This window comes from Lissotriton vulgaris, chromosome 11 (genome assembly GCF_964263255.1).
Source record: "Lissotriton vulgaris chromosome 11, aLisVul1.2, whole genome shotgun sequence".
Classification (NCBI taxonomy): Eukaryota; Metazoa; Chordata; class Amphibia; order Caudata; family Salamandridae; genus Lissotriton; species Lissotriton vulgaris.
Window position 1 is genome coordinate 673,798,465 of NC_141699.1, and position 288,358 is coordinate 674,086,822.

Consider the following 288,358-nt stretch of genomic DNA (forward strand, 5'->3'; position numbering starts at 1 on the left):
CCTCAGGAACGTCCGGCAAATCTCCCTGCTCCCGGCAAAGGTCATCAAGAAGACTGTCTACAAACAACTGACCCGCTACCTCGAGGAGAACGACATCCTAGACCTGTACCAGTCCAGGTTCCCCAGCAACCACAGCACCAAAACTGCCCTCATCGCCGCCACCGATGACACCAGGACCCAGCTAGACAATGGAGAAACTGTGGCCCTCATCCTCCTGGACCTGTCAGACGCCTTTGACATGGTCTGCCACCGCACACTACGATCACGCCTCCACAATGCTGGGATTCAAGAGAAAGCCCTGGACTGGACCACCTCCTTCCACACATGGAAAAAGCAAAATGCCAAGGTTTGTTTATGTACAGGAAGGTTCCCCTTCCTTTACATAAACAAACCTTTCCTTAAAATACCATTTTGTAACTTACATTTATGCTGCATGAAGTCGCACACATGTACGTTACAAAATGGCATTTTCCATTGGGATAGCTGAGAGGCGTCCTAGGCCATGCCCCTTTTTACACCACTGTACAAGCGCACCTCTTGGCGCACTGCTGGTGGGGCGATGAGGTCCTCTTGTGTCCTGAGGACCTCAGGACTGAAGTGGACTTCATCCCCTGAGCAGCAATGCACCAGGCGGCGCGCTTGCAGAGTGGTGTAAAAAAGGCGCGTGGCCTCAGGTCCCTCTCAGCAATCCAGCTGCTTGGGGCCTACTAAAGAAAACAGGAGGGCTAGTTGGCCCCCAGGGACCCTCAGGAGCCAAGGGGACTTCATCCCCCAACCAAGAGCGTGCCAGGAGGCGTGTTTGCAGAGTGGTGGACAGCCATCCCTCTGTATGGCACTTAATGGAGGTAACAGGTAGGCTAGTTGACCCCTAACGACCCCCAGCAGGGAAGGGGACTTAAATCCCCATCGCAGATCGTGCCAGGGAACATGTTTGCAGACTGCTGGGCAAAAGGGGCGAGGACTGCTATGAGAACTTACCAAAGCTGCTGTGTGGGACTTACTGGAGATAATAGGAGGAGGAGTTGGGCCCCAAGGTTGTTCTTGGGGGCCAACTACCCCACTCCTGTTATCTCCAGTAAGTCCCACACAGTGGGATTGCTAAGATGTCTTTGGAGGCCATGCGCCCTTTCTCCACCACTCTGCAAATGGGCCTCCTGGCACACTATGGATTGGGGGATGAAGTCCACTTTTCTCCTGAGGGACTTTGGAGGCTAAGAAGCCCTCCTGGTACCTCCTGTAAGTCCTACACAAAGGATTTCCTGAGCACTGGTCAGAGGCCCAGCCCCCTTTCTCCACTATTCTGCAAATGTGACTATGAGTTAAAGAATAATTTGCAATGTAATAGGTCTCGCATTTGCGAGAGTTATAGCTATTGGCGTTGTAAATGTAAAAGTGTGTTACTAACGTTTTTTTGTAGTGGAGTGAAGTGGATGTATGTTGTGTGTAGTGAAAATATGAGGTATGTTGTGCAGTGAAATTATGTGGATAGAAAGTATGTGGTATTTAATGTGTAGTAATTATGTAGAGTGGAATTATGTGTTATGGAGAGTAATTATGTGGTATGGTAGTCTGTGTTGTGGAGTGATAACCTCAGGTTTAGGCTTTCTAATTTTCATAGAAGCTAAACTATAAACCCAATGAGACCAAAAAAAAGGAACCACTGACCAGCACTTCTGGACCTAGTCAGAGGTATGAGCAGGGCCAGTGGAATTATGTGACTGTTTGGCTGCATCAACTTTCGCACTATTATACATTTTCCGCATTTGCCACATAATACATGATTTGCTGCATAATCTGCCGATTTCAACAAAAAACCTTTGTTTCTAGCTCAAATGGCTCAAACGTTACAGAAAATACAGCGACAAGTGGTATAGGGTGGTGGAAGGCACTTTGCAAATGTAGAAGGGTCAACTCTTACTTATTGCTGAATGTGGGTGTTAAATTGGTTTTAATGGTAAACAAACCACTCCTGTTTGTTTGTGCACCTTCCTTGTAACCCAGGGCTGCAAACTTCGCTCCGCTTGCGGAGTTTGCAGAGTTTTCTGCACTTCGCATTACGCAGAGCTTGTGGAGTTCCCAAAAACTCTGCTTTGCGTTGCAGAGAGGTTTTTTCCTCGCTCGCGTTTGTCAACGTCAAGTTGATGACCGCGATCGAGGAAAATCAGCCTCCAGGCAAACATTTTCCTCATTTGCGATCATCAACATCAAGTTGGAGAGCACGAGAGTGGAAAATCAACATCCCGGTGAGATTTCTCAATGTGGGTGAGGGTCAGGTTTCTCAATGTGAGTGGTTGCGTATGCTCATAACAGCTTGTGTTGAGAGACTGCTCATTCGCGTTGAGAAAGCTGCAGCTCATGCAAAAATCTACTTGAGCAGCAGAAAAGGAAAGCAGGGACCCCTTGCACTGTGCATGGTGCCATTCGCAATGATTGCACAGTGCGGACAAGCATCCAGCACTGTGCAATCATCGCGATCAGCATTTTTCTATCGTATTCTGCTGCTTGCGCAGCTTCAGATAGTGCGGCATAGTTTTTTTTGCACTTTGCTGAGTTCCGCGTAGTGCAACTCCACAAACTCCGTCCAGGGTTACTTTCTTGCCTTTTTCTGCATTTCTTTTGCTTCTTTCTGCACCTTTCTTCCTTTTTCTGTACTTCTCTTGCCTTTTTCTGCGCTTCTCTTCCTTTTTTGCTGCACCTCTCGTTTCTTTCTGTAACTCTGTTGCTTCTTTCTGCACCTCTGTTGCGTCTTTCTGCACTTCTGTTGCTTCTTTTTGCACTTCTATTGCTTCTTTCTGTACCCATTTTACCCCTTTCTGCACCCTTCATCCCTCTTTCTGCACCCCTCTTGCCTCTTTCTTTTTTTTTTTTTTTTTAAAACCTTTATTTATCAAATGCACGATACACAGCGTCTGCCTACAACCCTGTTGGGCCGGCCGCTATGACAAACATTCAAAAGTAGAACACAGTATATGATAGGGGTGGCCACTTAGCGTTCATTATGGTGTAGTGCATAATACAACAATCAAGAGGATAGCAAAGGTTTAATTTTGTAATTTTGTCGAAATGAAAAACAGACAAAAAACAAACACATGGTAAAGTACTGGCAAGGCTCACAGGAGGGGGGGAGGGACGGGAAATAGTTTATAAGAGTGGAGGCAAGTCTAGCATGGGAGGGGGTTTTGAAGGGAATGCAGAATACAAATAATGAAAGGAACGCAATTTATGGGGAGGAGGGAATAGCCTCGGCATAATCAAGTGGAGGGGTACAGATATCACCTTGGTAAGCATTCCATTGTGCCCAGACCCTGTTCCACTTCCTAGGACGACCCAGTGCCTCGTACACCGTCTTCTCCCGAAACATGCACCAGTCCATGTTTTCTTTCCAGGCACTGAGCCTACGCGGTCTATTGGAGCCCCAAAGCTGAGTTATGTCTCTCTTGGCAACCATGTTGCCCAGAGTGACCCAGAAGGTCTGAGCAGCCGAACAGTCTGTAGGCTCCCATACATTGAGCAAACAGCGTCGTGCCTCGGGAAGGAGGGGGATTCCAGTAACACGTCCCATCACATCATGAACCCTGGACCAGAAAGCTGAGATAACCGGGCATTCCCACAAGACATGAAGAAAGGTACCATCCATACCACAGCCAAGTCTACACAATCCGTCCGTCGCAAGCCCCATTCGCACCAGACGTGTACCAGTCACATACACGGGTTGGAGGATCTTTAGTTGGACAAAACGAAGCTGAGCCAGAATAGCCACCTCCTTAGGGGAAGAAATAGCCATTTGCCAGTCTTCGTCGTCTAGTTCGAGCCCATCCGCCACCCAGGAGGCACGAAGCTTCTCCAGCAGGTCAGCCCTGTTGTTAATTAGTTTCTTATAGATTAAAGAAATCGTGCTATCAGGGACGTGGCCATCAAGGATACAATCTTCCAACGGAGATGACTGGGGGATGTCAGTGCCGGGGGGAAAAGCGGAGGTTGAGGCATGCCGCACCTGAAGATACCGGAAATACTCCTTATCATCCAGTTGATATTCCACCTTCAGGGCCTCAAAGGATTTCACAGTACCCCTAGCCCAGAGATCCTCCACCTTACTAATTCCGATCATATCCTATCTATCAAACCCTTTCGTCCGCCACAGGTTGCCCAGCCGCTCAGAATCATACAACGGGGTCATACGCGTCAATTTGCCGCCCCAACCTGTAGCCACATTTCCATCCTTCCAGGCACGCACGGCACATTTCGTAGGACCAGTCAGGAGACGAAGTGGTGACTTCGAGTACAAAGCTCTATTAAAGTTGCCACCTGGCAACAGGAGTTTATCCAGGGCAAAAGCGGGAGCGGGCTCCGAGGAGTATGTCGCATGAATGATTGCACTTAAGTGCGAGGCCCAGTAGTATCGTTTAATGTCGGGTAAAGCAATGCCGCCATCATACCAGGGGAGTGTAAGTTTAGATAATGCAATACGGGCACGTCCATCCCAAATCAATTGCCGCTGTAGGCTTTCGATGTCACGGAAATAGCGAGCGGGGAGTGGGTCGAAAAAATTCTGCAAGCATAAAGAAACCTGGGGAGCGACATCATCTTAAAAAGTGCCGCTCGTCCCAATGGGGACAAGGGCAGTTCACGCCATTGCCGCACATCTTGCTTGAGTCGACGGAGGGGAGCGTAGAGGTTCCGATCGTATCGCTTCGCAGCATCCATAGAGACATAGACCCCCAGGTATTTAAAACCATCTTCCGCCACCTGAATAGGAAACCTACGGGGCAGCGGTGGTAACACCCCCGCAATGACGTAAACACATGACTTGGTCCAATTGATAACCAGCCCGGAGTTCTTACCAAAAGAAGTGAGAACATCAAAGAGCACGTTCAAAGACTTCTGGGGAGAGGTGAAATATAGAAGGATGTCATCGGCGTAAAGCGAGACGCGATCCTCCAAGTCCAGCGCCCAACGGATCCCTTTAATCGAGGGTTCCCATCGAAGCCATGCCGCAAGGGGCTAAAGCGCCAGTGCAAACAGAAGTGGGGAAAGCGGGCACCCCTGACGGGTGCCGCGTCCCAATGGGAATGGGTCGGAGCTTCTGCCATTCACCACAACTTGAGCCAACGGTTGCTCGTACAGGAGCCTCACCCATGCAATGAAACTAGGGCCGAAGCCGAATTTGGAAAGGGCAGCCCACAGATATGGCCATTCTATGGTATCAAAAGCCATTGTAGCATCTAGGGAGGCCACCACCGCAGGCCCAGTGAGAGTTCCAGCTCTCGCGAGAACGCCGTGGAGTCTACGCAAATTAAGGGCTGTGTTTCGATGGGGTATAAAACCGGATTGATCCGGATGGACCAAGTCACAGATTACAGACAACAACCGATTAGCCAGGACTTTGGCAAGAATTATTGGCTCAGCGTTTAATAATGAGATGGGGCGGTAGGCGGTGCAGCAGTCTCGAGGCTTGCCGTCTTTATGAATGACCACTATGGTAGCCAGGCGTTGTTCAGACGGAAGGACGCCAGCCTCAAATGCATCCAAACACATGGTACGCAAGTGGGTGGCCATTTTGTCTGGTCGGAGTTTATAAAGCTCGACAGGCAAACCATTGGGCCCCATCGCTTTACCAGATCGCAGGGATCTAATGGCGAGAGCGATCTCGTCCACCGTAAAAGGAGCTTCCAGGGCCAATCTATCTTCCTCTGAGACACAGGGAAGAGCAATATCACGCAACAGTAAACGGGAGTCGGCCTCATCACGGTCACTCACCGGACTATAAACCATCCGAAAATGGTCCACGAAACAGTCAACAATCTCACCAGGGTCAGACACACATTCACCAGTCTCGCGGGTAATGACGGGTACAACACTATTCATCCTTTCAGCCTTATCCAGCCACGCAAGGAGTCTGCTAGCCTTGTCACCCACATCATACAAACGGCCCAGCTGATTCACACGCATCACCTTAGCAGCATCGGTCACACAAGCTTTATAGTCCGCCTGCTTCAGTTCCAAGGAGTGTAGTAGCGCAGGTGTATCATCCCCACCCAACTCACTTTCGAGCGTGGTTATTTTGGCTTCAAGGGCCAGCACAGCCTCCCTCCTAGCTTTCCTTTCAGCAGCAATAAGAGACAGTGCGGAACCCCGTATAACAGTCTTGAAGGCTTCCCAAAGAACCGTAGGGGAAGCTACTGAACCAACATTCTCATCGAAGTAGCAATCGATCGCCTTAACCAAATCTGAGCGGAGCCGGGGGTTCCGAAAGTGCCAGGGCGGGACAGGGGGAACTCTGCTTCCAGAAAGACCTCCCACGGAAACCTCGAGCAGTAAGGAAGAATGATCTGAGATACCCCTAGGGAGATGTCGAACTTCCCGCACCAAGGATAAGTCAGAAGTCAGCATGAAAAAGTAGTCTATCCTTGAGAGGCTGCCATGGGCACCAGAGTGGAAAGTGTATTGCGTCTGCGAGGGGTGCAGCGATCGCCAGACGTCCACCAGGCCAAAGGTTTCCGTCATGTCAGTCAGCCACATCTGGGACAATGGCAGAACTCTAGGGGGCAGCCGATCACATTCACCAGACATCACAGAGTTAAAATCCCCACCCATAATCAGTAATCCATCAGGGAGTCCCAGGAGAGTCTTGCCGAGATCAGCATAAGTGGTAGCCTGCAGCCCCGGGGGAACATATACAGCAACCATTACAATTAGCTTCTCCTCCCATCTCCCGGAGACAGCAGCATAGCGACCCCGATCATCAAGGAAGACATCATCAATCTCAAGGGCCAAGGAGGATTTTACCATGATCCCCACCCCTCGGTAGCCGGAGGTAAAACCAGCATGAGCGACAAGCCGGTAGCCTCGGCGATCGAGAGCTTTACAGGCATTACCAATCAAATGGGTTTCTTGAAGTAAAACAACATCAGGAGCATGACGCCTTATAAATTGCAGCACAATGCCACGTTTAATTCTATCTCCCAAACCATTGACGTTCCAAGAAAGAACCTTCATCTCACCCCCCCATCCCAAAAAGAGTGTCCCAACCCGACCCCCACCCGGAACCTAGGTTCAAGGATGAACACAAGCAATAGAGTACCATGTGAAAAGAGAAACATAAAACACACAACAGAACCAAGACCCCACCACCCACCCCCCAACCATGAACCCATTGCAACGCCCCCCACCCTGCACCCCTGCTGACTAAAGAGCCACCCCAAACTGCAGTGTGCCTGTCGCCCCATCTGATCTACACAAAGAAACCCCTGAGGAGGAAGGGAGAGACTACCCCAACCCCTCCCCACCCCGGACATAAACATAAAGCACATGATAAAAGTTACTCTGTAAAGTTTACGATCCAAAACCGGACCTCGGGGGCCCAAATTCAGTCCTGCGCCTTTGCGCCTCCGTCCGCGCCTCCGGGGCCTCCGCTTTTGGCGTCGTCCTTTGGCAACGAGTCCAACCAGTCACTGGCACTGTCCGGTTGATCGAAGAAGTAAGCACGGTCCCTGTATTCAACACGCAGGCGAGCGGGAAACAACATTGCATATTTTAGTCCCAGATCCCTCAAACGACGCTTCACTCCGAGGAATCCAGAACGTTGCCGCTGCACTTGAGGAGTGAAGTCAGGATAGATCGAGACAGAGTTGTTGTCGTACTTCAGCGGGCCGTGCCTGCGAGCGGCCTGAAGAATGGCGTCCCTGTCTCAAAAGTGAAACAGCCTAGCAATTATAGGCCTCGGGGGTCCCCCCAGTTTAACCTGTCCACCTGGGAAGCGATAGGCGCGCTCGACCGCAAAGAACCTACTAAGGCCTGTGGGAGCGAGTTTAGCAACAATTAGCTCCTCAACCAGTAAATCGATCGAGGCAGCACCACTGTCTTCCGGCACCCCGACTAGGCGAATGTTGTTTCGTCGGGCCCTATTGTCGTATTCATCCATGCGTTTGGTTAACAGGTCTTGTGATGAGCGCAGATTCCCAATCTCCGACTGCGCTTCCGCCATGTCCGTCACCAGACTGGATGATTTTAAATCCAGTGCCTTGACCCTCTCGTTCGTCTTGGCTAAATCGGCTCGAATAAGGGTAACATCAACCGCCACCGTGTCTATTTTGGACACGATGGCCTCATATTGCTGGCTCATATCAGCCTTGAGCCCAGCAATGGCGGCCAGTAGATCTTGAAGGGACACTTCCGAGGAGGTCGCCATGTCCGTCTTTGGGTCTTCCAAGCCACGGCTGGCAGCACTGGGGGAACCTCTCGGCTGTGTATAGCGGTCGATCACGTTAGACTGGACCGATCCCCCACGAGTAGTGGCCTTCCTGCGCTTCTCCACCTCGGGTTTCGTCGCCATGTTGAATTCAGCACCTCACGGGGGCCACCCGGGTGCGACAGGATGTTGGCGATCCTCGAGCCTCGAAAAACTGGTTTTTGCAAGAAAATGTCACAGACCACTGAGCTCTGTGAAGGAGGCGTGCTGCCAGTGAGAACATCAAACCAGGATGAAAGAGCAGGTCTCAGGCAGTCAATACAAGGGTGGACCAGAAACCGAAAGTGAAAGTGGCACACCATCGGTGAAGCAGATGCCAGGCAGCCGTTGTTGTTGCATTACTGCTCGGCCACCCAAGGCAGCAGAGTCCCCGGTCCCGTTCGGGGCTAGGCCAGAAAGTTTGAGACGACGTAAAAATGGTCCCCGAAGTCCGATCCCGGCTCAAAAAAGTTCGGCAGCATCAGCAAGAGTAACACTTCAAAAACCCGTCAAAATGACCAGGATAGCTGAAGGATAGATCAATAAGGGCGGCGCGGGTCTTGGGAGCTCTCTGCTCACGCGACCATCTTGGATGCCCGCGTAGCTCCTCCTCCCTCTTGCCTCTTTCTGTACCCTTCTTCCCTCTTTCTACACCTCTCTTCCCTCTTTCTGCACCTCTCTTGCCTCCTTCTTCACCCATATTGCCTCTTTCTGCACCTCTCTTGGTTGTTTCTGTACTGCTCTTGTTTCTTTCTTCACCTGTCTTGAAGATTTCTGCACCTCTCTTGCCTTTTTCTGCATCCCTCTTCCCTCTTTCTGTACCTCTCTTGCCTCTGTCTGCACCCGTTGTATCTCTTTCTGTACCTGTGTTCCTTCATTCTGCACTTCTCTTGCTTCTTTCTGCACCCCTCTTGCAAATTTCTGCATACATCATGCCTCTGGGTGTACCTCTCTTGCCTCTTTCTGCTCCCGTCATGCCTCTTTCTACACTCCTCTTGCCTCTTTCTGCACAGTTTTTGCTTTTTTCTGCATTTCTCTTGCCTCTTTCTGTAACCCACTTGCCTCTTTCTGTACTTCTGTTGGTTATTTCTGTACAGCTTTTGCTTCAGTGTGCTACTCTCTTGCCATTTTGGCACCCCAGCTCCCCCTTTCTGCACCATTGTTGCCTGTTTCTGCAACGCTCTTGCCTCTTTCAGCATTTTTTACGTCTTTCTGCACCTCTGTTGCTTCCTTCTGCACTTCTTTTGCTTCTATCTGTACCCCTGTTCCCCTTTCTGTACCTCTGTTGCTTCTATCTGCACTTCTCCTGCTTCTTTCTATATCTCTCTTGCTTCTTTATGCAGCCCTCTTGCCTCTTTCTACACCCTTCTTCCCTTTTTGTGCATCTCTCTTGCCTCTTTTTGTACCTCTCTTGCCTCTTTCTGTACCCCTCCTGCCTCTTTTAGCACCTCTTTTGCTTGTTTCTGCCCTTGTTTTGCCTCTTTCTGTACCCTCTTGCCTCATTCTGCACCTCTGTTGTTTCTTTCTGCACTGCTCTTGCTTCTTTCTGCACCCCTCTTGCAAATTTTTGTACCCCTCTTGCGCTTTCTGCACCCCTTTTGCCTCCTTCTGCAACTCTGTTGGTTCTATCTGACAAGCTCTTGATTCTTCCTGCACCTCTTTTGCCTGTTTCTGCAACTCTCTTGCCTCTTTCTGCATTTCTCTTGCTTCCTTCTGCATCTCTGTTGCTTCTTTCTGTACTTCTCTTGCCTCTTTCTGTACCCCTCTTGCCACTTTCTGCACCTCTGTTGCTTCTTTCTGCACTTCTGTTGCTTCTTTCTACACCCCTCCTTCCTCTTTCTGTACTTTGTGCACCTCTCTTGCCTCTTTCTGCACATCTGTTCCTATTTTCTGCACCTCTCTTGACTGTTTCTGAAACTCTCTTGCCTCTTTCTGCAGTTCTCTTGCCTTCTTCTGCACCCCTGTTGCTTCTTTCTGCACTTCTCATGCCTCTTTGTTTACCCATCTTGTATGTTTCAGCACCTCTGTTGGTTCTTTCTGCACTGCTGTTGCTTCTTTCTGCACAGCTCTTACAACTTTTGGCACCACTCGTGCCTCATTTGGCACCCCTCTTGCCTCCTACTGCACCTCAGTTGTTTCTTTCTACACTGCTCTTGCTTCTTTCAGTACCCCTCTTGCCTCATTCTGTACCTCTGTTGCTTCTTTCTGCACTCTCCTGCCTCTTGCTGTACCCCCTGCCTATTTCCGTACCTCTGTTGCTTCTTTCTGCACTTTTATTGCTTTTTCTGCACTTCTGTTGCTTTTTTCTGCACCCTTTTTGCTCTTCCTGTATGCTTCTCCCCTCTTTTTGAACCTCTATTGCTTCTTTCTACACTTCTCTTGCCTCTTTCTGTACCCATCTTGCCTCTTTCTGCACCTCTGCTGCTTCTTTCAACACTTCTCTTGCTTCTTTCTGTACTTCTGTTGCTTCTTTCTTCACCCCTCTTGCCTCTTTCTGCACCCTTCCTTCCTCTTCCTGCAACTTTCTTGCCTCTTTTTGCACTCCTGTACCCTATTTCTGCACCTCTCTTGCCTACTACTACAACTCTCTTGCCCATTTCTGAAGTTCCTTGTCTCCTTCTGCACCTCTGTTGCTTCCTTCTGCATCTCTGTTGCTTCTTTCTGCACCTCTCTTGCAAATGTCTGCTCCCCTCTTGCCTCTTTATGCACCCCTCTTGCCTCCTTCTGCACCTCTTTTTTTGCTGCACTGCTCTTGCTTTGTTCTGCACTTCTTTTGCCTGTTTCTGCACTTCTGTTGCCTCCTTCCGTACCTCTCTTGATTCTGTCTGCACTTCTCTTGCCTCTTGATGCACCCCTCTTGCCTCTTTTTGCAGCTCTGTTACTTTCTGCACTTCTCTTGCTTCTTTCTGTACCTCTCTTGCTTCTTTCTGTACTCCTTTGCCTCTTTCTGCACCTTTCTTGCCTCTTTCTGCACTTATCTTGCACCCTTCTGCACCTCTGTTGCTTCCTTCTGTACCTCTATTGCTTCTCTCTGCACTTCTCTTGCTTCTTTCTGTACCCTTCTTCCCTATTTCTGCACCTGTCTTGCCTCTTTCTGCACCCTTTTATTTTTTCTGCACCACTTTTGCCTGTTTCTGCACCCCCCTTGCCTATTTCTGCAGTCCTCCTGTCTCTTTCAGTACCTCTTTTGCTTCTTTCTGCACTGCTCTTCCCTCTTTCGGCATCTATTTTGCCTGCTTCTTTCTGAACTTCTCTTGCCTCATTCTGTACTCAAATGGGAAGTGCAAACTGTCAAGTTTAAAGGTCTGCATGCTCTCGTGACTGAGGTATATGTCTACTTGTATATGTATTCTTACATCTGAAGATGGTAGCTTCAAAAGCAGGCAACTTCTCCTATAGGTGGTCAAATCTTCTCAGTTCTGCTCTGTCATTTAGTTGCACAGGCAGACATGTCTTATGTAGAAATGTGTTATAGAGCCCCTCAAATATATTAGTGAATATCCATGTGCCCTGTCTTGTGATCAGAAAGAAATGCATACACCTTTTTGTACACAAATGTATAGAGTATGCTGTTTGAAACACAGGTAATCAATTATTTGCATGTTTTTTTCATTTAACATGTCACTATGTAAAAGCATAGACAGGCATGCATACCTTCACCAACTTGGTCAGACTTACAACAGTGATATGCTTAGGATTGCTGTTTTATATTTGGTAGGCCTAACAATCTGAGCAGTCAATTAATAGTGAACATTAAAGTGAAAAGTGATGTTTAAGACATCTTCAAAGAAGGATTAGTGATTAGTGTACTTTGTATGAGTCTGTTGTAAGGTACAACAAAGTAGGCCTCTTTCTGCACCTCTGTTGATTCTTTCTGCGCATCATTTGCTTTGTTCTGCACCTTTATTCTTCTTTCAGGACTTCTGTTGCCTCTTTCTGTACCTCTCTTGCCTCTTTCTGCACTTCTCTTGCTTATTTTTGCAAATTCTTTCCTCTTTCTGCACTTCTTCTACCTACGTAGACATAGTTAGAAATTAGCATTTAAAAAACCTTAGAAATTCACTGAAAAAAAGCAGAGGTTTTAGGGACGTTATAGTTAGGGTTTAGCATTTAAAAAACCTTCGAAATTTACCTGAAAAAAAACAGAGGGGTCAAGGACGTTATGGTTAGGATTTGCATTTAAAAAAATCTTATAATTTCACTGAAAAAAATACAGGTTTCTGGAACGTTATAGTTAGGGATTACCATTTAAAAAACCTTTGAAGTTCATTGAAAAAAACATAGGTTTCAGGGACTTTATAGTTAGTTAGAAATTTCACTCATACAAAACCCGAGAAATTCAGCCGTTATAGTTAGCTGAGCTAACTATAGCTCGCGCTACCGCAATGCACTGCTGATGATGTTACATATTACATCTCTCATGACATGGGCAGTGACATCACTAATGACATCACTGATGCCATCTCAAATGACAACTATGATGACATCACTGATGACATCATCCATGTGATCATCTATTGCACCTCCTCACACCCTAATTTAACCTTTGATACACCCAGTCTAAAATACACACTACCAGTCTCGAAACCATCAATAGACCAATACCAGTTAGTACATTCCTGTTGATTGATTCATATGTCTACACACACATCCACTCACTAACCCATACAGTCACTCATGCACGCAATCATTCATCAATACAGCCACTGATATATCCACTCATACACCCATACAGACACTCACATTCTGCAATTCACCCTAAAGAGTTACTCAAACACCTTGTCAGTCACCCAAAGAATCAATCACACTGCCATGTACTCACCTATACAGTTATACACATACCCCACCTCACTTATTCACACAGATAGTACCATATACTTACTCCCATCTACAATCACGTATGAGATTCATTTAATTCCAACACCCGGTCTGATTTGTTATCCAATTGACAATCTCCGGACGACGGGATAACGCCGTAAGCAGAACCACATAAGTAAGTTTCCAAGACTAAACATTATTTATACCCTTGATAACGCCGGTATTCTCACTTAACTAAGCTATGTTTACATAACGGGAAGGAAATCGGAAAGGCAAGACCGACATTTAAATACCGTCTTGTTTGACACTCTAACCAGTTTATTCCCGATACCAATCTAACCAGTTTATTCCCGATACCAATCAGGACCCACATTGTACACATCGATCGGTTTTTTTTCATTCACAGTTAAACTTTATCTCTAACTAACACCCGATGCAAGCAAAAAATTGCTACTTCGATGTATGATTTGCAGTTACTCATCTTATTGTTGCATTCAAAAAATGACTGTTTCACAATAACATCGTATATATTTGCTTACCTATTTATGACTGTATTAGAAAGAGAGATATATTGAGAACACTGTAAATACCAGAAATCATGTTCTATTCAGACTAGCCTAAGTTTCCTGTTCTTTCCTTTTCACAGACCCCTGAGGAAGGGTCCAATCTCAGACCCGAAATGTATTGGGTATATGTGGAAATATGACAATCAAATTAAACTGATGAAATACAATCAGCTAAACCATTGATTATGATCAAAAGGAATATGAAATAATAAATATTTCTAATGAAAAATGATTTGAACTGTTTTGTAAAATGAATACATTGAAAAAACTTGAATGTTACGTGAAGTGTGCATTCACCAACTAGGACGGAATTTTTTCCTTACCCTACCTATCAAACTTTATATGAGTGTTTTTAGACAGAACACTGGGCAGAAGTTGCACAACAATTACTGAGAGAAAGCAAGACTAAATATAAAATAATTCAGAGTGCGCCGAAGTACTCAACTGTTCCAAACGCTAATGTTGTCACTGACATATTCACCCACCAAACTATAATGTTACTTAAACCTTTGTTTGTTTCAATTAATTTCTAAGTTATTAAAAAACAAAACAGATCTTTAAATTACATCTAACTATAACATTACTTTTGTTTTTTCGTTAATTTCTATTTTCTTTTAATGTAAAGTAATATTTTATTACTATATGTAAAGCTAACCCTCAGGCCATGCATGGTGGGGGTTTGTCCACAAGGCCTGGCCTGCAAATCCCCACAGACAGCCAATCCCACACTATGCGCAACCTTTGGCCATGCAGAGAAGGGGTTGCCAAAAGGACCTGGCCTGAGGCCAGGCCCTGTGGCCATCACACCCGGAGGCAACACTGTTGCTGGCAGGAACACTGATGCATACTGCTAACAGAATGGGTTGGGGCCAAATGGACAGAGCTTGTAGGTGATTTAGTGCCTTTGCATATTTATCAGCAATTAACAAGAAGAACTGTGGACTCTCTCTCGGGACAGAAGATGACATAAAAGAAAGCACTTGTCTTGGACAGTCACTACAGAAGAAATAGTGCTCCAATAAATCAATAATGCATTCACCTCCATCAAGTATTTCAAATCATTTTTAAAGTGAAATTGTAAATAAACACACTGTTCATCAACCTGGAAAATGGCAGGAACACCGTTGCATGTTAACATAAAAGAGGGGGCAAACGGATTGAACTTGTAGGTGATTTGGCGCCTTTGCACACTCAGCAGCAATTAAAAGGGAGAATTGTGGACTACATTTTTTTAAAGGGGAGGGGATATGCATGGCCCTATCACTGAGCCTTTTTAACCCCCGAAAACCACATCGCAGGAGCCTCCTTTGAACCCTATCGCTGCTAGGCCTCCCCACCCCCCCCCTGTGATAAGCCTGTTTTTGGTTATTTGTGGTAGTTTGAGGTTAGGGCCCTGTACATTTTTGACCACAGAAGGTATCCATGCCAAATTTGCTTCCTTTTCTTTCGAAATCATAGGGATTTTAAAGGTATGCAGGGTTTATTGATTCCCCAGGAGGGTACCCACCAATTAGCCAAAATATAGCTACATTTTGTTTTTTGGGGGGTTGAAAAATGGGAAGCAAGTGCTGCAGAAGAAAGTGTCTATTTTTTTCCCTGCAAATGGTATCAACAAAGGGTTTGTGGTTCTGAGATCACCATCTTCCCAGCTTTCAGGGACAGGCAGACTTTTGTCAGAAAACCAACATTTTCTACACTGTTTTGGCATATTACTGGGACCTAGCCTATTTTTTGTTTTTGTGCTTTCAACCTCCTTCCCCTTAGTGGTAGAAATTGGTGTGGAAGCAATTGTGGGTCCCGGAAGGCTATACATTTCTGAAAAATAGACAAAATTCAGCAAGGGGTCATTTGTGGAGATCCTTCAGGTTTTATTTATAGAAACTAACCGTTAAAAATAAGAAATATTGAAAATGAGTTTAAAAAAACAGCCACTTGTGCCAACGTTTTCACCTGTAACTTCTTCTAAGTATTACATAATTTTTAAAGCAATATGCTGTTACATCCACTGGATCCTTTTGGTTGTGGGGTATATAGGACTTGTAGGTTCCTCAAGAACCAGAAGAACCCAGAGCCAATAACTGTGCAGCATCTTGCAATGGTTTTTCATTGAGTACCGGGTATATAGCAATTTATTTGGTAAAATATAAAGAGTGAAAAATAGGTATCAAGGACACATATTTATTTCCGAAATAGGAACAAAATATACAGTTTAGAAGCAGTAGGTATTTGCACATCTCTGAAATTGTGGGTGCCGATACCAGCATGTGAATTATCGAACATTTTTCAACGTGACTTAATTTTTTCACATTGTCTTACATTTGGAAGGTAGAAATGCATAGAAAGTCAATAGGTAATAACAGTTGCTCTATGATTCTGTGTTCCCCTAAGTCTCCAGATAAAAATGGTACCTCACGACCCGAAGCGCAACTCGGACATATCACATTTTTTCTAGTGAAAACGGACCCTTTTTCGCAATGTTCCTAGATGTGGATTTTGGACCCTAGCTTAGCCGGCACCTGGGGAAACCTAGCAAACCTTTACAATTTTGAAAACTAAATACCCAGGGAAATCCAGGATTGGGTGACTTTTGTGACTCTCACAAGGTTCTGTAACACAGAATCCCTTGCAAACCTCAAATATTGTCCCCCAAAAAATGTCCTCATATTTCTGTGATGGAGAGTTCTGGAAACTGCATGCATCCTCAAACTTACACCCACCCCACATTTCCAAAGTCTCCCAATAAAAATGGTACCTCACTTGTGTGGGTAGGCTTAGTGCCTGTGACAGGAAATGGCCCAAAACGCAACATGGACACATCACATTTTTCCACAGAAAGCTGACCCTTTTTTTGCAATGTGCCTATCATTGGACTGTGAACCCTAGCTCAGCTGGCACCTAGTGAAACCTAGCGGACCTATACATTTTTGAAAACTCAACACCCAGGGGAATCAAGGATGGGGTGACGTGTGACTCTCACTAGGTTCTGTTAGCCAGTATTTCTTGCAAATATCAAACTTTGTCAAAAAAACAACATTTCCTCACATTTCTGTGATGGAAAGTTTTGGATTCTACGTGGATCCACAAATTTCAACCCATCCAGCATTCCCTAGTTTCCCCATAAAAGTGATGTCTCCCTTGTGTGGGTAGGCCTAGCGCCCGCTACAGGAAGCGGCCCAAAACGCAACATGGCCACACCACATTTTACATTGAAAACAGACCCCTTTCTTGCAAACTGCATAGCTGTGGATTTTGAGCCCTAGCTCAGCCGGCACCTAGGGAAACCTAGCTAACCTATACATTTTTGAAACCTAGACATTCAGGGGAATTCAGGATGGAGTACTTGTGTGACTCTCACCAGGTTCTGGTACCGAAAATCCCTTGCAAACCTCAAACCCTGTCCGAAAAACCCATTTTCCTCACATTTCTGTGATGGAAAGTTATGGATTCTGTGTGGATCTACAAAATTCCACCTATCCCACCTTCCCTGTAGTCTCCCGATAAAAATGTCACCTTACTTGTGTGGGTAGGCCTAGTGCCCACAACAGGAAATGGGCCAAATGAAATGTGGATGCACCACATTTTTACAGTGAAAACAGACCCTTTTTTCACATAGTGCCTAGCTGTGGATTTTGAACCCTAGCTCTGCCGGCCTCTACGGAAACCTAGCAAACCTATATATTATTTTAAATGACACACCCAGGGAAATCCAGGATGGGGTGACTTGTGTGGCTCTCACCAGGTTCTGTTACCCAGAATCCCTTGCAAACCTCAAACTTTGTAAAAAAAAAAAGAAAAACAAAACAAAACTTATTTTCCTCATATTTCTGTGATGGAAAGTTCTGGAATCTGCGTGGATCCACAAATGTCCACCCACCCCGTATTCCCCTAAAGTCTCCCAATGAAAATGCTACCTCACTTCTGTGGGCGGGCCAAATGCCCATGGCAGGGAAGTGCCCAAAATGTATTATAGAGACATCAAAATTATCTATCACAAAACGACCTGGTTTTGCAAAGGGGCTCTCCTGGGTTTTTGGCCCCGTCTTCAGCGGCCATCTAGGGAAACCTACCAAACCCAGACATTTCTTAAAACTAGACACATTCGGGAGCCCAGGGTCTTATGGCTTGCATGGACCCCCATTGTTTTCCTACCAAAAATTCCCTGCAAACCTCAAACTTAGCTGAAAAAAATCACATGTTTTCTCAACTTTCTGTTTGGAAAAGTTGTGGGATCACAGGGCTGACACAAATTTCCTACCACCTAGCATTCCCCAGGTCTCCCGATAAAAATGACACCTTACTTGTGTGGGTAGGCCTAGTGCCCACAATAGGAAATGGGCCAAAATGACATGTGAATGCACCACATTTTTACAGTGAAAACAGACCCTTTTTTACATAGTGCCTAGCTGTGGATTTTGAACCCTAGCTCTGCCGGCCTCTATGGGAACTTAGCAACCTATATATTTTTTTAAATGACACACCCAGGGCAATCCAGGATGGGGTGACTTGTGTGGCTCTCACCAGGTTTTATTACCCAGAATCCCTAGCAAACCTCAAACTTTGTAAAAAAAAAAAAATGGAAAAGAAAACATAATTTTCCTCATATTTCTGTGATGGAAAGTTCTGGAATCTGCGTGGATCCACAAATATCCATCCACCCCGTATTCCCCTAAAGCCTCCCAATGAAAATGGTACCTCATTTCTGTGGGTGGGCCAAATGCCCGTGGCAGGGAAGTGCCCAAAACGTATTATGGAGACATCAAAATTATCTATCACAAAACGACCTGGTTTTGGAAAGGGGCTCACCTGGGTTTTTGGACCCGTCTTCGGCGGCCATCTAGGGAAACCTACCAAACCCAGACATTTTTTAAAACTAGACTAATTCGGGAGCCCAGGGTCTTATGGCTTGCATGGACCCCCCAATGTTTTCCTACCAAGAATCCCCTGCAAACCTCAAACTTAGCTGAAAAAAATCAACTTTCTGTTTGGAAAAGTTGTGGGATCACAGGGCAGACACAAATTTCCTACCACCTAGCGTTCCCCAGGTCTCCTGATAAAAATGGTACCTCACTTGTGTGGGTGAGCCAACTACCTGCGACAGGCAAGGGCCCAAAACATATTGTGGCGACATCAAAATTACCAATCACAAAACTAACTGGTTGTGCAAAAGGGTCACCTGTTTTTTTGGCCCCGGGTTCGGCGGCCATCCAGGGAAACCTACCAAACCCACACATTTCTGGAAAGTAGACACTGGGGGAGTTCAGGGAGGTATGCCTTGCAAGGATCCCCCAACATTTACCTACCCAGAATCCACTGCAAACCTCACATTTAGCTGAAAGATATCGCATTTTCCACACATTTCTGTGTAGGATCACAGTGCCGGCACAAATGTTCTACCACCCAGCATTCCCCTAAGTAGCCTGAGTAAAATACTTTGTAAGTAAATTTGAGGTTTGTGGGGGATTCTGTGTAAGAAAACTCTAGGGGATCCATGCAAGCTACACAGCCAGCCAAGAGTCAGTACACACACACCACCACCCACACACAACATCAGCTAGGGTCCACCAATGGACACAGCCAGCCAAGCGCCATCCACACACACCGCCAGCCAAGCATCATCCATGCACACCACCAGCCAAGCACCATCCATGCACACTGCCAACCAAGTGCCATCCACACACACCTGCCAGCCAAGTGCCATCCATACACACCTCTAGCAAAGTGCCATCAACATACACTGCCAGCCAAATTCTATCCAAGCACAGAGTCAGCCAAACAGTATCCATGCACACCACCAGCCAAGCACAACCCACGCACTCCACCAGCCAATTGCCATCCCCGCACACCACCAGCCAAGCACGGCCAGAATGGGATCAGCAACCAGCCCTTGCAGATTGCTGCTCGATCAGCCCTGGGACGGGAGGGGGCAGGCTAGTAAAAATAATTACTGCTGCAAAACCGGCCCCCAGTGACAAAACCACCCCCATGGATAGAAAACTAGCCCCACCCCTCTGGTCTACCAGGGAAATGTCCAGTGCCCACTACGGCCAGTCCGGCCCTTCAGCGAAGCATTATCCATGCACAGAGCCAATCAATCACCAGTCCATGTACACCGCCAGACAAGTGCCATGCCATGCACACCACTAGGTAAGTGCCAATCTACACACACGTCATCAACCAAGAGTCCACCCTCACCATTAGCCAAGTGCAGGTCCACACACCGTCAGCAAAATGCCAGCCAAATGTCAATACATGCAGACCATAAGCCAAACTTCAGTTTACACACACACAAACTCTCCCTGGTTTCCAGTGATTTTCTGCCCTGATTGGGTGCAGATGAGGATACAAATATCACTGAAACAGCCACAATGTGTGCCTAAAAAAAGGGAGAGACCCTTGCCTATGGGGCTTCTCACTGGCATGCCCATAAACATATCCCTGGTGCCTACTGAGCTTTCTGTCCCCCCCCGGGGGGGGGCAGATGCCTTAGCATGCCCATTCTCGGCAGCCCCCACCCCTATGAACAAAAAACAACAAGACTGTGGCTACTTTTTATGGGGGGATGGGGCATTGGCATGTCTTTCTGGGCAGCCCCCACCCTACGCATGATAAAAACATAATCCCCGGTACCTAGCGGGCTTTCTGCCCCCCTCCCCCCAGGGGGGCAGATAAGGCACTATTGCCCCATTTGACTCCAGGGGGTAGAAAGACTGTGGCAAATTTTAGGGAAGAGGATGGGGGCATTGGCATGCCCATTCTGGGAAGCCCCTACAGTGGGCTTTCTGCTGCCCCAGGCAAGGGCAGATGCCTCCTGGAGGGAGAGAAAGACTGTAGAATTTATTTTTGGGGGGTGGGTGCATTGGCATAACCATTTTGGGCAGCTCCCACCCCTACACGTAAAAAAATCCCTGTTGTCTAGTTTGCTTTCTGGCCCCCTGGGGCCAGATCAGGGGATACTGACCCAATCTGCCTCCTGGGGGAGGCAGAAAGAATGTGGCAATTTTTTTTGGGGGGGGGGCATTGGCATGCCCATTTTGGTCAACCCCCACCCCTACAAATAAAAAAAATCCCTGGTGCATAGTGGCCTTTCTTCCCCCTTCCAAGGTGCAGATCAGTGGCTATTGACCCCATATTCCTCCTGGGGGGCAGAAAGACAGCCAAATTGTTTGGGGTAGGGGCACTGGCATGCCCATTTTGGGGAGCCCCCACCGCTATATACATAAAAAGAAAAATCGCTGGTGCCTAGTGTGCTTTCACCCTCCCCAGGGGGGCAGATATGGCACTTTTACCCCATTTGACTCCGGGGGGGCAGAAAGATTGTGGCAATTTTTTGGGGAGAAGGTAGGTTCATTGGCAAACCCATTCTGGGCAGCCACCACTCCTACATATAAAAAAAAGCAAAGTCCCTGGTGCCCAGTGGGCTTTCTATCCACCCCCCGGCAGGGGCAGATCAGGGACTATTGCCCCCTGAAGGGGGAGAAAGACTGTAGAATATTTTTATGGGTGGGGGCATTGGCATGCTTATTTTGGGTAGCTCCCACCCATATATGCATAAAAAGAAATCCTTGGTGCTTAGTGTGGTTTCTTCTCCCCCCAGGGGACAGAAAGACTATGTCAACTTTTAGGGTGGGGTGGGGGCATTGGCATGCCCATTTTGGGAAGCACCGACCCTATGTATGAAAAGAAAAATATCCCTTATGCCTAGTCAGCTTTCTCGCCCCGGAGGGGCAGATCAGGGACTATTGCCCCATCTTCCTCCTGGCGGGCAGAAAGATGTGGAATTTTTTGGGGGTTGGGGCATTGATATGGCTATTCTGGGCAGCCCCACCCCTACACATTTAAAAAAAAATCCCTGGTGCCCAGTGGGCTTTCTGCCCCCTCTTCCTCCTGGGGGCAAAAAGACTGTGGAATTGTTTGGGGGTGGGGGCATTGGCATGCCCATTTTGGGCAGCCCCACCCCTATATACATAAAAAGAAATATTTCTAGTGCCTAATGTACTTTCTGCCCCCCTCCCCCAGTGGCAGATCGGGGTCACAGACTAGGCCACCCCAGCGGCGTCTGAAGTGCCACAAGAAAAATCGTCTCTCAAAGCGGCGCTTCAACACAATTTGAGATTGGAAGGCATCCGGGCAGCTGATCAGCATTCCAGCGGCAGGTTTGGGCCCCAGACATGTGCACAGCGCCGTGAACGCAGCAGTGGAGGCAGTGAAGGACCTACAGTGGCAAGAAGGTTGCAGCCGGCAGCACCGCAGAAACGGAGCGCATACGACCCCGCAGTAAGTACGCGGCACCTCCCTATGAAGCTGGGACACCCGGGAAGCCGATCAGCAGCCTGGCGGCCGGCCTCGGTCCCAGATAAGGGCGCAGTGTTGGGAACGCGGCAGCAGGGGAAGAGAGGAGATCCAAACCAGCAAGAAAGCTGCAGCCATCAATGCCACGGACATGAGGCAAGCTCGACCTTACAGTGAGTGTGCATCGCCTCCCTGTGAGGCAGTGGAGTGGGAGGGTGAAGCTAAGGATCTACCATTCAGTGTTTGACTCAGCTGGACATTAGTGATGGCACCGAGCGAAGCTCTCTCTGCCCTTCCCCCCTACCAAGGGTCGGAGCTGCATGGAGGTTCACTTTATAGCTCTGGTAGATCGCAAATAGACCAGGGGATCAACAGAGGCGGTGGATATCCTTGACAGGCCTAGTGGGCAGCTCGCAATAGGGCCCATTCAGTATGGACAAATACCCCTGCCCCTGGCAGGTGGTAATATCCAGTCTTGCCGAGCAAAGCACCCCCTAGACACGGGTCCTGCCGTACACTGCTACTACAGACAGACGGTCAGGGAATTGGAACTACACTCCCTAGACCAGATAGAGTGAACCACACTCCATGGACCGGACCTTTGAAACAGCGAGGGCCCTCATACACAGAGACCTCAGGAGGGCGTGCAAGACATGGGCTGCCCCAAAGCAATGACATCAGGACAGGTAAATCAAATAGACAAATATACGGTCGCCAGGAACCGGGGCGATGGCGCATGAGCTGCTGAGGAGCAGGAGGAACCAGCTCCCAGATCCCTCTTTGAAATACATTATGAGAGCAATTACAGTCCTGAGGGGGACACTCGAACGCAAGCTGGACTCGGTCACTGAGGAAGTAACCCTTCTCAGAGAAGACTTTCGCAAAATGTCTGAAAAGATGTCTGCAGCAGAGGCAGACATTGGAGGACTACAGGACAAACCCAAACTCCTGGAGGAACAGGTCTTATGCCTCACTAAGAATCAGTCAGAGATTCCCGCCCAGCTTGAAGATCAGGAAGGGAGAGCCTGTCGCAATAATATACTGGTGGTAGGCATGGCGGAGGATATGGAGGGTCAGTCGATGGACCTTTTGCTTGAGGACCTAATCCTGAACAAGCTGAAACCTAAGCATGTGTCCTCCTTCTTCTCCATTGAGAGAGCTCACCGGGTGTTGGGAGGCCGGCCGCTCCCAGGGTCGCCACCAGGCACGATCATAGCGAGGATATTGAACTTTAGGGCCTGGGATGCCATATACAAGCAGCACGTCAACATGGCGACCTGCATCATGAGAATGCTGTCATCCGCTTCTTCCTGGATTTCACCCTGCATGTTCAGCACCAGCGACGTACATTTGATGCAGCTAAGCGGGCTCTGCAAGCCGCTAATGTAAAATACATGATGCTCTTCCCGGCAAAACTTAAAATAATTGATGAAGGGAAATCCTACTTCTTTGACTTGCCAGCAGAAGTAAGCGACTGGCTTGAAGGCTGGTGGAAGGTTTTATCGCAAAGGAGGGAAGTCCTGTGGGCCGCCCAGTACTGGTGCTGCACCTGAGGGGCGTGATGTAGAGAATGGAGCGGACGGCCCTGAGACGCATCACTGAACAATGGACGATACAAGCATTACCTTGTCCACCCGCAAGTATTATCATTACATGCTGTAACTTGTGGTCCTAGAGGCCTCACAGGAGGTGGAAGGGCCCAGGGAGGGAGAAGGGAGGGTGAGACCTGCAGTTGTAACTGAAAGTCTTCTGTGCCACTGAACTATACTCGCATCTCCAAAGACTAAGGGACGAGAGGGTGAGGGAACCAAATGGCATAGGTTGCTACTAAAAATCACCATAGGGTCAAGCATTATTCTAATGAACACATACGGTGATTCATGCTGGTTTGCTGGTGTGCTGCCCCTTCTTTACTGTTTATTATAAAACAGTTCGGGCGACAGGCACTCTGTGTTTGGGAGATGGGAGGTTCTTAATTACCAAGCAGGGTTGCAGGGAGGGGGGTGTTGGGTAAGTTGTTCGATGTTATTTAGTATGTTTGCAGACTTGCTCAAGACCGATATAGTAAAAAATGTGCACCAAGTTGGTAAAACATGGAACCGGTGGGAGGAGAGGGTAACAGGTTGTGCACCTCAAACTGTGATTTATGGAGGAATAAACTAACCTGCAAGTGTGCACCTGGAATGTAAACGGGCTAGGCAGCAAAAATTAAGCGCAAGCTAGTCCTTCAGTACATCAAGAGGCACATGCCAGATGTGGTGTTGCTTCAGGAGACGCACCTGAAAGGCAGCAAATATAAAGCGCTGGATCGCTTTGGGTACAGGCTAGCAGCTCACTCTAGTTTTTCCTCTGAGGCACAGGGAGTAGGGATCCTGATCTGTAATGCTTTCCCTTTGACTACACCTAGTGTACGTGCAGATGAGGCAGGTTGCCTAGTGGCGGCTGTGGGTAAATGGAAGGGGTACATGATAATGCACTGCTCACTTTACATTCCCCCGGGGCTACATGGAGTCACCATGCCCAAGATTAGTTCCTTCCTCCTAGTGGGCGGGGACACCAATGCCGTTATGAACTCTGAGCTTGACCGCTCCAGTTCCAGGGTGAGCGGTAGGGGAGAGCACGACTAGGCCAACTTCATGTTGGCCCTTGGCATGATTGACCTATGGCGGACACATAACCCCACTACCAGACAATACACATACTACTCGGCTCGACACAACTCATCTCTAGGATCGACTACCTCTTCCTACGGAACAATAGAGTAGAAGAGTTTTTAAATCCGAGGCAGATGGGACAGGGAATCTCGGACCTCTCTCCAGTGAGGGTGGCCATTAAGGGACCCGTGCTTAATAGAGCAGCCTTACCGAGAATTGATTCCTGGCGCCTGAAGGACCCAGACCTTACTGACCAGCTCTGGAAGGGCTCAGAGCAGTATTTCCAAGAAAACAAAGGCTCTGTAACCTCCAACATCACATTATGGAAGACGTATAAAGCAGTGCTGAGGGGGCAGACACAGGCTCTTATCGGGGAAAGAAAAAAGAGGAGGCGCTCCAAGTTAGATCCTTAGACCAAGAGATACTAGAGATGGAGCGGGAGGCGGCCGAAGACACCTTGAGAGACTAGCGACATAGACTGGCACAAAAACAGCATGACTTTCAAGCAATTGCGGATTGGGCAGCGTGAGCAAATGCACTCGCGACGCAACATAGGTTATCGCAACATAGGTTATACGACGTAGGGGACAAGGCAGCGCAGCTCCTAGCTTGGCTGGAGCAACAAAGTGGAGAGTGATCCTGGGTGACGGGTGTGCTTGACCGGGAAGGGGAGTACAGACAACCAGCTCAGGCATAGCGGAGGCTTTTGCAGCGCACTTTGAGGGGGTGTAAACACCGGTCAGTATGAGAAGTGGGGGTGACTGTGAAGAATTCTTAAGAGGTTTCTCTCTCCCTGCATTATCTGAAGATTCACATACCACATTAGAAGCAGACCTCACGAGAGAGGAGTTGAGTTAGGCCCTAGGAGAATTCAACTCGGGGAAGGCATCTGGGCCCACTGGTCTCCCTGTAGAAATATACAAGAGTCAAGCCTCCATAATAATCCTACCACTACTAGATATGCTAGTGGAAGCCCAGGGGAAGGGTAGGCTTCAGCCGGACCAATGTGCGGCCACAATAGTCATAGTGTACAAGGCTGGGCAACCACCAGATCAGTGCACCTCCTATCTGCAAATTTCTCTAATTAATGTAGAGGTGAAGGTACTTGCCAAGGCATTAGTGGACAGACTGATACCCGTTCATTCTGAAATTAACATCTCGACCAATTGGGATTCATGCCTAAAAGAATCACCCGCCACAATCTACAGAGACTTTATGGTGTGTTCCACCTAACAGACAGTCCAGAGGCTCAGCAAACGGCTGTGATGTAATTGGATGCCTCCATGGAATTTGACAGTATAGAAAGGCCCTATATGTTTGAAGTCCTCTGCAAACTGGGCTTTGGCCCCAACTTCAGTCAGTGGATAAGACTATTATATGAGAGCCCCAGTGCTAAAGTACAAATCAATGAAGTTGTGTCCAGATCCTTTGGGCTGGGTACGGGCACTAGGCAGGGCTGCCCCCTGTCACCCTGCTCTTTGCCCTCACGCTGGAACCATTAGCGCACTGGATCCGGAGAGAGCCAATGAACTGGGGTATAGTTGCCCCTGGGGTTGGGAGGAGCGCATCTCGCTATATGCAGATGATATCCTCTTATATCTGGCAAGACCGTATCACTCAATGGCGAAGGTGCTCCACATCTTTGAGCTCTTCGGTAGTTATTACTACTATTGATGTCCTTATATCCACCAGGGAGTCAAAGGTGGTAAGACTGAATTGTCAACTGGGTACAAATTACTGTAACTACTGTCATCTGTGGTCAATTGAGCAAACAGTTAATAAAAAGATGTTTTAAAAATAAAGAAAAACATACATGCATAAATGTATTAAAAATGTATCTGTAGGATGCCCTCCTAGGCCAAATCACTGTTACTGCTAAAACTCACTGTACACAAATGGGCATGTGTTTGCAAATAATATTCACAGATAGTGATGTGTGCATTATTTTATGTTCCAGCACCTCCTCCTCAATATCACACCTATTAATGTCTGCCACACATATCTTTTGTCCTTTATCACTTGTTTGCCACGGTCCTACTGAAGGTCACTGTTCCTGCAGCCTACCATTTGTCAAGTGTTAGTAAAGTGAGAGTGAAGTGACTAAAAATGCCATGAGACTCTGTCATTGCAACTCTACCCAAGATGCTAGACACATTTTACCCCTTCTCACTTGCCTGCTACATTGCAACTTATCTTCACACATCATGAAGGTTACCAATTCTCAAGTGTTGGTAAAGTGAGATTGTAGTGGCCTCAACTACCATGAGGCCCTGTCGCTGCAACTCCAACCAAGATGCTAGACTCTTTTAGCACCTTTTCAATTGTCTGCCAGGGTACAGCTCATGATGGAGCAAGGACTCTTAGAAAAGAGTCTAGCTCGAAGACGATCCTCTCATTTAATTTCTAATATTGTATTGACCATGTATTGTGTAAATTAATATGCACAACATTGAACATGAAAGAGAGAGAAGCTTGCCTACTTGTATTACTAATAAGTAGCTCGAGTGAAATACTAAAGTGGCTGCTAATGGTAAATCTTCATTGCGCATGCGTCAGCTGCATCTATGCAGTATAACGGGCTGTCACTTGGAGGGAATTTCTTGTGCATGCGCAGAAGCTATTAAAATGGCTGCTTGAAAGCTCACATGCTTGGCATCTGCTTTGCCGAAACTAACAGATGCTATTTTACTAATGCTAATGTGGGGGAAGCATTAATAAATTAATAGGATTAGAGTAGAGCTAGGTGGTATACAGTGAAACTATTTTTTAAATTAACATAAGGCCTTTCGACTCTTTTATTAGTGCATATTTTGGGCCTTTCGTATGAGTCTGAAGTCTGTTAACTACCTGATCTTCGCACATGCGTGGTGTGACTGAGCCAGAAGAAGTGATGTGACTCTTGAACACAGTCCAAGGACGAAAGAGATACATACCCTGGGAATCAGTACTCAAGTCTTCTGGATGAATAGTAATACATGAGAAATGTTACACTTGTTTCAAATATGATGTGAATATGGGTGGGAAATAAAGATTTATGAATAAAAATTAAGGGGTGGGATTTTTAACAATGAACTGAAAGACTAAATTGGATAATAAGCAGTGCTTAATTTGTGCAGGTGATTTCAGGTGCTGAGCACTGGCACCTATTTCTCAGGGCTGGGTCTATTGAATTTTTCTCCTATGCACAGCCAGCACTGTGCACAGGCCATTAAAAAGCCCCAGCCTCGAGCGAGGCTTGTGCAGCTGTACGTTCATGCTGCTAGTTGCTTGCTTTGGCGCGGACCAGTGCCTGGTCCTCAGGGTGGGGTAAGGGCAGGTGTGTTGTGTCATGCGCAGTATAAACTGCACAAACGATGAACTGGGAGCATAATTTCAGCTGTGCTACCCAGCAGTCTGCGCTTTCCAGTGTAGACAAAGCTGCAAGGTTAGGTGAGTTGTGTGTGCGTTATTTTACACACAACTATTATCCTACAGGTGACAGAAAAGGGCTTGGCCGTGGGACATCATTGATAAATTCTGCACAGTGGCACCTGCAGGAAACTGCCCAGTAGCTGCCTGCCTCAGGAACCCAGACAAGGCCTTGCAGCGTATTATCAAAATACGGGAAGCAGCTGAGGGTGGTCCGAAAGTGAAAACATTTCTTCCTGCCAGTCAGTGTATTAGTACCACGCTCTTACCTGTCCCAGTACAATCTCATCTCTATCAGACCCGTCCTCTCCCTTCTGCAATGGGCACCGTTGCAGCCACAAGCACCTTGAAGAACACCTCCCATCCCTGCCACTGTGACTGTACCACACCGCTACTTCCAACAATGCCCCTCTCTCCACATTGGCTTTTCCCACTATCTCAGTGCCCCTCTCTCCACAGTGCCTTTCTCACCTGTAACTCAGTGCCCCTATGCTTACAGTCCCCTTCCCCTCTGTATCACAATGCCCCTCCCTGCAACAACACTTGCTCACTCCTGTTACAGTACCCCTTGGCTCCCTCCCTCACTCTCAGAGCACCCCTCCCCACCATCGCTTTGTATGAAAGCATGTACTGGGCCCTAAGTATCCATACTTCGAGTTCGCACGTGAGACCGCGAACCCCTTCTCAGTCTTGGCCACTCGAACCAGGAGGCTTTCCCATTTACGCCCTAACCAGAGAGAGGATACTCAGGGAATTTCTCAGCTTTGACCTGGAGAAAAATATAATTGATTCAAAATGTGCTATCAGAGGGGCTAGGCTGTGTTGGGTGTTCTGTATCTCCCCCACCCCCACAAGCCTGCTGAGATCTATCACCCCACACCTTCTCTTTACCTACAAAGACACATGTTCCGTAAACCCCTGCTGCATACTTACAGCCTTATGTCCCTGTTGGAGAGAGATCAGAGTTTTGTCTAGTTGAAGTTTTGACTGTAGCACAGAGGGGTAGTGTAGAACATGTACCATGCAGACGACAGAACTATAATATGTGGATAGCTCAGTGGGTTTCTGTTTTTTGTCACAGACGTCCTTTTGTTACTCGCTGATCATAAATTACAATCCTAATATAGCACAGGCGGAAGACTCAGTTGAATTTTGTGCTTTATATGTTAAAAAGTATGTGTGGAAACATGTCTGAATGGAGTTGAATGTCTGACTTCATTTGAAAATAGGCGACAGTGGGATTTTGCGATTTGTAGTCTGATCATGTAATAGAACTATTTGTTTGAAGCATGAGAGTGTGGTTCTCCAACAAGGCGTAATCCCAATGGTATTACTGACCCTTTATTATGTTTTATCAGGAATACCTATTGTGACATAACAAAACATCTTTTTATGTCATAAAACGTAACACAGTTAAAGAATCGCTATTTTGTGCCTTGTACAACACTGCTGTGCATTGATGAGACAGCCCAAGAATTATACACTCCTGTCACCTCTCAATTTTACATAATTAATGACTGTATATTTAATAAAGTAGAGGTGTACTCTTTGCTTGCTCTATCTCAGTATCTGAATTTCTTCCTCCCCTTCACACCTCACACCTTCACGTCTCTCCAATCTTACTTCACTTTCAGCCCTACATCTGGGTTTTCTCTTAATTGCCACCTCCCCTCATTAAATGCTTTTCATTGTTCACCTTTCCATCTTTCTCTTCCACTATACTCTCACACACTCCCACTGTTCGCGTTTCTTCCCTTGCCTTTCTCCTCTTTTCACTTTTCCTTCTCATCTCGTTCCACTCCAATCTTGCAACTCCAAACTCTGCTTTCCACATTTCTTTTCATATTGTCTACTGCATCTATCTTTGACATTAGACCTCTCCTCCTCCCTCACTCTCCCTTTTAATGTTTTCCTTCTTGCACATATGTTTATATCTACTCCAGGAATCTGTGTTCTACCTCAGGGTCATAAATTGAAATCTTGGTGTGGCGACTCATTCTTTCATCTTTAGATAAAATGAGTGCAATTGAGCTGGATAACAACATTTTTAATTTGGTGTCAATGCCCCCTCTAGTGAACATGTGCTTTACAAACATACATGGTGTGTTTCTCCCTCTATCCCTTCATTTCTTCCTTTCACATTTTTTCTTATTTCCTCCTTCTTTCATCCATTACTTATTTATTTCCTTACTTCAGTGCTCCTCTTCCTGCCTGCATTTGTTACTGCCTTCTTTAATGTATTCCTTCCTTCATTCTTTTCTTTCTTTTAAACAGTGCAGTGCAAGTACATTTTCTTATATTTGCAAAGCTGCCTCAAGTCCTCAAATTACATTTCTCTAATTTGAGTTCACTTTTAAGTTTTTGTCATAGGCTTCCAATATGTTACATTATGTAATATTGATTTATTTGTATAGCGCACTAATCACCCAGGAGGGTATCCAGGGATTTGGGCAGGTGTGTAGGTGTGAGGTGCCTGAGTTGCTTTTGTGAAGAGCCAGCCCTTCATCTTCTTGCAGAACTCAATAAGGGAGGAGGTGACTCCGATGTGTTGAGTGGATGTGGGTGGAGCCATTAAAGGGAAGTGGGTGGGACCACTGGAGAAGGTGGGCAGAGCTCGGGATGTGGGTGTGGCCTCTTTAAAGACTGTGAGCACCTGCACTTCATATTTTACAAATTAAGGGGCCGATTATGATCGCAGACGGACTTGCGTCCGTCCGCGATCATTGAGGAGGAGGGGACGTCCGCATGGGCTGCGGAGTCCCCTCCTGTGCGATTAGGATGTGACCGCCAGGGTGGCGGTCACATCCTCTATTTTTAACATTGCGACGGGTGTGGCTTCAAGCTGCACCCACAGCAATGTTAAAAATGCACGCATTGCATTTACATGCAGAAAGAGGCAGGCACCGTGCGGTGCCTGCCGCTTTCTGCATACAAATGCAGGGGGGTACCATACGTACCCCCCATGTGCACCCCCCACTCCCCCTTCACCTAGGGGGCCCGCAACGGGCCCCCGCAGTGAAGTTACACATGCTTTTCCACGGCGAAAAGCCGCCGCAGAAAAGCATGTTTGCAGGTACATACTAATCTGGCGGACGGTGTCTGAGAGACACCGTCACCAGATTAGTGCTTTTCCTCCGCGGTTGTAAGCCAACCGCGGAGGAAAAGCTGCGGACGGAAACCAGGACCCACCAGCCATCATAATGTGGCGGTGGGTCTTTGGTGGGTCCGCTGCGGATTTTCCGCATCCTCCGGGCCGGCCGTGGCTTCAGCCGGCCCGGAGGATGCGGAAAATCCGCAATCATAATGAGCCCCTATGTACTGAAAATAAGCATGGTGTGATGTTCACCCCCTTGCCTGTCCAATCAGATTTAGTAGTTCCATGATATTGAAACATTATTGGGAGGTACATGAATATTTTAGGGTATAATTGAGGTAGTTCTTAGTTAGTTAGAAAGACGTCGATGCTGAGAGTATGAGATCGGAATGCTGTCTGAGTGAACCAGAGACGTAGATTTGCTGAATGCTGCAGAGCTTGGGATGCTGTTGGAGTGACGAGAAACGCTGATGAAGAACCAAATGCAGAGCCATCTATCCTAAATTAATTTACTAAGAAGAAGATCGTGGAAGAATCTTGAGGAGGAAGAGAGTGTCAGAGAGGGGTGCTACTCAAGCGTCGGTGGTAGAGAGGTCATCTGTCCTGTCCTGATTCCTGTCCTGAAGCCTTTGACTTCTGACCTTTCCCAGGGGACCCTTCCCAGCTCCTTGGCCAAGGGATTGGATTTCACACCATCCTAGGTAATATATTTTCTAAGTTGGTGCTAATGTTATTTTCTCTCTATCCTCTCCTTTCTGAGCATGTCATTGCTAGAGATAAAGTATGTGTTTTGATAATTGATTATTGATTAAGTGAATCTTCCTTCCTATGAGTGACGGAGACTGTACTGTACTTTGTAAGTGGTTCACATGAAATTAATATAGATAAAAATGTAAAATATGTCCTGGTTCTGTGGTCATTTCAACAAATGTAAGAAAATTATGGTCCATTGACCAGAGGAAAGAACTTTTGATAAGTGAAAGATCAGTTGAGATTAACATGTGACTAATCTTGAAATGGTAAAGAATCATAAATAATTGAGCCCAGCAGTTTATTACCAGGTTGTGTGAATATGTGCTTATGGGCCCAGGTGAGTATATGGTATTAGAGTACCTGTTGCTTGTAAGCCACTGGATCATTGATGCTCACTCATCATGTAGGTTACTATTTGTCAAGCGCTGGTAAAGTGAGATTGGAGTGACTATATCAACTAGCATGACATCTTTCCACTGCAACTCTAAGTGAATGTGACACACTCACATTGCACACATCCCAGGACCAATTTTAATTTCAAAGAAACATCTGTATGGATGTGTCTTTAAAACGAAACATACATTCTCTGCTCCAACTCTGTTTTGGACTCTCACATATAATCCACATAAAAAGGCAATGTCAGTCAAGTGGATTAAACAATCATTCCAAGGGCACAACAGAAACATTGTTTGCAGGATAGCTATGCCTCTATCAGGGGGAACCTTGAAATGCTGGGGCCCCTTGGGCCTCCGTGTAGTGCTGATCCGCCCGCCCCGCCCAGGCTTACAACTCAATTTGCACTGGCCCATTGTCGTAGGGATTCCGTGCTTCAGACATAACTGTGCATAGAGGCTTGGAACCTCAGTGAATTAGGGTGTGCCAAAACTCACCTTAGTACCCAAAAATCCCCTACCAGACTAGCTACAGTGTCTCATTGGTCATCATAAACTCCCAATGCTTAGACAAACCAGAACATGAACTTAGTACACCTCAGGTAACGTGGAACACATGAACACTCTTTCGTTATACAATCATTTCAATCCTGAACAAGGAGTAAAAGAGGACACATGCATATTTGAAATGTTTATTCACTAATGCAGTGTTCTCAAATGCAGTATCTTAGCTAATACAAACAAACATATTATAAAAAAACAAAGTAATCAGCATAGTCACTAGTCCATAGAACACAAACGGTGAAAGCATAGTATTATGCTAAAATGAATAGGGTTTAATAAAACCTAATTCTCACCCTCCCTAGCTAGTATATTATATTATATCTAAGAAGGTCTCTTTTGGGTTTTAGCAGAGCGGCCCCATACCTGAAGATCCTAGTGGTAAGGGATCACATCATCAGCAACCAGCTCTTCTGCATGTGAAGCACCATCAAGTGTGTTTGTATGCTCTTATGCGAAGCATTATAAAACACGCCTAAAGCCAGAACTTGGCTGCAGCTGCATGTATGTTATGTCTAGGAACGTGCGAAGATCAGTGCTCATAACAACTACTGTGTTGAGATATCCTTGAAGGTTTCAGCACTCACTGTACAGACACAGCTCGCCAAGCATGGCTGATATCAGTGTAACAACATATTATTCTCGTATGAGTCGAAAACATTCTACTAGTCTCAAAGCTAAAGCAGCAGCTTATGTGTCGTGTGTAAAGGCAGCAGAAAGGTAAAATGGCGTTTAAACTCCTAAAAAGCTCATGCCAACTTAACACAGCATACAAGCTCTATATATCTATATATCACCCTCCCTTGATCCGAGCACGTATCAGATAAGATAAGATAAGAGAAGATAAGAAAAGAAAAGGGACTCAATTGTTGAAAGCAGAGTTCAATAAAACGTTCAGGCCGAAATCGTGTAGGTGAGGAAAAATAATTTAGTCCGCCCAAAAATCCAAAATATCACCAGCATGACATTGTAATGTCCACTGCTAGTAAAGCCAATAGGTCTGAATAAAAAAAAAATGTCCATCAATAGTCCGAAAATGTTTTGAGAGAAAAGAAAAAATTATGACATCAAAGGCCTCAATTGGCGTCAGCCTAAAACTGAGTACGCGAAATAAGCAGCAACCGCTTCCAAAAGGAAGACACTGTTATCATCCGAAAATAACTCAGCCATCCAATTTAATAGTGAGAAAGAACATACATGCTCTTCAATTACCGGAGCCTCTAGTACCATCAGAGGACAACTTGGTGAGTTTTCAATGAAGCTGTGTGCCAAGAAATCTTGCGCCACTGAGAATATATTCCAATGACCCAGAACTCCATGCAGCGCTGCAAAGGCCATAATCCCTCCGTCAGAACAAAGCAGTTCATGAGTAACTAAGGGACTCATGAGATGATCATAATCCACATCAGGAGACACCAAATTGCAGAGACACAAATCCAGGGCCCAAATGAAATCACAGCTCAGGCAATGAAATACAGGCTGGACACCAGTGAAATAGGAAAATCGAAATGATAATCCATGATAAGATGCACTTCAGGTCGCAAGGGGCAGTACACCATAGTATTCAAGCATCCTGTTGCAAAACAGTGTTAACTGCTCCCGCTCATTTGCGAACACAGGATGGGCATCCATTTTGAATTAACCAAAACAGCAACAAAAAGCCAGCAGCCAGCGCCAGTATCACTGGAAATTCTCCAAATAGGCCGGAGAAGATCGAATGGAAGAAAGCAAGAATGACTCCAAATATCTTTTGGAAAGAAGTCACAAGACCACTGCTCACTACTTTAAAAAAATGAACCAGCCTCGAAGTGGAGGATGCGTTAAAGATTGTATGAATTAGCTCACCAAAATGTAAAGGAAGGTCAGTATTCAATAAGGCATGCACTTCTGTGCGGGTGTTAGCTACGTGAAGGACAAATGTTTCGCGAGCGGATGTCAGGGCAACTTCCTTCTGTGACAATAAGGCTCTTATTCTGCTCATCTTATTAAACTCAGACTTCAAGGCCGGAATCCTCGGCCAGATGGAAACAACCAGGTTCCCATGCGGGGGTGGATACAGCACATTTTTACAGCAAACCACACGCTCACTGACTGTTACAACATAAGCTATGCCTTTCAATAACGCACAGCAATCCTCATTATTCAAAAGTAAATAACTCCCGTTTGCCAACAAGGTGAAAGTCGGGACTATAGCAGGCACTGGTGTACCTTTCAAAACACATGCCAAATTAGGGCGGTCTTGATTACAAGAACCATGCAATTGGATGTGTCTACACATCAATGAGTGATCTGGCGTTTCTGTACACTCATCACCTTTTAGATAAACCTCTTTCCCATCTCTAAGACACCTATAAGTGAAAGGGAGCGACCAGGCATCATATAAGCAGGAGTTGCCATCGGTTCGTATCTGCCTATGGCAAAATACTTCATGCAATTTGCAAATTGGAAAAGCGCAAAAGGCAAAGTTAGTAACCCATGGATAAGCCACGTTGCAGCTGTGGCCTCTGCCACTGAAAATGGTAAAGACTCTAATCATTCATTGTGTAACATGGAAAAAGAAGCATCTCTCATTGAAAGCAAACGTTGTTTTTCAGTTAAATTAAAAGGTGCAAACAGAGATGTAACATTAATGTAATTCCAGGGCACTTTTCAATTTTTCAGTGTCTGCAGGGTCCACGCAAACTGCATAACAGAACGCAATTGATTTTGAGCATGGTACAAAACAGATACTTCATCCTGTACCATTTCAACAACAGATGACACAATATTGTCCAATGTGTAAATTCGGGAGAAAAGGGTGTTAATACTGTTATCCACAACTGCAAGCACTTTTTCCAAGTTAGCTTGGTCAATAGCCCTAAGGCGGGTAACCGCTTCAATTTGTGATGTTTTCCAGAGTTCATTATAAACGGCATAGATCCATCTTTTAGATCTACCTTTAGCAGGGCCTTTAATGAAATCATTTAAGTCAACTTCATCAGTCAGTTTAGACAAATGTAATTTTACTGACGCCAATGTAGAGTGTTTAAGCCAATTCTGGCATAATTTTCCTACTGCATAAGTGGTAACAGAATGGTCACTCTCAAAACGTAGATCCACTCTTACCTGAGTAAAACCCTCAGCCAGGCCCAAAAAACGATGTTGGCACAAATCTGCACTTCCGTGCCACATCAACCAACCCTTGGGATCCAAACTGGATATGTTAAAGGATGAATTCAGCAAAAGGGTCTGCAACTCTCTAATTGAAAATGTAGTCAATTTTTCCCAACCCGAATATTCTTCCAAATCAGGGAAGGAATGAGTATTTAATTTTTTAGAAGTAGCCAATCCAAAGCATGTTGTCTGTGAGATACTAGAATTCAAAAACAACATATGATTTGGGATGAGACATGCACGGTGCAAAGCCTCAGTGCCTTGTACCTGCCAATTCTTAGAACCCCAAACTGATTTAATGTCAATGGTTTCCTTTCACAACTCGTAGCCACCGACAGCTGATCTAGAAAGGATTTCGAGTTCAGTAACTTAGTATCGGTAAGTCTGACTTTGGACATGGAATTATCTGTCATTTTAAAATAAAAAGAAGCGGGATTGGACTGATTAAAGTCAGTAAAAAAAAGTGTACTTCTTCAAAAATGTATTCGAGCTGCCTCTTGAAGGAGCTGGGCAATGTTCCCACTGGGTATAATTCACAGTACTCCTCCTAGAATTATTTTTGTGTAAGTAATGATTGCCAAAATGTTGGAAGCAAAACAAATCCCCATAATTAGCAGATTCTAAATATAAATCTTCAGCATCAAAGGCAGCATAATACTTTAAATCAGCAAACAAAGCCTCTACGGCCTGAACATCCCAATCATCAGAACGTATGTATTGTTGACCCACATACCCCATGTTAACTCTAAGTACATTAGGAACATTAATAACTTCAGTTGGACCATGGATTTGAAATTTAACTGCAGCCCAGACTATTCCATCCAGGACACGCCACGCGGTGATGTTAACAAAGGTCAAGTCTCTTTTCAATCTGTGCGCTGAATGTGATGAGGAGTGGGGAGCCAATGTTCAATTCATATGTCTAATGCATGTTCTCTCCTCGACATAATGTCCATTTATAAATCGAAAAAAGTAAAACACAAAACCAATTGACATAAAAAGATAGAGAGCAAAAAGCCCCAGCCAAATGTAAGTCCAAGGGGAAATTAAAAAATGTTTTTTAAACAATGTCACGTAGGCTCTTAGCCTTGTGGGTTTCTCTGAAGTATGTGAAATAGTGTCAAATGAAAATCTGGATTCTGTGGCTAAACGAGTTTGCAAATCAGGCATCAATAAGTAAGTTGGGTAGGTGTAGTCTGTATAATCAAGGCAAGTACCAGGCAAAGCACTCAATAAAGGACTTTACACTGCAGGCATCTCAAGGGACACCTCCGGTGCACGATCCGAAGCAGTGGCCAAAACAGAATTTCTCACTATCGAAGGACATGAGACTGCCGGAGTCATGCTAAGAAGAATCAGCCACTCTGTGTATTTTGACATTGTCAATAGAGATATACCTGTTCTCTTTACGACCTGGAAGTGGTGGTAAAATGACTGTTCTTGTGCCCTTCACTCCAAGCACGGGAACCAGAGCACGGTATGAGGGACCAAATTCCTTTTTGTTATCAATCTTCTCCTGAACCAGTTCTACAACTTTGGGTAGCCAGCCAACTACCGGGATCTGCAAAGCATCATCCGAGGTGGAGGGCAAGTGTTCCTTTTCAAAACTGTCTCTGGTCTCTTGTAGAGTCTGTAAAACACTGCAATATTCATCTACGTCAAAGGAGAAAGCCGAACCGACCGCCTCTAGACGGTCAAGGTACGGGACATACATCTTGATACCAAAGAGCATTTCGTATGGGGGTCCGCCCACCCAGAGACCTTCTAGGGAGATTATTAAGAGCATGCTGCACGCCATTGAGATGGGCCAGCCAGTTTCTGCCAGTGCCTATAACTCGAGCTGTCAGTGATTGCTTTAAGTCACGGTTCATTTGTTCCACAACACTATTACCCTCAGGTCGGTATGGAGACGAAAACTTTACTTGGACCCCCATCGAACTCATGGCATCCCTATATGCCTTAGAGGCAAAAGCAGGACCCTGATCCGAATGGAAGGTGCCACAGTAAAAAATCCCTACAAAGACACGCAAATCCCTGATGACAGTCGTGAATCAGCACTGTGATGAGGCCAGACCCAAACAAAGCGTGTGCATGAATCAACTGCTACTAAGATGTACGTATACACAGTATCAGATGAAAAAGGACCGCAGTGGTCTAAATAAACACAACCAAATGGTTTATTAGAAATGAACAACTGTGTTTGGGGCGGACGCGTAGCAGTTGAAGGCTTAATCTGCTGGCATATGTCACATTGAAGGACAAAGTCAGGCGTCTGTTTGTACAGGCCCCGCCACCAAAAACGTTGTTGCAACTGAGACACAGTAGCTGAAACGCCCGCATGTGCAGACGCAACCCCTTCATGGGCCGCCGTGATCTGAGAATGTCTGCGATCCGAGTTGAGAATCAATCTCTCTCCAACTTCAGGTATTTTCACGTAAGGAACTTTATCAGGACTTAAGTGGTATGTGTACTTCGAAGGGAACCCATGAGGATATTTATCTCCCTTCACAGTGGCAGCAACAGCCGCCAAGATGTCGTCAACAATCTTACTTTTGGACCGTGTGACCACTGCAACTAAATATGTCGATACCGCTGATTTCGCTGCTTCATCAGCAAGCGAGTTGCCGACAGCGTGGATTCCAACGCGTTGGTGAGCGAGAGTATGTATTACAAACACGAGTGGCAACTGCTCTTTGAGCTCCGCCACTCAGACCCAGATCATTTTATGTTTTATTGTGCTACCCTTGGAATCACAAAAGTCATTTTGAATCCAAAAGAACAAGTTCTCATTGTAAGACTGGACACAGTAGTAAGAATCACTTATGATAAGTGTAGTCACACACGGATCAGCGTACTCCAATGCAAACATCAGAGCATGAAGCTCTGCTAATTGTGAGGTGCAGTCCCCTAGAGTCTGTGTGTGCACAACTCTGGACTTGAACTCATCATTCACCATGGCACCTACCACAATGGCGCAAGCGGAAACGTAGGCGTGTTTAGAACCATGCGCAACCTGCGCCGAACCATCATTGTATATGATGCAATGGAAATCCTCCAAAGGCCACATAGCCAAGGGTGCAGGATGAACAAACTCATATTGCAAAAACTCCTGCGACCGTAAGGAGGCATCAAAAATAAACGTGACATCTGGAGACGTCAATGATGCTGTCCATTGTATCCACCGAGGGTGCAAAGCTTTAGAATTAGGCACACTGGCTTTCGTAACTGCTTCCAAAGCAGGACACAGGGTAACAACCAACATGCGTTTTCCCTGTGACAGAGCGCGTTCCTTTAGAATCGCCATCTGCACAGCCGTCAAAACTTTCTCCACAGTGGAAAATCGCATTTCAGCCGAAGTGTACAAGTGTGACTTGTAAGCAATAGGTACTCTATCTCCTTCATTAAAAGTAAGGTATGTGAAACCCACCGTCCCAGGGATGATTCTTATCACCAGGTTGGTGTGATTATCACAAGTCAATAAGTATTTAGAAGCGAGCAGATCAGCCTGCAAAGATTGCAGTATAGCCGAGTTCTCAGGCAGCCAGTTCGATTTAGTAAAATTTGGTTGTATCAAAGCATACAAGGGCTTGATACGCTGGGCGTATTCAGGAATGTATGTACTCCTGAAATTTAAAAAGCCCAGCAAAGACTGTAATTTATTCAGAGTTGTTGGAGCGCGCAATCGTGCGCATTTCTCCAAGAAGTGAGGAGCCAATCCTCGACCTTCATTGATGAGCTCATAGCCCAGGAACAACACTGTGTACTCTGCAATGTGCGATTTTGCAAAGTTAAATTTGTAACCGAAGTCCGCAAAGCTACAAATTAAGCTGTCAACGCGACACAATTGCTCCCACAGTTCGTCATTCGTGAGATAAATGTCATCCACATATGAGCAAGCATCTGGGTCAACCCTCTCTAAGAGAGAGACTATGCGGGCAGCAAACACTCCAGGACTATTCTTGTAGCCCATCGGTAAATGTTTGAAATGTTTTTGGACACCGCCGCAAGTAAAGGAGGTCCATTGTGAACTAGCGGCATAAAAACCGTTGGAAATGTCAAGAGTGGTTTTAAACCGCTTACGCACAAGACTATCCACTAAAGCAGAGCCGTGTGTATTCTGTACTGCACAGGTACGGCAATGCAAGTTTAAATGCCGGGAATCCAAAACCAAACGATATGAACCGTCAGGTTTGGTTGCAGTAAAAAGAGGATTATTCATTGGTGACACACAAGTTTCAATAACACCCTAATATTCCAATTGTTCAAGGATTTCCGCAACGGAAGCTTTCGCTTCACGCTTCAAGGGATATTGGGGTTGAGGCTGAGGCATAGACCGCAAAGGAATCTCATGGTGAGGGGAAAATGTATCCCATCCACAGTCAGTACAGTACAGAGCCGGCGCAAGAGCCTTAGCCCACTCTTCTGCAAAATTCAGCGGATGCTCCTTCGAGACTGTGTGCACGAAACTAGGGAGGATTACCTCCTCCCCTCTTGGATCTGCCCGCACAAAAGGTGGGGGCCAGTCAGCCTCCGCTATCAAAATGTCATAGGTAGTCGTAAGATTCTCCCAAAATACCCCTTCTATGGTGCGTTGAATGTCACCTTCAATGAATAAGAATATTTTATAGATTCTGTCAGGGGGAGCTACTCTAGTGTCAGCTGTCTCCACAACAACATAATGGTCAGTCGCTGTCACCTTCAGTAGTGGACGCAGGGCCTCTCGCACTATGGTGATCTCCACGCGCTGTCCAGCAAGGTCAGAGCCCATGTCTGATTCCAAAGCTGGGTTCTCACTATCTGTGGCATATTTATGTGCTGTTAAAACAGAGACTTTCTTTTTCTGATACTGGGGTCTTTTCGGTGTAGAATCGTCCTGCTTGCCTTTGCCTTCTTTCGGGCGGGGCTGGTCGCGTCCTTGCTTGCCGCCCGACCCCTGCCGCCTCCTCCACCACCGGATGAAAAGGCCGATGACTCCTGAAAAGAACGAGGAGAGCGTTGATCAGAAACCTGAAAACGATCAGGTGATTTCATCATCGCGCAATCGCACAAGTCATAAACACGTTCTGTGGGCGCAGGCAATAGAGACGCAGGATGTGACTCCTGTTTCTGTTGTTGCTGCGGCTTTCCCTGTTTTTGTTTTTAGGCCAATTTTGTTTTTTGGACTTGGGCTGTTCGTCGAATTCCGACTTCTGCCCTTGGGGTTGTTTTTTCTCTTTAGTACAAAAAGGCTTGAGACCCCTGCTATCGCGGCCTACGGTTTTATAAGCCGCCACAATAATCCTCGCCAACTGCTTGGGTTTTTCGGCATCGGGAATCATCTGCAAAGCATTGGCAACCTGAAAGTTCATCGCATCGCCCATGACATTAGCAAGTATGAGATCGGAAACCACATCAAAGGTGCCACAAAGACGCATTCCCAATTCAACCGCAGCCTCCGGTCCGTGTTCATCTTGAACACGTTTAAGGACCGTCGGCAGGACAGTCATAGCCGGAGTGCCGTAACACCTCGCGTAGACTGCCGCAAACGTTTTTCCCCTGGTCTCACAGTCACCGATTTCGGGGGTCAAGTCCTTCGGTAAGCTAATTTTCAGAATCCTGTGTTTTTCACCAGGAGACGTGTTAGGAAATACTTCTTCCAGCTGGTCAAACTTCTCGGCAAGCCAGAAAGGAAATTCATCCTGTTCTAGGGAATGCTTGCCCATCACAGCGTTGACCATAACGGAACTGAGCTTCATTCCGCTCTGTCTGGCTGGAAGCACCGCTCCACCCGGAGCCCCACCCGGGAGATTGCGAGTAATGTATTGCACCAACGACTTAATTACTCTAATTGCGACCACAGGTAGTCGTTGTAACTCAGCTACGTTACATGCTCCATGCAGAGGATGAGGGGTAAACCTAGCCAAAACAGGCCAAGTAGCGCCTGGAATGGACAAAGGACCTAACCTCTGAGCTGCTAAAGTATGGGGTAGGGCGCCATTAAACCAAACTCGATGCTGCCAAGTATCAATAGGAATCTCCTGTGCCCTATATGGTGCATATTCTGCCGGCACAGCCGTGGGAGTGTATGCGTCTAACACACGAGTAGCTGCGTTCATAGCTGGGAAGGTCACCCATGAGTAGAAAATCTCATACGGGTAAGCCACTTCTGCACTCACTACCATGATCACGGCCAAACCATCTTCGGGGACATTATAAACTTGAAAATGATTGCGCACTGCAATGCGATGCGACTATGTTGCGGAATGTCCACAGCAGCCATAGTGACACAGAAAGAAAAAAGGTACAAAGGAAACTTTGTAGCACAACTGGGTAGTAACTCAATGAAACCGTTTAGAAAGATTGAAGCTTGAAATGACCTATACGTATATAGGCAGGTTTGCCCGACACCACTGTTAACCTGAAACAATAGTGAAGGTGTTAAGGACTGAATGATGTACTACTCAAGTATCATGCTATAAGACCACCAACGATTGGGCGCCATGTCGCAGGGATTCCGTGCTCAGACAGAACTGTGCATAGAGGCTTGGAACCTCAGTGAATTAGGGTGTGCCAAAACTCACCTTAGTACCCAAAAATCCCCTACCAGACTAGCTACAGTGTCTCATTGGTCATCATAAACTCCCAATGCTTAGACAAACCAGAACATGAACTTAGTACACCTCAGGTAACGTGGAACACATGAACACTCTTTCGTTATACAATCATTTCAATCCAGAACAAGGAGTAAAAGAGGACACGTGCATATTTGAAATGTTTATTCACTAATGCAGTGTTCTCAAACCCCGTATCTTAGCTAATACAAGCAAACATATTATAAAAAACAAAGTAATCAGCATAGTCACTAGTCCATAGAACACAAACGGTGAAAGCATAGTATTATGCTAAAATGAACAGGGTTTAATAAAACCTAATTCTCACCCTCCCTAGCTAGTATATTATATTATACCTAAGAAGGTCTCTTTTGGGTTTTGGCAGAGCAGCCCCATACCTCAAGATCCTAGTGGTAAGGGATCACATCATCAGCAACCAGCTCTTCTGTATGCAAAGCACCATCAAGTGTGTTTGTATGCTCTTGTGCAAAGCAATATAAAACGAGCCTAAAGCCAGAACTTGGCTGCAGCTGTATGTATGTTATGTCTAGGAACGTGGGAAGATCAGTGCTCATAACAACTACTGTGTTGAGATATCCTTGAAGGTTTCAGCACTCACTGTACAGACACAGCTCGCCAAGCATGGCTGATATCAGTGTAACAACATATTCTCGTATGAGTCGAAAACATTCTACTAGGCTCAAAGCTAAAGCAGCAGCTTATGTGTCGTGTGCAAAGGCAGCAGAAAGGTAAAATGGCGTTTAAACTCCTAAAAAGCTCATGCCAACTTAACACAGCATACAGGCTCTATATATCTATATATCACCATGTAATTGAAGGATATCAGGGACAACCAATTGCTTTACAGCGTGCTATGCATGTGTAGGGAATGCGTAAGTGCAAAGCATGAAAGTAAGACAGCACTTACTGCATATGGCACAATCCTAGATATAGGAGCTTTTAAGCTGCACACAGGGAAATGGACACATGTCCATGCACATCTGCACAAAGGTATGACAAGTTAACACCCTCCATGTGTGGATCAACAAATACCTAACTTCAACACATCAAACACATATCCAAACAACATCATAGGGAGAAGTGCAACTAAGACGTTGACAGTGGTCCGGCTAAGCTGAAAAACCGACCACATAACATGTTACCTAGTGCAATGTCAGCCTCATTTTGATTTAATCCCACATAAACATCCATCCAACATTTCCCCTTGTTCTGTGTATCTCCAGCAGAGCATCCAAGATCTATCATACTAACCACAACAACAGGATCGACAATCAGGGATGAAACAAATACCACTGATGTCACATATCACTAACTTTAAAGTAACATCAAATAGTTAGAAAAGTAATGGCACAACCAATTTCTTCTAAACTATGAAAAGATCTTAATGACAGCATGTCACAGCAGGATTCTAAACAAAGATCAATGGCCAGTCCATTCAGTGTTCATGCGCCATAGCACAACGCTGAGCCACCAAACTTGCACTTACTGACACTGCCAGGGAACCCCCTCACAAAATGGCATAAATTGGACATAGCGGGCATCTCGGAGATGGTACTTTGGAAGGAGGGCAGAGTTTTAGGGAGCGGTGAGTTTAGTTTTGTGAAGGAACTTCTTGGGTGTAGGGGGCTTTGGATGGGTTAAAGATGGTGGGAATTCTGTTTTTCAGGGGTGGGGTGGGAAGTGGATGGGATTGTTTCATCTTTGGGAGTTTTTTTGTTTTTTTGTTTTTAGGGTGAGGTTCTAAGGTTTGGGGATGCTTTTTTCAGAGGTGAAGTGGGAAGTGGAAGGCATAGGTTTTGCTTTGGGAGGGGGTTTTAGGGTTGTTTCTTTTTAGGTCTAGATTCAGGCGGTGGGGATGCTTTTTTCAGGGGTAGAGTGGGAAGTGGAAGGGATGGGTTTGGGTGTGGGTGAGGTTTTCGGGAGTTTGGGGGAGTAAGGTTGTGGAGGGGCAAGGGCAAACATGATAACCTCAAGGGGAAAACTGGTAGGGCGTTCGGGATGGAGTTTGGGTTGGGAGGAAGAGGGAGTAGAGGTGTGAGCTGGGTCGTCTGTCTGCACTGTGTGTTGTGTTGGTGTCTGTTGAATGGGTGACTGTGAATGTTTGCATTTTTGTGGTGTGGGTGATGTGGATGTGGTAGGTGTTGTGGAGAGGCCTGTGGGTGGGGGGTGTGATGTCTGTGGCCATTCTGTGTGTTGCTAAGGAGTCTGTGGCTATTCGTGTGGTATATGTGGGAATGCTGGGTGTTGTAGAGGGGTCTGTGTTAGTTGATGTGTGTCTGTGAGAATGCTGGGTGTTGTGGAGGGGTCTGTGGCTGTTGGTAATGTGTCTACAGGTACGCTGGGTATTGTAGAGGGATCTGTGGCTGTTGGTGTGGTGTCTGCCAGAATACTGGGTGTTGTGGTGTGGCCTGTGGTTGTTGGTGTGGTGTATGTGGTAATGCTTGTTTTTGTGGAGGTTTCTGTGGGTTGGTTTGGTGTCTGCAGGATTGCTGGATATTGTGGAGGGTTCTGTGGGTGCAGTGCCATGCCTGCATATGTGGTTGTGTCTGTGTCAGGCTCTGTATGTATTTCTGTGGAGCCAGGAGGTATTGTGGGGGTGTTGGTGAGGGGGGAAGTTTCTGCCTTGTGCACGTATGTTTGAGTTTTTTTGATAGCTTGCGTTTGTGTGTGGTACTTGTGTCTGATGAATTGTGCTCATGCTTAGTTGTGCATGCTCTTGGGATAGGAATGGGAAGAGGGAATTTGGATGGGGAAGTGGCAGGAGGGGGGTGGAAAGATGAGATGGGTGGAGGGCTGCCATGAGGGAGGTGGCTAGAACCTGAAAAGATCTCTATAGGCCATTTGTTGTAGTGGGAATGCCTTCCAGGTAGGCAACCATCTGGGTCAGCTAGTTGCTTTGCCTCTGGATGGCATCCAGAATTGCAGTCTGAGCCACAGAGATGTTTCTCAGGAGGTCATTAGCCTCCTTACTCAGGGCAGGTAGGCTAACAGAAGGATGGGGAGCCTGGAGTAAAGGAGATAGCTCCCCTCTTGCAGGAGTGGAAATGGCCAACTTGTGGGTGGTGATGGAACTGGGTGTGATGGACAAGGATGAGGGTGAAACTAATACTGTTTGGCCATCCACCACTCAGGAGTGTCCACCAGATGATGAAGAGCTTTAGTTTCTGTCCTCCAGGGCACTCCTCTCACCCTCCTGGCCACTGGGTCACTCCGTGTCTCATGTCCAGAACCCCTGTGACCAGCCGTGTCCCCACCGATGTTGGCCCTTTCTCCTACACTTGCAATGGATGTATCTGAAATAACATTTAAAATAGGTTTTTAGACGTTTGTTACACCTGCCCATCACAAATCAACATAAAGCATTGAAGAAGTCCACATATCGCACCACCTTCATGGTTCACTCCACTGGCTTCAAATGTAGCATGAGCACATTCATGCATGCTAAATAACCTGTAAAAAGCTGGTTCCATTCATGTGAAAGCTTCACACAGGCCAAAATGCATTGATGGAATTGTCTAGACTCTATCTTTATGTCAATTCTAGGATCGTTGATCACATTTCATACTTTTGCATGTGTTGTATACCATTGTAAAAATAAGTAACCAATAGGATGGATCCAATGGGAGATTTACACAATGGTCCCACAAGGCCCAGAGTCAACTTTGTTTTAACTATTACTCATAACACATCATTATGCCATAGAGGTCAAGTTTAACACCAATGTACCATCAATTACTGTTGTGGCAAACATCATGTTACATTGCACACTGATGACACTTTGCACTCCAAGTTACATCATATGACCACTACCTGAAAAGTCAAATGAAAGCTGGACACATGTAGTTCAGCTATGTATCACACTTAGCAGATAACATTCCCTGAAAATATTGAGGTCCAAACATTTGGGAGACAGATTCTCTGAATTCACACAGCACAATACTCCACATAGCCAAATTAACATCCGCTATCCTGCTTGGTACAGGTGATAACGCCAGTCATAGATTGTATATCCACAAGCCAATACAACGTTGAATGTTTTGGGTGTCCTTGCACATCTCTGACTGGAAGATGTGAGATCAGTAGAGTCCCAATGCGCAGGCACATCACATCCTCTTTGGTATTGCATACCCAGATTGCATTTTAAGGATCAGTGTAGAAACTCATATAAGATTCCCATAGTTCTACATCTCACTCCCTCATGAATATCACCAGTCAGTGAATGATTGTATTGAAACACTATTGCAGATTAACCATTAACTGGCAAATGCACACTGGACAACATGTAGGCACTAATGCTGATGGCACCAATGATGTTTGCACTCTCATTTTACTGTATAACCAGTACTTTCCAGTTGAGACTGTTGTACAGTCACTGCATGTACTTGTAACTCTATGTCATGTCACATGTAATAGGCCCACCATCAAATGAGAGACAGTAGTGAGGGTAAATCCACCTCCACACAAGCAAGAAAAGTTGCTTGTGTGGTACAATTGTCACCCAGATTTACTGAGAACCTGAGATGATAGCTCACTTCACTCAGCCATGTGTCTGCTCAAAAGGAGAGAATTTGATGTGTACAGGACTCTGCTGTGTTCCAGGTCAGAAAAACAATTGCCACAGCATAGCAGCATGCACCCACTACCAAACTTACACAAACAATGCCTCGTCTTGTGTGTGGCACATGGACCATCACCAATATGGTTGGAGAAATATCTGTATGTAACACTCAAACTTTGCACTATGACATGAATGACTCTGACCAGAACTCATCCACATGTAACTGCTGTTGGGCCCTCAAGTGCCCAGCAAGTGGCAAGTAGGTCACCGCCAGAATGGAGGCCATCAGGGGGGACAGTGTGCTTTGCGTGCCCCTACCACGTTCAGAGGATTTCCCTAGCTGGTCCTGCCTGATTTTCGAGGGCCATCGCTGCAGGTCCTCCCACCTCCTTCAGCAGTGGGCACTACCCCGGTTGAAGATCCCCAGGGCCCGCACCTTCTGTGCGATGGCTCTCCAAATGACCTTCTTGTGATGGGCATTGACCTGTATGGATTCAATAGATATAGAAACAGATTGTAACTGGAATTTTGAGGATAATTGTAAGTTTGATACACATTACATTAACATGTAGCATAAGGCTTCATCAAGAGTCAACATATTACATGTATCCATGTAACATGCTAAGCACAACTAAAGCATGGATACACACTTTTGTGGTCATCTGATAACTAACCTCAACCTTGGTCATGGCCTATACAGACTGAGGCAACCCACTAACATCCTGTAGGCCAGGGCCATCCTACATGGAATGTGATGTGAGGTACTAGGACACACAATGCATCATTTTTACCTTATGAGTGTTAACTACCTGTGCATTTCTGTTCTGACACCTTTAGGCAAGTACCATACTGTACATAAAATCCTGAGTCTAAGCTCACAAGGTAATGTCTGGTATGTGTGCCACTTCAGGCTACCTCTCTGGGGACTGAGTGGACATGTGGGCTTCATATTTGAATATCCTAGTAAGTCATAATATGTTTGTGTTGCTTGTACTGCCATCACAGAACACCACTTTTGCCATATGTGGCACTGTAACAGGGAAGACAATCAAAATGTCATTGTATTATGTTGAGTGATTGGGAATATTGTAGCTCAGCAGAGGATTCACATTTCTAAATCTATTCAAAAGTAACCCAGTATCTACTCTGTCCAAGTCTCAGATGCGCAATAGGCCTTTACAGTGGAAGCAGCACTTTTAGAAAACTATCAACAGCTCTGTGTGAGCAAGGGACAAGCCATATTGCTTGCGGATATAACTGGGAAGCTACTCCGATCCAATGAGATCAGAGACTACGTAATAAACTAATTAGCATACCTAGTATTCAGTTGCTCATCTCGGATTGGAACATAGAATGCCCGGTATTGCCCAATCACGTAGTAGCTTCCCAGTTATATCCGCAAGCAATATGGCTTGTCCCGACACATGACTCGGACCCCCATAGAGAGCAGAACTCTAAACTACTGATAAGGTGAGTGAGCAATTCGGCCCTGCCCCAACTCCCGAGGGATACAAATAGAGCCTGTTGGCACATTCAAGACTCGTTCTAGCTCTATTTTGATGCCTGTTTTTACTCGCGTGCAGGTAGTCTCTCCTTATCTTTGGCCAAGGAAGGGATCCTAAGGGACAGCGGAATCATATATCGTCCCATTAGGTAAGCTGAATTTAACTTGCTTGACCAAGCCGATTAGAGTACCTAAACAAACACTTAGGGCACCCTTCTTATAATAGATTTTAATTGATTTTAAGGTAATCCCCGAGAAGCCCAACTGTGAATCTCTTTCCAACAGCAACCTTCTGCATCATAAATTGTAAGACGTTGGGATTTCGGGATATTCGCATATGGTAACCTTTTACACATTATGCTATAACTTTACCTAGTACAATATTATAACTCGCTAGCCAAAATCTTAAGCCTTGCTTCTTCTTCTTTTTTCCCATATTCCAGGCAATTGTGGCCTAATTACTGATACAGCTAATGGTCTCTAGTATAACCAATTTAACTTTGGTTACTGACGTAAAGTGGGGATAATAAAGGTCTTACATATTCAAAACAGGTAGGCATTGACTCAAATATTTTTTTTACACATCTCTAAAAATCGAGTAGCATATAAAACATGCATTAATTTAACATTTTCTGGTACCACAGAATATACTACTAGCAGCAGCAATCGTAATGAGGCGATAGTTGAAGCCCATGCTCCGATCAGGAATAGAATCTGATCATAACAAGTGACCCTCAATAGTATTCCAGGGTAAGCTGAATTCAATAAGATTATTTCATACGTTCATCCTTGAATCTTGGGTGTTTCTTGGTACAATCCAATCGAGATATTGCCCCCTTACTCCTTTGTGCTAAGAGCAGTCTGAACATTGCCCCCCTGTCCCTCCTCCAATTATTTTCACAAAAACCGTCCTATGTGGAATCTATGACGTAGAATTGTGTTACCTATGAAAGGTTCAAAAAATTATTTTTTGAATAAATAGCCTTGCTTGTTTTTAATGTTGTTTTAGTTTTAGGTACTTTGGGACAGTGTAAGACATACTTGTTAATACATTTCTAGTGTTGATAGATCTTGTGATCTAATTTAGAGCAGCAATATGAAAAGCAATGAATCATTACCAGATATGTGCTTCCAAAATATAATTCTCATGACTAGTATGTATGTGACTAGAGAAAACACACAGATTTACCTCTAGAATCCATGGTTCTCATGCTATCGATACAAGACTAGTGACAATGGATGACAATGAATTGTGAATATGTTGTGATTTTTCCACATATTACCTATTGTAATGCAATAAGTTTACTGCATTAAATCGGACGTTAACTATTTGCATGATATTCATTTCAGGGCGATTATATACACCCCCTGGTTTTGGCAGACAAATCACATGTCTTGATAAAGGTGGTCATAATAAGGAGACATCACCGAAACGCGTCGATGCAACTAAATTGTATATTTCAAGTCTCCAACACTATAATTGATATGCTGAGGTGGTAGCGATACAACACTGGTGTTATCAGATCGGAGCAAGAATATACAAATTTGTATCCAACAATTCTATGTTGTACTGTTCTGTCTGCTTGTAATTGTGCAGGTCGCAATTAACTGTACTGTCTCAATTTTAATTTTGTTTTAGATTAGGGATCTAGATCAGTTATCCCTTCGATTTGGTTTTTTAATGTATTCAAAATAAATGAATTTTTAACTTTCCCTATGTTTTTGTTGTATGTACTAGTCACGTTATAAGGTTCGTTATTTTAAACCTGTATCTGCCCAGGTTGACCAGATGGTCCAGGAGCATCATCTATGTCCACTTCTTCAGGATTGTTGTCATCACTGAGGGCACCATCCTTCGGTGGAGAGAAACGCTGTTTGGTTTCCAACCTCTGTGCAGATGCAGTGGCGGATCAACCTGTTGAGAAATAAAGAACATTTGTAATGGTGGAAGTGAGGTATTTACATTCATGTTGTTTGTGATGAAGTAAATAGGGACCTAAAATGGAATAATATAGATAGAAATTGTAATGTCATCTATTTATGTGGAGTTGAAATTGGTTACTAGATATTTTTAGACATTCAGTAGATGTAGTAGATTTCATCAGCTAATTCAATGTGCAGATATGCTACCTAACAGATAGACATGACATCTCCATAACTCTGCTACAAGCACAGTGAAGTCATAACACAACTTGTTGTCCCTTAGAAGCAGCTCGGACTGGCCATAGCGGGCACCGGGCAATCCCCAGGTGCGCCACACGGGTGGGGGCCAGATTTGGGCCCTTGGGGGCCGTTTTTGTTACAGGGCCTTCTTTGCAGCATAGCTGCAAAATCGCCCTGTAACAAAATCGTCCGCAAACCGGCCGTGCAAAGTGCTCGGCCGGCCCCCCCTAACCCTCCTATCTCCGAGTGGGGAGGGGAGGCCGTCCGAGAACTTTGCCAGGGCCGGTTGTGGTTTCCAGTCTGCCCCTGCTTACAGGGCCTAGTTTTGTCAAATACAGGCAAACACCCAGCTTGTTTGTATATTTAGCTTTGTTCACCAGGTGAGAAGTCAGATTCAAGGGATGACCTGCCACTAATGATCAGCTGAGTTTCCTTCATTGCTTTACATATATTAGGGGTACACCATTGTTATGGTGTCACTCATGCCATCAAAATTTGCAGTTGATGAGACCAGGACACCATCAACCAAAGTATTCAGACGTATATCTGAATGGAGCATTGTCTGTAAATTGCACAGTCCATGATGAGGGAAGGTCAGTTCTAACATAGCAGACAAGTGAGAAGGGGCAAAAGAGTCTAGAATCTTGGTTAGAGTTGGAGTGACAGGGCCTCATGGTAGTTGTAGTCACGTCAATCTCACATTACTAAAACCTTATAAGTGCTTTTTTTACCATACCTGTTGACAACATGCATTTAGGATGGACCATATGTTAAAATATTCATACATTTCCTGGGTCTTGGATGGATATTTGTATGGTAATGCAATTACAGACAGCATAGCAACATGTGGCATGTAATGGAGTTGGATACTTGTTCTCATATATGCAATAATACACATTGACAAATACAAACATACATCTCAGATACATTGAATATTGCATGTTAGGAATGTCGATAGAAAAAACAATAGCAAAAGCAGATTTGAGAGCAAACAGGACATTGTGATATTGTGGCAGTTATTGAAGTATAATCCAACAGAGTCCATTGCCCCAGGTATTCCTGGCAAGCCCTCAGAATGCCGGTATGGCCAGGGTCTTCTCCTCCCAGTGAACGAATTGTAATGGGCGCTGGGAGGGGAACAACCAGTCATTTGAGCCTCCAGGTGTTGGTTGTTGTACCTGGCACTCACTATCAACCTGAGATCAGCCCACCTCCTCCTAATGTTCGTCTGTGTGTGCTGGGTATTACCAACATAATTCACTCTGTTGCCAAACTGTTAATCAGTCCCTTTGTGTTTGTGGGAGTTTAAAAAATGGCAGCATTTGTAAAGCGCACAGCTACCTCCAACTGAAGTGCCCCGGCGCTGTCCGTATACCGCTTAGGAACCCTTCCTGGGTTTTCCCTGTGAAATGTCCACTCCCAAGGTGAAGCCAGACATCCCAGCGCTGTTGGGGCCGTTGTGGTGATTAAGCAAGCTATTGCCCAGAGTTGCAGAGTGGGACCCATGATTAGAATAGGCATGAGGCGAGAATTATCAGATCCGAGGAAATTGAGCCCAAGACCCGCCGAGGCGGGTATTGAACCCTGGTCCCGGGCCAGACCTTTGTATCAGGGTCTGCCGCTCTAACCATTGAGCCACACTTCTCCTGTGTCCTGAGGGGGGGGCTTCCTGGGACACAGGAAGTGAACAAGTCCCAGGAGATGGGGTCCCGGGTGCCAATAATGGCTCAGGGAGGGGGCTGTGCAGCCCCTTCCCTTTAAAATATAGTGATGTATCAGGGGATGGGGTCCTCAGGGCCTTTTAATGGTGGGCAAGGGGGCCCTCCTCCCCATATAAAATACAGTGTGCTCCAGGAGATGGGTTCCATCTGGCCAAATACAGCTCAGGAAGGAGAACTGCTTGCCCCTTCCCCATATTTGATGAACCAAGCCCCCTAGGGTTTCCAGGACCAAATACGACTCGGGCCACCCTCCCCTTTTGTGGAAAATTGAGCCCCAAGTGTGGGTTCTCTGGGGTCTATAGTGACTCGTTAAGGGGGTGCAGGTGCCTCCCTCCCTTCATGTAAAGCAGCACTAGGGGTATGCTTCGCGGAGCCCTATAATGGCCTGGGAAAGGGGGGTTGCGCACATATATACCTTTTATACATGCCCTACTACCAAATATACAAAGTAGCACTTGCTAAGAACTCTTAAACCTCCTTAAACATAATCCAAAAAAACTACTACTCACAAAAAAGTCACAGACTTTAAACAATCCATGATTCAAACCATTTAAAAAATGTACCCACACACAACCATACAAGGCTGTTATTACCATTCCAATCAGAGCATATGCATTTATTGTAGAATAGGCTACAAACAGTCGATTTGCCTTTGAAATAAAAATAAATATTAGCATTAGAATATGTTCCTGTCACAGAGGTAGCTAACCCCTACAATTTACTAATAGAAAGCTCTTTTACCAACAACATGAACACAAACTAAGCCCCCCTTAATGAATTATTTTGAAGTAACCTGGTTTGGCCGACTATATCACTCGAGACACAGAGACCAACCCAAATTCCAAATGCCATGATGGAATGTCAATGACAGCACCCAACGCAGTGGAAGGATGGCACAATGCCTTTCAATCCACACTAGTCAGAATCCAACCTACACTCTATAAATTTATAGAAGCATTACAAAAAATGCAAAACTACCAACAAATACGAATAATGCAATCTATACCCCAATCTATACCCCAAATTAATTTACAGGTTCAATAGGAAGTCTTTTGCTTTCATGATCCCCCCAGTGTTTCCTAACTTTAAAGCAGGTTTTAAAAAGTTTGAGACACAGAATGAGGTAAAAACATAGGAGGACAGTTTTAAAAATGGCAGGGCCACGTGGGCCTGTTTGAATCTGAGTTTCCTTAAAAGCCCCTTAAGAAACACTTTTCTCGGAAATGTGCAATATGGGCATAGAATAACAAAATGTAGGGTATCCTGTGGAGACCTAGTGTCGCAGCCACAGGGCCCCTTTTGTTCAGGATATGCTGCGTACCCAGCAGGTACAGCCAGTAAATGGTGAAACAAATTCAACCTAAACCTTGTAATTAAAAATATATCATGGTCACTAGCTATAAGCCGAGGGTTAGTTGTGGCTCTATGCTTTGCTTTGTGTTGACATGACTAAAATATAATTTCTAACCATAGGTTTATTCAGTTTGGTTCCCTCGCTTAGTGCCACTGTATATTTAAAAAATAGATCTTTGATAAGCGCCTTATCCCATGCACATACCGTATCTGGATGGAGGAACAAATCTGATCTGCCAAGCATGGTGAAGATGTCTTTTACATACTTCAGCCATGGGATTTTCAACGCATGGTCCAGAGATAGACAGTTCTGAATTATTTGCCTGTTAAAACCTGTCTCCTCATTGGACCATTTGTTTACCCAACACAAACGGGGTTTCACCGCCACCAGGTCAGAAATATATTTAGATCCCAACTCTTCATGTACAATAAAAGCAGGGATACTCTGGAGGACTTTCAACAAACGCCTAAGATAACTGTTTTCTACACTTTGGATTTTGTTTGTACTCACAAACCCCCAGACCTCACTTCCATATAAGACTTTAAAACTGCAAAAGGAGTTATACAATTTTAAAATTGCCCCCGGCGACCATCTACCTAATCTGTGAGCATAGCTTGTAATCGCTCCAGTAGACTTTGTCAAACCTAGACACTTGCCCTCAGACAACTGCTTGAAACTCAGTTTGCAATCGAACATAATGCCTAGGTATGAGAAGGCCAGTACTTTCCCAAGGGTATGTGTGCCTACTTCATAGGTATTTGGCTTCCTGCTTTTCTTCCCAAATTCCATAATGTAAGATTTTTAAATTATGGGACGATTCCAACTCATTCATAAATCCTACAAACCCATCCAATAAAACTTGCAAGCCCTTAGGTGTTTGAGCAGGTAAGACCCCATCGTCCGCGTAAAGTAGAATAGGGGCTGGTCTTGGGGCTGCTTGGAGTGCGGTTAATGCAGAATCCAGGACTTTAATGGATATTGTAAATAAAAAAGGGGCTAAAAAACATCCCTGTCTGACCCCACACAGGCACTTAAAATATTATGTGGTCTTCCCCTCTTGCGTGTATCTTACTGCAGCAGAAGTGTTTAAATGTAATGCCCTTAGGATGCTAATTAAGGCCAAGTCCACCCCCAGTGATCCCATGATGTTCCAAAGTTTATTATGATTGACACGGTCAAAAGCCGCCCTAAGATCCATAAAGGCTAAGTAAAGCGCCCAGCCTTGACTATTGTATACTTTGCTGTAACAAGATAAAGATTTAAACATTGGTCAACCGTAGATTTACCCGCACAGAACCCATACTGCATGTCCGTTATTATGCCTTGGGCCTCAGCCCATTTTGCCAACCTGCTCATTACCACTAGGCCCAAAACCTTTGCTGTCACATCAATAAGAGATATTGGGCGATAGAAGTGTGGACTGTCCCTATCCCCTTTCTTTTTTTTTATATTTCTTTTTATTAAACAATTTCGACAAAAGCGCATCAATTGAGTACAAACCGGCAACTCTGACATTCCTCGGTAACATTCTATACATTTCAGAATACGTTACAATTATCCTATCCAGTTGATTAAGGGGTATCAAGAGTCTCATCATCAACTTGCGGACTAGTGGGGGACAAATATCACCTCTGTATTATTCCATGCTCCCCATACCTTGCTCCACTTTCTGGGGCATCCTCTAGCTATAAAAACTGACTTTTCCCTATATATGCACCAGTCTAGATCTTCCTTCCACCTTCCCAACAGAGGCGGCTGACCTGCACTCCACAGCTGCGCCATGTTCCTTTTCGCAACCATAAATGATAATGTGGCCCACTATTTAGTGTATGTGTTGAGATCTGTAGGTTCCCAGATGTTTAATATGCATCTCTGCGCCTCTGGCTGTATTTCAACCCCTAGCACTGCCCGCATTGTGTGGTGGATGTTTCTCCAATACTCTTCTATCCACAATATGTGCATGAATGTTCCTAGTTCTTCACACCCCCGCCTACACTCTCCGCTGTCTGCGCGTCCCATACGAACCAATCTGGGTCCTGTCACATAAGTCCTATGCAGTATTTTAACCTGCACTAGTCTCAACCTAGGTTGGAGTGCCACCACCCTTGGGGAAGAGACTGCCTCTTGCCAGTCCTCGTCTTAAAGTTCTAGGCCTTCACTATTCCATTTCCCCTTAAGAGTCTACAATGGGTCGTCCATGTTATTAATTAGTTTTTTATAAATGAGTGAAATTGTCTTCTTTGGGATGTGCTTGTCTAGCTCTCTATCCTCCAAGTGGGAGCTCCTCCTGGAGCGCCGTGCCGCTAGGTATCTGAGATAGCGGTAAAATTCAGTATACATCAACCTATACTGTTTTTGAAGTGATGCAAATGGCAGAACCATTCCCCCCCCCAAATATCCTTGATTCGTGAGATCCCTATAAGGTCCCACTTATCAAACTCCCTGGATTTCCAGAGGCTGCCAAGTTTCTCCAAGTTCCACAACGGTGTGGCCAGTGTGAGTTTATCCTCCCATTTCAGGTATTTATGTACAGTATGCAATGTCCGGACAGCATGCGCTGTAGGACCAGTTAGCGGGACCCTACCTGGTTTGGCGTACAAAGCTCTGGTATAGTCTACCCCAGGGAGTAGCCACTTATCCATGGCATATCGAGATCATCTGGGCTGCCATATGTAGGCCTGGGTGAATTTTGCGAATTGGCAATTCGCGAATTAGCGGATTTGCGATTGGCAATCCGCAAAATTCGCGAATTCTCGGATTTTTTTTATTTTTGCGTGTTCGCGGGTGTTCGCGAGGTGCTTTGCGTGTTCGCGAGGCGCTTTGCAATTTCGCGGGGTTTTTTTTTTGCCTGCTTAATCACTGCCACCCTTTTGTTTTTTATGCCCATCTGCCCTCTGTACCACTTGTTTCTGTGCCCTTCTGCCCTCTGCCCCACTCATTTTTTGTCCCCTTCTGCCCTCTGTCCCACTTTTTCAACAGGAAGCACTAATAGATAAAGTAAAGCAGGTGCTCCAGTTGAAGGTCAAATTAAGTTACACAATCATTAATCACCCCAAGTTTGGGGTGAATAATGATTGTGTAACTGAATTTGAGCAGCACCTGCTTTACTTTATCTATTAGAGCTTCCTGTTGAAGCTGACTTTTGTACCTATTTTAGAAAGGCTCTGGCAGCTTGCTGGCGCCATTCTAAAAGAGTTACAAAAGTGGGCTTGAACTTTTGACCCAATCCGTTCCGTTCGCGGATTTTCGTTCGCGGATTTTGCGGGAAATTCGCGAATCTCGCGGATTACGAATTTACCGAAAATCCACGGTCTTCCACAAAGAGGTCCAGCTTCATTTACCTTGGTGAGATCTGCCCGTATACGGGTAACTTCTATGGAGACGGTGTCTAACTAGTGGTCTAGGGACTCCATTTTGTGTTCCAGGGAGGATTTAACCCCGTCTATGGCGGACATAACATCCTGTAGGGTCAGCTCCTGTGCTGGGCTCATGTTGTCTCCCCCCGCTTTCAGGGTGTGTTGCTGGTCTGTTGGGAAGCCTTTGGGCAGCGTGTAGCGGTCCAATTTATTGGTCTGGACCTGCCTGCTTCCTTTGTTGACTCCGGGCTGGGTCTTATCGGTCTCCGCCTTACTTGCCATTACTGCACTTGTCCAATCCCCATTCTTAAATATCGGCACAATGGTGGCTGTGGACCATGAGGTGGGGATTTCTGTTGAAACTGCAGCATTTAATACCCTTACCAAAATCGGAACCCACACCTCTGGATTGCTTCTGAATAGATCAGGTGGAATCCTATCTGGTCCCGGGGCTTTATTGCGTGTGAGACAGTCTATTTCAAATCTTGCCTCTTCTAAAGTAAAAGAGATATTGTCCCTGTTCTGGTCGAGGGATGTCTGTTACTCGTCCACTCTTAAGGGCTGATTGTACAGCCCCTAAAAATGAGCCTGCCACTGCTCTGGTAAAATATTATGGGCCAGGCTTGGAGTGTTAGAATCTTTCAAACATGGGCTGTTGATGACCTTCCAAAAATAAGTAGAGTCCTTTAGCTCAGCAGCCGCTTCTAGCTCCTTCTTAGCCTTCATTTGGAGTTGGCGCTTCCATGTACTAAGTGCTTGTTTATACCCTTTGTGGCAAGGCGCAATCCATCCCCTGTCTCTGGGTGATTTTTTAAGGGCCCTCTTTAAAACTCTAAGGGCCTGCGAACATTTCTGTAGTGGGCTCTCGAATGAGGAGAGAGATGATGGTAGAAGTGAAGAAGATCTTTATTCAGCTAACAGGTAAAAGAACTCAACGCACGACCTCAGCAACAGCTTGCTGGGAGCACCAGTAAACATCCTGTCAAAACCCTCTGCGGCGCTCACCTTGGAACCTTCAGAGTGGTGACATTCTGAGTGATGTCACCACGGAGTGCTCCACTGCGCGCTTCACTGAAGAAAGGGGTGGGGGGCGGCATAATGAGTGGGAGATACCACAATTTCCCATCAAACCATCTCGGCACGTCCTTAGAGCATTAGTGTGCAGGTGCTTTTAGAAGGCCATTCACAAGTTGCACAATGTCTATGTAAGACTGAACTAGCTCACATCCCTGTATTTCTGGGTTCAAACTCTTCTGTATCTCTTTCTTGCCTCTGAAATAAAGGGAACTATCAAAAGCCGCAATATCAATCTGTGCTCAAAGCAACCTTCTGCCTTGATCGGTTGCTAAAATCTGTTCCCCCGTCAGACTAAACAATGCCGGGTGATATCGGGGGGCCACCAGTGATATAATTACGGGATTATGATCACTAACTGTACTATGACAGATATTAAAAGAGGTAATATACCTCCTAACTTTATGAGAAACAAAAATGAAATCAATAAATGACACACATCCTCTACCCTTGTAAGTAGGGGACACAGTTATATCTGGATAATGGGCAATCAGATCCATTGTGTGGGTTAGGCCAAAGGTATTTAGGAGCACACTCAACTCCCGTCCTAACTGGGTGTGTTCCATGCTTGGCCCCTTTTTTGATGTACAGGTGTGCCAGTCACCATCTGTCAACCTCAGATTAGGACACAGGTGACAGTTAAAATCACCACCTAGTACTATATGTGACTGGACTCGGCCCTCACGCTGCAATTTTTCCAAGTGAGTACTTAATTCGTCCAGGCACTTTAATCCCTGCAAGTTTGACTGGGCGTTATAAAATTTAATAAGTGCCAAACGATAAGTGTTGCTTGCAAATGTTAGGCCCTGTACTACGTCCGATTCATAACATGGGCCTCCATCTTCCCTGCACCCTTACTTCTATAAAGATAATTGGGCCACCCCTAGCTCTCCCTGCACTAGACCTTTGAGCTGGACAGAAGAAAGTTTCTTACCCTTCTAAAAAGAAGGTGTTTGCTGGCTCCCATGTTTCCTGGATGGCGATTATGTGCAACTTTCTGATATAGCAGAGCCACTGCTCATCCTGAAACTTACTCGTCAAAGCTGCCACGTTCCATGAGATCAATTTTAAGTCACCCATAATACATCTCATGTGAGGTCCAGGTGAGTCAGTAATAGCCCCATGATCGCTGGGAGATCTATTTCCCCTTGCTCCCTATGCCCATAATCGATCTCACTGGTTGTCCCATCATTAATCTCCAGTCTCCCTCTTTTAGCCTCAGTGTATCCCACTCACTTGCCATCCATTCTTACTATTCTCGCCCCCTCTGAGAATCAATCTATGTCATTCAAATCCCTCAGTGGTGCGAATGGATTTCTATAGTTCAATAGGTCCCACCCCAACTAGGGCCCGCTTCCTGTGTTGCCACGCATAGGGGAGACAATGTTGTGAATGGGGGTCTTTAAAAAAAAACTAGTGGTACTGGTTTATTCCCAAAATCTATAATGAATACTTGAGAAGATAAAAACAAAACCTTCTGGGCCAGTGCCGGATACAATCACACTATCCCCAGGGAAAGACCTGCCAATCCAGGCCACCTATTTAGCCATCAGGATGTGTCTTTGTTCCGAGGTATTTAACCCAGCATGTTGACTCAACCAGTGGGTTACCTTATTGATCAACTGGACACTAGACTCATCCTGTATACAATCTCATGCTGTAACCCCACTAGGACAGCATGCTGGAGGGAGGTCTATAACTGGCAAGTTTCTGGTATTATGGGCCGATTGGGTGACACCGCTGGCCCATTGATCATGATGTTGAGTACCCCCTGGGATCCTCTTACATTCGGCTTCCTATTCAAGTTGGTCGGCTGACCGGTCCTAATCATCCCCGTAGCCTGTCCCCCCAATTCCCCCAGTCCCCCGTCCATCTGTACTCATAGTCAATGGTGAGTTCTGGGACTCAGTGTGTCACAACCCCCACTCACCTGAAAACCAGATACCACAGGAACAAAGAGAGCCACCTCTCTCACCTCTGGATCAATCCTCCACACAGACTACCACAGTATGGGCGATAGGTCCCAAGGGGAAAGGAACGAAAAAAACACCACCCCAGGAGTGCTGGGTATCGAGGGAAAGGCACTAGGCATGATGTCAGATCATGGTGTGAACAGGAGGAATGGATATACAGACAGCATCTGTAAGGTAGCCACAGAGAAGGTAGGAACAGCTTCAGGTCTGCAAGACAGAAGCAATAGGAGGACTTTAGGGTGAAAAGAAAAAGAGTGTGCAACACACTCTAGGAAAAGACACTTTCCTAAAAAGGGGTGTAGAAGAGAAAGAAAACACACCCACCATGGTGGACACAGCATGGTAGCGTATTAGTCCAATCTTGTTGAATAACAATATACTTTTCCAGGGGGCATAGTCTTTCTCCATGGAAGCAGCATATAAGGGACAAATTGTCAATGCTCACACTCTACATGGGTGCCAAGACAAAGTCTCCACCCCAGGGGATTTGTTATTGAAAACACAGAACAAAGCGCTGCCAACTTCTGTGGGAGCTAATTTCGTAATAGAAAATAGAAACAACAGCAATGCCAATATTTACGTTGCATTGGAGGAGGTGCTGCCGGCTTTTGCCGTTCTCCTCTAGGGGACTCCCAGTGAAGAACTGCATGTGCTGTGAGATGGACACAAGCTGAGGCTGCCGGCACAGCACCTCAATTGAAGGTGAAAGGTTACTAGCGACTCCTACCACGTTAGGAATTACTTGTGGCTTCTGCCACATTCAATGAAATCTCTTGAAGCTCCTGCCGCATTAGTAATTACTCGTGGCTCCTGCCGCATTCATGAAATTACTCACAGCTCCTGCTGCATTTTGGGGAATACACTTGGGGCTCCAACCACGTTAATGAAATCACTTGCGGCTCCTGTTGCATTAGTAATGACTCGTGGCTCCTGCCGCATTCATGAAATCACTTGCGGATCCTGCCTCATTAAGGGGCATGCACTCATGGTTCCAGCCGCATTCATGAAATTACTTGCGGCTTTACCCGCGTTAAAGATATGTACAACGGAGAGGCACGCTACTGCATCCTCTCTGGAGTAACAAATAATAAAACAAAAAGTGTCTGGTTTGGGCCCCCACTCTCTTCTACTTCCTCTCCATCTTCGTTTAGGGCTACATTTTCCTCTACCAGTGCCATGTTCCCATTCGGTTACAATGTTGCTATGCCAGCCCAGCCCTGTGAGAGCCTCTTCTCGGCTTTATCAATTCCTTAAAAAGGAGCCAATAGTACCCTTAGTAGTGTCCGGTGATGAGCCAGTGGCGGCGCACTTCCTTTTCACCATAGTATACAAGTACAACAGGCCTGTCCAAATGCTCCCCTACCAAAAGTTACTAGAACAGGCCAATTGAAAATTCTTGTTAAGGTAGCCAACAAACAGCACAGATACTGTTCCCATGGTCTGGTTCACCCGCTAAATCTGCCCATCCGTTTGAGGATGGTAAGCGGATGACAGATGGAGGTTCATCTGTAAAGCGGAGCCTATCTCGTGCCAAAATTTGGAAACAAATTGGGGATCCCTGTTGGACACTAAAACCGAAGGTATTCTGTGCAGACGGATTACGTTTTGTATGAATATAGACACCAGTTCACTAGCATTAGGGACCTTAGGAAGGGGCACAAAATGTGCTACTTTGGTAAAGGAGTCCACTAGGACAAGTATAGTGATGAATCCTTCTTCTAGGGGGAGATCCGTGATTAAGTTCAAACTCACAGTATGCCAATGATAAGGGGGCTGTAGCAATCCATCTGGCGTAGTGCGAGGTGCTTTCTATGTAGCGCATATGGGACAAGAGGAAACATAAAACTGTAAACCTTTCGCCATGTTTTCCCACAGAACTCATCTGCTACACATATCATTGGTTTTCTGTATGCCCGGGTGACTCACCAGAGCGGAGGAGTGGACCCACTAGAGGACCTGATATCGGAGTTTGCCCTGTATATACAACTGGTCACGGTGATAAAGCAAACTCCCTGTTACATGGCAGTTCCAACCATGGGGACATAACGATCTCTGTTAATGCATTCCCTAGGTCACTACAAAATGGATCAAAAGAAACATATCCCAGGATTTTACTCGGGGTATGAATGCTTCCAGGTCAGGATCGTTTCTTTTATGGGGGAGTGATACACATAAGCGTGATAGAGCAACAGCTTTTACTCGTTGTTCAGCTGGCCGCTGGGTGATCACAAAATCAAATTCATTAAAGAAGGATACCAACACATCTGTCGGGGGGTCAATGCTCTAGCAATACGAAAGAATTCCAAATTCTTATGATATGAATATATGGTGATGGGATGTCTTGCTCCCCAGAGATAATGTCTCCACTCTTGAAATGCCTTCCTGATAGCCAACATTTCCCTCTCTGCGACGGTATTATTTTGTTCAGCGGGCAATAACATGTTTGAAAAGAAGGCGATAGTTTGTATCTGCCCATTTTTGTCTCTCTGAGATAGAACCCCTCCTACTGCGTCTTGTGATGGTCACCTCCACAAAGAAAGGGAGAGTAGGATCAGGATGCATCAGGACAGGAGCAGAAGTAAACTCTTTCATTAATATGTCAAATGCTTTTTGGGCTTCTGAGGACCAAACAAAAGGCACCCCCTTTTTAACGAGTCTTGTTATGGGTGTTACCACGTCTGAGAAGTGTGTGATAAAACGCCAGTAAAAATTAGCAAATACTAACAGAGACTGTATGTCCTTGACACATGTGGGAGTAAGCCAAGACAAGATGGCTTCAACCTTGTTTTTGTCTATCCGTATCCCATTTTCAGGAATCACAAACCCCCAGAACTCTACCGAAGAGGCATGGAAGGTACACTTCTGGAGTTTGGAAAATAAATGATGGTCTTGTAGCCTTTGCAATACCTGTTTCACATGTCCTTCGTGTTCGTTGCGATCTTTCAAGAAAATCAAAATATCGCCTATATAGACTATTAAGAATTGATCCAGAAAATCTCAAAAGATCTCATTAATGAAGAACTGAAATGCTGCAGGTGCATTGCACAGCCCGAACAGCATAACGCAATATTCGAATAAACCGAATTTAGCCCAAAATGACTTCTTCCACTCATCACCTTCACAAACTAAGATAAGAGGGCATGCTCCTCGTAAATATATCTTGGCGAACACACTGGCATCTTTGATTTAATCTAATGATCCTGGAATGAGGGGGTAACGGGCATTTATTCTTTATGGTGACCTTGTTAAGAGACCTATAATCTATACAGGCACAAAGGCCCCCTTCCCGCTTGGCTATAAAAAAAGTGGGGGAAAAAGGGTGAAGAGGAGTGCCGGATAAATCCACATCCACATTTTAACGTGTCTTCCAGGTACTCTCTGAAATAGGCAGGTTCAGGCTCTGATAGTGCATAGATTTGGCTACAAGTACATCCCCAGTACACCCCCAAGATCTAGGTCTATGCGACAATCAAAGCTGCGGTGAGGAAGCAATGATGTGGCCTTTACTTTATCTAACACGTCAGCTTATTGTTTGTAGACGTCAGGTAGGGAGTCTAGCTCCGAAATACTACAGGAAACACATACCAAAGGAGAAGCCCAGTCAATAGCTTCTTGATAACATTGCTGGATGCAATGACTTGAATCTAAGGTCACGGTTCTTCGCACCCAATCTACATTAATGTTATGCATTTGCAGCCAGGGGACTCCAAGAATCACTCCAAAGGCTGGAGTGTCTATAAGATTAAAGGAGGTTTCCTCAGAATGCCTGTTGTCACACACTAGTGTTAATGGGGCAGTATGTCTCGTAACAAGCCCTGAGAATAATGCCGTCCCATCTACTGCTCTCACCGGTTCTGGCTCTTTTTTTTGTGTACAGGCAATGCCAAGGTATGAGGCTAACTGATTGTCCAGAAATTCCCTGTAGCCCCTGAGTCCAAGAATACCAATAAAGTTACCTGATTGCTAATGGTCAAGATTAGAGTCATGCTTATGGTGAAATGTCTAGGTACCCTGGCTACCGAGGTGCTCTGGATGTTTCGAGCATGTGCCACGGTCTTTCTTGGCCCTAAAGTTTTAGGGCGAATAGGGCATTCTTGTGCAAAATGAGCTCCCTTTCCACAATACAGACAGGGGTTAAGATTGCGTCTTTTTTCTTTCTCCTCCCGAGTCAAAGGTCCCCGGACTCCTCCTATTTCCATGGGTTCTACTGTTGTTCTCGGGTCTTCCTTCATATCACTTTTATATATTAAGAGACGAGGAGCCTCAGGCCTCCCTTTCTCTCCATGTCGTTCAAGGAGTCGATGGTTCATCTTGATGACCAGGAGCCATATGTATCATTTCAAATTGCGATCGCAATTGGGCTCAGTGGTATGTATGAAATAAAAACTGCCTTGCAAAATAAGGAATCACAAAATTTGTGAATCCCTATTTTGTGATTGCATTTAAGGAATCACAAATTGCTATTCCTTAAATGCAATGTAAGAAGCACAGAAAAAGTGCAATTTGGCATTAAGGAATCGCAAATTACCACCAACTTCAAGATGGTGGTAACTTGCGATTTCTCAGAAAAATGCACTTTTTTGCATTTTTCAATGTGCCTTGTGGCACACATACATGCCATTAGGGCATATATGTGTGCCACATGTGCTCACATAAACATTTCAGGCGTGCAACAGGGTATCCTTTTGACACCCTAGCACCCTTGAAATTGCATTCTCAAGTTGCGATTCTCTAATTGAGAATCGCAAATTGAGAATGAATGGGGAGGTATTCCTTAATTGCGAATTGCAATTTGCAATTAAGGAATGTGTAGGATTCACAAAATTATTTGAAATCCTACATACATAGCGTTTTGCGATTCTCAAATAGCTATTTGCAAAAAATCGCAATTTGATAATCGCAAAATCCGAGTTTGATACATATGGGCCCAAGTCTATAAATTCTGTGCAATACTCTTGGGTGGTAACTATTTGAGACAGAATGTCCTTTAATTCATCATTCAGCCCCCTATAAAACAAGGATGTTCTTTTTTCTAGAGGCCAACAGGATTAGGCCATTAATCTATTGAAGTCTGTGACATAGGCTAGCAAAGGGTTGCTACCCTGCCGTAAATTTAGCAATTCTGTGTCACTTGCCTGCATAAAAGTATGTTTGTCGAACAATCTCCTCATCTGTTCCTTCAAAGTGGGAAAATTATGCAGAAGATTGTCATCTGTTTCTACTAAGGGTATAGACCAATTGGCAGCTGTACTCATGAGATGGGTTATAACAAACGCTACCTTGGCAGTTTCATCCGGAAAGTCAGTGGGTCGACACATGAATTGTAGATAACATTGATTCATGAAGCTGTGGTATTTGCCACTTTCTCCACTAAACACTTCAGGATTAGCCAAGGGAACCGGAACAGGAGTAACTACGGTAATGCTGGAGGGTGGTGCCCCGCTATCTGGCTGTGTCTTGTTGAAATGGAAGGTGGCCGTCTATAATACATGGCGCTAATTCCATAATATAAAACAGAAACAAAAGCAATGCCAAGATTTACCTCGTATTGGAGGCAACGCCACCGACCCCTGCCATGCGCCTCTAGGGGACTCCCAGTGAAGAACCGCATGCGTGGTGAGATGGCCACAAGCTGAGGCTGCCAGCTCCGGCAGCGCACCTCAATGGAAGTTGAATGGTCACTAGCGGCTCCTGCCGCCTTAGTAATTACTCACGACTTCTGCTGCATTCAATGAAATCTCTTGTGGCTCCTGCCGGGTTTGGGAAATGCACTCGCGGCTCCTGCCGCTTTAGAAATTACTTACGGCTCCTGCCGTATTCATGAAATCACTCGGGCTCCTGCAGTGTTTTGGGGAATGCACTCTCGGCTCCAGCCGCATTCATGAAATTACTTGCGGCTCCACCTGCGTTAAAGAATGGGGATTTGGGGGGGGTGGCCGACCAGCGGGAGGCTTGCCCCCCCCGGGGGAATTTGGGGCGGTAGGGGGGAGGGGGGACTAGGACCCGGGCAGCAGTAGCGTTGGGCTGGTTGGGCTGCTTTAGGCACTTGGGCTGACGTTGGGCTTCTTTTGGGCTGGGGGGCATACAAAACCGGACATTTTGTGTCACTGCCCACCATTTGGTGCGCAGTGACACAGCAGCCGGTCCTTGCAGTGGCGGTCACAAGCTTTTTCCCACCCACCCTCCCCTTTTTGCTGGATTTTTTCTTCTCCATGGTCCTGGGGGTCGGGGGTTTTTCCAGGGGAGTTTTGTTGGATGATGGTGCACAGGTGGAGATAGCGTATAGGGGAGTGCTGTTGTGTCGCTGGAACAGGTGCAGGTGCTTTGCTTTTGTTGGTGCTTTTTCTAGTTAAAAGGGGGGAAGTTGCAGGAGGCCTGGGCTGTGTCGGGAGGTGTGGAGAGGTCACTGAGGTCATTCACAGTTGGTGTGTAGGGGGGTAGGTTGCAGATGGGATGTTTTGATGTGGTTGCAATGTTGGGGATCCATTTAGGGGTGGCGGTGGGGGGCTGTTAGGCAGTTACTCATTAAGTGGGCATTCGTTTTGTTCGGCACAGGCCGGGTGGGTTGAGTTGCAGGATGCACCTGATTCCAATAAAGCAGCCTTTATCACACTATCCTGGTGTCTGTGGTCAGTGCTTCCCCCACCCCCCCCACCCTACCGGTGGGCCCCAAATGCACAAGGGAGAGCGAGAGAGGCAGGCTCCTGCGTTCCTCTCGGGATAGACAAATAATAAAACAAAAAGGGTCAAGGAGAGACACGCTCCTGCATTCTCTCGAGTCTGGAGTCAAAGCTGGAAGAGAAAGAGAGGCACGCTCCTGCGTCCTCTCGGGGCTGGGAATCCTTGGTGCTTTAAAGCCAAGCACTAGTGTCAGGTAAGGGAGGCACCTATATAGCAAACTCCCCTTACCACCTGACGTGCTCCAACCAATGCCAGTGGAGGGAATAGAAAAGAGAAAAAAAAGGAAAAAAGGCAAAAGACAGAAAGCAGTATCATGAGCCAGGCCTGAGAAGGGAAAGTGGTAACACGGTGCCTGTGGTAACAGGTGGACTAACATTGGGGGTTAGTTGTTGATGGACATGAAACTTCGGTGCAGCAAACTGCATGGGTTGATTATCTGTGGGCAACGATTTTCAATGTTCGAGAGTGAAGCTTAATTGTCAGTGACAGTTTTGGATAGCTCATTTAGAAAATCTTAAAGAAGTTCAGGCACCAATTCCACAATTTTTTCCTTGAGGGATCCCCAAGAGACTTCTGCATCCTTAACAGGGTCCTTGGCACCCCTAATGTCTGGGCCTCTGATGTTTTCTTCCAACTGCTTAGAACCTATTTTCCTCTGCACCTTGCTCTACCCCTTTGGGGCTGGTGGACCATTCTGATTCCCACAGCTTGCGGCAGGAAACATGGCTCTGCTCCGTGTTGCCTGGGCAGCCACAACGCTATTTAGACTGGTAATAATGGTCTTGTTTGCGCCCCACTCTCTTCTACTTCCTCTCCATCTCCGTTTACGGCGCATTTTCCTCTACCAGTGCCATGTTTCCATCTGGTAACAATGCTGCTATGCCAGCCCAGCCCCGTGAGAGCCTCTTCTTGGCTGTATTAATTTCTTTGGAGATAGCTCCTACTGCCTTTATTAAAAAGGAGTCAATAGTACCCTTAGTAGTGTCCGGTGATGAGCCTGTGGCGGCGCATTTCCTTTTCCCCATAGTATACTACTACAACGGGCTTGTCCAAATGCTCCCTTACCAAAAGCTACGAGAGCAGGCCAATTGAAAATGCTTCCTGCCACTGCACAGAAACTCCGGGCCCCCCTGCACAATCTCCAACAGTTAATTATGAACTGATTATTACTCACAGTGGCAGTCTTGTAGAATCGGAGGTAAACATATCCAACAGCAGAAGTTAGAGATGTGGCCCAGCCCGGCCACCTCCGGTCAGTGACGGGCAAGGACGGGCCCGCCCTTGGCCCAGGCTTTGCCCGTGCGTGTCTTGTGAAGCAGGGGCCGCTGGTTGAATTTACGTGTTTCCGGGCGCACAGGCAAGCGTCAGCGCCTCCGACGCGAAGTAGGGCGTACTGGACCTGGAGTCCCCCTGGGCATCTTGGTTATGGCTGGTTGCAGCCGGTATTTGTCGTTGGGAGAGCTGGCAAGCATAGCTTGGTGTCACTAAATTAGGGCATTAGCAAACTAGATTACGTTCGTCTTCTAAACCCCAGCAGTTCCTTTATCTATAGCAAGAAAACAACGCATTTGTGGCTTGGTCGTGAAGCGCTGGTGCTTAGATTGCGGATTATTCTAACGCGAATTTCTCTCCAAACGGTAATGTTCAGAAGTGCTCCACCATTTTAGCTCTTCTCTTGGGGTCTATTTATCATATATTAATATATAAATTACTAAATCTCTCCAACAGAAAAGCTCAAAGAACAAACTAAATTTTTTTTACGGAGTTTTATATAGTGCAAACTTGATCCGAAGGTATCGGCAATCAGAGCGCATTAAACGAGCACCAGTTGAGTTACTTGAGGACACATTCATTTTTGTTAGGCACGTGGAGATTAAGAGATTTGCCCAGAATCACAGGATGTTGCGCGTCCTTGCTGAGACTCGACCCTGGTTCCTCAGATTTGAGGTTGACCGCCCTAGCAGTTAGGCCAACTCCTCTCCTCAATCTGTTGCATAATATAATTATAACCCATAAAATACAAATTTCCAAATAAGAGTCACATTTTACTTCTACAAATAATAAAATATAACAATTCCCACCAAAACAAATAAATTCAAAATGACTTACTGTTCTGTAGTTGTACATTATTTAATATATCTACAAAGGGCCTGATTACGAGTACGCCGGTCCACAGGACTGCCTAACTCGTGGTGGTGGTCCGACCACCGCCACACTCCAGGTCCGCCCGCAGTATTTTGTGTGGCGGTCGGACCGCCATGAGACACCAGCTATGCCGGGATCAATGATCCAGTGCAGTTGAGGCGGTACTGACAGTGGCAGCAATATGCAGGCGGTGCTGCTGCAGCACTTCAAGCATATAACAAGTTGCCGGTCCACAACTGATTTTATGGCATTGAATGCGCCATGAAAAAGGTAGCGGAGAGGCAACTAAGGGGGTCCTGTTGCTCCTAGGCCTTGGGGGCATGTGAGGAGGAACATGTAATGCCCCCCTGAATTTGCACCCCCACTTCCTGCATGGCGTGGCATGTATGCCACACAGTGCAGGAAGGTGCAGTTGGCGCTCTGACGGCAGAGTCTGTTTGTTAGGCTCGTCTATGAACCTAACAGCAGCCGCCAGCCAGACCAGGCTTTAACTCCTAATCTGTGGGTGGTCACACCATGACTTTGGCGATCCTACAGCAGATGGCGTGTTGTCGCCTCCACTGAGGACGGCAAAAGTCATATTCAGGCCAAAGTGCTGAGGATAGATATGTTTGTGATGAACTGCACTGATACCCAAACAGGCGAAGATTAGAGCTCATAGGTCAGCCTGTGACTACCTTGTCTTATTTCTCATTTGTTATGGACAAATAACTTGTTAGTGGAAGTCTTATGGAACAGCGTCTACATGTACTAGGAACGTTACGACATCCACGTTTTTCATGTTTGTTGTTAAAACAGATAATTCAAAGTAGCAAAACGGATTAAGGACTTGCACATTCCACCCAAAACTGATTTACAGATCCACCGATTGTTTTGGATGATTTAGTTAGAAAAAAAAGCATTTGTATTGAATATGCGCTATTAATAAATACCAATATGTAATTACCCCGCCTCATCATGCTTAGCCATCTATCTTGGAACATGCAGTACCAGTGCAAAATGCACCACTCGACACTCTACCACCTCATCAATCTGCCATACAATACATTTCTACCATTTTGAACACAATATTCACGAACCCCATGTGTTTAAGGGAAAAGGACGTTAATGATCAGCACCCCCGCTTGAAAACTGTGCCAGCACTACTGCTTACTCATTTTCGTGAGAAAACATTGTTTTCTTACATTTATATGAAATTCATAAGGTGCTGTTACCTCAAGGGAAATCGTAAATTCAATTTGTGAGGCCGCATTCTTCTTTACATTTTTATATGTTCTTGACATGGTAACAGCGTGTTGATAATTCCACTAGGGAGCTTAAAATGTTTAAACAATGAAGAAATAAAATCAATTGAGTCTCTGGCCTCGCCTATGAATTCTTTTCGTTAGGCCTAAGGCTAGAAACCTTTCCTGATGTCACTAGACTCCAAACGGCTTAAAAATGTCATATTTTCCTATGAAGCAGCAGAATTTCCTTCTTTTGTCATGCTTGATCTTGTCAGATAGGGACTAGAACCCTGAACTCCTCGTCTGCAGTGGCTCGGCCCCGCCCTGTCGCAGAGATTTCCTGCCACGTATTTCTTGTCTCAGTAAGCACACTCCTGTAGCGCACGCTGAGAGGACGGGAAGATGCTGTCCCATCCCATTACGGCAATTCAGAGTCACAGGCCAGCATTTCATTCCTTTCAGTCCAGGGGCTATAAAATGATTCATTTTATTTGATCAGCAGCTCCCAGGAGCAAGTTTCTTAGTACTGTGCTGATCTTTATCCAAATGCTGGGTAGAGGTGTACTTGCGGCTGCAGAAGCACGTTAAAGTTAAAGTTAAAGAATTCTGCAATCTGAAAGAGCTTCCTGTGTAGATAAATTTAGATGTCAATGATGAGAGAGACTTTAATGTGAAATGCAGGGTCTCCAGACAGTGGAAGCTGGTGCTGCCAAGACCGCCAAGATCACAGCCATCTGATTCTTAAAGAGACTGTACTGTGAGAAATTGGAAGGTTGGTTGAGGGGGATGTTAACCCTGCTCCAGTAACAGCCACAGTTATTGTCAGGGTGAACCACAAAAGTCACTAAGTTAACCTGTGCTTAACCTTCTGGTAGTTTGGCACAAAATCTGTCCCACTTAATTTAGCAGCAATGTGAAAAGTATTTATGCAGCACTTAAACAGTAATAAAGTGAAAACACAACACAATGGAAATGCCGCACAAATTTGGAAAAAGTGAAATTCAATAAATTATTTGAGAGTGAAATTATAAAAATCTAGTCACTAGAATTGGAGACATGAATATTTAAAGTTTAAGGTAAAATATAGCACATGAACTCAAGTGCAAACCGAGGACATGTAGTCACCCAAGACCAGTCAAAGTCGAACAATATGTCAGACGGGGCTGTGGGGCAAGTCACATACAGAAATTGGATTGGGCCCAGTCAGTGCTTCCCTTTGTGCTTGAAAGAAATTTTGACAGAAAATCTTTGCGAAGGTAGAAGCTCAGCAGGGCAAGCCTACAGGACGAGGAGGGGCGTCGTCATCGGGAGTCTGCTGGCGAGGTTAGGGTGAAGATTTCTTTGATCAGACTGTGAGCCTGATTACGAGTTTGGCGGTCCTACAGCAGACCATGCAATGCGCAGTCCGCTGTAGGACCACCAAACCAGAGGTGCAACCGCCTGCCATATCAGGAGTTTATTCTTGGTCTGGTGGGTGGTCCTCAGAGCACCGCCTTCAACTTCATGCACAGTGTGGCAACTCGAAATATGCTCTGTGGCATCGCCAACATATTTTTTGCCTCTGACAGCTGTGCGAATGCCGCGGGATCCTGGATCCCTGGTGATTGCAGTGGTCCTGTAGCTTGTTGACCATCGCAGCCGTAATACTGCGGGCAGTCCCGCAATTTCGCGATGGTCAGACCGCAATCAGGGGGTTGGAGGTCCATATTAGGCCCTTAGTCTCTTTTTCGGAAGTTGGAAATCTCCAGCGGGACAAGGCTGGAGGTTGTTGCAAACAAGAGTTCCACGAGGCCGGATACCACTTTGGTTAAGGACCGTTGAGCAGGATTTTCTGCTCCTGAGAAGAACGTAGTGGGAACTGCTGCAAAGTCAGGTCGACCAGCTATGCACCTTGGCGGATAAAAGAAGCAGGTTGATTCTGGTCTCCTCTTGGTATTCAGAGCAGTTTTTAGCCATACATTTTCTGAGTCTCAAGTTTTTCATTTTGTCTATCTGGGCACTTTAAACACAACAACTAAGGGCCCATGCCTGGAGGGGCACTACCTCAGGTTTTAGGTCTCACTCAGGCTGGGTTCAGATGAGAGTTAGAGATGGTTGGAGTCTTTTCTGATTAGGAGGCCAGCCAACCAGCCCTTGGAGTCACTCTGGCAGTCTTAGGTTCGACTGTGGAGCAGGGCTCAAGCAGCAGGGCAGGACTCTGAGGGTTCAAATCAGGGTCCAGCCAGCAAAGCAGGCTTGAGGAGTACACAGCAGGCCACAGCAGCAGGCATTCCTCTGAGAGTCCTTCCACAGGTCCAGAAAGTAAAATTAAGAGTGGGTCTTAGGGTCTTCTTTATATACATGGTTCCTTGTTTGAAGTAGAAGTTTCTAGAGAATTCCCTTGGAAGTGCTTGAAGTTTCCTACTTCACTTGCCCTGGTCCTGACTGTCTGCATTAACAATACAGGGGTGTCATGTCCTTTGTGTGAAGGCAGAACACTGCCTATTCAGTTGCAAGTGGGGAGGTGCCCAGCTCCAGCTCCCTATCCTGCCAGTGATGGCCCATCCAGACACACCTAATCCCTCTATTGTGTGGCTGTCTGGAAGGAATAAACAAAGTCCAATTGCCACCTACACCCAGTCATGTGAGCCAGGAACAGGCTGCTGGCCCAAACAGCTAGGGCAGGAAAACGTCAACTTTCTAAAAGTTACATTTTCAAAATTGTAACTCGAAATCCGACTTTACCATTAAAGAGGGTTTTAAAATACAATTCTTCAGGCATCAAAATTTAAATGTTTACCTGTTCCCAATCAGGTGTTTGCACTTATTATTTGTAATAAGGCAATCCAATGTTATACTATGGGAGAGGTAGGCCTCACAGCAGTGAAGATGCATGTAGGAGTTTTTCCGATACCAGGACATATAAAACATAAAAGTACATGTACATGACCAACGCTTTAATTACAATGCACCGTGTTCTATGGCTGTAAGAAATAGATTTTCTGGTTGAGTTTGTAAAACCCTACTTTAGAAGGAACGGCAAACATTGCAAGGGTGAAGTCACAAGTAAACTCTAAATTAGCCTGTACTCGACTCTCAGGTTGCTTGGCACAGGGCAGTCAGGCTTAACTCAGAGGCAATGTGTAAAGTATTTGTGCAGCACTTAAAATAGTAACACAGTGAAAACACACCACAAAAGGATCTGACACCAGATAAGAAATACAGAGTCATTTTTAATTAATGAAAACAGACTAAAACAACAAGAATCCAATCAGTAGAACCAGTAATATGTAGTTTTAAAGATTTAAGTGAAAATAGCACCAAAATTCACAAAGCGCCAACTGGGACAATGTCACAGGTTCAGGCTGACCACGATGGAGCACAAGCTGCTACAGGGACCCTGATGGGCCCGCTGTACCAGGGTATCGTAAAACTTCGCGAGGTCCATCGATGAGGATATGTCGCACATCCAAGGTGATGCGTTGGTTCAAAGGAGTTTGGAAATGCTATACTAGGTCTTGCATCAAGGTTCCCTTCAACAAGGGCTTGACGTGGGAAGTCTAGCATCAAAGAGGGGTCGCACAATTGAAGCTTTCCATTGGTTCCAAGGAGGCTGCGATGCAAGAGCATGCTTCAGCGTTGAGGCTGCCATCAGCAAGAGATTTGTGATGTGAGGGCATACATCTCGAATGTGTCATGCCGCAGAAGAGATGTGTCAGATCTGCTGGTTCCAAGAAGGGCTGTCAGAACACCCTTAGGCCAACCTCCAAGGGTACAGGACTGGGCTGGCACAGCTTGGCAAAGTAGGACTCACAGATGGCAGGGTCATGTTGCTGGGTTTAAAGTTGTTGGAGCTTTGTGTCCCTGAGGATCAATTCAGGAGGCTAGCCAAAAATCCCTTAGTATCACTACTGATAGATTGTAATTTTCCTGTCGCAGAATGTTCTAATGATGTTGTGAATATGTTAGCCTAATGTGTCTTACCAATATGCAGTTACAGCCTATTATTCATGTGCTGCAACCCACTGAGCTATTTTTGTAATGTGCAAGCTTCAGTTGGATAGAATTGTTTCTGTAATGTGTAAGCTTTTGTCTTATTATTGCCTTCTAAGTTAGAAAACTTGATGTGGTACATTGCTTTCCCTTGGTTAGGTTCCCATTATTGATGTTTCTGTATACTTTCCTATTGGAGAGAGAAGCTTGTCTATGGTAGACAGACTTCTGATGCTGACATTTGCTCTGTAGCTCCAATGTCTTATGGTACAGTTTTCCCCCCTCCCTTATGAGCAGAAAATCCTTTTTTCAGCATTTCTTGCCTTGAGTTAGTTTTGCTGAAATGTTTCCATGCCCTGGAGTAGCAGAGTCTCGGCTCTGTGGCCTGGAGGGGAGATAACAGTGTTGCCTTCGGAGGTGCAGATGCCTCATCTATGAGTTCATTGTTCACCATATCGCTTGTTCTGTAATTTTCCAGTCTGGGCGTGTCCTTACCCTGCCATGCTATGTTATAATGTATTGTCATGATGGGATGGGTCAGTCCTCTTGGCGCACTCCCTGGGGTGTAGACCTGACGGGGCCCATCTGCAGATGAATATTATGTCCTAATAAATATATTTCTAATTCTTCTCCACTGCCTGGCTGGCTTATTATATGGTAATGGTATATGAGTGAGGTAAGTCGCTCAGGTGGATTTAAGCCACGCTTATCAGATGGCGCCCGAACAGGAACCCCGCGATAAGGATCTTTCTCACCCGTAGGTGGGTAGCAGAAGGCCGGGGACCCTCTGGTCGGCACGGTGGGTCTGGGTACCCACTTTGATGTCGAGCTTGGTTCTCACAGCGCTGCCCCACCCTGCTGATCGGGAGAGGTCCAGGCTCCTGATCCTGCGCCGGGGTCCAGAAGGCGGAACTTTGGAGCTGACCATGTTGGTCCCAGCAGCCGGGGTTGGAGAACAGTGGATGTCGGGTTCCGCGAACAGGAGGTGAGTGGTCCGACTGGTGATTGAAGGAGCTAGGGTGCTCCAGAGACGGGTGTGTCTCCAGTGATTAAGAGGCCGGTGTGTCTCCGAGACTGGTGTGTCTCCAGTGGTAAAGGAGCCGGTGCGCTCCTGAGGCTAGTGTGCTCCGGGGGAACTCAGAGTGCGAGTGGTGCTCTGACAGACTTAACGGAGGTTGGGAGGATGTTTTGTTTGTGGTCATCCGACCGGGTGGTACTGTGGTGGAGGCGTGGCTCATTGCGGGTAGGCTCCGGAACTCACCCCGAACCCCTAGGGTGGCGGTTCGGCGGGTGTGGGTCCTAGGTCTCCTGTGGTAAAGTGCGCAGCGATCTGTATTGCCGCCTGGGTGGCGGATGTGTCCTCCAACCTCAGAACGGTTAGTGTACTGTTCGGTCTGCGGTAGGGTACAGGTTCTCCAGGACTTGGTCGACGGGCCTTGTCCCATTATGGTAACACGTGTTTGGCAGGGACTTAATGCATAGGATGTATGTGCATGGGCGAATGTAGGTGGTTGTGTGTGGAGATAGTTGCTTGGTCTTTTGTGTCCGGGTATGTGTGGGTTCTTTGGCGGTGTCTGATTGGGTGAGTTTGGTGGTGTTTGATTGAGTGTGCAAGATGCCACGTTTCAGTAAGTTGCAATGTTTTGGGCGTTGCTGCAGTTCATCTGATACCAGATTGGCTGAGAGCCAACCCGCTCCTATAGAAGACTCTTTTAATTTTTGAGATGCATATGAATATGGATTTATCCTGATTTTTAAAAAATATTTTTGATGCAGCTAAGATAGATTACTTGCAGGAGAGATTGTTTGCTAGGCACAGCTGTCAGAGCATGTTTAATTCCCTAAGGTTGTGGCAGAAAGAGGTTTAGCAAAGACAGATGTGAGGACTTATGATAGCCCAGAATATGGACAGATCAACAGTTTAGTTTTAAAAGAAGACAAAATGTGTACATTTGGAATTTGCAGGGTGTTCCCATTTAAATGTGTTTGTAATGGCTCAGTGGGACAATGTGAGCAGTGATTAAGAGTATGGGGTATGTATTTCATGTAATATGTTTGATTTGGTTATAATTGGTTTGGTTTGAGAGCAGTCTGTGGGTTGCCTTTTGTTTGTGTAAAGGTTTGTTTGAATGAAGTGAGTGCATCTTGTTGCATGAGTTAGCTTGTCTGGTCCTTGTGAGCTACCTGAGATGGTTGTGCCTGGCTATCAGTGTGTTTCTCATGTAGTTTAAAAGTGCATGCAGGGCTGTGCTCTATGGAAAAGAATTTGGTTTCTTTCATCCCCTTAATTTGTGAACAATAGAAGATGAAGAAAAGAATAAGGATTTGATTACCAGTAATTAGAATGTATATTAATAGAATGTAGAAAGAGTGTAAAGTTAGAAAGAAGTGAAAAAAAAGAGAAATGTATTTTTGTAAAATAGGGTTAATTATTGCATGTTAGAAAGAGTTAGGAAGGCTTAATGGCTTTCTCAGCACCAGAACGACGAGCGCAGAGCACGAGGCAGATTTGGCCTTGGTGATGAATGCCAGAAAGGCAGGAAGGCTGGCTAGCAGCCCAGAATTCTTAGCTCTTGGTAGACAGTGAGAGTGAAATTCATTTTTTGAACTGCAAAAGAGGCCTCCAAAGAGGTGGAGAGCTGGAGTTGTTTAGTTAGTTTTAAACATGACCTGTTGAGTGGATGTGTTTCAGTCCATTATACAATAAAAAAGGGTTGTAGAACTCTGGGATGGTAAGGTTTAGAATAACAGTGTGTGAAAGAGCAGAGCAGTTGTGACCTTGGTGTGATAACAGCATTCCAATGGGTTCGCAGAGCACAGACAGAAGATTAGACTAAAGTATAATGCAGTTGTTCTGAACACATGTGATTTAGTATCAGGAACAAAATTATGAATAATTTTCAACAGGTTATTCCATTTGGACATAGAGAATTACACTTTAAAATGGCCTAGTCTGAGAAAAGAAGGATTGTTTAGAGAAAAATTAATTTACTAAATATGTTAGTGAGTGTTTCAGATGCAATAGTTTAAGCACATGTTACTCCTATTGTTTGAATTGTGTTCAGAATAAGTGATTGATTTGTGTGCAGTTTAATGGCAAAAAGAAAAAAAAGAGATTTATTGGTTGTTTTTTGTGTGCATTTTTGTTGTTGATTTTTTGTTTCACTGTTGGACCATGTCATAGTATAACATTGTGGACTGGGGGTTGGTGCGGACCGGAATAAGAGGCGCGGAGGCCGTATATACTTGGCTATTGTAGCTGTTTTTATTGTTGGGTTAACAATCGGGATAGGAAAAGGGTTTGGAGATCGGAAGCCGTAGAGTCTGTTCCCTTGCGTCAGCCGGCAAATGGATCTTCCGGGCGTCTTCAGGTCTTCCGGGGGAGCTCCGATGTAACCTCGGAGGGAAACAGAGAGGCAGGGGTTTAGTCCTTTATAGCTCGGACTTATGGAGTACTAGCACCAGCACCCGGGTCGTGAGGGGACAAAGACGAACGTGAGGACGGGAACGGAAAGGAAGGTTCAGACGGAAGGGAAGAGATGTGGGAACGAAGAGAAGAAGCGTGCCCAAGTGAGTGAGGGGGGGTTTAGGGGCTATGGTATAAGATAGAGGTGCAGTGACGCTACTAAGTATCTATACAGTGCAAGGGTGATCTATCCGTGTGTTCTACTTCTAAACAGGTATTTACATATATCTACAGGGGGACACGGAGACGGTAACAAGGTACTCACATGCCCGCCGCAACTCTCCAGCGAGTCAGGGCCGCTCTCCAGCCACCTCCAGAGGACTCCACCACTCCTCTGTCCAGACGTCCTCCACTTCCTTGTCGTCGCTCCTCTCACTCTGTCCGCTCTCCTTCACTGGTCCACTGCGCGCTGTCTCCTGCCACGAGTCGGCTACCTGGAACGCTCTCCTATCTTCGTCGGCGGTTTTTCTGCTTCTCGGACTGTTGTTGGGGGCGGGACTTCCGGGTTCACAGTAGGTCGCTTCCGGGTCGGCACTTCCGGGGTCTCGGGGTTCGTGGGAAGCCGCATCTGGGTCAGTGCTCTGTCCTGTCGATCGGTCTGGTTCCTGCAGGGAGAAAAAGAAAGGAGGAGTCCTGGTCGTCAGGGACGCAGGAGGGTTAGTGTTCATGTTATCCCTGCTCGGGCGCCGCCCGGTCGAGGTGAGTGGTGCTCCCCTTCCACAAACATTTTTTCTATTTCAATAATTATTGAGTTGGGGGTCTCTGATTGGCATACTGATTAGTGTTTTTGCTAGTGGATCGCTAGTGGAGAGAACTAATCATGCGAGGGTAGGTCAAAAAATATTGATTGTGTTGCTCATCGGAGCGGCCTGGTGGGAATGTATATATGTGTGTAACAGTATTGTATGCAGTTTGTCCATGGGACACCATTGCAGTGGGTCCAGTGCCCCACCCGCTGAGTGAGGTGCAAAGTACGTGTTTTGTGCAAATGTCTGCTAGTGTGCACTGGAGTATTTAGTATGTTCTGGGGGTGAGAATATACCTTTGGCAACAGGATTAAATGTGTATGATTCAAACGTTTAAAATGTTAACATAACACAGTTAGAGCTGCGATTTTACCCAGAAGTAAGATGCCCCTTTTTGTTTAAAGATGAAAAAGTGCATTGGTTATAAAATGACCCATTTAGACAGGGAAAGATGTCCGTGCACAAATAGATTTGGTACCTTTAATAACAAGAATAAAATGTTTACGCACAATATGGAAATTACTGGCTCATGGCAAGTGAAAGATGTGAAAGTAAATGTATATTTTTACAAGATTGTCATGTGATTTTCAATGCTGCTAAATGTTTTGTCTTTTAGCTGAGTGTTTAGCCTTCTTTAAGTTTTTCATAAAGTTATAGATAAATGGTAGCTCAGAATTTGCTTAAATTAGTTAGAAATAACTGTGTAGTTATTAAAAAACAAAATGCAGGGTTTTGGCTGAAGGTTAAAAGAGGTTAGGTCTGTTTCTTGTCTAAGACAGCAGACAGGGTTTTTAGAAGAGAACTTGGGGTTCTTTTTACATTGAAAGAATGTTATTTTTTCCTTTAGGATTGGGATAAGTATATATAGGGTGATGATAGATAATATAGATGAACTGGTGTGAATGAGCTCCAAGCATTGGTTTTAAAGTAAGTATTTGTAGAAGGTATTTTTACTAAGTGGTTGCCTTTCTGTCCAAAATTTTGTGTGTTGTTGTTTTTTTTGTGGTTTGATTTGTTTCGTTTCAGTGTAATGGGAAATATTTTTATCCGTGTGTTACGGTGAGTATTGATGCAACTTTGTGCTAGACAGATTACGTGTGCACTGACACCGCATGATGCATGACATGCATGAGAAAAATATAGTCCTTTGAGTAATTAATATTGTGTTTTCCTTTTTGTGGCCTTTGTGTTTGGTATATGTATTATTGTGTATTATTTTATGTTATACTCATGTAATCCTATTGTGTATTTTATGTTTTCTTTGGCTTATTGTACATTGTTTGTTCTGTTCTGCGTGGTAGGTATGCTGATCGATCTTAAGCCTGACAAATTAAGGAGGCCAGCATACTGGGTTTTGGGCTGCAGTTTCACTGTGCATGAAATGCATGGCATTGTGTTGTGTGTCACAGCTCCTTTGCATGTGTTGCTGGGATTTGTCTATGCTTTCTGTGCTCAGCACAGCAAGTATACCTGCTGCCTTGGTATGCTTGTTTTTATTTTATGTATGTTTCTGTTTTGTATTGTTTTTACAATTCTATTTTTGAAACTAGTACAAGCTCCTCTGTGGGGAATTTGTTCTGGTCCCTAAATTTCACAGATAACACTTCAGCAGTGTATGTCCATTTGGTAAAATGATATAGAAGAAAACAACAAGAGTTCTCCGGTGTACTCATGGTGTTGTGTCACAAGCCTGACCATCACCTAAGTAGTTTTTGTTCCTTCATAGATTTCCCTTTTACCTCCATTTCCCTAATGAATGTCGCATAGTGCCTAGTTATGGGGGATTTTAGCTGTGTCCCAGTCCCATTTCCTTTTCCTTACTCCTTCATGGGAATAAAAGGCCTCAAAAGAAGTAGTGTGTTTTGTAATAAACAAATAATTATAATGAATTTTCCTTAATTACATTGTATTAGATATTAATAGGCACACACACATCATTTTGTGGCAATGACATGTGTACATGTGCTAAAAGGCTTTCTAGCCCTCTCAAAAGTGCTATGTATCTCTTAGAATTTTCTTTATGCCCAGTGCTACACCCGGGGGTTGCTGGTGTTGACTGAAGTGAAATATGTTTCAGATTTCCTCCTGTCAAACTGGGGGAGGAAGCTAGCTCCCCGCTAGCTCTCCGATAAATTAAAACTAGGTAACATGTATATTGCTCACTCCTGTCCTGCTTTGATCTAGAGGGGGAATTAGATGTGGGTAGTTTTGTTCTACAAGTGTTGGGTGATAATACCATTGTTGTAGTCTTGCAAGTACATTGCTAGTTCTTTATTAGCTAGTCTGTGAAAATAAATTGATAGTCTTTATTAGAGAATTATTTTAATTGGATAGGGATGAAAGATATGAAAAGACCCGCCCAGATGCCCCAGACTAGTGTTTCTTTATTTGACCTTTGAAGGGAACAATAGTTCTGTACTTTATTTTGTTTCACATTCCTAGGTAATGACATCATTATTGTGCAGCACTAAGTAAAGGTGCACAGGTATCACAAGTCTCTTATCAGTTAGCCTGTATAGTTGAGCTGACAATCCCTATTAGAGCTGGTAAACAGGTTTTCCCCTAAAAAAAATGTCACATGGTCTAAATAGTGAGAAAGGTGAAAGATGCTTGTGTGATCCTCAGCAAAATATTTTTTCTGTTGAAATTATAGCTTTGTAGAAGTTAGTTTCCTGCTGCTTCTATAATATGTGAGCATGGTCATGAGCAAAATATAGTTGTTTTGCGTAATAAAAAAAGAATATTAGAAGTGTTTGAAGTTTTGCACAACAGTGAAGGTTCATTGTATGCAGTTTGTCCATGGGACACCATTGCAGTGGGTCCAGTGCCCCACCCGCTGAGTGAGGTGCAAAGTACGTGTTTTGTGCAAATGTCTGCTAGTGTGCACTGGAGTATTTAGTATGTTCTGGGGGTGAGAATATACCTTTGGCCACAGGATTAAATGTGTATGATTCAAACGTTTAAAATGTTAACATAACACAGTTAGAGCTGCGATTTTACCCAGAAGTAAGATGCCCCTTTTTGTTTAAAGATGAAAAAGTGCATTGGTTATAAAATGACCCATTTAGACAGGGAAAGATGTCCGTGCACAAATAGATTTGGTACCTTTAATAACAAGAATAAAATGTTTACGCACAATATGGAAATTACTGGCTCATGGCAAGTGAAAGATGTGAAAGTAAATGTATATTTTTACAAGATTGTCATGTGATTTTCAATGCTGCTAAATGTTTTGTCTTTTAGCTGAGTGTTTAGCCTTCTTTAAGTTTTTCATAAAGTTATAGATAAATGGTAGCTCAGAATTTGCTTAAATTAGTTAGAAATAACTGTGTAGTTATTAAAAAACAAAATGCAGGGTTTTGGCTGAAGGTTAAAAGAGGTTAGGTCTGTTTCTTGTCTAAGACAGCAGACAGGGTTTTTAGAAGAGAACTTGGGGTTCTTTTTACATTGAAAGAATGTTATTTTTTCCTTTAGGATTGGGATAAGTATATATAGGGTGATGATAGATAATATAGATGAACTGGTGTGAATGAGCTCCAAGCATTGGTTTTAAAGTAAGTATTTGTAGAAGGTATTTTTACTAAGTGGTTGCCTTTCTGTCCAATATTTTGTGTGTTGTTGTTTTTTTTGTGGTTTGATTTGTTTCGTTTCAGTGTAATGGGAAATATTTTTATCCGTGTGTTACGGTGAGTATTGATGCAACTTTGTGCTAGACAGATTACGTGTGCACTGACACCGCATGATGCATGACATGCATGAGAAAAATATAGTACTTTGAGTAATTAATATTGTGTTTTCCTTTTTGTGGCCTTTGTGTTTGGTATATGTATTATTGTGTATTATTTTATGTTATACTCATGTAATCCTATTGTGTATTTTATGTTTTCTTTGGCTTATTGTACATTGTTTGTTCTGTTCTGCGTGGTAGGTATGCTGATCGATCTTAAGCCTGACAAATTAAGGAGGCCAGCATACTGGGTTTTGGGCTGCAGTTTCACTGTGCATGAAATGCATGGCATTGTGTTGTGTGTCACAGCTCCTTTGCATGTGTTGCTGGGATTTGTCTATGCTTTCTGTGCTCAGCACAGCAAGTATACCTGCTGCCTTGGTATGCTTGTTTTTATTTTATGTATGTTTCTGTTTTGTATTGTTTTTACAATTCTATTTTTGAAACTAGTACAAGCTCCTCTGTGGGGAATTTGTTCTGGTCCCTAAATTTCACAGATAACACTTCAGCAGTGTATGTCCATTTGGTCAAATGATATAGAAGAAAACAACAAGAGTTCTCCGGTGTACTCATGGTGTTGTGTCACAAGCCTGACCATCACCTAAGTAGTTTTTGTTCCTTCATAGATTTCCCTTTTACCGCCATTTCCCTAATGAATGTCGCATAGTGCCTAGTTATGGGGGATTTTAGCTGTGTCCCAGTCCCATTTCCTTTTCCTTACTCCTTCATGGGAATAAAAGGCCTCAAAAGAAGTAGTGTGTTTTGTAATAAACAAATAATTATAATGAATTTTCCTTAATTACATTGTATTAGATATTAATAGGCACGCACACATCATTTTGTGGCAATGACATGTGTACATGTGCTAAAAGGCTTTCTAGCCCTCTCAAAAGTGCTATGTATCTCTTAGAATTTTCTTTATGCCCAGTGCTACACCCGGGGGTTGATGGTGTTGACTGAAGTGAAATATGTTTCAGATTTCCTCCTGTCAAACTGGGGGAGGAAGCTAGCTCCCCGCTAGCTCTCCAATAAATTAAAACTAGGTAACATGTATATTGCTCACTCCTGTCCTGCTTTGATCTAGAGGGGGAATTAGATGTGGGTAGTTTTGTTCTACAAGCGTTGGGTGATAATACCATTGTTGTAGTCTTGCGAGTACATTGCTAGTTCTTTATTAGCTAGTCTGTGAAAATAAATTGATAGTCTTTATTAGAGAATTATTTTAATTGGATAGGGATGAAAGATATGAAAAGACCCGCCCAGACGCCCCAGACTAGTGTTTCTTTATTTGACCTTTGAAGGGAACAATAGTTCTGTACTTTATTTTGTTTCACATTCCTAGGTAATGACATCATTATTGTGCAGCACTAAGTAAAGGTGCACAGGTATCACAAGTCTCTTATCAGTTAGCCTGTATAGTTGAGCTGACAATCCCTATTAGAGCTGGTAAACAGGTTTTCCCCTAAAAAAAATGTCACATGGTCTAAATAGTGAGAAAGGTGAAAGATGCTTGTGTGATCCTCAGCAAAATATTTTTTCTGTTGAAATTATAGCTTTGTAGAAGTTAGTTTCCTGCTGCTTCTATAATATGTGAGCATGGTCATGAGCAAAATATAGTTGTTTTGCGTAATAAAAAAAGAATATTAGAAGTGTTTGAAGTTTTGCACAACAGTGAAGGTTCACAAAGTAGACGCTGTGTGCATGCTATAGGAATAGCGGTTTGAAGTTCCCTTTTTGAGAGTTCTCAAGTGAAAATGCGGGAATAGAACACGTCTGTTTTGTTTTATTTTTTCTCTTCTCTTAGAATTCAGTAAATGTATACGTCCGTCCACAGGTAATACAGTGGAAAAAGTCAGATATGTAATGTATTACCTATTGTCAGCACAAATTTATTGATAGGCCTGAGATGTTTTCACATTCAAATTCACACCGCCCAGCAAATGTTTGGGGTGTCCTGAGACCAAATTGTTTTGCTGATATTGAATACCCTTTGTTGACAGACTATTTGTATGCTTTGACTAAAGATCTTCGTTCCCTTCATCAGCAGGTAGCAGACACACTGAAGCCGCAACCGGAGGGGCCTGGACACACCATCCAACACGGGGACTGAGTCGTCATCCGAAGACACCAGCGGAAGTCTTGCTTAGAGCCGAGGTGAAGAGAGCCGAGGCAGGTGCTGCTTGCCACCCGAACCACACTCAGGATCCAGGGCCATAAGTCGTGGACCCACGTAAGCCACGTAAAGAGGGTCCCACTTCTGTTGCACTGTGAAGAGTGGGTGAGAAAGGACGTCGCTGAGCCGGATAAAAGAGCGAAGAGGCCAGTTCTGATTGCTAGTGGTGAGGCCTCTCTTAACTACAGTGATTCAATATCAGCAGATAAGTCGCCTGCCATTGAGCCCCCCATTCTGTTCACAGATCCAGAGGTGCGAGAGAGCACTCAATACAATCTGTTGCCCAGGAAAGGAGAGCAGGGCACCGGAAGAAAGGCTGAGTAAGGGAAGTAGGGAAGGACTAAAGAAAGTGTTAGGGACGGACTGCTGGAAGAGCCCTGGTGCACTGTCGAGACATTGTCAGGTGGGACACTAGGATTGCGCCGGGGCCCAGATTAAGTGCTCCTCTGAGTCGTGAAGCTGTGCGACTCCGTTGTGGGAGTTAGGGAATGAACAATAGAAGCCTGCCTGTGAGGCTTTAACGGACACAGGGAGAAGATCCCTTGATGGGAGAAGATCCCCTCTGGTTGGCCTCAGTATGAACTGTTTTTCCCCTAGTTTTCTTTGGACTTTTAGCTAGGAAAATGAGTCCCTTTGTATGTTCCTATTCCCCGGGAGGAGCGGCCTTTGCGGCTCCTTGTCCAGATGTCCCTGATCTCATTTGATTCTCATGGTCTACAAATGTAATATTGTGTTTTTTTGTATCCTAACTATTGCTTTCATATTTCTCTTTAGAGAATTAGTTTTGTGTTGCTTGGCGCATACCCTCATGAGTACTATTCCAACTCGACATTGAGAGTGACCCTAGTTCCTCACGAGGAGGAGCACTGGGAAGTTCATTAGGATGATGTAGTATTCAATTGCTGCAGATTATTGGGTGTGTAGGTCATTGCTTTCATACACACACAAAGGTGAAAATATGTTGCTTGTATCCTTGCCCTATGGAAGTAGCTGTGAGGGTTAGTATACTTTGAATAGTGTAGTAAACAAACATTTCTCAGCCTGATAAAGATCTACTTCATGGATGTTAGATATAGGTCCTCGCTGATAATGCAAGTGAACACTCAGTATAGAATTCAATAGGGTGTTTTCTCTGATAATGACAGTTTGATATTATTTGCATTAATTCCTGCTCATGACTTGAACAGTGATGTATTTATAAGTTGTCCGATCATGACATAGTGTTATAGAGAAATGGTACCCTGAGAGCACATGTTTAGATTAGTCAAAAAAGGAGGGTACCTCACACCCAGAGAATAATTATTGTTTTAGTAGGTATTGCAGGGGTTGTTCTTTTACTTGGTGCCTCTGCACTTCCTGTCCTATAGTATGCTGCACTACTTCTATGATCATGCTCATCCTAGTATTTCATTTCCCGATACCAGATATATTTTATGATGATATATTATTGGTTATTCTTGTTTTCTTTGCTTCCCTTTGATTGATGAGTGATGCCGTCCCCGTTCTCTCCTTTAGAATTGTACAGTCCCTCCTTTAAGCAATAAAGACTGCACTTATGTTAGCCAAAATAAGCTAAAAAGAGGGTCTGATAGATTGTAATTTTCCTGTCGCAGAATAATCTAAAGATGTTGTGAATATGTTAGCCTAATGTGTCTAACCAATATGCAGTTACAGCCTATTATTCATGTGCTGCAGCCCACTGAGCTATTTTTGTAATGTGCAAGCTTCAGTTGGATAGAATTGTTTCTGTAATGTGTAAGCTTTTGTCTTATTATTGCCTTCTAAGTTAGAAAACTTGATGTGGTACATTGCTTTCCCTTGGTTAGGTTCCCATTATTGATGTTTCTGTATACTTTCCTATAAGAGAGAGAAGCTTGTCTATGACAGACAGACTTCTGATGCTGACATTTGCTCTGTAGCTCCAATGTCTTATGGTACAGTTTTCCCCCCTCCCTTATGAGCAGAAAATCCCCTTTTCAGCATTTCTTGCCTTGAGTTAGTTTTGCAGAAATGTTTCCATGCCCTAGAGTAGCAGAGCCTCGGCTCTGTGGCCTTGAGGGGAGATAACAGTGTTGCCTTCGGAGGTGCAGATGCCTCATGTATGAGTTCATTGTTCACCATTTCGCTAGTTCTGTAATTTTCCAGTCTGGGCGTGTCCTTACCCTGTCATGCTATGTTATAATGTATTGTCATGATGGGATGGGTCAGTCCTCTCGGCGTACTCCCTGGGGTGTAGTCCTGACGGGGCCCATCTACAGATGAATATTATGTCGTAATAAATATATTTCTAATTCTTCTCCACTGCCTGGCTGGCTTATTATATGGTAATGGTATATGAGTGAGGTAAGTCGCTCAGGTGGATTTGAGCCACGCTTATCACTACAGGATTGTGTGTTCACAGATGCAGGTTTAGTCCTTCTTACCCAGACAATAGGATATCAGGCAGAAGGTCAGTAGTCCTTGAGAGAAACAGTGCAGCAGAGTGGCAGTCCTTTCAGCAGCACAGCAGTCCTTCCAAGCAAAGTATCCGTATGTCCAGATGTATACTGAAGGGTTGGCAAAACACACAAGATGATGGACGGAATGTTGCACAATGGCAAAACATTTACCCCCAGTCACAGATCTGGGTTTAATCCATCGTTATTTTGCTGACCAAGCCACCCCAGTTCAGACATGGCCATATGCAAATCAGTCTTGACCCTGTGCCTCACGGGAGCAGTCCAGACCGAACTGCCAAGCCATGTCTTTCCTGGACCGGAATCAAGCATCCTAGGACCGGTTTCTGTCTATCAGCCGTCTTCAGCCAGGATCGCTTGACTCCAGTGGCGTAGTGAGCACGGTACCCACGTCTGGGCATATCCTTCCCACATAGGGTGAACAGCAAAACACACAAGATGCTGGACGGACTGGTGCACAATAGCAAAACATTCACCCCCAGTCACAAATCTGGGTTTAATCTATTGTTATTTGGCACACCAAGCCACCCCAGTTCAGACATGGCCATATGCAAATCAGTCTTGACCCTGTGCCAAATCCAGACCGAACTGCCAAGCCATGTCTTTCCTGGACCGAAATCAAGCATCCTAGGACCGGTTTCTGGCTATCCGCCGTCTTCAGCCAGGATAGCTTGACTCCATTGGCGTAATGAGCATGGGACCCACGTCTGAGCATACCCTTCCCACATAGGGTGAACAGCAAAACACACAAGATGATGGACGGAATGTTGCACAAAGGCAAAACATTCACCCCCGGTCACAGACCTGGGTTTAATTCATCGTTATTTTGCTCACCAAGCCACCCCAGTTCAGACATGGCCATATGCAAATCAGTCTTGACCCTGTGCCTCATGGGAACAGTCCAGACCGAACTGCCAAGCCATGTCTTTCCTGGACTGGAATCAAGCATCCTAGGACCGGTTTCTGGCTATCAGCCGTCTTCTGCCAGGATTGCTTGACTCCAGTGGTGTAGTGAGCACGGGACCCACGTCTGGGCATACCCTTTCCACATAGGGTGAACAGCAAAACACACAAGATGATGGACGGAATGTTGCACAATGGCAAAACATTCACCCCCAGTCACAGATCTGGGTTTAATCCATTGTTATTCTGCTCACCAAGCCACCCCAGTTCAGACATGGCCATATGCATATCAGTCTTGACCCTGTGCCTCATGGGAACAGTCCAGACCGAACTGCCAAGCCATGTTTTTCCTGGACCGGAATCAAGTATCCTAGGACAGGTTTCTGGCTATCAGCCGTCTTCAGCCAGGATAGCTTGACTCCAGTGGCGTAGTGAGCACAGGACCCACGTCTGGCCATACCCTTCCCACAAAGGGTGAACAGCAAAACACACAAGATGATGGACGGAATGTTGCACAATGGCAAAACATTCACCCCCAGTCACAGATCTGGGTTTAATCCATCGTTATTTTGCTCACCAAGCCACCCCAGTTCAGACATGGCCATATGCAAATCAGTCTTGACCCTGTGCCTCATGGGAACAGTCCGGACCGAACTGCCAAGCCATGTCTTTCCTGGACCGGAATCAAGTATCCTAGGACCGGTTTCTGGCTATCAGCCGTCTTCAGCCAGGATAGCTTGACTCCAGTGGGGTAGTGAGCACAGGATCCACGTCTGGCCATACCCTCCCCACCAAGGGTGAACAGTAAAACACACAAGATGATGGACGGAATGTTGCACAATGGCAAAACATTCACCCCCAGTCACAGATCTGGGTTTAATCCATCGTTATTTTGCTCACCAAGTCACCCCAGTTCAGACATGGCCATATGCAAATCAGTCTTGACCCTGTGCCTCATGGGAACAGTTCAGACCGAACTGCCAAGCCATGTCTTTCCTGGACCGGAATCAAGTATCCTAGGACCGGTTTCTGGCTATCAGCCATCTTCAGCCAGGATAGCTTGACTCCAGTGGCGTAGTGAGCACGGGACCCACATCTGGGCATACCCTTCCCACATAGGGTGAACAGCAAAACACACAAGATGATGGACGGAATGTTGCACAATGGCAAAACATTCACCTCCTGAAGGGTTGGTGCCTGTGGTACACAATGTATAGCTGGCCTTCCTTTGAAGTGGGAACATCTTCTTGAGGTTTCCCTTTGAAGTCCGAAATGCATCCTGCCTTCCCTGCCCTGGCCCAGTTTAGATGCAGTCGGTATGCAGTATTTTGTGTGGCTGCAGGACATAACCTATTCAAGTGTAGGTAGGTCTGTGCCCAGCTCCATTCTGCCAGACTACAAGTGATGTCCCTTCCAGGCAAACCTAATCCCTCTATTGTGTGTAGGTGTTTAGGATGGCTACGCAAAGCAAAACTGTCAGATACACCCAGTCATGTATCCCAGAGGCAGGCTAAAGCCACACAAATGGCTAAAGGAGGAACATGTAAACTTTCCAAAACTGTCATTTTCAAAATTGTAACTTAAAATCTGTCTTTACCATAAGAGAGGATTTTTCATTAAAATTCTAAAGACCAGTGGTGAATGACAAAACAAAAATATGGGGGAGGGGGGTGCCATGGGCCCAACTCACCACAAAGATGCCCCTGTCCGGTGTAGCACTCCTGGAGATAGTAATGTGACATTCACGGCTAGGAAATGGAAGGACTTCCATTCCTGACCTGTGGGACGTAACTCCAGATCAATCCTGGAGCTGCTCTCAGCATGAGAGCAGCTCCAGGATTGGTGGGAGCAGGCTAATCCAGCAATCATTTTGAGGCTGGGGTCCGGGTCCTGGGCCCTGGGATTGCTGGGTGTACAGTGCACATGTCGGACTAGCAGTAGGTAGCCAGATGGCCAACCCGACACTGAAAAGGGCACCAGTAATCCTGAAATTGCATGATTCAGCCCTCCCCCCGCTACACGCTCACCATTTACACAGCGTGAGCTGGTGGCAAAATAAAATGACATTAATATGATATTTTATTTAATAGTGTTTGCATGCTGTGCTTGCAGCAGGCAGGGCTATGCTCCTCCGCCATTTGAGGAGCTGCCCCGCTAAAGACACTGAAGATGAACTGGTTACCTGTTCTCATTTGGAAGTTACAGCTTAATAAATGTAACAAGTTAACTCCAATGTTATCCCATGGGAGAGGTAGGCCTTGCAGTAGAGGACATTTTTTTTGTGTTTTTCACTACCAGAACATGTACGGCTGCAAAGTACATGTCTAACTTAAATACCATGCATCCTGTCCTGTAGGCTGTTTAGGGCCTGCCAAATGGGTGACTTATTTGTATTTAAAATGAAGGTTTCTGCTTGGCAAAAGGTTTATATTGCCAGGTTGAAATGGCAGTTTGGAAACTGCACACACAGGCTGCAATGGCAGGCCTGAGACAGGTTTAAAGGGCTACATAAGTGGATGGCACAACAAGTGCTGCAGGGCCACCAGTAGCCTTTAATTTACAGGCTCTGGGTTCATGTAGTATTTCTTTACTAGGGGCTTACAAGTAAATGAAATATGCCAATTGTGTGTAAGCTGATTCTACCATATTTAGAGTAGAGCGCATAAGCAGTTTAGCACTGATTAGAAGTGGTAAAGTGCACAGAGTCCTAAAATCCAACAATAATGGGTTCAGAAAACAGGAGGGTAAATGCAAAGAGGTTGGGGGTGACCCTGCAGAAAGGACCAAGTCTAACAATAGGCTGCCTGAGACCCACGTTAGAGATGACTTCATGCAATTAAGAGGTAGCTTAAGGCTTTGTGTGGGGTTATATTGCCAAGTGAAATTGGCAGTTTAAAACTGCTTTCAGGCTGCAATGGCAGACCTGGGACATGTTTGTAGGGACTACTTAAGTTGGTGGAGTGCTGCAGGCCCACTAGTAGTATTTAGTTGACAGGCCATGGGGTATACCACGTTACTAGGGACTTATAAAAAAATTAAATATTCCTATCAGGCGTGAGACAATTTTACCATCTTTTAGGGAGTGAGCACAAGTACTTTAGCACAGGTTAGCATTGGTAAAGTATGCAGTTCTAAGTCCAACTAAACCGATTTCAGCTAAATATATGAGCGGTGAAGGCAAAACTTTTGGGGGTGACCCTGCATGGAGACCTAAGTCCAACAACCAATTTATGCCAAACAGTGGCAGTGGGCTCCTGAAGTGATAACCAACATTTTAGATGCTGTGGCCAAGCGGGAACACTCCCAAGTTACATTCAACATCGGACAGAATCTGGATCAATTGTCTTTCTGAATAGTTGTACTTTCTTGACTAGACCATCCTCCCTTGATGCCTGGCTTTTCATGTCTGATGATTCACATGCAAGGAATAGGAAGTACTTGCTGTTGTCTGGTATCTATCATCCAGGTGGGGACACAAAGCACGTCACATGTAGGTTTGCATAGTATGTCCTCCAGAAGTGCCAAGGGACAGACTATGATACTATTATATTTCTTTGCCAATGTCACAGGCTAAACCACAATTTATTTTCTCCAGAGAACAGCCAACCATACTATTATTGTCTACTCGAGTGTAAACACTGCAGAGGCCTTCAAAGACTTCTCTACTATCTTAACATTGTCACTGTTTAGAACAATTTATCTAAAATTAACATTATTGGACATAATTGTTTCTTGTATGTTTGCATCCTATATTGTGGACTCTTATTCTCATTGACAGGGACACTATAGGCTAAAGAACAGAGGGATTGTTTCTGTGGGGCAGACAGGACAGGTGAATGGGCTTGTAATTCTAGAGATGGTAGGGTTACCCGTAGCGACTGTACTTCATTGTGAGTGCTTCAACAAAAGACAACTACTTAGAACACTATTTTGTGTCAAATTCCTACTTTAATAAAGGTCCTAAGTATGAGGCTGATTACGTTAGCGGTCAGTCGGGCCGTGGCCCGCTATCAAGGGAGTCAGGAGACCACCTGACAAGCAGGTGACCGTCCAACCGCAGCATTACAAAGAAACTGTAGGGCTGGCGGCTCCAAAGTGCTCTTTTACATGGTGGCTTGTGCTGCGGCCCAGGAAAAGGGTCTGTGCAAAGGAGTATAGGGTAGGAAAGCCCCAGAGACGTGCTAGTGAAATTGCACTCATTCAAAGTTATAGAAACGATTTTACAGGCAGCCAGGAGGAGAGATACAGTATCCTTTCAGGGGTCCTCATGCTCCTTTTGGCAAGACATAGCACAAACAACATTAGCATGCTTGCAGATGTTCGCCCAGTGAGAGCAAAACTGGAGCAGGAGTACATCAGGTACAGATGGACATTCCCATTTGGTCTGGCCTTTGAGTATCACAACAAATCATATCATGTCTCAGAGTTGACAGAAGCCCTGACTCTCTTAGACTTACAGCATCCTGAGGGACAATAATCAGGAGAGATACCCAGTACCTCAAAGAAGGGGCCTCATAAGGAGGCTCTATGGCTGTCCCAGAGATGCACATGGATTCATAGAAAATGATAACACCCCCCGTTGATGGAGAAGAGATATGGGTGTGGGGGTGTAATTCTGTCAATTCAAATCAACTGGTTGTGGGACTTTCCTCTGGAGGGCAACAAATGCAGCCTGATATATGTATATGCTAACGAGAATGTAATAGACACCGACTTGGTTTAAACATTGGTCGAGGTTATTAGGCAGGTACAAGATGGGATAAAGTGACATAAACATTGGAACTGCACAGGCTTTCATGGCATTCAATAGAGATGGCCATGGTAGCGGTCCCTGACCGATTCACCTCTTGTAATGTATTTACATTTCAAACGTTGTACAAGTTGGGAGTTATATAAGGCATTTTATTTCAGGTGGCTCAATGGAGTTTGATAGGGTCGCCGACAATGAAGCCACAATCTCAGAAGCAGGGAGGGTACCACTCCCATGGGGTGTGGAAAGAGGACATGGATAGGGGGAATAGGCAGAGGGGAAAAGCACCTAACCTGTGACTAACAACCTGATAACCATGCTATCTTGGAACATGCGAGGACTCAACTCACCACTTAAATGCCGCAAAATATGGAAATAATTATTAGACCAACATTTTAATATAGTTGCCATCCGGGAGACCCATCCTAAAAGGGCGAAGAGCACAGATTTAAACACAAGTTACACTCATTGGTCTATAAGTCCTCGACATCGACGAAACATAATGGCGTGGCAAAATTATTCCATTTGGCATTGCAATTTCAACCGGAGGGATATAAGACTGATAAAGAGGGTATATGGGTACTAGTTAAGAGCCATCTTAGGGGGAAACATTGCACAGTGGCTTGAATCTATGCACCAAACACCAATCAAGGGATGGTCCACCACTCATTCCAAGCGGTTCTAGGAGGTTTCGCAGAGATTTGTATTTAACATGGAATTCAGGTGAAGACAGCACTCACACCCACAGATCCACTAAAGACAGTTTCCAGTAAGTTATAAAACATGAGATACTAGACCTAGGCCTGGTAGGTGTATGGAGGTCTTTTCACTCAACCACTACAGACTATACTTTCGACTCACAAATGCATCGCACGTACTCCCGACTCGTTACACATTTATAAGTAAGTCACTGCAGACTAATCTTACAGCAGCAACCACATACCCTATTGCGATCTCTGACCACATGCCTATCTCAATCTCTTTGGGTGGTGATGGAGCAAGGTTTCATACGTAAAGTGACTTGCTCGTACTCAACCCTCTCAATAATAATATTAATGTACTAACTAGCAGCGGGCGCGGCCGGAAGTGCACCGAAGGCGCGCCAAAGGCGAGCCCGTCTGTGCCCGTCCATGACTGCCCGGGAGCAGGGGCAGGTCCCCCTGCTGGTTTCAACCTCCAGAAAAGCTATAGCGCCTTAGACTTGCGAAAGCTATGTCCCCCTCTAGACTATCCCTGCCGACATAGTATAAATGTAAATAAGCAAGAGAAAAAATGTGCACACTGTGCTTTCTCCGTCAAAAGAAACCTGGGATCAAGACACAAAGGGAAGATACTGAACATGGCCCTACTAAACTGCCGCTCCCTAGGAAAACACAAGATGGAGGTGCACAACTACTTAATAAATGGTCGAACAGATGTCCTCTTTCTCACGGAAACGTGGCTAAATGCCACCTCGGCTCCAGACATTCTGATAGCCCTCCCACCAGGATACGATATCAAAAGAATAGACAGACCTAAGGGGAGAGGGGGAGGAATCGCTATAATTCATAAACAGGACCTGACCTGCACGCTAGAGGGAAGGGACCTTGACAAAAGCGAAACTGGCCTCTTCTCCATCTCAGTTCACCAGGGATACTGTATCAGGGGATACCTTATATACCGTCCCCCAGGCCCGCAGCCACCTTCCCCACCCAACTGCTGGAAACCCTTACGCTCTCTGCCTTAGAACATGATAGACTACTCCTGTTAGGGGATTTAAATTACAATTTTGATGACCTCAAGAACAACGAGGCCAAGGAAATCAAACAAGAGCTAGCCGGCATCCAGATGCTACTCAAATCAGAACTACCTACTCACTGCCAGGGTTATCTCCTAGACCCCATCTTTGCCAACTGGGATGCCTTAACCATAGACCCTCCCATTCCAGTTATATGTTCCGACCATCTCCTTATAACTTTCAGGGTGTCGGTACCAGATGATGGACTACACAAGGAACCCACCTACGCTAACAAACGCAGGAAATGGGATAAATTCCCCATGGAGGCCTTCAATAAAATCATAACTCTAGAAGCCCCCCTGGAGATAAAGATATAGAATCCGCCTGCTTAAAACTTAACAAACTGATCGTAAAGGCGCTGGACCATACAGCACCATGGACTCATAAGGCTCCGGTCAGACGGACCAAATCTGCCCCTTGGTTCAATGGTGAACTCCGAGATCAAAAAGTAAAATGCAAAAACCACGAGAGAAAATGGAGGTTACACTACCATGAGGCATGCAGAATTGAGTACAAGAACAGGCTCAAAATATACCACGCACTCATTCGTAAAACCAAGAAATCCTACCTCTGCACCAGAATCAAAGACGCTGACAACTCTATGAAGGAAATGTACCTAGTTTACAGGGAACTCTCCGATCTCTCTTCACTAGTCACCCCCACGACTGGATCAATTAAAACGTGCAACCAAATAGCCGAATTTTTCGCTAACAAAGTGGACAAAATTTATGCTAGTTTCCCAGACAGGGCCAGAGCAGACGGGGAACAGGTAGACAACCACCTTCACATACAGGAGGATAAATGCCTCTCAGCATTTATAGTTCTGCCCAAAGAAACACTATGCAGTATAGCTAACAGCATCAAATCTGGATCACCCAGCGATCCTGCACCCCCTAAAAGACTCTATGACAGCATCTCCATCCTGGAGCCCCGTATCAGCCACCTTCTGGCTCTCTCCTTTAGTACAGAACAAGTCCCCATTGCATGGAAAAAAGCGACTGTCCTGCCTCTGAGAATAAAAACCAACATCAGCATGGACATACTGGACAACCTCAGACCCATTTCCCTTCTTCCCTACTTCACTAAAATTGCTGAAAAAGCTGTGAATACGCAGCTATCAGCATTTGTTGAAGCCAATGGACTCCTCCACCCCTCTCAGTCAGGTTTTCGAGCCCATCACTCTACTGAGTCAGCCCTGCTGTCCTCAACAGAAGCCCTACGAGGATATGCGGACAAGGGCCAGACGGCGGCACTAATTCTCCTTGACCTTAGTGCCGCCTTCGACACTGTAGCGCACCACACACTGCTACAGTGTCTGAAAAATGGAGGAGTGAGAGGGAAAGCCTGGGAATGGATGAAATCTTTCTTAACCGACCGAACCTTCCAGGCCGACCAGGGACAGTTCAAGTCTAAGGAAATAGAACTCAATCAGGGAGTGCCACAGGGCTCCAGTCTCAGCCCCACTCTCTTCAATCTATATGTAGCCCCCGTAGGAGGAATTACTGAGACGTTTGGAGTTGAGATAGTGTCATATGCGGACGACACGCAACTGACTGTAACCCTAACACAACCTGAGAAGCAAAGCGCCTCTAACTTTGCAGCTTGTATGCAGAAGGTGGCACTCTGGATGGCAGACAATTGCCTTCGTTTAAATGGCAACAAAACGGAGATACTGATTATAGGCAAGGCTCCATCTGTATGGACATCAGCGTGGTGGCCGGAAGAGCTGGGTGATCTGCCCACACCTAGCCATTTAGTAAAGAACCTAGGGGTCTGGCTAGACAAAAACCTCACGCTCGACCACCAGACCAAACAGGTAGCAGGAACCTGTTTTGGGATACTATGAGTCCTCAGGAAAACGCTTGACCTTATGCCTGTATCGGTGCGCCAGACCATAGTCCACAGCCTAATAACATCTAGACTGGACTATGGGAACGTTCTGTATCTTGGAGCCGACGAAAAAAGTCTTTCCAGACTCCAACGAATACAAAACGCAGCGGCCCATCTGATCCTACAACTTCCCATGCGAGCTTCTTCTAAAAGAGCTCTGAAAACCCTCCACTGGCTCCCGATCAGGGAGCGGGTGACTTTTAAGGCCTTGTGCATAGGTCATCGCAGTCTGCATGACAAAGGCCCCAGTTACCTCCGCGGTCTTCTGAAATGGTATGAACCCACCCGACAACTGAGATCAAGGGGGAAGGGACAGGTGCATGTCCCGAGGGTCCAGACAGCCAAAATGGGCGGTAAATCCTTCAGAGTCCAAACGGCTAAGAAATGGAATCAACTGCCAGTAGAACTGCGTACCGAACCCTCAGAAACTAAATTTAGGAAACATCTGAAAACAATACTCTTCCCTAACACCTAATATCGAAAGTAGCGTCAGCAACGAACATCTTCTATTGGCATTTACAGCGCGGGGACACACTTGCTAGTGTAACCAGGCGCTTTACAAAATACTAATAAATAAATAAAAACATGTTTTGTCTTATTAATATTGCATTACACAACATATTAGGCATCTAGAGGAAGCTTGCCAATGTGCTTTTACTAACTATAATCCGCTCGCACTAAAATGGCTGCTACTACGTGGGATTTTCTACTGCGAATGCGTCTGTCATGCCCACGTGACATGCTTGGTGGGAAAACTTTTGCTTTTGCGCAATAGAACTAAGATGGCTGTTATGTGTCCTAATGTGCAAGAAGCTTGCATTGCTGCTTTGCTAAACTGTCTGTTTTCGCTTAATATTTAATGCAATAGTGTAAAATAAAATAATGGGAATAGAGTAGAAAGAAGTGGTATACAGTGCATTCATTTATTCTGTGTTTCTGAAACTGTTTCTTTTCTTTTTTTACATGTTACCAAAATAACGGGTCTAAATGCTTTGCTGAACTCCATCTTTGGAGAAACTGCGCCTGTGCGACAAATATCCTGAAGCCACAGAAGCTGTAGCCTTGAGTCATGGCCAAGACGCACATGGAAGGCGGAGAAGAGTGAACTCATTGCCTTGCCAGAGGAAGCTGAATTGATTAAATTTTTTAAAATGATTATTGATACATTTCACTACCGGGAGGAATAAAGAACATGGGTAGATAAAGTTATGGGAGGGAACAACATGAATGCATGATTGACAAGTTGCTTCTAGAAAAGTATGGTGTGATGGCTACTCCTCGTTTTTTGTCCAATAAAATTGTGGGATTCACACACTTGCAACATTTGCGGGTGGTACACTGACCTGAAAGATAGTATAACTAGGGTAGGCTTAGTTAGTTAGATTGTCCGACTTGTCCGAATAGCTGACCTATCGCTGACCTGTCACTGACCCAACGCACTCAATAGGTGATCGGGAGAAGAGTTGCTGGCGGAGCACTCTGTCAGAAGATTTGATAACCCAATCGGGGTTCTGGGGAGGAGATTGATGATCCATTCGGGGTTCGACTGTTAGCTGCAGAGAGGGTTTACAGCGCTGGCGTCTTGAACTTTAACTGTGATGCTGGTCTTAGCCTGTGGTGGTCTCATCCTGATCCAATTTGGTCCGCAACTTGTCCTGATTCTGGCTTGTACCTGTTCTTTCCTGCTGGCACTTATACTTTGGGATCCTTATTCTTTGACTAAGCTTATGACCAGGGTTTGTCATTACACCGTTCTAGGTAACTATATAGTGTGGGTTTGTCATTGTACTGTTTTCCCTTTTTCTCTTACCCACCCTCTGTTTAAATGGTTAACGACATTTTCGCTCCTAATTATTCTGAAATATTTATGTCTGCATTAGTGTAAACATAATAAGAAATTAATTTGAGTTTTCATGTTTTATAAGTTTTCAAAGATTTTATTTAGATAAAGATTTTAAACCTTTCCCGAGTTTGTGGTTATTTATGAAATGCTAAATGTTATTATTGCTACATATTTTCTCTCTAACTCCCTTGATCCTTTAGGACTATAGGTATCGGTGACTTGGATTGGTAAGATAAATGGTAAAAATCCAAACGGTAAACCCCAAATTGATTTGAGTATAGGTTTACCTGTTTAATGTATATATAAACATATGGGCCCAGGTGAGTATGTTGAGCAGGTGAGCCTGTGCTCTATCAGTTATTTTGGTAGCAGAGGATGGTTAGGGTTTATTGTAGATAGGTAGTTAGTAAATATTGATTATTGATCGATTACTAGTTATTGATTTTATGCATTAACCAAAACTGTTCGTACCTGTTTTTATGTTTTGTCTGGAAACCCCGGGGGCAGAATAACAGGTGGTAAATGGAAGCCATTCTGTAGTGAGGCCACTTATTCGAGGTAGTAAGTGTAAGGTTAGGTAAAACCGAAAGCACTGTTTTAGGGATTTTTCTGTATAAATGTGTGAATTATTGATAGCAAAGAGTTCACTAGTAAAACTTTGGTGTGATATCACCTAGAAAGGGTCACACTGAAGGAGTAGCAGGTTCTTCTGAGCTTGATTGACAGCAAAGGGGTTCGTTGGTGAAACATTGGCCTTGCATAACCTAGAAAGGGTAAGCCCGAGGGAGTAACAGGTTCTCCGATGCTTGCGTGAAAGGTAGACGGAAGGGATCTACTTGTAGTGTATGAAGAGTAAATGGAAGGGAGTTACTAGCAGTGAATATAAATCATTCTTTTCTTTCTAAATAGTTACTCAGACACAGTGGCTAATGTTTTTACGTTGTTAATTAATGAAAATGAGTATTTAAAATAAATCTCTCATATTACCTTGCAAAGGAGGGTATCAATTGCAAAGCAGCGCTGACGTCACTCAAAGTCGCGCTGGCATTGGTTAATACAGCGGGTGTGTAGCTGAGGTAATTTTGTAAAGGAGGGGTGAGTACAGGAGCGCGAGAACTTGTGTCACAGGAAAAAGCCGCACAATCATTGGTTGAAAATATTTTGGATTCTAATTGTTGATTTGTCATTGAAAATAAGAAACGTGCTCACCCATCCTATTTGCACAATACATCGATCCTCTCATATGCCAGATAATGAACAACAGCGTAAATAAACCGGTAGTCACGAAAAGTTTCCAAACCAAAATCTTGGCATATGCTTATGATCTGGCGGTCATCACTACTTGAACCCGACGTGGCTATACGTGAAGTGGTGGCAATCACTAGTCTATTCGGGAGACAGTCAGGGTGTCGCTTAAATGTTGGTAAGACCCAGGTATTGTGTTCTAAGAATATAATCAAATCAGACTCCAGATACGTCGATTCCGTGGTGTATCTGGGGGTAACGATTAATGCACAGATGGAGCGTATAATCAGAGATAATTTTATCCCTCTTATGAAATCAATGAGGGAGAATTTGAAAAGAATGGATACATTGCAACTCTCAATAATAGGGCGTGCCAATGTCATCAAAATTACTATGTTCCCCAAGGTATTATACAAATTCCTGGCAATCCCCTTTAAAATTAGGGGGAAAATTATCCAAGAAATAGAAGCTATATTCATGAATTTCCTGTGGCAATATGGAAAGATTAGACGATCTGTAAAATACATGTCTCTGCCACAGGAAAGGGGGGGCCTGGGACTGCCAAATCTTAGATACTACCATTGGTCTTGTCTCCTTACGCAGATGGCTAAATTATTTGATCCCGTGGGAAATAGTTCAAATACCTCGAACCAACATGATGCTATCCCATCTATTTTTGAATTGTTGCTTGGCAACGAGGCTACCGGGGTATTACTAAGGAAAACAGAAAGAAGGTATTACAAAAAAACAAGATATAAAATACTCAAAGGGATATGGGGGATTTGGGCCGCAGCTCAGAAAACCTTGTCAATATCTAAATATAACCATCACACTCCACTTTGGAACTCTGGTCTCTTTCCTAACCTAAGTAATGATGGGTGTTGAAGACACTGGGAGCGACAGGGCATCTTGACACTGGGGCAAGTTATGGTAGGGGACGAGTGTAGATCTCTTGAAGACCTGAAACAAAGGTATTCCCTCCAGGGTAATCAAGATTATAAATATGCTCAGATGGTCAGCACAATTAGATCAAGAAGGCCTCGCATAATTTTAAACGAGAGGTGCAACATACTGGATTATCTGAAGGAGGGAGACTTAAGAATCAATGGAGTGTATAGGCTGTTTGTGGAGGCATCCCAGGATGACATGGTTAAAACTGAGGCATCCTGGGCCTCTAAATTGGAGGATGCAGATATCGACCTGGATAGAGCCCTTATAATGGATGGAAGATTCTTACGATCCTCCAATTTAAGAGCTCAGCACTTCAAAACATTATTTAACCTGTACTATACCCCTTCTAAGCTCTATGATTGGGGCAAGAGGCTAGATCATAACTGCCCCAGATGTTTTAAAGGTCCGGCTGTCATTATCCACATGCTTCATCAATGTGAGAAACTTGGATCAATTAAAAAGGAAATTGAGGCATTCTGGGAGGGGTTGTTAGATGTCAAAATAACCCTGTCCCCAACACTCATGATCATAGGATGTGAAAGTAAACTGAATTTAAATATCGAGACTGAAGCTTTAGTTTTTATCTCCACAGCCGTACTTCGTATTGTAATCTCAGCTGCCTGGAAAGATACTGATGCCCCAACCTTCCAAATGTGGATGTCTAGATTCTTAGGAATACATAATGTTGAGGCGGCTGTGTACAAACTTAAGGGTAAAAAAACAAAAGAACTGGGACTGAAGATTTGGGCACCAGTGGCTTCTTGGCGGGCAAACAGAGTGTAGCGAGCTAATCCGGCCCTCAAAATGTCTCAAAAATATATGATATTGTATCTAACTGGTTTATTAACATTTAAATGAATCAATTTAATCAGATATCAATTTATGTATGCAGCCAAATCGATTCCGCAATACTTTTGCCTTTATAATGATGGTTGACTGTATATTTTGCATTCTGTCTTCTTTCCTCTCATTTTGTACATTGGTTTTCACTGTGCATCATGAATTCTCAATAAAAAAATGAAAAAAATAAATAAATAAGAAACGTTTTGGTATTGGAGGTTTCTCGTAAACAAACTGAGTGTCATTACGAAGTAAAGCGACATAAAATATATGTGGAATTTAGATCCAGAAACCATAGGAAATAGACGAGATAGAAAATATCTAGGTTTTGCTAAAGAACAGATGATAAGAGACCTTATATCATGTACGGAGACAAAAGAAAAATGTCATTTGTGAAGAAAGTAAAAAATGTCTTTAAAAAAGATAAACCAATTAAGACCAGAGAAGGGATTATTATTCCACCATCAAATATGCCCGCATCATACATGATGGCTGAAAGGGGCTATCATACTTGCATATGGTTAGAAAACTGGATAGAATATACAAAAGATGATGGAATTTTGGCATTTCCAGAAAATGGTACCTTTAATGGTAGAGTTTTATATAATTTAAGAGCACACATAAATTAATTAGATCCAAGACCTAGGTTAACTCAACATGAGGCATTGGAGGAATGGGAAACAGAAGCTTTTGAGCGAGACAGATCCAGAAGTGATAAAAGTATTAGTACATTTTATCCTAAATTTCCTAAAGAAACAAGAGATAAACAGATGAAACAATAGAGACATTCTATGCTGGTGGAAGGATTATATCCTGTCCGAGCATTACAAGAACAAACAGGGAGTAAAAGTACTGAGAAAAATAAAAATGTAATGACAAGTGCTGATCCAGAAGATGATTACTTGGAGGATTTATTAATGAAAAATCCACCACCTTATAATGAGGAGCAGAATCAGACAAATGTTAGTGCTCCGTTTTTAAAGCCACCTTTATTTCCACAAGTGTTACATGAGGCATCATTAGAAAAAGTGCTACAGGAAAAGGAACGAGAAGCAATAATTAAGCAAAGGAATGAGTAAATTCAGAAAATTACATAGTTAAATATCAGTCCTGAAGCATTGACGATTCCGGTGACTATAGGTCATGTTGTTCCTTTATATGAAGAAAAACAGACTAGTCCCAGACCTCCTGTTTTAACTACACCTGTAGTGCAGCCAAGGAAAGAAACATTAATAGTGGATGACCAAGCAAGTGAATGTCGGTCAGAAATTTCTTTGATGGATTTACCTCTAAGAGAACCAGTAAGTAGCTCAGCTAGGAAAACTACAACAGTAAACACTAGGGAAGTGCAAATAGAAACCTCTTCAGGTACGAGAAGTGTAACTGTAGTTATTCCAGAAGAAATCGAAAAATGGTCCAGAGAAATAGAAAAAACAAAATCACAGTCAAAGACATTGGATATTTTTAAATTAAGAGTTGATTTATAAGAAATAATCGCTGGGAATGTGGGATTACATCGATTGAATGCATTAAATGAAGATGAATTGTTATTTATATGTCAAAGTATTACTCGAAATACAAAAAAAAATCATGAAAAATGAACGAGTTTAGCAAGTGAAATGGGGATTGACATTGGTAAATCAAAAGTGTTACAGAAACCATATCGAGCTGAATTTTCTGAAAAAGATTTAGAAAATATGAATGTGTCAGGTCGTAAATTACAAGTAAAAGAACTTATCATTGTTGCAAAAATGGGGTGACATAGATAGATGGAAAGCTAGATGGTTAAAGAAAAAGGAAAAGCTCAAGTTAAAAGCACGGTATCAGAATACATGTTGAAAAAAACAGAAAGAGTGGAAAGGTTGTGTCCAATGAGAGAAGTACCAGGTGGAGCTTATGTGCATATTCCATGGTCCTGACAAGATATATTGCCATTTACAAATGAATTTCCAAAACTCAGAGAGAAACCTGTAGATTGGTACAGACAAGTCGAGAGATTTTTAAAGGTTTCAAAAGTGTTATTAAAAGACCTAGATGGGTTATTTGACATTGTTGTTCCTGTCGATTTATGGGCAGAATGTAAAATTTCAGTAAACTGGCCAAATGATGAGTATCCTATAGACCCGAAAACAGGAGCACCACCAGATGAGGTGATGAGGAAGTATAATCAGGTTATACTGTACTTGAAAGGGAAAGTACCTCCAAAAGAAACAGACTGGACTAGAATAGACAGAACTACTCAGAATAAAGCTGAATCTGTGCTTGCATTATATGAATATTATGAACGTCTTTCACAAGTTTTTAAACAATATAGTAGTTTAGAAAATATTGACACCAAAGATATTGCGCATTTTATCTATCAGTTTGTGTCTGGACTAAGACCAGAAATTTCACAACGGATTAAGGATAATAAAATCTGTTGGCAGGCCAAACCTGTAGATGAAATACTGAAATATGCAAAATATTGTGAAGATGAATTGGATAATAAACAAAAGAATTTGGAAGAAAAAGTAATGTGGGCACAGGTAAAATTAGCAGAGCAACAAGAACTTCAATTGAAAAACATTCAGACCCAAGGAGATGGAAATGGTAATAAACCTAGAGCTAAATTTAATCGAGAAGAGGCTAAAAAGAAATTTCCTTGTCATGGATGCGGCAAGTTGGGGCAGTGGAAGAACAAGTGTAAGGCTGTGCTAAATAATAATAATAATTTGAATCCACAGAGGCAGAATGAAGTATCGAAAAAAGCAGCAAAAACAGGTAATACAAAATCAGTTCCCATTGGCGCCTATGTCAAACCCTGGGAGTCAACCAGCACACAGTATAGATACCATAAGTTGGGAAGGAAGTGGTAAAAGGGACACAGTGACACCCCAATTTTTTCTGAGCGTTTCATACTTTGATGAAGGTAGTTTCTGACGGTGCCTGAGGGGGTGGGGGGGGGGCGAAGAGTGCGTACTTGGTGCATCCTTGCAGGTAGATCAGTCAGGTCCATACATTGAGGGAAAAGTTGAAGGAAATTATGTTACCTTTTTTTTGGATACTGGTGCTACCCGTTCTACTGTGGGAACAGCAGACGTTCCAAACCTACCCCTCTCGGGAGAAGCAATCCAAGTAGTGGGTGTTTCTAATAAACATATTAGTACCCTAGTTACAGAACCAATGGAAGTCAAAATAGGCAATTTTAAAGATATGCACAAATTTGTTGTATGTGACTCCAGTCCTGCAAATCTATTAGGCAGGGATTTGTTGTGCAAAATGAATTGTACTATCTTTTGTACACCAAATGGAGTTGAAATTCAAACTCCAGATGAAGATAGAATTTATAAAATTATGCTAGCAAAACAAGAAACTGAAAAACACAAATTTATCATAGAAGACTTACCAAAAGAATTACAACATACAGTAGATCCTAAAGTGTGGTATTTCACAGGAAAAGATGTAGGATTAATGGCAAATGTTGACCCAGTAAAAGTGACAGTAAAAGAAGGTACAGTTTATCCAAATATTCAACAGTACAAAATGAGCCCAGAAATAAAAGCAGAAGTCGCACTAGAAATAAAACGTCTAGTGGAAGCAGGAATTTTGCAGGAAATAATGAGCAGTCCATGTAATTCACCCATAATTGGCATCAAGAAACCAAGCGGAAAATACAGGGTTGTACAGGACCTCCGCAAAGTTAATAAAATTGTCGTCCCATGTTGTCCAGTTGTGCCAAACCCTGCTGTGATTTTGTATCAAATACCATGGGCAGCAGGCTGGTTCACCGTAATTGACCTTTGCCACGCACTATTCTCAATACCACTGAACCCGGATAGTAAACATCTTTTCTCGTTCAAATTCAATGACCATATCTATGTTTGGAATCGCGTCCCTCAGGGGTAAACAGAAAGTCCATCGATCTTTGATAAGATCTTGAAAACATTTCTTAAATCTTTGATATTGCCCGGACAATCAGTCCTGGTGCAGTATATAGATGACCTACTGGTGGCATCAAGAATCAAAAAGACTGTGTTACTGATACAATTGCTTTGTTGAATCATTTAGGAAAAGGTGGACACAAAGTATTACCTGAAAAATTGCAGTGTTGTATTCCATCAGTAAAATATCTGGGGCACCAGATAGAGGGAGGTGTAGAAGGGTTACCTCTGTAAGAATCCGAATAATTCAAAACATGAATCTACCTCAAACACAGAAAGAAATCAGAATGTTTCTTGATGTTGTAGGTTACTGCAGGCAATGTATTGTGGGATTTGCAGTCCTAGCAAAACCATTAATACAAATGACAAGGAAAAGAGCAAAGGACCCAGTAGAATGGGATGATGAAAGCATGTCATCTTTTCTAAAATTATGAGATTGTTTGTGTTCAGCTCCAGCATTAGGGATGCCTGACTATAAAAAAGATTTGCATTGTTTTGTGACACACAAGACAACTGTGCACTTTCAGTTCTGACTCAGACTCATGGTTTGATGAGACGACCTGTTGCATATTTTTCCTCTCCTCTGGATCCAGTGGCAGCAACATTGCCAGGATGTCTGAAAGCAGTAGCAGCAACTTGTGCGAGTCTTGAGCAAAGTGAGTCCATTATCATGGGACATGCAGTAACAGTGTATGTCCCACATGCAGTTGTGATTTTATTGACCAGGACTAAAACTCAGTAATTAACACGCTGACTAAGTATGAACAAATTCTTGTAGGTGCAGAGAATGTGACAATTGCTAGATGTAATATTCTGAACCCAGCAACGTTGTTGCCTGAATCGCAATTTGCAGAAGTCAAAAATGATATCGAACATAATTGTATTGATCTTACAGAATATTGTACTAAACCATGCCCAGACATAAGAGAAGAGCCACTAATAAATTCAGAACATGAGATATTTGTAGATGGTTCATGTATGCGACATGAAGAAGGAGGTTTGAGTGCTGCTTATGCAGTTTGCACTTTATGGGGTCCAGTTGAAGCATCATATTTACCTGGAGTAAAATCTGCACAGGTAGCAGAATTAATTGCATTGACACAAGCTTGTAAATTTGGGAAAAATCTGAAAGTGACTATTTTTACTGATAGCCAATATGGCTATGGAGTTGTGCATGATTTTGGCTGACTCTGGATGCAAAGAGAGTTTCTGACTTCATCAGGTACTCCATTTAAAAATGGAAATTTTGTGAAATATTTACTAAAAGCAATTCAATTACCAGAAACAAAAGCTGTGGTCAAGTGTGCTGCTCACCAATCTGGCAATGACAAAGTGACAGCAGGTAACCGATATGCTGACCAACTAGCTCAATATTGTGCCAAGAATAAAATGTCAATAAACACGAAAATTGAACCAAAAAGAAACAGCTGCCAACGTATGTTGCATGAGAAAGTGAAAATGTGGAAAGAAGTGAACGATTTGAAAAATGGTGCAGAACAGGAAGAGAAGGAAGAGTGGGCAAAAATAGGATGTCAGAGAAGGGCTGAAGATGGTGTCATTGTTTACCTTGATGGGATGCCTGTGCTGCCAAACTGTATGCTTGCTCCTATGGCTAGGGTGTATCATGGTGATTCTTATCTAGGGCGAGATGCTATGGTAAGACTATTCAGACAAACTCGGTTCAATGCAAAGTTCAGGAATATTGCAGAGAGTCTTTGCCATAGGTGTTTGGTATGCCAACAAATGAATCCTGGGAAAAGAACTGTGGTTTTGCCAGGAAAGATTGGAAAGGCAGAAGGCCCATTTATTCGACTTCAGATTGATTTCATTTAGTTACCCCCTTGCAGAGGAATGAAGTACGTTCTTGTCATTGTCTGCCTATTTTCAAAATGGGTGTAAGCTTACCCTACACGTAGAAATGATAGCATCACAGTAGCCAAGCTATTACTTAGAGAGCTTATACCACGTTTCAGTTTTCTAGTAACGATTGAATCAGACCGAGGAATACATTTCAATAATGAAATAATTGGTCTAATCTGTGAAGCATTTAAAATTGAACAAAAGCGGGACTGTGCATACCGCCCAAATGCTTCTGGAGTGGTAGAACAACTGAATGGCACAATCAAATCAAGATTGGGAAAGATTTATGAATCAACTCGATTAGAATGGCCAGATGCTTTACTTCTTGTTCTGATGGGACTCAGAAGCATTCCAGACAGAAAAACAGGCTTGAGTCCTCATGAAATACTCATGGAAAGAGCAATGAGGCAGGCATGGGTGCCAGGACATAAGTTGATAAATATATCTGATGACTTAGTACTAGAGTACTGCAAAGAGCTGGCTGACCAAGTGCTTTCAATCTCTCACCAGGTTGGAGAAGACGCTGTCACCAGGCAAAGAACTCCAGCACACGATCTGATTCCAGGTGACTGGGTTGTAATAAAAGAACATACACAAGAATCTTGTCTAGCTCCAAGGTGGGGAAAACCAAAACAAGTGATATTGGTTACCACTACAGCAGTAAAGTGTAAAGGAGTTCCGAATTGGATCCACACGAGTCATACAAAACGAGTGGCTGAACCTGATGATACTGAAGCTGGAGGTTGTGCAGCTGAGGGGTCTGGAAAAAGTGATTCCGAAGTAGTTGATGATAAACAACCGAGCACCAGTCAGGATGAATGGATTCCAGTGATTGACATTCCTGCAGATGTTGTAAGAACCAGAAGCCAGACCTATTTAGATAGACAAAGTGATAATGAGAATGAGACAGGAATAGAAGAACGTACTCAGATTACACAAATCAAATTAAAAACTAATTCTGAGGAGGAACAGATAAGGAAAGATCACAGTTCCAGAGTGTGAGAAGGGACAGACAGGTAAAAGGGCGAAGGCTCAGGAAGAAGAAGAGCAAGACATCGAGATGCCTGAAGAGGATCAAAAAGATGTAGATGAAGAGCAAGTATAGCAGAAATTGTAGGTGACATATTTAGTGCATTGATACCTTCAGTGGGAGTGGATTTAAATACTCAAAGAATTTGCAAATTATCGACAGTGGTAGATCAACATTGTTGCACTTACATACCTGACAAAGGTGTAGAACTGAAAGGGTATGTAAGGAATATTACATATTTAGAAAAAGAACTTAAACCACTGGAGGTTGACAGTGCATGGATAAGACTAACAGATGGTCTTTTCTCTATAGGTAGTTGGTTTTCTAATATAGGGAAACTTTTTGTAGGTAAAATACTGAAGCCAATGGTGGGAATATCCTTAATGATTTTAGAGATAATAATTTGTTGTAGATGTCGCAAACATAAAAAGACATATGCAATAAATAAAAAGTGAAAGAAAAGAAATATCAATGAAATAGAATTATTAGAATATAATAGACATTTGTACAAAAAGGTGAAAGACCTCCATATGAAGAATGAAAAGAATATTAACAGAAAGTTTGAAGAAATTGAGATGGGTGAAGTGTAAAAGTTGGCATCTGTTTCATTAATTAGTGATGATATAAAATATCATCAAAGAGGGGATTGATGGAGCAAGGTTTCACATGTAAAGTGACTTGCTCGTACTCAACCCTCTCGATAATACTATTAATGTACTAACTAACATGTTTTGTCTTATTAATATTGCATTACACAACATATTAGGCATCTAGGGGAAGCTTGCCGATGTGCTTTTACTAACTATAATCCGCTTGCACTTAAATGGCTGCTACTACGCTGGATTTTCTACTGCGCATGCGTCTGTCATGCCCACGTGACATGCTTGGTGGGAAAACCTTTGCTTCTGCGCAATAGAACTAAGATGGCTGTTATGTGTCCTAATGTGCAAGAAGCTTGCATCGCTGCTTTGCTAAGCTGTTTGTTTTCGTTTAATGTTTAATGCAATAGTATAAAATAAAAATAATGGGAATAGAGTAGAAAGAAGTGGTATACTGTGCATTCATTTATTCTGTGTTTCTAAAACTGTTTCTTTTCTTTTTTTACATGTTACCAAAATTACGGGCCTAAATGCTCTGCTGAACTCCATCTTTGGAGAAACTGCACCTGTGCGACAAATGTCCTGAAGCCACAGAAGTTGTATCCTTGAATCATGGCCAAGACAGACATGGAAGGCGTAGAAGAGTGAACTCCTTGCCTTGCCAGAGGATGCTGAATTGATTAAAGTGTTTTAAAATGATTATTGATACATTTCAATACTGGGAGGAATAAAAAAACATGGGTAGATAAAGTTATTGGAGGGAACGACTTGAATACATGATTGACAAGTTGCTTCTAGAAAAGTATGGTGTAATGGCTGCTCCTCGTTCTTTGTCCAATACAATTGTGGGATTCACACATTTGCAACATTTGGGGTGGTACACTGACCTGAAAAATAGTATAACTAGGGTAGGCTTAGTTAGTTAGATTGTCCGACTTGTCCGAATAGCTGACCTGTCACTGACCCAACGCACTCAATAGGTTATCGGGAGCAGAGTTGCTGGCGGAGCACTCTGTCAGAAGATTCGATAACCCAATTGTGGTTCTGGGAGGAGATCGATGACCCAATCGGGGTTCGAATGTTAGCTGCAGAGAGGGATTACAACGCTGGCGTTTTGAACTTTAACTGTGGAGGTGATATTAGCCTGTGGTGGTCTTATCCTGATCCAATTTGGCCCGTAACCTGTCCTAATTCTGGCTTGTACCTGTTTAAACAAATAGCTGCCAAAAAAGGGCCAACATGATTCAGCCAGTCGGGCCGGTAATCCCAAGGCTTTCTTCAGGGCCTCTGCTCTCTAATATTGCTACTGCATATACAAGTGATAATCATAACAAATGAAAAATTGGTGCTAATCAAAAAACAAAAATATGGTTTTAATGAATACAACCTGTAGTTTACAAATCCTCCGCATCAAGTAATGCAAATAGCATCCAGCTTGACCGGGGAATAGACCTCCCCTCACCTGGACCATGCTCAGAATTATAAGAGGCCCGCTCTGTCCATCGATGCCTCAAGACTAAAAGAAAGCCTTGGGATTGCCGATCTGACTGGCTGAAACATGTTGGCCCTTTTTTGGCAGCTATTTGTTTAAACTGTTTTTTGCACTGTTCTGTGTTTAGATTAGGGGATGTGTCCACACCTTAATAAAATGTTCTCTATTTTGTGTCACATCACCCTATTTTAACTCACCACATACGTTTATGTTTCTGCACTGCACCTCACCTTTTTAGTGGTCAACTACTTTGTGGCTCATTGCGTTTTCTCAAGTGAATGTGGGCAAGATCCAGTCCACTACCATAGGAATGGTGGTTTCTATGATCAAGATACATACCACTTCTTTATCTGGTTGGCCCAATGATAATACTGATCACAATGAGAAGTTGATGGCTATCCAGACATACTAGGTTAGATCTTAACACATATCACTATAATGGTCTTTTCCTGTTTTAAGCTCCTTATCTTTTGGTTTATTTGTGACTTAGGTACCACTTTACTTCTGTGAAAGTGTAGATAGCCTGCTATAGTACTGGCCTTTTGACCCCCGGTTTGTTGTGTTGTTTACAAGGTAATATCTGGGGATGTGAACCTGGGCTGGTCTTAAAAATTTCCCTATGACCCTTTCCCTCCCGATATTGTTGTAGTAGTTATCCACTTTCTTTGGCAGAAGGAAAGAGCAAGTTGCCTTATTTACTACTTTTACTACAATTCCTGATTTTCAACTAGATTACCAAGCAGCCCAACTGAGAGTGATTTTGGTGTGGTTGTTACGTGAATCAGACAAACCCTTGTTACACATGGACAGGGTGATAGTGAGTAGGGTCATATGGGATGTATTATGGAAGCCCAAAGAACAGCACCCACGAAACACGTTCATACTCACACCCTCACGGACCACTCTCACTATATAGGATAGAGTTAATAAAATGGCGGGCTAAACAACGTTTCCATCTCCAAACACTCCAATTCACAACAATCCTGCTTTTCTGCCAGCGCTGACACCTGGCACGTTCCAGGCATGGAGGGAGGAAAGTTACCTGACCTTAGCTGACTTATTTCACAATTGGGAGATATTGACATTTGAGAACTGTAATCGCAAAGCACAAAGTGTAGCCGTGTCCACTGGGGTGCCTTCAGGTCACGGAACTGCTGGCGGTCTTAGTGACAGCTTCGGGTTGGGGTTTCCTTCTGTGGCAACAGAGACACGGGGTCGCACAGGTTATACCCAGTGGACGGTGTCAATATTGCTGTTCCTGAGAATTCTTGAACAGGGGTCAAGCTCTACCTCAAGCCCTTGGAGAAAGTCAAACAAAGAAATTGCAGAAAGTTCATTCCACTACTTTCTCTACCCAAGACAGAAGTAGCCATAGCAGTCCAACACAGCAATGTAGTAGTTCTACCTGACAGCTTCTCCAGCTCTTCTTCTTGGCAAGTTTCTGAGTCCAAAATAGTTCTAAAGTTTTGGGGTCTGAGCCCCAATATTTATACCACATTTCATTTTGTTCTCTTGTGGCAGAGAGTCTCTGAGCTTAGACCAAACCAGTTCTGTCCTCTCTGGCCCAGCTTCCTGGCAGGAGATGGAGGCGGCATTGTGTAAGGCAGACAATGCCTATTCAGGTGCAAGGAAATCCCCTCCCACTACTCTAAATGCAACCCAGGTCTATTCAGCCCAGCCCTGACTCATCCAGAAAAGGCAGGGCACACCTCAGTGGCTGTCTGCAGTGAATGCACATCCCAGGACCTTGTCTCTCCAAAGTCAGACAGCCAATCCCCAATCCAGCAGAGGCGCACAGGATGGTTAAGCCAGAAAATGCCTACTTTTTGAAAAGTGGAATTTTTAAACCCACAATTTAAAAACCATCTTTACTAAAAGATGGGTTATTAAATTCTGACTTCAGAGAGCCGAAACTCCATTCCTCTATCTTTTCCCAGTGGGAAGTTATACTTGTAAGGTATTTCAAAGTATTTCCCCTTCTATCCTATGGGGCAGGTAGCCTTTCTATAGTGAAAATGAAATACTCTGTATTGCACTATCAGGACATGTCACACACCTGTACATGCCCTACCTTTCGCATACACTGCACTCTGCCCATGGGGGTATCCTGGGACTACCTGAGGGATGCCTTACATGTAAGGAAAGGGACGGGTTAGGGCCAGGCAAGTGGGTGCACTTGCCAGGCCTGAGAACCCTTTGAACGGCTGCATGTGTCAGTGGCACAACCAGTGCTGCAGGCCCACTAGCAGTATTTGATTTACAGGCCCTAGGCACACACAGTGTACTGTACTGGGGACTTAGCAGCAAATCAAATAAGCGAAACATGAAAACAACAATCCAGAAACATAATTTACTATACTAGCACCTGCACTTTAACACAGGATCAGCAGTGTGAACGTGAGCAGAGACATTAACCAGCAAAAACAGAGTCAAGACAAGGAGGGCAGAAAGCAAAAAGACAGAGGAAACACGCCAAAAGTTGGTATGTCTAAAAATGGGGATTACTGCATGCACCCCGAGAATTGGAGCACCACATCTATTTCAATTTTAAGTTAACAACCTCCTTCTGAAGGGGGTGACCCCCTGAAGGATGACTCTTCCAGAGATGATACACCTTTGCTAAACGAGGGAACAGAGGCCACAATAAATCATTGTACAGCAACCTGATTAATTCCAATATGAATCCTTTTTTTTTCCTTTTCCTTTTTCTTTTCTTTTAGTTGTAGGTGGAGACAGAGGGGAGTGGGGACTTTGGTGTCCTTTGAGACACAGTAGTTATACATTTCAGTTTAAAGAATATCTGATAAACTTTCTAAAAATTGGCATGTTAAAGTAATGTATACGGTCAATATGTGAGCAAGGGTATATGGTTATATGATACTATTTGCTGGTAAATGCCAATAAACAGAACTTAGAGAAAAAAAGATATCTGTGCAGGGAAGAACAGTCTCACACAACACATAGTAGATTAAGATGATTTAATACCATAGAAGGAAGACAGCTTTACAACCACCCAGCTGGCTCAGAAACTGTGTAATAAACCGTCCTCACCAGAATCCTCCCAGCACCTGCATTCCTGGAAACATGCCACTTACAAACATTGTGCTACTAGGAACACTACACACCTTCCCCTTTAAAAACAAAACAAAACAAGTAATAATCCTAATACAAAACTATTGACAAACACAGTTTCAAGAAAATACAAAATGTAAGAAATAGACAAAAAGATAATATAGAACACCCTGGAAAAGAAAAAATATTATATGTATACCATATGCTTGTATTAGTACTGAACAAGAGTTTTCAATTTTGTGCACATTTTCTTTGCTCTTGTACTTCTCTGCACCTCCACATATTGCCCTTCTTTGATAGCAAAGTTGTCAAAATATTTCCCATCATTTGCCACACTAGTATTAGGAGTCAATACCATGTGTGCTGGAACACCCTATGTCTTGAAGTTCACCATTTCTTGGTACTCCTGAACCATTACTCATTACACTGGGGCCTGAAACTTCCTCACCTCCATCACCAGACTCATCCAACTTATGTTGCCTTCCTCGTCCTACTCTGTTAACATCCAAATTCTCAGAATCATCATACACGCCAACATATGAGTCACAATCTACCACATAGGTCAATCCACCTCCTTTCACCGAAACACCTTTGCAAAAAGAAATTCTTCTGAAATTCCATATTTTTCTCCCCTCTACTCTCACAGCTGTACTCGAAATTTCAACCACCTTCACTTGTTCAGACCATCTTATCAACCTCCTTTTGAACACACCACCCAATGTCAACCACACCACATCAGTATCCTTCAACTTAGACCCCACAGATAAAGCCTTGGAACCACTTTCCCGCATTTTCATCTGATAACTCTCCACATGCTCCCTGACTTAAGCAAAATCTATCTCTGTATCATACAAATTTCTCACCTTCAAATATCACAGGATCAATTTAGATCCTGGCTTCCAATACCATAACATCTCAAACAGGGGCAACCCTGTAACCAAAATAGATGATATTCTGTATATAAATAAGGTAGCCCTTAAGGCTTTCCTCCACGTTAAACCACTCTTTATGGCCAACTGAATCGATTCTACTCTGTTAAGGCATACTACTTGACCGTTGGCTTGTAGGTGATAGTTAGACACTTCCTGTGTAAAACACCACACCTCCTACAAAATTGTCAATTTATTTGCTTACAAATTGTGGGCCATTGTCATATATGAGTACCTCAGTTATCCCTTCATGACAGAAAAATACTAAATATATGTGGGGAGAAAGTCAATAGAACGCATTTGAACTATAAAAATAGGAAATTGTTTGTGCACCATATTTAAATTCATGTGTGGTTGAAAGAGAATGGATAGTTCCAATGGATGCTAGTAGTGTAGGATTGGGAGCAATACTTATTCAGAAAGACATACTTGGTGAATAGCTACGATCATAAGCCCCCTGAATGTTGCCTAATTCTGAATAAACAGTTTCTGTCATAGATAAAGAGTTGTTAGCTTGTTCTTGGGCAGCAAAACATTTTCACTGGTTCCTATGGGGGACAAAGTTTGTTCTAAGAACTGACCACAAACCATTGGTTAGTAGGTTGGCTGCAAGTGGTGGAATGATGTTATGAGCTCAATTAGAGAGGTAGGCTGCCAAGCTGCAAGAATATCCGTGTGTGGTGGAATATGTCCTTTGGTGGAGCGATGTACATGTCAATTGTACATACCAGTTACCAATCATGGATGGAGCTAAATTAAAGGAGGATATGGAATGTGACATTGTGTGCACTCTAGACAATGTTAACAGTTGGTGAGTAAATGAGAATGCTCAATAAACCTATCTGAAGAAAGATGAAGTGAAGCTGTTAGAAATGGGGTTACTAATTCTGCAGGGGGTAGCATGGAGCAGAGCGGGCAGGCCAAACTTCAGAGGACATGTGTAAAGTACCCACGCAGTACCCATAGACGACACACCAGGCACATCACATAAGAGATACAACACTGCTTCTGGTTGGAAAAAGAATAAGTCTTGTATTATCTCCAACCTGCAAAGGTAAAACACAATAGCAACAGTAATCACAAGGGGGCGCCAACTGGCGCCAGAGCAGAGTATACCAGGGGGAATTATTTACAAGGAAAATGGGAGAAGTAAAAAGAAGGGTTATGGAAGTCCGTTATGTCCAGCTGAAATAAAAAGAATGTCAGGAAATGCATAAAACATAGGATCAATATTGCAGGGCAAACTCAGACCTTAATCCTTGGCCTCACCTAGAAGTAAGCTGTAGGTGTAAAATAAATCATTAGGCGTGAAGACCCCTCATGCATGGTATCAGCATACAAGCAATCAATAGGTGTAAAATATTAACCTCAGGGGTAATATCAGTCTGCATATAACAGCCCTCTGCATAAAGATAAACATTAGTCATGGAAGCCCCTTGTGGATAAACTCCTTAGGCCAGCAACAATATGCAAATATGAATGGCATCAACAGCGTTAACAACAGGAGGTAAATCTGAAACCTGTCAGGCCTTAAACACCTTCAACAAGGAACCTCAACATCAGCACCTGGGGCATATATCTCCCTATACCTCAGGGGTGTACTGAAGATGAACCTGGGGGCATACAACCACTAGGCTTAACTCAGGGCATAGGGCATCCTCCTCGATGCGAGTACACCATTTAATACATCAACCCAAGGCATCTGTTCCATTGATGCCCAGGTCAGGAGCCTCAGTTCCTCTTGGGACACTTCAGTTTACCAGGGGCCAATGGGGCCCAACTACAGTCTCCAGGGGGCAGGACGGCCTCCGTGGGAGCCAAACACTAGCCCCAAGGGCAATGAGGGGTAGGCTGCCTCCTTGAACAACTCTGCATACAGGCACCACAGCTCCTTGAGGGCACAATCCTCCCAACACGGCGCTCAGCAGGTACAGCGCTTAGAGTACACAGCAGCGCTTTGGGGCCAGTCACAACAGCGCTGACAGCGCTTAGGCCAGCAGCAGGCAGTACAGTTCAGGCAGTTTAAGACCACCCAGGCCTTCTGCAGCACAGCACTTCCACGATTATAGCGCTTAGCAGGCACTCAGCAATTCAGTTCTTTAACAGGCCAGCGCTTCCCAGATTATAGCGCTTGGCAGGCAATCAGCAGGGCAGTCTTGGTCACAGCGCTCTTGAGACACAAGCAGTCTTCTGCAGGCCAGCACTTCCAGGCACACAGCGCAAAGAGGGCGGACAGTCCCAGCAGCAAGCCCCGGGGTAACACTCCTCACCTCCTGGGGAGGGGTCCAAGATGCTCCTTCCCTTCTAGGTGCTTCTTTGCGCAGCGCTTGCATGGCTCAGGTTCCCGGCAGCTCCAGGGACCTAGGGGGCCCTCCTTCTTCAGGGGCCCGGGGGAAAGAGCAGTAGGCACTACTGGGCCAGGTCAGCAGGTAGTGGGGGCATCATCAAAACAGAGTGATGGGCTTTCACCATCCCCACTGCAGCGTGGCCCTCTTCCTACACAGCAGCCAGAACTCCTGAAGTGGGGCTTCACATGCCCTGGGGACAGTAGGGGGTCCTAGATGGGTGCAGGGCCCAGCACACAGGCCCAAGTGGCGGTATCCCCTGGCAGCAGGTCCCCTCACATTCCTGTCCCAGCTCTATCTCTGCACATCCCATCTCTACTGCTCTCCCTATACCAGAAAGGCTGGAAGCTTCTAGAAGGTCCCTCCAAATGCTGGGATTGCTGGGTACCAGACAAATAGACCGCTAACCCACCTCAGACAGGCAAACTAGTTCTAACTGGCTCAGAGGGAGGAGTAGAGCACCCTCGGTGCCCGGCTTTCCCTCCAAATGTAGGGGTGGCTGGGTACCTAACAACTAGACTGCTACCCTCCTGCAGTCAGGTGGCACAACGCATAGCCTTGGCAGCCATTTTAAATGCAAAACAGAAATGCAGCATTTCACCAGGGTACATGTTTACAATGGGGAAAAATAAATGTACACACCATTGCATTGCATTTAACATTAACATGGCGTCTCACACCTCACATGGCCTATTCAGTAACCTTTACCATGGGAGATACATCCTACATTAGGGGGGCGAAAAGAGAAACATTTTGGGAAAAGTGGCCAAGTCCAACAAAAGCCATGCAAGTTGACTGTGTTTAAAAAAAAATTCAAACCTATTTGAGTGAAGGTTGGCCAGAAGAGAGGAAACTGAGTGGTGAGGTAGCATCATTTTTCAAAATCAGGTAGGAATTAATGATTTCTGAGGGCATAGTTATTAGACGTGACAAAATCACTCTGCCACAGAAATTAAGAGAACCCATTTTCAGTTTGGTTCACAAAGGCCATATGGGAATGTCTACAATGAAGAGGAGAATACATGAATTTTACTGGTGGCCTGGTGTAGATTGTATAATTGATAATTGGGTGCGGGAGTGCAGTCCACGTGTGAATAATAAAAAGTCAGCCAAATGGCTTGCTGTTTATATGAGTCCCACTGAATATGCCCAAGGACCCTTGCGGAGATTAGGAACTGATATATTGGGGCTGTTTGGGATGTTACTTGATAAGGATGCGTATGCTATTGTGGCAGTGGACTACTTCACCAAATGGCTGGAGTTGAAAATTGTGAAAAGCGTTACTTCCACACATGTCATTGAATTTTCTGATGACATTTTATGTTGTGAAGGGATACCTGAAGAACTTATATCCAATAAAGAACCACAATTTGTAAGCAAAAATAATTGACAGATTTTTAGGCGGTGTGATGTTCTACACAAAAGATTGTCTAACTATTACCTCCAGGTCAACATTCAATTAGAATGCTTTAACAGAGTACTTAAAGAGTCAATTGTTGTCCCCATTTGAGATGTTATGAGGTAGGAAGCCAGGGTCTAAATTGATGCTGTGGTAGTTGAAGGTGAGAAATGCGTATGATACAGAGATTGATTTTGTTTCTATGTAAGTACTGCCCCAACACTACAATATTAGCACCCACTGAAACTATGCATTCTTTACCAGTAACATATGCTTTTAAAAATTATGTACCAACAATTTCATTTTTTAATAGTTCAAAAGCCTACTGTTGGCTTGTGCCCCACACATATTTTTTATTTTTCTTCAGCAATTATTACATAGAGCAATTAACACATAATAGTCCTGTACAAATTTCCCATAACATTATGCTAACCCCAAATAGAACAATAGTTTGTACTTAGAGGCGGGCGCAGGGGCATGTTAAATGCATTCCAAATGGTTGTGTTTTGGTCTAATACCCCCTTTGAGATTTCATGCTGCAAATGCTCCACTTTATCTTGCCTGAATTTGTACTTTGAGAATTTCAGTGTAAGACCTTTGTCTTGTAATCGTTTCAACACATCCAATACATTCTTATCATGTTGTTGTGTGTTTCCCTAAAATCAAAATATCAACATGGAAGGCAATTGCCGCCCATACCTTCCAAGACATTTTTCGTAAGATGTTGGAACACAGGGGATGCCCTTGCCAATCCAGAGGGCATACACAAATAATGAAACAAACCCTACGGTGAGACAAATGTTCATGTAATTCCACCTGGTGGTAGGCACTTGCTAAATGTACAGTGGAAAAAACAATGGAACCCACCAATGTTGATATCAGCTCATGTAAATTTGGAAGGGGATATTTGTCAACCCAAATCTCCTTATTCAAACTGCATAAATCCATGCACAAGCAGAGATCCATGGGCTTCTTAAGAGACAACATGATGGGAGATACCCAAGAAGAAGACTCTATGGGCTTGATGAGTTATTTCTCAACCAAGAAAATTAACATTAACTTAGGTTTGTAAAGGTAGGCCAACAGCACATTCCTAACCTTGTGCCTCTCAAGTATTGCGTTATCATTGTTAGAATAGAAAAATTTATATTCACACATTGATCAATGAATGTTAGCATTTGCTGTGCCATTTTCTATAACAGCGCCATTTTGTGTTATAATCAAACTTATACTTCGCTATATCCGAGAAAAGGCCTCTGTTAGGTTATATTTTTTCCAAGGCTAGGTTCTGCTTCACTAATGAAAACACTGTTCTTATTAGCACATACCTTTCCCTCTAGATGCAGGCCTTCTCCCACTTGTCTAGTGGCGACACAGGCAGAACGACCTTGTATAGTAGATAGTGTGTGCCCGGCCTCAGAATTGAAACTTAATTTTTGTACTTCACTGTTTTGCTGCATCTGCTTGGAAAATTCCACTGTGGGCGTGCCTTCATTGGTTCTGAAATGTATATAATGTATATTTATGCTTGCTGATGTCAGTCCCTCTTCAGCACAGCTAAGCGACTGGGCAGACTGGGCTCCACTCTGAGTGAATCAGAATAAACAGATATTGGTTTGTATTCTCTACTGGTTGACCGACTCTTCATTTGGTTTGGAAGGCTGAGAGGTAGTCGTGAGTGACCCTAATCAGGCCACTCTCTTCAGTTTGCACCCGAACAAGGACACCTTCGGGTGAGTGACCCATACCCTTCCATGGACGGGCAGCAGTTGAGGCCATTGTCCGTCAGATTAACGGTTCAGGGATCCCTGTATGAGGAGCATTGATTGCTCACAGCTTCCCCTTCCGTCCTGCCAGACAGTGCTCCGCCCAGTGGTCATCCCATCTGGAGTCCTGAACAGCGTAACCCTTCGATCTGACTGTTTGGTCTAAAGAGTCGTCTTTGAGATAAAAGCATTTGCAATTGTTTTTCCAGGCATAAATAGTGAACTTGTTTTTTTTAAGAATGCCTGGGATTAGTAAATTGTTTTCCTTGTGCTGTCACTGTTGTTCTGCAAAGGCTAGATTGAAAGAAGCTGAACTGGCGCCTCCAGAAGGCACTCCAAATGATGATATGTATGTGAAGCATGGTCTTGGCCCTATTATGTTTAGTGTGTAAACCTAATGTATGTAAAGGGTCTGTACCAGCCTAAGTTACAATCCCCAATAATAAATTATACTACAAGAAAACCTAGGGTCTTAAATAAGAAGGAAGGATCAGTCTCTTATTTGGAGGTAATGATATCTATCCAGTCTATTGAGTACCAAGCACCTTTGCTATGAAGTTAGGCATTCAACCAATGAACACAGACCAAAAAGTGATTGTGGGTGAAACCAATAAATTCATATTGGATTCCCATTAAAGTCTTGTTGTGATCATAACTATCATTTGGTCATCCCTCGTGGATGGTGTGTCTCTTGCTCATTGAGACGTTTCTACCATACCCACGGTCGAAGTTGGGTTTGGACCCACAATCACTCCAAGACCATGTAGAGAATGATGTATGATATGTTATGGGAACAAGTGCAGTGCAACAAACCAAAAAATGCTGAAGTGGTGAATTTAAAATAGGATAGAGGAGAATAAAAGGAACTTTAATGAGAATTGGCCTCTTCCTAAATAAAAACAGGAACAGCGCATATAAAGACAGCTTTATACAAATAACTGCATAGGGGCCAACATGTTTCAGCCTTCAGGGCAAGACCCTAGGCTTTCTTCAGGGCCTCTGTTCTTCAATTGATTAATGTCACTGCATGTGTAACGAGGAATGTGACTTTCCTACAAAGAACCTTGATAAAATAATGCTAAAAGGATATATATGACCGGAACTGTTTTCTCTGTGTCACTCCAAAACTGTCTCACACCTAAAAAACAAAACACCATCAAAGGATAACTGTATAACAAAGGAAATGCTAAATACCATATTTAGGTGAAAACATTTTATTCTTTTATCACTCACCCGGATAGACAGGAGGTCGGACCTCACCTCTCCTGGACCAGGCTCAGGAATTAGGAGGCCCCGCTCTAAAGGTGTGAAGAAAGAGTGGCTAAGCATAAACCCTTGCGACTTTCAGTGCTGCCCCTGCTAGTTTACTGTTTAACCACCACCTGTTGCCCTCACAACCTCGAGTTACTCATTTTTCCCTCTCATTGAAAGATTCAAGGCTCACCCTAGGCGGTGAAAAACCCAAAGCTACTATTTATACAGTAAAATGCAGAAGTATGAGAAAAGACCAGGGCTTAACCTCTAACCTTTCATTGCTTGATATATAACAAAGTTAAGTTTACTGTTTGTTTAGGAGATATGAGAGTAGAAATCTCCAAAACTCTGCTTGGTTTAGATACTCCTAAGAAAGGAATCCAAATTCGGACCCATGCGTTAATAAAATGCAGAGAGAAACTTATCGTACCTGTCCGTCGTTGCCTCTGGCGGATCCTGAGTCAGGGGGAGGCAACGACTGGACAGCTGTTAGGGCTTTAAATAGTGACTCTACTGATGTGTAATCCTATGGAAACTCTGTATTTAGTTGACCAATGTCTGACATATAACCATGTGGACTACCAATGGCCGGTCTTCACAAATATATGTAGATCAGAGTACTATGTCTGGACCAACGGCCTGTTTGAAGAAAAGAGCGTCGAAGTCTCATTACGAGAGTGATCTCGCGATACTGCAAGAACTACACGGTGACATCAAGCGCTGGAAACACAAAAAGCCAATTATTATGTGGCATAGTACCAGTAGGAGAGCTGAACTTTCATAAAGAACGCTCCCCTTAAAGTAAACTCAGCTCGCTAAAAGCCGGGACATATGAAAAACTCGCGTTATAAAGTTTGCGCGTCTAGTATCTGTCAGAACTACCAGATGACGGTAGAGCGCGTCTTTCTGTAGTTCTCAACTCAGAACCAGGCTATAAGTGTATACAACTCTCTAGTATAAGAGAACTAGGGACCTGATTCTCTCCTTTACTGCCTGTGCACCAGAAAAGTAACATTTTAAGTCAAAGAGCAATATAGTCTGTATAGTAAAGGCTCAATCAAGCACAGTTGATGTATTGTCGTGATGTTTATGCGAAAAATAGCGTGTATCTGGGAATTAAAATACATCCCCGTATACAAGGCACTGAGTTGAAAGACGGCAAATCCTCATGTTGAGAAGATCGCTAAAACAGAGCGAAAACAAATACTGAACCATTTTTCAGCAAATACTGAACCATTTCTCGGCAGCTTAGCTACAGTAAGAATAACATCGTCGGGTCCATAGATATTCTATAAACCTAACTAAGGGTGGGCGTAAAATCTGTTTCGCGGGCGGATTTTCCGCGAATTCGCGATCCGTGAATCTCGCGAAATCGCGGTAAAATCCACGAATCAGCGGGACGAATTTTCAGCAAAGCAAGGGTTACAGCAGCAGGTGCAAAAGTTGAACCTAATTTCTTTGTAACCTTTTACAAAAGGGTTACAAACAAATTAACTTCAACTTGGACACCTGCTGCTAATTGCTTCCTGGCGCCTCGTTGCCTACTTGGAACTATTCTCTGACCCTGCTCTGACCCTTGAAGCAGGGTCAGAGAATAGTTACAAGTAGGCAACGAGGCACCTGTCCAAGGAATTAAACCTCATCAGGAAGCACTTACAGATATAAAAAACAGGAAGAAGGGAGAGGATGGCAAATACACCCATTTTGAGTTGTCAGGAGGGGTTAAACTAAAAGAGACCTTTACAGCTCAATTTTCATATGCATTTTGATAAAAATAAAAAGCTGTATGTTCTGTAGGGGCAACTCAGGAATCTGGCCCTTCAGAGATCCGGCCTCTCTTTCTTTCTCTCGTTCTCTCTCTCCCTTTCTCTTTCCCTCTCTTTCTCCATCTATCTATCTATCTATCTATCTATCTATCTATCTATCTATCTATCTATCTATCTATCTATCTATCTATCTATCTATCTATCTATCTATCTATCTATCTATCTATCTATCTATCTATCTATCTATCTATCTCTCTCTCCCTCTCCCATAAACGACTGCATGGGTAACTTCGCTATGCAAGCGGCTTGCGAAGACGCAAAAATCCCCGCGAACACGCAAAAACCCCGCGAACACGCAAAAAAACAAAAATCCTCAAATTCACACAAATTCGTGAATATTGCGGATCGCGAATTCGCAAAATTCGCCCATGCTTAAACCTAACAAAGAACACTTACTTATAAAACAACCGTTATGTTGTTGTGAAGGGAACTACCAGATGGTGTCAGATGGTATCATTCTGTGGTTCATAGGCCGATCGTCACACGGCCCGTAAGGGCAACAAGCCAAATATCAGGTTAATGGAATAATATATAAAACCTGGAATTAAGGCGAGACTGTTAGTAACCCACTTAATACTGTTGTAGGTTCAAAAGGGGGAAGGTTTTTTGTAATCATAAAGGGGTCACCCTCTTAGTGACCATACAGTCTTCCTGAGGTGTGTGATGACTCTACAAAAATATATATATTATAAGCTGGTCCAAGGTATTTCATCGTTAAGACCACGACTATCACTGGACAATTTGAATATCCATTTTTGCTCCTTAACGAACAGAAATTTGGATATGTCCCCTACGTGGGACAGTATGAAGGGTTTTTCCAAAACTGTCCATTTGAAATAGGACTCATTGTGATCATGTTCAATGTAATGCTTGGTGAGTTTAGACACACTTTTTATGCATCTAAATAAGCTCTTATGTTCAAGCATACGGGTGCGGACCTTCCGTGTCTTCATGCCAATGTATCTTTCATTACAGGGGCATGTTAGCTGGTAAATGACATGTGTGCTGTTGCAGTTAGAAAACTGCTTCAGTTCCCAGGGACGGTCTGTGCCAATATCAATATGTAAAGTGATGGATGTCTGAGGGCAGGCCAAACAGTTACCACAGGGGTGATGCCCAACCACTGCTGGAAGATCCCAAAGGGTACCAATATTCCTATGCGGTGCTTCTTCGGGCCATGTATGTATCAGTTGGTCTCGCAGGCTCTTAGAACGCTTGAAAGCAAACAAAGGGAATGCTATTTTGTCATTGCTACTATTCAAAATACGCCAGTGTCGTTTTACAATGCGTTGAATGCAGTTTGATTTGGTGTTAAAAGTGCTGACAAAGGTGAGGCGATTAAGAGGTGGTTTCTCTGTCGGGAGCTCCAACAAGGCTTCCCGATGATTGTTAGTAGCTCGTTTAAGTGAGCGCTTCACCAGAGTCTTAGGGTAATGTCTAGCTACAAGTTGATCAGCCAGATTTGTGGCATGTTTCGAGAAAGTCTCAGGAGTAGAGCAGTTCCGCCGAACCCTCAAAAATTGCCCATAGGGCAAATTGTCCCGAAGTGACTTGGGATGCTGACTTTCGTATAACAATAGCGAGTTTCTCGCCATTGGTTAACGAAACAGTTCACTTTGTAGACCAGTCGGGATAACGTAGATGGAGAGATCGAGAAAGGAAATCCTGTCCTTGCTCAGCTCTACAGTCAATCGCAGGAAGTTGCTCCGCTGGTTCAGCCATTCATGAAAGAGTAGTATGGATTCTTTGTTGCCCCTCCATATGACAAGAATGTCGTCTATATAGCGCTTCCACCAAATTATAGATGGAAAAAATGGTTTGCTCGTTGTCAATACGCATTCCGGTTCAAAGGTATGAAAATAAAGGTTAGCCAAGCTTGGCGCGAAAATGCTGCCCATGCTTGTCCCTGACGCCTGGAGGTAGATAGTGTCCTCATACTTGAAGAAATTCTCTTTAATGGCTAGCCTGGCTAGCGCCATAATGAAAGGGACAGGAGTGATTGAGTCGCGATTTGTATCCCCCAGGATGGATCTGATGGTATCTAGAGTCTCATCCTGGGGGATAGAAGTATATAGTGACTCGACGTCAAAGGAGACCAAATGGTCTTTCTCTGGATCAAATTCTATTTCAGGAATCACCCGTAGGACGTCTTTAGTATCTTTAAGATATGTGGGCATAGTCTGTACTATAGGTCTCAAGAAATAGTCTACAAAGGCAGACAACGTCTCCAAAACAGAACCTTGACCAGATATTATTGGTCTCCCAGGAGGTGGTCTCTGGGGTTTATGTACCTTTGGCAAAGTATAGAAGTAAGGCATAATGGGATGTTGAGCCTGTTAGAACTTGGCCTCTGAATCGGTGATCCAGCCCTCAGCCGAGGCTTCCTACACCAAAATTTTGATTTCCTGCATTAGTCTGTTCGTAGGATCAGCAGCCAGAGGAGCATAGGATGTAGCAACACTTACCTTCCGTAGACATTCCATCCTGTAAGTCTCAGTATCTTGAATAACTATGCACCCGCCCTTATAAGCAGGCTTTATAATTATGGAGGGGTCCTTAGATAAAGTTGAGAGTGACTGTCTTTCTTGTCTGGTGAGTTTGCTGTAATTATGCTGCTGAAAGTGCCAGATTTTTTCCACCTCATCTTTCACTGCCTTTTCAAAGGTCGCCACTTGAGGAGGTACCATATGTATAGGAGGCGAAAAGTTGGATTTAGTGCGTAGACTAGTGTTTTTGTTCTCCTGATCATCATTGGGACTGTTCTTATCTTTAAAGAAGTATTGCAGTCTAAGTTTGAGGAAGAATTGAGCTAGCTCTATCTGTAACTGAAACGGGTCCCCATTATCAGTCATGACATATCCTAAACCTTTGTTAAGGACAATTTCTTCTATTGCCGATAGAGTCCTGTTGATCAAATTCACAACTAGACTGGATTCTGGTCATTGGTAGATTGTTGTGGGTTCCTTTTCGTGTGGCTGCGAGTCCCTGCGTGGGGTCCTGTTGTGTCCTCCCAATGTACTTGGGCCTGGGCTTGACCGCCTCTCCTTTTTCCTCGTGGCCTCCATGGGCCAAAGCCTAAAAAAGGCTGATTGTTATAATTCTGAAAACCTGAATAGGGTCCAATCGGTGGCTGAAAAGGCTGTTGAAAAGTTCCTGGATGGCCCCAAGGGGTAGGAGGCCACCATGGTTGAGCCGGGGCATTGAAATGTCCCCTGAAATTCTGGTATCTATTTGCTCTGCCTCGTCCCCTATTGGCTTGACCTGGGGGGGGGGGTGGTATTATCAGAATCACTGCTGTCAGTGCTAGATCCTGAGTAATTAGAACCATATTTCCTCCCGCTTCGGCTGAAATCAGGAGCTTTGTATGAATCACTGGTATAGGGGTAAACCCGATCCAGTTTGAACTAGCCAAGTCCTTTTTAAATTTATCTACTTTGATCTGTAATATGGAGTCTTTAAAGTCTTTGTTATTCTTGTTAGATTCCTCATATTGTTTTTTGAAAACAGTAGGAGTAACCGCAGCTTTAATTTGTGCCTCAAGCACCTGTATTTCGAGGAGGATGGTGTCTGCGACTCTTTTGGCGGTGCTTATGTTTAGGATCAACCAATCCCGAGTGCACCGCCAGGCAATTAAGGACCAATCTTTAAGGAAGGCTTTGTCATTCAGAAATAATCTGGGAGCATTTGTTACAATCAGTCCTGGTGGGGCACAACTAGCCCTCATATATTCAGCCATTGCGATACCGTGTACTTGTGTACGAGAAAGGGATTTCTTCAAAGTTAGGACTTTTGTCCAGTCATCTGCTGCGCTTACTGTGGGAGCAGAAGTGTTTCAAGGATGCTTGGCATATTATCCAATATAGATTGAAAGACCGAGTCATCATAGGCCAGACCACTTCGTTCTGCCATCTTATATTACTACCTAGCAACCCTAGGAGCACACTACCGTGGGGAACCAAGAAAGGGACCAAAGTGAAGGAAAAAAGGGCTTATTTTTACTGTTCCTGTTTTTATTTAGGAAGAGGCCAATTCTCAATAAAGTTTCTTTTATTGTCCTCTATCCTATTTTAAATTCACCACTTCAGCATTTTTTGGTTTGTTGCACTGCACTTGTTCCCATCACATATCATACATCATTCTCTACATGGTCTCGTAGTGATTGTGGGTCCAAACCCAACTTCGACCGTGGGTATGGTAGAAATGTCTCAATGATCAAGAGACACACCATCCACGAGGGATGACCAAATGATAGTATTGATCACAACAAGACTTTGATGGGAATCCAATATGAATTTATTGGTTTCACCCACAATCACTTTTTGGTCTGTGTTCATTGGTTGAATGCCTAACTTCATAGCAAAGGTGCTTGTTACTCGATAGACTGGATAGATATTGTTACCTCCAAATAAGAGACTGATCCTTCCCTCTTAATCAAGACCCCTAGGTTTTCTTGTAGTATACCCTATTATGTTTAGCACATTATGGCACAAATATATACGAGGGACAATGCTGAGTTGCAGTGGCCATTGACAGGCGCTTTCGGTGACAAAAGATTGGGTATTTAACGGGAAAAGTTGTTCAAGAAATGAAGTAGACAGTCTACGTTTGATTCCCTCAGAACGTGGCAGAACGCAGCTAGGCAGAGATGATTGACGATGGAGAAAGAGGCATGGAAAGGGAAGATGCAGCTGCTGACTCAGAAAGCTGTAACGTATGACAAAGAAAAACTGGAAAAGGGAGTTGAATGTGAAGATAGGAGATTTTGATTGCAAGATGATAAATCGTATATGGCTCAGGAGTAAACTGATACTTTTGTGGAACAATTATTAGACACCCGCCCCCGTCCCCATATGCCCTGCAGAGAATATATGCCATTGTCCCAGTGCCATCACAGCCGCCTGTTACTACCGTTTCCACTGTCCCGGGATCTACTGCTGTCATCTCGGCTCATCCTCCTTCTTCTTTGTCTTCAGCATCTGTGGCTACTGTAACTGTTAGTAGGCCTATCACACCTATTGTTTCGGCATCCCTGTCTCCAGCTCCTTCTCCTGCGATGCACCCGCCTGCGACGATCCTGCCCAGTGTTTCTGTTGCTTCAACATCTTTGATGGTTCATCCCCCAGCATAATTGAGCATTGTGATGCCAACATGTGGATTTTGAGGATAGAGATCTGCCAAGATTTAATGAACGTATGGGCCCTTATTTACGGACTGCGGTGGGAGATGAGGAGAAGAAGGTAATGGCTAATTAGGCTGAGCAGTGGGGTCGTAATCCCATTTATAGTGAGTAGGATGTTCGGAGTGTGATGAAAGATTATGAGCCTTTTATACAGCAACATGCTCTTAAGCACATGTCCTCTACATTAAATGGCCACTGGCAGTCACATTTTGGGGATGCTGGGCCACAAATTTTATTTGATATTAAAGACCACATGTATACTAATGGTATGGACCCGGGTCAAGTTTTTGTAAACATTATTACATTGGTTGCCTATAGAGGCAGTTTTCATGATAAGAGTCCTACTACAGTGTCTCAGTTTCCGATGCGAGAGGTTCATCCCATATAACACCCAGAGATATGGGAGTTAATGGATCAGCATGGTAATGTTACTCGAGCAGGTGTAGTGTCCCGGTTTCAAGAACAATGGGTTTATACTCCGTGGAAAAGCAGTGAGGTGTTGTCCCTTAAGAATCATTTGCCCGATCCTAGGAAAAATCCTACTGCTTATTATAAAGAATTGACTGAAGCCGCTTCTTTGATGGTCTTCTGGTTCCAGTTGATATCTGGAGGGAGGTTCATACTCAAGATCCTGTTGCGGAGTTTTGGTGGTTCATGGGATCAAATTATAGCATGGGATCAGGAAAAAAAGCCAGGTGACAAGCCCGAGTGGAGATTGTAGCATTGCCTGGCTGCTTTATTACATATATGCATTCTCTTATTCCGCTGAGGTAGATAGATTGGAATAAGTTGATGGCTTGTCGACAAAAGAAAGATGAGAGTGTATCTGATTCCTTCACTCGATTCGAGGATACATTTTTGGATTACCGTGGGCAGGATCTGTCTATTGAGGGTGGTGTTCGGTTGTTTGTCAATATATTTGTTTCTAATCTACTTCCCGTAATTGCGACTCGTCTACAGGCTTCTGAAAGTACCTGGTCCACCTCTTCCCCATCTGGTATTTTGAATATGGCTCAATATTATGAACATTGGGACAATGAGGGGAAAGAGAGAACAGAGAAAAAGCAATAGGATTTAAAGACAAGTGGTTGTTGCAACTGTTTTTAGAAGGAATGGTAGAGGACATGATGGTTCTGCCCGACAGCTTCCACGCACTAGTAGGCAGCCAAACACGATGCCGCTCGGGCCGAATCACTGTGCGCATTGTAAGGAGGAAAGTCACTGGTGTCACGAGTATCCAGTGCTTTTGCAGAACGACACAGTCCATAGAGGATGAGGTTCTTGCAGAGGAGATCATGGAGCCGCTGGGGCTGATAGGGCTCACAACGCTGCAGCTTCAAAGGGTCATTCTGATAATAATTATTTTGACGTGATGGACAGTATTTCCATGATGACTATGATATTGAAGATGTGACTGGAATTTCTTACAGCTAGGACAGCCAGGAACAGAGTGGGGACCAGTTCCGATACCTGTAGACCAGTGCGTTCCTTATGTAACAGCGGAACTGCAGGAATCGACTAGGGAATTTTTGTTGAACACAGGTGCGACAATAAGTTCTGTTTATCGAAACGTGGGCCCTGGGGTGGCTCTGTCTGGCCATAATAAAGTTTTGGTAGGTTTTTCTGGTGTTCTGGTTACAAGCCCAATTTCAAGACCCCTTGCTGTGACTATTGGTCTTTTCACTGTGGATTCGCCATTTTTGATGACATCTAATTGTAGTGAGAACTTGATGGGTTTGAATGTATTGAATAAATTACATGCTACAATTTATTGTTACCCAGCAAGTGTCTATATGACAATGGGCCCAGATGTAGTAGGTGCTAAACAGTGTTTGTCCAAGGATGCACCTCTCCTTGTTGAATGTAATGATGTGCCACCCACTTTGTGGGAAACAGGTGATACAGATGTAGAGCTGCTGCATATACCACCGGTTTCGATACAGGTCAAAGACAATGCTATTCCGCCTCGTATTCCTCAGTATAAAATACCACAAGCAGGAGAGCGAGCTCTATACAATGACAATATTGCAAATTATTCAGGATTTGACTAAGAAAGGAGTGGTTGAAGAGACGTCTGGCAATATTTGTAATAGTCCCATTCTTCTGATTCTTAAATGGACACCTTCAGGTTCACTTGATGATCATGAAAATGTTTATCGTTTTGTGATTGATTTGCGCAAGGTCAATAAAATAGTGGGTCACCATTTTCCAGTGGTCCCAGACATTACTACACTTTTAACAATGATTCCTTCCACTGCTAATTTCTTCTCTGTCATTGATTTGAAAAATGCATTCTTCAGTATTCCTATTCATCCAGATAGCAGATATTTGTTTGGGTTTACCCTAGCTGGTAGGAGTTTTATGTTCTGTTGAGCTAATCAGGACTATACTGAGATACTGAGAGTCCAAGTATTTATCGTCAGGTTTTAGAAAGTCAGTTGTATTCTCTTCCACTTCCTACAGGTAATGTATTGGTTTAGTATGTCGACGGTCTCCTTATTGCTTCTGATACCGAACAAGGTTGCATAGATAGCACTGTTAAATTGTTGTTACATTTAGTTCAACATGGAGATAAGGTTTCTCTTCCTAAATGTCAGCATTGTCGACAGGAGGTCACTTATTTAGGTCACCTACTGTTGAAGGAGGGTAGAAGATTGTCCCCTGAGCGAATTAGTACCATTGTTAAAATGCCCATTCCACAGACTCAGAAAGATGTACGCACTTTTACAGGAATTGCTTTGACATTCCCTAAGAAATTGGTCATAGTGAAGCGTAGCGCCTACCGGAAGATCACCGACGATGTAGGTGGGGGAAATACTTTGGCAGATAAGACAGCTAAAGAAACAAAGAAGAAAATAATGTTTGTAGCGGGCCCAGCTAGGTGGGTGCCTGTAGTTGTCATGTTTGAGGATACAGTAGAGAATGTAAAAGAGATACAAAGCGAAGCCACACTAGAAGAGTTAGCAGTGTGGCAGAAAAGTACAGCACAATTGAATTATGAGGAATGTTGGATTGATAAGTCAGGAAAGCAAAGATGGATGTTGCCCGATGCATATGTTCTTCATGTAGTCATGACGGACCATGGCCCAGCCCATATCAGCGCTAAGTGTATTTGTAAGTTGTTAGACCCTGTATGGCAGAATGACAATATCCCTAAGACAGCTGCACATTTAGTGACATACGGTATGGTGTGCATGATGCACAATCCTGGAAAAGGTACCCCAACACCACCTGGTAACTTTGCACCCTACTTTTTCTTTTGAGGTCCTTCAACTGAATTACATTGCGTTAGAGAGATGTAATAATGTGAAGTATGTCTTGGTGGTTGTGTGTGCATTTAGTAAGTAGGGTGAGGCTTATCCCACTAAAGACAATACAGCCATTACAACCACAAAGGTATTCCTGATGGAGTTCTTGACTCGTTTCAGCTTGCCCCATTTGATCTGGAGAGATAACGGAAGTCCTTTTAATTCAAAAGTGATTCAATTGATTTGTGATGGTTTATACATAAAGCAAAAGTTCCATGCTGCCAATCATCCACAGAGAGCAGGTTTGGTTGAGAAGTACAATGGTACTCTAAAGGTCAAACTGTCAAAATTTCAGGAGACCACAGGGTTAAAGTGGCTCTTTTATCAACTAGAACAACAGCACATTCCACGACCTCAGCGGTTTTCTGATAATGAGTACCCGTTATTGATTGACTATCTTGGCAAGTTAACCAACAGTTTATGTTCTATTCACCAACAGTTTATCTGTTACCGCCTGGGTTGATACCTACACATTTCTATTCACCAACAGGTCCAGGATTCCCTGCCTCCTATGCCAGAGGGACTTGGCCATGAGATTCAGCCTGGCGGCTTTATCTTAATCAGAAATTTTCAGCGCAAGAAATGTTTGGAGCCGCGTTGGAAGGGGCGGGAGCAGGTCTTGCTAGCAACTCGTACAGCAGTGAAAGTCGCTGGCCGTAAGAACTGGATTCATGCGACTCATTGTTGCAGGATTCCTTTGCCCCTGCCCTATGACCAGAGGGTGAAGGATGGAATAGGAGACTCTGAGTGGGAGACAGTGCCTCGGTTTGTCCTCTTCAGTGATGCCAAGCTGACCTGTAAATGTAAATGTACAGGAATTTATATAGCGCAAATCACCAACCGGTTTCTAAGCGCTTGCTTAGGGAACCCATCCTGGTATTCCCCTGTGAGATAAACCCCGGCAGGGTATCCGCAAGGTGAAAGCCAGGCATCCCGCGGAGAGGGGCCATTGTGGAGATTAAGCAAGCTATTGCCCAGAGTCGCAGAGTGTGAACCCGCAAATCGAGTAGGCACCGGAGCGAGAATTGTCGAGTCCATGGACATTTTAGGACTCAAGACCCCGCAGAGCCGGGAATTGAACCCTGGTCCTGGGCTGACCTCTGCTTCCAGGTCTGCCTCCTCTAACCAGAGAGCCACACTTCTCCACTGGACCTAGACGCAGACGGACAAGGAAAAGGATGAAGTGTAGGATGCAGCTGTTCCCCCAGAAACACAAGCTATCCAGGAGCCCCTATTTGTTGACCCCTCTGTGCCTGGAGCCACTAGGTACAATGCGCACCCTAAGCTGAGTGACGGTGCACCAAAAGAGAAGAAAGATTGCTCTTGGATGGACTGTGTAAGTCAGGGTGTACTTTGCTATAGTACCAACTGAGTTAGTCTAGGGTGATGAGAGTTTAGTGCCCTGTTTGAACATTGGACAGGATTGATTGAAGTATCCCTTGGGGTATATATTATCATGGTCAATGTGGGAAAACGAGCTTAGGCTAGAGCAAGCTCCAGTGCCGGTGCTCAAGAGTGCCAACGTATTGATGAACAAAAGGAGCGTTACCAGTTCGGCTCTGACAGACACTGGGAACTTGTGTATTTCTTTGCTCCTTGCCCCCCCCTTATTTTTCCATAATTCACTATGTATCCGTTTGGCAGAATGGTTGCTGAGGAAGAGCAGCCAGTGATTTCCCCTGTTTACGCACATGTGTTTTGGTCCGCAAAGGAACAAGTTATACATGCTATTCTTATTATTGTGTTGCTATTGATCTTGGTTGAGGTGTCAGGGGCTTCGGAACATGATATGGCTGCACCATCATGTACCAAGGGTAAGGTTATTCCTCAGATTCAACAGAAAAGAATGACCTAGAGTAATATATTTTTAGATACACAAGAGATTCTTAGGAAAAGGTTATGCTTGTTACCCCACTAAATCTGCCACTAGTCTATGGGTAGCATATCCATTGATCTCCCCCACCGACTCTGTGCTCGAGAGGCAATTTGGATTCCGTTCCGTGTTTTACAGCAGCATTCCAGCTGGTCAGTGTGAGCGTGAGCGGGAGGAAGGAAGAGTACGCCAGCAACCCGCAGCCCTACCCCACAGACTTCGGAGGCTTTGCTGACTTCCAAAAAACTGACGAACAGCGGGACCTACCAAGGCGTGGTAGGCACGGTGGACAGGCAGGCTGGTGGGCGGGAGGCGCTGGCTTGCCGGTTTACCGTCACTCCCGAGACACGGAACCATCGAAGTCTCTGTGCCTTCTCCCGCTTGCTATGTCAGCCTGAAGCCCGAAGCTTCACCTGCTGCACAGCACCTGCTATCAGCGAGGTGAAAACTGCAGAAAATAAGGCGGAGGCACCAGGACCGTGGGCTGCGGGCAGTGTGCGGTGCTGACCCCCTCCGGCTTCAACTGGCTTCAACTGCACCCGCCCGTGGTATTCGGCAGGGGGCGCGGTGGGATAGCCTAGAGCTGCACGGAGCACGGAGTGGCTGCTAAAGTAACGGGAGGCAACGGAGGATACCCCCAGATCCTGCCCTACACTGACCTTCACTTGCCGGAGCTGAACTCTCCCAGTGTCTGCAGTGCCTGCAATCGGTAGGCTGCCATCTCGCTCCTGCCATCTCCTGCACCCAGGTATTGCCACTAGAGGGGAAAAAAACAACCTGAGAACTGAGAACTGAGATCTCCCTAAGCACCCCCTGCCCTTCCAACTCATCCACACCTCTCCGCCACGCAGTGACACAGGAGTGAGAGGCTCGGGACTCGAGTCGAGTCAGGAGCTGCTTAAGGAAAAAAGAAAAAACCTAGAGTGGCTGAGGGGCCAAAATAAAAGGGGTGAAACTGCTGCACCGGCGGTGACAGCACACGCTGCAGCTGCAGCAGGGGGCCACCAACCTTCGCCAACTAACCCTCTCGAACTCTTGGGGAACCTCTCCTAAAACCCCTGTCAACCCCCATTAACACCTCTTTACTAATCCGAAAGCAGCCAAGAGTGGAGAGGAAAAGAGAGGCAAAAGGAGACATAAGAAGATAACACAAGGAGACCTAAGGCATAAGGAGAGAAGGAGAGAAGGACACGAAATAGACAAAGGACAAAGGACAAAGGACCAGGGATAAAGAGAAGAGAAGAGAAAAAACGCGAAATGAGGTCTGGGAAGCCAAGGAACAACGTGGCACCTACAAATCCCCCAAAAAGATTAAGAAAAGCTAAGAAGAATCTTAAGAGGGATCTAATGGATATGTGTAATGAAGGTACTGGAAATGGAAATGGAAAGGACAAGGGAACGAACGAATGTGAGGAAGGAGCATCCTCCCTGATATCCCCCCTGCTCACCAGCCCCGGAGGCTCTAAAGCCGGTGACCACACACATAACCCTACCAGCAAAAAACTGAGTTTTCAACCCAAAATTTATACAAAATTCACATTCATTAAAGATCCCAATTCAGTTCTCTACTTAAATAACGCCAGCACTAGCGACTTACCAACACCACTCCAACCAATCACAACAAACAGGTCAAATCCTGTAGAGCAGGGGCTAGAACAAGCGGCGAAGGAGGAAATGAACCTAGTGGATCCCAAAAAGAGGACACACACCTTTGACGAGGGCGCATCCGCAATCAGCGGAGAAATGAACAATGGGTCTCTGGGGGTCCTATCATCACAGGCATATGGCAAAAGACAGGAGTGGGTTGATTTAAATGCAGAAAAAACAGCAAAAGGCACAGCGCAAGACCAATCAAAAGAAATTATAACAGCATACCTAAGGGTGAACCCATCCCCCAACCTCCCACCAAACCTCCCATCAAAAGCAAGCTGGGAGATGTGCCCCATATCCCCCATAAGCATTATGAGACAAAATGCAACACAGAATGGCACTGAGGGGGCATACCATGAATGCCCAGCTCCAGCACCACAGTGGAGAACGCAAGGCATACCAAGAACCCCTGTGGGCTACGGTGGACCAGACAGGTCAACAAACCGGGGGCTCCGGGATCTCCCCTTGAAGGATGACACGCAGATGAGTGAAATCACGCAGAACACAGACCAAACAACACAAAAAGAAACATCAACCGGCAAATATGCAGTGACAATGCCAGCGGACACACAAGTAATGTCACCATCCGGGGATACGAGAGATTCAACAACAATGGCAGACTCTGTCGCAGTAGGGCAATCAACCACCACACTAACACAGGAAACAAGAGATCAGTGCCAGAGCTCATTCCAAGTTAATGACCAATCACACGAGGCTCTCAACAAACTTGAGCTGCAAAATGGCGGCACTGAGCATGGCCATGCTCCAATATCTACTGGAATAAAAATCCTGAGTCAATTAACTGCCCCCAACACACAACCCAGCACAGGATTTACAATACCCAGGTCAAACGACCATGAAACCTCGTACCTCACCCCGGAGGAGTGGGAAGAACTGGTAGCATCTTACCCCGTGGAATCGAAGCAGGAACTGGCAGGTGAGTCCATCTGCGAAAATCCAGAGATGGTAAGACCAAACGCCAAGGAAGACATCTGGGCATCCCTCCTACACACAATGCAACTAACAGCAAACGCCATCCAATATCAGTCTGATAAGATGGACTTACAACTCTCTGTCCTTAATTCCCTGTCAATATTTGTTGCTAATATTGACGGTAAGTTAGCAGAGCTGAACGGCATGATAAAAAGGGTGCAAGGTGAGACACAATTAATAGGGCCGAACTGCTCTTGCATTGCAATAGTGGACAAATTGGTAACACTTCCAACAGCGCTGGACAATCTCCTCTCTGACATCAAGGTCGCAGTTAAAAACAACTATCCATGTAAGCACGTCGGGAGCAGACAAGAACCTGCCCTGTCTTCGCAAGCAGAACCACAATCTCTAAACCAGGAGAACCTAAAGATAACCTTAGACCCACCCCCGCCTAGGAGAAAATTAAATGATAAGACCACATCGGCCAATAACAAACAACAACCTGAAGGAGCTGAAACTCCCCCCACAGAGAGCATAGCGCACTCTGAAAAAACCCGCCAAAAAGATGGAGCATCAACCCCTCCCCAACAAGGAAAAGTGGGAAGAAAACAGAAAAGGAAGGGAAGAAATCAAAAGAAAACAGGGGTTATAGCATGGTGCAAGGGCACCTCCAATGAGAATCCAGCGGCAAACCCAATACAACCCAGCCCGATAGGAACTAGAGACACACAAGATAATGAGTGTACCAACACAGAAAACAAAGAGGGAACAGGGAAAAAAGTTGATACATACCCGTCAGTAGAGACAAGGCCTACCAATAGCCCCCCTACCGAAAGCGAGACAGCTACACCAAACTTGCCACAAGCATTGAAGAAGATCGGCAAAGAAGATTCGCAAAAGGGGCCCAATCCACAAGTAGCCACTGACCCAACTGACAGGGAAAACTCAGATAGAACCCAACTGTGCGAGCAAAGGCATACCAAAAATTCCCCTCAGATAATGGAAGTTAAACAATATCGAACAAGCAACCAGTGGGCCAAGACAACCAGGGTAATTACCACTAGACAAGAACTGAAGAAAAGCAGCAAAATGATAGACAAAAGCAATGCGGCAGGAACTGAGGAACCTCTGAACCAAGGGGAAGCCACAATCAATAACACCGGCAATATCCAGACATGCGATAGGGGGCAAGTCGGTACAACCATAGTACTGTTTCACCCAGAATATCGATCAAGAGGCCCAATGGATATCCTAAACAGGGGGAACATACTACGGCTACTGAAAACCATAGATAGCCTTAACACCATATCAACAACTGACTTGGAATCAGTAGAATTTTTGGAACCCCTGCAGTACCCCGGAGCAGAATCAACAAAAACTACATGGGTCACTACAGAATTCCCGGAGAGACTTTTAAAAGAAAAAGCAAAGTTCGACTCCTGGGGAATAAAACTACAGCCTTTTTACCAAACAAGATACCCAGATCCTCTACTGTATGATAGCCAACAAAGGGACAAGACAAAAGAACTGTACGACATTCAACAAAGGGAAAAAACAAAAGAACCATCCACCAAAAAAACAGTCCTAAGAGGAGCTCGAAGCAAAACCCCAGAGAACCTAGTGCTCAGAGACCAGCACGACAACAGAACAACGGTTAACGACAGTCTGCCCTCGCCTAACTGGAGCTGGCTCTCTAGGACCCTAAATGTGAAAGAGTCAAACCATTGACAAAGCAACACAAAACCAACAAACACAATCAGTATCCTAAGCTTATGCTCATGGAACATTAACGGCTTAGGAGATAAATTCTCAGATATGGGCCTAAACACCTACCTGAAAAAGTACACAATTATCTCTTTGCAAGAAACCTGGTCTGACTCTACCCCAGCGCTGCCGGGATTCAATTTGAATTTCCTACCGTCATCCCAGAGCTCATTGTTTGGCCATAAGAAAGGTGGTCTGGCCACCTACAGCGCGCTATCAACGATAACAAAAGTAGTCCCATTAGTTTACAACTTAGCCGCCCCAAACGCAATACAAGCATTACGCTTGTCGCTCCGTGAGCAAGAAACAAAAGAGGATATCATTTTAATAAACCTCTATTTGCATCCCAGGGAGAAAAGGAAGGGAGCACAACAGCTGAAGGAAGAACTAGTAAAACTGCTCAAAATCGAGAACACGAACAACATAATTGTCACAGGGGATTTCAACCTAAATATGCTCAGCCTATCGGCCCAGGAAAACACAGATGAGGAGGATCCGTTTGCCTGGGAGCAAAACCGTCAAGACTGTACTTCGGGAGGTAGAAGCACAAAAACAGCGAGGAGCCTGCTGGCCAAATTTGAAGAGCTGGGCCTCAGGGCACTTAACGGCAGATTCCCAGGTGACAGACCACAATCCGCAACATTCCACAGTACACTGGCAAGCTCTACAATTGATTTTACATTCCTCTCCCGCAGTTTGTACCACAGGGTAAAAGACTTTCAAATTTGCCCAATGGACTACAGCGACCATCTGCCCCAGGAAACAAAGATAGAAACATCGGAAATACCAAGTCCACCATGCGCCAGCAAACTGGGCTTGGACTTCACAATAAACGAAAGACGGGTAAAGTGCAAAACTAGCGACCCACAAAACCTCTTAGCGCAAGCTAAACAAGCTCTGGCGAAGGCACAATCCATATCTCCAAACCTAATTATACGCTGGGAGGTATTTACAAAAAAAATGAGAGACATAGCTGAAAGAAGGGGGCACACAAAGTCCGATGGCCAGGGCAGCACTGTGACACATAAGAGTCATTATGATTTCAGAAAGGACAGCAGGCTAAAAAGGCTGAAGACTCAGATCAACCACACACTGCGAAGAGTAAAAACAGATCCCACCGCCTGCCAAGCGCTGAGAAAGCTAAAAGGCAACCGCAGGAAAATAATATGGCAACTAAAAAAGGACGCAGATGAGTCCCTTTGGGGAAAACTCCTACATGATGCGAAAACCAACAACAGCGCACAGTTTTGGCAAACGATTAATAGTGTGATTAATGAGCAAAGCCAGGGGATTGACTCCAATGTGACGGAAGAGGCCTGGATAACTTATATCAGCACACACTTTAGTGACACCCAAGAACTGCCAAAAGAAAATAAAGAACACATGCTCCCACACAAAGAAACCCCCAGAAGTAACAGGGATTTACCAATCACAAAGCTACAAATAACCAACAGAATCTCGAAAGGGAGAACAGAGGGAGCCCCTGGCCCAAATGGCATACCACCGATCATATTTAAGCTAGAACCAGAATACTGGGCTATTGCCTTCAAACCTATGTTTGAAAAAATATGGCAGACCTCAATAATTCCACAATCATGGAGGGGGGCAATAATTTCACCAATATTTAAAAAAGGTGACAGAAGAGACCCTAGAAGTTACCGGTTAATAGCCTTACTGGACAACGAGGCAAAGTACTATGCAGGCCTCTTACTTCAGGAGCTGACATCGTGGGCGGAAGAAACATCAGCAATCCCATTCAACCAAACCGGCTTTAGGAAAAACATGGGAACGACTACAAATATTCTAGCCTTGTCACTTCTGATTGACTCAGCGCTAGAGGGAAAACAGCCCCTATACCTGTGCTACATCGATTATAGCTCGGCCTTTGATCGCGTAAATAGAAATCTGCTGTGGCAAAAACTAGAGAGAATGAAAATCCCTTCAACTCTGCTGAATCAACTAATCCTCCTACACAGTGACACGTGGGTCCAAGTCAAACTAGGAAATGGCGACTTTTTAACTAAGAAAATTCCAACCAGCACTGGAGTAAAGCAAGGATGCGTGCTAGCGCCAACTTTATTTAACCTTTTCATGGCCGAACTGTCAACTGTACTAAATGAAAACAACTCACACGCACCAAAATTAGGGGGCACTCAGCTGTCTAATCTATTTTATGCAGATGATCTGGTGCTAATCAGCCGGACCCCGATTGGCTTACAGCGGCTCCTTGACATTACCTCGCAATACTCCAAAACAAACAAACTCAGCATCAACTACAACAAAACAAAAGTCATGTGCCTTAACTCCCACAAAAAGACATCAACATTCAGCTGGTATTGGGACGCAATGAAATTGGAAGTTACAAACAAATACCGTTACCTGGGAGTGATTATAGATCATAGGGGGAGCTTCACACCACAGCGAGAGGCGATAAAAAAGAGAGGCCTAATGACAGCTGTTTCTCTAAGGAATCTGAAAAACAAGATCACTGGTCCAAACTTCACCCCACTACTAAAACTGATCCAAGCAAAACTGATACCATCCATTACATACGGAAGTGAAGCAATGAGAGGCAGGGATGCTGGAACATTAGAAGGAGTAATAACAAGAGCGTTGCGGATGTTGTTTGGCCTCCCGAAGTACACTTCCCCGGCGCAGATCCGACTCGAGTTTGGGTTGGTAAAGGAAGAGCTTGCACGCAAGGGAGCATACCTCAAAAGCTGGTATAAAATCAGTAGGGGAGAGGCAAACACCCTCAACGCACTCCTATGGAGAGACCTACAAAGAAAAGACCACAGCCCAGCAAGGCTTTTTCTGGAGGAGGCAATAACACAACTGGGGGCGCAACAACTGTGGGATCTGCAAGGGAATCTGGCAAGCTTCAAAAAAGCAGTAAATAACACTGTCAGGAAAGAATCTCTCCTAAAAGACAAAGCTTCACTAACGGAGCGAGCACACGGCTGGTTAACTATACAAACGTACAAAAAACTCACACCACAGACATACCTTTTGACCAGTTTTACCAAAAAAATAAAAGAGTCATTCCTAAAACACCGGCTAGGAGTATTGCCCTCAGCAGACCACATGGCCCCTTGGCTACGCCCACCAAAGCCAGCAAAATGCCGCCTGTGCGGTAACCACGAGGAAAATATTGTACACCTCATCACAATCTGTAAAGATCTGCAGCAAGACCGCAGGAACCTGTTGAGACCCCTATTCAATAAAAAAGGAATCAGGTCATGTAGACAGGCATCCCTGGCTTGCTTCTCGGGTGATGATGTCCAATTGGCCTGCCGACTGGTAAAATACTTCAAAGCCGTAGAAACCAGAATTAATACAAGGAAAGAACAAACGGACAAAGACAGTGCCCCCTCCACACTCCTAGAAACAAAACATTAAGACTGCATAGAGTCATAACCGGCTAACAAAAACTAAACAACTGCGGATCACTAGAAGTTACGAGCACACAGGGAAAAGGATGGGCTTACTTCCATAAGGAATGCGGACCTCAAATAGGCCCTTGAACGGGAAAGGAGGCAAGGACTGACAAAAGGAACCTTCTCCGAGGAAACGCAGAAGTTCCCAGTGGCAGACAAACACTTCCTTTTCTTGTGTTTTTAACAAATTTTAATCCAATTTTTACTATTATCAAAAATGAAACTCTTGTCTCAAAAATGTTCTTAACTTTTTATTTCTGTCGGTTTTTGTAATGGTTTTTATTAACTGTACAATAAAGTTAAACTCAACTCATTGTCAATTGCCAATTACACCTATACTCATCCCCATGATTTTGTGGAAGTGCAAGGAGTATTTGGGTTTGGCTATCCAGTTCCTTGTCTATATCATAGAAAGCCACGAGGCATGGGTTTTCCAGGGTGTGATAACACCTACTGTGATAACTTATATATGGGAAAACAATTGTCAATTATACTGACCTCAAATTGTATTTCAAAAGTTAAGGGATAGTATTACGTAAGGGCACATACTCTTTGGTATATCCAAAGGACCCCAGTACCTTTTGGAGGAATTCCAGGTATTCTGCTGTGGATTATGATAGGCCAAGTTATGCACACCCTGGATTTTTTTGTGTCTAATGGTGGAACTTACTTGAATGTCCATAATGGTACACATGATGTGGCACTTGGGATGGTGTTGCCTTTGGGAGTGCCTTGTAAACATGCAAAGCCTAAAGTGAGATGGGTTAAAATATCCGTGACTAGGGAGTTCTGTGCAGGAGGGACAGGTCTTGAAGTCAATAATCATAGTAATGGTATTACTTTTGGATACATTCTTTCCTCCATAATGACATTTAGTGGTACTGCTATAGCCAGGGGTGAGAAACCTACAGAATATTTCAGATGTAAGCTGCAAATTTTGTCTAACTCCACAGTAGCAGCTATGTGAGACATCACCACTCAATTGGAAAGTATGCCAATATATTCCAAGTAGACTAGATATGCAGTTGATTTCATCCTAGCTAGGAGTGGTGGTGTTTGCGCAGTAGTAGGAGACCAGTGTGTAGTCGGGATCACAAATATACATCTTAGAAAATGTTGTTTTTTTTTTGTTTTTTTGTGTTCAATAAGTTTATTAAGTTTAAAAAGTATAAGAAGTAGATAAATACAATACATAGTGATAAACATCTTAGAAAATGTTAAAGGAATGGAAAGTGGGAAATGTTGGTCTCTTTTTGACAGCTGGGTTTGGATACTTGAAAAAGTGATTTATTTCATTGTGATCTTGGTCTCTTGCGGTGTTCTTGTTCACTGCCTTCCCTTCTGTTGTTCTTATTGCACCCCTCTTTTCACTCCTAAAAGGGAAAATATCAATTCATGACACCAGTGCTACAATAATGATCCAGAAAGAAATAGATGACCTCATGCAGATAGATGAGGGCATTTTTGAGACTTCTTCCCTCCTTACAGTTTCGCTTCCTGATGCTGAAAGTGTGGAGTTGTCTTAAAAAGGTCACCTATGATCCTATTGATTTATATGTTCTTTGATATTATTGTTGTTGTTGTTGTAAAAGCTTTTATTCGACACTTTGTCATAAAGCCAACACACATATAATACACATAATTGTCATTAAAAATCAATTACAATAGGTAAAACTATACAACATTCATAATGTGCAAAAATGCAGGTAGGTGCAAAATACAATTGTGGGATAATTCATTGATCATATGTTTTAAGGAGAGTATACATACCGGGGTTTTTTACTAGACCAAGTCAATTATTTGATATTATTAATGAAAATGTTTAGCTTATGCTAAAAGGAGAGTCTTTTAGAATAAAAAAATTCATGTTTGTGCATTGTTCTATGTATGTAAGCATTCACAGCCCCATTTTCTATGCCTGCGCCATTTTATGTTAAAATCGAACTTGTACTTCGCTATTTCCGAGAAAAGGCCTCTATTAGGTTATGCTACCCTTTTGGATACATTCTTTGCTCCAGAATTACATTTGATGGTACTGCTTCACTAATGAATACACTGTTCTTACTAGTGCAAACCTTTCCATCTAGATAAAGGCCTTCTCCCATTTGTCTAGTGGCAGGCACGGGCAGAACGACCTTGCATAGTAGATAGTATGTGCGGGCCTCAGAATCGAAACTTAATTTTTGTACTACACAGGTGTGCTGCATCTGCTTGGAAAATTCCATTGTGGGCGTACCTTAGTTAGTTCTGAAATGTACATAATGTATCTTTACATTTGCTGATGTCAGTCCCTCTGCAGCACTCCTAAGTGACTCTGAGTGTATCCGAATAAACAGATATTGGTTTGTATTCTCTACTGTCTGACCGACTCTTCATTTGTTATGGAAGGCTGAGAGGTGGTCGTGAGTGACCCGGGTGACCATAAACGGGCCACTTCCTTCATCATTAAGTATGATCTTATGTTTAAAATCAACCTATTTCCACAAACATCCTTCAAAATGACCTGGGAACGATGTCCTTATTATAGTGACATACTCATCTGTATCAGCTGTGGTTACATTCACCGGCACACATGCATAGGGATCTAATCTTATACCCATCTCTTGTTTATGCGGCAAACCAAGTATAGCCTCACCCTTTGTTGCAACATACACTTTAGCCCTTGTTCTTCTCCCATCAAATTCCAGATCTGCCTAAACATCCTTTCTGTGTGGGCGACCGCACATGCGCAGTTTTGACAAAGAACGCAATGAAGAGGAAGAGGGCAGCCCCAGGATGCCGCAGCTAAGGTAAGGCGTTTTTCTTTACTTAAATTGTTTTTTAAATGTTTTTACTTATTGTTAATATGGCGGGTGGGAGGTGGGAGGCGGGTGGCGGTCCACTCCGCTCCGCTGCCGAGTGTACGGAGTTTTACCTACTCCATGTTCTTCACGGAACGCAGAGTAGGCAAAACTTAGCACACTCCATGGGTGGAGCGGAGTTATCCACCCACGGTTAGTTGCATGACTTTTTGATCAATTTGCCCCAGAGGAAATAGTCCAATGGAGCATCCTCCAAAATGTATCTAGGTGGTTATTATAAACATTCAGATGAAAAAAATTGAAATAAATTTAAACAGGGAGTAATAATTGTCCAGGGCCTCGTGCACTCCACTTAGGGCCTGATTTAGAGTTTGGCGTATGGGTTACTCCTTCACATTATATGGCATGTGTAATAAGGCAGGTGGGATATCCGTCCCGTTTGTGATGGACTAACTTTCTACCAGACTCAGAATCAGGTCCTTAATTACCACTCTGACTAGTATTTTTGCAATTATATGTACTTCAAAAACAAATATAAAGATACTCTCCTCAATCCAAATAGGCAGAGCACCTTTGTATCACGAGGTAATTTCATTAATAAAAAACATCTCCTGTATGGTTAATGTTTGAATGCATGTATGTATGTTTTTTTCCATCACTTGTTATTAACAGCAGGTTGTGGTTTGAGTGCACTGCTGAACGTTACACAAGTTATTAGATAAAAAGAAAGACTGTTAGGCAAAAAGAATTGTATATTAAATAAAGAGATTCATCAGAACATAATGACACTTATCCCATACTCTTTTATCCCCTGGTGTTTTATATACTGCAAACTCAACCCAAAGGAATCAGAGCACTTTACATGAGCACCAATTGCGTTACAGACAGACGCCTTCATTTTGTTAGGCAGGAGGAGATTAAGGGCCTTATTTCAATGTTGGGCGGACTTGCGTCTGCCCGACACCATCATGGTTACAGTTCCGACCTACCTCAATCAATCAATCAATCAATCAATCAATCAATCAATCAATCAATCAAAGCATTTGTATAGCGCGCTACTCACCTGGAGGGATCTCAAGCGCTTGGGGGAGGGGGGTCCGCCACTGCTCAAACAGCCAGGTCTTGAGTTGCTTCCTGAAGGCGAGGTGGTCTTGGGTCAGTTGGAGGTGGATGGGGAGGGAGTTCCACATCTTGGCCGCCAGGTAGGAGAAGGATCTTCCTCCCGTTGTGGCTCTTCAGATGTGGGGGATGGCGGCGAGGGCGTGGCTGGTCGATCGAAGCTGGCGGGTGGGAGTGTAGAAGGTCAGGCGTTCGTTGAGGTATCTTGGGCCTTGGTTGTAGAGAGCTTTGTGTGCGTGGGTGAGGAGTCGGAACGTGATTCTCTTGCTGACGGGGAGCCAGTGCAGGTTTCTCAGGTGTACGGAGATGTGGCTGTGTCGGGGAATGTCCAGGATGAGGCGTGCTGAGGCGTTCTGAATGCGCCGGAGTCTTTTCTGGAGCTTTGCTGTGGTTCCGGCGTAGAGGGAGTTGCTGTAGTCCAGTCGGCTGGTGACGAGGGCCTGGGTGACCGTCTTCCTGGTTTCGGTGGGGATCCACCGGAAGATCTTACGTTGCATGCGCAGGATGTTGAAGCATGACGAGGAGACGGCGTTGACTTGTCTTGTCATGGAAAGGGAGGAGTCCAGGATGAAGCCCAGGTTGCGTGCGTGGTCTGTTGGTTTGGGTGCGATGCCCAGGGCAGGGGGCCACCAGGAGTCGTCCCAGGCGGAGGGCGAAGATCCCAGGATGAGGACTTCCGTCTTATATGAGTTCATTTTCAGGCGGCTGTTCATCATCCACTTGGCTACGTCTTTCATCGCTTCGTGTAGGTTGGTTCTGGTGGTGGCGGGGTCGTTGGTGAGGGAGAGGATCAGCTGGGTGTCGTCGGCGTAGGAGAAGATGTTGAGGTTGTGTTGGCGTGCGATGGCAGCAAGGGGGCTCATGTAGATGTTGAACAGTGTGGGGCTGAGTGATGATCCTTGTGGTACGCCGCAGATGACTTCGGTGGCCTCTGATCTGAACGGGGGGAGGCAGACTCTCTGTGTTCTTCGGGCGAGGAAGGAGATGATCCATTCCAGTGCCGGTACGGACAGGTGAATTATGATGCTAGCACACATGGTGCGGTTGCAAGCTCCCTTTTCTGTATGGGAGCTTGTGCTGCGGTCGGAAACAGACCGCAGCACATGCTCCCATGCAGGAAAGGGAGCTTGTGTTCATTCCTGCACCGCGTGGCAGGCACCTCAAGGTGACTGCCACACGGTGCAGGGATCAACAGCTCCTATCCGGAGGCCACAGGAAGATGGGGCCCTAATAGGGGCCCCCAAACTCGCTTTCCAACAGGCTCTCCATGTCAGAAAGCCTGGCATGGATACCATGTCGGAAACCGTCTCCGAGCATCGTAATCAGGACGGCCTAAAACACCATCTGCAGGGATCACGGTGTCGGTTCCAACTGCAGTCAGCCAGAATGTCTTGCAAGTTTCAAAACCGATAGTCTGCATTGTAATGAGGCTGTCAGTTTTTAAACTGCGAAAATGCTCAGAAAGCCTCCAACTGCGTTTGGAGACTTTCGGATCCTCATCATAACCGGCCCCTAAGTGATTTGTCCAGAATCACAGGATGTTGAGCGTCCCTGCCGAGAATCGAACCCAATTCCCCAGCTTCGAGGTCGGGCGCTCCAGCTGATAGGTCACATCCTTTGTGTCCAATCCCATTGCGTGTTTGAATCCAAAGAAGCAGATACTTCACTTTGAGCAGATGTGCTGTGTAGCACACAGACGCTATATTAGAGAGCATAAAACGCTACGGAGAAAAATGACGACAAGTACGGAAAACAAAACATTTGAAATATCTTCACATTTTCTATTATTAAGACTGTGCTCGACAATGCAGGCTAGCCCTGTTTGGAGTCTTTGGTTACATCAATCGTATTTGTAGTGAATCTGCAGACAGACGCCCAGGGTGGGGGTGGGGGTGGGGGTGGGGGCTACTTTAAAGTAGGCCCCCTGTGCGTCATTTTATTTATGTAGGCGTATGGTGGGCGGTGAATCACTGCCTCATTTTTAGAAAGGCATGAGGGGAAGGGGGCTGACATCACAGCTGATGACTGCAAGGTGGTAAACAGTAGGACCAGACAGATGGACGAGCAAACGGCTATCTATGTCATTGGAGGGCACCAGCAAAGGGAACAAGAAGTGCACGCACTACTTTCTAGGCAAGACCTCAATCGGCCCCTCCCGCCACAGAAGTCACACTTCTGCTAGCAGCACAAGGGACGGCTCGAGGCGCCTGCTTCAAACTACACGTGTACGGAGGAGAAAGTCGCCCGTCTGTGCACTTGATTTCACAATCACAATATAGGAACGTTTCATTTGTCTTTCTTTAGAAATATACATTAATGATATCAGCACTTCTTGAAAGGAGTGGGTGAGATTCATCGACATTACCAGAGTTGAGAAGCAGGTCACACAAACAGACGTGGAAGTAGCCCAATGGGAATCCTTTAACATATAAATTGAAAGAGCTCTGTGTGTATAAAGAGTGGCGGAGGGACATTTTGTTAAAGTCATCATTCATTTTAAGAAGGAAGAGAGAAAATTTACATTATATCAATTAATTTGAAAGCCCTCGGGCCCGCACAGCAGCGCCAGAAGCAGAAGACTGGGAATGGAACTCTTGTGACATCACAGGCCCTGCAATGTGATGTCACGAGACCTCAGCGGACATGGAGGCATTCTGACCTGCACAGGAGAGGGAGCCACAACAAAAAATGGACAGAGAGAGAGACCACTGTTTGGTCAGGACGTCTGATGGCACGGAATCCTTTTTTTTTTCAGGGCTGTGGTTGAATCATTTTGATCGACTTAATATTTGGGTGTTGTCAACAAATCGGATTGTGCCCCAGCCTTGCCCTTCTTCCCCTGTTAATATGGAACAAATGGTATCGCCCACAAAGCGAGGATGTATGATGACATGTTCTAAGGTCACCATTGTGAGGTGTACGTTATATAAAAGAGTTGTAACTAGGAAGCTCAATCATAAACACCAAGGACACCGGGAAGGAAGGACCTGAATGCTGAAGCTAGTAGAACTAAAGGCCCGGAGCTGGAATGGCAGAGCAAATTAAAAAAATAAAGAAGTCACATGGTAAAAGAGAGCAAAGGTAAGTGAATAAACCAAATGAAAACTGAACTGAAAACCGTACTGAAAACTGACTTGAGACTGATTTGGAAGTTCCCAATTATCTTATCTTAATCCTTCATTTCCTCACCCAACATTCTTCCACCCTCATTAATCGAAGGCACAACCTCTATATTTCAGTCCTTTCCAAATTTATCCTTCACTTTTCTAGTGTAGTCCCTTTCTTATTCTCTTCCCTTTTCTCTCTTTTCTCCACTATTACACGGCACTTCTCTTTCCAACCTAAATCAGTCCTAATCTCTCCCTTCCCTTATTTACCCTGGCTACTCACTTTCCACTGCTTTTCCTTTTAATTTCCTTACCTTCCCTAACGTACACTGCCCTACTTATCTTCCATTGCATTTTCTGTTCTACCCTCATCCATTCACCTCCCCTTCCATCTCAACTAATCTCCTCTCTCCTCCCCTCTCCTCCCCTCTCCACTCTACGTCCCCTCCCCTCCACTCCCGTTCTCTTTTATGTTGTTATTTTGGAATCTGCTAACCCCACATATCTCCCTTTTTTTCCCTTTGCATTCCCTTTTGCTCCTTACTTTTTTTCCTATGTTTCCTTTTCTTTTTATCCTGTGGCTGCTACCTCTCACTTAATCCTCTTTTGGTATTTTCATATTCTCTCCCTTTCCTACTTTTCGTTTCTCTTTTTTATTGTTTTCCGGATCCTTCCATAGCCCTTTTCCCTGACTTTTCAAATTTATTTTTCACAGACTTTTCAAGTATTTAAGTTTTTAAAATGAAGAAGTAAACCTTTCAAATATTTTTGTATTTTTTACATGTGCAAACATAGCAGTTGATTGTTATTATGAAATAAGGGTCAGATTACTATTGTAGGAGATGATATGCTGCATTACAAACGTGACGGATATCCCATCTGCTGTATTAAAAGTCCCATAGGATATAATGGAATTGTAATACTGTGTACAGATATCCTTCACATTTGGGACAGAGTAGCCCTCTCCGCTAAGATCGAAATCAGGACCTAAGTGCCTATTGTCTTGTTCCAGCTGAGAAGGATGAGGGCTGGGAACAGAGCAGGGGGTTCAGGAAATAACTGCTGCAGCACATAGTAGGCCAAATTCCTTTCCTAATGAGAAATTTTACATTTGCTATCCTCATCAAGGTATTCCTCGTTTGCCTTTAAGCCAAATATCCAAGTCTTTTAGCAACATTACTATTTTTATGTCTCCGCCTCTCTACCACTTGGTAGGTGGAAAAGTTAGGCTGCCAGCCCATACTATTGCTCATCACAGCACATTCAACACTTCTCCCACACCTTCTTCTTAGGTTTCTTCTTATGCCATCTCTTACATCGATCTGTCTTCTACCTTCTATTAACTCCCAAACTGTGGTATCTAATCTATAACCTGCAGTGGCAGGACTTTAGAGTTAAGTATATTCTACTTTAGAGCAAGTGTGTTCTAAAATGTTCATGTGGTTGGAGTGCCTTAGCTTCAGAACTCCACTCTGTCAGTTACTTCTTGGACATCCTGTAGATCAGACGTTTCTGTATACTGGAAGCTTCTTCAATAAAGAACCCTTCTTTTGTACACATCTGTACCTCATGTATTTCTTCACACTGTGAAGAGCTGAGGACCATGGACCCTTCCTAAAAGCATTGCAGAGGAAAACGGCTTTACCTCTTACGAAATACGGATATGCCCAGAAACGTCCCAACATGTTTTCGGACCTCCTTCTGCATACAAGGTGCAGTCCGCACTTGCCCTGGCCCCTGGGGCGCTTCTATCATCTTGCTTTGAATCTGCTGTACTTTAATTATACTGCGCCCCATGAGCACATGACCTAAAAGACACGGTGCTTGCTCGCTCTACCCTGCATTCTTCAAACCCCAGCATTCCTTACCTCAGGCTGGTCATGTCTACTGGGGTCTCGTGTGCCTGTCCTTCTATACTTCCCTCATTCTGTTTCTACTCACGCTGCTTCCTCTGTGAAGTTCGTTCACGCCTCACGTCAGCCACGAGTTTTCATCGCCCTAGAAACATCTAACGCAAGCTTCTTCCACATCTCCTTAGCAACCAGAGATGTGTTGCCTATCTCTTGCCGTACGTCTTCCCTCTTCTCTGCTGGGGAAACATTTGGGTGCGAGAGTCACGCACCGTGGAAGCCTACAATCAGCAGGGAGAGATCAGGTGCAAGGGAAAGATTGGGTTAGAATTTCGCGCACCGGAGAAGACGTGTGAGTTGTTTCTTGGCCATTGCCTTCAGGTGCAGGAATCACACACCAGTGTGCCTTTCTCATTCATCTCTCAGAAGTTATCGGATGCGAGTAGTGTGCACTGGAGAGGACACGTGAGCTATTTCAGCTCACAACCTGCAGGAAGAGGTCAGGTGCGAATTTCGCCCACCAAAGAGCCTTCAATTTGAACTTGACTTTCCTTGCTTGCCTGGAAGTCATAAAAAATGAGAATGGTTGCTTGAATGAGAAAGTGAATAATACCTCCCTGGAACGCTCAGAGCCTGTAAGCACCAGTCCTCCTGCCCACAACCGTAAGAAAGGCTTTCAGTGCAGATATTTTTGTTGCGATATGTTCCGTCATTTGGCCAATGAAAAGACTTGCTCTGTCTTAACTTCTAAATGTCATAATTGTGGGACGATAGGTCATTTAGCCAAGGCTTGCAGAGCTCAGAAAAGTAAGAAAGGCAAACGTGTAAAAGAAATTATCCTGGAAGGTGAGAGTGATTGTGAGTATGATTACTTACATTGTGGGGAGGCAGTACCTCAGATTGGACAGAACAAATACGAGAGCCCCATTGACAAAGTCAAGGTAAATGGTAGAAGCATCAATATGCTTTTTAATTCTGGTACGAAGATTTAGCTGATTCCCAAACATTTCTTTGACAAGACGTTGAAGTGGAAGGTGAAAGTTTTCAAACCAGACATCAAGCCTGTGGCCTATGGTGGCCAGCCCATAAAGTTGTTTGGTTACTTTGTGGGTGACATTGAGTACAAATGGAGTCTGACAATGGGGAAAGTTTACATTTCATGCAGAGGGGATAGTATTATCAGCTGGATACATCAAGGTGATCTAAGTGTGTACTTGGTTTGTGGTGGTGAACGCTGCATGGTCCTCAGAGAAATTTCCTAACATAAGGCAGCTGTGGATTTTGTCTCTGTAGATCTCAATAAATCTGACTGGGAGTTTGACTTGCGCAGTGAATTAAACAGGTATCAGTGAAAGGTTAGTGTGTCTCTCAGAGTATAAGCATAAAATCACACTTAAAGCTGATGCCATCCAGTAATTTTTAAGGTACATGGCGTGCCTTGAGGTTTGAGGGAGTCCATGGGTGCCAAACTCAAGAAGTTGAAGGACGAGGGCATTATTATGGAGACTGAAGCAAACGATTGGCTAGCTCTGGTAATCCTTGCACACATGGCTTCTGGAGGGGTGAGACTGTGTGTGGATCTCCAAGCTCTCAACCGGGCAGTCGTCACTGACAGGTATCCCCTCCCAAACATGACTGAAATGCAAAAACAGTTAGAAGGTGCACTTGTTTTCTCCACATTAGATCGTAAGACTGCTTATCATTAGTTCAAGATTGATGACACTTCCACGAACTTTGATGGCCTTCATAACCTACTTCGGGACTTACAAATTTACCAGGTTGCCCTTCGGTTTAAATTTGGCGGCCTCCGTGTTCCTGCGGGCTTTTGAAGATGTGTTTGGAGGCCTGTCGGAGGTTAAGATCTATCAAGATGACGCTTTGGTCTGTGGCTCATCCTGGCAGGAACATGATGATAGGTTGAGGTCTGTCCTCGAGAGGTTTAAGGTTCGAGGCCTGACGCTGCGGGAGAGTAAATGCAGGTTTAATCTTTCTGAAATTAAGTGTTTAGGTCACAGGTTAACTGAAGAGGGAGTTAAGCCCAAGGACCAACTCGTAAAAACCATTGAAGATCTATCGGTGCCAGAGTCAAGGTATGACTTGGTCACCTTTTTGGGGAAGGCTGAATACTACAACAAGCTTGTACCTCCGTTTGCCTGCCACACCTTTGTGTTGAGGGCACTGTTGAAGAAAGGGGTGGAGTTTCAGTGGACCCCTCAGTGTCAAGCTGAATTTGTAGATATTAAGAAAGCTCTTAGTTGCGCACCCTCTCTATAGAGTTTTGATATCACTGCCCACTTTATTTTGCTTACTGATGCTAGTTCGAATGGGTTGGGAGCAGTACTTAAACAGGTGAAAGGCAACAAGGAGGTGACACCATCTTTTTGTCTAGGGTGCTTGTAGGCCCGATATACAATACTCTGTAATTGAGAAAGATGCCTTGTGCATTTGTTGTGCCATCAGGAAATTAAAGAGAATGCTCTGGGGAAATTTGTTTGTGGTTAGGTCTGATCAAATGCCTTTGAGGGATGCTGTCTCGTCCAGAATTTGTAGGTGGCTTGTTGCTCTGCAAGACTATAATATTATTGTGGACTACATACCAGGTGCTGAAAAGAAAGTTGATGACTGCCTTTCTCGTCTGGTTACCAGTCAGACTGGTTGCAAGTCGACGACCCTGAGGAGATGTGGGAGATAATGACTTTAAAGTGTGTATGTGAGGTTGCAGAGGAGGCTGTCAGCAAAGAAGAATAGAGGGATGTAATGAAAACCGATGAAGTGAATTGTGAAGTATGCAAAATGGTGACCGAGGGATGGACTGGCAAATAACATTTAGGTGAAGAAGTCCGCACATACTGAAATGTTTGGAACAAGTTATCTGTAAGTGAGGGTTGGCTTTAGAGCAGCACCAAACTTGTTCCCCCTGTACCAGTCAGAATTAAAATAATCCAATTAGGTCATCAAGGTCACCAAGGTATATTAAAAACTAAGGAAAGGATCAGATTACACTTTTGGTGGCCGGGTATTGATGTCCAAGTAGAACGCTTGGTGAGGGATTGCATGGAGTGCAATGCGTGTGACAAGGTGTGCAAGACAAGAGTCCAGTCCATGGTTATACACAATACTCCCACGCATAGTTGGCAGGAGGTGGCTTTAGACATCTTGGGTCCGGTGACCAGCAGATCAGTTCAATCATATGTTCCTGTTCTGATGGACATGTACTTATGATGGCCGGAAGTGCACGTCACACAAAGTATGAAGACGAAAGATGTTTTAATCTTTTTAGATGGCAACTTTAGCATAGAGGGGGTACCTGAATGTCTACTAACAGACAATGGCTTTCAACTAGTCTTAAAGGAAATGGAAGGATTTTAGTTGAAGCGTGGTATTAAACACAAACGTTGTGCCCTCTACCATCCTGTGTGCGTGGGTGGTAGTTGTGAGAGTGCGTTATCCACAGAAGTCTGGTTCCTCTACATACTCACCACCATTTAAGGTGGTAAAGTTGTTTCAGAATGCTGTCAAGCTTGATGATGGTCGCATATGGAATCTTGGCAGAATTGCGGCGATTTGTCCTGGTGTTTAAACCAGACGAGACGCTCCTGAGGTGCACCCAGAGGTTCAGCCATCATTGCGTAGGAAATCGCGAGTGTGTAAAGTCTCTGAAGCCTAGCATGACTTTGTTATGGCCTAAATTCCCTTTGTTTTTTTTCTTTCTCTCAATTTGTTCAGGAGTGTGTTCGGGGGAAGGTATGTGGTTTCTAATCTTTAACCTGCAGTGCATTACTTTAGAGTTAAGTATATTCTACTATAGAGCCAAGTGTGTTCTAATAATGTTTGTGTGGTTGTCGTGCCTTAGCATCAGAACTCCACTGTTACTTCTTGGATGTCTGGTGGATGGGACGTTTCTGTATACTGGAAGCTTTTTCAGTAAAGAACCCTTTACCCACCTAGAGCTCCTTGCACCTTTGCACTCTGTAGCAAACACACCTTCAGCTGCTGTATTTGAATAATTTTTGCATTTTACTGTATTTCTTCACTGTGTTTTGAAAAAAACTTGTGCTTTTTAACAAAATTGAATTTAGTACTTTTGCCTTTGGCGGCTGTACGCTCCGCTTGACTTCATTTCTCCTCTGGGACTCCCACTTTCTGGTTGTGCCAGACTAGAGACTCCATTTTGTTCAGTGCGTGCTCTAGTGCTTTATAGAGGATGGGGGTTTAAAAATGCGCTCTGCACGAGCACGCAGCGGACGCGCGCAGCGGGTGTGCCTAAGGCAAGCCCGTCTGTGCCTGTCAGCGTCAGGCACCAGTCGCTATGCTAGTGTACTGGTACATACCAGTGTTGAAACTCTGATGTATGATGGTCCTGAGCTGCTATCCCTCAACCTTAATAATTGTAGGGAATGTAGGAAATGGGATGCTGTGGTGGACAATAATTACACCTGTGATAAGTGTAAGCTTGAATATCCCCTGCTCTCCCTCGCCTCTATTGGTGAGTTGGAGGGTAGGAATGTGTTATGTGATATTAAGGCTGTGCTTATTAATGACCGCACCATTCCTAAGCATTATCAGGATATTTTTGACCTGCTTATTGATGAGTCTTTGGACCTGCTTATTGATGAGTCTTTGGACCTGCTTTTTGTAACTGAAACCTGGTTTATCCCTTCCTCTAATCCAGTTGTGGAAATGGCTATCACTAATGGGTTTAAGATATTTAGAGCCGACCGCAATGTGGGGCGGGTGGGGGTGTTGCATTGATTGTGAGGGAGGAGTGGGAATGTCGATGCAGTGAACTGACTGATTCCTCTGACATTGAAGCCCTCGGCTTTTGCATCAAAATTTTCCCTCACTACTGCTAGGGTGGGATACTGCTTTATCGTCCCCCTGGACCTGCTGGTCTATTTCCCAAGTTGCCTGCAGACTGGATCATGCGTGGGGCTTTGCGATATTCGCATTTTCTGCTTCTGGGTGACTGTAACATTAACATCGATAACACCGATGGGAGTGACACACATGATTTTCTAGCTGTGATACAATCGTCTTCACTCCAACAATATGTGTCTGACCCGACTCATTGTGGTGGTCACATGCTTGATGTAAATTGCTCTAGTTTGCCTTTGCTACTGCCTCCCCCTCTACCAGTCACTTGGTCTGACTATTTTATGATTCCTTTCTACTGGCAGATTTCCAAAGGTCATCCTTCTCCCAGGCCTGGCTTCAATGGCCTGGGAAGGGAATCCCCTAAAATAGAGCCTTCTGCATGCTGTCTAGCTTCAGCAGAATGTCTGCTTTCGCTCCCTGCTGATTTTGTTCCTGCCCTTGCCCATTTTAATAGCTGAATTGAGAAGTTGGTAATTGATCTAACTCCACAAGCCAAACCTAGACACCATAATGCCCCCTGTCCAAACCATGGTTCTCGCCCCAGCTCAAAATTCTGAGGCAGCATTTTAAAAGGCTGGAAAGAAAATGGAGACAAGATTATGGTTGTGAGGCCAAGACCAAATTGAAAGTGGGCCTTAAAGCCTACTATGTGTCTATTAGATTGGCCAAGCGGACCTATTACGCTGATCGTATTGCCCAGTCTAGTAATAATGTTAAAGAGTTGTTTAGCATTGTTAAAAGCTTTACTTCTCTCAATGCAATGAACATGACCCACACCCCTTCTCTCAAATGGTGCGAAGAACTCTCCATTTTTTTACCAATAAGGTCAGGGCATTGCAATCGCATGCTCATAACTCTGATTGCCAGCCTTTTCAGCTGTCCCCTGATTACTTATCTGGGTCCACTACCTATGTTACTTTTTATGCATTTGAATCTGTACCTTTGTTGGACTCCCTGGCTGCTTTATCTTGCCTTAAATCGAGCTCCCCTCATGATCCTTGCTCTGTGAAACTTATGGCTAAAGCAGCTGTTGTTATCAACCCATTTTTGAAACAGTTGATTAATACTTCACTCTCACTTGATATCGTTCCCGACGACTGGAAATAAGCGTTGCTTGTCCCTCTCATTAAAAAACCCACTCTGGATCCCCATATTCCTTCCAGCTATCGCCCCATCTCTCTGCTTCCTGCCATTACCAAAGTTTGCAAATAAATGGTCAACAAGCAGCTTACCGACTTCATTGAACAGCAGGGCCTTCTCAATCCTGAGCAATCATGATTCAGGGCCACTTAGAGTACTGAGTCTGCCCTAGTAGAAGTAGCGGAGGCCATTCATGAGACTCTGGATGCGGAGGGCAGGGCCGTTTTGGTCCTGCCGGAGCTCTCAGATACTGTCCCCCATTCACTTCTCCTTGCCCGTCTACAGAAGTTGGGCATCATCTGTACTGCTTGGGAGTGGGTACAATCCTTTTTGGAAAATAGAGCTCAACAAGTTTGCAATCCCCCCTTTTGTGTCTACATCTCAAGCTTTGCTGACAGGGGTTCCCCAGAGGTCTATTTTGAGTTCCCTGCTATTCAATCTCAATATGACCCCTCTTATTCAACTGGCTGAGGAACTAGGTGCCAAAGTGGTTGCCTACGCCGACAATACACAACTTTTGTTCACATGGAATAAACATGAGGACGCTGCATCTCATGTCAAGGCTTGCCTGTCTGCGATATTTAGCTGGCTAGAGTCGGCTCAGTTAAAATGTAACGCAGACAAAACAAAGTTTCCCCCATTGTTTTAGCATAATTTCTGGCCGGCTGAATCCCCCTGTCCTTCTCCTTCTGTCCATCCTGTGAAAAATCTTAGCATCTGGTTTGATGAGAAACTCAGCTTTGGTAACCAGATTGGCAAACTCACTGGCATTTGCTTTGGTATTTTAAAACTCCTCCGTAGATTCTTGCCACTGCTGCCTCTCCCTGCTAAAGAAACGGTTATCCGTGCTTTGGTCACCTCTTGCATAGATTATGCAAATGCGCTTTACATCGGTCTTCCTTGCTACCTTTGGACAAATTGCAGGTTGTTTAGAATGCTGCCACCAGTCTTCTACTGGATCTTCCTAAGCGCTCTAGTATTAGGCAACACTTACGTAACTTTCACTGGTTTGCCAGTTAAAGCTAGGATAATGTTCAAGGCTGTGACCATTGCTCATGCTGCACTTTACAAGTATGGCCCTGCCTATCTCAGAAAACGTTTTCACTTTTTTTTAAAGTTTGAAAAGCTTTATTGAGTTGAAGAAAACAATGTAAAACATCAGTACAATAGCACAAATAAAGAGCAATAGGAATTAAAATAATTGTGGAGAATAATGTGCCAATAAACAAGAAAGGCCCCAAAAGGGGAAAACGCTATACAAAGAAAAAATGCTTTTATAACTTTTCATTTTGTGGGGAAGGAAGAGAGAAAGAAAGAGGGAAGAAAGGGGAAAATGGGGGAATGGAAGGGGAACAGCAATAGAAAAATATATGGTAAGAGAAATAAAGAGGTATGAAATACAGAGAAGTTCACAGTAATAATAATAACAGTAATACTAAATATAACAATAACATGAGATCAAGAGGCACTTTTAGATAAAAAGTCTTTTAAAGGGGACCAAAGTAAATCACGTTTTATCAACAATGGAATAGAAGAAGCACATGCATGATCTAGTCTATGATGATGGCAGAGCAAATTCCACCAAGCATTATAAACCACGTTTGTAGTGTCTTTCCAATTAGTGGTTATAATTTTGAAAAGCGATAGCTATGCAAAGATCAATAAATTTACGAGTATGGAGTGGGACATCCCAAACTGGGGCCAAACCACCCAGGAATACAGAAGAAATAACAAAGGGAACATTAGTAGATAAAATCTTATTAAGTGTAGACCAAATGTGGGACCACATAAGTTGGACCTTAGGACAAAGAAAGAACATGTGAACAAAGTCACCAGGAGTGCATGAACAGGACCAACACTTCTTAGTGTCTAACAATTTAAATTTAAACAAGTCACAGGGAGTATAAAATAATCTATTATAAAAAAAATAAAGGGTTTGTGTGGTACTAGCGGAACGAGAGGTGGAATGAAGTTTGGACCAAATAGAGTCCCAGGTAAGTGAGGGGAAAGTTTGATTGAGGTCCGATTCCCAGATAAGTTCAAGATTAGTTTTAGGCCTGTCAATAAGTGAGGGAGAAAGTAATTTATAAATAGCAGAGGCCTTAAGGGGAACCTGAAAGTTAGGTGGAGAGGCAAGGAGGGGAGGTGAAGAGGATGAAGGAGTGTTGTGTAGGATAACAGTGGATAGTTTGGGCAGAAGTTCATGAAAGTGTATGCAGTATTTGTTAGAGATACCGAAGGAGTCACGAAGTGCTGGAAAGGTTAATAAGGAATTGTCAGAAATAAGATGGCGGTAAGTGAGAATTCCTTTGTCAATCCATTCCTTCCAAAAGAGCGCACGATATTGGGGAAGTTGACACCACCAAGATGTTTAGGTTGTTGAAGACGGAGGAGAGAGACTCTAGCCTTACGCTTATTCCACAGGAATTTGGAAAAAAGACTATTGATAGACTTAAAAAAGAAATGGGGGAGAGAGATAGGAAGCATGGAGAGACAGAAGTTCACAATAGGAAGGAGCATCATTTTAATAGTGGAGAGACGACCCCACCAGGAAAGAAAAAGAGGGGACCAACGTTCTATTAGAGAAGAGAGCTTTTTAAGGATATCGGAGTGATTAATTTTGATAGTTTCTTTAATAGTGTTAGCATATAAAACGCCAGAGTTCCATTGGAAACCAGAACCCTGAAACATGTGAGGAAGACAGAATTTATTGAGGGGAAGGACTTCAGTTTTATCAATATTTAATTTATATCCAGAAACAGAGGAATAATCATGTAATAAAGAAAAGAAAGCGGGAAGGGCAACAACATGGTTAGAAATGTAAAGCAAAATATTGTCTGCATAAGCAGTAAACTTAATCTCAACATCTTTATAAAGAAAGCCAGAATAGGAAGGGGATTGTCGAATTTTCTCAAGGAAGGGTTCGAGTGCCAGAATAAAGAGAAGGGGGGAAAGTGGACAGCCTTGTCTGGTTCCTCTATGAAGGGGAAAATAATCAGATTGCATACCATTAATCCATATATAAGTGGAAGGAGCAGAATAAAGCAACCGAACAAATTTAAGAAAAGTGGGACTGAAACCGTGCCAGCGAAGGGCGCCAAACATAAAATCCCAGTTGACACGGTCAAATGCCTTCTCGGCGTTTAGAGTAATGGCAGCCAAGGGACTGTCCATTTTAGCAGAAAGATGAATGATATTAAGAAGGGTTCTAGAATTGTCTGTAATGGATCTTCCCTTAACAAAGCTGGATTGATGAATGTTGACCAAATCAGGGACAATGGAATTAATCCGTAAAGCCAGAATTTTCGCATACAATTTACAATCAGTATTAATGAGGGAGCTGGGTCGGTAATTTTTACATAGGGAAGGGTCCTTATCTTTCTTGGGGAGAAGAACAAGCATATCCTGCGAAAAAGAACCTTTAGATTCACCAGAGGAGAGAAAATGGTTAATTAACTGAAGAAAATGAGGAATCAAGATAGATTTAAATTGGAGAAAGAAACGAACAGTAAAGCCATCAGGGCCAGGTGTCTTATCTTTGGGGAGAAGAGAGAGAACAGCAAGAATTTCCTTTTCTGAAAACGGGGCATCAAGAGAAGAGAAATCCAACGAAGGATTGGAAGATTTAGGGACAGAGTTAAAGAAAGAGTCTAATTGCTCTGCAGAGGGGGAAGACTCAGGAGTATAAAGAGAAGAATAAAATTGAACAAAGCAATCCAAAGTTTTGGCATCAGAAGACTGGAGCGAGCCTTGTGAATCTTTAATCGAGACTATTTTCGATTTCTGTTTTTTAATTTTGAGATAATTTGCCAGAGCCCTACCAGCTTTATTGCGACCACCATATCTTTGCATTACATTGAAGAAGCTGATTGGAGGCCGATTCCCAGGAATGTGTATTAAATTGCAGTTTAGCGGAAATGAGAGAGGACAGAGAATCAGGAGAGTTAGAAGTGTGATAAGTATGCTCTAGTTCTTTAATGCGTTTTAGATAGGAGGAAGCCTGGGATAGTGCTTTCTTTTTTTTACGTGAGACAAAGTCAATAATATAACTCCGAGCAGTGGCCTTGAAAGCATCCCAAAGAAAGTGAAAGTCAGAGGTGGAGTGTAAGTTGGTAGTGAAAAAGTCATCCATGAAATGAGTGAAGTGTTCAATGAAAGTGGGATCAAGTAAAAGGGAGTTGTTAAAGCGCCATCTGCGGGCCTGAGGCGTGGGAGAGGGGTAATCCATATCTAAAATAACTGGGGCATGATCTGAGATGAGGATAGAGCCTATTTCTGAGTTGGTCATAAATTGGAAAGCATGGTGGGAGAGAAAAATATAATCAATATGGGAGAGGGAATTGTGCACAGGAGAAAAAAAGGAAAAGTCCAGAGAGTCAGGGTGGGACAACCTCCATGAATCTATAAGGCCTCTGGAGGAGATGGCTTTGCGGAAGGACTTTTGCATTTTGTTGGGAATGTAGCGAGCTTGTGATTTGCGGTCCAAAAAAGGATCCATCAATTGATTACAATCTCCCCCAACAATCAAATCTTCATTAGCATTAGAAGAGAGAAGGGAGGAGAAATCATTCCAAAAGGAAGAATCAATGCCATTCGGACCATAGACATTACAGAGAGAGAGATGAACATCATTAACAATGCAATCAAGGAGCAGCCACCTGCCATTAGTGTCAACAGTTTCATTTAGAATTTGAACAGACAACGCTTTATGAAATAAAATAACAACACCATTTTTGCAATTAATAGCAGGAGAGCAAAAAACATCCCCAACCCATTGTCTACGTAACATCGATAACTCTTGAGTAGAAAGATGTGTTTCTTGTAAAAAGGCAATTTGACATTTTAAACGAGCAAGATGAGATAAAACACGTTGTTTTTTGATAGGGTTACGAAGACCCTTAACATTCCAGGAAATGAGTCGGAAACTTTTCATAAGAGGAGATTAAAGGAAAGTAAAAAGAGAGAGTAATACAGGTAAAACGAGAAAATATATGGAGAAAATGTCAAGGAGAGATGGAAACTAGCTAGATGAAGCAAAAAGAAGAACGACGGAAGTAATAAAGGAGCCCAAGTAGAGAGAATAAAAGGAAAAAGGAGGAAGGCCATCATAGGAAGGTGAGATGAGAAGAAGAGAAGAGATAAAAAATGAAGGAGAAAGGGAAGGAATGACTAACATCACAGTGCCAAAAGAAAGGATGAGAGGAGCAAAGTAGGGTGAATAAAGTCGAAAAAGCCGAATAGTGTAAAAAAGGAAAGGGAAGAAGAAGAAAGTGAAGCAAGAAGGAGGAAAGAGGGAGCCAAAAGCAACCCAAAAGAAGACAGCAAAGAGAAGGACGGCAAAAAGAACCAAGGTGGTTCTAGCCATACAGAACATGTAACAGAGAAAAACAATGAGGTGAGAGCGGGAGCAGCAAGAAAAGACGGCCAAAAAGAAGGGAATAAGTCAAAAACACAGTCCAAGGAACGAAAGAGAAAGAACCGAAGGAGAGAGGAAAAAATGCACAGAGAACCTGGGACTGAGTACGACATAAGAACAAGTGAAGGAGACTTACCAAACAGATATGCAGGAAAAAACAGCATACTGGGATGACGGAGATGTACGATAAAACAAAACAATTCAGAGGAGGACTTTCGAAACATCAGGAAACGCACCTAAGAAATAAAAAAAAAGGTGAGGTGATGTGAGGAGAAACAACAAGCCATAACAGACAATAAAAGAAACACAGAAAGGAAACAATAAAAGAAAAAAAAAAAGTTAGGAGCTACTTTGTTCCATGGAGACCTCTCTGTGGGAGTGGATGAATCTGCGGAGGTCAGCCGGGTCTTCGAAACTGTAGGACCGTTCCTTGTATGTAACCTTGAAAAAACAGAGATGAATCAAGCCGTATCTGGCGTTCATGGTTCGAAGTGTAGGCCGCAGATCCAGGAATTCCTTACGACGCGCCGCTGTCTGTTTGGAGACAACCTGAGAGAAAAAAAGTTTATGGCCGGACCATATCAGTTGCTTGTGTTGTTTAGCTGAGTGAAGGATAGTCATAAGGTCAGAGTAGAGGAGAAAATAGGCGATGATACCACGAGGTTTCGATGAAGTGGAAGATGTTTTGGGACCCAGACGGTGCGCTCGTTGAATATTGGCATCCACATGTTTCGGCTGGCCAAGAATCGGTAAAACTTGTGTCTTCAGGAATAGAATGATGTCCGACCCTTCAGAATTTTCCGGAACACCATGAATACGAAGGTTGTTGCGTCTATTTCGATTTTCCAAATCCTCAGACGTCTTCTTGAGGACTTGAATCTCTTTGGTGAGGGAATCCACCTTGGCAACAACATCTTGTGCGTCACTGATTTTCTGTTCAACTTCGGTGAAACGTTTATCAAGGTTGGACCACTTATCGTCCAGCCTTTGCAATGTAGCAGTGGTGTCCGCTATAAAAGGGCAGATTAATTTGAGTTCCTCCATTAAATCCTCAAGGGTAACGGGAAGAGGAGATTTGGAGGGAGATGGTGGGTCCTTCTTGAGGCGTTTGCCCGCAGGAACAACGTCTTTGCGTGTAGCGGTAGCCACATTAGAGGTCTTAGAGGCGTATCCGTGCTCCATGATGTAAAAGCCTGAGAGAGGAACAGCTTGAGGTAAAGAAGGAGCGACGGAATATGGTGAAAGGCTGCAAAATCCTCTGAAGAAAAACACAGAAACTATGGAAAATGGAGACCACCGTCAAGGAGAGTCAAACTGGATGTCAACAGAGCGCAAAAATGAAGAAATTATGAGTGCGGAGGAAGCAGAAAAGCAACTGCGCACAGACAAGTCAAAAGTTGAGGAAAGAAAAAACTGCAGCAGAGGTCCAGCAAGCTGAGGAGAAGTAAAAAGGATTCAGAACGACATATTAGATGTCAAATAATCGTTGAAGCACTGCAAAATTGAAGGAGCACAGCCAGGAGACAAGAAGCATCAGCAGGTAGAAAAATAGAATCATTGGAGAGAAAACAAAAAAATTTTCACCAAAAAACGATGATGAAAAAAAACAAAATGGCGGCCGTTTCCGAGGAAAAAACATTTGTGCAAATTATAGCCTCAAAAAAACGAAGGCAGCGTACAGAAACATACCCAGTTGTGGGGGGGCAGTTCCGACGCACAAATCAGCCGTTTTCGGCAAGAAATGCAGCCCAGAAGCGGTCCCTTCGTGTAAAAAGCGCCGCCAAAATCGCGGAGCTCAAGGGGGAGTGGCCATCTTGTTTGCCGCGTCGCGCGCCCTCCAACGTTTTCACTTTTATATCCCTGGCAGGCTTATTCGTTCCTCGAACATGTTCCTACCGTCTGTTCCCAGGTTTCGTCTGAAACGTAAAGGGGGTAGCTCATTAGCCTTTCTTGCCACAACATAGTAGAATTCCCTACCTCTCGATTTGTGGCGTCTTAAGAATCCTTCTCAGTTTAGGAAACAACTCAAAACTTTCCTGTTCAATTAGCCTGTTTCTAGTTCTCCTACGCTTTGGTCTCCTATGACTCTTGGGCTCGCGCCGAGACACTCTACTGAGTAGCTGTGCGCGCTACAAATCCCTTATCATTAACATTCTTTTGTACACATCTGGACCTCATGTACTTCTTCACAGAAACCTATCCATAACCAAATCTAAAAAGAGCCCAAGCACTGGTCTAATTTCAACCTTAACTAACACAAACTCAGAGGTTGACCCAGGAACAATATTTTATGTGCTGATTAGGGGTGGGTGGAAAGTTTCATTCTGCTCATGGAATTGTCAGAATTTGGTGACTCAACACGACTCTTGTAATGAAGAGTTCTGGCTAAATTCTGCCTATCGTTGCGTGGTGGAGTTTTTCCCATTGAGGCTTCAGAAATACAATCTGGTGAGCAACAGCAGGATTTTGGCGTTTCTAAGAGTGATTTTTTAATATGGGCAGTTGTTGGTACTCGCGAGATGTCACACTCAGAGGGCTGATTCTCGAGTAGATTTGCTGTCTCTCAAGTAGATTTTTTACTCAAGCAGCAGCAAAACAAATTCAAATGGCTTAGCGCTCTGGTCATGGTGTCGTTTGCTATGATTTTTCAGGGTAGCTCATACTACTGGTGCCAAATTGCAGTGCGAGCTGCGCAACATGCATACTTTCAGCCGATTGGCAGGACTCTGCAGAATCTCAAAGAGTAAAATTCTGCAAATTCTTCCCACTTCTAGTATGGATATTGAATTAGGTGGAGGATGTAGTGTGGATTGGGAGAGAGTCAGGTTGGAGAATGGGCAAGCTTTTGGAATTATGATTATGTGCCTCAAAATAGTATTAAAAAATCAGACGGGTAAATTAATCAAATTAGATATATTACATGAAAGTCCGGGGCATTGTGCTACAATAAACAAAGCATCACTTTTTTCTGCAGTATAACTTTGCAGTTAAGAAAGTTTTCTAAACGAACATTAATGGTGCCTGGAAAAAGTTTCACCCCATGAATATATTTCTTGAAGTTTTTTCATCTGTTTGAGCAAAAACACAATATTTTACTATAAAGGTGTTAGTGGACTAATTAAAGGCAAGTACTACAAATAGTAATTATGCACAAAACTCGTAGGGCCACAGAGTTATATGATTCCAGTAGTTGTGGCGAACTTGCAATATGGTGTGACTGACATTATAAATGTAATTGCGTAAGGGTCTACTAATTATGTCTTTTCCTTCTGTCCTTAGATGATTTGCTCCTCTCACCAGGGGCCAGGAGGAAGACCCACAGCAAAAGACCCAACACAAGTTAGCAAATTAGTTGTGCCTTGAAAAAACTCAAGGCTATTCTGGCAACCATCCCGCCGTGTGGTGGACCTGTAGCTGGAACAAACAGCGGTGTAAGCAGCTCCAATAGCTACCCAGCCATCTAGTCAACATCACAACCGATGCAGGCAGTTGAGCCTCACTACCCACCATCTCAAAAACAGCCAGCTTCTACTTTCTGACTGTGACAATTGCCCCAAATGCATTGAAAACCCAGAGGTTCCACTGGTTATAGGATGTGGTAGATATTTAATTACCAGACTGCTGGGTTCAAACCACTGTTCCCTCGTCCATGCCAGTAGAAGAGTGGGTCTTTTATCACCTGGGAATATTGTTTGTTCATATAAATACTCCCATACAATCTTGTCTATTGCAATAGTTGACATTTGCTGCTCCTGAGCGTCTTTTCATTTGTGCACTTGATGTACGTCCTGAACGTTCCAAAACCTAATCCAGCTCAGAGGATATTTCTACAGATGCTGAAGGTGACAGTTTTGTAGCACAAGGCTTATTTTGTAATGGCAATGATGTTACCAGTGATGGCTACTGCTATTGTGACATTCTGCAGGAGACACTAATCTGATTTCCATAGGTTCAGTTCTTTGCCCTCAAAGTTGCAGTTTTTCATCTTCAAGTTCAGTCAATATCTTGCCTATCCAATTCTTAGAAATAGAGACACCCAGCTCTGAAAAGGGAACAGACATTGACTGCCCGTGCTTTATGTGGATCCAGCATAGTGGCAATGAAGCACCATTCATAAGCCACATTCCCTTATTGCAGTCTGGTTTTCGTATCCAAAAGAAATAAGTGGTGGGCTAAACCAGCTGTTTCTTCATTAACATTGGTAAATATTTCTTCCACTTTACAAAAATGGCCTTGCAGCACGTGCAATAACGTAATGGATTGCCTCATGAAACAATCTTCTTTACTTACTTCCTACATCAAAATCCCAAAAGATGTTAGCAATTTGATAAGGAACTCTATTAGCTCCTATTTGCCAACATCAATTTACCAGCTTTGGTAATTCCATGTTGTTATTATTATATTATTATTATTCTGAGTTTTGTATAGCGCCTGGTTACCAGTAGGCATCCCAGCGCTTATCAGAACATAACACTACTAAAAGAATGCAGGGATTAAGCGGAGAACAAAAAGGTTTTTAAAAGTTTACGGAACCTGAGAAGGCTGGCTTCCGAGCGCAGTTGTAGGGGCAATGAGTTCCACAAGGAGGCCACATTTATTGAAAACCTTCTGCCACCAGTTCTTGCCTTTTTCACCCTGCCAACCTGAAGGAGATGTTGGTGGTCGGAGCGAAGAGAGCGAGAGGCCTTGTAGGGCTGGACCATCTCCTCCAGAATAGGTGGAGCTACCCCGTGCAGAACTTTGTGGGCGATGCAGAGTGACTTGAATTTCACCCTGTCCCTCACAGGGAGCCAGTGCAGTGCCCTCAACGCTGGGCGGGCAGATTGACGCCTAGGGAGACCCGTCAAAAGCCTGGCAGCCGCGTTCTGCACTTGCTGCAGTCTGTTCAGGGTAGATTCGGGTGCGCCCAGGAATAGCGCATTGCTGAAATCCAGCCGCGAGATGATAAGTCCCTGGATGAGAAGCCTTCGAGTGGCCACTGGGAGCAAGGGCAGAATCTTCTGGGCTGAACGGAGCAGGCCAAAGCACACGCCAGCAGTCTTTTTGGCGTGGGTTTTAAACGATAGGTCCTGCTCCAGCCATACCCCCAAGCTCTTGATCTCCTGCTTGGGGGGAGGCATCGGTCCCAGACAGTCTGGCCAGCTGCTGGGGGACAAAGATGGAGAGGAGTTCCCCAGCAGCATCAGTTCCGTTTTGGAGCCATTTAACTTTAGGGCTGAGCTGCACATCCACGTGTAGATCTTTTCAAGACACATGTGCAGTCGGTCGGGATGGTACGCCGACTGGGAAAGGCCTACCACCAGCTGAGTATCATCAGCGTAACTGATGATTTTAATACCCAGCGGCCGTACCACACTCTCCAGGGGGGCCATGTAAACGTTGAATAAGGTAGGGCTCAATGAAGAGCCCTGTGGCACACCACACTGGAGAGGGGTAGGGGATGATTTTTCCTGGCCTTCCCACACCTCAAATGTACGACCTTCCAGGAAGGAGGCGAACCATTTGAGGGCCAAACCCTTGACCCCCACCCCCGACAGCCGTTGGAGAAGCACCTGATGGTCCACGGTGTCAAAAGCAGCGCTGAGGTCCAGGAGGATCACTGCCACTGATCCCCCCGAATCTAGCATGCTCCTCGCATTCTCCACGACCGCCAGCAGGGCGGTGTCAGTCCCTTGACCGGGGCGAAAACCCGTCTGGGACTCGCCCAGGAGGGAATTGGCTTCCAAAAAGTTGGAAAGGCGGCCATTCACCAGCTTCTCAGCCACCTTACTGATACCCGGCAGCAAAGAGATAGGCCGAAAGTTGGCGAGATCGGCGGGATCGAGGTTAGGCTTTTTCAAAAGAGCCTTAACCACCGCCTCTTTCCAACTGGGGGGGACCACCCCATGGGCGAGAGACAGGTTTATCAAGTCCGTCACAGGGCCAACGATAGTGGATGACACCTGTTTAAGATATTTAATGGGTGCTGGGTCTTTCGGGGAGCCGCTCTTCATAGATCTCAGCACCGACAAGACTTCCTCCTTCGTGACTGGACCGAGGGAGGCCAGCTCCACCAATTGTAGCTCAAGTTGAGAGCTGGGATTTTCCTCCTAGGAGGAGACCTCACGTAGCCGGGGAAGGGAAGCCAATATGTTGTCGATTTTGCTTTTAAAAAACGAGGCCAGTTCTGTGCATTTTTTGCGAGGGTCCTCGTGGAAAACCTGAGGATCGGGGGCATTAAGTAGCTCCTTAATGACCCTAAATGACTCTTTGGAAGTGTTGGCCGCAGAGCCAATGCGCTCTTCGAAGAATCCTGATTTTGCCACCTGAATAGCGGATTTATACCTGCTCAGGGCCGCACGATATTCTTTACGACTCGCCTCACTCCAGTCTCTCCTCCAGGACCGCTCTAGCCTCTTGCATCCTTTCCTCAAGGTTCTTAATTCTGATGAATACCAAGGTGCCGAGCCCACTCTCTTCCCCCTCGTAAGTTGTTTCTTTTTGGGTAGGAGAGTGTCCAGAGAATCCACGAGCCAGGTATGGAAGTGCGTGTCAGCGACTATCGAGTTAGCTCCCTGAGGGGGCTGCGTGGCCTCCAAATGTGCCGCCCAGGTGTCAACTGGGAGCCTCGACCAGGCTCTCTCCAGGGTGTGAACCCGTGGGACCACCGCAGCTCGGCTGTCGAATTGCCATGATGCGGACACCAAATAATGGTCAGTCCAAGGTAGGGCAAGAGCCGGAGATGGAGTAAGATGGTCCAGATTAGAAAGTAAGGGATCAAGCAGGTGGCCCTTCTCATGGGTCGCGCCCGAGTTGGCCAAATTGATTCCAAAAGATTTGAGATCATCGAGCAAATCGACTCCTGTGGCATTAGCGGGGTCCTCAAGATGGATATTAAAATCTCCGAGAACAACAAAGTTGGCAGTTGAAGAGGCAAGAAGTGCAGTAGTTTCCAAGAGAGAGTTAGGGAAACTACCCAAGGGTCCGGGAGGGCGATAGATCAACAAGCCTACCAAAGACACTGTAGGTGACAACCGAAGGGAGAACTGTAAGCTCTCACAATCAGTCACCCCTCCATTCTGAATCTTACAAGCGAGCGTGTCTCTGTAGAGAACTGCAATTCCTCCTCCCCTCCCTTTAGGTCTATCAAGGTGGAGTATGTGAAAGCCTGGGGGGAGTGCTCTGACCATGTCAGGGCCAGAGCTGGGGGAGAGCCAGGTCTCAGTGAGAAACAACACATCAAGCTCGTGGTCTAGGATAAGTGAATTGATTTCAATGGCATGGCTCGGCAAGGACCGGCAGTTTAGTAGAGCCATGGAAAGAACAGATTTCACAGCCACAGAATTGTGGCCGGAGGAGCAAGCTCTACACGGTAAAAATGGAATGGTCCCCATCTGTGCAAAGCTACAACTAGTAGGGTGGGGCGGACGTAAGGCGATAAGGGCGTCTCTCCCATATTGGAACCTGGTGGTGAAAGGCGTCAATGAGTGGGGCATGGTGGCAGGCCCTAGGCCCGTCTGGGCACGGACGGGCGCAGACGGGCAGGACTCTGGCACGACTCCGGCGCAGGTCGTTGTTGAACTTGGCACTTTTTGTAGAGTCATCCCTGAACTTTTTGCCTTCCTCCAAGTCTTTTTCTGACCTAGTATTGGTGGTGTTAGGACTCTGGGCACTTTAGCACTGCTGTCCAGAGTAAAGTGTGTGTGCTCTCTGTGGTAACCATGGTAAGATGTGTCTACACCTGTTTGGCGTATTTAATTTACCTGTCAGTCACCAGTAATGTGGTACCTGTGTGTACCCACAGACCTATTCTTTGTTTGTTTACTTATCTGTATATGAAGTGTCTCATTTAAAAATTCTTTTGATAAAAATCTATTTTTCTAATACACCTCGTGTTTTGTTTGTATGTTGTGTCCTGTCAAAATTGAGTTTACATTGAATTAGAGTCTAATAGTACTTGATTTGTTCACATTAAGGATTATGAATTCATCCTTTTAAAGCTATTTAATATTACTCAATACGTACTAAAACAAATTCCCTTGAAGGTACTCTTACCTTTTCAGTTTAATTACCCAAGCCCTCAAGGGTTTTCCTTGGGTCGCTCAGTTTTTGTTAATCACTTTTAGAAGTTGCCATTCCTGTGTGCTATTTGTCTTTGCCTGACTGATGCGTATTGCATGTCTGGCTCTGGAGTGACAGGGGCTGGTGAGGTGTGTGGCTCCAGAGGGGCTGGGTGAGTTAGAGCTAGGCTGATTGGGAAGATCTGCATTTGGAGTAGTGGGAGTAGTACCCCCGGACCCTGATTAGGTCTGGGCCTGCTTTGTTCAATGCTGGCTCCGCCCCCTGTGGGTTCGTCTGAGGACAGTGCCCAACCTGACAAAGGAGGGTGTGAGCACTGTACACAAAGCTTCAGTACCCCCTCAGAACAAGTTGGGACTGGTTCCCCAAGCGCTGTGCCAGGACAGAACAAAGACAAACACAGTATAAATATTGGGGGGCTATGACCCCATGTCAGTGTGCTGCTTGGTGCTACTTGGGGCTGGCAGGCTGCCGGTCTGCGAGGAGAAACCCCCACTGGGGAGTGACCTGATGCCCTGCTTGGCAGCTGAGGGGTCTGCCGTCTGTCTTGGAGCCCCAGTGTGCTGGCCTCCCTGTGCACTCTTTGAAGGGGAGTGCTAATTGCTCCCTGCTGATGTCTGCAGGTGGGAGCCTCTTAGCATATTGCTCAGACTTCCAGGTGGGGATTGGGCAGCAGGCGTGTTGTGAGTGCTTTTTCCTGAGCCCAAGAAGGGGGGGGCTACTGCTGGCCAGAGCCTCGTGTGCGTTCTATCTTCATTGCCCCTGCAAGCCAGTGTCGAGGAGCGGAAAAGGCTGCCTGGTTGTGGGCGGGGCCTAACACGCAGTAACAGAAAGCCCTGTGGATTTCCAGAAAAAACAAAGAGCTGAGAGAGAGCGTGGTGCTCCTCCCAACTATTTACAGAGTCTGTGTTGGGGGCTGGTTTAATGGCGTGGACAGCACGCCTCCCAAGTGGGCACAAAAATCTGTGTGTCCTGAGCATGATATAGGAGGAGAGGCCGCCTACCCGGAAGCCAGGCAGAGGTGAAGCCTGGTTGTGAGCGAGGGAGTGCTTAGCAAGGGAGACACCGGAGCCGAGGGAGACTCTGCTCCGCTTCCTGCCTCTTTTGTCTCCCCCATTGAAGCAGCACCGCATGGTCGCGGGCCACAGCCGCTCTAGGAGTCAGGCAAATGGCCGTGACCTGCAGGAGACTTGCGGGTTGAACCAGGATCAGGTGGCCCATAGAAGCGAAGCCTAGCGGGGAGCTGAGTTCCCCAGGGAAAAGCCGGTCAGAGGGAAATCTTTAGTGATACTGAAGCTGCCGCGCCGCAGGGTAGCTGGTGGCCACTTTGGGGCCATAAGCCACACATCACTCAGGCGCGGAGGCAGCACCGGACTTATTCCCGTAGAGGGAGAGATACTGCAACAAAGGCCCCTGACCGGCTTTATTGTTCCCAGCAATTTTGGTGTTCAGGTGACATTGCGGGGCGAGCCCAGGAGAGGACCCCTGCTTGGGACACTGACTGGTGGAAACAAGCCTGAGGGAGGTCTCTCCGCCTCCAGGGGTATTCTTGTTCTTGGAACCTGATAGAAGGGTAACCTCGATGGAGGCCCTGAACCTTGAGGGAAGTATCATCCTCAAAACCACCATGCAGTCAAAGTGGTGAGTGCAGAGGCACAGTGACTGCCAATTGAGGGCCAGTGGGCTCCCAGAGGTATGTTTGCCTAGGGTGCAGTCATGGTTAGGCCTAAGGTAGGGCCTGAGGTAGTGATTATGGTGTATGCCTAAAAAAGACAAAATGCAAAGAGTAAGAGGAATAAATCCCCAGGCCTCCTCCATCACTAAAATCTCTATAGACCATCCTTTAATCAATGCACAGGCTTGCCCTGTATCAATTAGTTGAAACTGCTCGCATCGAGCAGCAAACAAAATTAAAAGCAGAGAAATGGTGGTGTCTGACTCCCTTCAAACATCAAATATTTTTTAAAGTACTAAACTGAACCTACTTGATTTTCTTCAAAATTACAAAAATTACCTCAACGGTGAATGATGCAACAACGAGTGCAGACAAAGAATGAGAGTTGCTATCCCTCCAGATTCCAAATCCAAAATGTTCGAATCAATAAAGAATTGGGAGGAGTCTTCAGGACAGGAAGAGAAAGTTGCTGCTGTATGCACAATAGCCTCACTCTCTGCTGCAATTCCCCTGTTAAAAATAGATTTTGTGATAAAACAGTTGCCTGAATTGCCTGCTTTGGTAGGAAACTCGCGTCAAAATTATTCCTGACGTGAAACACAATAGCCACTTGCTTTCTGTAAAGCCTTCTAGCGTTGTTCCAGTGTTTCCAAAATAAGTTTTTGATATGAAGGAAATCTTGTTCACATGACATTGCATATTTGTGCAATCTTGGGCACTACCCACATATCTTTAAGGGGAAATACCGGTAGTTATTCAAGGTTCAAGGATTTTTCACCCAGGCTTACGCAATAGTTTATCAGCAGTGGTATACATTTGCAAAGCTGACATCAAGATATTTTGAGACTTTAAGAAAGAACTATCTGTGTGTCATCAGCATACATAACAAATGAGCAAAAATATTGAACTATGAATGCAAGAGGATTGATGTACAAGTTAAACAGCAAAAGGGACACAATAGAGCCCTGAGGTACTCAAGACAACATCTGGTGCTGATTTAAAGCAAGTAGCAACATTCTCAGCATCCTGGAACTCCAAGTAGTCTCAGAACTATTTGAGCAATATGCTCTAGATATCAAGATTCCTCAGTATAGTTATTAAGATCTGGTGATCAGCAGTCTCAAATGCCTCCAAGAGGTCCAATAGGATTAATGACACTAGAGAACACCCATCAGATTCTCATTGTAGTTTACCCAGGGCTGAAATCACTTAAGACTAACAACTGCAGTCTGACTGGAAGCCCATCTCTATATAATGAAGAGCTGCATTTTTTCAGCATGGTCTTGCTGATACTCATGCTGGACCAGGGAAAGTTAACAAGGTCCGACTGACTGCGATGGAGTGTGTGTGATATACAAGGACCATGTTAGTCATTCTGAAGAGTTACCTTCCCAAGAGTCCCATACGTTTTGGAAGTGAGGAGGAGGCTATTGAACTGAGGAAGAGTCTTTCAGCGTGAGGAGCAGGTTAAGCGTGGCAGACAGTTTTTGCTGCAACTGAAGAGTCATCTTCACATTGGCTGTTTGTCACGGATGTTCACTGTCGGCACAAAGTGTAGGTCTTGCGTTGCTTGTCGTCTCAGACAGTTGCTGTTGGCACAAAGAGCAAGTTCAACTGGAGCTGCATTGCCTACGAATGGTTGTATATCGGCACAAATAGGTCACTTAGTGGCTGTGAGGAGCACACAACTTCTGTTTCTTCGCCTTTTCTTCAGGAAGAGCTCTCATGGATGTCAGCCAAGGGTCTTGGACCTAGGGGCACATCTTGGGGATCAGGACTCACTCCGGCAGAGACCAGCAGAAGTGCTCAGGCAGGTCCAGTTGGTGACGGTGACCTGGGCAGTTGAAGGGAGGCCTCTGGAGGCTTGTTGTGTCCCTGTAGCTCACACAGGTCAGTCAACTGACCATTGGAGTCACTCTGGATAGCTTGGGATCAAAGCAAGCAGGTCCAATCTTTCTTCTTCAAGCTCCAAGACAGTCCTTCCAGCACCCATCAGGGCAATCTTTCTAGCACTAGGGCATTCCCTCTCAACCTTCCACAGGTCTTGAAGTGTTCTTATGAGTGGTTCTGGAGGTCCCATTTTTATATATGTGCTACCCATTGTGCAGGGGAATTTGATGACCTACCTCCAAAACTGGTACCGGTCAGTTCTTCTCCTTCCCTTGGCCCAGCAACCCAACCGTTTAGGCTGCAAAAGGTTCCTTTGTGTTTGCTGCATGCAGGGCCCTTTGAAATGTTATTAGGGCAGGGGACAGCTTTCCGGGCAAAATGTTTGTTTTGTCAGGTTGAAATGCAGTTTGAAACTACACTACAGGCTGCAGTGGATTGTTTTAAAAGACTATTTTAGTGGTTAGAAAATGACATTGGAGCCTACTAGTAGTAGTATTTAAGTTACAGGAACTAGGCATATGTTTTACCATTTACTGTGAGGACTTACAAGTAAATTAAGCGTGCCAATTAGGTATAGTTCAATTTTACCATGTTTTAAGCAGATGGCATAAGCATGTTAGCATTGGTTTGTAGGGGTAAAGTGCACAGGGTCATTATGCCAACAAAGAAGAATTCCACAAAACAAAGAAGTGAAGGCAAACAGGTTTGTGGCAATAACACACCAAGGATGTCAGGTCTAGCAGTCGTATTATGAGAAATAGTATTTTCATAAAAGTGTGACAAAGTATACATCTAACATAAATAGGAGTGCAGAAAAAATATGTTGCTACTGTAAATTCCGCATCATGTTTAACAGAAACCAATTGGTGAAATGTTACATTTGTAAAGTGCACGCATGATTGAATACATTCTGTCAACACTCATTTAGTGAGGGCTGTTAGTGCTTCAGCTTGTGGCATACCCCAGTCAGTGAAAAACCACACAATCATACATTGTGGATATTCACTTACTGCTTGCAGTTAGTTTCCCATCCTCAAAATACAGAAACCTGCTCCTTCTAACTATACAAATAAGTGATTTGCAGAGTGAAAAGGGGGAGAAAACTTGTTAACCTTAAATGGTGATGCAAGGGAAGTGGTTCTTATAAGTTGAAAAATATCTTCTCAGGAACAGAAGAAATCTCTATCTCCTTAAATCATATTACCTTTTTGGTAAAGCATACATTTTATCATCAGCAGTTCTTCTTTGCACTGAGCAACCGAGTAAAAACGATGGATTCTGATTACCAGAATTGTAGAGTGTTAAATAAATCAAACTCATCCTCTTTTGCTCTTCACACAAACGCAGAAAAACTCAGTTTTAGTAACTATTTAAGTTTTTTTGCGTCCCCTGCACAATCTGCTCCAGCTGTTGTTATAAATAATCTCCCATAATATCCTATGGGACAGATAACCTTTCCACAGTGAACAATGAATTACACTGTTTAAATGTCACACATACCAGTACCTGTCCTACCTTCACATACACTGCACCCTTTCCCATGGGGGTACGTTGGCCTACCTTAGAGGTGACTAACATGTAAGGAAAGGGAAGGTTAGGGCCTGGCAAGTGGGCGCACTTGCCAGGTTCACATGGCAGTAAAAACTGTGCACAGACACTGCAGTGGCAGGTCTCAGACCCCTTTGTAAGGCTGCTTGTGTGGGTGGCACAATCAGTGCTGCAGGCCCACTAGCAGCATTTGACTTACAGGCCCTGGGCACATACAGTGCACTGTACTATGGACTAGGGACTTAGTAGTAAGTCAAATAAGCCAATCATGGAAACACCAATCCATAAACACAATTTACATGGAGAGCATATGCACTTTAGCACTGAATAGCAGTAGTACAGTGCCCAGGGTCCTAAAACCAACAAAAACAGGGCCAAAACAGGGCCTAACATAGCAGGCCACTCAGCAAAAAGTCTGCGGATAAACCCCCTGAAAAAGCCAGGTCTAACACAGATACATTAAAGAGTAAGGTCAGTGGCCAGATGTACAAAGCATTTTACCGATCGCAAACAACCCATCAAGCCATTTGCGACAGGTAAAATGCATGTGCCCAAGTAAAGCAGGCGTTCTGCAACCCCATAACTTGTTACTGAATCACATTTTGCTTGTGCAATTTGGTATTAAGAAGAGGCATGTTTAGGGCATGCCTTCCTAAAACCGAATAGCACTGGTATGTATGAATGTTTCGCAATTAGGATTTCAGTCACAAAACATTTGTAGTTACCACGAAGTTGATAGTAACCCATTCGCAAATAGGAAGGTCACCCAAGGGACCCTTCCCCTTTGTGAATGTAGGTGCCAAACTTTTTTAAGAGCTGGCAGTGGTCCCATGGACCAGTGCCTACTCTTAAAAAATGAAAAGGTAGCTTTTAATTTTTATTTTTTTAATTTATCTTGTTTTCCTTTCAGGTAAATGGGCTGCATTACAAAAAGAATATTGCTTTGTTTATAAAACAATCACGGACATGGTGGGCTGCTGATCTTAGCAGGACACCATCCCTGGGATTGTAGCACAATGGGTCGCAAATTGCGACCTGCCTCATGAATATTGATAATGCAGGTCCATTTAGCGACCCACTGTGAATCGCTAACAGTGTCAAACACATTGTTGTCCATCGCAGTTTGCGATTGCCTATTAGCGAAATACTACAATTCGCTAGTAGGAAATAGCTAACACGTGATTTTGTACATCTGGTCCTAGATGTATTAAGAGCTGTGCTGTCCTTGTGTGACACAAGTCATCGAAAGGCACGGCAAGTCCTCAAGTGGTCTTTACAAAGCCAGGCAAGGGACTATTTTCACTGCCTTTAGGGACTTTGTGAAGAAATGTAATGCAACAAAGAGGTCTGTATTGTGCTGCATTTTATTTTACAGTGGTAAATATTTCATTGTTGGAGCATGGGAGTTCCCATGCACCCACCCATGGAATTTGACGCAGTCCCAGATTTACTGAGAGTAAACCTGGGATTGCGCCATAATTATATTCCACCTTCTATGTGTGATGCGGAAGGACGAATATGCCTCTAAGGATTGTTTTGCGCAGGAACGCATTTCTTCCTGCACAAAAGCAATCCTGTCCGTAATGCAGGTACCCTTGCGCTATGGTGCAACAATGCCTGCATTGATGCTAGATAGCCTCAAAAGAGCTAGCACAGGAGGAGAACTGAAGCTCACCATATCTTAGTAGATATGGAGCACTTCACCTCTCTCTCATTTAAGTATCAAAGTTCGGCAACTTTACTTGCTGCCCTGTGTGCCTGAAGATTTAATAAATATGCCACTAAAGAACTCAAAGAAATAAATGGCAATTCTAGATATCTTGAACCACTCCCAGTATTAATGATGAATACCTTAATAATTCTAAACCCTAAACAAGTTTCTGACTTTTAACTTGGCCCTTTGTGAATTGGGCTGTTCGTGCTTATTCTTGAGCCATCCGGCCACTCATCAGATCAGGTTTTATGCTCTCCTTAATGGAGGTGAAGAAATCTATATGTCTAATGCCTTGCCCGTGATTGCTGAGAATGTGCTCATTCAATCTGAGGCAACAGGGTCAATGAAATGTCCAGGGTCAATACACGAGACGTTGACTTTGTGGTGTTGATGTCACAAACCGCGATCACAGGTGCTGCGCCAGAATCAGAGTCGGGTGTCATGGACTTCGGTGACTCTGTGATCAAGACTTACACTGTGGCGGATCTTCAGAGGCACTGCGGTGGCATTGAGGCAAACATTGCAAGTCGCGTTTGTTGCATACAATAGAGACCACGTATTTGCTGCAGGCAGCGGCGCGGCATCGAACAGTGCCGGCTCTGAAGCCTCACTCGAAGTCGATGGACTGGTTTCTTCTTGTTTAGCACAGCAAACTCACTTCCAAGGGCACAGGAACTGGGATTTGGCACCACTTGGTAAAGTAGGCACTCAGCAGAAAAGCCCTGGCGTTGAAGATGACCCTTAGACTTCCAACCAGAGGCAACTCACGCGCTTGGAGAACCCTAGAAGGCAGGATGCAGAGAGCAAAGTCCAGTGCTCTCACTCCCGAAGACAGAAGCAGCATGCAGAAGGCCAACACAGCGAAGTAATCAGCAAAGTGGCAGTCCTTCCTTGCAGCACAACACCTCATCTTCTTTGCAGAATGTCGTCAGTCCAGAGTGTTCCAAGTCAATGGTGTCTGAGGTCCATACACATTTTAGATACCTATTTTTGCCTTTGTAGTTGGGAGACTCCAAAGAAAGGTATTTGTAGTGCATAGGACCATACCCTTCTTGTGCTTGGGTTCAGACACACTACAGGGTGGTAGGCAGCTCTCTGTGAGGGGACCGGCACATCTCGATTCAAGTGCAAATGTCAGCTCCTCCAACCACTCCAGCTCAGGAAGACAGGGAACACCCCAGCTCCCTTTGTGTGTGACTGTCTAGAGTGAATGGCTGTACTTCACATATCTTTGCCATGCATTTTCAATGCGCATGTTTTTACAGTGAATATGAATGTACAATGCATGACAATACCATGCATTGTTTTTAGATTTAAAAACAATGTATTTGTGGGGGGAGACCTTCCACCCCCAACTTACCTTAAATACATGGTATTGGCATGTGTTGTAAATACATATTTGCTGTAAAAATATGCGTGCTAAAAAATGCGTGATAAAGGCACAACAAGGTAAAACCCTTGTTGTAAAGGCTGTTTTTCAAGGGAATTCACATAGCCCAGCTATCATTCAACCTAGACGTGAATTCTAGGGACAGGCAGAGACACAGAATGATTACGTAAGAAAATTGCAACTATCGAAAGATGTAATTCTCAGAACTGCAATGTGAAAACCAAATACATTAAAATATGTGTTTTTAAATTGTGAGTCCAGAGACATCAAATTCCAATTTTCATTCTGCTCCCAATTGGACAATACACTCGAAGACGGTTACAAGGAAGTTCCAATGCTAACTTTTGGATGAGATAGGTCTTGCTGTGGTGAAAAACTTAATTTAACAGTTTTTCACTACCAGAACATGCAAAAAGTAAAAATACATGTCATACATTTAATAAATACTACACCCTGTCCATGGGGCTACCTTAGGAGTGCCTTACTTGTAAAAAAAAGGTAGTATTTGGGCCTGGCAAGTGGATGTACTTGCCAGAACGCTGTGGCAGTTTAAAACTACACACACAGGCTCTGCAATGGCAGGCCTGAGACATGTTTTCAGAGCTACTCATGTGGGTGACAAAATCAGTGCTGCAGGCCGACTAGTTGGTTAACAGGCCCTGAGCACAAACAGTGCTCTGTACTAGGAACTTATTAGTAGATTAAATATGCTAATCCAGGAGAAACAAATCATGCTATATTTTAGGAAAGAGAGGATAAGTACTTCAGCACTGATTAGCAGTGGTAATGTGCCCAGAGTACTAAAGCCAACAAAGAGAAGGTCAGAAAAATAGGAGGAAGAAGGCAAAAAGGGTCCAGGTCCAGCAACTAAAAAAAAATTGGAGCTAATTGGCTTCTTAAAAGCTAGATGTGAGTCTGCTGTGTCAGTTACCAAAGTCACAAGTCTCTCTGAAACTGCTGAAGCTCCTAGACTTCCAAGAAGTACTAACAATCCTGTTTGTCTGCAGTGAGGGCAGTGTCCAGAACAGTATGTGGGATAAAAAAGGAGGGGGCTACAAAATGGCTGTTGTTTCTGAAGCTTAACTAGGAACTTTTGGTAGGAGGTTTGGCCTCTGTAATTAAGAGCATGACCTAATATGTGGGGCCTAGACAATCTTCTTATTCTTCTAGTTCTGGGGCTCCTGGGGTCTCTCCTACTTATGGCACTACTCCTATACCTGGCCTAACTCAATTTCCTCTTGATCCTGATTTCCCTGGTGATAATGGTTCAGGTCATTCTGGGCCTGGTCTCCCTGACCCGTCTAGTGGTCATAGTCTTCCTGGTGGTCTGCACCCTACTTAATGTCCTAATATTAGTGGTCTTGTATCTCCTCATCTTCCTGGTTGTGCCAGCCCTGGCAGTTCTCCCACTCCTCCTCATTCTCCTCCTCCTCCTCTTCCCATACTATGACGCCTCTTGGTCATGGACCCTTGTCCTCCTAGTCCTAATATTCCTAGTCTTTCGGGTGTTCCTGGTGTTTTTTCTCCTCCTGGACTTCATCCACGTCTTGACCCTCCAGCTGATCCGTATAGTTTAGTCCTGCCCTTTCTTTGCCTCTTCTTAGACCAGACCATGGTCCTCTTGGCCCTTCTGGTCCACAAATTAGTTTATCTGTTCATGAGTATTCTGTTGCTGATCCTCATACTGTTCTTCCTAGTTCACATCCAGGTCCTCCCCTCCTTCTTCAAGTCCACCACTACTTTTTCTTGATTCTTCTCAATTTAGCCATCCTGTTGGTCCTCTTGCATCTCTTCCTCCTCCTGCCCTCCCCCTCTGTCCTCCTTTTACTGCTCCTCCTGGTTATGTTCCATAGTTAATCTGGGCACCCTAGATCCTCTATTGGTTTTGTTGGTCACTGTCATCCAGGTCAACCTGGACTTTGACCACCTAGTCCTGCACCTTTCAGTGCCACTCCTTTTTCAGACGTCCCTCTATCTCTTGGCCATCCTCCATCCTTGTCCTCCTGTCCTGGTCCTCATCCTCGTACTTCTGGTTGATCATCATCTTACTCTGTGGTACTTCCCCTTGCTTCTCCTAGTTCTACTCCAGGTCTTTCTGTTCATCCAGTTTCTGTACAACCAGGCCCTGGTTTTCATGATCCTCCTATGGTCCTATTGATGTATTTCTGGTGGTCCTGCTCTTCTTGGTGGTGATTGTCCTCCTTCTCACAGAGGTCCCATAGTGGAATGTGTCCTGGTTCTTTTCTTCCTCCTGTTCCTGTGAGCCCACCTGCTCTTGATCATCCTGTATTTCCTAATAGTCCATCTGTTCCTGGTCCCCTTCGTCCTGTAACTCATCCTCACCCTGCTCTTCCGAATTTTCCTCATCATATTTTTGCTTCTCCTCCTCTACCAGGGCTTTCTAAACCTCATGATTTTGGGGCTTTCTGGACCCATTCTTCCTAATTCCCTTCCCTTTTCCTCCTTATCTAGATCTTTCTGTAGTCCTGTTCTTCCTGGCCCAAGTGGCCTGGCATCGTCATAATTACAATGGTGGTCTCTGTCCTGAGGGTTCCTCTTGGTCTCCTTCCACTTTCTGATCTTCTGATTCTTCTCTGAGTTCTCCTACTCCTGCTGGTCCTTGTGATCCTGGTTGTCTGTATCCTCCTGCTGGCCTAAGTGTTTCTAGTCTTCCTGACAGTCTAGTTGTGATCTTTCTGGTCTTCCTATGCTTCCTGCTGGTGTTAGTGTTCCTATAGTCCCAGGTCCTGGCAGTACAGGTTCTCATCTTGGTGTCTTCTTCCCTCTTGAAGGCCCCAGCGGATTTGGGTTTTCTTCTTGGTCTTCTTGGTTTCCTCCTGTGTCTCATCTGCATCCTTACAGTTCTTCCTTTCCTCTCCATGGTCCTACACTTCTACATACCTGTTTCTTCTCTGTCTGATACGTCTACCATCTCCGACTGAAGTAAGCTAAGTACTATTCTATTTTATACAACACATATATAGCGCTTAGCTACCCATAGGGATCCCTGCGCTGATAGTTTGGCGAAGAATTGTTAAGGTGATTTAGAGGGGCATGTCTTGGAAAAGCCAAGTTTTCAATGATTTCCAAAAGTCAAGTTATTTTTAATCAATAATAGGGAGGGAGGCTGTTCCACAATTTGGCCACATTGTAGGCGAAAAAACGCCCTCCATAGCTTACCCTTTTGATTATGGGAATCTTGGCCAAGTGGGCATTCAAGGAGAGCAGGGATCTCCCAGGAGAGTAGGGAGATAGCAGGGAATGGGAGATCAGAGGACCTTCACCGAGAATTGCCCTAAGGACAATGCAAAGTGATTTGAATTTGATTCTCTCGGTCACAGGGAGCCAATAAAGAAAGAGCAGTGGAATTCTGTACTAACTGCAGTTTTCCTACTGTAGCCTTCCAAGTAAAGTGAGTTATCGTAGTCCAGGCGAGCAAGAATGACCGCATGGACTACCAGCCTTTTCTACGTAGAAGGAAGAAGAGGGAGAATTTTTTTAAGCATTCTCAACATGCCATGGCAGGTGGCTGTGAGCTTTATTGTTCGGGAGTCCAATCTGAAAGATTTATCCGGCACATTCCAAGGCTCCTCACAGATGGTTTTGGACAAGAGTTCCCGAGCAAGCTTGGCCAGCCCAAGTCCAAGGCTGAGTTAAAGTTGTTTCTCAGGATCATGAGCTCCATCTGTTTCCATTTAATTTGAGACAGGAGCTATTCCTCCACTTGGCCACCTTCTCTAAGCAGGGTACCAGTGAGGGAGAGTGGGAGTCTTGACTCGGATTGATAGAGAAGACCAGTTGTGTATCTTCAGAGTAAGAGACTAATGAGACACCATAGGTAAGGACAATTTCAGCAAGTGGCCTCATCTACAAATTAAAAGAGTGAGGCTGAACGAGGACACTTTAGGAGAAGGTTTGTTATAATACCACGTGCATCAAGGACCTGAAAGGTCCTGTTCTTAAAAAGGACTTCAGGCAAGCTAGGTCAGTTCCAAAGAGTCCAGTGCTCTGTACTCTGTCAGCAAGAATGCCATGGCTTACGGTATGAAAAGATAAGCTTAGATCAAGAATGGCGATTGCTGCCAATCCTCCCTGATTTAGCAGCCTTTCATCTCTTTTATCTACTTCTACCACAGCCACAAGTGCTGTCTCTGTGCCGTAATAAGGGCAAAATTCCATTTAGGTGGGATACAAAATATCATGATTTTCCCAAAACTCTGACCGTATTAGCTTCACATATGTTCTAGAGTTTTGCTTATCCCCAGAAAGAGAGAAATCAGGTGATAATTTCCCAGGTAGAGAGGGTATAGATTTGGCTCTTTTGAAAGGGGCTTTGACCATGGCATGTTTCCATGCCTCTAGGACACAGCCAATAGTTAAGGAGAGATTTACCATGTCAAACATAGTGGGGAGTATCTCATCTGCAACTCTGGCTATGAAACATTGGGGGGCTGGTTCCTCGGGAGAGCAAGATTTAATTTTATGATGTTTGTGATATTGTCCAGTGTCATGAAAGGAATCACATTCAGTGAGCATGAATTTGTGCCAGCCAGGACATCTTTAGATCTCTTATTGCCACTTTCGTAGTACTGATGGAATGTATTCTAGATGTTCTGAATTTTTTTCAAGAAAAAATTTGCCAAGTCGTTAATCTGTGAGGATAAAGGTTCCCGAGAGGGGCCCGTTGGAGAAGGTTCAAGGAGGGACAGACTGTATTCTTTCAATAGTGCTCCCTCAGCCCTGTACTGACTTGTACAGAGGTATCGCTGAGGGGCCTGAGTTTCATCACAGGCTGCCTAGGACGGTATGGCTGCCGCACAGAACATGCTAATCTATCCTCAGCTTTTGAAACCAAGTTAACCTTCGGAAATGCCAATAAGGAGGAATGAAACCACTGGAGCAAAGAGATTCTCTACCAGAAGGGAGGGACAGAAGTCAGTTGAAGGTTAATAGGGACGAGTCTAAGCACAAGTTTTTTTCCTTTGTTAGGGCTTAGCTGAGGTCGCCAGAAAGGCACTCAGTGGATGAAGAGGTACTAAATTACCATGCTGCATCTCCTCCACCTCTTGTACAAAACTGGTTCTACCTTTTGTTGATTTGAAGCTGAAGATGTGGAGATTATCCCCGAATGCACAGGAGATGCAGCTCCTCTTCTTTCCTGCTGGACAATGATAAGGCTATTGTTTGATGCACTGCCATGTGATGTAAAGGATCCTGGGTAAACATGTTAATGTATTATGTTTTTATTCAACCAGCAGCTGGGAGAGTTTACACATCTGAGCTCTCAGACTATTTCAGGATAACCTATCTGTCTCCCCCAAAGCGTCATTGCCAGCTGTCAAGTTCTGATCACAAACTTGTACCCCTTCTACTAGCTCTCAGAGCGATCCAGGCTGCCTACCTTCCCCACATTTGCTCCTCTAGCCTCATGTTTGTTCACTTTTCCCTCAGCCTTCACACTTTACTCCACCTGTCCCTTTGCCCTTCAATCTATCTGTTTTCCCCCCGGCCTGCCCGCTAGTCAGTCAATTTTCTCTGAAATCTGTCTTTTTTTCCCTTCACCCTGCCTGCTTTCCTCAGTATGCCAATGCTCCCATTGTCCACCTGCTCGCCATAACTCTACTTGTCTTCCCCTCTAGTCTGCCTGCTATCCTCTCAGCCTGATTGCTTTTTCACCATTTATCGTCCTCCCTCCAGTTTGCTTATGTTCTCCTCAGCCTTCTCAGATTCATTCCGTCTGTCCTTTCTCCCTCAAGACTAGCTACTTTCCTATAGTCTACACTTTTTACCATGAGTCTGCCCACTTCCCCCAACCTTCCCTTTCTCCTCCCTGATTTTAACTACTCTCCTTTAAAATAACCTATGTGTAATTCACAAAATGTGCTAAACTGTATCATTTTAAACCTACAACCAAAAGGACCAGTTAAGTGAAAGGTACTAGAACTTACAAGCAATCAGTAATTAGAAATGTCATATCAGCACAATCATATTACATATTCTTGCAAATATGTCAGTGGTCTCCGGACTTTTGAGGGTCTCTAAAAACTGGGATGCCCCATTGCATTATCCATTCTTGGCCCATGGGTATGCAAACTGTCACTTGATCCCACACCACCCACCATCTGGTGATCTCACACCAACATGTACCCACTGCACTCACCATCAGCATCAATACCTTCCTCTTCCCTTTTTTTTTTTAATAACCTTACTTTCAACCGGACCATACTTTGCCAATCGACAGAGACTCCACTTCTCCCCTTTGACTAGGACTACATGACATTGATGCACCTTTTTAACCTGGAAGGGGCCTCGTAACTAATTCAAGCCCCTCTTAATGCGACCAGAATGCACTTTGACCCAGTCACGGGGAAGGATCTTCCCCTTACTCTTCTCTTCCATAGCAATACCACCATGCACACATGTTCCTTCAATCACATCCCTTATCCAGGATAGAATAACTTTAGTTATATGTCTACTTCCTCTCATATTGTAAAAAAGAATATATTTGGTGGCCGCAGTCTGGTGCAATACGCCCCCACCAAATTAGAGACTACCTACTCAGTGATTAGATTATTTGCTATTACTAATGTACTGATTTGCATATGGCCATGTCCGAACTGGGGTGGCGGAGTGAGCTAAAGAATGGTGATGGATTAAACCCAGATCAGTTGACTGGGGGTGAGTGTTTGATTTGCTCAAACGCTCCTTCCATCATTCCCTTTTGTATCGCTTTGTTCACTCTAAGTTGGCAGGGTATGCTCAGACATGAGTACCTTGCTCACTTTGCCACTGGATTCAAGATTGCCTGGCTGATGAGGGGTATGAACCCGAAACCAGTCCCAGGATCCTTGTTTCTGATCCAGGGAAGACATGGCTTGGCAGTTCGGACTGGACTGTTCCCATGAGGCACAGGTTCCGACTGATTTGCATATGGCCATGTCTGAACTGGGGTGGCGGAGTGAGCTAAAGAATGGTGATGGATTAAATCCAGATCAGTTGACTGGGGGTAAGTGTTTGATTTTCTCAAATGCTCCGTCCATCATCCCCTTTTGTATCGCTTTGTTCGCCCTAAGTTGGGAGGGTATGCTCAGACGGGAGTCCCATGCTCACTTTGCCACTGGATTCAAGATAGCCTGGCTGATGAGGGTCATGAACCCGAAACCGATCCCAGGATGATTGTTTCGGGTCCAGGGAAGACATGGCTTGGCAGTTCGGGCTGGACTGTTCCCATGAGGCACAGGGTCAGACTGATTTGCATATGGCCATGTCTGAACTGGAGTAGCGGAGTGAGCTAAATAATCGTGATGGGTTAAACCCAGATCAGTTGACTTGGGGTGAGTGTTTGATTTGCTCAAATGCTCCGTCCATCATCCCCTTTTGTATTGCTTTGTTCGCCCTAAGTTGGCAGGGTATGCTCAGACGTGAGTCCCTTGCTCACTTTGCCACTGGATTCAAGACAGCCTGGCTGATGAGGGTTATGAACCTGAAACCGGTCCCAGGATGCTTGGTTCCGGTCCAGGGAAGACATGGCTTGGCAGTTTGGGCTGGACTGTTCCCATGAGGCACAGGTTCAGACTGATTTGCATATGGCCATGTCTGAACTGGGGTGGCGGAGTGAGCTAAAGAATGGTGATGGATTAAACCCAGATCAGTTGATTGGGGGTGAGTGTTTGATTTGCTCAAACGCTCCGTCCATCATCCCCTTTTGTATCTCTTTGTTCACCCTATGTTGGCAGGGTATGCTCAGGCGGGAGTCCCTTGCTCACTTTGCCACTGGATTCTAGATAGCCTGGCTGATGAGGGTTATGAACCCGAAACTGGTCCCAGGATGCTTGTTTCCGGTCCAGGGAAGACATGGCTTGGCAATTCGGGCTGGACTGTTCCCATGAGGCACAGGGTCAGACTGATTTGCATATGGCCATGTCTGAACTGGGGTGGCGGAGTGAGCTAAAGAATGGTGATGGCATAAACCCAGATCAGTTGACTGGGGGTGAGTGTTTGATTTGCTCAAACGCTCCATCCATCACCCCCTTTTGTATAACTAATTCCACAGCACCTTTGATGATGTGATTTGCCCTCTCAACCGTCCCGTTGGCCTGAGAGTTACACAAGGCCGTAAAAGAAAGGTGTATTCCACATGAAACTCAAAAACTTTCTCAACTCTTGAGAAGTCAATTGAGCTCCATAGTTTGTAATGAGGACAACAGGAAAACTTCCCTCCTCACAAATATCATGTAGTACAATAGCTGATGTTTCCGGAAGTAACCTTGCTTATAATCAACCACTTTTAGTGTACATCTATCAACACATGCAACTCTCTTCTTGGATCGGTTGACACCAGAGACAGGTCCAATAAAGTCAAGACACACTGTGCCACACCTGGCCTGGGCCCTAAATGTTTCCTAGTGTGGCTTGGAGACCCACTTTTAACTCCTTCTCACACTCCTCGCACTCAACACACAACTCCACCCATGCCAATATATATCATTGTACATTCCTGGCCAACAAAACTCGCTCCTCACCCTTTTCTTCGTAACCATTTGCCCCAGATTTCCCTCATGAGCTGTATCAAATAACCATTTCTGAATATCAGTAGGTGGTACAATCTTGTCACCACGCATTTCCACATTATCAGCAACTAGTGACTACTCATCCAACACTTTACTGAAGGGCCTAAGAAAATTAGGTAGGGCACATTCTCCCCCCCCCTTTCCTGATCATTCCCAGTACTTCCCTCAAAACGTATCATTATCCATGGCACATGACCATTCTGAGCTACTAACTGCTTCACGACTCCACTGAATGACATCCTCCAAGCTGGCTACTGCTCCTTCTTTCAAACTTCTGCCCACACCTTCAACAGTAGCCTTGACAGAGTGTCGGCTTGAACATTCCTCCAACCTGGTAAATATTGAACAGTAAAATTGTACTCTTAGAACCGTGAGTCCAACCTCGCAGACCCTTTACCTGCCCCACCCGAGGATAGAACGTTCATTAGTGGCGTGTGTTCAGAGAGCTCTCTGATGTCCCCAGACATATGTTCTAAAATACTCCATTCCCCATGCTGCTGCCAATGTCTCCCTCTCATTCACTGAGTGGTGATGTTCAGCAGCAGTGATTGAACGTGAGGCAAATGTGACAGTTTCCTCTGTTGAGCCATGTTTTTGGGAAATGCCAGCAATGGTAGCAGTGGAACTAGCGACCACCGTGAGAACTGGCCTTTTCTTATGGTCAAAGGGGACAAGAATACCCTCATTGCAGATCTCCAGTTTAATGTTTTCTAAACATTTTTGCTGTTCTACACACCACAAGTATCTGACACCTTTCATCGTTCACACTTTTAAACATTCGAACTTGCTGGCAAATTTCTGGACAAACTTCAAATATTCGATCAGTCCTAGTAATGACCACACTTGTTGTCTGTCCTTATGTACAGGTGCTAACTTTATTGCTGCAAGTAATCTTTCTTTGGTTTAACCCATGCATAGATATGGTGTGTCCCAGATATTCAATCTCCATTGCCAGGAATGCACATTTCTCTTTGTGTAATGTCGGGCCTGAGTCCAAGAGTCTGCACAAACCCTTCTTCCAAACTTTGTTGTGGCTTTCCACACTGTTGCCATACGCTAATATGTTATCTTGAAAACAAATGACATTTTTCAAACCCTTAAACATCACATTTACTAATCCCTGAAAAACGCTAGTGGCTGAGGACAGCCTGAATGGCATTCTTGCGAACTGATAAGTGCCTCCCATTGTTATGAAGGCCGTCAAGGGTTTGAATGACCTATGTAGATGATTCTGATGGAATGCATGCTTCAGGTCCAATTTAGCAAAATACTTCTCTCCTTGTAGCAACAAAATAAGCTCATTGATATTCGGCAGAGAAAAATTGTCTGTAACTATATTCTGATTCAAACTCCTACGTTCCACACAAAAAAGCAGTTTGCCATCTGCCTTCCCTGTGATGACTACCAGAAAGATTCAGGTAGATGTTTCTACTGGTGCGATAATACCATTGTTTAACATTTCCTCTAAACATTTTCTTTACTTCTTCCCTCACTATGATTTTAACTCTCCTGACCTTATGCTGCACCGACGGTATAGCTCCTTCTTTAAGCTTTATTTCAATCACATACCCATTAAACTGTCCCATTTCTTCTCTGAACACCTGTTTTGCACTCTCGAATAAATCACTCACTGTTCAGTCTTCAACTAGCATCACTTGGATAGTTGCATGCGGGTCTATCCTTAAATGAAGCTTAATTTGCGATACCACCCTAAAATAGGTGGTCGTGACTCTGCTAGATAAACATTGCCTTTGATGTGCCTATTCTAAAACGTAATGTCCGTATACATATACCCTATGATATCTATCTGTTCACCCTAATACCCTCTAGGATTATTGTCCTTTGGCAACAACTGCATATCAGGCCGCTCTGAAAGGTACATACATTTTGGAATAATAGTGTACAATGAGCAGTAATCCACCATCAGTTTCACCTTTCTTTTCCTGATGGTAAATTCTGGGAACCCTTACCCCCGCTATTTGCAAAACTCTATCAGGTCTAGCATTATTTTTTGGAGAAGGTATATCTTCCATCAACACTACCACCTTGCTTTTATTGTTCACCTTACACATCCTGGCGAAGTGGCTTTGCATCCACACCGCCTACATTCTTACCCAATAGGGACACAGCCCTTTGAGTCAGAAATGTGATAGCTACTCCCACACCTTTTGTACATTCAGTAAGCACTTTTATTACAAGGAGCACTATCTTCTCCCTTGGTCACCCCACTTGGGCCTTTCCACCACCTCCTCATCCACCCTGTAAAATGGCCGACACCTCAGACACTCCCCTTGTTATCTCTGCACTCCCTTGTTACACACTCTGCACTCCCTTGTTACACACTTACCCCATACACCCTTGCAGCAACGGGAGGCGGGAAGATCAGGCTGGGACCTGGGACAGGTACGCCTCCGGGTACTGAACACTATGGGCATGGTGGAGTGTAAAACACTGGAGAAGGAACTCCAATCCCTAGAATCCTGGGAGGCGTGTAGCGTCGCGCCCAGGAAATGACGTCTCGTCACAACGCTGAGGCTATGAATGCCAGGCGACAGAGCAGATCAGTGCAGATTATTCCTGAAGACACAGCCAACTCATATCCGGTATCCCGAAAACGCCAAGGAAATGAGTGGGTTGCTGTGGTCCTCGCTTGGTGTGACAGGGTGTCTCTGACACCACCTCCCCGGTTCGTTACTTTGTGGCCATTAGAAGGGGCCAGCCGCACATAAACTGTAATCAACAAATCCAGCCTTGGTAAATCAGAAGTGCTAATTTTCTGAGGTGCTTGAATAGCGCTATTACGTAGGGGCCTCAAAGGTCTTGTTTCACTCCTATTAAGACTACAAACCTTGTTATGGAGATATTCAAATATACCAGGTAGTATATTGCTTACTTGATCTTCAAAACTTATACCATATATTTAACAGCAAGATATTCAGGTGGATAAGGGCATTGCATTATGAAACTAATAATGTACAATAGACAATCCTTCAACTGAACCTATGAAATATGTTACATGGTGTATGTTGTGTGTTTTTGTTCATCCCTTGTTGCAAGGGGACAGTGAGAGGATGAACATAGAATCCATCCTTCCTCCCATGTGACGTGGAACCTTGCAACTACAGTGGTGGGTAGTCAGTGACAGATAAAGAGTCATATGAGGTTGCAAGTTGATTCTTTTTTTGTTCTTGGCCTAATCATCTGGTTTATGTTCACAGTACTGCCTGAGGTAAAGGCTTATCAGCTAAGAGGAGCCTTGATCCTTTTACATGAAGTCGCTGCCAGAAGTGTTTATTTTCTTTACCGGTATATAGGAGTAGCATTTGCTATATAGTGAGAACTGAATTGCTGGAGGTATTATATATAGTATTGTGATAGGGTATTCTTCTTTCCTTAGGTCTCCCTCCCGCTGTTCCCGCCCTTTTCTTCCCCGATTGACCACCTTTATCTTCTGTGCTATACAAGCATCTCAGAATTAAGGGTGTCAATAGGTGGACCCATTTAAGCAACAAACCGATCCTGAGAGACCTCCGAGGGACCATGATATCCCTCTCCTTCATACAACACTCAGATTTTTCCACAATGTTAGAAATCTCAAAAGCCTCTTTCAGAGATGTATCCTTGGCAGCCCATTGTTGCTCCTCCATTTTTTTGCTACGGCACTGTACAATAAGCTGGTCCCTAATCATCTTATCTGTCATCTCTCCAAATTTCAACCTAACTGAGAGCTCTCGTAGTCTTGTGACAAAATCATTCGCCTACCATCTGTGGCTGAGTATAAAATCTATTTCTTCTCATCACAACATTGTATTCCTTTGCAAATCCTAACTTCAATCTTTTTCTGGCTCACACTACACATCCTCCAAGGGGTGTCCGTCATTAGTCAGCACCGTAGGAAAGTGCTTAAAAACACACCTCCCCTCTTTCCCTAGAGAATTAATAGGATTGCTTTTTCTGGCTTGCCCTGAAGTCAAAGTCAAAGGGAATCCCTGGAATGACAAATCCTTTCTTAATTCTACCACACCTCACACATGCAGAGAGTCTAGATAGGAAAAAACATTATTTATACAACACCAACACTAAGATATGACGTTTACACTCTTTTTATTTTGGATATAAAAGAAAAAAAAATCCACTTCACCAATTAAAATTTCAGAAAACCTTCTAAAAACATCACATGTTAAAAACATACGCAATATATCACATTTAAAGTAAATATTCACAATATTTCATCAAATATAAAAAAAATTATATAAATCAAATTTGTATGTAGACACAACCTATTTGTTACTTTATCACCTTACATTATAAAATCACAATAAATATAAAGTCACAATATTAACCCTTCTATAAGTAGCTTCTGATGTTCCTACAACATATTCTATTGATCAACAAAGCCTCACAATATTTTCTGACAGGAATTACAGTATCCAAGTTTTTGTACATCTGTTATTTCCTTGGGCTCTAAATGGATTCTATTTAGCAAAGCGTTGACGCGTTTCGGTGTCATATGAATGGTACAGTAACACCTTCTTCAGGACAGGACAAATCAAAGGGGTCACCGTTATCCAGTTTCGGTATCCTTTTCGTCTTGGTCCGAGACAGGGAGGAGATGTTATCCCACCCTGGGAGACACACTCTTCTCCTGTAGGGCTTATTGTAGGGTATTCACTTTCTGTTAATAGAATTACCCTTTAAATTGAATTAAATTTGTGGTTCAGGTTGATATTCCTGTCTCACTTTTCTTTCAGTTCTGTAGTTTTTTTTATATGATGGACCTCTCAAAAAAAGGTACATATGTCAGGTAGGGCGTCTTGTTTCGCTGGTCCTTGTTTCCTTTTTTTCTTTTGATCAGAACTGTACTCTTCTTTGTATCAGCTACTGGAATCTTTATATTTAAAAGTTCTTTCTCAACGAGGTATAATTTGATCAGGTGCTGTATCTTGTCACGTGGTCCCACTTTTTCTTGAACTGGATATGTTCTGGTTTATCATGGGTCCATACGTATGCCTCGTTCTCTCCTTCTTGCCCTGAAGTCTCCAGCATCTACTGCTTCCAAATAATTAGCAAAGATCTCCACCCATTCCTCCCATTCTATAGATTGGACTCCAAGGTATGCTAAGAAAGGTGATGAAGGTTAGATTGAGGTCAGATTAATTTTTCCTTAATGTTTTGCTTAGAATTACTTAGATTAAGTCAGTAGGTTCAGACTATGTAACAATTGCCTTGGCACAAAGCGCCTTTAACTGTGACTTTTGTAGATTGCGCCTTTAAGCTGGGCATAGTTTGAGGTCTGACCATGCCTAAGGGTTTTCCTCTAATCCTCAGTGCATTGGAGATCATCAACACACAGTTGTGAGAGTGTAGCAGGAAATATGCTCTTCAAGTGACTTGTTGTGCCCCCTGAATCAATGAGTACACTGACTTGTTCAATCCAAGCTGAGCTAGTCCACTCTGAACTCTCATCTTATTCTGAGCCTCGCTAGTAGCGATTGTAAATTGTTGCTTATGCGCACCACACTACATGCTAGTTGTGGCTATGGCTGCCCCATGTCTTGTGCATTGGAGGCGCGGCCTTAACCCTTTGGTCATAGATTAACATTGAAGGCGGCTCTCACACGTTGCGCACACAGCGACTGTCAACAAGTAGTTCTGGGTTACGCCCAAAGCGGTAGTCTGAGTCTTTTGCTAATAGGGCAGGTAGCGTGTACACACAAGGTGGCTGCTTCTGCCCTCGGCTGGTACTACCCTTCCCCAAGAGGTTGCTTCTACAATCGGCTCTCACTCCATAGAACTGGCCACCGCCTGCTCTAATACCACACTGCTAAGAGCTTAGTGATTGCTTTGAAAGCCCAAAGAACAAGGCACTGCATCTTATCTGTGTGAATAACACCGCTACACAGACGTCAGTCCACACGTACACATGGAGAGGTACAGCCCACTTGGCCAAATTATGCGGTAATCACAGGGAGGGTCCACTTTCTCAAGGCTGAAGTAAACTTCTTTATTTTAAGATACAGTTCTCCATACGTGGTGCACATACTTCCAGCCAGCGAAAACTGCCACTCCCTGGGACTTACTTTTTTTTTGTTGTTGTCCTCATTCCACCGTAAGCGTCTCCAATTATAACATAATAGACCCTATCGATCCTACGCAACCTGGGTCCATGTTCCTGCATTCACTTTCGGACCTACCAGGCCAGCTTCTTTTGTACAAGGCTTGGTGTAATCATCGGACCGTCTTAAACCAGCCACAATTTCATGCCACAACATACCAAAGGTAGCCAGATGTTACCCTCCCTTTGATCCAATCTCACCATATTCAGTGCAGCCCGAACCCACTTCTCATGAGAAGGAGAAGCAGGGTCTTTCCATAATTTACAAATTTCCCTTCGGGCTAACAAAATCAAACATAGAAATAGACCTGTTTGTAGGCTAGATATACAATTTACAAGATCAGCACTTATACCAAATATGACTAAAGCCGGGTCGAGATTGACCTTAAAATTAAAAATTCCCATCAGTGCAAGCTCCACATTCTGCTAATAGCCCTTAAACTAAAAGCACTCAAAGAACATGTGGAGATCATCTGCTTCTGTCAAACCACATTTAGGGCATCGAGGGGGTGGGTCTGAGGCAAACTTTGCGTTTTTTTTGGGCGTATAGTACAACCTATTGATAGTAAAAAAGTGATTCTTCTTCAGGGAGGCAGACGTAACAAACTTATATAGGTTTTTAATAGAGAAAAAATAAAACTTTGCAGAGCTATTTTCTAATAAAGATGAATTCCAAACTAGGTGTGACGAAGGAAGCTTGATATTCTCCCTATCAAGTAGGCTCCTATACCATATCCCAACTTCCTTTTTAATGGAAGTTGGGTTTTGGAGCTTATGTTCCACCTCCCAATTCCCACCTATGTTTGCCTTCACTGCTGCATACCATGATCAAAGTTGTATAAACTTAAATCAGGAGAAGGAATCCCCAATTTTTGCTTTTAGAACCTCCCAGGGGTGAACTCCGTCTGAAGAAATTAAATCAGACCATATCAGAGTTCCTGCGCGCTCAATTGGAACAGCCAAGCTATCTTTCAAACAAGCAGGAAGCCCCAGGGAGTCCCAGATTGGGGCAAAGTCGGAATAATATTTTATCCCCCACCTTGCTTTGAGAGCATGCCAAGTATTAAGTGCTGATCTAATCACATTTAAGCGGACTTTCTTAAAGAACCTGGGAGCCCCAAACTTATACAGAAATCCAGGCCCCCCCTATGTATTTAGGGTTCTCCCCCAGTTGTTATCTGTGGGGCTGGCAAGTAGACAACGAATATTTTTAAACTGAAAGGCGAGACAGTAACACTGTATGTCGGGCAAAGCTAAACCCCCCTTAAGTAACCTTCTCTTTAGCTTCTTCCAGGAAAGTCTGGAGCTCTTGTTGGCCCAAATAAAGCTCCCGATCTTGCTCTGGATTTTGCAGAGGAGTTTACCAGGGAAGTCTAAGGGGATGGCGCTAAACAGGTAAGTTAATTTAGGTAATATTACCATTTTGACTAGATTTACCCAACCATATATTGTAAGTGGTAAACTCCTCCACCTAAAAAAAAGATGGTTGATTTCCTTCGAAACTCTCCTCAGATTAATCAAGGGAATGTTCGCCAGGTTCTGCACTATAGTGATCCCCAGGTATTTAAGTTCTATACCGGTGCTCCTCTCCCAGCCTTCAATCCCCCAACACATTATCTCGGTTTTGGAAGGGTTGACTACATACCCAGAGTACAGGACAAGCTCATCTAAGATATTTTCAACTTTAGGAAATACCTCTGTTGGGTTGCTTGTATAAACTAGCAGATCAACTGCATACAGAGCGAGTTTAACGCTGAAATCTTGAACTCAAAAAGGGGTGATTCGAGTGTTGAGTCTAAGAGCTTGATCCAGGGGTTCAATGTATATATTAAACAACAGGGGTGAAATAGGACACCCCTGTTGTGTACCCCTCTGAATTTTAAACCTTGGTGTTAATATCCCATTAGGAAGAATAGTGGCTGAGGCACCTTCATAGCATTTAACATAAGTTCTTATAAATAATGGGCCAAAGCCCATTGCTCTAAGGGTTTCCAAAGGAAAATCTAACTGACGCGATCGAAAGCCTTGGCTGCGTCGTATGCGGCCAACGCCAGGGGCTCCGTCCGTGCTACTGCTAGGTCTATACATCTTATTAATTGTAGGGTCTGTTCTTGTATATATCGTCCCGGAGTGAACCCCTTTTGATCTATACCTATTACCTGAGGTACTACCCTGACCAATCTCCCTGCTAAAATGCTGGTAAAGATCTTATAATCTGCATTCAGCAGGGAGATTGGTCTTTAGGAATCTGCCTTGAGTGGGTCCTTTCCAGGTTTTAGTATGAGCACAATTGTTGCTTCTTTCCAAGACGGATGGATTCCCGCCTCTGATATATAGATGTAATTGAACAGTTCATGTAATCCGGGTATGATTGTCTCATCCAAAACTTTATAGACTTCTCCTGGTAGAGCATCCGTCCCTGCAGCCTTAACGTTCTTGATTTTTTTAATGTGGAGCCTAATTTCTTCTTCGGTGATCGGCCTTTCCAACATCTCTTGGCAATCCTTAGTCAGCACTGGTAGAGCTTTATTCTTTAACCACGCTTGAATAAGGTCAGTATCTAGTACAACAGCCTCTTTATACAATTGGGAAAATAAAGAAAGAAGACATTGCTGCATATCTTCATGATTACTTGAAGTTGCACCAGCCTCATTAATAATTAATTTATTTATATTATTCTTTGCTCTATCGGCTTTTATCTTCCAGGCTAAGGTGGCACTTACTCGTTCTCCGTATTCGTAGTTCTCCATTCTATGTACCTCCCATTGGGCCCTGTCTTTTTCATCCAACTTAGTTCTATACTCAGATCGAACTCGATCTAGGTCCTTAAGGATTAAAGGGGCTACCTCGGGTTAACAGTGCATCCTTGCACTTTTCAGTCTAGATATCTCAATTTCCATTTTTTGGAAATTCAACCTGTCTTCCTTGTTTTTAGAAGATATCAGACTGTGGAACAACCCCCGGATATAAGCCTTAAAGGCATCCCATACATAGTCAGGGGAGGTTGAGCCTACGTTGTTTAAAAAAAAACGAGCTGTTGATTCTTTAATGTTGCTAGTTAATTCCTGATTAAGCAACATATCCCTTTTTAGCTTCCACCTAAGAGGGGGGCTAGATACACTACCAACATATAAAAAAAGTTATTGGGGCATGGTCTGAAAGGATACATGGAAGAATAGAAATATCTACCACATTTTCCAAGCCCACTCTGTCAGTGAGAACATAATCAAGTCTCTAAGAATGACCGTGTTTTTTACTGTAATAGGTGAACCCAGATCCCATTCCTTCCTTGGCTCCCCAAACATCCACCAAACCGAGATCATGGATCATATTGATCATCGCTCGTCGTGTACGCGGTGCAACCACGTATTTACTATAATTAGACCTGTCTTGAGCGGGATTAAGAAGTACATTAAAATCGCCCCCGATTATTACTGGGATTGTAACTTCGATCAGTTTGGCCTGTACTCTGAGAAGGCAAGCCGGATCATCTATATTGGGACCATAGTATGATACCAAAACAAGTTCAGTCCTCCCCAATACCGCCCGTACCAGGATCCATCTACCAGACCAGTCAGTTAAAAAAGACTTAATGATACTACTAACTCCCTTTCTGATCAAAACAGCTACCCCCTTATTATGTGTCGTATGTTGAGAACAAAAAAGTGCTCTATCCATTTATATTTGCTAAAGACATCCCTGGCCTCTAAATAACTTAGATGTGTTTCTTGTAAAAGAAAGACCTGTGCAGATGACTGTTTGAAATATTTCATAACCAGCCGCTGTCTTCTGCTACATCGTAGTCCGTTAACATTCCATGAGATAAATTTTGGCCTTGTGAGAGTCATTCTTTACTGCCTACCCTTTTCTCATTCCCAGATCTAATGGCCAGGGCAAACATCTTTAGTTTTACAAAAAACCAGACAGGATATGAGGACATTATTTTTCTATTTTTTCCCACTGCAACCCCACCAGTGCACCCGCCAACCCTTCCCCACCCTCTAACCCATTGTGACCCCTTCAACCCTCTATACCCCTGGGGAACCCTCCCCTTTCTCTTGGGCATATACACCCTTGGTCAGAGTTCCCTTCCAGTGTGTGGCCACACTCAAAGAAAAAAGAAAAATATGATATACTAAACCACGCTGAGGAGTGCCAGCCCCAGCTCTCTGCTCATAAAAATAAATGGTTAGATTACACTATTAAAGGACTATATACCCCACTGTAGTAATACTTTACTAACAACCCCTTCTCCACCTCTGTCACGATCTACGACCTCCCCTTCGCCTCCTCCCTTTCTGACCTTATCTATTAAAGAATCTACTTCATCCAATTGGCTCATATTATGGTTGTCCCACATAATACGAAGAGATGCGGGAAATCTTAATTGAGCCTTAGCGCCCAGTTGATTCAGTATAGCCATCCTTTTGCCCAGTTCCCACTGCCTTGAAGCTGTACTATGGGACACATCAGACCGGATGGAAAAAAAATAGAGTGGAGGTTGAATTACATTCCAGTTGACCAGCTTTCAGGGCAAGGGATAGAATCTTCTCTTTGACGGAATAGGTTAGAAAATTTACAAGTATTTTCCTAGGGCGGGCTCTTTCGGGCGATCTTCTAAATGGGTCGCGATGGACCCTTTGAATATCTGCAAACAGATCCAAATCTTCATCTGAAGGTTTTAATACATGTGTCTTCAAAAGGGAGACTACAAAATTCTTAATATCGCTTCCCTTGAGATCTTCCAGAACATTCAATAATTTCAAGTTATTTTTCCTTGAATGATTTTCAAGCAGCTCAATATCGTCTTTTAATTCCTGATTCTGCTGGATCAGCTTATTCATTGTGAGGGAAGAAGCATTTATAGACTCCTTAATCTTTGATATCTCAGCTTTGAGCGCATCTGTTCTCTGTGAGACCTCCTCGATCTTTGACACCAGAAGATCACATGAGGTTTGAATGGCCTCTTGATTAGCCTCTGAAGTTGTGAATCTCCTACCTATATCATCCCTCAAACTCAACAAAATATCAGCCATCGTCCCAGGAATAGCAACATGAGGTGGCTGAGATATACCAGGCAGAGTATCAGGATGAATAGTTGTGGAGGTAGCTGAGAGCTTGGCTAGTTGTGGTTTGAGTTGACACTTTGATACTTTTATTTCTGCCCCCCTCTCTGAAGAAGTACCGGGCGTACCCTCCAGGCCCTTTATTTTTTTTATGTCTAGGGCTGAGAAATTGTTTGAGAGTTACACCTATGGATGCGCTTCTATTAAGCATTCTTGTGCTGAAGGGTGCCCCGACATATCGGAGGAAGTATTAGAGGAGGGTAGTTCGCTTACCCTAATGTCCAAGCCAGTGGAATTTGGAACAAGAGAATCGAGGGTAGCCAAGGCCGAAGCCTCCTTAGCGGCCATACCTTGTTTAGAAGCCGAAGCTGAGGTAGAGATGGAGGTAGTACTACAAATCTTATAAAAAGATTTTAACGTTGGAGTTATTTTTAACTTTGAGGAAAGACAGGCTTTCTTCGCTTGTTTGCTCTTGCACCTTCTGTTGCCTGGGGGAGTATCTTGTGGGGCCTCTTTCAGGACGCTGGTATCTCTTGACTGCCTTATACTGGCCCTTACTTCCACTATTGGTGCCGGGTCTTCCTTTGATTTAGACTGGACTGGGAGGTTAACCAGGGCTCTATTGCGTAGCGTATAACCCCCCACCTCAGTTTTAGAAGAAATAGCAGCTTTAGTATTTAACTGACTGCACTCCAACTCACAATCTTCCCTATTCTCCATACACTGCAGTCTTCGATTATTGCTGTTATTACTGCTATCTCTGTTACTGTCTCTGTTACTGGCAAGATTGTGGAGCTCTGGAATCTCAGTGAAAGCCTCCCAGTCCACCACCCCAGCACCTGATGCCCAAGCCCCCCGTCTCTTCCAGAGGTACTCGCTATTGAGGACGCTTAAAAAATGAAAATGGAGGCTCTTACCGTTCTCGTTGCTTCTCCCACACTCCTCCCCTGCTCCGATTTTACTGCCACAGGAATCGATGGACTCCGAAGTGCCCCTTCCTCCCTTACAACAAGGAGCGGGAGCAGGAGATACTGCTAAAGTTGTACCGGGCAGAGAAAGCCTTCCGGGAGCTCCAGGGACCCGCCGCTTCCATTCTTTTGCGACGTCTAGTATGTGGCAACCCGGCAGGTCCTCAGCCGCTCTACCGGTGTCTCTCACCATCCGGGTAGCTCGTACCGTTTTCGCGCTTTGCAGGTGAAATGTAGAATGCGAAGGGCGAAGGGGAAAAAAAGACAAGGAAAACAGAAAACAAAGAAGCCAGGTGTAATCCTATGAAGAACTCAAACTTGGAGCCGCTAGCTAGCACTTCCAGCGTGGATCAAAAACACCACACATCTCGTGGCTCCGCCTACGGTCGTTAGCTTCCGGTCGCCATGTTCCCCTCCCTCCCTGGGACTTACTAGGACCACCATGACAATAGAACCAGTGCTTAACTAACATTCCACACTTATGTCAGGATGAAAGGTATGCAATATATGATTAAAGAAGCAAGATCCCAACACTGTTCATCCTCATCTAGAGTTAACCTGATTTACCCCATTTGCCAACCTTCTCTCCAGTGTGTTTCTTGTCCAATATCATGTCCACTTTCCCTCTGTTTGCTCTCTTTCTTCCATCCTGTCTGCCCTCTTTTACCCTAGTTTTTCTGTTCTTCTCCGGAGTCTGTCCACTTTCCCTTAGCCTTCCAAATTCCCCCTCTTCCCTCTAATCCCCTGAGTCTGCAAGCTTTCCCCTTAGCCTGATCTACTTTCCTCCTGTCCATCCAGTTTCCCCCCAGTTTGCTTTTATCCAGTCTGCTCAGTCTCCTGTCATATGTTGTCTTTTTTTGCCTTAATCATGCCCATCTTCCACAGTCTGTCCTTTCTCCATACGTCTCTGGCAATCTTCATTCAGCCTGCCCACTGACCCTCAGTCTGCCCATTCTCACACTGTGTTTTCTCTCCCCTGAGCCAGTTTGCTTTTAACCTACCTGTCACTTTTGCCCTTGTATCCCTACTTTCCTCTCAGTCTACCTACTTTCCCCCAGTCTGCAGTTCTCTCAATTCATTTTGTTTTTCACTCAGTCAGTCCATTCTTTAACAGATTCTGCCTTCTTTCCCCCTAGCCAGCCCACTTATACCAGTCTGCCACATTTTCTGAGTTTGCTAGTTCTCCCAGCCTGCCACCTCTGCCCTGGAGTTTACAAGCTCTCCCTTTACCAGTTGCAGAGGGGAAGAGGTGACAAATGCTCGGGCTGTTATGTGTTCCCAACTAGGTACTTACAGCCTGATTCATCATACTCGCGTTTTGCGAGCCCCTAATAGCGATTCATAGCAAATCGCTATTAAGGAATCGCAAAACGGGATTCATGTAGGAATATGCCAAAAAAATGCGATTCCTACTAATTCCTTATTTGCGATTAGCAAATTGCTAATCGCAAATAAGGAATAACTCAAAAGGACACCCTGTAGCACCCCTTAAATGCTAATATGAACAGGGGTTGCGCACACACATGTCCAAAGGACATGTGTGTGTGCAACATGCAACTCAGAAAAATGCTTTTAAAAGCAGTTTTCTGAGTTATCGCTATTTACCACGAGGTTTGACCTCGCGGTAAATAGCGGCCCGAAATTGCGATTTCGCAATTTTTAAATGGATGATGAATTGCATTTAAGGAATCTCAAATAGAGATTCCTTAAATGTAATCCATCGCAAATTTGCGAAAACGCAATTACCGATTTTTGCATTTGGGATGATGAATCCCAAATGCAAAAATGCAAATGCAAAAATCTCACTCGCAAAGGCCCTTTGCGAGCCGAATTCAGCTTCATGAATTAGGCTGATAATGTCCAAAGTGTGTTATTCAGCTTGCAGCAGTTGAATATACATTTGCTTCTGTAGAATCCGCGCATCCCACACTCACTTGACTACTAGTTTCAGTCCATATCTTCTGTTGGAGCTCAGCCTAGTTTCATGCTCACTCTTGAATTGAGTTGTGTCTTGCTAAAAAGATGACCCATCCTGTCCAATGCAACTAGTTGCATTGGACGTGATTTTTTATTTAAATAAAAAAGGTAAAATGTTAATAATTTAAGTTTTTGAACTAAAAGATTGTATTTTACCAGTATTTACTCTTTTCTAATTGTGAGAAATGTGATTGTATCATATTTGCGACCCTGATGGAGCCTTTTTGGAGGTGAAATGCATTGGCTGCGCTTGTATGAAAACATGCAAAAGAAAAAATGTGGCTTCCACACTGAAGACTCAATAACGTCTTTTTTATTACTCTCACATGTTTGTTGCCTCCCTATCATGAATGTATTGTGAAGCTACATACAAGCACACATCATACCATATGATGATCACATGAGCCCAGCCCTCAAAAAATAATAACGTTTTTTTTAAGCAAAAATCATAAACATTAAAAACAATGTACTTTCACTAGTTAAGATCACGTTTATTTAATACACATTAAAACATGATATTTACTCTTGCTATTCTGTACAATGTAGTATGCAGACAGACAAAAATTCTTAGAATGTAACACACAAAATAGGAACGCTTTAGACTGAGACTCATTAAGTAGCAGTTTGCAGCCTCTGATGTCTGCATTTCTCCGGACGCAGTAGTTGGCATATCTTATTTTATTTTGATACTGATATAAATGTATTTATTTCAAATAGATTTAATTTTTTTTTAATTCTGTGAACATCTTAGGGGGCGATTTAGATATCGTCTGGAGGCCTATTTCTTTGATAGGGCAACAGAGTAAATTACTCCGTCGCCGTGATGCTGCCTGCTGAATAAAGAAATGACCCCCCAAGCTCAAGGTCATCTCTAAAGCATTGGCAGGAACCACTGTCACAGCAGTTCTTGTGAATGCTTTTCGCAGTTTGGTGCAGAGATCGATCAAAATGATGGAGACTTCCGCCAAACTGGTTTATTTCTATTTTCAAAAAGAAAATCCCAAAGTGGGATTTTCTACCTAAACATTAAAAGGATAATGTCCCCCTCACCATGAGAGTCATCTCCCATGGTGAGGGGGCAGTTTTTGTATTTTCAGAGGGACATATTACCAAGCAATAGCGATAATTATCGCTATTGCTTGGTTAGAGACAAAAATTTACCGCTGAGCTGCGCCGATTTTTATTGCAAATAAACCTTGGTATTACCAAGGTTTATCGCAAATGCGATAAAAATCGACCGCAATGCATGAATATCGCTGAAAAGTCAGCGATATTCATGCATTACCGAGCTAATGCTCTTAGCCATGTTATCCACCTCCCATTGGAAAACATGGCTAAGAACTGCTCAGGGCAGGTGTTAGCTTTTGGAGATATTCGCGCTTAGCGCGAATATCTCCAAAAGTTGGTAATAGGAGATAGCGATGTTAGTGACTGTTTCCAGTCGCTAACATCTTGGCACGCCCACTTTGCATGTCATTAGTGATAAATATCACTGACATGCAAAGTGGGGCCCAAGATGGGCGCTATCTCCTACTAGCTGTCGCTAACTGGTGTTAGCAACAGCTAGGTAATAGGGAGACCAATTTAACTCCGCTTTCTTGGCTTTTAAAGCCAAAAAAGCGGAGATAAACCCCCTTGATAATATGCCCCACAGTTTTTTACCTATAGAGTTTGCCTGGCAGCGATAGATAGTAAAACAAATGATATATGTCTACCCATCCTAATTCGGTGTACGAACATATAGCCAATTCTCCCACAGCCCAGTGGTGTAAGGGCCACTGGAAAAGATTGGCTGTTGCGGTGACAGAGTAGTCACCACCATAGCTAAACCTACTGTGCACCCATATTTAAATCGGGCAGGTGGACCACTGTGTTGGTGGAAAGGGAACTCTTTCGCTATTGTGACAGAGTTGTTTTTCCGCCAAGATCTAAATCGGACTTTTAGTTTCATTCATGTACTTACATTTGTACTTTTGTAAGTGCACATACATTCAGATATTTCATACTCTTCCTGTGCTCCTCTCCCAAGAAGGCTTCCACCTTGTGATTGCTAGGTGTCCCTTTGTTGTTTTCATGATGGTTATGTCCAGCTAAATAAGGGGCGCTTTCCAAATGTTTAACTAGTCGACAGACTAACGGTACATCATTTCTGCTATTTAGTCAGCCACTAATAAAACGTGAAGTTTTAAACTATTGATCTGCCATTGGTTAAATAGCAAAACTGATGTACTATTTAGAGGGGATGGATAAATAACCATTTCCAATTAAGAGATAGCCGAGAAGTAGACCTGAAACTGGCCAACATGCTACGTCACAGCCAGTGCTATTTTTTATGATAGGCACTACCAATGTCAACTTTATTTAAGTATGTACCTTTTGCACAGTTAGCTTGGCATGTATGTTCTTTTTCAGTAGGTCTCCATTTTTGTATGAAGATTGGCTGGCAACACATCCTTTGGAGCACCAGCTGCTCTCCTGGCCAATACAAAGGAAATACAATTAACCTTGTGTAATTTGGTTAAACTTAAAATGTAAGTATTGTATATTTAAATCTTTATATGTCACATTTAGAATGTATTTGGGTAAGTGTTCTGGAGTTAATGAACCTTGATTCATTGATTGCTCTGCTGCTGTGGCTGGCGGTCGTGGGTCCACGATTTCATATAGTTGGTTCTTTCTATATATTGATACAAGGTCGCTAAGATAGCGTGCAAAATTAATTTTGATATGTTTAGAGTTAATTAAAAAAAAATATGGCGGTGAAATAGAAATGCATCAAAGATATATTACTATTTCACAGCCTTATTTTATACTAGCAGCCCGACCCGACCTTGTCCGGGAGCAACAGGCAGCTTCCCCAACCCCCTCCCGCCCCTACATTGTCCCCCGCCCGTCCCGTCCCCCGCCTAGCCTGTCCCGTCCCCCGCCTGCCCCGACCCCCGCCTGCCCCTACATGAGTGCCCTTACCTCCGCCAGCGCTGCTCCGCTGCGCCATGTCCGCCGCTCCTCCTCCGCCGCCAGACCTCTGCTCCTGACGTCACCACTCCTCCCCCGCGTCATGTCCGCTGCTCCTGGGACGCCACTCCTCCCCGTGTGGACAATGTAGGGGTGGGAGGGGGTCGGGGAAGCTGCCTGTTGCTCCCGGACAAGGTCGGGACGGGCTGCTAGTAGTTATTATAAAGTAAGGGATGTAGTATAGCCAATCATGGTATACAGTGTATTAATTTTTTCTGTGTTTCTAAATTGTTTTCGCTTACTTTTCATGTATCGATCTTTGCGGGCCTGAGAGAGGTGTGCCACTCCATCTTTGAAGTTCGTGCGGTACTAATCACGTGATGATGGAAAAGAGAGTCATGCAGCAGTGGAAATCAGCCAGCTGGCTGCTGAAGCTGAGATGCTCCTGGGAAAGTGACCCGTGCCCAGCGAAAAGACATCAACTCGTACCTGCACTCGATACATTTTTGCGATAAATTCTGTATGCTCTATTGTATTCTGAATTTCTATGCCATGGGAACTGGAATGTAAGGGATGGGTTCGAAAATTGAATATTTAGTATGGGAAAGTTAAAATTATAGGTGGTGTCATGACCTAACCACCTCTCTTGTCCAATCCGAAGTTGGGGATCTTTTCACTTGCAACATTGGTGGGTGGTACACTGACCCGAAAACAGTGTAACTAGCCTAGGTTTAGCTAGAGAAATCGTCCGACTTGTCCGAATAGCTGACCTGTCACTGACACTACGAACTCTATAGGTGATTGATACAGAGAGCTGCGGAGCACTCTGTCCGTAATTTCCACAAACTCAGTCTGGGGTGGAGAAACCTTAAGTGCTGGCAAAGCACTTTGCTGGGAGAGTCGAGAACCCAATCGGGGTTATTGGCAGATTCCTTGCAGAGAGGGAGGAGCGCAGGCGTTGCATCCGAAGCTTCAGGTGTTGGTCGTACTCTTTGGTGAGCCCAGTCCTGATCCAAATCCTTGGGTGATCCTGTCCTGACTGTCCATGAGTTGTGTTGGTTTGTCAAGAGGAGGGAGAGCGATCTGTAGATCAATTGGGCACCATTTACCACTAAGGAAAGTGGAAGGTCCAGTATCAGCGTGTGCCCTCAAGTGTATTTCAACAAGACTGGGTTGCTGAACTGTTCCTTAGATAAAGGATTGTGTGTCTCTGGCGTGCCCGGAGGGATGGATGTAGTCCCTTTGGGTATCCATTTTGTTGGAAATATTTGACTCACACACCCTTTGCGGGTGTCATGCTTCATCATTGGCGTTGCTCCTCGTCGGGGAGGCGGTGCAATCCCCGACGGGCTCACCTCAAAGAGGGGCTCTTGGCGGAGATCTTTTAATTCCAACAGCCTTATGGTGAAGTGGGGGTATGTGGGCAGTGTGTAGCCTGAAGGTGATTTAAAATGTAGATGGGGGTACCGGAAACTATTTTATTCAGGGGTCCCCTACTACAGATAAAAACGTGGATCTACCAATCCGGGTGCCAACTAGTTAGGTGTAGTGGCCCTAGATATGATATGATACGACAATGGTCAACATGTTTCTCGCATGGGTGTAGTGCCCGCGATTCATCAGGACCTATTATGAGTAAAGACAAGGTCTACATACGTGAAAAACAGCATGCTAATGTCATGTGTCTAGTGCCCAAATATGGGATTAAATGTTTTACCTCTGTAGCTAAGTCCTATACCTGGATGGGGAATAAGAGTACAGGGTTAATAGCATGTATAATCGCCAGACAAAATGCATGGAGCTAGACCAAAACAACACACAGTATCATGCTAGTGATAGAATACTACTACTAGACTGGATTCAACGTGACTGTATTGTGGCTAGGTGAGTGCAAGATGTCACACCACCTAATCGTGAGTGAAGGCTTTAAAAACACAAAATGGTAAAACAGCAGCAGTGCTAAAATGGGAGCATCACCCTCATAATTATTTCATCAGTGTTGGTGATGTGGTGAACTAGTCCATACTCAGTATCTATATTATAATAAGTCTACTAGTAAGTATGCCAAGTATGGGCTACCGACTCACCTGGTAAGCAGGAGCTAGGGGCCACAACAATACTCGGCGGGTATGTGCAGCAGGGTGGAGCCTCCAGGTTTAGCTATGGGAGTCAAGGGAAGGCATATGTATCATCATGGTGGAATGTCCATGTCCGAGCTTTCCTCAATAGGATGGCAACAAAAGTTATTCAGTGATGAGGCCATACCAAAAGAGCGAGAACACGTGGAAAGACCATGGTAAAGAACAGTACGGACTAAGGATCCCCCCGGCGGTCCCGGGAGAGTCAGCTTACCTCTCGATCACCGCGCACAGGTTTGGTCACCTACCCATCAACGCCGAGCTCGGGAAGATGCTGGAGCTCGGCGGTGGGCTCCATTTCTATCCGCATCGCGTCCCTGATTGTTGCGTGACTCCGCTCCCTCCGCCGGATTTTTGGATCTGATGCTAGTGTCAGGTGATCGTCCCGGTGCTTGGAGCGGCCATTATTAAGAGGGGTTAATAAATATACAGACATAGCTATGTATAGAGAAGGGGAGGGCGATATATTCAGTTTGCCTGAACATCCGTAATGAATGTCCCCTGTTCGAGTATCAAAATTATTGTAATGACACTTATCCATGGGAATTAATTGTGCGCCCATGTTAGGTATCGTTGCTTAGAATTAGGTCAATCAGCCTCTGTGTGTGTAGAGTTGGAGTGTACACCGTTTAAGTGCAGGGTGAATAATTGAATGGGAATATTAAAGACTTATTTATTTTCAATGCCAATCAATTATCACAGGTCAGGTCCGGCCAACCAGGGAGCAGTAGGTTGGTTAACACACTCATTCACATGATCTGTTGGGTCACGTGAGGTGCAGGGTGAAGAAGCCGGAATACTGATTTTGACCCTGCCAAGGAAAAGACGATAACAGAGCCACTGGTTGGGACGGTGAAAAACAGAACACCCATAAACATATGGCCAAGTGCTACGGGTAGATATACCATAGCTTGTATGTCATAAGTAGTCTGGTTAAGGCCGTATGTAAATATAACACATGGTTTACATCCAAAGAGGAGGTGCTACCTATAACCTTCAGTATATGGAGGGTTAATGTAAGATAGAGTTCCCAATGCTTATGGTTGTGTGACGCACTAGATGCATATCACTACTCGGCATGTTGGGTGTTAAACAGGAGGATGTATGTCAAGGAGAGTGATATTATAGTGTGTGCCACGGGATATCCTCATCGAGGCCTCGACTGTCTGACGATAAACGGTGGACCCATCTCTGTTCTTTCCGGAACAGAGCTTGTTTTGGACAATTGGGGCTAGATTCAAGGACAAGCCATCTAATTGAATCAGCAGTGTGGTTTGTCTCCAAAAAATGTTTGCACATCTTGGAGTTAATTTTTCTGCAGCGAAAATTGCTGCGGTGTTCAGTGATGCGGGTTTTGATAGGACGTGTCGTCATTCCTATGTATTTTAGTTCACAGGGGCAGGTCAGCATGTAGATACAATGTGAGGTGTTACAGTTAGTATGTCCTCTGAGTTCCCACGGGAAGGTGTCAGTAAGTTGTATGGTTTTGTGTGCAGCTGTAAAGGCACAGGCTGCGCAGTTGCCGCAGGGATAGTGCCCTTTTACAGGGGGTAAGTGCCATAGTGTCTGTTGGGACCCCTTCTTGGTAACTTTTGGTCTCGTGCTGATGAGAATGTCTTTAACATTTTGCGATCTTTTAAACGCAAATCTAGGTTGTTCGAAGGTGAGGTCACCAGTATTCAGGATAGCCCAGTGGCGTTTGATCATGCTCTTGACTCTGGTAGACTCTGGGGTGAATGTCGTGACACAGGTTATTGGTTGATTACCTACAGGTATTGGCTCACGTTGTTCAAGCAGAGCCTCTCGATGGTTATTCCTAGCACCTTTCTGTGCTTTAGAGACATCTCTCATGGGATATCCTCTATCTAATAGATTCCTTGAAAGAATAGTTGATTCTTTCTTGTACTCTATCAGGTCACTACAATTTCGCCGGATTCGGAGAAATTGCCCAAAGGGGAGATTGGTGCGTAGTGCTTTGAGGTGATGGCTGGTGTAGTGAAGTAGACTGTTACGGTCCGTGGGTTTTCTGTACATTGTGGTGCTCAGAGACCCATTTGTCAACTTGATTGTTAAGTCAAGGAATGCTATTTCGGTGGGTGACACAGACATCGTGAAGCGTAGGTATGGGTTAAGAGTATTAACCCATTCTAAAAAGGTCTCATGTGTGGTAGGTGGTCCTGTCCACAGAATCAGGATGTCATCAATAAATCGCTTCCACATCAAGATGTTATTGAGGAAGGGATTAGACAGATGTTGTATGTGTCTGCTTTCAAAGTCAGCCATATAGAGACATGCTACTGAAGGGGCAAATGTACTGCCCATAGAGGTGCCATGTGTTTGATGGTAGTAGTGCCCCTTGAATTGAAAAAAATTCTCTGTTAATGCTAGAGTGGCGCACTCCATGATGAATGAAGGCGGGGTGGCTGAGTTCCAGGTTTCCAGCTCAAGCAGCTCATGATCACTTCCAGTGTGGCCCTCTGGGGGATGTTTGTGTAGAGGGCCTCCACATCAAGAGTAATCAGGAGACTGATTTGTTCGCTATCCTGGATCGTGTCCAGTATGCGTATGACATCTGAGGTATCCTGGATATAGGAGGGGATGCGTCTCACCATGGGTTGTAGGAAATGGTCACCAAACTGTGAAAGTGGTTCAAGAACAGAGTCGATCCCAGAGACTATCGGTCGCCCAGGTACCGGTCTGGTCTCCTTATGGATCTTGGGTAGAATATAAAAGTAATGGACCCTGGGATCTTTTTTCATAAGGAATTCTGCCTCCTTCTTACTAATCCACTGTTCGCATTCTGCACTCACGACCAAGCCTGTTATTATCGTTTGTAGGCGAGGTGTCGGGTCGCACGGAATTAGAGTATAATAGCGTGTGTCGCATAGTTGTCTTATGCATTCCTGGCCATAGTCTGAAGTGTTCATAAGGACCGTGGCTCCCCCTTTGTCCGCCTGTTTGATGGTAATCTGTGGGTTTTCAGCAAGTGTCTTCAATGTATCCATCTCATTTTTTGAGATATTGTGATAGATCCTTTGCTGATCCAGGAGCCTAATATCCTTGAGCACAGCCTGCTGCTCAAAGGTTAGGATTTCATTTGGTATCAACCCATTGTGAGGGGTGAAAGTGGACGGGTTGTGGAGGCCAGGGTCTACTGGTGGTTCTATTGGTCTCCCCTCAAAGAATGCTTTCAGCCTAATTTTCCGGAAAAAGGAATGTAATTCCCGGGTTTGTTGAAAGAGGTCAGTTTCTGGAGTGGGTACAAAACCCAATCCTTTTTGTAGCACTTTTTCCTCTTTATCTGTCAAGGGGCGGTCGGATAGATTAACCACCAGACTCATTTTTGCCCTGATCTGTTCGTGTTCCTTGTGTCCATTCCCTGGGGCGTGCATCCTCCCACTGCACTCTTTTCTCTGGAGCATTCCCTCGCTTTCGCCCTCGCCCTCTGCCCCAGCCTCTGTCTAAAAAAGGGGGTCGCATGGGACCCTGTGGGGCATAGTAAGGGGGGTATTGTGCGGCGTAAGGTGGTTGGAACTGGGGAAATTGGGGATAGGGCCATATAGGTGGTCCATGGGGTGGTCCGTGAGGATTAAAGTTTTGATAAACTTGTTGGCCACGTCCTCTCCCCCTTCATCCTCTTTGTGGTGTGTGAGGAAGTCCATCCTCCCCGCCACTGTCAGACCCACTGTTAGAACCCCTTCTAGAGGAGCCACCACTGGAATCAGAGTTGTAGTTTGTTCCCGGGGGCACGTAATCTTCCCTTAGGTAAGGATATACCTTTTCTTTAGAGAACCTTTTAATGTCTTTCTGTAGTTTGGTCAGTTTTTGGTTCATAAGATATTCTTTATGCTCTGCAATTTCCTTGTTGAGTTCCGCCAGTTTAGTTTTAAAACCTGGATTTGGAACGGCTGCCTTAAGTGCACTCTCAGCTGCTTGGATGCGGACCAACAATTCATCCGCTAGGCGTTTGGCAGTGTTAACAATCAAGATGAGGAGATCATGGGTGCACTTCCATGAAATCTGGGACCATTCTACCTTGAACTGTCCATCCTTCCAAAAAATTCTCGGGAAGTTCTTTATAATCAGGCCATTTGGTGCAATTTTGGATTTAAAGTATTCGGCCATCATTGCCCCATGTAATGTTATTCTGATCCATTCTCGTTTGAGATCAGATAGTGACTGCCAATCTGCAGTGTTGCTGCATGTGGCTGGTTCTATATCTATGCCTAGAAGTGAGGGTGTTCTCAATATAGCTGCTGCCTCTTCTTCTCCGAAGCTCAACCCCTGCCCATCCATGTTGTGGAGGTGGGGGGGGTTTGGTTCAGTAAGAAGGGGATCCTCTCAAGGAGGAAAGAAGGGTTGGATGAGATAAAAAAAACTCCCCAATCTGGGAAGCGAGGTGTGACTCACTGTATGGTAAGTTGAAATACACTTGAGGGCACAAGCTGATACTGGACATTCCACTTTCCTTAGTGGTAAATGGTGCCCAATTGATCTACAGATCGCTCTCCCTCCTCTTGACAAACTAGTTCTGCACGGTTTTTACCGTGGGAGTTTTCCTTAGGTGGGTAAGACCTGTTCTATCCCCCCTCCTGTGACTTACTTACCATACAGTGAGTACTACCATCAAACACAAGGCACCTCTATGGGCAGTACATTTCGCCCCTTTGGTAGGATGTCTCTATATGGCTGACTTTGAAAGCAAATAATGAATGGTTGGTGGTATTGCACTCCGATGATCAAAATAAATATTAATATTATGATATGTTTTCTTTGAGTACAGGCTAGAATCAATAGCATATCACTCGAGGGTTGTCATTTGCATAGTGGCACTATGTATTAGAGAGATCATACGTGGTATAATCATGACACAGAGGAAATTAACTTTGATTATAATTTATGCACAGTCAATATTTTGCTGAGGACACAAATTGCGCAATTGCTTGTAATTTTTTTTTGATATTTGACTATATTTTGCTGAGGACACAAATTGCGCAATTGCTTGTAATTATTTGTGATATTTGACTATGTCTTTTTCTTATTCTTTCTTTCTGTCCCCTTTTTTTCATTAAGAATTTAAAATAATGCATTCATCGCCCTAAGATTAGATGACCGTGAGTGGTTCGAAATATCTCTAAAATACTTATATATTTGGTATAAAGAGAGGTTAACTTAAGAAAGCACCTCCATTAATATGGCGCCCGCACTTTAGACTCCAAGTCCGTCTTTTATTTTGATATCGGGTTCGTCGTACCAAAACAAGTCCGTCCTTTATTTTGAGATCGGGTTCGTTGCACTAAAATAAATAATGGACTAGAGGGTCCTGAATACACCACGAAGGTAGACGCCGTTACAACGCGACTTCTTTCAAATCTCCGGTAAGCACAATCGTGAAGGAGACGTTTTTTTACGAGGAGAGTCGGCTTTTCATTACCGAGAACTAAACGGGCACTATATCTTCTTGTTATTTTGTGTAGAGCGGCAGAATACGGACATTTAGCGAGACCCTGAAAAACTGACATAAGGCTCGCAGGTAAACAAAAACTTTCGTGTTTATTTTGGACCATAACCTCTGAATTTTCATACTAGAAAAGATTGGTCTTTCATGGCCTCCATTTATTTTTTTTTTTTTCATTAGATTCCCTCAACGTTATTGCTCAACTGCTAGGATCTACAGGTGAGCGTTAATTCAAACGGAAAACAAACCTTTTTGGCTTGTTTAAGATATGTGTAAAGGGACAGCGTTCTGATTAGATACATATATACTTTTTATAATTCTCCACAGATAGTAATTTTTCACCATCCGGAAACAAAGGTAACGTGGTGTTAATATACTACCAAATACTGTGCTTCTTATAAGCTTGTAAGCATATAAACCTATATGTTCATCATAATTTTTTCAGATTCTACAAGAAATTTTAATCACACGTAATTCACATTCCAACCAGTTAGTTAGGTAAGAAATAAATACCTACCAGCTCAATATAGATTAACTTTCTCTACAGCATCGAAACTAATTAGGTTTCCTTTTTCTCTCTTCTTTCTTCTTTTATAGGCCCCTGACGAAGGGGTGCAAACCCCGAAATGCATTGGGTTGTGAACTAAAACTGTGTTGTGTTTAATTTGTTGAGAAAAAATGTATTATCAAAGGCACTAATTGTATGTTGTTTATGTATAGATTGCAATGAATTATGCTTTATTCGTTTGAATCTAAAATGCAATAAGCTATAGAACATATCTGAATTAAATACAAGACAAATGATAAAATTTGAAATATTCATTTTTTAGTTAGTGCGCACTAGAGTCCTTGTGATCTTGTGATCCTATCCTGGGCTATATACATTGACTTTGAAAGCAGACACATACAACATCTGTCTAATCCCTTCCTCAATAACATCTTGATGTGGAAGCGATTTATTGATGACATCCTGATTCTGTGGACAGGACCACCTACCACACATGAGACCTTTTTAGAATGGGTTAATACTCTTAACCCATACCTACGCTTCACGATGTCTGTGTCACCCACCGAAATAGCATTCCTTGACTTTACAATCAAGTTGACAAATGGGTCTCTGAGCACCATAATGTACAGAAAACCCACGGACCGTAACAGCCTACTTCACCACACCAGCCATCACCCCAAAGCACTACGCACCAATCTCCCCTTTGGGCAATTTCTCAGAATCCGGCGAAATTGTAGTGACCTGATAGAGTACAAGAAAGAATCAAGTATTCTTTCAAGGAATCTATTAGATAGAGGATATCCCATGAGAGATGTCTCTAAAGCACAGAAAGGTGCTAGGAATAACCATCGAGAGGCTCTGCTTGAACAACGTGAGCCAATACCTGTAGGTAATCAACCAATAACCTGTGTCACGACATTCACCCCAGAGTCTACAAGAGTCAAGAGCATGATCAAACGCCACTGGGCTATCCTGAATACTGGTGACCTCACCTTCGAACAACCTAGATTTGCGTTTAAAAAATCGCAAAATGTTAAAGACATTCTCATCAGCACAAGACCAAAAGTTACCAAGAAGGGGTCCCAACAGACACTATGGCACTTACCCCCTGTAAAAGGGCACTATCCCTGCGGCAACTGCGCAGCCTGTGCCTTTACAGCTGTACACAAAACCATACAACTTACGGACACCTTCACGTGGGAACTCAGAGGGCATACTAACTGTAACACCTCACATTGTATCTACATGCTGACCTGCCCCTGTGAACTAAAATACATAGGAATGATGACACGCCCTATCAAAACCCGCATCACTGAACACCGCAGCAATTTTCGCTGCAGAAAAATTAACTCCAAGATGTGCAAACATTTTTGGGAGACAAACCACACTGCTGATTCAATTAGATGGCTTGTCCTTGAATCTAGCCCCAATTGTCCAAAACAAGCTCTGTTCCGGAAAGAACAGAGATGGGTCCACCGTTTATCGTCAGACAGTCGAGGCCTCAATGAGGATATCCCGTGGCACGCACTATAATATCACTCTCCTTGACATACATCCTCCTGTTTAACACCCAACATGCCGAGTAGTGATATGCATCTAGTGCGTCACACAACCATAAGCATTGGGAACTCTATCTTACATTAACCCTCCATATACTGAAGGTTATAGGTAGCACCTACTCTTTGGATGTAAACCATGTGTTATATTTACATACGGCCTTAACCAGACTACTTATGACATACAAGCTATGGTATATCTACCCGTAGCACTTGGCCATATGTTTATGGGTGTTCTGTTTTTCACCGTCCCAACCAGTGGCTCTGATATCATCTTTTCCTTGGCAGGGTCAAAATCAGTATTCCGGCTTCTTCACCCAGCACCTCACGTGACCCAACAGATCGTGTGAATGAGTGTGTTAACCAACCTACTGCTCCCTGGTTAGCCAGACCTGACCTGTGATAATTGATTGGCATTGAAAATAAATAAGTCTTTAATATTCCCATTCAATTATTCACCCTGCACTTAAACGGTGTACACTCCAACTCTACACACACAGAGGCTGATTGACCTAATTCTAAGCAACGATACCTAACATGGGCGCACAATTAATTCCCATGGATAAGTGTCATTACAATAATTTTGATACTCGAACAGGGGACATTCATTACGGATGTTCAGGCAAACTGGATATATCGCCCTCCCCTTCTCTATACACAGCTATGTCTGTATATTTATTAACCCCTCTTAATAATGGCCGCTCCAAGCACCGGGACGATCACCTGACACTAGCATCAGATCCAAACATCCGGCGGAGGGGGCGGAGTCACGCAACAATCAGGGACGCGATGCGGATAGAAATGGAGCCCACCGCCGAGCTCCAGCATCTTCCCGAGCTTGGCGTTGATGGGTAGGTGACCAAACCTGTGCGCGGTTATCGAGAGGTAAGCTGACTCTCCCGGGACCACCGGGGGGATCCTTAGTCCGTACTGTTCTTTACCATGGTCTTTCCACGTGTTCTCGCTCTTTTAGTATGGCCTCATCACTGAATAACTTTTGTTGCCATCCTATTGAGAAAAGCTCGGACATGGACATTCCACCATGATGATACATATGCCTTCTCTTGACTCCCATAGCTAAACCTGGAGGCTCCACCCTGCTGCATATACCCGCCGAGTATTGTTGTGGCCCCTAGCTCCTGCTTACTAGGTGAGTCGGTAGCCCATACTTTACACAAGGGGGGGTTTAACCCATGCAGTCGCGGGGACCTGGGCGCTATATGGTATATGTAAGAGGGGGGTCCCCGCAAGGGAAACGTGTTATGTGCAACACACACGAAAAACAACACTTGTTTACACTTTCTCAACTATATAAACATCAATCAGAACAATTGAGAGAGGTATTGTCATTTATTTTACAATACCAGGTATCAACCATTTAACAATACATTCTCAATACTTTTTGAAAAGCCCCAGATGGGGGGGAGGGAGAGGAAGGTGAAGGAAGGGGGTGTGCTCAGGGCAGTGTAAAGTCAAAGAAGAGTAGACATAATCAAAATGAAAACAACCATGAACGATATTGACATATGGATCAGAACAGATCTAACACAAAAGCCTAAATAATTAAGGCATCCATTGCAACATTATTACACTAAAGACCTTCAACGGTCACACATGAAACATTAGAAATGATTAGAGGACATGTGCCGGAGGTCCGCATCAAGGAACAAGAGCCGTCGACGTTTCGACCCCTGGCCGTAGGCTACGTTAGGTCCTTTAACGGGGTCTTCATCAGGACAAGTGCAGGAGAAGGAAGGGGCAAGGTCAATAATATCTGTGAAATTAAAACAAATGGTCAGATCACTATTTTAAGATTTATAGAGCGTCATCCTATTTGACAGAATTCAATTACACTAACAGTAAATTACCATGGGCTCAGGGCCTGCTGGGCCTCCAAGCGTAGGAAATAGAGTGGGAACAACCAATAGTCTTGGTCAAACTCGGCGATATAGATTCGCATATACACAGAGGAAGAATAACATGGTTTTGTGAACGAGTGGAACCTCAGGAGACTGAAATTGTTAAAAAGACTCCACTCACATGAGTTATCAACCAATCAGCCGATTGGTGAAGGTTTCTTGGTACACTTTCCCAGTAGTCAAATAACACGGGGGGTAGGGTGCAAAGGAGTATGCACCAACTGTGAATAGAATGTTTAAAATGATTAGGTCGGGTGCTGCTTGTAAGAGTGACCTAAGTGGGTGCTGGTCAGGCCATGCAGTTACTTACATTGAAAGAGCAAACTTAAAGGCCACTGTGGGTCTTTTCACTCGAAACTTTTCTTTTCATCAGACTTTCAAAGTAAGTGGTCGCTGAGGATGAGAAATAGGTGCAAGTTGCAAACGGCTGCATCAAATTGCTGGATTAATATAAGGGCATTCTTGGGGACATTCTTAACCACGTACGTACCTCCAATGTGAAAATTAGTCTGGGAGCCGATCTTCCTTAACTTTGGTGTCGGTCTATCTACGAGTCACATCAGATTACATCGAGGGCCGGAATTGCTCAACCGTTCCGTCAGTCTCAGTGAAGTGGAAACCTTTACGGGGAAATTAAAAAGGGGCTTACACCTCAGATACCCGAACAGTATCTTTCTCAGAGTTTTATTAAAAAAGAGAGGGTTGAGGGTTATTCTACAACAAACTTACACGATTTTTAGGAGGGCTGCTACCATCAGTTGAGCATCACTGCCAAATCCGCATAATTGCTTCGCGGAGTTAAGGCGGGAACCGTGGTTGTCGATGTTCGTGGGGAGTAAATCCTACGGAGTGGGAAAAACCATTGGATGTCAAAATTGGGAATACTCATGTCATAGTGTGACTGAGTATAAGTCGCTCGTTATAGGGAAGGGGCATGGTACTTACAGGCACTAGAGGATGCCATTGCAGTCAATGCTTGTCCAAGGCAACTCCGCAAGACAGCTATGCGGAGTTGGGGGCGGAGTCTACTTTTGACTGACGTTTGGGAAATGAAAGAGTTACCTCAAGAATCGCGTTATCGGGAGGGTGTAGTTTTCTGAGAGAACCCGGTAAGCATTCAAATAAATAAATAAATCATACGTTCCCTAACCTATGGTACAGATTTACAAATTGCAATATTTAGAACTAGAATACAAGAGCTCGTGCACTTCTCAGACATGAGGGTGTAGACGAGCAGCATCAGACATAGTATTGCAAAAACATGATACCAACTCAAGCACTTCTCTAACATGAGAGTGTAGATGAGTTTGTTCGCACATATTTAGATGTTATATCTACATCAATCAATTGTTTAACCTAGTGCTGCCAACTGTGCCAGACTGCTATCCTGTTCATTCAGACCATTTTTTATCGAATCTAAAAGGGACATCCATTTAGATTCTCGTGTGTTGAGAGCTACCTGCAGGTTACCTCCTCTTGTACCTAGGGATACTTTTTCAACAACCCACCATCTTAACTCTGACACCATATGTCCTGCCTTCTGCCAGTGGTCTACTAGAGGGGCGCCCAATACCTTGCATCGGAGTCTACTGCAATGGGAAGAGATACGGGATTTGATCTTCTGTTGAGTTTGCCCAACGTATAAATGATTACAAGGGCATTTTACAATGTAGATCACACTACTAGAGTTGCAGTTCGTATAATGTTTCAAGGTGTAGGTACGTCTGCCATGGGTGAATGACTTAGTCTGGATGGTGGTTTCACAAGCAGTGCAGGTGCCGCATCTAAATGCCCCACCAGACGAGGTAAGTTCCACAATGTTGTTAATGTTGGATGACTCTCTGGTTCCAGGTAGGAATGAACCACCATGTCACGTATGTTTTTTGCCCTTTTGAATGAGTGGAGTGGGAGATGTGGTTGTTTTATCTCATCTGCCACCAGATGCCAGTTCTTATTAATGAGCTGTTTAACCTCATTACTCCGTGTAGAAAAGGTTGTGACACAAATAATGCGTTCTAGCTCCGTTGGAGTAGAGGGTTCAGGATTCAGTAAGCTTTCGCGTGGATTGTACCATGCCCTTTTCCTGGCACGTCTGACCATTCGTGCTGGGTACCCTCGTGCGATGAGACGGTCGTTTAAGATCTCAGATTCCTTTATATAATTCGCTCGAGTGGAGCAGTTTCTCCTGATTCTCAGGAATTGCCCACAGGCAAATTGTCCTTCAATCCTCTTGGATGGTGACTCCCATACTGTAGCAAGGAATTGCGCTCTGTGGCTTTTCTAAAGAGTGTCGTCTGAAGGTGATCCTTGTCCACATATATGGAAATATCAAGAAACGGAATGGACTCATTACTGGATTCCATTGTGAATTGGATGTTGGGGTTTCTGGAATTAAGCCAATCATGGAATTCAGCTAGTTGTTGTTTGCTGCCCTCCCAAATACACAGAACATCGTCGATGTATCTGACCCAAAGGGTCAGTCTGGTATGAAAAGGATTGTTAGTTGAGAAGATATGCTGAGTTTCAAAATGGTCCATATAGATGATGGCCAGATTTGAGGCAAAAGTAGCCCCCATCGCTACACCCTTCGTCTGAACAAAAAACTCTTCCTGAAAGATAAAGAAGTTCTGTTTCATTGCGATACTCAGCAGCTCGATTATGAAATCCGTGGGGACTTGTACAGGAGCAGGTCTTTTGTCTAGTACCTCCCGTATTACATCCAAAGCATCCTGTTGGGGGATGCTGGTATAAAGCGATACAATATCGCACGTCACCAGAAGCTCCTTTTGTTGGTCAAATGGTCTCTCGTCTATCAAATTGATAGTTTGCGTAGTGTCTCGAAGATAGGCCTGGTGTTAAGTGCAATGGGCTTTAGGAAGAAATCAATATATTTACATAGTGGCTCTAGCATAGAACCACACCCCGACACGATCGGGCGACCAGGGGGGCTATCCAGGTTCTTGTGAACCTTTGGTAAGGTATAGATTGTGGCCAATCTGGGAAATTTTTGATTTAGGAATTTAAATTCCTGCTCACTTAGGAAGCCGTCGTCCAAACCTTTCTGCGTGGTTGACAGAATAGTAAGAGCCAAATCCCTCGACGGATCGCTCTGTAACTTGCGGTAGCTGATGCCGTCTGACATTTGTCTTTGGATCTCTTCCTTATATTTCGTCAGGTCTTGCACAACAACTGCCCCGCCATACTTGACTTACTTACTAGTAGACTTATTATAATATAGATACTGAGTATGGACTAGTTCACCACATCACCAACACTGATGAAATAATTATGAGGGTGATGCTCCCATTTTAGCACTGCTGCTGTTTTACCATTTTGTGTTTTTAAAGCCTTCACTCACGATTAGGTGGTGTGACATCTTGCACTCACCTAGCCACAATACAGTCATGTTGAATCCAGTCTAGTAGTAGTATTCTATCACTAGCATGACACTGTGTGTTGTTTTGGTCTAGCACCATGCATTTTGTCTGGCGATTATACATGCTATTTACCCTGTACTCTTATTCCCCATCCAGGTATAGGACTTAGCTACAGAGGTAAAACATTTAATCCCATATTTGGGCACTAGACACATGACATTAGCATGCTGTTTTTCACGTATGTAGACCTTGTCTTTACTCATAATAGGTCCTGATGAATCGCGGGCACTACACCCATGCGAGAAACATGTTGACCATTGTCGTATCATATCATATCTAGGGCCACTACACCTAACTAGTTGGCACCCAGATTGGTAGATCCACGTTTTTATCTGTAGTAGGGGACCCCTGAATAAAATAGTTTCCGGTACCCCCATCTACATTTTAAATCACCTTCAGGCTACACACTGCCCACATACCCCCACTTCACCATAAGGCTGTTGGAATTAAAAGATCTCCGCCAAAGAGCCTCTCTTTGAGGTGAGCCCGTCGGGGATTGCACCGCCTCCCCGACGAGGAGCAACGCCAATGATGAAGCATGACACCCGCAAGGGTGTGTGAGGCAAATATTTCCAACAAAATGGATACCCAAAGGGACTACATCCATCCCTCCGGGCACGCCAGAGACACACAATCCTTTATCTAAGGAACAGTTCAGCAACCCAGTCTTGTTGAAATGTCCATGAGTTGTACCTGCTCGCCTACTGGCATCCTAAGTCCTTGAGGGTCCCTTCCCGCCTTTCCCAACTGACCCGTGGCCAGGGTTAGTCTCCATTCTGTCCTAGGTAAATATAATCTCTGTGTGGGTGTTTGTCTATCTAAATCTTTTCTCTCTCCCGTCCTAAATAAAGCAAACTTGCCTATGTAAATTTTCTATTACATTTGACTCTCATGTAAAGTATTTTTCTAGCATGTTCCATATCTTTTCCCTACCTTTAGTCAAACACTGAACTGTTTACATATCTAGTATGTTCCACTCTTACCCTCCCTATAGAAAATAAGTACATCTTGGAAAGTATAGTTTTCTTCTAAATCGTTAGTATATTCGGAAATTAGCATTGTTTAGTATGTTCACTTTTCCTTACCCACCTTTAGTAACGTCGTGAAAATCTGTTAGACAAAATTAGCGTGTTCCTTATTTTCCCATTTCCTTTATTTCCGAGTTATAGATAATTCTTACTTTGATTCATAGTTACACCATATTATTGATTTTAGTTATAACTGTTTTGATCTGTGTGAATTTCATTCTCATGGCATATGAAGAAAATGATGATTAGATAAAGGTTTTGAAAATCTCTTGCGTTTGTGGTTATTACAAAAGTACAAATAGTTTTCAATGTATATGGTATTTGTGTTTTCTACTTAATCCTACAGCTAGCTCCTGATCCATTGTGATCATAGGTACCTGTTTCTGTGGACTGGTAAGTCAGGTACATGGAAATAAACAGAAAGGAACAAGGATTACTGATAGCGGTGTGTAGGTTACCGGACCAATGAAATATAGTGGTAAGTATATTATGGGCCCAGGTGTGCATATTTGGTAAAATAAGAGTTGGGTGACCTGCGCGCTCTATCAGTAATTTTCTGGTAGCAATAGGATGGTTAGGACTAGTTAAGATAGGTAGATAAATTAATTATTGATAGACCGTGAAAATTTAAATGTGCTGTTAACAATTCTTTGTCTCCTTAAGATCGATTTCTGTAAAAATTATTGCTTTAAAAATGTTTTGAAATTGTTTTGAAATTATATTTTATGAAATGCTGCTATATTAAGTGTTTATTAACAAATTGTTAGTGATTATTGTATGTTGTCTGGAAATTCCCTGGTGGAATAGAAAGCGGGTGGTGAGGAGAATCCACTCCGCGGAGAGGTCACTGGCTGTGAGGAAAATTAGTGCATGGTTAGGCAGAACTGGAAGCGCTAATTAGGGCTTTTTCGTATGCATAATTGAATAGCTGATAGTAACGAGTTCTCTAATGAAACTTCAGTTGTGATATTACCTAGTAAGGGTCACACGAGGAAGGAGTAGTAGGTTCATCGGAGCTTGAGTGATAGCAAAGGAGTTCGCTGGTGAAACTTTAGACTTAGTATATATCCTGGAAAGAGTGGATGAGTCAAAGAAGTAACAGGTTCTCTAATACTTGTGTGAAGGGTAGGCGGAAGGGTCTATCCGTAGTGTATGAAAAGTAGACAGAAGAGTAAAACAAATCTTTCCTTTTAGACACTCGAGTACAGTGGCAAATGTTATACATTGTAAACTAAACTGAGCACTTGCACTTTAAGAAAAATTCTAAGTTCCATTTACCTTGTGAAGGAGGGAGTCGGTCGCGGAGCTGCGCTGACGTCATTCTGTGCCGCGCTGGTATTGGTTGAAACAGCCGGTGTGTAAAGGAGCTGGTATTTGTAAAGGAGGGGGTGAGTGCCGGAGCGTGAGACCGCGTATCGCGAAAAGGCCGCGCACCCATTGGTAGAAAATATTTGCAACCACAGTGTAGATTGGTTGTTGAAAATTGAAAGACGCACTAGCATTGGAAGAGGATTGTAAACAAGAATACGTAGTTCACACGCAAACCAGGTTCACGTAGTATATGTGGTACCCAGAATTTTTACCTGATTCGAAATACTTAGGTTTTGGTAAGGATCAGATGCTAAGAGGCAGACCTTACAATATGTACGGAAGCAAGAGGAAAATGACTTTCGCAGACAAAGTCAAGAATTATTTCAAGAAAGACAAACCCATCAAAACTAGAGAAGGTGTAATTATTCCACCACCTAATACTCCCGTGTCATTTATGATGTTTGATAAAGGATATCATACTTGTGTATGGTTGGAAAATTGGGTAAAGTATACCAAAGACGATGGAATCTTAGCATTTCCCCTAGATGGTACCTTTAATAGTAGAATTCTGTTTAATTTGAGGACCCGAATGAATGACTTACATCCCAGACCAAGATTGACGCAATATGAGGCTTTAGAAGAATGGGAGATTGAGGCCTTGGAGCGAGACAGACCCAGAATGGATAAGTGAGTAAGTAAATGGTACCCGAAAATGCAGAGAGAGACCAAAGAGAAAAAGATGAAACAGTGGAGACAGAATATGATGGTCGAGGGACTATTTCCAGTACTTCCTGTAGACGAACCTGTAGGAGAAAAAAGGACAGGGAAAACTCGACACTTAATGACTATGGGTGATTCTGAAGATGAATACCTGCAGGATTTATTAATGAAAAATCCACCACCATATGATGAGGATTCTAGGTCCCTGAGCTCGAAAAACCCATTCTTCAGACATCCTAGAAGTAGAAGGGCTAGTGAAACAGATACAGCAGGTATAGGTAATAGGCCTAATAGTAAAGAGGGATTTTGCAGGCCTGATACAACTGTCCCAAATTATAGACCATTCGGTGATGAGAGATCAGGTATGAAAGTCCCAACTGCCCCGAGACTGTACCCTCCTTTGGTTCCACAAGTAATACATGAAACATCAATTGAAAAAGTTTTACACGAACGAGAAAAGGAAGCCTTAGTTAAACAGCGAAATGAATTCATTCAGACAGTATCCCAGTTACATCCCAGTCCTGAAGCTCTGACAATTCCAGTAACTATTGGTCCAGTTGTTCCTCTTTACAGGCTAGTCCAAAGACTCAATTTATTACACCAGCTGTAGCACAGCCTAGAAAAGAGCCTCTCATAGTTGATGATCATGGGCGAATTTTGCTAATCTGGCGTTCGCGAATTTGCGGACTCGCAATCCGCAAAATCCGCGAATTCTCGCAAATTTGCGGATTTTTTTTTGTGTTCGCAAGGATTTCTGCCAGTTCGCAAGGATTTCTGCCAGTTCACGAGGGTTTTGTACCAGTTCGCAATTGCGAACTTACATGTCGGCTCGCAACGGTCACGATTATGTTGTTTCTACGTCTGGTTCATCATCACAGGTTCCCAGCACCCTCTGTTTCACCCCTGCCACCCTCTGTTTCACCCATGCCACCCTCTGGTACATCAATGCCACCCTCTGGTTCATCATCACTGTAGATTATGGGGGGGAAAAAGCAAGCACACCTGCCTGCTTCAACTGACATGAATTAATTTGGGGTTGATTTATTAATGTGTCACTGTTTTAAAATTCCAGTCTGGCACCTGCTTTCTTATCTGTAATTTGCTTTCTGTTGCAGTGCAATTTTTTTTTTCCAGGACCTTTGTGGCCTACTTGTAGCTATTCTATGAGCCTGCTGTGAGGGTCAGAGCAGGGTCATACAATTGTTGCAACTAGCAACTGAACTCTGGAGGGGCCCTTGTCAGGAAGCACTACAGGGAATGGTTACTAATGATGAGTTTGAACTTTTGAACCTGCTGAATGCTTTCACTTTTGCAAAACTCGTTTTTCTGCAGAACAGCATTACAGCAACTGTAATGCCCCAAACAAGCTTATATGAGAAAGTTGATTTCTGATCCAAAATTTATCCAAAGAAAATCAAAAGGCCTCAAATCCAAAAAAGTGCAGGCAAATGTCAACCTGAGGAGTTATTCTGATAAAGATCATCATTTTCAGAAGGTCTATGCTGCTTGCTAGTAGATTTCTTGTGCAGAATTGCAATTTTTGTAATTTCGCGAGTGCGAGATTGTTGCTGCCCGCCGCACCTACATGTTCGCAATTGCGAACTTACACCGCACGCCGCAAAATTGTATCACCAAGAAAAAAAAATCCGCTGCGTGCAAATTTGCGGATTTTCGGTAAATTCGTGAGCATTTGCGGATTGCAAATTTATCGAAAATCCGCAAAATCCGCGAGCGGAACGGATTTTCCGCCCATGCTTAATGATCAGGCAAGTGAATGCGAATCTGTGATTTCCCTGATGGATATGCCCATAAGGGACCCGAAAAGCGGTGTACCACGGACGAGAACTCAGACTAGTGCAAAGGAAATCGTGATAGAAACAGCTTCAGGTACTCGAAGCGCCACAGTAGTGACTCCGGAAGAAATAGATCGATGCACCCGAGAATTGGAAAAAGAAACTCCTCAGCCCAAACCATTAGATATTTACAAGCTAAGAATAGAGTTGGAAGAACTAATGGATGGAAACGTGGGACTAGACAGATTGAACACCCTTAGAGAGGAAGAGTTGCTGTTTATATGTAAGAGCATTACCAGAAACACCAGAGTGTTCCATGAGAAACTAATGGACACAGCAGCTAATATGGGAATAGATGTCAGCAGATCCAAAGTGTTACAAAAACCCTACAGAGCAGAATTTTCTGACAAGGATTTAGAAAACATGAATGTGTCAGGGAAAAAGGTACAGATAAGAGACTTGCTGAATCTATTACAGAAATGGGGAGATTTAGAAAAATGGAAAGCCAGATGGGCAAAGAAAAAGGATGACAGTAAGTCCAGACAAATGACTTCTGAGTATGTCCTAAAAGAAGTTGACAAGGCAGAGACTTTGTATCCTATGAGAGAAGTACCAGGTGGGAAATATGTACATGTTCCATGGTCCCGACAGGACATTGTGTCATTTACAAATGATTTCCCGAAATTACGAGAAAAGCCTGTAGAGTGGTACAGACAGGTTGAGAGGTTTATAAAAGTTCAAAAATGCCTCCTGAAAGACCTAGATGGGTTCTTTGACATTGTAGTTCCCGTAGACCTATGGACAGAATGTAAAATTACTGTTGGTTGGCCAAGCGAAGAGTACCCCCGAGACCTGAGGACAGGAGCCCCCTCCGCAGATGTAATGAGGAAATACGACCAGGTGATACTGCACCTGAAAGGAAAGGTGCCTGCCAAAGAAACTGATTGGACCCGCATAGATAGAACTACCCAAAATCGTGATGAAACTGTACATTCATATTATGAACGATTGTTACAGGTGTTCAAAACCTACAGTGGAATCGATAACATTGAAATGAAGGATATGACCCATTTCATTTATCGATTCGTGTTGGGATTGAGAACTGAAATCTCACAGTGGATTAGAGACAATAAAATCTGTTGGCAAGGAAAACCTATAGATGAGGTCCTGAAATACGCCAAGTATTGTGAAGATGAGATGGAAAATAAACGGAAAGCATTAAAAGAAAAAGTCATGTGGGCACAAGTAAAATTAGCAGAGCAACAAGAAAAGCAGTTAGGTAGATTGAATAATAATAACCCGAATACAAGCACTGGGGGAGGAGGGAAACCCCGAGTAAAAACGAGCCGAGAGGATGCCTTGAATCATTAGTCTTAACCGGAGAATCAGTTTTGGTCCAGTACATAGACGACCTCTTGGTGGCGTCTAAAAGTCGGAAAGACTGTGTTACTGATACAATTGCATTGTTGAATCATTTAGGTAAAGGAGGACATAAGGTATCGGTAATCAATTGGGGGGAGTGAGAGATAGGATCCTTTCAGACTCCATTGAATTACGTTTCATCAAAAAGGGGAAAGGATCACTTGTCCTGCGAAAAACTCAGGTCTGCAGGTTGGCAACTGGGTGTCTCCCAATAAAATGACCCTCATACACGTGTGTTTTCTCTATTGTTCGTTTTCGTTAGCGGTATATAAGGTGTCCCGCATGTATCACACGTGCGTGCGTAATCACAGGGTCAAGTCATTTGTGCGCACCCTCCACCAGGAGGTTTTACCTTAAGTTTTAAGGCAGTAGTGATCGTGGAAAAAAAGGGTGATTAGGATAGTGATAAGTGGTTTAAAAAATAGTCCAGATATCCAAGAGCCAAAAATGTATTAAATTTGGAATCGGGCTATTGTTAAAAAGGGAAGTTCGTGCAGCTCTGGAATTTGTTATGAATTCAAGCGCACTTAATGGTCTGCTAAAATGGTCGACATGTTTCAGCTATAGGCGACAATTTGTCAGACAGCTTTCTTCAGGACCAGGGAGTGAAAGTGATAAAGAATAAGTGAAAGAATAGGTAAATTTTAACCTGATTCTTCAAGTGATGAGAGGTCTCATTGTACCTGTAAATGAAAAACACACACAAAATACAAACCAAAATGGGAGAATGGGGGAAAGGGGAGAAAAGGAATTGGGGAAGTACAAATATGTACACATTCAAAATCGCTTGATTTCGAATAAAGAAACTGTAAAATGGCAATACTTAGCGCAGAATCACTCTCATTTCAGGCATCAACTCATCCATTCTCATGCCTTATCAGTGTGAGGTGATTGTGCTATACTGTTCATTAGTGCTCTTAACTGTGACCGGTAATTGGTATATATAACATTTCTCATGGTGGAATTCACATGCTTGTTTTAGGGCACGTCGTGCTCTTAATATGGTGTAATAGAGTGTCTAAAGTGCTTGTTGTGGCTTACTCGTTATTTTCACTGTGAATACATGGATTTCATAAGTCACGTATATGGTGGGTTATCAAAGCAGAAAAAACACTCTTTTCCTGCTCTTTAAGTACTAGCGGGGACGGTGGTCTAGAGTCCGTGGTGGATATCGGATGTGGTGTGAGTCCCTATCTAGTTCAAGGGGTTGTGCCTACCTCCTTAATTGTAGCTAGTAGCCTCATCGGGGAGGGGGATTCTATGAGGACGGTAGCGCTGGGGAGGAGTAAAGAATACGTTAGTCCAGACAGGTTTTACTTGCGCTTTTAGTCTCGCATTTGAGCGGAGTCTTCTTCTTCTACCTTGCGCCTTAGCGTCCTCGTCTGCAGCATGTGCTGTCTCTGCCTCCATCCACCCGGAAATGGTTGGTATCGGAGGGGCGGATGTTTTTAAGCAGTAAAGTATGGAAATAGAAGAAATCTTCACAATGTTGTGAGAAATGTTAAGAGTGTTTCGAAACAACCAATTTAACTGATTTAATTTCTGTGAGTGGTTTATCAAATTCGTTGGGCATTAGAGAATTGATTAAATCACCAGTGGCCTTTTATGGTTTATTACGGTCAGGGGCAAAACAGAAAGTGATCTGTATATACTCAAGACAGACATTTGCCCAAAAGGAGATAGAGATGAGGAACGGGGGAGACGAAAAATCAGCGTGATTTGCTCATTTGTTAAGAGCGAGCCAGGGAACAGAATCATTAAGTCCTAGGGTGTCTGTTTTCAGTCTATGCACCCAGCGTTGTTCATTCTCGAACAGGATTTTTTGGGCATTCCTATCGACAGTTTCCAGAGTCTCTAGGATGACCCATTGCAGATCTTTGGCTGTATGTCCCAGGTCTATGAAGTGTGATGACATTTTTGTTGTTGTTCTTTTACAATTGACATTACTTCGATGTTCATACATCCGTTGTTTGGCCTTGCGGCAGGTCATGCCAATGTACTTCATCTGGCATGGACATGTAATCATATACCGCTAACGAAAACGAACAAGAGAGAAAACACACGTGTATGAGGGTCATTTAATTGGGAGACACCCAGTTGCCAACCTGCAGACCTGAGTTTTTCGCAGGACAAGTGATCCTTTCCCCTTTTTGATGGGACGTAAGGTATCACCAGACAAATTACAGTTCTGTGCAAACTCAGTGAAATATCCGTGGCACCAGATAGAAAAAGGTATCAGGAAAGTCACTTCAGAACGAATTAGGATAATTCGAAACATGGAATTACCAAATACTCAGAAGGAAATCAGAATGTTCCTGGGAGTAGTGGGATACTGTAGACAGTGGATTGTGGGATTTGCAGTCCTAGCAAAGCCATTAATAAAAATGACAAAGAAAGGAGCAAAAAATCCAGTGGAATGGGATGATGAAAGTATGACATCTTTTGTGAAATTGCGAGACTGTCTATGCACAGCTCCCGCATTGGAAATGCCTGACTATTCAAAAGATTTTGCCCTGTTTTGTGACACACGAGACAATTGTGCACTCTCAGTCCTGACTCAAATTCATGGTCTGACCAGACGTCCTGTGGCATATTTTTCTGCTACCTCAGATCCAGTGGCTGCTGGATTGCCTGGATGTCTGAAAGCAGTAGCTGCAACTTGCATGAGTCTTGAACAAAGTGAATCCATTGTTATGGGACATCCGGTAACCGTGTATGTCCCACATGCAGTTGTAATCCTACTGACCCGAACCAAGACTCAGTACCTCACACCTAGTCGGCTGACTAAGCATGAAAGAATTCTGGTGGGTGCAGCAAATGTAACCATCACTAGATGTAATATACTGAATCCAGCAACTCTATTACCAGATACACTGGTTGCAGAAGTCAAAGAAGAGGTCGAGCATAATTGCATTGATCTGACTGAATTTAGCACAAAACCACGCCCAGATATCAAGGAAACGGTCTTGCCGATAGAAGACATTGAATTGTTTGTAGATGGCTCATGTTTAAGACATGAGGATGGAGGTCTAAGTGCTGCCTATGCCGTGTGCACTCTAGAAAAGACAATAGAAGCATCCTACCTATTTGGAGTAAAGTCTGCACAAGTAGCCAGATCGGTTGCATTGGCAAGAGACTGTAAAAATGGGAAAAACAAAAGAGTAACCATATACACTGATAGCCAGTATGGTTACGGGGTTGTGCATGACTTCGGCCAATTGTGGCTGCAAAGAGAATTTATGACTTCCTCAGGTACCCCTATCAGAAATGGAAAAGTGGTACAGAACCTACTGGAAGCAATCCAGTTACCAAAAGAATTGGCAGTGGTCAAGTGTGCTGCTCACAAATCTGGCAATGACGATGTGACAGCCGGAAACAGATATGCTGACCAAGTAGCCCAACATTGTGCAAGACATAAAATGTCATTGAATATCAATTTGGGGGGAGTCGGAAACAGCTGCCAACTTATGGTGTTTGAGGTTGTATCAACTTTGGAGGAACTGTAAGGGTTGCAAAAGACAGCAGAACCAGAGGAAAAGGAAAGATGGGAAAAATCTGGTTGTCGACCAAGGAATAAGGATGGTGTCATTGGCTGTAGTGATGGTATGCCTGTGTTACCAGACAGCATGATTGCTCCTATGGCCAGACTGATACATGGAGACACACACATAGGGAGAGATGCAATGGTCCGTGTTTTCAAACAGATATGGTACAATTCGAAGTTCAGGAACATTGCAGAGGCACTTTGCCAGAGGTGCTAAACTTGTCAGCAGTTTAATCCTGGGAAGAAAACAGTGGTGTTGCCAAGTACAATTGGAAAGGCAGAGGGCCCTTTTATCAGACTACAAGTTGACTTTATACAGTTACCCCCTTATAAAAGAATGAAGTACGTCCTTGTCATAGTCTGCCTATTCTCAAAATGAGTGGAAGCTTACCCAGCTAAGAAAAATGATGCTACTACTGTAGCCAAATTGTTACTAAGGAAACTGATACCTAGGTTCGGTTTTTCAGTCACAATTGAATCAGACAGAGGTGGGCATTTTGCCAATGACGTAATAACTCAGCTCTGTGAAGCATTCAAAATTACGCAAAAACTGCACTGTGCATATCATCCAGAGGCTTCTGAGTAGTAGAACAGCTGAATGGCACTATAAAGTCAAGACTGGGAAAAATGTGTAACTCTACTGGATTGAATTGGATAGACGCTTTACCCCTTGTCCTGATGGGACTGAGAAGTATTCCAGACCAAAAAACAGGCCTGAGTCCCCATGAGATACTAATGGGAAGAGTGATGCGGCAGGCATGGGTACCAGGACACAAACTGCTAAGTATTTTTTGATGATTTGGTACTAGAGTACTGCAAGCAACTGGGTGACCAAGTGCGTTCTATCTCTCACCAGATTGGGGAAGACGCCGTCGCCAGGCTACAACTCCAGTCCATAATCTGAACCCAGGTGATTGGGTTGTTCTAAAGAAACACACCCGGTCGAGTTGCCTTGCACCGAACTGGGGGAAACCGAGACAAGTGATTCTTGTCACCACAACTGCGGTGAAGTGTGCAGGTGTGCCAAAGTGGATCCATGCCAGTCACACCAAGAGGGTGACAGAAGAAGAAGCAACTGAGGCTGAAGGTTGGACAGCTGAAGGGTCTCCAGACGTTGGTCCTGAAATAGCTGATGACGAACAACCGAGCACCAGTCAAGACAAGTGGGTCCCAGCAGACGATCTGACTCTTGATCCAATAAGAGCCAGAAGATACACCTACTTAGATAGAGAGTGGGATAGTGAGGACGAGACAGGAATAGAAGGAGATAATCAGATAATCGAAATCCATGTCAAATCTGATGAAGAGGAAGGTCAGATAGGGACAGGGCAGGTTATCGAAACACCTCCAAGAACTCCAGAGACTGAAAAGGGACAGTTAGAAATTAGGGCTGAAGTTCATGCGGAAGAAAATCAAGGGTTCGAAGTGCATGAACAGGATCAGATAGAGATAGACGAATATGTTCAGGAAACAGAATTTGAAGCAAACAAAAGTCGAAATCAGCTTACACCTGAACAAGTCCAGCTTTGTAACCAGGCAGAAGAGACTGAAATAAGACCTGGATCTAGTCAGACAGGAAGGGAAGAAGATGGTGTTGAAACCAATGTGCCACAACTAAATGAAAATAAACGACCATTAGAAGAAAGTAAAACCACAGTGCCAGTTAAAAGACTCAAAAAGAAGAAGAGTGAACCAAAATTCATAAAAAGACTGAGACTGGGATTGAAAACTGTAGAGGAAAAGCTAGAAGACAGGAAAAGGGCCTCCAGTGAAAAAGAGAAAGCTGGAGCCAAGCCTAAAAGAAGAAGTAGCAGAATAAAAAGACAAAACGAAAAGTATCGGAGTCCCGAATGGACTTACCTAGTGCTAGAGGAATTTGAAGACCTCGAGATAAGTGACGAGAGTGATGAAGAACTGATTACTGACCAAGTTTCCGAAGAAGAAGACCCAACCTGAAAAGTTTCCCTGTGTAAGCCACCTGTGTAAAGTTACAAAGAGGGGTTGGAAAACTTCTTTTGAGCCACAAAGTCTGATTATAATGTGAATGGAAGACCTAGACAGAATTGTTGTAAAACATGCTGTAAAATATGTTTGTGTAGTGTAGCAATAGTACTGATATTATGAATAGGACTAACAATTACAATACCATTCATGATAAGTAAAGACTCTAAACTGTATCCTACTAAACTAGTGACAAAAGACACAGAACTTCTGCCGACAGAAGAGACACCACGAAGTGTAGAAAGACGTGAGAAAACATTTAGTCTTAGACAAACAAAAATGGACGTAGATGCATCAGATGAGGGAAGACTACATTATCACAGAATCAAAAACAAAACACATTTAAATGTATTTGCAAACCTTTTAGTACACTATGTAGAAGCCATGGAAATAGAAGACTGCTATGTCTGTATAAAGCTACCCACTTCTGTAGCTGAAGGTGTGACCTATCACCATTTACAACTAACCTATGGAATTTCCTGTAGTATTTTAGCAAGCTTATTTTATAGAGGAACTTTACAGTATTACTATTCTAACACTGACGTAATTTTTTCTGAACTTCCTATTTGTGGAAACCTGAATATTGTACATACTAAGAGTGACGTGACACGTTATATGGGAGAATACTTTCTGACAATAGGTACTATAGATTTAGGTGAAGCACACAGAGATAAGTTGACCTGTTCATTACATGAACAAGAGAAAATGTTTCTAAATATGGCAGAGAAAAGAAGGGAAAGTTTCCAAAGAAAGGCCAATGATAAAAGACAGAAAACTCCTAAATGGGCAGAAAACATGGAAAGCACCTCAAATGGTGAAGCAAACCCTGCACTGTTACTGGATTTCGAAAGAAATGGGAAACTTTGTCTTCATAGAGAAAAGACTAGTTATTATAATAATATATTCATTGGTTCCAGTGAATGCGAACACAATTACAAAGTAATTGGAGGTTGGGGTTTCAAAAATGGGTCAGAACCTGTGTTTCCTGGAATTTATTATATATGTGGAAACAAGGCTTATTTCAAATTGCCGGATCACTGGTATGGAAGCTGCTATTTTGGAATTGTCTTCCTGAAAAGATACTATGTGAATGACGCCGCTGGAAGCAATAAAAATACTAATGGTTTAGTACGTAGTAGAAGAGAAAGTGTAGGAGAAATTTTAGGTGATATATTTAGTGCATTGATACCTGGAGTGGGAGTGGTTCTGAATACACACCGTATTTGAAAATTGTCTACAGTGGTGGATCGGTTATCAACTGACACTGCTGCTGGTTTCCTACTGGTCAATACTGAAATGGTTGCGATTAGATCAATGGTTTTACAAAATAGACTTGCTCTTGATACCTTATTGGCAAAAGAGGGCGGAGTCTGTAAAATGTTGAAGGCGCAACATTGTTGCACTTACATTCCTGATAAGAGTGTTGAAATTAAGAAATATGTGAGAAACATAACCAATTTGGAAAAGGAACTCAAACCACTGGAGGTTGACAGTGCCTGGAAGAGACTAACTGATGGTCTCTCCTCTGTAGGTAGTTGGTTTTCTAACATAGGTTAAAGTCTCGTGAGTAAAATACTGATGCAAATAGCAGGAATAGGTTTAATTGTGCTAATAATAATAATTTGCTGTAAATGTCAAAAATGCAAAAAGAAGTATGCTGTGAATAAGAGAGGAGTGAAACGGAATGTTGATGAGCTTGAATTAGAAGAACTGAATAATCAGATTTACAAAAAATTGAAGAATTCCCATCCTAATAAGGATGCAGAAAAAAGGCTCAATAAGAAGTTTGTACAAATTGAAATGGGTGAACTGTGAAAGAGAAAGTTGGCATCTGGTTCAATTAATAGTGATGATAGTAAACATCATCAAAAAGGGGATTGATGGAGCAAGGATTCGCATGTTACGCGACTTGCTCGTATTCATGAACCTCAAATAACGTTAACGTCATAACCAACACGTTTTGTCTTATTAATATTGCACTTTTACATTACACAGGGTGTCCCAGTGACGCTTGCCTATGTGTCTACTAATCCTAACTACGCTTGCACCTAAAATGGTCGCTGCTATGCGGGATTCTAGTCTGCGCATGCGTCGGTCATACCCATGTGATGTGACGCACTCGCAGTTCTGGAGGGAACTTGTCGCTCATGCGCAGTACAACTAAAAATGGCCGCTTTGTTTCTCACATGCTCTTCGCTTGCACTGCTGCTTTTTCTCAAGCCGTTTCGTTCTGCTTAACTCCTAATGATATAGTTATTATAAAGTAAGGGATGTAGTATAGCCAATCATGGTATACAGTGTATTCATTTTTTCTGTGTTTCTAAATTGTTTTCGCTTACTTTTCATGTATCGATCTTTGCGGGCCTGGGAGAGGTGTGCCACTCCATCTTTGAAGCCTGTGCGGTACTAATCACGTGATGAGGGAAAAGAGAGTCATGCAGCAGTGGAAATCAGCCAGCTTGCTGCTGAAGCAAAGATGCTCCTGGGAAAGTGACCCGTGCCCAGCGAAAAGACATCAACTCGTACCTGCACTCGATACATTTTTTGCGATAAATTCTGTATGCTCTATTGTATTCTGAATTTCTATGCCATGGGAACTGGAATGTAAGGGGTGGGTTCGAAAATTGAATATTTAGTATGGGAAAGTTAAAATTATAGATGGGGATCTTTTCACTTGCAACATTGGTGGGTGCTACACTGACCCGAAAACAGTATAACTAGCCTAGGTTTAGCTAGAGAAATCGTCTGACTTGTCCGAATAGCTGACCTGTCACTGACCCTACGAACTCTATAGGTGATTGATACAGAGAGCTGTGTAGCACTCTGTCCGTAATTTCCACAAACTCAGTCTGGGGTGGAGAAACCTTAAGTGCTGGCAAAGCACTTTGCTGGGGGATTCGAGAACCCAATCGGGGTTATTGGCAGATTCCTTGCAGAGAGGGAGTAGCGCAGGCATTGCATCCGAAGCTGCAGGTGTTGGTTGTACCCTTTGGTGAGCCCAGTCCTGATCCAAATCCTGGGGTGATCCTGTCCTGACTCTCCATGAGTTGTACCTGCTCGCCTACTGGCATCCTAAGTCCTTGAGGGTCCCTTCCCGCCTTTCCCAACTGACCTGTGGCCAGGGTTAGTCTCCATTCTGTCCTAGGTAAATATAATCTCTGTGTGGGTGTTTGTCTATCTAAATCTTTTCTCTCTCCCATCTTAAATAAAGCAAACTTGCCTATGTAAATTTTCTATGACATTTGACTCTCATGTAAAGTATTTTTCTCGCATGTTCCATATCTTTTCCCTACCTTTAGTCAAACACTGAACTGTTTACATATCTAGTATGTTCCACTCTTACCCTCCCTATAGAAAATAAGTACATCTTGGAAAGTATTGTTTTCTTCTAAATCGTTAGTATATTCAGAAATTAGCATTGCTTAGTATGTTCCCTTTTCCTTACCCACCTTTAGTAACGTCGTGAAAATCTGTTAGACAAAATTAGCGTGTTCCTTATTTTCCCATTTACTTTATTTCCGAGTTATAGACGATTCTTACTTTGATTCATAGTTACACTATATTCTTGATTTTAGTTATAGATGTTTTGATCTGTGTGAATTTCATTCTCATGGCATATGAAGAAAATGATGATTAGATAAAGGTTTTGAAAATCTCTTGCGTTTGTGGTTATTACAAAAGTACAAATAGTTTTCAATGTATATGGTATTTGTGTTTTCTACTTAATCCTACAGCTAGCTCCTGTTCCATTGTGATCAAAGGTACCTGTTTCCGAGGATTGGTAAGTCAGGTACACAGAAATAAATAGAAAGGAACAAGGATTACTGATAGCGGTGTGTAGGTTACCGGACCAATGAAATATAGTGGTAAATATGTTATGGGCCCAGGTGTGCATTTTGGGAAAATAAGAGTCGGGTGACCTGCGCGCTCTATCAGTGCAACCGCCGCAATATGCCGAACTTCCGCTGCTTGGAATCTTGCTGAATTTTTATGTAATTCCACGGAATTCCACAGAGTAAAACTCTAATAGTTCTGCTTACCCCTAATGTTGTGGTGGTTGTGGGGAAATAAGGTCAATGATCAATGACAGTAAGGCCATCATTTATACTAAGGATTCCTGCTACTGTCCTGCCATTCTCCTTCTCTCAGTATTGTCATGGTGCTTGGCAGGAGAATAGTGGGCCGTGGTGGAGGTCAGCACTGGAGGTTCAAGTATCAACCCACCGCTGTCCCTGTTCTGTCTCAGATCCCACAAATGGTGACACCACACTGGGCCACCACCCCGGATGAAATTTCCAGGATGCACCTCAGCCCTTCATGGCTGTGCCAACATGCATGTGAGGGTGGGCGTCTGAGAGAATCCCAACTGAGAGGGACCACAGTAATAAAGAAATTGTAGATATTTTGGTATACAACTTGCCCCTTACAAAAGGAGAATTGCAGGATTTCCCATTAAACAGGGAGTTTTTTCACACCTAAAACAAGGTAATCCTAAGAAATAGTGGTGTGACCCAGAGTGGCGGGCAAAAGAGTAAAACAGGACAATTGGCTGAAACCTTCTCTCATCTCTGACTTGTTATTGGCTGCGTGGGTATAGCAGGATAAAGTTAGGCATAATAATCCACTGTTTTCCTTCTACAAGATCTGGTCAAAAGTATTGTCCAAAGCCCAATTCCCTGAGAATCCTTCTAAATGATACTCCAAAAGGGTCTTCATCTGCCTAAAAACCTTTTCTAGCAACGAATGAGACCTTGGTTTCTGGTTTCTGAAAGAGAGATAAACAATAATTGGTTATTCCAAACATTCCCGTCAAGAATGCATTATTTCCCCCAAGAAGGTAAGGCATGTGACCAACCTACTGAGTACAGAAAGGTGAGGCCAGCTTCCTATTTTCCAGTTAGTCAGATTCACTGTGATTGTGTGAAGGCTTGCACAGAGGGTAGACTACGAGAGTGGTGGTCAATGTAATCTTTAGATTCTCAGATTTAATCTTTGCAGATGTCTCCCAAGCTGCAATTAGGGATATAAGTATCTAATGCTGGACGGACCATGCTCTTGTCCAGTTCTCCCTACACCTTCCTACTGACTTTTTGAGAGATAGTAGTTCAGGTTTCACCAAAGTCAGTAGGCAATGGTCTAGACTCCTGAAAAATTCTGGTCCACCGACTTTACTACCTGGTGGTGTTTCCTTGGGGGGAAATGTAGAAGAGAGCTATTTAAACCTGTGCCAGCAAATGACAAAATCCTTGGATAAAGTGGTTCCCTTGCGGAAAGTTAGGGATAGGCATAGGTCCGCCATGCCTTGGTACTCCAACGATCTTCTCCAGCAGAAATTGAGGTGTGAACAGGCGGAAAGAGCCTGGAGGAAGCATTATTCAGAGTCGGATAGAGCTCTTTTTAAAAAGTCACTATCGGAGTATAAAGCACAGATTAAATGCGCTAAAGTCAAGTATCTCAAGAATATGTTGATGGGGGCATCAAACAAGGCACAAACTTTGTTTAAGATCGTTAATGACCTTTCCCGCCTGACTTGTGCTACGAACAACATCCTGGCCTCTCAGGCCCTATGTGATTCTTTGGCAGCTGCATTTGAGGACAAGATCACTACTATTTTGAGTGGACTCTCCAGCTCAGGCACCCCTCTCCCTCAGCCTTCGGTGGTTCTGGCACCTCTATCCATTCCAGGCGACCCAGAGGAGATGGCAGGACAGTCTCGGCTGGACAGTTTTACTCTCCCTTCCTTTGAGGAGTTCCGTATGTTGGTGAGTAGTGTATCATCGGGCTCGCCGATGGACCCGCTGCCTCATGAATTTTGGAAGTTGTTCCAAGAGGAACTCTTCCTTCCCTTATACTTCATTTGTCATCAGTCCTTCAGTACCGCCACGGTACCTGAATGTTGGAAAATGGCAGTGGTCTCTCCGCTCTTGAAGAAGCCCACATTGGATCCCACCTGCCCGGCGGACTATCGGCCAATCTCGCTGCTCCCTTATCCTGTTAAGATCATGGAGAAACTTGTTACTAAATCTCTGTCCAGTTTTTTGGAAACTAATACCTGTCTAGATGTGGCTCAGTTCGGCTTCCGGCCAGCGCATGGCACGAAATCTGCGCTAGTGGTCGTCCTGGATGATCTTCGTTCGCGGGTCGACACTGGTCGGGCAGCCTTTCTAGTACTGCTCGACATGTCGGCCGCGTTCGACACGGTCAGCCACGCCACACTTATCAGCAGACTGGAAGAGATTGGGGTAGCTGGGCTGGCGCAGGAGTGGCTGGTTTCCTACCTTCACAACAGGCACCAAGTGGTGGCGTTGCCGCCTTTTAGATCTGGCATTAGAAGAGTAGGGCAAGGTGTGCCCCAGGGGTCGGCAATCAGCCCTATTTTATTCAATTTAAACATCAGTCCCTTGATCAGATTGGTCAAATCCTTCGGTATCTTTGCAATTAACTATGCCGATGATACACAGCTCATCTTCTCCTTTGAAGGCAAAGATGCTGTGTCTAAGGACACCTTCCATCATTGTATGACAGCTACTGCGGTCTGGTTGCGAGATAATTCACTTCAGTTTAATGGGTCTAAGACGGAGGTGCTGTACTGCTCATTGGACCGCACCCCGCGCCCTCTGCCGGCGGATTTCTGGCAAACATCTTCCTTGGGTACGGTGGCTGCGGCGGACTCCGCTCGCAACTTGGGTGTCATGTTCGGCCCTAATCTACAACTGGACGTTTTTGTTAATAAGACAGTCGCCACATGTATGATGTTACTCCGTACTTTGCGTAAGATCCTTCCTATGCTTCCGGCACAGGCTGGACTGGAGGTAGTGCGTGGCATTATTCTTAGCAGGCTAGATTACTGCAACGCACTGCTTCTGGGCGCACCTGGCACTTTGATCAGTAAGCTACAGCGCGTACAGAATATGGCAGCTAAGCTTGCCCTCTCTCGTCGCGCTCAGCTTCCCCCTCCTTGGCGCTTAAAGATCTTCATTGGTTGCCTGTCCAACAGCGCATCTGTTTTAAAGCATCTTCATGGTCAGGGGCCAGTTTTGCTACAAGAGCTTTTTTCATGGTACTCCACTGCCAGACCTTTACGCTCCTCTTCGGCATGCCTGGTGGTAGTCCCTAGAATCCAGAGGCTACGGATGGGTTGCCGCTCCTTTGGTTATACTGCCGCCAGACTATGGAACTCTGTTCCTCTGTTTTTGAGGAGTTTAAATGAACTTTCTTTCTCTAAAAAAGGTTTGAAGACCCATCTCTTTCCCAGGGTAGTGTAAACTTGTGATTGCGTAATGGTCTAGGAGAGTCAAAGCGCCAGGATGAACCCTGGGTGACAGTCTGCGCTATAGAAGTATGCGATACATACATACATACATACAATGAGGCCAGGATCTGCTTCCATACTGGCACTTGATGCGACCTGGGTAAATTATTCGACACATAATTTGAATAAAAGGGTCAGCTAAGTTTTGAGCTCACTTTAGAAATAGGATTATAAATATCTGTTTAAAAATTATGATAATATTTTAGGGTTATGCGGAGGTGCTAACATGGCGCAAAGTAACGCAAAGCATTGTGCCAATTTAGGTACTATTATAAAAGCCAGCGGGCCAATTTAAAATGATGCAGTGCGCACGAGCACCTGCACCACTGTTACTAAAGTGCATAGCAATCAATATGAACAAACTGTGGGGCCTCTTTATTAAAAAGTAACGCAGCGCAGCAAGTGACCATGCCCTCTGCGGTGCATTAGAAGCTAAGGCCAGAAAGTTTGCTATATTTAACACAATAGGATGCATTTCTGCATTTCCCACAGTTCTGGTGCACAATGGGCTGCTTAGCACCAATGCAGACACCGTTGTACCATGATGCAAGGGTGCCGGTATTGCATGTAGAATTGTTTTATTGCAGGAAGGTCCTTCCTGCACAGAAACAATTCCCTGAGGTGTATTCCTTTTTCTAGTGTGCTTCACAATGCAGCACACATAGAAAGGGGGAAAAACAAGAAGAAGTATAGATATTTCTCCTCACGTCTCCCTTGGGAAGGAGCAGGATTTTGGAACATTCCCAGGTCTACTAGTGATGGCAAATCTGGGAGTGTGTTAAATCCAATGGGGGGTGCATGCGAACACCCACACCATGACCCTGGAATGCCTCCTTGGGGCAGAGCACCGCAGCACAGCAATTTGCTCTGCATTGCTTTACCCCTGATTTATCCAGCCACTCAGGGTCAGGCAAAATGACTGTGTGTGGCTTGATTAATCGCATGTTAGGGTTTGCATCACGCATGATTCAAGTTGCATGGTGCAAACGCAACGCAAACCCTTGATGAATGAATATGCCCCTAAATCAATGACTGAGCGAAATCAAACCACACAGATATCTGTAGCAAGTGCACCAACCTACTCATCTACGCCACAGGTGTTGATATTAATTATTATATTTCAATTTAGAATCACACTCGTCAGTGGACAGCCTTTGTGAAGATCTTCAGGCTTCGGATGGATCCTTTAACCCATCTTGTTAATATTTGCAAAAGGACATTCACTTTACTTCTCTCTGATAAACAAGTGCAACATATCACTGCCTTCATCTAAAAGGTCTCTCTCTGTATGTTGCTGCTTTTTCTTTCAGAGCTATTACAGACAAGGCGGAAGCACATCCACACTCCGGCCCAGGCCCTCCCCGGCACATCATGTTTATTAAGCCCTGTCTCACTGTGAAGAAAGAATCATTCTGGATAATTGTATGGTCTTGCTTGTCACTTTTTGAGCCGTGCTGTGATGGAGAATGTGCCAATTATATTGACAGATCGGCCATGCCCGGTCCTCGGGGACCCATTTTCCGCTTTCTCATTGCACCTGCTTAGCTGCTCGTTACGTTGCAGGTGAGGTAAACTGCAGGCTACAGGGGAAGTCGAGAGACTTAACTGAAGATTGCACACACACAAGCCATGTTTCGGGAAAACGTGTGGAAATGAGCCCGATAAACATGGACCCTGAATGGTATGACCCAACTGGCAAACTTTGGGGCATATGTACAAGACCCTATCACCAAAGGGAATAAACTTTCCTAGGCAGTACATGCCACGGGCATTACATTAATTTATTTTCAACATGATGCGGGGGATAACCTGAGCTCAGTGTAATAAATCAACAGCTATTTTTAAAACATTTAGATTCTTTTTTATTGAGATTTATCAAAAAAGATGTAACATGAAAAAAACTAAAATTCAGGACATTTACATACCAGTGCATATACATCACATTTAACTTATTTACCATGAGTTGCGATCGGTAAGCACTTTATCTCAAACAATATAGACCTAAACAAATATATGGAACAACAAATACACAAGAAAACCATTTTGGGAGAAATTTGTAAAGTTATAAAGTTATAAAAATTGAGCAATTGATATATTGTGGCTGGATGGTAACAATTCTTACAGTTCTCAACGCGCATTTCGGCACAGGGCCCCTATCACCACCACATCGTCACTTTTGCCGACGTTGTGGTGGCGATAGTGGCTTAACGCTGCCTTGTAAATAGGGCCCCCTTTCACACTATTATTAGCGTGAAACGGATGGGCAATGGGGGTTGCAGTGGGTGTTCTACCGCAACACCCATTGATTTTGATGCTGCCCCCTATGTACAAGGGCAGCGTACATACATAGGAGGCAGTGCCAAAATTAAGACCAGGGATAACCTGGTCTTAATTTGGCGAAACCAGGAGAAATGCATTGTTTCGCCTGGTTTTTGCTTTTTCCATGTGTGCTGCCTTGTGCATTACACTTGGAAAAAGCAAACTGCCATGGATTGTTTATGTACAGGAAGGTCCCACTTGTGGGTGCTTGCACCATGGTACGTGCAATTGTGTCCATTGCCATGTCCAGTTTGAGGTTGGCCAGATCGTGTTCTGATAGTTTTGTTTCAGTTTTCTGCGTTCCTGGTTCTTTAGCCACAGCCCCTTATCATGTTTGATGTGAAATCCTCGTGGATGTGGACAAACGTACTTAATACACAAATATGCCTCTTTTGTGGGGAAAAATCAATCTGGTTGTGTGAAACTTTTGATACTGCGAATAAGCTTGGAGTAGGAGTCAATTGATTTGTGTTATGAATATTTGACCTATTCAATGCTTCTGCTATGTTCTACTTCTTGGAGGACTTTGCCATGGTTGCTTGTTGCTTTTACAACTTATTTATAAAATCAACAAAAAAAATAACAAAATGTACACCATTTAAATTCATATTAGATAAGTTGATGAGTGGCCCCAAATCAATAAACACAGGTGCAAGTGATATTAAAGGAAAGCTGTGCGATTGGGACTTGGTCTGTCTGGATAAAATGTAAAACTTAATAGTGCATTTGATATTTTACCCCAGGAAGGTGCGGTTTTGTTATGCAACACAGTCATGCGTGATTTTGTAAGTTCTCTTTTATTAAGGGCACACCCTATACTGTACATTAGTTGCATATTGATAGTGCTGTGCGCCACTTATGAGGCTCCAAAAGGCCTTACATGGGCAAGACACACTCTGTTTGGAGTACTTGGCTGCGTGGGTGTTGGTTCATAGTGCGGCCTATATGTGCCGTGATGTAGTGCCATGCATGATGGCTGGAGTTGTGCTCTTATCTTGGTGTATGTTGTTGTGGGATGGAAAGGTGTGGCAATGCCTTGTGGCCTTCCTACAGATGTTTTAGTATTGTGTTATTTGAAGAGGCAGTAACTGTGTAGCTGTGGTTATGCATGCTTGTATGAAAAAATAATAGTGACAAAAATATCAGTGACAAAAATATCGCCAGAAAAATGTAGAGGAAACAAATATCAACTTTACATATAATAAGGTCAACTAATTAAAATGCAGCTTATTCTGATTAGCAGTTAAAAATTTGCAACGATTAATGTAAAAGTTTAAAGCAGATATGGCACGCATTTATAATGTGCAAACCGCAATAGGCAGTCAGAGCTATCTGTATAGGCTGTAGAAATACTAAGACACAGCTTTCATTAACTAGATGTGAACCTAACATTGCTGAACTGTGCACAATATAATTTAGAAGCCTGACCTTAATGTTACATGCTTAGAAAATGATCTGTCATAACTGCAGAATGTTCCCGTTTCAAGCAAATGTATTATTTTGTTAGGCAACATATTGTTTGTAATGATTAACTTCCGATTCTCATTCTATTTCACATATTTTCTGTATATAATCGTTGCACATTCAAAACAACATTTCTTGTTCATAATAATGAACTGCATTACTAAACAGTATTTTGCAAAGTTAATGTTCCTTTTCTTTAGCATAGTTCATTGTGTATAGAGTGAAAAATGTATTATTTAGAAGGCCATGGGACCATTGCCTGCTCTTAAAAAATCTTTTGCAATCATCAACGGATGTGGCACTGGAATTTTTGGCAATACAGAATGTGTGGATTGAAGAGGTGGGAGAGGCTGGAGTTGGGCATTTCAAATGCCCGGGGTCCAAACAGATTTCAGTGTTTTGCCAACATGGGAGAAGAAGGGGTGGACACAGTGCTAAGAATGAAGGAGGAGATTGGGACAAAAACAACGTAATGACCAAATCGCCACTTTGCCCGCAAAAGGGGCTTTCACAGATGGGAGAGGAAACACCCCTCAACTGCTGTTAAATACCTGCTCACCCCCTCAACCACTTTGGAAAGTTTGTTGAAGTCTCTCTCTCTCTCTGAAGAGGTTAGACATGGCTTTTCTACCTCCCAGGCAAATCAAAGGGACATACAGAGAGTATGTGAAGGGTTGGCTAAAAACTAGACTCTTTGACACAAATGACCCAGCCACTGGAAGAATCTGTTTTGGAATTAAAAGCTAACTTGTTGAAAAGGAGATATAAAGACAGCTAAGACAAATTGGAATCTTTGGAAAACAATGCCAGAAGAAATACCATAAGGCTGTTAAATGTGCCAAAGAGGAGTGAGGGGGAGGATATTAAGGCTTTCATTGTGGCCATGTTAAAGTCCAGCTGAGTTTGGGAAGGGACAGAGGAAATGCAGGTCAAGGGTATCCGGAGGGCACATGAAGATCCATTTAAAAAAAATCTCCATGTAAGAGTAAATTGCACAAATTATGGTGAACTTTCTAACTTACCCAGTCAACGATAGCATCTTAAACAAGGTGCTTGAAATTGATCTCCCTGAAAAGGAATGACTTCTCTTTTAAAATCAGATCAGTTATCTCTCGCTTTACCCTGAACAGGCAATAAGAATCGAAGAATTCAGTAAATTGGGGTCGAGGGCCCATCTACGATTCCTGACCATTCCTAGAGTGATGTTTGGTAATGAAATGTAAAGTTTCAGAGATCATAAAGAGGCAGATAATCTACTAGAACAGATTAGAGCAAACCAGGGAATTTGTCCTTGCTATGGGGCTGATACTGTGCCCTGTTAGATTTTTACATGCATCCTTTGGACTTCTGTTTTGTTTGTTTTTGAGTAGCTACTTTCGCTATTCGCTATTTCATTCTATTCTTTTTGCTATTTTCTGTTTTAGTTATCACCCCTCTATATCCTGGTGTATACCAAATAAGACTTAGTTAGCTATGAAGGTCCATCAAAGGGTTCTCCAGGGAGAGGGTTTTGCAGAGTTTAGGGGTGGGGAGCACTGGGTTGGGAGCATAGAGGAAAAGATAAACAAAAAATTGTCCTCCAGTATCACTTTATCTCCAGGATAGCGGCTTGGTCAACATTATCACCTCAGACAGAATCAGAAATAGGAGAAGAGGCTAATAGAGTGCAAGTGGTATGCTGGAAAGTAAACGGGCACCGGGAAAAGAATAGAAAAGCCAGAATACTCCAATATTTAATGGAGTCACCAGCTCAGATCATAGTATTACAAGAAACCCACCTACATAAAATAGAATGTTTGGATGTTTTTAGGTCACAGAGATGGGTTTAGCAGGTAGCATGTCCAGATCAATCCTGCCATTCAAAAGGGGTGGTCCTTCTGGTTAAAAAACAGCAGCAATCTTAATGAAGAAGTATAAGTTGGACAAGAGGGGTAGATGGGTCATCATAACTTTGAGGATAGTTGATAATAGCTAACACTGGTGGGATATTACAGACCAAGGGGCCGATTATGATTGCGGTTTTTCCGCATCCTCGGGGCCGGCGGAAGCCACCGCCGGCCCCGAGGATGCGGAAAAACCGCAGCGGACTGACCAAGGACCCACCGCCACATTAGGATGGCTGGTGGGTCCTGGTTTCCGTCCGCAGCTTTTCCCCTCTCCTCAATGATCGCGGATGGACGCAAGTCCGTCCGCGATCATAATCGGCCTCTAAATGTGGAAGATGTGAAACCCCTCCAAAATCTGTGCTTAGATCTTGTTAAGACTTTCCATTTGATAATACTGACAGGTGACTTTAACGCCACTCTAAAAAATACTCTGGACAAGTCGGGCAATAATAGGTCCAGAACTGCTCTAAAATGCAGACTTAAAGTAAGTGTCTGGTGAGACAGTTGGGCCTATGTGACATCTGGAGAGCAAGGGCAGAAACATAGTGATGTTATATCTATCATAATAAAAAATAAAAACATTAATATAGAATAGATTACTTTGTGGTGAACCAGGCACTTAAGGAAAACAATTAGCAGCTCACTTGTCTTTAACATAACAAGAGGGAACAGGTAGGGCTTCCCGCTCTTCCTGCTCCTATGTAATCTATACATTGAGCCCTCAATTGTAAGACCAGAGGAGAAAGGGAATTAAAGCCCTTTACAAGCAACCTTTTTAAAAAGACATTCTTATTTTCTGATGATGTGATGATCTATACTGTAGATTAAGCCCTCACTCTAGCAAGCCTTGACCCGTTTATATCTATCTTAGTGAAAATATCCTGATATGGGGCAAATGCATCGAAGACAGAACTTTTGGCATGGAATATGGAAGAAGGAAGAAGGAAACCTATTAATAAAAATGGAAGGAAATAAAATGAAAAGATCTTTTATAAAGCGCATGGCTACCAAAGGCCTCCCAGCGCTACAAGACAGAGAATTTAACTATTTGGGCATTAGAATCAGGCAAAACCTGAATAAGATTGCTGAACTAAATATCAATAGAGCAATGGTGGAAATAAATAGACTATTACTAAGCTGGTTGCATCTACAACTAGCATTATTTGGTAGAGTAAATCTAGAAAAGATGTCTATCCTACCACATGTACCTTAATTTTTAATGCCATCCCCTACATTACAGTAGAATCTGGTTAGAAGAATTACACAGGAAAATAGATTCCTTTATATTGGCTTTCAAGGGAATAAGAATTTCAATGAAGAAACTGCATAGGAAATGCGACAAAGTAGGTATTGCACAGCTCGATTTTCAACTCAATGCCTGGGCCTTCCAGCTTAAAAACTTCAGTTGCTTAATTACAGATTTAGGAAACTCAGGGGACAGTCACCTGTTCAAAGCAATGCTGACAGAGGTGAAGGGGGGAGAGTCCTAGTTTTGTATAAGTTTGCGAATTAGAGATATTTTAAAAAGGTGAGGCTACAAGTACTACAAATGGCAGTTTTGTTCTAGGCTAGTAACAGGACTGTCCTATTTCAACTGGTGTGCCCTAGTATGGGACACCCCAGGCACTCCCAGAGTGTCTGGGAGACAAGATGGCAACTGGGCCTAAGGAAGATAGAATTTCAAACGGGGTAAGCTGCTCCAGGTGGGAAAACTCTGTTCTTGGAAAGAGGTTCAGGTACTGTCTAGGCGTTCCATCTCCAAATGTAAGTACTACCAGATGAATATCTAGGCATGGGTGTTAGGGGAAAAGAATAGTGGAACAAATGAGTTGGTAGAGTCCCTAGTGAATGGACATCAGTGAAAGAAGGAGGTGTCATTATGGTCTTGATTAAAACTCAACATCATTGATGCAGACCCTGCCTGTCTAACATACTGTGGGGAGAATATTTGGCAAAGTTGTGGATAAAAGATATATGGCAATTACCTATGTGCACTCTTTGAAGTACCGTACAACCTGCCATTCTGAGAAGAATGCAAAAACCACAGTTGATGGACAGAATGCAGAACAATGTCATACATTCACCCCAGTACAGAGATCTGGACCTAAATCCATCGTTTTTTTGCACTTCACACCACCCCAGTTCAGACATGGCCATATGCAAATCAGCCTTGACCCTGTGCCACATGGAAACAGTCCAGCACGAACTGCCAAGCCATGTCTTTCGTGGACCGGAATCAAGCATTCTAGGACCCGTTACTGGCTATCAGCCGTCTTCAGCCAGGATAGTTTGACTCCAGTGGTGTGAAGAGCATGGGACTCACGTCTGAGCATACCCATCCCACTCGGGGTGACAAATGCAAAAGCCACAGTTGATGGACAGAATGCAGAACAATGTCATACATTCACTCCAGTACAGAGATCTGGGCCTAAATCCATTGTGTTTTTGCACTCCACACCACCCCAGTTCAGACATGGCCATATGCAAATCAGCCTTGACCCTGTGCCACATAGGAACAGTCCAGCCCGAACTGCCAAGCCATGTCTTTCCTGGACCGGAATCAAGCATCCCAGGTCCAGTTTCTGGCTATCAGCCGTCTTCAGCCAGGATAGCTTGACTCCAGTGGTGTGGAGAGCATGGGACTCATGTCTGAGCATACCCATCCCACTCGGGGTGACAAATGCAAAAACCACAGTTGATGGACAGAATGCAGAACAATGTCATACATTCACCCCAGTACAGAGATCTGGGCCTAAAACCATAGTTTTTTTGCACTCCACATCACTCCAGTTCAGACATTGCCATATGCAAATCAGCCTTGACCCTGTGCCACATGGGAACAGTCCAGCGCGAACTGCCAAGCCATGTCTTTCCTGGACCGGAATCAAGCATCCTAGGACCGGTTTCTGGCTATCAGCCGTCTTCAGCCAGGATAGCTTGACTCCAGTGGTGTGGAGAAGAAGTCATCTGTTCTCCACAGAGCATTTTGCGCACCAAGGAGAATGGGCAAGCTGTAAACGTTGGATGGGGCTTTCTGCATGAAATGTGGGCTGCACAATGCTGATGACATTCACATGTTTGTGACCTGTCCTAATGTACAGCAGTTTTGGGGAAAGATTGGTTAGGTCCTGAGTGACTTACTTCACATCAGCATTTATGTAAGTCCTGAGAAGATTATTGTTGGTTGTATGCCACGGCCGGGAATACTCCAGAGTGGCAACAGCAACCTATTTTTTTAATTTAATTGTATTGGGGGGGGCAACCAGTGGGTATGTTAATCATGTACTTCAATGGCTGAATCATTGAGCTCAGTTATGTATTTATGTAAAATGGGCACGGGCTGTGTGCACACAAAAAAGAATCAGAATTAGGGCCTCTTTGATAATGTGAAGGTGAGAAGAAACTGAGATGAGCAACCTGGGAGCAAGATGGGTGTGGTAGAGAAATATCTTATTATTCTCACTGCCCAATGATTATGCCGACTGCGTTTCAGACTCAGTTTCGGGCAAAGCTCAGACCCTAAAAGCCAAACCATTTTTTCCCAACGGATAAACCTAGCTCTCTCTGGAGGCAGAACAGATAAGCAGACAGAAATCTTAGGTGGTCAGTCGGAATGACCATGGTAAATAAGGACTTAATAAAAAGAATAAAACAATGTATTCAAATTCTCATCATTGACTGAACTTGTATTTAAGCTTGGACGTAGTTCGCGAGTTTTGCTACGCGGAGTCCTCGCATTACAAAAGCGCTGCGAAGTTCCGTATGTGGTGGAGTGTAGTGCAAACTGCTGTTCGTGCTGGTCTTCTTGCTGCTCGGGTAGAAATTCTACCTGAGCGGCAGCTCGCGCTCCCGAAATTACCACTGGCGAACACGAGCTGGGAAAAACTCTGCTGTACTTCGCGAAGCAGAGCTTTCTGCACTCTGTGAGCTCCACGGAGCGCGGAGTGCAGAAAACTCCTCAAACTCCGCAAACAGAGCAGAGTTCACCACCCAGGTCTACTTCTATTTGAAATTTGCTTGTGATGCCAAACCAGCTCCTTGAATTATGATACGGTGGCAAAGACCCGTCACCTATAGGAGAAGAGACCAGCTCGGAATGGTGCTTAACCTTGTAAGTAAAATTTAAATGGTGAACCATATTATTTACTTTCGACCCCAATCCGCTCGTCAGTTTTCTGGTAGCAGATATATGGTTGCACCTTAATCAGAAAGCTATAAATAATTACCTAAAATATAATATAATATCATAATCCAGAAATCCAATGCCGGAATTTGAGTAGCTGACAAGGTGCGGTTTTCGAAGTTGGTTGCTGTTTTGGAGATGTGAGTATTAAGAGGGTGATGCAACGTTTATTGTAATTGTGCGTATGATTGTATTTTTGAGTTAAGATTGAATGGTTTGATAAATGAAGTTGTTTATTGTTTCTTTGTAAAGAGATTAAAGAGTTTCAGACTTGGCGTAGTCTAAGATCCCAGGATAGAGAGATACTGAATTCAGTGTAGAGGACACTTGAGTAAGCATAACTTGAATTGTACTTCTTGTTTGTGGGTTTTGTGGTGTGGAGGGTGAGGTACCATCACCCTCACCATTGGGATAGAAATACGAATAATTTGTGGTGGTTGTTTAATATTGATTAATGTTAGCAGAACCTAATTGTGGAAAAGGGTGAAGCTGCGTTGATAAGGCTCATTTCATGCTCGTCGAGATTTAACTTTCGATTGTGGTATTCTTTTGTGTGGATGAACTTCTAACTTTTTCTTTAGAAGAGCAAACAAGAGTTGATTTGTGTTAGTATGAAGGAAATTGTAAAGGAGGGCGAGTTGCTCCGAGCAGAGAGATTATATGTCAAAGTGTTTCTGCTGACATTGGTTGGTTATTCTGCTTTCATGGTGGGATTGGTTGGTGACAACAGGATGCTGCGCTGTGATAGGTCAGTGTTTGTTTGAATAATGCGTTGGATTTGTTAACAGGACTTTGATAAAATAACAACTGTGATAGGATTGGAGTAGAGAAAATCTGACGTTTACGGATAGAACCAAAATATTCAATTGAAATTGTTTGTTTTGCGATTTAGCCAGAATCATATAATGTTTTAAAGAATTTAAGATCTGTGATGCACTGTTCTCTCAAGAAAAGTGTCTCCCCAGAGGACTCGAAATCAAAAGTTCAATAAAAGTTCAATAAAAGTTCAAAAGCGTGTAAGTCAATTTCAAAGATTTTCTTTACTTGTTAATCATTTCATGATTCTTCTCATGGTATATACATATTCAACTCATTGGCCCAATGCATTTCGGGCTATGCCCTTCTTCGGGGGCCCTGTGCAATTCTGCAATGATAATAAAGTACAGTTTCAAAAAGCAAATTTCGAAATGTTTGTTCATGTTAGATTATGCAATGTCAAACAATTTTCAACTCTTCTACACATGCAACGGGGGAAGGAAATTAGTGTTGGAGGTATAGACTGATTAAATAAGAGGATGCTTATGGTGAGAAAAATAGATGTGCTCTGTGGGCAGTTGCTCGAAAGTGCGGGGAAATTGGGAGTGCCTAAGGAGTGTCAATGATGGTGACGCTGGGAAAGTGCTCGTGAAATCATGGTATTCAAACCTGGTTAGGCGAATGGGTTGCCGCACTGGTGTAAGAAAATATCTGCAACAAACGAAATGGAAAAAATGAACAAACGTCAGGTGGCGTGTCTATCTGGTAGCATGTGACGGAAATAATCTGTTGAGATTCGTTTCCGTTCGTTATCGTTAAGAAAGCTTACCGAATGAAGTATTCTAGCTGAGTCCTCATGGGAATCCGGTTAGAGTGTGAACGTTCAATTGTTTTTCCGCGCTCTGAATGTTAAACTGGGTCGCGAGGCTCCTATAATGTAAGGGTGACGCTGATTCGCCAGGATATGTGTGTGGTAACGGACGATGCTATAGGCTGACACGTGGTCACGTGTCAAAACAATCGGAAACGTAGTGTTTACCATTCAGGATGGTGAACGGTAAAACGGGCTATTGAAAGTTAACATGTAGCTTGTTGACTTGCGATCGTGAAAGAATGCGTCGTGTGGTCTGGGGTACCGTTACTGTAAAAAGTATTTGCGATGTATTCGTGTCACAATAGGGATGGAAATGGAAACTTAAAGTGGGAAACTATACGAATGGAATTTAGAAAATGATAATGTGTGCACTTATTCTAAATCATATCCTGGAGCATTCACACCAATAGCTTATATTCAATAACAAAAGAATTAGTCTTTCATCGAAAATTTGAATAATATCTAAACATTTGACTACAGGTAACAACTAAATTCTAAGCGTTCATTGAGTCCTCTTGGAGCTGTCAATGACAGTCTATTGATCCAGTAAAGTTCGCGTCTTAACAGGTATTGGTCATTGTCTCTTCCTGGAAGTAATGGAACCATTTCTAAAATGCAAAACTTCAGTTGGCTTGGATTGTGATGGTGGTCGTTGAAGTGTACTGCCACAGTAGATTTGTTGGATTTGAGGCGAATGTTACTACGGTGTTCTGTCAATCTGGTTTTTATTTTTCTGGATGTTTTGCCCACGTATGGGAGTCCACATGGACATTTCAGCAGGTACACAAGGCTGGTGCTATCACAAGTGCCATTCACTTTTAGTTTGATTTTGCTTCCACTGGATGGGTGGTTGATTTCATTCCCTTTGATAATGGAATTACAATTTCCGCAATTGTGGCAGGCCAACATGCCTTTGTATGCAGACGGAAGTTCTGTGACTTTGGGTTTCAGTAATTCTTTTAGGTTTCTCGTCCTTTCATATGCAAATCTGGGATTCAAGGAAAAAATTCCCTTGAAATCTTCTTCCAGGGCCAGTAACGGCCAATGTTTTAGTATCGTTTTTTTGATGTTGTAACTCCTTGTGGAGTATTTTGAAATAAACACTGATCTCTGTTCCTCCCTTGAAGTGGATGGTGTCAGAAGTTGTTGTCTGTTCATTTGTTTTATTCTCTCCACAGCTGGTTCCAGTATGGCTTCTGGGTATCCCCGGTCCTTGAATTTCTTTATCATGTTTTCTTTTTGCTCTTCATATAATTGTGGAGAGGAGGCAATGCGTTTTACGCGTAGCAATTGAGAGTAGGGAAGATGATTTTTTAATGGGGGTTGATGAAAACTTTGGTAGTGTAACAAGTTGTTTTTGTCCGTAGGTTTCTGAAATACTGTAGTAAGTAGTTTGTCATGGTCTTTGATGATTAGTACATCCAAGAAAGATAGCTGTTTGTGATTGATGTTATAGGTGAATTGAATCCGGTCATTGACATTGTTGAGTTCTTGGATGGCTGATATTAATTGGGTGGTTGATCCTTTCCATAGTAGGAAAATGTCATCTATGTATCTCTTGTACAGTATGAGATTGTCTTTCCATGATTGGTTGTTTAGAATGTGCTGTTTCAAAGAAATGCATAAAGATGTTGGCATATGCCGGAGCTGCACAATTTCCCATGGAAGTCCCGTTGCATTGTCCAAAAAATTCGTTGTTGTACTGGAAATAGCTGTGAAATAGTGTAAAGTGCATCAATTCCATGATTAACAATTTCAGGTTTACTTCTTCTGATTCGCTGTTGAGCAGAATATTCTCCAATGCTGTTAATCCTAAGTCATGAGGAATCGAAGTGTATAATGACTTCACATCAATGCTGGTCAGAATCATCTCAGTAGTGAATGAAGTCTTATGTTCTTCTAGAATATTCAAAAAATGGGTGGTGTCCTTTATGTATGTTGGAATCTGTTGTACTAGTGGTTGTAGATGTTTGTCGATGAATTTTCCTACTGGTTCATGGATTGAATTGACTGTAGAAACGATCGGCCGGAATGGAGGAACTGTGGGGTGTTTGTGTATTTTTGGAATCATGTAAATGTAGGGTACAGATGCATTTTGTTTAATCAGATATTCTTTTTCTTTATTTCCAATGATTCCTGTTTCAATTGCTTTTTGAATGATGGTAATCAGAATTTTGTTGTATTCACTAGTTGGGTCTCCTCTCAATTTCATGTAGGTGTTAATATCATTCACATGGTCCTTTACGTTTTTGTCATAGAACTCAGTGTCCATGATTATAAGGGCGCCGCCCTTATCTGCCTGTCGTATGGTGATGTTTTTGTTTTCCGCCAGGTTTTGGATTGCCTGTCTCTCTTTTTGGGTGAAGTTGGTTCTTTTGGGTCTGGGTGCTTTAAAGATCTTTAAGACATCTCGATTTACAACTTTTTCAAAGGCATCAAGTACCTTGTGACTCACTGGTGGTATGAAGCGGCTAGGGTTCCTTAGTCCCATCAGTTTATCGGTTTCCGTGTCTGTGGTTGATCTCTCTACAACATTGGAGAAAAAATGTCTGAGACGTAAGTTTCTTAAGAATTTGTACACACATATTTGTGTTTCTAGCAAGTTAGAATGGTAAGTGGGGACAAATGATGTGCCCTTCTGTAAAGTTTTTATTTGGAACTCATTGATGTTTTGACTTGAAATGTTAATCACTAGGTCCTGTGACTTCTGGTGTTCTGTGCTATGCTTTCGGGTTGTTGACCTTTTGTTGTTCCTGCTTCTCCCCCTCCTGGTTCTTTTGGGCGTCCATGGCCTCTCTCTAAAAAAGGAGTCGATGTGGTGGATGAAGTCGTAGCTTGTTGTTGATTTGAATCTGATGTTGGATTCTCATCTCTGGGTCTTGGAGCATTTTTTGAAGTTGTAGGAACTCTTTTGTTCGATTGTGAATCATCCGATGAAGTCTCATCCGATGATTTGTACTGAGGTTTTTGTTGACGCCTTCGGGCGTATATGTCTGCCCAATTGTATACCTCTCCTGTATGGTAATCCGTAGTGTCCCTCTTGAACTTTCTAACTTTGCGTTCATTTATCTGTTTGGTGTAGACATCCAGTTGTTTATTGTCATTCAGTACCTCATCCCATTCTTCCTTGGATAGCATGGTGTTTAATTCATCCTTGAGTAAGGCGGTTTCTCTGTTTAGATCTTCAATAAGTTTGGCCAAATCTTCGATGATGAGTAGAATTAGATCTAGGGAACACTTATTTAGTATTGCGAACCATTTTTCTGTGAAACGTGCATTGTTCTTGCACAAAGTTGATTTTAGGGATATCCGTAGACCTCGTGGAATTCGCTGTGCCTTGTGATATTTTATTAAGGTACTTGCATGTAATCGTTGGTTAACTATCCGTTTGGACATGTACAATAGTTGTTTGATATTTGCTTGCGTTGAACCTGTACTGGTGCCAGGACTTTCATCCTCCTGAATTAGAGCATAAATTCTTTTTGAGTCGTCTTCAGTAAATGCCAAGGTATCGGCTCTTTGGTCTGTTGAGTGTGTCATGTCGTCGAATTGCATGTTAGTATTTGGGTGCTGTATCCACTGTTTTTAGTACAGAGATTGCTAAGTTCATGAATCCAAATGTGGAGGTTGGGATCATGAACTTAGCAATCTCTGTACTAAAAACCTGGCGGAAAACAAAAACATCACCATACGACAGGCAGATAAGGGCGGGTCCCTTATAATCATGGACACTGAGTTCTATGACAAAAACGTGAAGGACCATGTGAATGATATTAACACCTACATGAAATAGAGAGGAGACCCAACTAGTGAATACAAAAAAATTCTGATTACCATCATTCAAAAAGCAATTGAAACAGGAATCATTGGAAATAAAGAAAAAGAATATCTGATTAAACAAAATCCATCTGTACCCTACATTTACATGATTCCAAAAATACACAAACACCCCACAGTTCCTCCATTCCGGCCGATCGTTTCTACAGTCAATTCAATCCATGAACCAGTAGGAAAATTCATCGACAAACATCTACAACCACTAGTACAACAGATTCCAACATACATAAAGGACACCACCCATTTTTTGAATATTCTAGAAGAACATAAGACTTCATTCACCACTGAGATGATTCTGACCAGCATTGATGTGAAGTCATTATACACTTCGATTCCTCATGATTTAGGATTAACAGCATTGGAGAATATTCTGCTCAACAGCGAATCAGAAGAAGTAAACCTGAAATTGTTAATCATGGAATTGATGCACTTTACACTATTTCACAGCTATTTCCAGTACAACAACACATTTTTTGGACAATGCAACGGGACTTCCATGGGAAATTGTGCTGCTCCGGCATATGCCAACATCTTTATGCATTTCTTTGAAACAGAGCACATTCTAAGCAACCAATCATGGAAAGACAATCTCATACTGTACAAGAGATACATAGATGACATTTTCCTACTATGGAAAGGATCAACCACCCAATTAATATCAGCCATCCAAGAACTCAACAATGTCAATGACCGGATTCAATTCACCTATAACATCAATCACAAACAGCTATCTTTCCTGGATTTACTAATCATCAAAGACCATGACAAACTACTTACTACAGTATTTCAGAAACCTACGGACAAAAACAACTTGTTACACTACCAAAGTTTTCATCAACCCCCATTAAAAAATCATCTTCCCTACTCTCAATTGCTACGCGTAAAACGCATTGCCTCCTCTCCACAATTATATGAAGAGCAAAAAGAAAACATGATAAAGAAATTCAAGGACAGGGGATACCCAGAAGCCATACTGGAACCAGCTGTGGAGAGAATAAAACAAATGAACAGACAACAACTTCTGACACCATCCACTTCAAGGGAGGAACAGAGATCAGTGTTTATTTCAAAATACTCCACAAGGATTTACAACATCAAAAAAACCATACTAAAACATTGGCCGTTACTTGCCCTGGAAGAAGATTTCAAGGGAATTTTTTCCTTGAATCCCAGATTTGCATATGAAAGGACGAGAAACCTAAAAGAATTACTGAAACCCAAAGTCACAGAACTTCCGTCTGCATACAAAGGCACGTTGGCCTGCCACAATTGCGGAAATTGTAATTCCATTATCAAAGGGAATGAAATCAACCACCCATCCAGTGGAAGCAAAATCAAACTAAAAGTGAATGGCACTTGTGATAGCACCAACCTTGTGTACATGCTGAAATGTCCATGTGGACTCCCATACGTGGGCAAAACATCCAGAAAATAAAAACCAGATTGACAGAACACCGTAGTAACATTCGCCTCAAATCCAACAAATCTACTGTGGCAGTACACTTCAACGACCACCATCACAATCCAAGCCAACTGAAGTTTTGCATTTTAGAAATGGTTCCATTACTTCCAGGAAGAGACAATGACCAATACCTGTTAAGACGCGAACTTTACTGGATCAATAGACTGTCATCGACAGCTCCAAGAGGACTCAATGAACGCTTAGAATTTAGTTGTTACCTGTAGTCAAATGTTTAGATATTATTCAAATTTTCGATGAAAGACTAATTCTTTTGTTATTGAATATAAGCTATTGGTGTGAATGCTCCAGGATATGATTTAGAATAAGTGCACACATTATCATTTTCTAAATTCCATTCGTATAGTTTCCCACTTTAAGTTTCCATTTCCATCCCTATTGTGACACGAATACATCGCAAAAACTTTTTACAGTAACGGTACCCCAGACCACACGACGCATTCTTTCACGATCGCAAGTCAACAAGCTACATGTTAACTTTCAATAGCCCGTTTTATCGTTCACCATCCTGAATGGTAAACACTACGTTTCCGATTGTTTTGACACGTGACCACGTGTCAGCCTATAGCATCGTCCATTACCACACACATATCCTGGCGAATCAGCGTCGCCCTTACATTATAGGAGCCTCGCGACCCAGTTTAACATTCAGAGCGCGGAAAAACAATCGAACGTTCACACTCTAACCGGATTCCCATGAGGACTCAGCTAGAATACTTCATTCGGTAAGCTTTCTTAACGATAACGAACGGAAGCGAATCTCAACAGATTATTTCCGTCACATGCTACCAGATAGACACGCCACCTGACGTTTGTTCATTTTTTCCATTTCATTTGTTGCAGATATTTTCTTACACCAGTGCGGCAACCCATTCGCCTAACCAGGTTTGAATACCATGATTTCACGAGCACTTTCCCAGCGTCACCATCATTGACACTCCTTAGGCACTCCCAATTTCCCCGCACTTTCGAGCAACTGCCCACAGAGCACATCTATTTTTCTCACCATAAGCATCCTCTTATTTAATCAGTCTATACCTCCAACACTAATTTCCTTCCCCCGTTGCATGTGTAGAAGAGTTGAAAATTGTTTGACATTGCATAATCTAACATGAACAAACATTTCAAAATTTGCTTTTTGAAACTGTACTTTATTATCATTGCAGAATTGCACAGGGCCCCGAAGAAGGGCATAGCCCGAAATGCATTGGGCCAATGAGTTGAATATGTATATACCATGAGAAGAATCATGAAATGATTAACAAGTAAAGAAAATCTTTGAAATTGACTTACACGCTTTTGAACTTTTATTGAACTTTTATTGAACTTTTGATTTCGAGTGCTCTGGGGAGACACTTTTCTTGAGAGAACAGTGCATCACAGATCTTCATTTAACCCAAGCACAGAGGGTTCAACCTCACGGGCACACCTACCTTTAAAGAATTTATCAATCACACTAAGATCACTCCAGGAGTGCGTATCCCAACCTCCACATTTGGATTCATGAACTTAAAGAATTTAAGAGCATTGCGACGGGTAATGTTACAATTCTGATATGGGAAGGTGAAGAGAGACCTCCTGAGGGTAAGCCTGCACATTATATCGCAACTGAATTGGGATTACATATTTGTTTAGGGTTTCATCAATAAATGATGCAAGATCACTGAGATGGAAGGTACATTAGGATTTCCAAAATACAGTAGCTTTGGCATTGAAAGAAACACTGTACAAAATGAAACTGCCCCCTAGACCTACACAATTTGAGGCCTTGAATTGGTGGGAAAAGGCTGCCCAAGAGAATGAAAGGGAAAAATATCAGAAAAGAAGAAAGAAGGCAATGTGTAGTTATGCACATCCTAGATAGGATGAAGGACAGCAGAGATGGAGGAAAGCCATAGTTGAAGACACTAGAATATATCTAGCTATTTCAACAGAAATGTTAGTAATTGGAAGAAGAGAAAGACTCATGGAAAAGACAACAAGGAAAAAGAAAAAGATAATAAGACAGTGATTCAGGAAATTATATTTTAGAAGAAACGGCTTCATCACCCCCGCCTTATGCAAAACAAACTCGTTGTATACAGAGTGATGCCACAACAAGCAGTGCAATGGCCACTGCCTTTGTAGAAACTAGAGTAATACATAATTGAGAGACCCCTTCAAGTAATACAGATTTCCCCACCATGAGTTGCCCATCCACAGACTTCCTCCACCTGTGGTAAATCCACCTGTTATCCATGGTCCGGAGCAAGTGCCACACCAATAATCATACAGACAGTGCACAGAGCGGTTGCAAAACGTCCCAGTAAATGTTAACTTGACTTCAGAGGCTCAGGGAGCAGTAGAAGGTTTACCCATCACAGGCGTATGGAGACCACCTCAGAAAGTTCAAGCATTAAGAGAAGGGGGTAAGCTTGTTTGTACATCAGCAACACCTGTGAAAACAAATGTGGGTGAAGTTGTAATTTTTCTACCATGGTTTGAAGAATCTGCGTGGATTTCAAAGACAGAAAGCACAGTGCAACAGGCTAGCACTGAACCTGAAAAGGAGAGACCATTAGATATTTAAAATTAAATGTTGAATTGGAACATATATTTAGGGGATGTTTAGAATTAGAACATTTGAAACAAAACAAGAGAAAGAATTGATTTATCTGTGTAAAGAAATACAAGAAGAGCAGCAATTTCACATGATAAATTGACTGAATTGACATGGATATATTTGGTAGATCTTTGTAAAAGTGTTCCTATAGAGAAACGTTACAGGGTTCAATTTGAAGATGAATCAATTGAAACAATGCCTTCTTCAGGAATGCGGTTGCACATTACAGAGTTAATAAAATGTATTCAGAAATAGAGTGAAACCAAAAAATTTGAAAACAAATTGCCAAGAAAATCCAAAAAGTAAAAGAAGAAACCTGAGTTGGTAGAGGAAAAAAATGGACAGAATGAGGAAGGAGTGTCCGCTTATCCATCCATTGAGAGAATCAGCTGGGGGAGTGGATGTCCATGTACGGTGTAGTAGAAATATTGCAGCTTTCACAAACAATTTCCCAAAATTAAGAGCCAAATCTGTGCAGTGGTACACTCAAGTTGATTGATATCTGAAAATGTCAAAAGTGCTGTGGATTGATTTGAATATATTCTTTGATTTTGTGGTACAGAGTGATTTGGTACTACAAATGTTGTACAATGGCCGTGTGAAGAACCAGTGAGAATGACTGGCACTAATGCATTATCTCCTGCAGTAATGATAAAATATGAAGCAGTGATTACTTTCATGCAGGGCAGACTGCCTCTAAAAGATCTAGATTGGTTGAAAAATAATCAAATGACACAAGAAGCAAAAGAATCAGTACATGAGTACTATGAGCAGTGTTTGCAGGTGTTTCAGGAGCACTATTAAGTTTTGGTATTTTAACTTAATAAAGCGCATCAAATCATACCCGGAGATATAGCTCAGGGTTCGGCCAACACCTACCAAGCATCCAGAACCTAAAAAAGCCAGGATTTAACAATTTCTTAAATTTGATGAGATCAGAGCAGCAACGTAGATGGAAAGGGAGTTCATTCCAGACAGCGCACAGGCGTATATTCCATACAGTGCAAAAGAATACCCCCCTACTGAGAAAGACATAGGGACTTTTGTATCTCATTGTGTTCCAGGATTGAGACCTAGATCAGTTTGTACATAACTCAAAGTGTAATCTGCTGGCAGAGTAAATTACTTGATGAGATTCTGAGGTATGCAAACTTTTGAAGTGATGAACAAGAAATTAAACAGAAACAGATGAAGGAGAAATTCATGTTGGCTGAGACAAAATTTGCTCAGAAAAAAACGTGTTTTTTCAGGGAAATCCAGAAGGTTTTGTTGTTTCACTAGAGGCAGAGGTGTTCCAATTGATCCAGGTTCAGGAAAGGATGTTGCAACACTCAAGAAGATGAGTCCTTGTCACATCTGTAATAGGGTCGGGCATTGGAAGAGGGAGTGTAGATTTAATCCTGGTAATGCATACAGAAATGTGCCAATGCTGAAGGGAGTGCAGATGCAAAATATACCAGTACAACAAATGCAGGTGCCAATGCAAAAACATGTTTGATGATGCAGGTCCCACAAGCTCAAGTGGTCCCACAAAATATGAGAAGCCCACAATTTAATTTAAATCAGATGCAAAAAGTGAATAAATATTATTTTCTAAACGCAAATCAAAATATATTTCAGCAATTCCCTGACTCAAATCAAAATGCCTTTAAGCAATTTCTGTTTTCAATAATGATGGCTTAGGCTCTGATATGTCTCACTGATGGTGCCTGAGGGGGCAGGAAGATTGCATGCTTGGCACAGTCTTAGAGGTATACCAGAGTGGTCCATTCATAGAAGGTGAGAGGAATGGTCACTCTGTATCTTTCCTTATCGACACAGATGCTACCAGGTTTAAGGTTAGGTCTCTGGAAGTTCCAGACCTACCCCTCACTGTAAAAAAGATCCAAATAGCAGGTCTTTCAAGGGAACAGATAACCAATCCAGATTCAGAGAAGGTCAGAGTAAAAATAGGCTCATTTGAAAAAAATCAAAAAAGTTTTTGTGTGACACAATCCCAGTAAATCTATTAGGGAGAGATTTGTTATGCAAGTTAAATTATACAATTTACTGCACAGTGGATGGTGTGGATGAAAATATGGAATTTAAAATGATTCAGCAAAAAATTGTTGTAGGATTGTTTCCATTAAGGACCATTGAATAATTACCCACTGACTTGAGGGAAACTTCGAATCCAGAAGAATGGGATTTCACAGCGAAAGATATTGGACTGATTAAAGGAGTAGAACCAGCCTGAATTACCTTAAAAGCATATGAAGTATACCCAAGAACCCCACCATACCATCTGACTCCAGAAACCATTGCAGGGATAATGCCTGTAATATAAGACATGGCACAGAAAGGGATTTTGAGGGAATTGATTGAAAGTCCATGTAACTCTCCGATCTTGGGTTTACAGAAACCCAATGAGAAGTATAGAATAGTGAAGGACCATTGGAGAATTAACAGCTTAGTAGTTCCATGTTGTCCTGTGATAATGAATCCAGCCACAATATTATTCCAAATTCCTTGTACTGAAAAAAGGTTTACTGTCATTGTTCATTGTCAGGTTTTCTTCTCAATGCCTTTGCTTGAAGATAGGAAGTTCCTTTTTTCATTTATTTATCAGCAGAAAGTTTTGGCATGATGCTAAGTCCCACAAAGGTATACGGGAAGTTCATCAATCTCATCCAAGGACCTGGAGTCATTACAAATGCCCTAAAGATCAGTCCATGGTCAGTACTTAGATGATCTTCTAGTTGCATCAGAAACACAAGAAGCGTGCAGACAAGATTCCATTGCTTTGTTGAATCACCCGGCTGAAAAGCGACATAAAGTGTCATCAGGAAAACTGCAGTACTGTCAGAAAGAAGTTTAATATCTGTGATACACAATTGAGAAAGGAGCTAGGAAGGTGTCACCTGAGAGTGGAAGCACTTCTTCAGATAAATCGACCTTGAACACAGAAAGTAGTCAGGATGTTTCTGGGAATGGTTGGCTACTGTAGACAGTGGATACAAGCTTTTCCCTAGTGGTAAAACCTTTTCTGAGGCTGACACACAAGGATGTGTCTGATTCACTTTCTTGGAGCAATGAGTGCTTTAAACTTTACCTAGAGCTGAAATAAAATCTTTATCATGCCCCATTTTGAATTGAGAGGGAGGGCTGCACTCTCTCAGTGCCGAATCAAACACATGGTAATGCTCGGAACCCTGTGGCATATTTTTTGACTACCCTTGACACTTTTGCCACAGGTCTGCCGAGCTACCTTAAAGCAGTGCCATGGTGAGCACTAGTCTGTACAAGAGTGAGAGTACAGTGAGAGTGAGCAACTGTAATGGTCCCACACTCTCTGAAGCTTCAATTGACCCAAACGAAAACCCAATACATAACCCATGATAGGCTCACCAGATATGAACAGAGAATTTTGTCGTCTGACAATGTAGTTTTAAAATGCTGCCAAATTTACTGCTAATAAATTATACTGTTTGTGATGAAATTTAACATGATTGTCTAGATGTCATGGATTTATGCATGAAGCGTAGACTTGATATTAAGGATGATCCCCTGATTGAGCCAGACCATGTACTTTTTGTTAACTGATTTCCATTAAATGTGCCAGCCAACAAAGCATAATATAGTGCTACCAAATCTGTATACCTATTCCCCATGGCAACGTAGCCATTCCCATGTTTATGACCTGCACATTTAACCACCCCAATTCTGCAGGCTATAGGAGGGCTTCCAAAAAATCTTTCAATTACACCCCTTTCCTAATAGAGGTACCTGAAGAGGTCAGGAAACCTCTTTGTGACAATAATTGCTCAAAATTGTGGACAACACCAAAGCCATACGGACTGTCTGTAAAAATAGTCACTCTCACTTGAGCAGTCAAATTACATGCTCTTTTAAGGTCAATCAATTATGCAACTTGTGCTGCGGTAACCCCTTGAAGCCATGAAGGTTCAACATCATTTATTGTACACACAGCATAAACTCCTCTCAGGGTACCTTCATTATTTTTCAGACATGAGCAGTTAACAAAAAGTCATAGATGGTAGCTGTGCACTGCACTTGGTTTGTCTTTAGATTTAAGGCGTAGGTCGTGCTCCTATGTATACTCCCCGCTCGGGAGTATATAAAATAACAGGGGATTGCGCTGGCACTATACAGTGCAAGTGTCACATAGGGCACAGACTGGTGTGTGCTGAATTTGTCAGCAAAGTTATGAACAATAAAGATTTCAACAAAGTCTGTTTTCTAGTTCAACTCTCCTAGGTATTTTATTCATACTTGTTGAGGTTGTTATTTGCAAGTTTCATAGATTTTTTCAGTCTGGAGATATATATATTCAACAATTGTATTTTATATCCAACTTAATTTTCAAAAAATACATTCCATATGTTCCAATGCATTTCGGCCAAGGGGCCTTCGTCAGGGAAATCTGTGGAACAAAGATTGCATCTATCACTACATGGTAAGTGTAATTCCATGCACAGAGTAAAAACAAACAAAAACGACATTTATCTAACTCAAACCTAATGGATTGTATACAGTGCCAATAACACAATATTTACAAGCGTGTTTATAATACCTGGCTCTGATAATTGTGGATGCATTATAACCCTTAGTTTTACGCGCTAGACTGTTACTGAATTTCTAGAGTGTGTGTATGGAAACTTCATTTCTAATCCCAAAACATGTCAAGGGCGGTTTTAAGTTAACGTGCCTGAAGTTGACGCGTTTCCTAAAGGACTCGTCTGCGTGTTCAAAAAGCAGCGCTCGCATGTTCGGCTGTGTGCGTTCAAAGAACTACAGAGAAAATATTATTACGCGCGGTCTAAGTTCTTACCGGAAATGCACTGTTGTCTGAATTCCAACCGCGCTGGGTGCGAGTGCTCTCACCGCGGTAAAGTCGGCGTGTGACGTGTATGGGTTGGGCTTTGTTTATAAAGCTACGCGCGCATTTATTAAAGGGCCAGGCTATGGACTGTTCTGTTAACCAATGCTCAGTGTATACGTGCACAGAATTATGATTCAAAGTATAGGGATGAATCTCCTAGTAAATAATCAGCAAACGCATTGTATGGAATTTATACTAAGTGAGGAACACAGCGTTATGAAGAATTATGAAGAATTAACGCACATTAATCGTAACTATTTAATCCAAAAAGATATGTTAAGTTAAAGGATGGAGTCGAACTCACACTCATTTGATTGGAGCGGAATTTAAAGTGAAGGAGTAAAGATCACAGTTGAGCAGTAAGAGCCAGAAAACTAGCCTTAGATCAGGTGGCGACCAAACTACTAGTGAATGCGCATCTGGGCATACCTGGAAGTCCGATATAGGATTGCGACGTCATCGGTTTTCAACTGAGTTGCATGTCTATCATATGCGCAGTATCTAGGACAAAATATATATTTTAGGACTACACTGGGTCATAATGGGCCATGGTTAGGGTCTCTGGCACAGTGACTTACCATGTGGTAACATTTGAAATATTCACTGAGTCACAGGTGAATGAAGAAACTGTTAACTCTGCGGGTACAAAACAATACAGAAACCGCTATCAGTTTCAATTCATATGGTAATGACTGAGGTGAAATATTCTCAGACACGAATAAGGGGCTTACCCGGAATTGGGGAGCCGTGGTTAGTTCGGCCGAGATGGATGGATCCAGCAAAGCTGAAACAAAGATAAGATCGGAGTTACTGGCTTGCGTGACTCCGAAACAGTACTTATCATGGAGAGCGGGGCACTCAAGCGGGGCAAACTTACTTGGAAGATGTCGAATGAATCTGACATGAACGCCGTTCGCAGTCGGAATGGCGATCGGTAGTTCCTGTATCCCATATCACCACGGTAACCAAACCACGTGGTTGGTCGATATGGAGGAAAGACTCGCGGACGCGCGGTCATGTGTTAAGGACTGTAACTATCGGTTGGCTTCTATAACGAAGCACTTAATTTTGGCAAAAGATTAGTTAGAGGGTCGATTGTAGTCGTGAAAATTCAATCGGTAATTGCATATCGTAAATGACAAAGAAGGCCTGCATTGGTAGAAATAGAAGAAATCATACCTGCTGTCATTGTTAGAAAAAATATATAAGAGCAATTAAATAATTAAATGCAGAGAACCATGAATTGAAGATTATAAATTACACAGGTGGTGTACCATATAGCGATGGGGTAAAAACCCCCACCCGAGGACACAAAGAGATCAAATTCACTGTGGTGCACCTCTCACACGAGGGTGTAGGCCAGTTCAGTTCAAGTTGGTATTCATACATTTTTAGGAGAAAATTAGACTGGTGTCACCCATTAACAAACTCATTGCACAGAACATGAATTTAAGAATTGTAAGGATGGTGTACCTCCAAACAATGGGGTAAAGACCAAACCTAGAACAACAGAAGTTCATATTCACTATGGCGCAACTCACGCGTGAGGGTAAAGGTCAGTGCAATTCTAGTTGGTTTACATATATGCATTAAAGTAAACTAAACTAGGGTTGCTAGTTGTGAGAAAGAGCTATCCAGCTCATTGAGACCTGTTTCGATAGAATCAAAGAAAAATATCCATTTAAGTTCTCGTGTGTTGAGGATGCCTGTAATATTGCCACCCCGTGGGCCAAGTGAGGCTTTCTCTAGTACCACCCATTTGAGATCATCCGGGGAATGACCTACCTCCTCAAAGTGATCTACTAAGGGGGCCCCAAGTACGTGACATCTTATCCTGCTCATGTGCTGGAGAATCCTCGTTTTAACTTTCTGCTGAGTTTGCCCGATATAGATTTTATCACGCGGGCAAATTATGGCATAGATAACATTAGCCGAATTACAATTGCTGTGTGCTTTAAGTGTGATTTTATGTCGAGAAAACTGGAATTCTTTGGTCTGAATGGCGGTGTCACAAGCTTTGCAATGTCCACATCTGGTGTGCCCAACTATTGGGGGCAAATCCCATAAGGAGGTGATGGTGGGCTCCTCTGGTGTAGGAAGTAGTGACCGTACTACATAGTTCTTAATGCTTTTAGCCTTCTTAAAAGCATGTAGTGGAGCTTGAGATTGATTGATATCATCCGATATAAGTTGCCAATGCTGGTTGATTATGTGCTTGATCTTATTACTTTTTGTATTGAAAGTAGTGACACAAACAATCCTTTTGTCAGATTGATCCATTTTGTCTTGCACTTGGAGAAGTTCATCTCTGGGATAGTACCAGGCACGTTTACGAGATTTCTTCACCAGTCGTCGAGGATAGCCACGTTGATACAAGCGATTCGCGAGATCCACTGATAGTGTAAAGTAGTTTTCTTTACTTGAACAATTCTGACGAATCCGTAAGAATTGCCCAAAGGGCAAATTGTAGCAGAGCGCCCTGGGGTGGTGGCTATTATATTGTAGCAATGAATTTCTCTCAGCCGGCTTCCGATATAGTGTGGTAAGTAATACCCCTGATTCCTCATAGATAGTGATGTCCAGGAAGTTAATGGTGTGATTATCCGACTGGATTGTGAATTTGAGGGATGTGGACTGTTCATTCAACCATGTGAAAAAAGAGGCCAATTCTTCCTGGTTGCCATTCCAGATTATCAGAATGTCATCTATGTAACGCATCCAGAGACCAAGTTGGTCTCTGAATGGATTGACTTGGTTGAGAATAGTATCTTCTTCAAAAGCGGCCATGTAGAGTATGGCCACATCCGGAGCAAAAGGTGCCCCCATTGCTAATTGATTTGACTGTCATGGACTGCGTAGGTGAATTGTATCCTTTAGTCAATGAGATTGAGTTGTTGGATATTGGTAATCAAGCGTTCTCTGGTATCTTTCCACAAAATAAAGATATCGTCAATAAATCGTAGATATAGACGTAGCCCTTGTTGCCATTGTTCAATCTCATTGACCAAAGGATACAATTCACCTACGCAGTCCATGCCAGTCAAATCAATTACCTTGATGTAACCATCAGAAAAATAGGTGATGAATTTGAGACTACCCTTCACACCAAGACCACTGATCGCAACAACCTACTTGCCTACCAGAGCTTCCACCCTACCCCCCTCAAACAACACCTTCCGTACTCACAACTCCTCCGAGTGAAAAGGATTGTCTCAGACCCTGAAGAATCAAAGACGCAAGCACAAATTATGTTAAATAAATTTAAAAAAAGAGGATATCCTAACGAGGTACTACAAAGAGCCCTAGAAAGAGCAACATCTAAGGATAGAAAAACTCTACTTTCTTCACAAAAAAGTAAAAAGACTAACAGAATCACATGCGTAAGTAAATACTCCACAGTTAGCCCCCAACTCAAGAAGATCATCAAAAGACATTGGCGAATGCTCCAAACTGAACCTGATTTTAACAATATATTCGTTGATGAACCATTGTTTGCATTCTCTAGAGCCAAAAACATAGGAGAAATTATCAAGAAACCAACGGCCGTGAAACTCCAAACAACTTTCAAAGGAACCATCCCATGCAAAAATTGCAACAATTGTAATAACATTATGGAAGGCAATACAATTGCCCACCCCATGAGGGGAAACAAAATTAAGTTACGAGTTAACGGCACTTGTGATACTAAAAACATTATCTACATGATGAAATGCCCATGCGGTAAAGCCTATGTTGGACGGACAGAGCGCAAATTTAAAACCAGGTTAACCGAGCACAAAAGTAATATAAGAACAAAAGTGTTGAAATCAGCTGTCGCCACGCATTTCATTGAACACAACCACCAAATCAACCAAATCAAAGCATGCATATTGGAAGTTGCGGAAAAGAATGAAGAAACAGACAATAGAAAAGCCTTGTTAAAACGTGAAAACCACTGGATATTCTATTTACAGACTTTACGCCCACATGGGATTAATGAATGGACAGAATTTAGTTGTTACTTGTAATCTGTGCTTTCTAGATATACATTAAGTATTATTATGGTGCTGTGCATTTTGTTTAAATAATAATTGTGGCACACAATTTTACATTTTACCGCATTGTTTACAGAGATTCATTCCTTAACAACGTATACACTGAGCATTGGTTAACAGAACAGTCCATAGCCTGGCCCTTTAATAAATGCACGCGTAGCTTTATAAACAAAGCCCAACCCATACACGTCACACGCCGACTTTACCGCGGTGAGAGCACTCGCACCCAGCTCGGTTGGAATTCAGACAACAGTGCATTCCTGGTAAGAACTTACACCGCACGCAATAATATTTTCTCTGTAGTTCTTTGAACGCACACAGCCGAACACGCGAGGGCTGCTTTTTGAACACGCAGACGAGTCCTTTAGGAAACGCGTCAACTTCAGGCACGTTAACTTAAAACTGCCCTTGACATGTTTTGGGATTAGAAATAAAGTTTCCATACGCACACTCTAGAAATTCAGTAACAGTCTAGCGCGTAAAACTAAGGGGTATAATGCATCCACAATTATCAGAGCCAGGTATTATAAACACGCTTGTAAATATTGTGTTATTGGCACTGTATACAATCCATTAGGTTTGAGTTAGATAAATGTCGTTTTTGTTTGTTTTTACTCTGTGCATGGAATTACACTTACCATGTAGTGATAGATGCAATCTTTGTTCCACAGATTTCCCTGACGAAGGCCCCTTGGCCGAAATGCATTGGAACATATGGAATGTATTTTTTGAAAATTAAGTTGGATATAAAATACAATTCTTGAATATATATATCTCCAGATTGAAAAAATCTATGAAACTTGCAAATAACAACCTCAACAAGTATGAATAAAATACCTAAGAGAGTTGAACAAGAAAACAGACTTCGTTGAAATCTTTATTGTTCATAACTTTGCTGACAAATTCAGCATATACCAGTCTGTGCCCTATGTGACACTTGCACTGTATAGTGCCAGCGCAATCCCCTGTTATTTTATATACTCCTGAGCGGGGAGTATACATAGGAGCACGACCTACGCCTCAAATCTAAAGACAAACCAAGTGCAGTGCACAGCTACCATCTATGACTTTTTGTTAACTGCTCATGTCTGAAAAATAATGAAGGTACCCTGAGAGGAGTTTATGCTGTGTATACAATAAATGATGTTGAACCTTCATGGCTTCAAGGGGTTACCGCAGCACAAGTTGCATAATTGATTGACCTTAAAAGAGCATGTAATTTGACTGCTCAAGTGAGAGTGACTATTTCTACAGACAGTCCGTATGGCTTTGGTGTTGTCCACAATTTTGAGCAATTATTGTCACAAAGAGGTTTCCTGACCTCTTCAGGTACCTCTATTAGGAAAGGGGTGTAATTGAAAGATTTTTTGGAAGCCCTCCTATTGCCTGCAGAATTGGGGTGGTTAAATGTGCAGGTCATAAACATGGGAATGGCTACGTTGCCATGGGGAATAGGTATGCAGATTTGGTAGCACTATATTATGCTTTGTTGGCTGGCACATTAAATGGAAATTTCCCAAGTGAATCTGAGGAGGAGACTTCATTTTTATTGTTAATGAAAGTAACCAATACTTGGGATGACCTAGAGAGAGTACAGGAAAACAACAGTTGGATCAGAACAGGTTGTGAGAAAAATACAGTTGACATATGGATGTCAGCTGATGGAAGACAAGTGTTACCTGATAGCTTGTTATTCTCAATGACCAGATACTTACATGGCTTCACACATTTATGGAGGGATATCACAGTGGTACTCTTCAGGCTAAAATGGTTTAATCCCAGGTTCAGGATAATTGTAGAACGAGTTTGTCATTGGTGTGTGACATGTCAACAAATGAATGCAGGAAAAAGAAAAGACGTTGCACTGAGTCACATAGTGAAATCAGGTGGTCCTTTCAACAGAATGTAAATAGACTTCATCTAAATGTCTGTTTGCAACAAGCTATGCACAGCATTATAAATTGAGAAAAGACTACAGTGCACGTGCAGCTATCCACCTGAGGCTTCAGGTATTGTCAATGGGACTATTAAGTCTCTACTAGCTAAAGTCTGTGTTACAACATCACTGAACAAGCTGGATGCTTTACCCTTGGTGCTGATGAGTATTCAAAATATCCCTAATGGGAAGACTGGTTTATCACCCCACGAGATTCTGATGGACCATGCAATGAGGCTGCCTGCTGTACCTGCAAATGCACCCTTGAATGTCACAGAGGATATGATACTCAATTACTGCAAAGGATTGGCTAATGAGGTCAATTCTGTTTCTTACCAAGTTGCAGCCGCTACTAAATATCCACATCAAGAACAGCGCCACGTCCTCAATCTGGGTGAATGGGTCATGATCAAGAAGCATGTTTGGAAGACTTGTTTTAAACTGAGATAGAAAAGCCCCTTCTAGGTTAATTTAGTAACAAACACTGCTGTTAAATGTGTTGGGGTTCCTAATTGGGAGCATGCATCACACACTTAGAAGGTAAGAAATCCTGAAGAAAAAATGGTGCTCTTTCATACGAATTGAAGAACATTGGTGACTGCAGCGCCACCAGCTGGGAGACTGGAAAAAGCAATGTTACAGCGAGTACAACAGCAACAAGGAGAAGAAAGGGGTGAAGATCCACAGACTGCAACACAAATCCAAGAACCTGTTGTTTCAGTGAGTGGCATTAACGTCTCCAACGAAAGAGAAACAGAGACTGACTCTCAACTTGAAAACGTCACTGAGACAACATGAGTACAGTCGGGAGATCCAGGTGAAGGAACAAGCACTGAAACAAAGACAGTCACCCGTAAAGTAGAATGGCCACAAAACTGTAATCAACGAAGACTGAGAAAGAGCATATCATCTAATCGGATTACAGCAACTATTCCTGAGGAACCAGCGTTAAGTGATTAAAGTGATACAGAAGGAGATCCTGAAAAACTGGGAAGATTAATAGGAGCAAGATGCCTTGTCGGATGTTTTCAAACACTGAGTGGTCCTACTATGAGGACCAAGTACTAAATGTCACAATATATGAGTTGTGTGATGTAAGATCCATGATTTCACTACAATAAGCATCGTTGGTATAAAAAATACTTGACAAAGATAAACTGTGCAATCATAGAAAAAGTAACTGAAAAAAAAGCAAATAAAAAAAGATTCTATGAAAGAGATAAAGAGACTGGCACTAGCTAATTCTTTTCTTTATTTTAAAGGAAAGCACCTAGGGCCAAGTCTGCTGTAGATATTGCTTTGCTGAAAGGTTTCAATCTTAACAAAGCTATGAACAAAATTATCCATTCAAATTGGAACTGGCTGCATCTAATGTGCTTTTGGAGAAACATGTATTGCCTTAGAAGAAATGTAAATATTTCATAGGTTCAGTCTTCATAATAACAGTAATTATGAAAACACTAGTGCTAGTAGGATTTTATTTAACACCAGAGAAAGGCTTTCAAAATGCAAACATGATTCTCAGTGACCGAGTGGCCGTTTTTATGATGCAACATGATGCCTTTTCACAACCCACAGTAAACGCCGACAGGGGCCCTGGGGTCTGCATATGATGATGTCTAAAACATTGCATGCATCTGATATTCATGTTATTTCTTCAGCTGCTTCCGAGGAAATGTAATTCACGTGTGATTGCCAGGGGGGTGATGCATTCTTTGAAGTTTTCTAATATTTTGGGTATAAGTGGCAATCCTGTCATTTTTTACTGTGATCTTCCCTTCCTTGCTGATTTGTATGATGTGTCATGTTTCTTACAGCTAGATTCGTCATTGTCCCGTTTTGCAAGTCCTTAATATCGATTATTAAGGAATCGCTATTAAGGACTTGCAAAACGGGATTCATGTAGGAATCGCTAAATAAATTGCGATTCCTACACATTACTTATTTGCGATTAGCAAATTGCTAATCGCAAATCAAGAATAACTCCCCATTCATTCCTGTGGGCCCAAAGGCCCACAGGAATGAATGGGGAGTTATTCCTTATTTGCGATTAGCAATTTGCTAATCGCAAATAAGGATGCGATTTCAAGGGTGCCAGGGGTGTCCAAAGGACACCCTGTAGCACCCCTGAAATTTAAATTTAGACTTATGTTGCGCACACACATGTCCAAAGGACATGTGTGTGTGTAACATACAACTGAGAAAAATGCACAAAAGTGCATTTTTCTCAGTTTTCGCTATTTACCACGAAGTCAGACTTTGCGGTAAATAGCGGCAAAAAATAGCGAAATCGCAATTTTTTAATGGTTCATGAATAGCATTTAAGGAATCTCAAATTGAGATTCCTTAAATGCGATCGCAATTTGAAAAATCGCTATTTTTTGCGATTTTTCAAATCTCGAGTTCATGGCCCATTAATGAATTCCAAATGCCATTTTTGTGGGCGCAAACAGACGAATTCTGCGATTCGCACCATTTGCGCCTGCAAAAATTCTTGATGAATCTAGCTGTTTGTTCCTTGAAACTGTAAAATAAAATCGTTAAAAAAAAAGAAATGCAAACATCACAAAAACACATACATATCTGAATGATGAAAAGCAATTGAAAACTTAATTTGTTGCATACAATTGGGAGGATTACTCAACTAACGTTTATTCTAGATTAGTATAGGTATATACACATGCCATGGGAGCAAAAAACTGCTATGACTGTGCTCATTTACTATCATCAGAGTCAAAAGAAGTCACATATTATCTCATGCTGTTATCTTATGGAATTACATGTAGTATACTGCTTTCACTTGTATATAGAAGTAAACATTTTAAATATTTATATTCTAATTGTAACTTAATACTTTCTTGAGTGCTTTTAGTAGCAAATATGATATGTTATCTACACTTATAGAGTGCATGGCTGCCCCAGCAGCAGGGCATACCAGCGCTAAATCTAACAGAAGCAGACAGGGGAGGAAATTAAGCTAAAAATTGGAGAAAAGCCACATCTTGATCATTTTCCTGAATGCCCAATTGTCTAGCGAGCCACGGGCAGGAAGAGTAATGGAGTTCCAAAGGGTAGGTGCCAGTGCCATGAACGAGCACCCCCTTGCTCTTGTGCTGCCCACCCACGGGACACAGGCCAGATGCTGGTCCACGGCACGCAGGGCTCAGGCTGGAAAAAACAGCGAGCACATCTCGCTCAGGATTTGCGGACTTAGGCCATGCTAGACCTTGTGTGTAGTACAATGTATCTGAAAGTAGACTCTCTGTTATATAGGCAACCAGTGGAGCCAGCAAAGAAGGTCTGAGGCATGGCAATACTTATGTAGTGCAAAGAGCATGCGGGCAGTTGCGTTGTGTGCCATTGAAGTCTTTTGGTCACAGCTTTAATAACCCTAAGTAGTAGCCCGTTACAGTAATCTAGTCAAGACTGCATGGTGGATTGGACGATCATCTGTCGGGTGGATGTGTCAAAGAATCACAGAATGGGTTTCAGACCGCGTAGAAGACCAAAGCAAGTGCCCGCCACTGTCTTAGCGTGCCCCTCATACAAGAGGGCGCTGTCCACCAGAACTCGGTTGGGGGTTCCAAGCGCCATGGACCACCATTGATTGCCCCTTAGATGGGTATCTCGGCCCACCAGAAGCACTTCTGACTTGGTGGAATTCTAGTGCAAGTAGTTGTCAGCCATCCATTCAGAGATGGCCGGAAGGTCGTCTTGGAATTTCGCCTGATCTTGCTTAGAATTGTTTGAAAATGGGAACACCAATTGGGCTTCTTTGGCGTATGATACCATGGCAATGTTGGGGTCTTTGGCCAGCAGGGCCAGGGGTTGGACATAAATATTAAATAAGGTCGGGCTCAGGTCAGATCCCTGTGGAACACCACAGCCAAGAGGATGGACACTGGAGGAAAAAGGAGAAGCAGAGACCTGGAAATAACCAATTGGTCTAGAAGGACGAGAACCAGGCTACCATCGACCCCAATCTCCTCTAGCTGATGTAACAAGATCCTATGGGAGACCATGTCCAAGGCTGCACCAAGATCCAGCAGGATCAGTGCCGAGGGTCTGGCTTCATCCAAGGTGGACGGTAGCTACTCTGTAACTGCAAGAAGTGCAGATTCGGTGCTATGTCTAGCCCGGAGGCCATTTTGTGACCTATCTAGAATCGAATTTGCTTCCAGGTATTGATTCAAAGATGGTGTTGACATAGGACTCCATGATTTTAGCAAGGTACGGGAGCAGAGATATTAGACAAAGGTTTTCTGACATAGACGCATTCAACGTTGTTTTTTTTAACAGGGGGATAACTTTTGCATGTTTCCAGGACTTAGGGATCATCGCCACTGACAGTGACCTATTAATCAGCTCCCGGCCCTCCGATAGGAGGCAGTTGTGGAATTTTCTAAAGAGGTCTGGTTTTAAAGGGTCGTCATGGGAGCCTGATTTTATCTTGGTTGACAGGGTTTCCATGTCTTTTGAGGACATGAGCAGACGGACCTGAAGGGAGTAAGACAGAGTGACCAAGAATGGATTCTGCTGAAGATCGGAGGAAACCTTCCATGGACAAAATGAGCTGGAGATGCGTTCCACCTTGCTAATAAAAAAATTAGCCAGTGTCTCACATTGTAAGTTGGAGGATATAGTGCTCTTGGCAGAAGACGGGGGGTTTGCCATTTCTTTCATAAAGGGCAAAAATGGTTTTAGTTGGATTGCTGCTCGTAGTAATCATGTTAGCATAGAATATGGGCTTGGTCTTCCGGATCGGTTCATAATGTACTTTAACTACGTTCCTATAGATAGTTGAAATCGTAAGAACTTCCCCAGGCCCGTTCTAGGATTTTACATTTTTTCTTTTCTGCAATCAGGGACTTGTCATACTATGTGGGGTTTGGATACGCTTGGCATGTGTCATTTTTGCTGGGATACAGCAATCTAGTGCTTTATTGACCCATCCCTGAAGGCAGCGTCAGCTGGCTCTATATCTTTTGATTATTCTGGGCGATGCAAACTTAGAGTGGCTGTAAAAATGGTTGGGTCAAATTTGTGCCACAGGCGCTTCATTGAAGGCGGGTGATGGAATTGCTGTGGGGGGCCTTCTAAGCAGAGTCGCAGAGAGATGAGGGAATAATCTGTCTAGAGTATCGGAAGGGGGTGTTAGTGTTCATAGTCTGGAGATTCGAAAATACGGGGTTCATATTAATGAAACGCATTACCGAACAGTATTTTGAAAAGTTAATGTTTCTTTTTTTTCGCGTAGTTCATTGTGTACGCAGAGAAATATTTAATATTTAGAAGGCCTACCTGCGATCGATGCCTAGGGGAACTGAGGCTTATGTTTCCAGAACTTAATTATTTAGGAATTTATGTAGCTAGCTTGTGATAAGGCTTTGCAATCTGCATGTATCTTCATGGTAAAGAAGAGATTACACTGCTCACCAAGGGGAGGTGCTCTCTATTTGGTGCAGAGAGGAAGAAGCCTGCTACATTATCTACAGCATGTATTCATGTCTTTTATACTAGTGTATGTTCCTAGTTAGCTCCAATGCCTTTTTCCATGCTCTTTTCCTGGTGTTCTTTTTCCCCACTCCTTACCTACCTTCTGACAGTTGTGGCTACTGCTGCTTCTGCTAATCCTTACTTCATTTTGAGGGTTAATTTTTTCAGATTGCTATTGCACCTTTATGATCACTTACTCAAATTACCGAGACTTGGTTGAGTTTCTTGAACCACTCTTTATGGGAAGCTATGCTATTGAAATTGGATTTTGAGCTTTATGCCCTTTAGTCCAACTCTTGTCCTTCAAAATTGAATTCTTTATGGCTTTCTACTAACTCTGAAATTCTGGTCTAAGCTTTTACAATAGAGTTTTATTCCTCCATGGAACATGCTTGATGACTTATTTGTCTATTTGATTCTAACCAAACCTTTTTATGAGAAAACTTATTAAAGATTTATTGACTAATACGAATATGGAAATTAAAAAAAAACTACTAATCTCTTAATGAGAATAAACATTTTATGACATATTAAAACTTTCATTATTGACTGAGTTTGGAATTTTTTTAAATGTGCTTTTGATATCAAAATAGCTCTATGAACCATAATACGATGGAAAAGATCCGTCACCTATAGGAGTAGAGACCAGCACTGGATCGGGGCTTAGTCCTGTAAGTGATGGTAATTGAAACAGTGAACCATATTATTTAATTTTGGCACCAATCCGCGCTATCACATAGATTGAGTTTGAAGTCAAAAACATTGACAAGAAAAATATAAAGGGCTGCAATGGTGTAGAAAATAGGTATGTATATTGAATTTTGATTATTATATACCATATTACCTTTTCAAATATTTAGTTACTTTTAAACAAAATTTAATTTAAAAAATACACTAACATAACAAATAACTTACAAATATAATATAAAAAATATATACATTAATAAATGATTCCAAAATAAAAATAGTATCAAATAATAAAATATAATTTAAACATAAATAATAAAAAATATGAATCCAAATTATATATATATATCCAACACGAGCTGTCCTGTCGCAGAGGGAGCACCTTCGAGTTGGTGCCAGAATCGAGAACAGGACAGGGTCTCGCAATTAATATATATATATTTTGTTGGATATTGAGTGGTTGCAGCCCAGCCGCGAAGAAGAACCCACCGCGAAGCAGCAGGCCCGAGGCGGGGTCAGGTTGACCTCGTTAGTATGACGGGAGGTGGTGAACAGCAGGCAGCTTTTCAAGAGCTGGCAGAATTGGACACTTGAACGACATAAACTCACTGGGGTAATATTTGTTTTAACCAAGAACACTTGATCAGACTCACTGTGGAAGGAAGCTCTGACTCCTAAAACGCGTCTGGCGTGGCCTGATATTTGATGAACTTCGGGGTGCCTCTGACTGCCTGTAAGCTGCCGAAAATAAAACCAAAGATGACTCACATACCTGTTGGTTTTCTTCATTGGGGCTAAACTCATTTTTTGGATATATATATATATACGGTCGCCAGTAGGTATGTATAGTTAGGATTTTTTTCCTATGGGATTTCTGAAAATTCTATGTTGAATAACTTTGGCGTTTGTGGGCGGAATTGGCTGAAATTTTCAGGAAAATGGCACATTTTATTTCTGAGCAGCCCGTGAAAATTGGGGGGTCATCAAGAGGGGGCCGAGAAAAAAGGGAGGTCCCAAAACGCGTTTTTCCCATTTATTTTTCCATAGGGCGGTTGGAATCACTTTTAGCTCAAACGGCTGAATGGTTTTACACGAAACTTGGCAAAATTGTAGATTTGGTTTGCCCAACGTGCCTTTGCTATGTCTCAATATATGTGCTCCAGTGGATTTTGAGAATTAACATTTGAAAAAACAGAATTATCTGTGACAGCGTCCCGGTTAGCGCCCCGGTTCGCGTACCTGACGCGTAACGGAACTTCGCGAGGAGAAGCGGATTGGCTCCCCGGTGACCGTCAACATTCTAAACAGTCCGGAGCAGCCGCCATCTTGTGTCTCGATAGGATCGAGACACAAGAGGTGGAAAAAACAGTGGGAAATGAGCATAAGGGGGCAGAGTACATCCTCCCTGACCCCCTAGTTTTGATGAGGGGGCTTTAAAAGGGCCCCTCAGGGTAAAAAAAAAAATGATTATCGTTTTTTTTGCGGGGGGAGCGCCCGGTACGCACACCGGAAAGCGGTCCGGGGAGCGTAATATACGGAAAAAAGAATGAAAGAATGTTCAAATATTGTATGTTTATTGATTGTTCTTTTTGTTGTATTTTTTTTTTATTTTTTTTTATTTAAGTACCAACATGTAGGTACCAATGCAGAGTCTAAAAATAAATATACACCTTTTTCTTTGGAGATATCTTGCATGTTGTTTCAGAAGTTATTGTGGTATATGGAATTCATAGCATAGTCTGTGAGGAAAGCAGAAAGAACATGGAGGCAGGAGATGATAAAGAGATGTTAAATACACATTGGAGATAATATAGTGGGAGAAAGGAAGTAACTATGAGCAAACTTACTATGTAACACAAAAAAAGTTGCACAGTATATTTTAAGTCTCAGTTTATATTTTATCTTTTTGGGTACTATTTCATAATTTTCATATTAAAAAGAATAATGTCTCAAACAATTTTAACTTTTAAAATTTAAATTTATTGTTCTGATTTTTCATAATCTAAGAGAATTTGTAGCATTAAATCATCAGGAATGTCCTCCTTTTCATTCCAAGAATCACATTCACATTCTTCAGCACATTTAATTAATTCTTCGTCTAACGAGTCATCCAAAAAGTCAATTTTTTCATTTTCTTCCTTTGGATTGTTTTCAATCTTAATTTGAAAGGAAATATTATTTTCTTTCTGTTGTGCTTCCATTTTCTTGCTGTAAATTGCATTAAAAAAATACATCAGTGGAGATAGGGCACCTTTGGGTTTAAGTTCACACAGGTGCTTGTAAGTTTTTAACAGTGAAGTAATCTTTGGGCAGTGCATGGTTTCAGGCAGGAAGTAAAACTATTCAAAAGTGCCTGTGATGAAGGCTAAGTAAATTCATAATTATACCACAGAAGCCTAACTCAATCAATAATTTAAATAATGAAGTCTTTCTCAATGACTAACTCTTACAGAGGGACAGTATGTAACTATCTGAAAACGTTTTCCTTATTTAATTTAAAGTGCATAACATAGTTCTCCTTTCAAATTTTTAAAATTATATCTTACCTTTGAAAAAGAAGTTAAAGTTCACAGTCAAAATGCTCTTGAAATGTACTTCAGGAAGTAGTAGTCAAAATGGCTGTGTTTCTCTCTCTTTATATATATTCAGGTACATAACCAATCAAATGTCATGAAATAATAGTAGAAAATGAAAGTAACATTTTAATTGGTTGTCAATTCTAACACTTCATATGTGTTTCTGTCATGTAATTTACCTCAGGATATTTAGTCAGTCCTACAGCATAATTTTCTCAATGGAATTCCATCAAATTTGGGTAAATGGTAGGGACTGCTATGTAGTAGGGCCTATTCTATATTTGATGAAAGTGTCTCCAGTGGTTTTTCTGTAAATTACTTTCCCACCTTTTTTTAGCGAGCGCTCACCGGTGCGCGCACCGGTACGCGAACCGGCAGCATTACAGGAGTCCACCATTTTGTGTATCAGTAGAATTGAGACACAAGATGGAGGGGAAACAATGTTCGGAATGGGTAGAAGGGGGCACGGTAGACACTTTGTGACCCTCTAGGTTTTCTGAGGGGGGCTTAGGACGCTCATATAGGCAAAAAAAAAATAATTTGAAAAATTTCGCTGGGGAGCGCTCGGTACGCGCACCGGTAACCGAAACCGGGGAGCGTACTTTGATGAAAAATAGTGAAAAAAGTTAGAAAAAGATTAACGTTTAGAATGATCAGAGGTAGGGTAGCTCTGAAAAGAGCTATTGGGTTCTGTGGATGATTTAGGTACCTACAAGTAGGTTCCAATGCACAGTTTTAAATTCAGGAGGAATATTCTATTCCCCTCATCTGAGAAGTGCACACTATCTCCTCTGTAGATGTCTTGCATGTTGTAATGCAAGTTATTGTTGTATATTGAACCCATTCTAAAGTCTCTCATGTAAGCAGAAAAAGATTTATTCACATGTTTCCATGCTTTCTCAAATTGTGGACAAAATTGGTTGGACCAGTTCCATTCTGTCTTTGGCATATATTGGAATATACCAGGGCAGTTTGGGGAAAAAGTGTAATCAATTGATGAAAGGTGTCCTTTAAAAGCATTTCCAGACCAACCCCAGTCATAGTGCCCAAATCATTTCCACCACAGTGCACTATTAAGAGGTCAGGGTTTGGCAGATGCATAAAACAATTATAATTAAAACATATAAAATATATTTTTCATTTAAAAGAAGAATACATTTTACAGCTTTTGATATTTGCTATTAAAAAACCATTGAAATTCACTGAAAAAACCATAGGTTATAGACCATATATAGTTAGGAATTAGCATTTACAAAACCTTGAAAATTCACTGAAAAAACCATAGGTTATAGACCATATATAGTTAGGGATTAGCATTTACAAAACCTTATTTTACTCACACAAAACCATTGAAATTCACATATATAGTTAGTTGACCTAACTATATATCGTGCACCCGCAATCCACTGCTGATGATGTCACATATTACATCATTCATGACATGGTCAGTGACATCACTGATGACATCACTGTTGACACATTCAAATGACATCACTGACAACATCACTGATGACATCATTCATGTGATAATACGATGAACCTCATCAGACTCTAATATAACCTTAGATACACTCAGTGTAAACAGACACTCACAGACTGTCACTCATCCATGGAGTTACTCACACACCTAGTCAGTCATGCAAAGAATCAATCACACCTCCATTTCCTCAACTATACAGTTATACACACCTTACTTATTCAAACATATACTAACACATATTTACTCTTTTATACAATCCTTGATTGAAGTTCACAATGATCCATACAGCCACTCACACATTCACTGGCTCTTATGCACAGTTATTTATATATGTCAACTCTCACATGTACTGTGTTTTACATATGTACCTACTTTGACATGTAGCACTGAGATATCCATTCACTCACCAATACACTCATGCACACAGTCAACTGCCCATACAGCTGTTTCCACATGCACTTTTGAACCCATACATCTAGTGAATCAACTGCTCACACATCTATGCACAGAGTCATACACCTCCCAGCCAGATTTTGCAGTCTGCCTACCCTTCGGTGCACGAAGCACTTTGGTGACGGGTTGGATCGACATATATATATATATATATTCACTGAAAAAACCATAGGTTATAGACCATATATAGTTAGGGATTAGCATTTTGAAAACCTTATTTTACTCACACAAAACCATTGAAATTCGCATATATAGTTAGATGCACTAACTATATATCGCGCACCCGCAATCCACTGCTGATGATGTCACATATTACATCATTCATGACATGGTCAGTGACATCACTGATGACATCACTGATGACAACTCAAATGACATCACTGACAACATCACTGATGACGTCATTCATGTGATAATACGATGAATCTGTTCAGACTCTAATATAACCTTAAATACACTCAGTGTAAACAGACACTAACAGATTGTCACTTATCCATAGAGTTACTCATACACCTAGTCAGTCATGCAAAAAATCAATCACACCTCCATTTCCTCAACTATACAGTTATACACATCTTACTTATTGAACCTTATTCTAACACATATTTACTCTCTTATACAATCACTGATACAAGTTTTCAATGATCCATGTAGCCACTCACACATTCACTAGCTATTATACACAGTAATTTATATATCTCAACTCTCACATGCACTGTGTTTTACATATGTACTTACTTTGACATATAGCACTGAGATATCGATTTACTCACCAATACACTCATGCACACAGTCAACCACCTATACAGCTGTTTTCACAAGCAGTTTTGAACCCATACATTTGGTGAATCAACTGCTCACACAACTATGCACAGGGTCACATACCTCCCAGCCACCCACACACACACACACACTCTCCCATACAAATACTTGGGCAACCAATCAATTACCCAAATAGTTACTCATATAGCTACTGATCAACACATGCAGCAGTTTACAGAACAACAGACATAATGATGCACAAATTAAGACAGTTTAGTCACTAACCCATGCACTCAGTGAGACACATTTATACACTCTCTCATACAGTCTGTCATGCATCTACTAAATCCTTCATACAGACACTTATACATCCACTCATTCTTCAATATGTAAGACATATTTTAACTTTACAGAAACATACAGTCACTGGATGATGTCATCAGTGATGTCATTTTATTTGTCATTAGTGATGTTGTCAGTGATGTCATTTGAGTTGTCATCAGTGATGTCATCAGTGATATCACTGACCATGTCATGAATGATGTAATATGTGACATCATCAGCAGTGGATTGCGGGAGAGCGATATATAGTTAGTGCATCTAACTATATAGGCGAATTTCAATGGTTTTGTGCGAGTAAAATAAGGTTTTCAAAATGCTAATCCCTAACTATATATGGTCTATAACCTATAGTTTTTTCAGTGAATTTTCAAGGTTTTGTAAATGCTAATTCCTAACTATATATGGTCTATAACCTATGGTTTTTTCAGTGAATTTCAATGGTTTGTTAATAGCAAATATCAAAAGCTGTAAAATGTATTCTTTTTTTTTTTCTCCAAAGTACGCTCCCCGGTTCGCTTACTGGTGCGCGTACCGGGCGCTCCCCTGCGAAATTTTTATTTATTTTTTCTTTATTTTTGCATGGATCAGCATCCTAATCCTCCCTCCGAAAACCTAGAGGGTCACAAAGTGTCTACCGTGCCCCCTTCTACCCATTCCGAACATTGTTTGTCCTCCATTTTGTGTCTCAATTCTACCAATACTAAAAATGGAGGACTCCCGTAATGCTGCCGGTTCGCGTACCGGGGAGCGCACCGGTAAGCGCTCGATAAAAAAAGGTGGGAAAGTAATTTACAGAAAAACCACTACAGACACTTTCATCAAATATCGAATAGCCCCTACTACATAGCAGTCCCTACCATTTCCCCAAATTTGATGGAATTTCATTGTGAAAATTATGCTGTAAGCCTGATTAAATATCCTGAGGTAAATTACCTAACCAAAACACTTATGAAGTGTTAGAATTGACAACCAATCAAAATGCTACTTTCAATATCTTCTATTATTTTATGACATTTGATTGGTTATGTACCTGAATATATATAAAGAAAGAGAGAGAAACACAGCCATTTTGACTACTCCTTCTTGAAGTACATATCAAGTACATTTCTACTGATAACTTAAAGTTCTATTTGAAAGGTAAGATGTTATTTTAAAAACTGAAGTATGTTCTGTACTGTAAGTTAATTAGGAAAACATTTTGTGATAGTTGTATACTATCCCTCTGTAATACTTATAGAATAAAATAGACTTTTCTGTTTTAGTTATGGATGGAGTTAGACTTGTCTTGTATAATTAAGAATTGACTTAGAGTTTATTTCATAAATTTTTTGATATTTCTACTTACAGTTTGATACCATACACTGCCCAACGAAAAAATCACTGTTTAAAAAACCAAACTACCTGTCTGTACTTAAACCCAACAGTGCCCTATCTGTACTGACATATTTTTTTTAAATTCATTTTACAGCATACAAAATGGAAGGAGAGCAGAAAAATAACATGGAAATTGTTGCAGAATGCAACCAAGACACTGAAATTGATTCAGAATTCTTTGATGAATCAATTGACATAGAACTTCTGCAATGTGTTGAAGCTGTGGATTTCTTAATTGAAAATGAGTCAAAATATGACCAAGAATTATTAGAAGTTCTTTTTAATTTTGAAAATAAATCAGAATAATAAATTTATATATAATAATTCAAAAATTGTTTGAGACATTATTCATTTTTATATGTATTTTTTAAACTAGTAGCAAATTGATTTTAATGTAAAATCAGACTTTAAATATACTGTGCAACTTTAAGTTTGCTCATAGTTACTTCCTTTCTTCCACTATATCATCTCCAATGTGTATTTAACATCTCTTTATCATCTCCTGCCTCCATGGTGTTTCTGCTTTCCTGACAGACTACGCTATGAATTCCATATACCTCAATAACTTCTGAAACAACCTGCAAGATATCTACAAAGGAAACAATGTATTTTTACTTTTAGACTCTGCATTGGTACCTACATGTTGGTACTTAAATAAAATAAATTTTAAAAAAATAACAATCAATAAACATACAATATTTGAACATTCTTTCATCCTATTTTCCAAATATTACGCTTTCCGGACCGCTTCCCGGTGCGCGTACCGAGCCCTCCCCCCGCAAAAAAAACGATATAAAAATTATTATTTTTTAACCCCGCGAGGCCCTTTTAAAGCCCCCTCATCAAACCTAGGGGGTCAGGGAGGATGTACTCTGCCCCCTTATGCTCATTTCCCACTTTTTTTTCCCACCTCTTGTGTCTCGATCCTACTGAGACACAAGATGGCGGCTGTTCCGGACTGTTTAGAATGTTGACAGACACTGGAAAGCCAATCAGCTTTGCTTCACGAAGTTCCGTTACGCGTCAGGTACGCGAACCGGAGCGCTAACCGGAGCGCTGTCACAGATATATCTGTTTTTTAAAACGTTAATTTCTCAAAATCCACGGAAGCACATATAATGAGACATAGCAAAGGCACGTCGGGCAAACCATATCTACAATTTTGCCAAGTTTCGTGTAAATCCATTCAGCCGTTCGAGCTAAAAGTGAGTCCAACAGCCCTATGGAAAGCTCAATGTTAAAAATGCGTTTTGGGACCCCCCTTTTTTTCGGCCCCCCCCTTGACGAAACCCCCCCAAATTTTCAAGGGCTGCTCAGAAACAAATTGCGCCATTTTCCTGAAAATTTCAGCCAATTCCGTCCACAAACGCCAAAGTTATTCGACATAGAATTTTCAAAAATCCCATAGGAAAAAAATCCTAACTATATATACCTACTGGCGACCGCCAGTAGGTAATATAATATATATTTGTTGAACCTGGCGAGGCACAAATCAAGCAATTGATGTATACACACACACGCATTCACGAATAAATAAAAAGATTATAAAAATAGGCAAAAAGACTTGAAGGAGGAAAATTCGCTTTTCCTACTCCAACCTGACCAAATGCTAGGACAGTGCTGGACTTTGAAGGTGTCAGATTTACTATTCCCACTCCTGTGTAAGCCACAGAAAGGCAAAAGTTAAACTTTAGGAATTTCAGATTTAGGTTCTCCTAACATATTTTTAATGTTATGTAATTTATATGAATTCTTGAAAATTAAAAACATATCAAATTATACATAACATTATAATTAAAATTATATCAAGAAGCATATTTAAAATATAGAGTTAAAAGAATTCCCAACATATTACTCAGAAATTCTAACAAACACAAAAGCAAACTAAATTAGTCACAGAATATATAATAAAACCCATTATTTTAAAATAAGAACCCTTTAAAATTAATTAATATCAAATACCTATAAATAACTATTTAACTTTTTTAATAATTGGGTATTCATTGATTAATGGCCAGATTATTGAAACTATTAAATAGTTAACACAGTTTTCTAATTAACTATTTAACAAATATAAAATGTATTACTATTTATTTAAACTATATATTAAGTACCTGAAAAAATAACTCAATCAACAAATTAAAGCGTATAAATAGAATTATAATGATAAAAAAATAAATGTTTGGGGGCATGGACAGCCAAGATGGCCAAGTGGACGTAATCCACAGCGGCTTCACAACAGACAGGAAAGAATTTGAGGCAATTTCCATATTGCTGGCATGATTTATACCCTGGGAGCCAGCACATGAGTGCAGGGAGCGAAGACAATGCCCTATGGCCCTTTGACAAATTTTTAAAAAGGAGAATGCAGGCCGATCGTCCACGGGACTCCCAAGACAAAATGGCATCATAAATGCAACACTGGTGAACCCACTAGACTACTGGTTGGAGTGCCCCACACGTAATTTAGAGTTGAACTTGCACACTGTATCACACTGCACCACTGTCTGCCAGTGACAACGGGAACTAGCAAGCAATGAGAAATGGCCTGGTGAGTGTAGCCTCAGAGACATGCACTCGCAGTCCTGACGTTAGATACCCATCTGCCCAAGAAGATCAACACACCATTTACCCACACCACAGGGTCCCTAGCTTGTGGGGGAGGCAGACTACTAACTGAACTGGGATTCCCCCCAGCGGTTAGTGGTGGTGGTGGGGGTGAAAGAAACCCGGGGGGCAAGTGGGATAAATGCCTGACCCTGTCATGGAGGCTCAACAGCATGGGAAGAGCCAAACCAGGGAGTGTGGAGCCCTCCAACACAACCTTGGCATATTTGCACTCCGAGAGGCCCCCTTAAGCAGCCAGGACATTTCTATTGTTCGCCCTAATCCCACTCCATGACAGGATGCTGGGATGGCTGCCTGACCTGAACATGATGGAAACTCCATGACCTGAGCGGCTTACAGCTTAGAGGCACTGCTTCATCACAGGGCCTATCTTTATGACCTGCCTGCCTGTTGAACAATAAATGATCAAGCACTACACTTCTTTTCCTTGCATTTGACTGACTACACACCACAGTACTGCAGTGCATATCAATTCCTTTAATACTGCGGTTTGAATAAGGGGGCTTCAAGAACTCTATCTGTGGAAAGTGTCTGCTATTGCCTATTTAGCTTCCCCTTGAAACAACAGTGACCTCACCCGACAGAAAACAGGTCACAAGAGACTATGCTTGAGAACTTGCTGCTATGCGTCTCACTCCTCATCCTTGGAAGGAGAAGCCAGACTTGGGGTTCTAGATAGACACTGAATCAGCTACAGAGAGCTTAGATAGGTGAGTGGTTGGCCTCTGAAAGCATTTTCACAGTGCCTACAAGTGGAGAACAGCAGCCTCACCAAGCAGCTCTGTTCCATGATTTAAGAGTGCTCTAAAGTGACAACAACGGCTCTACACCACAGCCATGAAGGTGCATTGGTAAAGGACTTACACCATACACGAAAGGTGTTACGCTGGTTCCCATCCTTGATACAGGGTGTTCTTATCTTAGTGCATCAGCTGCCTTTATGCCTCCAAAGAATCAAGATCTCAACAGAGTTTCCAGGTTACTTTTAACCAGCAGAGACACAAGTCACCACACCAGTGATACCCTCAGGTGACACCATGTCTCTTACGAAGTAGGATCTACTAAGATTCCTGCAAATTTTGAGAAGGAACTCTGTGAAGAATTTAATGCAGACCTGACCTACTCTCTGGACACTCTGAAGACTGACCTTAACAGCAAACTCACCTCTCTCCAACAAGATGTAGACTAAGTCCGCACCTGGGTAGTGGGTCTTGAATACAAAACCCTCGACCTGGACCGCCGCACTGGGCAGGTGGAGGACCTGACCCACTTGTTCCACATACAGTTACAGGCATCCCTTCTGAAGTGTTAGGATCCTAAAAGTATATCACAATGCAACAACATATGGCTCAGACCTAGAAACCTTTGTGACGGGTCTCTTCTTGCAACTCACCTCTCAAAGTGAAGATCTATAGGGTCTATCGGGTGGGCTCACAGACATGTGGTGAGAGAAAATGTCTGCATGATGTCTTGGTGAAGTTACACTCTTTTAAGGTGAAAGAGGCCATCCTTCTGGCAGCCTGGAAGATGGATGCTGTCACATTCCAGGGAGCTACTTGCTCTCTCTTTCAAGATATAGTCCCTGCGGCATTACTTTGATGCCAACAGTTTCATCCAGTGATGGACAAATTGAGACGACATCACATCAAATATGTCTAGATGTATCTTTTTAGCTTGGCCTTCCACCTGTGCAACAAGCCACACCATGTCATGGAACTAGCTGAGACCCTCTCCCTTCTGTTTATCTTAAACTTCAAAACTCAACACCCAAGGAAGACCCAGGAGCCTCAGGAGGCAATGCTAACAACTCCTAGACTGTGGACATTTGGCTCTCCCAACGATGATCGTACCAACATAGGAAGTGTTAAGCAACCATGGTTAAGCATCCTTTTCCCTCACCTGCTTGCCTAGAGTGGAAACTGCAGAGCAACTAAATATGTTCAAACCTGAAAGACTCCACAACACATATTTTACTTTGGAGAAATACCCTCTCCCAGGCAATAAGAGTGAAGCGACTGAAGAGAGACACCACAAACAGTATGAAGCAAGGCCTACTCCACTTAGGTCCACTTTCAACTGTTTTGTAATTGTCTTCTCTAAATGTGCTACTCTTGCAGGACACTAGTGGTTTTAGACAGAGCCGCTTTTTAGGATATATCTCATCTCTACTTACACAATGTACACAAATGGGGGCCAGTTGGCCCATTAGTTAATGTTTTTTTCTGTTTGTGGTTGCATGGATTTAACTTGTTTATGGGGGTGCAAGAAGGGACAATGACCAGGGCGACACAAAGGCGAGTGGGTTGGGTGGATAGGTGGATGGGGTGGATGGGACTCGCCAGGATGAAAGGTGAGCTGAGAGGTCTTTTGTGGTTGAATTTAAGGAGTGTTGATGCAATACTTACACCATGGTGATTACTACACTCTCCGGGATGATTAAAGGCCCCAGTTAATCAGCCACGGGTTACATATTGTGGAAATATCTTCTTGCTCAATGCCACAACGTGGTTTCGCTGCAAGAGATTAATCTCAAACTTGACAAAGACCACAGATTAAGGCATAAAATCTATCCCATGATGTATAATTCCTCGGCTTCCACCAAGCATAGCGGTGTGGCACTGATATACCATTCTTCTCTAAAATTCCAACCAAGGGGGTATAAAATCCTCGCTTAGGGTAGGATAATCCTGGTGAAGGGCTGTCTTAGATGTAGACTATGTACCTTCACTTTAGTTTATGCATCTAACTATAACCAAGTCACATTTGTGCACTTACTCTTGACCCTGGTGTGGGGAGTCTCTGAAGGCAAGATCTTCTTGTTAGCGGATTTTAACCTCACTTGGAATTTGGAATCAGATAGCACACACACCAATAGACCACACACATACTCTATACTTAAAAATGTTTTTCTTAGCCAAGCCCTCAGACATGACCTAAGAGCTGCGACAATTCTCCGCATATCGGAGTCAGTAGTGCTCGACTGGGGTAGTCCATCACCATGATTTCGCCTTTGGTTTTTTCCTAAATCCTTGACAAAAGATCACCTCTATAGAAATGACTTACTAAGGCTATTGGGGAGTTTTTCAAACTAAATAACCTCCAAGACACCAACGCTTCCAACAATTGGGGTGCATTTAAAGCATGTCTCTGAGGAAAGTTCCTGGCTTTAGTCTCAACTCTTAACAAACAGAAAGCAAACTGTCTATTGGTGCATAAAACAAAGATACAACAGCTCAAACAGGCCCACAAAGCCACACCAACACTGGCCCCACAACAAAAAGTCACTGCGCTATGGGGGAAACCCAATTTCACTTATACCAACAGGGCAGAACTCACACTTCTATGCCTCAAATGTGCATTCGATGAACATGGTAAAAATGTAGGCTCGTTTTTGGCATTTCAGCTTCAGGTTAAATGTGAAAAGGAAGATATCGGCGACATCCTCCAAGACTCGCGCAAACTAGAAAAATCCAACACAGAGACAACCTGCTTATTTTGTGTCTTTTATGACTGGTTCTACATCGCGGACCATGTCAACACTCAAACCCAACTTGTTTACCTTGATTGAGTGGATCTCCCTCAGGCGATGAAGGCCCAAAATGAAGTGCAGGAAGAGCCAATTAGCAAAGAAAAGGTCCAAAGGGCCATTAAGACCCTGAAATTCGACAAATCACCAGGTCCAGATGGACTCACGGCCCAACTTTATAAGCCATTCAGCTCTAATCTGGTCCCACATCTGACCTCCATTTTTAATGACATTGCTGAGGAAGGGGCGGTCACACTTTCTATGAGTGAATCGCTAGTGTTGAACATTCCGAAACCAGTGAAAAATCCTGTGGCTACTACAGGCCCATTGTCCTACTTAATTTGGAGGCCAAGCTCTCCTCAAAAATGTTGGCTTCTAGGCTCGATGACATGATGCTGGACCTGATCCACCCAGATCAGTCCGACTTAATCAAGGGTAGATGGGCTCATGATAACCTGTGATGAGTACTCCACCTAATCAAAAAAGCCACAGATAAACAGAAACTAGCAGTACGGTTTGGCCTTGATGCCGAAAAGGAATTTGAAAGGGTAGGCCGGCACCCAGATCTAGAGTCCTGGTCAATGGGGCTAGCTCAGAATTTTTCCATCTAGGGAGGGGGAGAAGGCAGGGATGGCCCCTTTCCCGCTTAATTTTTGCCCTCAGCATCAAAGTCCCCGATGCCAAAACCCGTTTTACATCAACCTTCAAGGGCCTCATGTTTGGCTCCATAAAACGCAAAATATCCCTCTTTGCAGATGACATACCCTTAACGCTCAAATCACTCCACACTAACAGCTCACCAGAAGGTGTTACACTTGTTTGAAGATGTAGCAGGATTTCGTATCAATTTGACAAAATCCTTCATCTGCAATTTGACGTTGCCCAAAACAGAAATGGAGGCCCTGGTTGCATCAACCACATTTCAATGGGCCAAAAAAGTATCACATATCTCTGCATAAAAATGACCCCCAAACTGTCCGACCTGTATTGTGCCAACTATCCACCACTCCTGCAGCAGCTTAAAGCAAATCGTAAACCTTGGGCACCTATGTATACCTCGTGGCTTGGACGCATGCGCACTATAAATGTGATGGTCCTGCCCAGAGTACTATTTCTTTTCCAAGGCCTCCCTAATGAGCTAGAATGGGACTTCCTACCAACCCTATACACATTATTTACCCATTTTATCTGGCGGAATCATAGTGCCTGCTTGTTATTTAGACTGGTCCAACTTTCGAAAAATGAAGGAGGATTGGCACTCCCAGATTCCCAACTTCATTACAAAGCAACCCAACTACTGGTTATCTCTGAATGGCCACTCCGGTAATCAGACAAACATTGGTTACACATAGACAGGGGAACAGTGGGGAGAATCATTTTGGATGTGTCATAGGAAACCAAAGTTGCCCCCCTCTCGCCATTGCCTATTTAAGCTACCTCACGTAAACAACTCATAAAATATAGGATGGTGTAAATAGGGCTTCAGAATGAACCACCTTCCCTTACCCCTTTATGCAAATACACTATAACCTGACATTTCTCCCGGCCTTGTTGCCTGGACCTTTTGATATATGGAAAGAGAGAGGATGTATAACGCTTTCCGATCTTTTTCAGAACTGGGATATTTTAACCTTTGAACACTGACAGCATAGCGTTCACCTCGCAGACTCAGAACACGATCCTTATACAAAACTGAAACACTGGGCTCTTCACATGGACATAATTTGTAGGTAGTCAGGGGTTA